Genomic DNA, 219,272 nt, shown 5'->3' on the forward strand with positions numbered 1-219,272 from the left:
CCAGAGTCGTCCTCTCGCCCAATTAGGCCAGAGTGCCTGCCGACGGAAGGTTCCTGTTCCAGGCCCTAATTACCGCTTGATGGAATGAATAAAGACTTCGTGTTTTCTACATTTTACTTACAGAGTTGCTGATGCGGTGAATGTTAGATGAAATGTCTCATTCCTCAGAGAGATTAAAAAACCAAGTGCCTCGGCCGCAGATCGGAGCGGCTGGTTGAGCAACAGGCTTTCCCTGCCGCCCTGGCGAGGCCCTCCCGTGTGAGCAGGTCTGGGGTCTGCGAGAGCCGGTGAAGACAAGTAAAAGTGAGGCAGGCTCTTACCGGGCACTGGTCTCCCCAGATGCGCCCTCGTTTCCTTCCCACGAGGATGTGACGCGGCGGCTGGCCGTCCGCTGTGCGCAGGTAGGGACGCTGAGGCTCGGAGACATATTCTGCCTCTCGCCAAGGGCGCGCGCAGTGAACGACACAGCAGGACGGTGGGTTGAATTCAGGCTTCCGTGCTGAGTGCTCTTTCCCCTTTGGCCCCGGGACGCTTTCCTGGCCCACTGGGTCCAGTCGGCCCAGCATCCCTTAGGAACCAGCCAGTTCTTTTCCTTGAGAGTGGATGGCAGGGAGGGTGTGGCGGGTGGTTTCTGCAGCATAACAGACCTCCCCGAAACTTAGAGGCTTCAAACAACAAACTGTGCTTTTTCACGGCTCTGTGTTAGCTGCGTGGCTCCTGTGGTCTGGGGTGGCTTGAGGGGGACTGGCAGGTCCGGGGTGGCCTGCGTCAGTAGCCCCTGGGGCAAGGGCCAGATGGTCGCATCCTCTAGGAGGCTTGCCCAGGCCTGGCCTCTTCTTTGAATTTCATATGTAGATACAGCCATTGACATGAATGTAGCCCTCGATAAACATCTTTCCCCTTTGAAAGTAGCTCTGCTGGTTTGAACCCTGTCTGTCTGGACTCATTCATGTTTGGGTGGAAGGTTCCGAGCAGCAAAGGGAAGCCCCAATGTACAGGCACTTTTAGAGCCCCTCTACTACGTCTTCTAATGTCCAGTTGGCCAAGGAAGCCACGTGTCCAAGGCCGGATTCACGGGGTGGAGAAGAGACTCCGGCTCTTGATGGGAGGGCCACACGCACGCATCCAGAGATGGGAAGCTTCGCGGTCACTTTGCAGTCCACCGCAAAGGGCGGTGTTCTTCAGAAGGTCATTTCATGACTCCTGGTCCTGTCAGCTAGGGGTTGGAGAGGGGACTTACTGACATCCGGACAGGATGTCACCAAGGCTGCTTCCAGACAGATTTTTTTTTTTTTTGGTTCCTGTTGTTGTATTGTTTTTGACATGTAGAGAATGAGGAAACAAAACCGCCCTTTGGTGGTTTATCCATGTTCTCATAACCAGCCATTATCTTTTCATTGTTCTTATTTCTCTGGACCAGATGCTTCAGACGCCTGGGAGTGCGTGTTCAGACTTGGTGGTGGGACCGCCCCTGCTCCGTCTGCAGCTGTAGGGGTGAAGGAGGGAGCAGCTCTGTGCCCCCTGCCTGTCCCTTCTCTAGGGCTCACAGCATGTTCTGGTTTGTCCATCTGAGTGTTACATGGTTTTTCCCGCATGACCTGGGAAATGCAGACCAGAGAATTTTAGGCTCTTTGAAGGAGGGAGAGGTTCAGAAGGATCTGTGCAGTGATGGAGTCTCTGTATGCCTTGACAGCTTCATCTCGGATTCTGTCCCTTCCTCCCACCCTCCCCCCACCCTCCTCTTTCCTGTGCTTCCAAGGCCATGGCGACCTGTTTTCTGAGTAGAAACTGCTATAATCAGAGATTTGTGGAAACCAGTTCCAAGGCAGCCTGCCTTGGGTACTATTAGGCCCTCAGGCCTCAGTTCAAGGTTCCCCTGAAACCTTCCAACAGGGAGAGAACAGGGCTGTCAGCCGTGTGAACACCATGGGCCCTTCCCCAGCTCAGCTTTCTCAGGTGAATGACTCTGGGGGCAAGTCGGACAGAGCCGGGCCCCCAGGCCTGGGACCCAAAGGTGAAAGTCCTTTGGTGCCTCTTGCAACCAGGACTGGTTAAAATTATTGGCTGGTGTGGGTCTTATTCTTTCCTTTATTGGCTTGAGCACCTCGCCCAGGGCCTGGCACAGGAGAAATGTCCCAGCAGGGCCCTCAGCCCCTGACCACCGAGTGGGCGGCTGAAATCCTCTGGCAGAAGGTTCCAGGGGGTGGTGCTGGCAGCTTTGTTCAGGTGGAAGTGAGAGGGGGAGAAGGAGGAGGTGAGACCCCAGTGTGGGGGCCTGAGGGCTACGCCACCGAAGGCTGCATCATCTGTCCTCCTAAGGCTGTCCCTCCCACCCTGGGGCTGCCGGCGTCCTCCCTGCACAGCCTGCAGGCTCCTCCTGCCCCATCAGCCTTTATGTGTCCCGTTAGAGCAAGAAAGTAAAAGGTTTTATGAGGGTGACTCCCCCACACCCGGCTCTGTCTTAAAAAAAAGGAAAAAAAAGGCAAAGTGTGTTCCTGCAAATTAAACAAATGTCACATCAGCGCTGGTTGCCTAAATGGCAGCCTTCCAGAAGCAGCGCCTCAGGCCAGGCCAGGGAAGCTGGATTTCCACTCTCAGGGCCTCCCAGGAAGGCCTGCCTGGTCCTTGTCTGTTCCTGGAACAGAGGGCTGAGGAGGGATGTCGGTCTTCAGTTTGCTTCTCCCGTCAGGGCTGCGGGAGACCCCGGGACCCCTCTCACGAGGGTGCTCGGGGTTCTGGGGGCCCCTGCTATTACAGGCCACGTTTTGTATGTGTCTAGAAAGTGAAATGGGGGGTAAATCTTCAGCTTTCTTCCCATTCTCAAAGAAGTCGGTGACCCTAAAATAGATTACAGACTGAGGAGAAATAGTATGACTCCGTCACTGTGAACAGAAGGAATCTTGGGCCCAGAGAGGGCAAGTTGCTTGAGTCAGATCACACAGCACATTAGTGGCTTTTTGTTTAAAGATCAAATCCACATGTTTAAGGGGAGGGGCCTGATAGCAAGTAGGGGAGGCCTTTTCTCATTTCCTGGCAATTTGTAAGCAGCTTGTCTCTTAATTGATTGTGTGTGTTGGTTTTTTCTGTTGTTTTTTGTTTTGTTGTTTTTTTTTAAGTTGGAATCACTCCCAGAAGTAAAGGGGCTGAGATGAACAAAATAAATAAGGAATAAACAGGCTCTGCGTTCATCTCCCCCACTCCCCCTGCCCCTGCCGCCCCACCGCATGGCTTTTCCTCTTAAGACTTTGCCAAGAATGGAATTACCATTCCTACAACCTGCCACTTAAACAACATATTTATCTTTTTTTTAAGCTAAAATAATACTTGCTATAACGGAAATACCATAACCCTGTCAAGCAAAGGTGGCCCCCAACTGACGACGTCCTGGTGGACTTTCAGGGTCTCCCAGAGCACTGCTCTTACTGTACCTGTTGTACACGCCCCAGGGCGTGCATCTGCCTCCCAGAAAGAGCCAAAAAGAGGACGCCCTTAGACTGCTGTTCCAAGTGGGAGGCGGCATGCCAGCCTCTACGCCCGGTCCTGGCCAACTTGCCTGCTTCCTTATTTGGGTTAATTGTATGGCTTTTTACAGGACTCGAAGACTGTCACTCAGATTGGACCCTGTCAGCATATTCCCTGGCTGTTGCAAACCTGTGACAAGATTGCTTCTCTAACTGCGAGCAAGTGCGGTGACGAAGTCAGCCTTTGGCTGCATTAAGGCCGAACAGAGAGCCTACGAAGGGCTCTGGCCGTTACAACCTAGATCAATGTCAGAAGGGGCGATGTCCTTACGTGTCCTCCAGAGAACAGAGCGAGTGACAGTGGAATCTCAGTTGCTTAGTCACAGCTACCTACCAGACTTCACAGTGTTTCCAAAATAGTGAGGTTTCACAGACTTCAGTCATTGGGTTATCACAATTTTTGCCATGTCCTTGTACACTTTTACTATTACTTACTATTATTTATTTAAAAGTTCTTTAATTTAATGACAGTTTTACTTAACTGTTATTTTAAAGGGGGATTTTGTCAGTGGGAGAAGAGTTTCACTTACTAGAACATAAGATCACCTTGACATATAAGGACAATAAGACAATACTTTTCACTGCTGTCCCGACACAGGGATTGGGAATTCAGGAGGGTGTCGTTAATCTCTGACAGTCACAGGACCCACTGCGCACACTACAGACCAGTGCGCAGGCGGCACCATGTTCTGTGCCCTCGCTTTCCCCATCTGGAAAAGCTTCAGAACCATTTATCTTTTTCATCACAGGCCATTATCTGTGAGGAAGAGAGGAGAGAATTCCTTTGCCAAATGCAGGGAGTTACCGGACCATCAGGCATCAGGCTTTGAAGGAGCTAATGGAGGTTTGAAACTGCAGCTGAGTGTCCAGTGGTAAGACATGGCGCTGAAGCCAGAGGGCACCAGGCTTGACACCATTTCCCCAACTGTGGCTCCACCTAGAAAGTTTGGGGAACCCGACTTGTAGATTTTGAGTGGTAAGACAGGCCAAGAAGAGCAAAAACAGTGTATGCTTAGAATAAAGGGCTTAAGATACAAACTACTTTATACAGAATAAACAAGGTCCTACTGTGCAGCACAGGGAACTATATTCAAAAGCTTGTAACAGCCTATAATAGAAAAGAATCTGAAAAAGAATACATATATATATATGTCTGTATAGCTGAATCACTATGCTGTACGCTTGAAACTAGCACAACATTGTAAGTCAACTAAACTTCCATTAAAAGTTTTAAAAATAAATGATAAAAATTGTTTGAAAGAATAGAGGGCTTAGAAGTTGTTCAAATGAGGAAGAAAATCACAGCAGATTTCAAACTCCCAATTTATCCCTTCCCACCCCTTCCCCCTGGTAACCATACGTTTGTTTTCTATGTCTGTGAGTCTGTTTCTGTTTTGTAAGTTCCTTTGTCTTTTTTTAAGATTCCACATATGAGTGATCTCATACGGTATTTTTCTTTCTCTTTCTGGCTTACTTCACTTAGAATGACAATCTCCAGGTCCATCCATGGTTCTGCAAATGGCATTATTTTACTCTTTTTTATAGCTGAGTAGTATTCCATTGTATAGATATACTGCCACATCTTTATCCAGTCATCTGTCAGTGGACATTTGGGTTGTTGCTATCTCTTGGCTATTGTAATTGTATCCATTTCTTTTCCTATTTAGCTTTCGGAAACAGTATTGAACCCTTCGCTTTGAGTAAGCTCTTGGTTTTTTGAACCATGTGTAGGTGATAAGCCTTGAGACAGAATAAGTGCCTGCCTTTTTCCCTTCTATTTCCCTCTCTCCCTTCCTTCCTCCCTTCCTTTCCATCAGGCCACTCTTTCTACCCATTCTTCTCTCTTGAAATAGGCAGGAGCCATGGAGGTGGCAGCCCCTGGAGGCTGAGGAGGCAACTGGCATGGTAGAAAGAGCAGTTACACACGAGGAGGCTGAGCCAAGAAGTACATCCTGCTGGAGGTGTTTTTTATAAATATGGAAAGAGAGGGGCTGGAGAGAACCCTGAGGTGTTGGATTGGAATTGGAAGCACCGGTGTGTAAACTAATGAGTTTAAAATATAGCTACACTGAGAGAGAGAGAAATGCAGCTGGATGTGTCTGTATGTTTGTGTGTCTACGTGTGCACATGCGCATACTTCCCAGCTCTGCTCTCCAAGAGGGTTTAGAAACAATGACACTCCAGCAGAAATAAACATACTGAGTGCCCAGATCTTGGTGTCCTCATATCAACATCCACTAAAGAGAACCAGTACTTGTTGGAAATATTGGCTCCAGGGTTGAGGCAGAGGAACTACAAGATGGTTGTGGGTCACCTGTTGCTCAAGGAATTACAGACATTTGTCAAAGACCATAGACGCCAGCTTGCAAGGATCCTCGCTGGCCAAATCTGAGCCACGTTAATCATCAAAGTAAGTAGCGACAGTGACAGATTACCACGCATTAAATAAAACAGGAATCCACAAGTCCAGTCAGAGGTGAATACATAAATACATAGGGAGAGGGAAAGCTTTCCTTACAGAAGAATGCCGAATTTTCTATAAATCCAAAATTATTTCCAAAAAGGTAATCTGTGCACTCTAAGCATACAGTGTTTCTGAAACAAATAGGGTTCCAAAGTTGTATAGTTTCAGAAAGACAAAAAAGTGAGTATCAGCATGATTCCAAGAAACGCAGTTGCAGAAAAACAACTCATGGATGAGATAAAGGGGCGTATCCCACTTTTCCGGTGGAAAAGAGCATGTTTCTTTCCTGTGGACTGAGAGCTCCCAGCAGAGACTCCTTCCACACAGCCGCCCACTAACCCTAACCCCACCTTCAGCAAACATCATTTTTGCAAGAAAAATTAAGGGCTATATTCTCATTTCCTTTAGAACATGAGGGAGAAGGTAAAGTAAACATTAAGCTATTTATTTGTTAGAAAAGGAGAAGTTGTTGGACTTTGAGCTAAAAAAAGCAGGAGAGAGAAAATGAGACAGAGAGACAGACAGGAGAGGGAATCTCATTTCTTATTTGTGCCCTGATGTACAAAGTTACAAGCTCTACTCGTTACAGGTTCTTCTGAGTGTGGGTTTGGACCACTTGGGTATCGCTAACGTGGTGGAAAAAGGCTCCTGTCTCCCCGCCAGCTGAGGCTCAGTTTGGCGCTAGAAGCAGGTGGAAGGGGCAAGAGGGCAGTGAGCTGCAGGGTCGCACTGCCAGTGAGCGGCGCTCTGCCCCCGTGGGCCGCCCCGGCTTCATTGCTCAGCGCTCTCCTCACTCTAGGCTCCAGCCAACCTGAATGACTTGCAGAGCTAGAATATGGTATATCCTTGTCACCTCCTTCAGGAGGTGACATTATCTTACCCATCTGAGTGTCTAACATTCTCTCCCTGAACCTGCCTGCTGCCAAGGACTTGCAGAGTAAAGAGTCCCTGCCTGCCTCAGGGGATGTCTGAGCAATGCTTGCTCTCATTCCTTAGTGCCCAGTGCCACCACCCCTGTGGACAGCCCATGCTGAGGAAACCTGGGTTCTGCCGCCTGTGGCCGTGGAACAGCTGCTGGCCAGCCCGCCAGCTCCCACGGCCCCTGCGCCTCTCAGCACACTCACTACACCTCTGATTATCTGATGTGTGTCTTTGTCTTTAGCCCTATGAAAGCCACGCCTGTGTTGTTTACTACTCTGGTTTTAGGTTTCGCACAATACCTGGGACATGACAGATGTTTGGTAAATTCAGTTTTGACCGAATTTCCTAGCACCTAAGGAGGCTGTCTGCCCTTCCATGTCTGTCCCATATAGTTGGTGATTTAGCTCCAGGAGCCAACATTTTCCAGTCTGTTCTGCCACCTGGAGAAACTGTGACTTAACCTGGCTGTGTTCTGTGGTTGGATGGCTACAGAGATGGCATCTGAGATCAGATTTGATGACCTGACCCATCACTACAGTTTCAAACAACAGACTTCTGGCAAGGAACCCTGTGATTCTTATTAAGGTTGGAAAGGATGTTTGCTAAGAGATTCAATCTGATCAAGAGGATTGCAAACTGAATATTGAGGGAGAGAGAGAAAAGAATTACACATGTAATTACAATAGTTAACTAACAGTAATAGATACTGTTATCCAGTGCCAGGGATGGTCCTGAGTGATTCACATGCATTAACTATTCAATCCTTGCAATAACCACACGAGTTAGGAATTCTTATTATGACCATTTTAAAGATGCAGAAACCAAGCCATTTGAGTGAATTGTCCAAAGTCACGTAAGAGGCTGCACTGGGATTCACGCTGGGGCAATCTGGCTCTAGATGGGTGCTTGTAACCTCTGCACTATGCTGCATTTGCTCAATGCTCTAAAAAAATATATACATATTGTGTGACAGAGACAGAAAAATTATTTATTTTAAAATAGCAACAACAACAAAACCCAAAACTGGCCAGGCAAGTATTGACCTCAGAGGTCGGGATACCATAACATAGGGTAAGGGTAACAATAAAGTAAACTTTGAATTTTGGTATGCTCACAAACCCAGCAGACCAAACTGCCTTCCACTCTTGGGTTCCCTCCCTGTCCACATCCATGTGCATGACTGTAAACATGACAGATGTAATTTTGGATTCTGCCTTTTGCATTTAGCATTGTCATAACCGTTTCACCAAACTGCTATATAATTGTCAAGACAGAGACACCATATTATTGTTTCCATTTGCATCTTTTATTAACTTGTTGAAGATTTTTCCATGTTTGTTTACAGGTTGTTTATCTATTATGTAAATTGTTTCTTCACACCTTTCCCATTTGTCTGCTAAAATCTTAACTTTATTTTTTAAATAGTTATTCTTTTTTGCAATATAGACATTGTTTATTACCTCTCTAGTGACAAGATAAAATTCTATTTTCTGTGGCTTTGCACTATTAAAAGTATGTATGTAATCTACCTAGATTCATTTTTGTGTGAAGTATGAGCATGGATAAAAAGTATGTTTTCCAATTACACAATTACAATTTCTTCAGTAACATTATTGACACATGTTCCTCACCTGTAGCCCGTCCCTCCTGTTTTTCTGTCTAGAAATCATAGACATTTCTAGTAGAGATGCATGACCAGGACGTAGTGATGAGAGGGCACACCTGGCGAACTCCGTGCTATCAGCTCTGAAGCCTGGAGAGGAGAAGAGCAGCATACTTACTCGTTTACTCCACTCAGGAGTACTTAATACGTCCCAGGCACTATTTCAAATGCTTGTGAACGCAAGAGAAAAATCACAGCCCTATGAAGCTTACATTCTTGTGATAGGAATCAAACAAAATAAGTAAGTAAATACAGCATGTATCAAATGATGATGAGTGATAGAAAAAAAAAAACAGGAGGCAGGATTAGGAGGAGTAAGATTGGCCACAGACAGTATAATTCTAAGTTAGTTGATCTGGAAAGGATTCACTGTGAAGGAGGAGAGTAAAGGCAAGTGCTTATCTGAAGGGAGAATATTCCAGGCAGAGGAAACAGCAAGTGCAAAGGCCCTGGGGCAGGAAGTGCGTATGTGTTTATGGAACAACTAGGCTGGAGTGAAGGAAGAAAGGAGAGTATACCAGAGTGTACAATTACATAGAGAGAAGTACATGGGTTTTGGAATTATGTAAACAGGCCAAAAGTCAAGCAGAGAAGTCTTAGGAAAGCTGCTGAAACTTTCCAAGACTCAACTTCATCATCTGTAAAATGGTTATATCAATACGTATGGTGGAGGACTTGGAAGTCAGAACTGAGAGAAGCTGTTCCTGGCTACCTCCTTCATTCCATGATCTGGAATCAAATTTGCTTTAGCGTTTCTTTTCTTTGCTCTGGAGGATGAGACACTTCTACTCTATCCTCTCAAACTGCAATTTAAAATGGATTAACAGAAACACTTGAGATAATTTGTACTTGTTTTTGTCATAGAGGGTTTTGCCATCACTTTTCTTCCAGTTTATGTATAGAGTTTTTTTTTTGTATTTTGGTATTCATATTACAACACAGATGACCCCAATCACAAGACTATGGCTACAAAATAAGGTTTCATTCCTTTTATATTGGAAAAATAGTAACTTTGAACCCCACACCACTAGTTTAGTGAAGTCTAGTCTTTGGCTCATATAACATGGGTACTGTTGCTTTTTGTATTCTTTTTTTCTTTTTCCTTTTTTAAAAAGTCTTTTCCCATTTTTACTTGCCTTCCTTGGTCTTACTTTTCTCCCGCACCATGAGGTTGCCTCTTGCTCACAGGTTGGTGTACAGCCTGATGTGCTTCTTCTTTGTTCACATGGTTGTTGATGAACACATTTACACACTTGCATGTTTTTTTCACGTAAGTGTAATCACTATACACACCCCTGTGCACCTTACATTTCTCACTCAATAATACCACTTAGGAGCCTCTTAGCACCGACTAATTTCACCCATTCGCCCTTGTAAGCAAACAAAAACCAAACAAAATGCTTGTTCTGTGCCGCCACAGAACAACCCACAGAACCGTTGGAGGAAATATAACTGAAGGGCTCTTTCGTGTAATTTTTCCAAAACAAAGGAAATCTGTCCCCAGGGACAATCAGTGTCACTACTGGGCGTGGCAGAAAAGGTCCAGCAGCGAGTTCTGCCCCACTGCGGTCAGGGGGACTTGGTGTGGTTTCTAGCTTCTTACATTTCCTCAGGCTTGCTTTGTGACCTATCATATGATCAGTCCTTTAGAAACAAATATGCACATCTACAGTCAACTGGTATTTGACAAGGGAGCCACGAATACTTAGCGGAAAAGGACAGTCTCTTCAATAAACGGTGCTGGTAAAACTGGACAATCTGATGCAAAAATAAATCAGTCAAGCTGAGGGGGAGGGTACAGCTAAAGTGGTAGAGTGAATGCTTCGCATGCACGCGGTCCTGGGTTCCACCCCTAGTACCTCCTCTGAAAATAAATAATAAACCGGACTACCTTACCCCTCACCCCCCAAAAAAAGTTGGATTCCTATTTTTTACCACTCATAAAAATGAAACTGATTAAAGACTTAAACATAAGACCTGAAACTGTAACAGAAAAAAAAAAAAAACATCTAGAAGAACACACAGTGGGGCTGAGGGGAGGGGGGCCGTGGGGCCTGGCTCGGCAAAGGGGCAAAGGCGTTGCCGCCGCCGCCTGGAAGCACGCGGAGCGGGATCAAGCGTCCCGAGGGGATGGTCAGGGCTAGAACCCCGCCAGGGAGGCTAGCGGGCCGCCGGTGACAGGCCGTGCTCTGTCCGCCGTGCCTCCTGCATGTCCTGCTGCCCTGAGCTGTCCCAAACTGGGAGACAGCGTGCCACGCTGCCACCATGAACGAGGTGTCTGTCGTCACAGAAGGCTGGCTCCTCGAGCGCGGTGAATACATCAAGGCCTGGAGGCCCCGGTACTTCCTGCCGAAGAGCGACGGCGCCTTCATTGGATGCAAGGAGCCGCCCGAAGCCCCCGACCAGACCCTGCGCCCCTTAAACAACGTCTCTGTCGCAGAATGCCAGCTGGCGAAGACCGAGAGACCGCGGCCCGACACCTTGATCATGCGCTGCGGGCCGTGGACCACGGTCATTGAGAGGGCCTTCCATGCAGACTCTGCGGCTGAGAGGGAGGAGCGGACGAGGGCCATCCGGGTGGTCGCCAACAGCCGCAAGCAGCGGGCCCGGGTGGGACCCCGTGGACTGCAAGTGTGGCTCCCCCAGCCACTCTTCTGCGGCTGAGGAGTTGGAAGCGGCAGTCAGCAGGGCTCGGGCCAAGGTGACCACGAACGGCTTCGACTATCGCAGCCTCCTTCCTGGGCAAGGGCGCGTTTGGCAAGGCCATCCTGCTGCGGGAAAAGGCCCCGGCCGCTACTACACCGTGGAGATCCCGCGTTAGGAGGTTAACATCGCCAAGGGCGAGGTCGCCCACGCAGCCGCCGAGAGCCGGGTCCTCCAGAACGCCAGGCACCCGCTCCTCCCGCGCTGAAGTTTGCTTTCCAGACCCACGGCCGCCTGCTCTTCGCGAAGAGCGTGCCACCGGCGCGAGCTGTCCCTCCGCCTGCCCCGGGCGCGCGTCTTCACGGAGGAGCGGGCCCGCGTCTACGGCACGAGATCGCCTCGGCCCCGGAGCACCTGCTCTCGGGGCACGCGGTGTACCGCGACGTCAAGCCGGAAAGCCTCATGCTGGACAAAGGTGGCCACGTCGAGATCACTGACTTCGGCCTGTGCAGAGAGGGCATCAGTGGCGGGGCCGCCACCAGAACCCTCTGTGGGGCCCCCGAGCGCCTGGCCCCCGGGTGCTGGAGGACAACGACTATGGCCGGGCGGTGGGCTGGTGCGGGCTGGGCGTGCGCACGCTCGAGGTGATGTGCGGCCGCCTGCGCGTCTACAGCCAGGACCGCCGGCGCCTCTCCGAGCTCATCCTCACGGAGGAGATCCGCTTCCCGCGCACGCTCGGCCCCGAGGCCAAGGCCCTGCTCGCGGGGCTGCCCAAGAAGGACCCCAGGCAGAGGCTCGGCGGGGGGCCCAGCGATGCCAAGGAGGTCGCGCAGCACAGGCTCTTCCTCGGTATCAACTGGCAAGACGTGGTGCAGAAGACGCTCCCGCCACCCTTCCAACCTCAGGTCTCATCTGAGGTTGGCACAAGGAACGTTGACGACGAGTTCACCGCCCAGTCCATCCCAGTCACTCCCCACCCCCACCCCGGGCCGCAGTGACAGCCGGGGCTCGCTCGAACCGGACCAGCGGACCCACTTCCCCCAGTTCTCCTATTCGGCCAGCATCCGAGAGCGAGCAGCGCCGCGCGCCGCCGCCGCCGCGCGGGACGCAAGCTCGGCTGCCATCACCGCCGGGGGGCTTTTTCTTTACTTCCTTTTTTTTTTAAGTTTTTATTTTGCTTTTTGTTTGTGTCCCCGTCCCTCACCTCCTCACCCCCATTTCCAGTTTTTTCTTCAGCCCTCTGCCAAACTCACCGCAGCGGTCCCAGCAGCCCTGCCTCCAGGATCCTGTCCTGCCCTCGCCTTTGTACCCAGACCAGGATTGAGGACACTCCACTACCTGCACTAGGACCAGGCCTTTGGGCAGTTGGAGAGATTCCGATTTTTAATCAACACAAGCCGCACTGAGGGGCGAAGGGCGGAGCTGTGGGGCCTCCCTGAGTTTCTGGCCCGAGCGCCCCGAGGCAGCCTGCCTCGGCGTTGCTGCTGTCAGAGGCTGCCCCCTGGTGGGCTACCCGGTGAACAGCGCCCTGGTGCTGCCTTCTTGGCCCTGTCGTTAGGCTCCAAGAGGCCTGGCGTGGGGCAGTCCAGCCCCTCCTCCCATGGGGGCAGAAAAGCAATAATGTCCAGGGACCGGGGGTAGGGGTGGGGTGGCCTTTTGGAAGCTGCGTGCAGGATTGGGGGTTTAGGGCTCCCTCACGTGGATGGGACCCAATTACCGTGTGGGAAACCAGGAGGGGCCCAGAGGACGAGCACTGCCTTCTGGCCCTGCCCCCCGCCCCCCAAGCTGCTCTCCTGACCCTGTGGATGAGGCAGGAGGAACATTTGGGGGCTAACCGCCCCGCCCACTGGCCCCGTGCCTTAGCAGGGCTTCCTTCCAGCCAGCCTTACCCCCTGCTGGATGGGGGCCGGGATCTCCCCCTTCTGTTTGCCTGGGGTGGAGGGGCGCCAGCCTTGGCTGTTACGTATCTCGCACCGAGACAGTATGGGGCCCCGTGGACTTGGGTCGAGGAGGGGGTGGGCGTGGGTGTCTCTGGTATGTACTAGGGTGGGGGCCTCTGAGAAGGGATGCTCCAGGCCACCTCATCCCCTCCCCATCTCCGGGCCCCGCATTCTGCAGCTTTAAGGCGAACGTGTGTCAGTGCCGTGGGCAGCTGTGTGCCTGCCTTGGACTGTGTGTCCGTGGGCGTTCCTGTGCATCTGAGAAGCAGATACACATGGGGGGGGTGTGTGTGCACGTATGCGTGTGTGTTGGGTATGTGTGTGCGGGGGCAAGTGTGTCCTGGCCTCAAGTGTGTGTGGTATGTGTGGGCTCAAGCCCCACCCTTGGCCTGAGCATTTCATCCCAAGGGGAGGGGTGCTGGCCCAGCAGGGAAGCCACACCAGAGGTCCACTTGCTGCCCTGTCCTCCCCTGCCCCCCAATATCTCTCGGCGTTTGGAATTGTTTTTTCCGGTTTTCATCTCCCCACCCCACTTTCTGTTGCTAGGTAATTCACAGAGAGACACATCCTGGAGTGGGGTGGGGGTTGGCTTGGGTGGGTGGGGTCCTGTTTCCTTTCTGTGTGTGTATGTCGTTAATCTGACAATTCTTCCTCTTTCTCACTCGCCTTTCCCCATTCCTTGTATGTGTACGGTACAAGCAATAAAGACACTCATTTCAGGAAAAAAAAAAAAAAGAACACATAGGGAAAAAGTTCCTTGACATCAAGCTTGGTAATGATTTTTTTGGATATGACACCAAAATCACAAACAATAAAGGCCAAAATAAGCAAGTGTGACTACCTAAGACTAAAAGGCTGTACAGTGAAAGAAACAGTCAATAAAGTGAAAAGGCAGCCTATTAAATGGGAGAAGGTATTTGCAAACCATTTATTTGACCAGCGGTTAATATCCAAACTATATATAAAAACTCATACAACTCAATAGCAAAAAAAACCAAAAAACAAAAAACAAAAAACCCACAAATAATTCAATTAAAAATAGTCAGAGGAACCAGACATTTTTCCAAAGATGGCATACAAATGGCGAACAGACACGTGAAAAGATGGTCAACATTACTAGCCATCAAGGAAATGCAAGTCAAAACTACAATGAGATACCCTCTCGCACTTCTTAATGGCTATCATCAAAAGACGAGACAATACACGTTGACAGGAATGTGCACTGTTGGTAGGAATGTAAATTGTTACAGTCACTATGGAAAATAGTACAGAGGTTCCTGAAAAAACTAAAAACAGAAGTGCCATATGATCCAGGAATCCCACTTCAGAGTGTATCTGAAGGAAATGAAAACAGGATATTGATGAGACACCTGCACGTCCATGTTTATTACAGCATTATTCACAATAGCCAAGGTTTGGAAATAACCTACTTGTGCATCAATGGATGAGTCACAGCATCAACCAGGTAGCCCTGTGTGTCTGAGTTTCCGTCATAGCTCCTCTCTCTGTCCGTGTGGGCTTCGGGGTGGCTACATCCCGGTCACAAGCCCCCAGGTACTGCACCATCCCTCCTGGTTCCCTCACACCCTGCCCACACCTCCATGAATAGCCTCTTACTAAACTTCCTCCAAAGTTCTCAGTCTGAGTGTACCGTCTGTTTCCTGCTGTGATCTTGGTGATACAATTCCTCGGTCAAATTGTATTCAGTGGCAGAAGTTCAGTCTAACCTGGTATCCTGACTGACACACTTTATATCAAAAAGAAAACTTAAGTGGACCCATATGGAACACGCGCATGGCTCCGGACCTTATTTTATTTCCCCTGGAGACTCATTTTGTACATGATGTGGCTCAAAAGAACTTTTTCAGGGGGCCCTTTTCCATCAGGTACCTTTATATTACCTTCAGCTCCAAAATTTTATGCTAATTAAGTTAAGAAGCCATCTTTTTCCTGAAATTTCTGCCATACATGTTAGAATAACTTAGCTTTTAAATTTATTTTGAGGGTTCAGTAAATAAGAAAGAAAAGTGAAAATAGAGTGGGGAAGATAGAAGAATAGTTCTTCCCTTAATTTTCGAAAGTCTCATGGTAAAGACCCTCTTTTTCTCCAGTAGTAGGCAACCCTCTTCCCCAAGGCTGCTTTTCAGCTGCAAGACCTTAAGCAACATGTTTGTCCCTTCCCCCTATTTTTTCAGGACTAGCATATCAAAATTAAGACTAGAATATCTACCTTCAGGTTTATTGTGAGAATTCGATAAAACATATGTATAAGGATCTGGCCTTGATATGTCTGTACTGGGCTAACCCAACAAATGCCCATTTATTCTCTCTTCCAATTACATACTTAAAAATAATGCACTTCATGGCTTTTAAGGTTCACCTGGTCCTTCTGCCATTGCTTCTTGGAAAGTCTGAGTACTTGGTGGAATTCCTTTTTTTTTTCTTGCTTAAAATGCCTTTAAATTGTGGGAAAATACACGTAACATTTACCCTCTTAAACATTTTGAAGCATCGTAAAGTATATTCACATTGTTGTGCCACCAATCTCCAGAACTTTTTCATCTTTGCAAGTGTGAAACTCTACACCAGTTAAACGACCAGCACTGTATCCCTCTTCCCAGCTCCTGGCAGCCACGGCTCTACTTCCTGTTTCCATGAATTTGACTATTCTAGCTACATATCCACGTGGAATCGTAGAGTGTCCTTTTGTGACCGGCATATTTCACTTAGCATAATGCCCTCAAGTTTCATCCATGATGTGGCCTGTGTCAGAATTTTCTTTCCTGAACTTAGTTTTAAAAATGAATTTTCTGAGATATACTTGCCAAAATTCCTAGGTTTCATTTAACATTACATTTTTTCATGTGTTAAAAGTGCCCCTAACACTGCATGTTATTATGGTGAAACTGTAAAAAGTGAAATATGTTCTTAGAAAGCATCCTCCAGTCACTAACATGCTCCTTATTAATACCCTACTTGGTATACCTGGGTGATGTACACGTGGGAATGTTTATTACCCGCAATCAGCCAGTGTTCTTGTCCACAGGCTCGTCTCTGTTAGCACTCTTGTTCAGCATTGTTTTAAGACGTTTAATGAACAAAAAGGAATGCTGTCAAAAAGCGTTATTTCAAACATGAAGTATGTAGACTCTCTGTGGATTCTGGAATTCCTGAGCAATTCTAATTTAAAACGCTCATTGTCCACACATGCCTCCTGTTACTAGATTTCTTCCTGGGCTCCACGTCAAGCCTTGCTTTCTGTTCTTTCTCTCTGTTTGGAAAGCACAGCTCCCCAGAGTTCCTGGAACTCTTCTGAATGTAGTGATTTGGATCTCCTCCAAGACCTTCACTGAATGCAGGCTGACTTCCCCAGAGCTGGCCCCTTGGAAACAGGCACAATGGAGTCTTGGTGGTTAGCAGAAAGTACTCTCTTGGATTCAACCTAGTGCAACCGTTATTCACTCTTTGTAGCTGTTGGAACAATTTCTTTTCTCCCTCTGCACCCGGAGGAAGAGGAGGTGGGGTGTGCTGGAGGAGGGTAACCCCCAGATGGGGCCAACACTTCCCTCATTAGTTTAGGATGTTCAACATAATTATTTGAAATACTTATACGTTGGGAAATGATTATCGCAATAAGTTTAGTTAACATCCATCACCTCATATAATTACAATTTTTTCCCCTTAGGATGAGAACTGTTAAGATCTATTCTCTTAACTTTCAAATATACAACAGTATTGTTAACTGTAGTCACCATGCTGTACCTCACATCTCCAGGACTTATTTACTTATAACTGGAACTTTGTACCTTTTGACTTCCTTCACGCACTCCCCACCTATGCCTCTAACCACTGGTCTGTGGTCTGTTTCTGAGTTGTGTTCTTTTAGTTTCTACATATAAGTGTGGTCCTGCGGTATTTGTCTTTCTCTGTCTGACTTATTTCATTTAGAATAAAGTCCTCAAAGTTCTTTGATGCTGTCACAAGTGGTAGGATTTCCTTCTCTTTTTTTTAATGGCTGAAAAAATATACATATACATATATATATATATATAGAGAGAGAGAGAGAGCTCACATTTCGTTTATTCATGCATCTGCTGATGGACGCTTAGCACTTAGGTTGTTTCCATGTCTTGGCTCTTGTGAATTATGCTACAGTGAACACGGGGTGCATACCTTTCCAAGACAATGATTTTGTTTCCTTCAGACATATGCCCAGAAATGGGATGGCTAGATCACATGGTACTTCTATTTTTAACTTTTTCCCAGGAATCTACATGCTGTTTTTCATAGTTGCAGCACCAATTTACATTCCCACCAACAGTGCACAGGCCTCCTTTCGCTCTGCGTCCTCACCAACACTTGCTTTCTCTTACTGTGTTGATGACAGTGATCTGACAGCTGCGAGGCGGAATCTCAGTGTGGTTCTGATTTTTGTTTCCCTGATTATTAGTGATGCTGAGCATTTTTCATGCACCTGTTGTTCCACTTGTGTATCTTCTTTGAAAAAATATCTCTTCACTTTTTAATCAGAGTGTTCTTTTTTTATGGAGTTTTATGAGTGATTTGGGTTCGATACTAACCCCTTATTAGATATATGATTTACGAATATTTCCTCCTTTCTTCCCTTTCCATTTTGCTGATGGTCTCCTTTGCTATGCAGAAGCTTTTTCCTTTGATGTCGTCCCACTTTGTTTTTGTTGCCTTTGCTTTTGGTGTCATATCCAAAACTCATCACTAAAACAGATGTCAGGGAGTTTACTTCCATGTTTTCTTCCAGGAGTTTTATGGTCTCACATTTAAGTCTTTAATCCATTTTGAATTTGGGGGGAAGGATGACCCAGCTGTGGAGAACTTTCCAAGTGGGGTCAACATTACTTGTGGAAATACACTCGGTGACTCTTTATCATAGCTTTCCTGAGTAATGTTTGCCAGGTTTAAAAGTCAGTTTTTTTTTAAACATTTTTTATTAATGACCTTCAACTTTGGCCCTCCAACGTATCCCCACTTTTCATTTTATTTTAGACTTGCCACAAGAGGTATTTCCCTCATCCATTATAACTCACCCAAGCCTCTCTCTACCATTCCGTAGCTTTCATGTCTTTTAAAAGTCATCCAAAACTCACCTCCTTTGGGGATCTTTTCCTGATTAAAAGGGAACACTGCTTTCTGTAGTAATCTGTTTACAAGAAGGTGCATTATAATTTACACAGGAGACCGATTCCTGAAATGCTTGCAAGTTACTCTTTACAGACAGTATTTTAATGCACAAGCAACCTCTGGTTTGAAAGAACTCTAGTATATTACTCTAAAATGGGAATAATTAATTTCTGTCTTGTGTAGGAATGTATGCATACATATATCTTATATAGATATTTATATGTGTGTATCTAAGAAGTTAATTATAATGCAAATTAGTTAGCAGTTCTTGGGTTTAATACTCTTGAGATATGCTGCCTTGTAAATATTTTGGTTTTGATACGTGATTAAGTGCAAGGACTCTGCTACTTCTTTGTGTTCTTCAAAAGCAACTGGCACAGTGCTCAGCCTACAGTGGATACCTAATTCCATAAATTTTTTTGTTAATAATTGCTTTTTATTTGGATTTCTAATTATGATCAGGGACTAAAGAGTTATTTTCTACTTTTGAAAAGTATCTTTATTGAGCCTTCTTAAACAGCCTGCAATCTAGGTAGTATGTATCTCTCTAAATAAATCTACCTTTACTCAAAAAAACCCCCATCTTTATTGAAATATAATGGATATACGGTAAGCTGCTATAAATATGTACTTTAATATTTTCATACACATGTGTATGAAAGCATGTATCAATTATATACCTATGAAACCATCAACACAAGTAAGACAAGGAATATAACCATCATACCAAAAGTTCCCTGTGCCTCTCTGGAATAGCCCTTTCCTCTCCTCCCTGCCCTTTCCTCCGTCCCAGGCAACTACTTCTCTGTTTTCTGGAACTGCAGCTTTTGCATTTTCTAGAATCTTACAAAAATGGAATCACACAGTATGTGCTATCTTTAGCTTCTTTCACACAGCATTCAGAAGTAAAGTTGCTATGAATATTCACATGCAAGCTTCCATTTCACTTAAGTGTATACTCGGGAGTAGAATGGCTGGATTATATGGTAGGGATGTTTAACTTTTTAAGAAACTGTCAAAAACTGGACCTACTCCCCTACTGGCCTTACACGAATGTTCTTGCTGTTCTGCACCCACACCTACACTCGGCATAGTCAGTGTTCTTGGTTTCAGATATTTTAAATGTAGTGGCTTAAATCTGCATTTTCTTAATGTCTGATGATAATAATCAAGTGCTTACCTGATATCCATTTATATCTTTGGTGAAGTATCTGTTCTTTTGCTCATTTTTTGGTGGATTGTCTGTTTTCTATTATTGAGTTGTGAGAGCTTTTATGTATTCTGGATACAAGTTATTTATCAGGTATGTGATGTGCAAATATTTTTTCTTGGTCTGGAGCTTATCCTATCATTTTTCTTGATAGTAATTTTCCAAGAGCAGGAGGCCTAAATTTTGATGAAGTCCAATTTACCGATTTTTTTATTTTATGGTTTATGCTTTTGGAATAGTGTCTAAGAAGTCTTTGTCTAACCCAAGGTTACATAGATTTTTCTTCCATATTTTGTTCTAGAAATTTTATAGTTTTCAGTTACATTTAACTCTATGACGCACTTTATTTTTATCTGATGGGGGTGCGGACCAAGTTAGTTTGCTTGTTTTTGCAGACACATGTCTAGTTTTATAGCACAATTTGTTGAAAAGATTATTTGCAACTTTGCTGAAAATCCATCGACACTATACGTGGGTCCTTGTCTGAATCTGTTTAGGACTCTATAACAGAACATCATAGACCTGGCGACTTTTGAACAACAAACATGTATTTCTCATAGTCCGTAGGCTGGGAAATCCAAGGTTGAAGCACCAGTAGGTCTGGCATCTTGTGAGGACCCACTTTCTTGTAGGTTCTTTTCCTCCAAGTCCCCACATGGTGGAAAAGGGTGCTAGAGCCCTCTCAGTTCTCTTTCATAAGGACATTAATCTTGTTCATGAGAGTTTGCCCTCCAGACCTAATCATCTTCCAGGGGCTTCACCTCTTAATACCATCACCTTGGGGGTTAGATTTCAAAATATGAATTTTAGGGAGAGACAAATGTTCAGACCATTACCATTCCTGCTTCTGTTCCCTGCCCCCCCCATTCATGTCCTCTTATCACATACAAAATACATTAATTCCATCCTAATAGCCCCTAAGGTCTTAATTTGTTCCAACATTAACTTAAAAATCTAAGTCTAAAGTCTCCCTTAAGTATCATCAAAATCACATATGGGTGAAACTCAAGGCACAGTTTCTCTTGAGGCAAATTTTCCTTCAGTCGTAAACCTGTGAAGTCAAACATAGTCTGCATTTCCAAAATACAATGGTGGGACAGGCCGAGGTTAGACAACCCCATTTAAATGGAGTAGGAAAGAAGAAAGGGTAATAGGTCCCAAACAAGTCTAAAACCCTGGGCTCAAGAATCTTTGGCTAGATGCATGGCCCTCTAGCTCCCTGGGGCAGAGGTCCTGCCTTCTGCACACTGGGGCACTTGGGCCCCCAAGGCTCTGGATGACCCTGCACTTATGGCTTTGGGTGGCCAGACTCTGGGGCTGCTCTGTTCCTGGGCCCACTGTGGGATTCTCTGCAGTGTCCCCACCTCCATGGCAGCTCTGTGCCTGGGCACAGCACTGGAGGCTCGCCATTGCGGGAATTGAGTGGTGGCTCTACCACTTTGGGTTTATGAGGGGGATTCCATCCTCAAGGCTCTGCTGAGTGTTGCCCTAATAGGGGCATTCTGCAGTGGCCCCATGCTTGCACAATCCTGACTCTGCTCCTGTGACAGGAGGGGCACCCTCAAGATTTCTGAAATGCATGTGGGGTCATTCTTCCATTGTCTTCATGTAGGTGGCTGACTAATCTCCCCAGTGTCTTGATGAGTAGCTTCTAGCTTCTTCTTCATTTTTGGCTTTTAGCTTTTTGTTGAGTTGGCTTATCCATGGTAATATCCTTATCAGTTTTGGCCACACCCTTCTGTTCTCTCCTTAACAGAATTTCTCATGTTTTCCAATATAGATAGGCTGAGAATTTTCCAAATCTTTTAAGCTCTGTTTCTTGCATTTAATTATAAGCAGTCAGAAGCCAAGCCACACCTTCAACACTTTGCTTAGATGTTTCCCAGCCAAATACCTAATTTCATAACTCACGACTTCTGTTGCTGGAGAATAGGTTCTTGTCTTGCACAGGAAAGAGTTTAAGAGCAGGCCATAGTAAAGTAAGAGTAGATTTATTCAGGGAGATACACAGTCCATAGAATGTGGGTCTCAGAAGGCAAGAAAGGTGGCTGGAGATGGGGTTATTAGTGTTTTGGGGCTTGATAATTTCACATGCTAATGTGTAGGAGGATTATTCCAACTATTTTGGGGAAGGGATGGGGATTTCCAAGAAATGGGCCCCCACCCACTTTTGGGCCTTTTATGGTCAGCCTGGGAACGATGTGGCACCTGTGGGTGTGTCATTTAGCAGCTAATGTACTATGATGAGTGCGTAATGAGGCGCAAGGTCTACTGGAAGTCAAATCTTCGGCCATCTTGGGCTGAATTGGTTGTAACTAGTTTATGTTCTATCCTGAATTGCTGTGTCATTCTTTTAATGGTTATGCCCTGCCCCCTTCTTTCCTCTCTCAGTTCTACTTTCTGCAAAAGATGAGGACATGAACACAATTTAATGAACTTATTTCCCAGTTTATAAAAAGAATTGCTTTTCCTCTATTGTCCAATAACATATTTCTCACTTTGTTGTTGAACCCAAGTTTATGTGCCCAGCAGACAGTGAGGCCAAGCAAACTACAACATTGGCATTTGGAGCAGAAGAGGTTTATTACTTGAGGGATCACCAACCCAGGAGATGGGGGACCTAGATTTGCCACAACTTCATCATGTTGGCTGGCCAGGGGGTAAGATTCTTAAAGGCGAAAGGGGAGAGGGGAGGGAGGGGTCTCTGTGATTCCAAGTTTTCAATAAGATCTCAGTTGTAGACTTTTTGTCGTCACCTTGTAACTTTCTTTGTCCCCAGTAATCGTGATTGATCTACGTGTTCCTGCAAAGCAGATTGGTAACTCACGGTCTTGTGATCTTTTAACTAATTTCTAGGAGACATCAGAAGCAATGGTTGGCATTATATTTACTTAGAGCCTATGTGACAGGTTACGAATTTCAATCCCCATTCAGCCCCTGCTGGTATCTTCAAGACCATTTGGGCCTGCAGTCCCTTTGTTTCTGCATTCCCCCACTTCCCTAATTAAGTCTTTGCTATGGTCTGAGTGTTTGTGTCTCTCCCAAATTCATATGTTGAAACTCACCTACAAGGTGATGGTACTAGGAGATGGGCCCTTCTGGAGGCGATTAGGTCCTGGAGTGGAGCCCTCATGGATGGGATTAGTGCCTTTATAAAACAGGCACCAGAGAGAGGTCCCCTGCCCCTTTCACCGTACGAGGTTATAGTGAAAAGACAAGCATCTAAGAAGCAGGAACTCACCAGACGCTGAATCTGCCAGCAACTTGCTGATAGATTTCTGAGCCTTCATAACTGTGAGAAATAAATTTTTATTGTTTATAAACAGCTCAGTCTGTGGTATTTTGTTATAGCAACCCAAATGGACCAAAACAGTCTTCAATTCATCTCAGCAATGGTTTATAGTTTTCAGTGTGCAAGTACTGAATACACTTTGTCAGATTTATTCTTAAGTATTTCTTATTTTTGATGCTATTGCAAATGGTATTTTTAAAATTAAACACAGTTGTCTCATTAGTGCCTTCTATCAGGTTGAGAAAGTTCCATTTTATTCCTGGTTTGCAAATAGTTTTTTAAATCAGAAATGGATGTTGGACTTTGGCAATTCTATTTTTTTTTTTTTACAGTAGTATTATGACATGGCTTGTCTTTCCTTTTTCTTTTTAATATAGTGAATTACACTGATTGATTTTTGAATGTTAAAAAACCTTACATTCTTGGGATTAAACCCTACTTGTTCATGATGAATTATATTTTTTACTATACTGTTGAATTTAATTTTGCTAAAATTCTGTTTAGAATTTTTTGCACATATACTCATATGGAATATTGGCCTTCAGATTTCTTTTATTATTTCTTTTATTATAGTGTCTTTATCTGGTTTTGGTAAAAGAGTAATGCTGTTTGAAAGAGTTAAGATATATTCTCACCAAATTTTTCTAGAAGAGTTTGAGAAGAACCTATGCCTTAAATTCTCCTCGAAATTGAGCTTTGGTAATTTGTACTTTTCAAGGAATTTATCTACTCATCAAAGTGTTGAATTTATGATCATAAAATGATTATACTATTCTCTTAAAATTATTTTATTTTCTCTACAATTTGTAGTGATGTCATTTCTTTCCTGATATTAGTAACTTATATCTTCTATCTTTTATTCCTGGTCACTATGGCTAAATATTTATCAATTTTTATTATCCTCTTAGAGAACAAGCTTTGAGTTTTATTAGTATTCCCATATGTTGGTTTGTTAGTTAATTGTTTTTTGTCTGATTGCTATTATTTTCTTTTTTTTCTTAATGTTTAATTTGGGTTTGCATTGTTCTTTTTTTATGAGGTGGAAACTGAGGGCATTGATTTGACATATATAATTTTCTAATACCTACAATCAGTGCAATTTTTCCTGCTTCTCTTGCAGTTCACACATTTTTATATGTGTGTTTTCTATCAACTCAAAATACTTTATGCTTTCCCCTTTGATTGTTTTTTCTAGATCTGCTTTACTTTGTTTCCAAATACTCGGGGGATCGTCCAGATATCTGTTATTGCTTTCCAGCGTTACTCCACTACAGTCTGAGAAAATTTTATATGACTTGAACCTTTATAAATTTGTTGGGACTTGTTCTGTGACACAGAATACAGTCTATTCTGTTTCGTGGTATGTGTGAATTTGAAAGAGGCAACATACATTCTTGTGTTGTTAGATGGAGCGTTCTGAAAATGTCAGTTAGAACAAGTTGGTTCATAGTATTCAAACCTTCTATATCCTTACTGATTTTCTGTGTTTCCTCTATAAATTATTGAGAGAGGTGTTGAAATTGAAGTTTGCAGTTCTTTTAATTTTTGCTTTGCGAATTTCAAAGCTCTGTATTAGGTGCATAAGCATTTAGAATTACTATGTTCTCTTAATAACCTGAGACTTTTATCATTATGAAATAATCCCTTTTATCCTAGTAATATTCTTTGGTTTAAACTCTGCTTTGACTAATATTAATATAGCCACTGCTCCTTTATTTTGATTTAGTTTTAGTACAATTTATCATTCCATTCCTTTAGTTCTAATTTATTTGTGCCTTCATATTTAAAGTGAGTTTCTTTAAGGTAGCATATAATTGGATCTTGCTTTCTTACCTATTTCCACTTTTTGATGGAAGTGTTCAAAGCATTTATATTTAATGTGATTATCTACCATATTGTTACGTTTTCTACTTATTCTATCTTTGTTTCTCTCTTCCTCTTTTCCTATCTTTTTGATTATTTAAAAAATGATTGTATCACCTTTGTTGACTCATTATGTATAACTCTTTGTTACATTATTTTAGTGGTTGCTTCAGCATTTACATTATGTATCTTTAATGTTACACAGTCTACTGTCATGTGACTCTTCACTACTATATATATATAGCAAAAGAACCTCATAACAGTATATTTTTATTTCTTCTTTCTTGGCCTTTGTGCTATTATTGTCATGCATTTTACTTCTTCATGTTTCAAGCCCCACCATATGTTATCATTTTTGCTTTAAACAGTTGACTGTCTTTGAATGTGCTTTAAGTAATAAGCAAAATGTGTTTCTATGTTCCTACTTACTTACTGTTCCTGGTGCTCGTCATTTCTTTGTGTAGATCAAGATTTCCATTTGATCTTGTCTTCATTCCTCTTGAAGGATTTCCTTTAACATTTCAGGTAGAGCAGGTGCACTGATGATGGATTCTTTCAGTTCTCTATGTATGAAAAATTCTTTTGTTTTTTCAGCTTTATTGAGATAAAATTGACATATAACACTCTGTAAGTTTAAGGTGTACAATGTAAAGCTTTGATATATGTTTATATTGTGAAATACGTACCACAGTAAGGTTAGCTAACATATCTATCCCTTAGTTACAATTTTATGTTTTTTGTGGTGAGAACCATATTATCAATTTTTAAATATTCAACACAGTATTGTTAATTATAGTCACTATGCTAAACGCTACATCCCTTAAACTTCTTAACCCTAAAACTGGAAAATCATACTCTTTGATTTTGTACACCATAACCGATTTTGCCTTCCTCCCACCCCTCAACCTCTGGCAACCACCAACCTACCGTTTCTTTGAGTTTGTTTTTTCAGATTCCACATATAGGCGAGATCTATTGTATTTGTCTTCCTCTGTCTGACGTATTTCACTTAGCATGATGCCCTTGAGGTCCATCCATGTTGTTTTAAACTGCAAGATTTCATGCTTGCTTATAGCTGAACAATATTCTAACAATTTCTTTATCCATCCATCTGTTGATGGACACAAGTTATTCTCATGTCTTGGCTATTGTAAATAATGCTTCCATGAACATGGAAGTCCATGTATCATTTTGAGATAGTGATTTAGTGATTTCATTGCCTTCAGATATATATTCCATAGTGGGATTGCTGGATCATATGGTAGTTTTTTTTTTTTAAGTTTTTAAGGAAATTTTATACTGTATTCCACAGTGGTTTCACCAATTTACATTCCCACCAACAGCGCACAACTGTTCTCCCTTCTCCTCCTTATTGCCAACACTTACTATTTCTTGTCTTTTTGATAACAGCCATTCTAACAGGTGTGAGGTGGTATCTCACTGTGGTTTTGATTTGCATTCCCCGGATGATTCATGATGTTGAGCACCAGTTCGTGTATCTGTTGGCCATCTGTACGTCTTCTTTGAAAGGCTAAACTTCGTATTAGCTTCCTAGGGCTTCTATTATAAATTATTACCAACTTGGTGGCTTAAAACAAAATGAATATATTCTCTCATGAAATCTGAAATATTTCACTGGGCTAAAGTCAAAGTGCTGACAGGGTTACACTGCCTCCAGAAGCTCTCGAGTGTAATTCCTTTCTTGCCTCTTCCAGTTCTTGGTGACTGCTACATTCCTTGACTTGTGACCACACTACTCCAATTTCTGCCTCCATGGTAACACTGCATTCTCCCTTTCTATGTCAAATCTCCCTCTGCCTCCTTCTTGTAAGGAGACTGGTGACACTCAGATTATCCTAGATAATTTCTTCATACCAAAATCCTTAACTTAATCACATCTGCTAAGTCTTTGCCAAAAAAGGTACATTCACAGGCTCTAGAGGTTAAGACCTAATGTCTTTGGGGGCCATTATCCAGTCCACGTCACAGCCTACTTTCAAGTGGTATTACAACACTTCATGTACAGAATTAACCTTACAATGGTACATTTCCACGCCTCCCAATTGGCTGTTGGGCTATTACTGTTATACATTTTACTTTTATGTACGTTCTAAATTCTTCACTACATTGTTACTGATTGTTCTTTAAACAATTATTTCTCAGAATTTAAATAAGAAAAATATCTTTATATATATTCACATGGTTTCCATTTTTAGTGCTCTTTAATTCTTTGATAAATTTAGATTTCCATCTGGTATCATTTTCCTTCTGATTGAAAGAGCTGCTCCAACATTTTATGCTACTGATTAATTTTTTCAGCTTTTGAGTTTTGCAAATTCTGTATTTCACCTTGTTTTTTGATAGATAATTACTCTGGGTAAAGAACTGTAGATTAACTTTTTTTTTTGTCTTTCAGTACTTTAATTATGTTGCTCTTTTGTCTCCTGTATTTTTTTTTCATTTTAAACAATAAGTTTATTTAAACAACAAGATGCTTGACTTGAAGGGAAAACTATCTAGGATTCATTTTCTTTTAGAGTAATTTATCCCTACTTAAAGACAGATTGCCCTACATGTAACAGCTACATACAAAAAAGTTATAAAATTTCCTTGGTTTTACAATGATAAATGAAAAACATTAGAATTCTCCAATCGAACAAGGTATGTAAGGATTTTTATGTTGTTCTTTTTTTGTTAAACAGTGAGCACAAAATAACTTACTGGCATGTAAAGATAAGAGCTGAATGAGCATGCCACTAGTGGAGAAAGGGGGTATTTTCACAGAACCAGTAGTTTTCCCCATCCCATCTCCATTTGATGTCGATCAAAACATACCATTGGCCATTTAGTTTAAAAAAAAATGCAATATGCTTGTGCACATACACGAGTTACTTGATGTACAAGAAAGGAATGGGGAAAGGGAAAATGAAAGAATAGAGAAAACTATACTGTAGTAGTCAGGATGTGCTGGAACCAAATTGCCGTTTTTTAATTGAGAATGTCTTCTTGGTCCGGAGCAACAGAATTCTGGAGTAAGATAGTAGGTTCCCTTTCTAGTAGACACCTCCTGTCTGCTGCTGGAACACAATTGTATCTTCATCCTCCACTTCCAGCTGTGCAGTTGTGTCTGTTTCATTGATTGGCTGCCCCTCAAATTGGAATCTGATCTGCCTCATTGACAAACCCTGTCGTTCCCAATAGGCTTTCATTATTTTACTAAGTGGTGTATGCCTCTTATCTTAAACTGCACCACAGAACCATCCTGCCCCGCCACCTTCAAATTAACATGATCAGCGTTCTCAGTCTTGACTCCTTCCTTGGGCTTTTCGTCAGCCATGGCAAGTGCTGGAGTCTCCTCAGCTACCACTTCACAAAAGAGGTACCAGGTCCACACTGAACGAGCACACGAGCAGCACCAGGAGCGGCAGGAGAAGGAGGCGGCAGCGGTGGAGGACGGAGAGTGTCTCCTGTATTGCATTTAAACATTTTTGATACATTTATATATTGTAATATAATTGTCATTGTGGTGATATTTAGCCCTATCACGTTACCTTTTGTACAATATTGTTGTCTATACTCATTATACTGTGCATTAGATCTCTATGGCTTCTTAAGTTGTTGCAAGTTTGTACCCTTAAACAACATCAATCATATCCTCCTAACCCCCATCTCCTAGTAACCACCATTTTACTGATTTTATGAGTTTGACATTTTTAGATTCTACATGTAAGTGCTATCATACTTGTCTTTCTCTGTCTGACATCTCATTTAGCAATGTTGTCTTCTTGCACCATTTTTGACAAAATATCTGTTGTCATCCTTATCTTTGTTACTGTGTATGTAATGTGCTCTTTCCCTTCTGGTTTATTTAAAGATTTTCTTTTTTTCAGTGTTTTTAAGCAACTTGATTACAATGTGTCTTGTTTCCTTTATGTTCCTTGTGTTTGATGTTTATTGAACTTCTTGGACCTGTGGAGTTATAATTTTATCATACTTTGAAAAATATTTAGGACTCCACATACATGTATGTCACTTGAAATTGCTCACAAAATCTTTTCTGTATCTTTCTGGATAGTTTCTCTTGCTATGACATCAGGTTCATGAATCTTCTCTTCTGTAATTGCTAACTTACTGTTTCTCTCATCCAGTGAACTGTCTCATCTCAGACACTGTAATTTTCATTTCTAGAAAGTTGATTTGAGTGCTTTCATGTCTTCTATGTCCCTACTTAACATGTTCAGTCTTTCCTCTAGATTCTTGAATATACAGAATAGAGTTGTAATAACTTTTATTGTCTGTCTATTAATGCTCATCTGTCACGTCTGGGGTTATTTTGACTGATTTTTATGTCACACATTGTATTTTCCTTTCATTTCATGCTTTGCAACTTTTGATTTGATGCTAGGACAGTGTGATTTGTACCTTTTTGGGTGCTGGATGTTTTGATATATCTATAAACATTTTTGAGTTCTGTTCTGGGTCTCCATCAAGTTATTGGAAGAACTGATCCTTTCAGGTCTCACTTTGAAGATTCATTTGGCAGGTCCAGAAGAGTGTTTAGGGTAAGAATAATTTTGACCATGTCCTGGGGCAAAATGGTTCTGAGTACTTACGAGTACCCCAAAATTACACAACTTTTCACTCTAGCTGGTGGGAACATGAAATACTCCCAGCTCTTTGTGAGCTGAGTATCGTACCCTATGGGGCTTTCAGGTGGTTCCTCCCCCAGTCTAGCGTGTATGCATCCATACATGCATATGGTGACCAGCTGTGGACTTGAAAAGTCTGAGGACTTATGGAACAGTCTGTTCTTCAATCTTCTCCAGTATTCCCGCCTTTGAACTTGAGCTTCCTTGGCCTTCCTGGACATCCTTTTCTCCTCAACTCAGGGAAACTGCTGGAATCCTTCTGTGTTCCCCACTCTTTGCATTATGGCTTGGAAACTCCTCTTCAGGAAGTAAGCTTAGGAAATCATAGGGCTCATCTTGCTTGTTTCCTGTTACACAGAGAAAACTGTCATTCACTACCTGTTAGACAATGTTTTGAAATTCATTGTTCCATATATTTTGTCTGGTTTTTCAGTTGACCCAGACCGGAGGATAAATCCAGTCCCTGTTACACCATTTTGGTTGGAAGCAGAAATATTCATATGATGCTTTGAACAATGATATAAATGGTATATGTCTAACGTATAAGGTCTATGATCCAATTCAAATTAAATTTCAGGTATGACTCTAGCCAGGAGTCATGGACAATTTTTTTCCTTTTAATGATATCAGCTGTTTTGTGACTACTGGTTGGATTTTTCTTTTCCCATTGAAGTGCATTGACACCACTGAAATCAACTGAATGTGTATGAGTGGGTGTTTCTGACCTATTTTGTTTCATTACTCTGTCTATCTTTGTGCAACACGGTATTGCTTTCATAACTACAGATTTCTAGTAACATCTTAAATCATATAGGGTAAGTTATTTAAATATATGTTCATTTTTCAAGATTGTTTTGGCTATCCTAGATCTATGCATTTCCATATAAGTTACACAATTATTTTGTCAATTTCTACCAAGTAGTCTGCTTGGATTTTGATTGGAGTTACATTTAATCTATAAACCCAATGTTGATAAATATACATCAATTTAAGCACAGTTAACATTTTATCAATATTGTGTCATGGAACTTGGTATTTATTTCCATTATTTGGATCTTCTTTAATTTCTCTCAATAATGTTTTATAGTTTTATTTGTAAAAGTCTTGCATATTTGAAGTTAAAATTGTTCCTAAATATTTAATATTTTTTAGTCATAGTATAAATAATTCTATAAAAAGCGTACATTGTCTTGAAGGAATTCAATTGTTTGTTGCCAGTATGTAGGAAAACAATTGATTTTTGTATATTTACCTTCAACTCATGACCTTGGTACATTCAATTGTTAGTTTTAGTAGTTTGTAGGTTACTTTGGATTTTCTTTGAACATAATCATGTTATCTGGAAATAAAAAGTTTTCTTTCTTTCATTAAAATCATTATGTCATTTATTTCTCTTTCTCACCTTGTACTGGCAAGACCTCTAGTACAATATTGAATAGAAACAGTAAGAGTAAATAACCTTGTCTTATTCTCAATCCTAAGGGAAAATTATTTTATTTTTCACCATTACGGCCATATCACCCTGAACGTGCCCGATCTCTTCTGATTTTTCACCATTAAATATGATGTTAGCCTTAGAATTTTCACAAATGTCCTTCATCAGTTGAAAAAGTGTCCTATTCCTAGGTATTGTTTACCTGTTTTCAAAGAATAATGGACAAATTCATGTCAAATGCTTGAGCCACTATATAGTTTGACATTCCGTACTTATTATTCACTTTCTGGAATTCTTCACTTTCACTTCACCAGCACTAATATTAGTCTTTGGTTCCTAGCCGTGTTGAGTATTAAGGCCACCACGCTATATGGATGCTCGATTTTTGGCTAGAACTCATGTTGAGTGGTTTGCTCATGAAGGTTAATTTGACAACTTGATCATTCAGATCTTAACAGCAAAATTCGAAATGACTAGACATAATCAATCTTCAGGGTTCTGAAAAATAGTAGCAATCTGCTGTGTCAAATCTAGAAAGTTTGGGGAGATCTCTTTTAAACCAAATGTCTTTTATGATTTTGAGACATTTTGAGACATTTCTGTTTCCTACCTCTTTCATTTACAATGGTTTGGGAAGACTTTGGATTTAGTAATTTAATCCTTTGTAAACAATTTCCTCAGATTAAATTTATTGCCAGCTCTCCTCTCCTGCCACTTGCTATATTGCTTAATAAGTTTGATCACTAAACCTATATTTCTTGCTTTTTATTACTGATGTAATTTGTGCATACTGAAAAATGCACAAATGATAACCGCAAACCTTCATGACTTTCTGGACACATCCAGAAACTTAGAGCAGGAAATATTTCTGGTACTCCAGAAGGCTTCTGCATCCCTTTCCTAGTCATTAACAACTCTTAACTACCAAAGGTATGCTGGAGGTAGCCTGCATCCCCTCTTGAGAGCTGTTAAATTTTCAGAATTTGGTGAGACAATTCTTAAGCATAGCCAGTATTAACAATTAAATTAACAACAACCAAGTTAATATTTTTCATATGAGAACATTTTACTTTGGTCAGTGAAAAACCTTCTTATTTGGGGAGTGTTTTAAATGAATCATCTTCAATTTTTTTAAAGACAAAATTTCCTTGAAGTCACACTATCTACCTTGGATAGTTACATATGAAAGCAGTGCATGGAAACTGATGGCAAGAGACTACTTATATAACACACTTCATCTTTCTAGTTCACCTTACCTTTAAAACTATGAAGCTGCTGCACAATTCTGCAGAAGATTAGAGTCTGGACTTGGAGGGCATTATGCTTAGTGAAGTAAGTCAGACAGAGAAAGACAAATACTGTATGATATCACTTATATATGGAATCTAAAAAAGAACCTAGTGAATATAACAAAGACACAGACACACAGATACAGAGAACAAAGTAGTGGTTATCAGTGGGGAGAAGGAAGTGGGGTAATTCAGGGGTACAAAGCATTAGGTATAAAGAAAATAAGCTACAGGGTAGGTTGTAGGTTGTACAGCACAGGGAATAAAATTATGAATCATTACGTTGCACATCAAAAACTTAACTAATACTCTGCATCAACTATATTTCAATTTCAAAAAAGTGAGTATCATTTCTATGTATTTTACCCAGAATAGGAAAAGAATTTTTACTTTATTTTACCATAGACTGATGTAAAAATAATTGTTGAATTTTTTTTTTTAATAGAGGTACTGGGGGTTGAACCCAGGACCTCCTGCATACGCAATCTATCACAGAGCTATACCCCTCCCCCTAAGAACAATTCTTTCTTATTATCCCAATCATTGCTATTTTTCCAATTGCCTATTTGATGTCCATACTAAGAATTATGTAATAAAAAGTGTTTAGTAGTTTAAAAAAAAAGGGAAAAAAAGTCTGGTAACGGACTCCACAACACCTAGTGTTGAAAAGCGCTTCAGAGGACGGCAGCCTGGGGCCCGGGCCTGGGTCTCAGTGTTGCTGATGAAGGCCAAACTCTCAATGCACCGCGTACGCAGGTGTTTTAAGTCTTCAGGCCAAACACCTGGAAGGAACCGCGCGAGCCAAGCGCCCGGAAGTACTCAGACCCGCGAGAGAATGGCCACGGCTCGCCCAGGACCAATCTCCAGCACCCCGCCCCTGCCGGAAGTCCTCGCCCCCCGCAGCGGGCATGAGGTTCGCGCCCGCGGCGTCTGACGTCAGCGTCTGCGTCACGACGTCGCGCTAACGGCCGAGCGGCGGTTGGCAGCCCGCGCTGCTTGTCGCTGAGGCCCAGGGACACCGAGGCCGGGCCTCCTACCGCAGCGCCAATGCCCGTTTGCGAAACGGCGGGGCTGGCGTCCGGAGGGTTTGCAGGCTTCCGCCCTGGAGGAAGTCTGGGTGGCTCAGCACGTCCAGCGGTTTCGCCGCAGAGCCCGCTGGCCAGGGCCTCGCCGCCCCACCCCGGAGCCCGCCTGCCAGCAGCCCCCGCAGGTACGCTGAAGGGCGAGGCGCGGCCCGGGTCGGGTGGGGGCTGTCGCTGGGCTCTGCCTTGCTTTTTTTTCCTTCTTATTTTTTTTTTTTTTTGTGATAAGAAGATTTTTTTATTTGAAATACGCTGACCAACACGAGTGTAGAGCCAAGAACAGGAGGGGCTGGCCTGCCTGGGGAGAGTTCACGTATTCCCATGTCTGTGTGCCCCAAACCCTGCTTCCAGGAAAGGCCGAGCAGCCGCCGAGCAAGGGTGCAGAGTGCCTTCTGCCTGGCTTTCCTGTAGGTCTGTTTCTCCGGGTTTTCGCTGCCTTGCTTCCCTCCGTTTTCCTGCTGCGTGGTGGCCTCGGGCTGGGCCTGCTGCTTCTGGTGGAGAAACGGGGCCAAGCGTCCCTGTCCTCGCGTCCCCCCGGCCCCGTGGGTCATGTACCGTCCAAGGGCTGGGAGTGGCCACCCGGCTAATCCTTGAAGGAGAGCCAGAAGTCTGTCTTCGTGGTGGGAAGTGACCGCTGGAACTTGGGCACAGTGGGGGTGGGGCAGTATCCGCCGCCTGCCTTCGTCAGGAGAGCGGAAGGAAATGTGTGACCTTGAGTGTTTTCTTGTGAATACAAGTATTCATTGTCTGTAGTTTTTGTGTTTAAATTTCTGTGAGCTCCGTGGGCCCATTTGTTGGGAGGTTCTGTGGCCCCTGGTGAGTGCCCCTTCCTTTCCTGTTGGTGTCTTGAATGAGCCCACATGTCTGCCCCCTCCTGCCTGCTGCTCTAGACACACTTTCCCTGGGGTCTGTGTAGGAAAACCCATTTCCTCTCGTTGGCTCAAGGCCATCGTCGGAGCAGTTCCCTCACTCCCAGCCACATCCAGTTTGCTCTCTGCTGAATCCTTTACGTCAGCAAAGCGCTGCTGTGGCAGAGAGCCACCGACAGGGTGGCTTGAAACCGTTGTGAGACAGGGTTACTGTCTGACAGCTTTGGCGTCTTGGAGGCTGAAATCAGTGTCTCCCCTGAAGGTTCTAGGGAAGAATCTTCCCTGGCTTCCTGGTTTCTGGTGGATGCTGGCAGGCTTTAGCAGGGCTTGCAGCTGCACGGCTCCAGCCTCTGCTCTTGCCCTGTCATGGCCTTTCCTGTATGTCTTGGTGCAAGTATCTTCACGTGGCTTTATTTTTTTTTTTGTGAATACTTTTGCCTTTATTGGTTTAATTGAGGCTCTGCACATGACTTTCTTATAATGACACCAATCATTGGATTTAGGGCCCAACCTAATCCAATGTGACCTCCTCTTAACTTGATTACACCTACAAAGACTGTATTTTCAAATACCGTCATATTCCCAGGTGCTAGGAGTTAGGACTTGAACATATCTTTTTTGGGGGACAGTTTAACCCACAACGGGACTAGTCTAGGTGTGGAGTGCTTCAGACAACAAAGAATGACCAGTGCTCTTCTGTCTTAATTTTTCCAGTCTATGGGACAACTCCCATGATCAGGCACATAATTTAAAACTGCTCGGGGAGGAGGCATTGTCCTGAGTCTTAATCAGCTTTGGAAAGAGAAAAGTAGAGGAAAGAAAGTTTAAGGCCTGCCCTGTCTGTACTTCCTTACCCCAGCATGGGTTTGGTGCCGCCCTGACATTACTCTGCTGATACCCTGAGAACAGGCTGTCACTTCTGTGGAAATAATGATATATATAAAAGGTGTATATTAGTTCAAGAATGGGGGAAAGGGAAGAATAAAATTTTTAAAGTTTTCTAAATACATTCTCTTATTGCTGCCACTATCTTCTTCCCTCCCTTCAGTTCCCATGCCTGCACATGAATCAGCTTTCAGTCACCTTTAGGAATTTCTCACTGGTTTTTTTTTTTTTTTTAAATTTGTTGTTAGTTAGGAATGTTTTCCTTTCTGTTTTGTAGTTTCTCCTGAGTTGATTTTGGGATTCACCGTCCTCATGGCAACTGATAATCCTGCTGTCATTTTTAATCTGAAATCTTAATGTTTTATTCACAGGGAGGAATAAAATTTTTTCATCTATAATTCAGAAGCTAAGTAAATAAAAAACAATGAAGCCAGTAAAGCAGCTGTTGGCCTCTAGTAGTAAATTGGCAAATGTTCCAGCATTAACTTACAAAAGAGGACTACTTAATTCACCATTGTCACCTAAATTTAAAGAAAAACATAGTGCAAAATTAGACCGTGATAAACTTGAACCAATGGTCTTAAGATCTCCACCAACAGGAGAATCCATGATAAGGTATGCTTTGCCCATTCCATCAAGGAAGACAAAGGAGCTAATAGCAGAAGATGAATCGATCAGGAATATTAGTGAACGTCTGAGGAGGGTAAGATACTTGTTGGTGCCTGTGTTGGGGGACCCCCATGACCATCCCCAGGTTTAGTGATTTGCTGGGAGGGCTCACTGGATTCAGCATATAGTCATAGTGATGGCTAAGATATATCACAGTGAAAGGGTAAAAAAGCAAAGTCAGCAAAAGGGTGGGGTGAAGTCTGGAGGAAATCAGCTCTAAATTTTTAAGATTCCTTTCCCTTTGGAGTCACATAGGACATGCTTAATTCCTCCAACAGCAAACTGTGACCACACATATGAAATGTCTCCCAGAGGAGCTCGTTAGAGACTGAGCACCCAGGGTTTCACTGGGGATTGGTCACCCAGGCACTCTCTGCCTAGCATGTAGCAAATTCCAGACTCTCTGAAGGAAACAAATTCAGAATCAATCATATGGTTTGTACCAATAATTTAGAGACAGTGACCTACTGTTAGTGAATAGTCAGTGCCCGCTATGTTAACTCTTCTCTGCACTGTAGAAACTTTGGCTCTTAATGTTGGGGGAAAAATCTCCCTTTCTTTGATTTCTTTTTTGCATAGTTATCCAGAATTGCATTGTAAGTGGTCTGACTACCAGGTGAGAACGATGAGGAATAGCAGACATACTTTCAAAATCCAAGTTTGCTCAAAGTTCAAGGGGTTATCCCAGAGAATTTCCTTTAAAAATGTATTGCTTTCTGGTCTCCATCTCTGTTTTCCCCACTCTCTTCAAAGAAGAAAGTTGGTCAGACTTGGAAGGTACTTTGGTAGTAAGTAGAGTTGATGTTTCAACGATTCATAGACTCTCTTCAGCACAGAAATGAAAGAGTCGTAGGGCCTCTCTTCATTGCTAGGGAGGAGGATCAAGGACTGTTGCCCTTAATTCTTCAGGGTGATATGAGGTGGAAAATTTATGGCACTGGCAGAAATAAGTCTTATGGTTCTGACATGATTGTTCAATATCTTTCTACATTTAACTAATATTTTTACATTATGTGTGTTCATAATTTGCTTTTTCTTATAGATTGTTTCTACTTTCGAAGAAACCTATGGATTTAATGTTCAAAATGGAAAAGAACAAGTTGTAAAGCCTGAAGATGAAGGATTAACTTCATCTGTAAGTATATGTAACTGTAACATAGAGACATTAACACTGAAAAGGGCTAAGGTTTTCTTTTAGAGTCTGTGTACGTTCTCAGAATGAATTCCTCATCCATGAAAATGATCTTCTTAGGAAACTTGAAAGTAGTGTGCTGATTTTCCCATCCTCTGCCAACACTTACCTTAGGGTTTAATTAAGGCATACCTACATCTTGAGCATACTTTTAATGCTAATGCCTCTCTTGTTTAATAGTTAAGCTGGTGGGTGACTGTTGGTTTGAGATGTATATTCTTTAGTATGTTAAGAATATATTATTTTATTTCTAGTTTGCTAAATTAAAAAAATGAAAACAATAGAGGTTACTGAGTTTTGACAAATGTCTTTGTTGTGTATGTTGAAGTGATATAACTGTTAAAGTGATTGTGTTTTCCTTCAGTCTATTGATGAGAGAAATTATTTTACATATTTCTTAATAGTCAACTGTGCTTTAATACACTTTACTAATAGAGTGTTATTATTCTATGTTAAAATTAGTTTTTTTTTAAATTACTCTTCTTAGGAACTGAATTTGGCTCCGTGTAATAAAACACCTGTATTGAGTCAACTTATGAACATGGTATATTTCTCCATTTATTTGATTGGTTCTTTGTCTTGTTTGATTTATTGCATCAGCATTTTGTAATTTTCATAATACAGATCCTATTCATGACTTGCTAGATTTAGACATTAATAGTTCATTCTAGGGGGAATGATTTTTAATGGTATGTTTTTAAGTTCACTTTCTTCCTGTTTGTAACTAGTATATAGAGATATGATTGATTTTTGTGTGTTGATCTTACATCTTGCAAGCGTGCTCAATGTACTTTTTCACTCTAGGAGTTTTTCTGTGGATTCTTTGGGGTTTTCTTCTTCAGACAATTATGTCACCTTCAAATAGGAACAGGTTTACCTCATTCTGTCCAATCTGATTGCTTCTTATTTCCTTCCCTTGACTTACTGTGCTGGCTCTGGCCTCCAGTATTATATTTAATAACAGTGACGAGAGCAGACATCCTTGCTCATTCTGACTGCTGCTTCCAGACAAGCATGGAAGTTTACTTCCCTGCCTCACTCCACCTACACCACTCTGGTGGGGGAAATGGAGGGCCAACTTTCACTGCCACATTATTTTTCGGCCCTGTTGACACATAGGGTGGTGGTGTAGTGTTTTCCTTGGTATTTGGTTCAGGGAGGATAGTATTGTCAAAAGTTTTGTGTTACGGCAGAGGTGCCTTTTCACAGTTCTTAGGATTTTCGGGCTTTTTTTTTTTTTTTTTTTTGGATCTGTGCTTGACAGTTGCCCCATCCATTTTATATGTAGGTAAAAGAAAACCCAAGGAACTCACGTGTTCCTCAAGTCCCAGTATCCCTGTCTTCTCTTTCCACCTTTCAGAACCTTCCTGTGTTTGTCACTGTGCTGTGTCTAGTGTGTTCAATTGTAGGAGGGAGGGTTAGAGGAATGGATCTAGTCTGTGATGACCAGAACAGGAAGTCCAAAATTATCTTTGATACAGTTCTGTGTTCTGATGTCGTCTTTATCTGATATCACCTTTCATATGATTAGTCATTGCATGTTACATCTTCTTTCAAACTTTTACTTCCAAGCTATCTGTGATTATGTATTTACTGTGTATCTCTCTGAAATACAATATAGTTGTCTTGCTTTTTTATTCAGTCTGATAATCTTTGTCTTAATTGGTGTGTTTAGTTCATTTACATTTAGTTGATAAAATTCAATGTCATGTCACATGATTTATTGTTATAAAATTTTATAGAAATAATATCAATTAAGTCTACTATCTGGCTTTGTTTTTATTCCATATGTTCTTTGTTCCTTTACCTTTTTTCTGTTTTATTTAGGTTAATTATGTATTTTCTTTTTTAGCCTTTCTTTTTTTTTTTTTTTTTGGCTTTTTAGCTATGTCTTTTTTTGGGCTTGCTGTAGGGATTCAATACATATCTTAAACTTATCACAGTTTATCTTCAGTTAATATTATCTTCATTTCTAATGTGAGAACTTTACAGCAATATAAGTCCATTTACCACACTTATGTGTTTTGTATTATTGTTATTGTTTACCCTTTTTTCTTGACTGTTTTAAAGATTTTCTCTATCTTTGGATTTCATCAGTTTGCTAAGACATGCCTAGGAGATGTTTTCTGTATGTTCTGTTTGGAAATCATCAAGCTGAATCTTTGAGATGATGTTTTTCATCAGATTTGGAAAATTTCCATTCATTATTTCTTCATATTATTTACTGTCTCTCTTCCCTTTTTTATGAGACTCCAATTATACATATATTATACTGCTTGATATGATGTAATAAGTAACTGTTTACTTATTTTGATGTTTTCTCTTTCTGTGCTTCAGTTTGGACAATATCTATTATTTCAGATTCACTCTTCCTTTCTGTGGTGTCAGATCTGTTAATAAGCTTTATCCAGTGAAATTTTTATTTCAAGCATTGTAATTTTCACATTTAAGATTATCTTTTGGCTCCTTCTTAGGGGTTTTTATATTTCTCCTGTTAGAGATGGATACTTCTCTTTACCTAGTATATCTGTCTTTTCCTGCAAATTCTTTTGTCTTACCAATAGTAGAGTTTTAAAAATTTTGTGTCTGTGAATTCCAGTATCTGGGTTATCAGTGTGTTTGCCTGAACTATTTTTTCTTTTCATTATAGATTATATTTTCCTTGCTCTTTGTATGTTTTGCAGTTTTTTTAAATTGGATCCCAAACACTGTATTTAGAAGAACGCTGGAAATTGTGATACTATATTTTGTTTTGTAAAGAAGGCTTGCCCTTTCCATTCTGGCATTTAGGGTGAAGGGCTCGTCATTCCCCATCCTCTGAGAGTTGAGCAGGAACTGATCCATGTGCTTAGTCAGACTGAGCTCTTATCTAATTTGTCTTATCCATAATCTCTCCTGTGGCTGCTTCCCCTAAGCGGCTGATTCCTTTGATCTTGCCAGTGTTTTATTTTATTTTTATCTCATTAAATTTTTAAAAATGGAAGTATACTTGATGTACAATGTTATGTTAGTTTCAGGTGTGCAGCAAAGTGAGTTATATGTATTATTTGTCAAATTCTTTTCCATTATAGGTTATTATAAGATATTGAATGCAGTTCCCTGTGCTATACAATAGGTTCTTAATGTTTATCTGTTTTATATACAATAGTGTGTATCTTAACTCCAAGCCAATATTTTAGCTAGCAGGAGTTTAGACCTCAACTTTAGATAGTTTTGATTCAGTCCTGGCAGAGCTTCAAAGTGCAATTACTGCAAGAATGTGTAGGATGAGATCTGCTGCTTTTTAATTCCTCCTTTATAGTGGTTGTTAATAACTGCCACCACAATCAAACTATAAAGCATCTTCATTATTCCAAAAAGCTCCTTGTACCCATTTGCAGTCAGTTGTCTCCTCCTTCTCCAGCTCCAGATAGCCACTGATTCGTCACTATAGTTTTGCCTTTTCTGGAAGTCATCTAAATAAAATCATGCAATATGTAACTTTGTTTAGCTAGCTTTCCCCATTCCCCTTGCATCATAATGTTTTTGAGATGCATCCATGTTGTTCTGTGTATAAAAGTTTGTTACTTTTACAGTGAAGAGTATTTGATTTCATGGCTGTACCACAATTTGTTTATCCATTCACTGGTTAATAGACATTTGGATTGCTGGATCCAGTAGCTGTTTTGGCTGTTACGAATAAAACTTCTATGAACATTTGTGTACAAGTCTTTGTGAGGACATACATGTTCATTAGTCTTGGATAATTACTTAGGAGTAGATTAGTAGGTTATATTTGAAGTATATGTTTAACTTTATGAGCAGTTGCTGACTGTTTCCCAACATGGCAGTACCATTGTATATTTCTACCAGCTCTATATAAGAGTTTCAGTAACCCCACATCCTTACCCAAATTCTTAATGGTATGAAGGCCTCCTTCTTGGCCTTCTGCCACCTTCTTGGCAGATTTCAGACGGGAAGGAGTTTGCTGGGAGAAAAACAGTTGTGTTGAGTGATTTTCTTAGGGAGCTCCCCGTCATTCTAGTCTATCTGCTGGCCTAAATGGCTGTCAGACGCTCAGCTGGTTTTTCTTCATCCTCTGAATTCTGTTTGTCAATGGCAGCCCCGCTTTCTGACTGCGCATGCTAAGCCAAATGTCTCCACTGCCGTACTCCCTCTACGTATGGATGTGGCCATGGTTTTTTGCTTATGTACGAAGTGTTCTGTGGCAAGCAGTTCATCAGGTTTTCCTCGTATTCTTGGTATCCTCAAGGAAAGCATGATGATGATTTTATTTTATATGTTTTTTCTTTTGGTGGTGCTAACACTGGAGTGAAGGCCTCTCTCTTGTTCCTATTTGTACCCTAATCATGAGTGTTATTTCTGCACCTCTTTTAGAGATCCTTTGTAGAAGAGCTGCCCAACATTCCTTTTTGTTTCATTGGCCTGATTGGGACACACGGCTACCCCGTTGGTAAAGGAGGTTGGCAGATTTTATAGTTACTGCTATTAGTACCTCTGCACATTGCCATCCCCAGCAAAACTGAGGTCCTGTTAGTAAGGAAGAAAAGAAGAATCAGTGTAAGGAAGGCAGCTAATAGTTTCTATTACAAAGATGCTCTGCTTGTCTCACAACACTACTGTTCTCATAAATTTTGAAGCTTTTGACATCCATGTAGAAGACCTTTCCAGATTATCTGGCATCACAATTCATGGAAGTTTTTCCTCCTATGATCTTGTCTCTGTCCCACATCAGCCACTTACTGACAAGATGATACCCTCTATGTCCTTGTTGTAACCCATAACTAACTTCTCTGTAATTTAAGTTTCAGTCATCCTAATCTCTGGCCACTACCTCCTGTGTTTCCCATTCAGTTTGTTATTTGTCTGTCCAGGTCCTCTGGATTCATTGGGAAACATAGTCCGTTGGTCCTGCTACTTTTTACTGTCCCAGATCCCTCTTGCGTTCTTACTTATCTTGCTTGAATTTCGTAGTCCACTATTTTTGCTCCTGTTCATATGTCCTTATCCCTCTTGCCCTGTCCTGCTTCATTGATCTTACTTTGTTAAACTGCAGCCTTCATCAGCTTGTTCGTCCTCTCTCTATTGTGACACCTGAATGTGGGTGGAAGAAAATCCCGAAGTATGTGAAATGGTCTCACTTAACACTTGTGATTAGTAACTCTAGTTCATTCATTTTCCCCCATCCTGAATGAGTTTTCTCCCCTCTCTCCTATGTGATTATAGGTTTTTACTATGATAAAAAATGAATCAATGAGTGTGTTTAAAATTTAATGTTGAGGAACATATTCCTCATGGAGAACCCTTTATGAAAATTCTAACTGTATGTGAGCACCTGAGATTCATTTATCATGTGCCAGTTCTCTGACTTATAAATCACTGCTCTACTAGAAGAGATTCATTCATTGTGATGTTTTAATACATAACTTTCTTTCCTCAAAATTTTCTATTGTTCATTAAGTGAGGGTGAAAGACTATGTCTCTGGGCAAGTGTACCTAGAAGTCATAATCAGCATTCAGTTTTTAACAAAAGAAGTTATTTATAAGGTATATACAAGTGTGTAATTTTTTTTGGCTACTCTTCAATTTCAGGAGTCCAAGGCTGGGGTGCTTGATTTTCTGCAGCTGTGTAGAGGAGGATGCGAGGAGAGGCACAGCTGGGACTGTGGCATCAATGGACCGCTCCCCACAGTGTGCTTTCTTTCATGCTTTCTGGGAGAATCTGCTCATATAGCATTGGCTTCTTGTCTTATGCAGTTGAAAGGACATAAATTACACACATGAAACTCTTTTTAAAAGTAGTTAAACATACTAAAATATAGATGCATGTGCATATGGATTGTGAAATGAAAGTAACTTTCTGTTTTATTGCTTTTTTTCATAAGGTTGGGGATGATCTGAATTCATTCTTGACAAATTGTTCAGAATTTGCAACTCAGTTAGAAGAAGCAGCTGACGAAAAATGTAATGTATGTATTTTGTATAAACTGCCAAGTATGAAGTATTACCTGGTATTTTCATTATTAGTTACCAATAATATTAGTTAGCCATAAGGCAATGTTAACTAATAATAGGTATTAATTAAATTACTAGTTATTAACAGTCATTGTAGTAATAAAATATTAAATGTTATATTGTTGGTTTGAACTTGAATATGATAATCCAGTCAGCAATATTGGTCTACATATGGTGCCTCAGTTAGTTAAAAGGACATTAAAAAGCATAATTTATTTATTTTATTCTTTAAAATTTTTTTTAATATTTTAAAATTTATTTTTTTCTTAACACAGCCGTTTATATCTGTGAATTTTTAAGTACAACATTGACTGGATCATTAGTATTTTCATATGTAATATTTGTGTTTTACTGTGTTTTTTAATAAGTAAGTTACAAAAATTTCATAATTAATGAAAAATTTTAAAGAAGACGTACAAAAAGAAGAAAATAAAAATCACCATATCCTGTTTCCCTGAGATAATCAACTGTTGTTAACATATTTTTGTTTACTTTTCTGTTTTTCCATAGTTACCCATATTATTCTTAAAGTTAATACTATATATTATTTGGTAATGCATTTTCTTATTTTCTGAGTTTTGAAAAGCAACATTCGTTGTGCTTTATCTGATTATGAAAGTGCTGTAGAACATTTGAAAAAGTGAAAAAAGTACATAGGAAAATAAATCATGTGTAATCTTACTCTATAATGTTATTGGTGCTTAGAGTATATTTTCTGTGAATGTATATACACACACATGCACATTTATATACATACTTTCCCAATTTTTTATTGTAAAATAAACATAAAACATACTATCTTAAACATTTTTAAGTGTATAGTTCAGTGATATTAAGTACATTCATATTGTATAACCATTACTGCCTTCCATTTTAGAACTCTTTATCTTGCAGAAGTGAAACTATGTATTAAATAATAAGTCCCTATGACCCCCACTTTCTGGCCCTGGTAACCACCATTCTACTGTGTTACTATGAGGTTTTGTTTGTTTTGAGTCCACATATAAGTGGGATCCTGCAATATTTGTCTTTCTGTGTCTTGTTTACCCCGCTTCCCATAATGTCTTATGGATTCATCAGTGTTGTCACAAATGGCAGGATTTCCTTCTTGTTTATGGCTGAATAATACTCCCTTTTGTATATAAATCAGTTTATCCATGCATCTGTTGGTGGAGACTTAGGTTGTTTCCATATCTTGGCTATTGTGAATAATTCTGCAAAGAACATGGGAGTGCAGATATCTTTCTGAGATACTGATTTTATTTCCTTTGGGTATATGATCTAGCAATCCCACTTAGGATTGCTAGATCATATGGTACTTCTATTTTTAATTTTCAAGGAACCTACATACTATTTTCCATAGTGGCTGTTGCAATTTCTTTTCCCACCAGCAGCGCTTGAGGGTTCCCTCTTTCTGCATTCTCATCAACGCTTGTTTTCTCTTTTTGATAATAGCCATTGTCACAGGTGTGAGGTGACAGTTCTTGTGGTTTTGATGTGCATTTCCCTGATGATTTGTGATGTTGAGAGCCTCTTCATGTGCCTGTTGGACATTTTTATGTCTATTGATTTTTCTATTTCTTTGCCCATTTTAAAATCAGATTATTTGGGGTTTTTTGCTACTGAGTTGTATGAGTTGCTTATATATTTTAGATATTAACCCCTAGTGATATATATGGTTTGTAAATATTTTCTACCATTACATAGATGCCTTTTCATTTTGTTGATTGTTTCCTTTGCTGTGTGGTAACTTTTTAGGTTGATTAGTCCCATTTGTTTATTTTTGCTTTTGTTAAGCCTAAGCTTTTGGTGTTATGTTCAAGAAATAACTGCCAAGTCTAGTTTCCTGAAGCTTTCCCCCTGTGTTTTCTTCAGGAGTTTGATAGGTTTAGATCTTTTGTTTAGGTCATGGACCCATTCCAAGTTTATTTCTGTATGCGGTGTAAGGGAGGGGTCAAACTTTATTCTTTTACATGTGGACATTAGTTCTCCCAGCGCTACGTGTTGGAGAGGTTTTCCTTCACTCATCGGCACTCCTGTGGGAAGTCACTTTGCTGTGTGTGCAAGGGTTTATTCCTGGGCTTCAGTTCTGTTCCACTAGTTTATGTGTGTGAAATAATTTTTTAATTTTTATTTTAAAAATTTTAGATATAATTGACATGTAACACTGCATTAGTGTTAGGTGTACGTGTGTAATCTGTCTTTCTGCCAGTGCAGCACTGTCCTAATTACTGTTGCTGTAGTGTATTTTGAAATCAGGAAGTTTGAGACCTACAACTTTGTTTCGTTTTTTCAAGATTATTTTGGCTATTCAGGGGTCCCTTGAGATTCCATGTGAATTTTAGTATTTTTTCTTTTTCTGCAGAAAAAAAATGCCATTGAGCTTTTGATAGAAACTGCACTGAATCTGTACATTGTTTTGGATAATGTGGGCATTTTAATTGTGTTAAGTCTTCCAATCCATGACCATGGGATGTCTTTCCATCTATTTGTATCTTCTTTGATTTCTTTTAGTGATGTTTTTGTAGTTTCCTGTGTTAAAATCTTTCATCTCCTTGGTTAATTTTATTCCTGGGTATTTTAATCTTTTTTTTGATGCTTTAGTAAATGGGATCATTTTCTTAATTCTCTTTTTTGATTGGTCATTGTTAACATATAGAAATGCAATGGATTTTTAGTGTTAATTTTTTTATCCTGCAACTTCGCTGGATTTATTAGTTCTAACATTTTTGTCTTTGGAATCTTTAGGATTTTCTGTATATAAGATCATGGTGTTTGCAAGCAGATACTTACTTTACTTCTTTTCCTATTTGTATGCCTTTTATGATTGTTTTCTTTTCTAATTGCTCTGTCTAGAACATTCAGAACTATGTTGAACAGTGGTGGCAAGAGTGAGCAGCCTTGGCTTGTTCTTGATCTTAGAGGAGAAGCTCTCAGTCTTTCCTCCTTGAAATGATGTCTGTTGGCAAGTTCATAGGATTTTTATGTTGAGTTAGTTTCCTTCTATTACTAGGTTATTGAGTGTTGTTATCATGAAAGAGTATTACATTTTGTCAGATGCTTTTCATGCATCTCTTGAGATGATCATATTTTTGTGCATTTTGTTTATGTGGTATAATACATGGTTATGTATCATTACAGATGGTGAGCCATCATTATGTTCCAGGTATCAGTCCTACTTGATTATACTGTATGATCCTTTTAATATGCCTTTGAATTTTATTTACTACTATTTTGTTTAGGATTTTTGCAGCAACATTAATCAGGGATGTTGGTCTGTAGCTTCCTCTTGTGTCCTTATCTGTTTTTGGTATCAGGGCCTCATACCCATCAGGTAGTGTCAGAAAAGGCTGGGTGTTCTCTCTTTGATTCTTTGGAAGAGTTTGAGAAGGATTGATGTTAATTCTTTAATGTTTGATAAAATTCTCCAACAAAGTCACCTGGTTCTGGGTCTGTGGTGGTGGTGGTTTTTGCCTATTGCTTCAGTCTCCTCACTAGTTATATATGTCTTTTCAGATTGTTTTTACTTTTTCACGATTCAGTCTTGGTAGGTTCTGTTTTTCTAGGAATTTTTCCATTTCTTCTAAGTTATCCAATATTTTGTCTTATAATTGTTCAGAGTCTGTTATGATTTGGTCTTTCAGTGGACATCATGTCTCCTCTTTCATTTCTAATTTTAGTTATTTGCTGTCTCTTTTTTTCTTAATTTAGCCAAGGACTTGTCACTTTTTGTTAATCTTTTAAAAAAAACTCTTGGTTTCACTGAATTTTTTTTCTATTTCTGTTTCACTTAACTCTAACATTTATTATTTTCTTTCACCTGTACATTTTAGGTTCAGTTTGTTCTGTTGTTCCTTTAGGTGTAAGTTTAGGTTGTTGTTTTGAAATCTTTTTTTTTTAATATAAACATTTACCACTATAAATTTCGTCTTGGCACAGCCTTTGCTGAATCCTGTAAGTTTTGGTATTTTGTATTTCATTTTCATCTGTCTCCAGATATTTTGTAAATTTGTGATTTTTTTCTTCAACCATGAATTAGGAGCATGTTTAATTTTCACATATTTGTGGATGTTCTTATTTCTTTCTGGTATTGATTTCTAGTTTTACTTCCTTGTGGTCAAGAAGATATTTTGTATAATTTTCATTTCTTAATTTTGTTAATACTTGTTCTGTGTTAGAATGTGTCTATGTTAGGCATGTGGTCTGTCTTGGAGAATGTTCCATGTGTGGTTGAGAAGAACATGTATTTTTCTACTGTTGGGTGAAATGTTCTATATATGTTTGTTATGTGTATTTAGTTTATAATATTGTTTAAGTCCTGTGTTTTCTTATTGGTATTCTGTGTATTCTATCCATAGCTGAAAGTGGGGTATTGATCTACTATTTTGTTGATTTTTGTTTCTCCCTTCAGTTTCTTTTTAGTGTTTGCTTCATATATTTGGATGCTCTAATGTTAGGTCCACATATATTTATAATTGTTAAATCTTCCTGTTGAATTCACTCTTTTATCATTATATAATATTATTTGTCTTTTTTGACAGTCTTTTTTACCTTAAGCTGTACTTCATCTGATGTAAGAAAGGCTATTCTTGCTGTCTTTAGGTTCCTGTTGCATGGAATATCTTCTTCCAACCTTTTACTTTTAGCCTGAGTGAGTCCTGAGATCTAAAGTGTCTTCTAGACAGCATATTGTTGGACCTTTTTTAAAAAATTAGTTTAACTAATCTCTGCCCTTTAATTGGTACATTTCATTCATTTACATTTAATGTAATAACTAATAGGGAAAGATTTATTATTGCTGTTTTAATTGTTTTTTGCCTGTCTGGTGGCTGTTTTGTTCTTCTTTTCTCTCTTGCTCTCTTCCTTTGTGTTTTGTTGATTTGTATAATCACATATCTTGATCCCTTTCTCATTTACCTCTGTGTGTATTCTATAGCTGTTTCTTTGGTGGTTACCACTGCAATTACATGAAACTTCTTATAGTTGTAACAACCTATTTTAAACCAATTACAACTTCAGTTGCAAATAAGAAGTGCTGTTTTACATCCTTGCCTCCTCCTACTGTATTACTGGTAGTGGTTGTATACTGAATCTCCATTAACACAAATTACAATTTTTTTGCTTTTTAATAAAAATTCTGTATCAGATTCATAAGTGATTTACTCACCTTCTTTACTATACTCCAGGATTCTGTATTTGTTGACATGTTTACCGTTACCAGGGAAGTCTATATTTTCATATGATTTTGTATTGATGTTTATTCTCCCTTCTTTTCAATTTGTAGGACTCTCTTCAGCATTTCTTGTAAAGAATGTCTAGTGGTGATGGACTCTCTCAGCAGTATTTTATCTGAAAGCGTTTTGATTTCTCCCTTATTTTTGAAGGACAGTATCACTAGATAGGGTATTCATGGCTGTTTTTTCTTTGAATATGTCATCTCTTTCCTTTCTTGTCTGAAAGCTTTATGGTTAGAAATCTGTGATGATCTGTTAGGAACTTCCTTATCTGTAAAGAGTCATTTTTCTCTTGCTGTTTTCATGATTCTCTATGTGTCTGTGACTTTTGACAGTTTGATTGTGATATATCTTGGTGTAGATTTCTCTAGATATCTTTCTATCTGGAGTTCCTTAAGTTACTTGAATTTATACATCCATTTCTCACATCAGACTTGGGAGATTTTCAGTCACTCTTTTTTCGAGTAAATTCTCTGTCTCTTTCTTCTTGGATGCCCATAATACCTGTCTTGTTCTGCTTCGTGATATCTCATAAGGACCTTAGGTTCTCTTCATTTTTCTTCATTCTTTTTTTCTTTTTCCTCTTCTTCCTCAGTAATTTTGAAGGTCTTGTCTTTTGAGTTTGCTAGTTCTTTCTTCTACCTGGTCAAGTCTTCTCATTAGTCCCTATAACAAATTTTTAAATTCAGTTATTGTAGTCTTTAGTTCCAGAATTCCTGTTTGGTTTTATTCATACTGTTGTTGTTGTTGTTGTTGTTGATGATGTTCTCATGTTGTTCACGGATCATTTTCCTGCTTTTATTTAGTTGTCTATCTGAACTCTTTTAACTCATTATTCTTTTTAACATTTTTTAATTTTTTAAAATCAGTAGTTAACTCTTTTTTTATTGAATTGTGACATCTTCTTAGGATGATGATTTTGAAATTTTTGGCAATTCACATATGTTTCTTTAAGATTTGTTTCTGGGCACTTAACTTGTTTGTTTGGGTGTATTATGGTTCCCTTTTTCTCTGTATGTCTTGTTATTTTTTGTTGTTCGGATTTTGGCATCTGAAGAATCAGCCAATTCACCCAGACTTTGTGGTTTGATTTACTGCAGGGAGAGCTTTCCTCACTTAGCCTGCTTAGATGCTGGAGCCCTCTCAAACCTTTTCTATGTAGGCATTCCCTCTTGGTTTGTGCATATAATCTGTTAGAAGAGGCTTGTAGATTTCAGTTCAGGCATGCTCCCTGCTGTCTCTGGTAACTGCAGCCTCTCTTGTGCTGTTGTAAGTCACAGTACTGGAGCTCTACCCAGTGTCTGTCTTAGGTACTGTAGATTCTGGTGCATGGTGGATGGTCTTTGTTATCAGAGGGCCTCAACCTGCCATCCTGTTCCTATCAGTACTTGGATAGAGGAAAGAAACTGGTCTCTTTTGCAGCTCCCCTAGTATCAGAATATTGGACGTGTGTTCTACTCTTTTTCATCCCCAAGGGGAAGGTAGAAAGTGTGGGAGTAGGGTGGGGCTTTCCCAAAGTAAAGTGAAAAGTGTCAAAAATTTTCCTACTGGGCTTTGATATGGTTGGCTTTGTCCTCACTTGGGGGTGCAGCAACCTTTTAACTGGTTTCTGATTTCTCACAGAAGCATTTGGTTGGTTTCATGTTAAATCCCTGTCTTTATGGGGGAAGGAGGATCTTGGTGTCCTATTTGTCTTCTTGCTGATGGAGCCTTGCTTCTTTTTAAGAGAAATGGTAATGGAAACCAAGATCTGATAGTTACCTGTACCCAATGATCCTGGAGTGTCCTTGCTTCTATGCCTGTTCAGCAGACAGAACTAGGAAATGTCTGCAACTATGCATACATTCACATGTTTCACACACACATATTCCTAGCTATGTATGAAGTGTGCATATACTTGTATATACACATAAATAGACATATCTAGAAGTGCGGAGTTCTCACAGACACCTTCGGCTCTATTCCCTCCGCTCAGGGCTTGTCTTGCCTTCCTCCATTTCATATTTGTATGTCTTTTCTTCCACAGTGAAAATCCTACTCTGAACAGCAGCACATTTATTCATTTGCTCAGTTCTATAGTACTTCTGACATTAAGAATCTTCTCCCCCATACCACTGCAAAACCAGACCTGCCAGAAATAGCTCCTGATTTGTTTGCAGCTCATCCCCCACTAGCACCCTTGTCCAAGACTGAGCATAAGGTGAATGTTAAATTCTGTATTCATGAATTAGTTGGATTAGTTCTTTTTTCTTTATTAGTTTCATCTTTTTAAGTTTTTTTTTTAGTTTTAGTTCCCACTTTCTATCCTTGTTGACTTTATTTCAGGATTATGTAGAACATTAACCTACTTTCATAAGTAGGTTAATTTTTTTCATGAAAAATAATGTAAAAAGGAATGCTTAGAAGTATGGTTCTTCCCTGTACTCCTTTCCCTTGCATTCCTCAGCTCTTTCCTCTCCTCTTGTAGGTGACCAACTTTGTTTTTGGTTTATCTTTCATATATTTCTCTTTTAAAATATAAATATTTTTCTGTCTCTCTATATATTTGTTTTATTTCTCCTTCTTCCTTACATAGGGGATAGCATATCAAATGTTCTTTTTTTTTTCCCACTAACTCCTACGAATTACTCCGTATCAGGTTTTAGAGATCTTTCTCATTCTTTTTACAATTGAATGATCAGCTCTTTGTGTCAGAGTACATACCATAGCTTATACTGTGGAGTTTATAATATGCCATAGTTTTTAGTATATATATCATAGTTTATTCAGTTAACCTGTGTGAACATTTAGGCGTTTTTTAATATTTTGCAATCGGAAATAATGCTTCAATGAGTAATCTTGGGTATATGTATGTTAATGTTTTTGGGAGTATATGTTCCAGGTAAATTTCTGTAATTGGGATTGCTGTGTCATAAGGTAAAAAATGCATGTGAATTTTGTTAGATTTTGGGAAACTTCTCTGCATTGAGGAATTGTTCCAAATTATACCAATTTCTCCACAACTTCTTCAAATGAGTGAATATCTCCTTTTGAAATTTTGCTAGTAGATTGGTTGTAGTTTTAAATTTCATTTTTACAATTGAACATTTTTTTCATATACTTAAGGGGTATTTTTATTTTTTGTGAATTGTTGACCAGTTTTGTATAGGGTTTTCATCTTTTTTTTTCTAAATAAGTTTCTGAAAGTTCTTTGTATATGGGTTATTGACCTGTATCTGTGATATATGTTGTCATTTATCTTAATTTTGTTTGTGATAATTTGGGTCATGCCAAGGTCATTGTCATCCTCCTCTTTTTTTTCTCCTTTTCTTTCCTAGTTCATATTTTTATATTTAGATGTCTGATGCATGCAGAGTTTCTTCTTGCTTATCATTTAAAAAATGGATCTAATCTTCTCTTTCCAAATGGCCTTTCAGTTCCCATACTGTTTCTTTCAAAGACTGCTTTTCCCCGGTGATTCTGTCATTATTGTATGCTAGAACTGTAACACCTTTGTGTCTTACTAGACCTTCTTTTCTACTCTATTGGGCGGTCTCTCTATTCATATCCCATGTTGTTTTAATTTATTATAATTGAAAGTAATTATAATGCTTTGCTGTCTTCAGGACTAACTCATCTTTCCTCACAGTTTTTGCTTTTCAGTGTTTTCTTAGCTATAGTGGATTGATTTTTTTGGACCCCAAAAAGATGTGTCTTAAGTTCTAATCTCCGTTACCTGTGAGTGTAAGCTTATTTGGAAATAAAGGAGTCTTTGATACATAATTAAGTTAAAGCTCTTGAGATGAGATCATCTTGGATTACCCAAGTGGGTCTTAAATCCCATGACAAGTATCCTTATAAAAGATAGAAGAGGAGACGTCTCAGTGGGCAAGATCACGTGAAGACAGAGGCAGAGACTGGAGTTACGTATCTAATAGCCAAGGGATGCTTAGAAACACCGCAAGCTGGGAAGAGGCAAGGAACAGAATTTCCCCTAGAGCCTCTAAAGAGAATGGAGCTCTACCAGCACCTTGATTTTGGAGTTCTGACCTCCAGAACTGTGAGAGAATGAATTTCTGTTTTAAACTGCCCAGTTTGCAGTAATTTGTTGTAGCAACCCTTGGAAACTAATATATTAACTGTTTTTTTTTTTTGCATTTCTTTTATTTTTTACATTTTTTATTGATTCATAATCATTTTACAGTGTTGTGTCAAGTTCCAGTGTTCAGCACAATTTTTCAGTCATTCATGGACTTATACACACTCATTGTCACATTTTTTTCTCTGTGATTTATCATAACATTTTGTGTATATTTCCCTGTGCTATACAGTGTAATCTTGTTTATCTATTCTACAATTTTGAAATCCCAGTCTATCCCTTCCCACCCTCTTCCCCCCCCCCCCCCCCCCCGGTAACCACAAGTCTGTATTCTCTGTCCATGAGTCTGTTTCTGTCCTGTATTTATGCTTTGTTTTTGTTTTTTAGATTCCACATATGAGCGATCTCATATGGTATTTTTCTTTCTCTTTCTGGCTTACTTCACTTAGAATGACATTCTCTAGGAGCATCCATGTTGCTGCAAATGGCATTATGTTGTCGGTTTTTATGGCTGAGTAGTATTCCATTGTATAAATATACCACCTCTTCTTTATCCAGTCACCTGTTGATGGACATTTAGGTTGTTTCCATGTTTTGGCTATTGTAAATAGTGCTGCTATGAACATTGGGGTGCAGGTGTCATCCTGAAGTAGATTTCCTTCTGGGTACAAGCCCAGGAGTGGGATTCCTGGGTCATATGGTAAGTCTATTCCTAGTCTTTTGAGGAATCTCCACACTGTTTTCCATAGTGGCTGCACCAAACTGCATTCCCACCAGCAGTGTAGGAGGGTTCCCCTTTCTCCACAGCCTCTCCAGCATTTGTCATTTTTGGATTTTTGAATGATGGCCATTCTGACTGGTGTGAGGTGATACCTCATTGTAGTTTTGATTTGCATTTCTCTGATAATTAGTGATACTGAACATTTTTTCATGTGCTTTTTGATCATTTGTATGTCTTCCTTGGAGAGTTGCTTGTTTAGGTCTTCTGCCCATTTTTGGATTGGGTTGTTTATTTTTTCCTTATTGAGTCGTATGAGCTGCTTATATATTTTGGAGATCAAGCCTTTGTCGGTTTCACTTGCAAAAATTTTCTCCCATTCTGTAGGTTTTCTTCTTGTTTTATTTCTGGTTTCCTTTGCTGTGCAGAAGCTTGTAAGTTTCATTAGGTCCCATTTGTTTATTCTTGCTTTTATTTCTTCTAGGAGAAAATTTTTGAAATGTATGTCAGATAATGCTTTGCCTATGTTTTCCTCTAGGAGGTTTATTGCATCTTGTCTTATGTTTAAGTCTTTAATCCATTTTGAGTTGATTTTTGTATATGGTGTAAGGGTGTGTTCTAGCTTCATTGTTTTACATGCTGCTGTCCAGTTTTCCCAACACCATTTGCTGAAGAGACTGTCTTTGTTCCATTGTATATTCTTGCCTCCTTTGTCGAAGATGAGTTGACCAAAAGTTTGTGGGTTCATTTCTGGGCTCTCTATTCTGTTCCATTGGTCTATATGTCTGTTTTGGTACCAATACCATGCTGTCTTGATGACTGTAGCTCTATAGTATTGTCTGAAGTCTGGGAGAGTTATTCCTCCAGCCTCTTTCTTTCTCTTCAGTAATGCTTTAGCAATTCTAGGTCTTTGATGGTTCCATATAAATTTTATTATGATTTGTTCTAGTTCTGTGAAATATGTCCTGGGTAATTGGATAGGGATTGCATTAAATCTGTAGATTGCCTTGGGCAGTGTGACCATTTTAACAATATTGATTCTTCCAATCCAAGAGCATGGAATATCTTTCCATTTTTTAAAGTCTTCTTTAATTTCCTTCATCAATGGTTTATAGTTTTCTGTGTATAATTCTTTCCCCTCCTTCGTTAGATTTATTCCCAGATATTTTATTACTTTGGGTGCTATTTTAAAGGGGATTGTTTCTTTACTTTCTTTTTCTGTTGATTTATCGTTAGTGTAAAGAAAGGCAACTGATTTTTGAACATTAATTTTGTAACCTGCTACCTTGCTGAATTCTTTGATCAGCTCTAGTAGCTTTTTTGTGGACCTATATTAACTGTTCTTAATGTTTACTTTTTGATATGAACTTTAGTATCCACTTAAATAGCTTCATAAGAAAGCTCATTTATATAACATTCGTATTGTATTCAAATTTTAAATCTGGAAAGAACTGACATCTTGGTGATGTAAAGACATCCTATTTTCATTTTATTATTTTTTAGTAGAGGCAGTATTAATTTATAACATGTTTCATGTGTACAGCATTATATTTCTACTTCTGTATACCCTACAGTGTGATCACTTTTATTTTCCCTCCATCATGATACAGTTTATCCCCTTTATCCATTTCACCCTTCTCTCTACCCCTTCCCCTCTGGTAACCCCTACTCTGTTCATTGTGTCCAGATGTTTGCTTTGTTTTGTTTTGGTTTGTTTGTTCCTGTTTGTTAGTTTTTTATATTCCACATGTGAGTGAAATCATATAGTATTTGTCTTTCTCTAGCCTACTTATTTCACTTAGCGTAATACCTTCAGGGTCCACCTATGTTGTTACAATTGGCAAAATTTTATCTTTTTTTTTAAACCACTGAGGAGTATTCCATTGTATGTATATATACCACATCTTTATCCATTTATCTTTTGATGGACACTTAGGTTATTTCCATATCTTGGCTATTGTAAATAATGATGCAATCAATACGGGGGTACAAATATTTTTTCAGGTTAGTATTTTCATATTTTTGGGATAAATACCAAGAAAGGGGATAGCTGGGTCATATAGTAACTCTATTAATTTTTGGAGGAATCTCCGTACTGTCTTCCCTGTTGGCTGCATCATTTTACATTCCCACTGACACTGTTATGAGGGTTTCCTTTTCTCCATATCTTCACCAACATGTGTTATTGTGTGCATTTTTAATAACCATTCTAATAGATGTGAAGAGATATTCATTGCAGTTTTGATTTTCATTTCCCTGGTGATTAGTGATGTTGAACATCTTTTCATTTTGCCTGTTGGCCATCTGTATTCTTCCTTGGAAAAATGTCTATTCAGCTTCTCTGCCCATTAAAAAAAATTTTTGTTGTTGTTGTTTTTGAGATATAATAAATTCTTCATGCAGTTTGGATATTAATCCCTTATTGGATGTATCATTTGCAATATTTTTTCCCAGTTGATGGTTGTCTTTTCATTTTATTGAAGGTTTCCTCTGCTGTGCAGAAGCATTTTAGTTTGATGTAATTCCATTTGTTTATTTTTGCTTTTGTTTCCTTTGCCTGAGGAGACATATATACACACACACACACATATATAAAGGTGTTGCTAAGAATGGTGTCAAAGAATGTATTGCCTATGTTATTTTCTAGGAGTGTTATGGTTTCAGGTCTTACATTCAAGTCTTTAATCCATGTTGATTAAAATAATTAAATTTAAAAATCAAATCCATTAATTTTTGTGTGTGATATTGGTCTAGTTTGATTTTTTGCATATGGCTGCCCAGTTTTTCCAGTACCACTTATTGGAGAGACTATCCTCTCTCCATTGTATGTTTGCTCCTTTATCATAAATTATCTATGTATGTGTGGGTTTATTTCTGGGTTCTCAGTTCTATTCCATTTGTCTGTGTATCTGCTTTTCCTACCTGTATTATGCAATTTTGATCAGCATGACTTTGTAATACATAGTTTGAAATCAGGGATTGTGTTACTTCTAGCCTTGTTTCTTTTCCTCAGGATTGCTTTGGCTATTCAGGGTCTTTGGTGGTTCCATATAAATTTTTGAATTTTTTGTTCTATTTCTGTGAAAAATGTCCTTGGGATTTTGATAGGGATTGCACTGAATATGTAAATTGCTTTAGGTAACAAGGACATTGTGACAATGTTAATTCTTCCATCCTATGAGCACAGAATATCTTCATTTATTTGTCTTCAGTTTCTTTCATCAATACGTTATATGACTATGACTAGTTTTCAGTGTACACATCTTTTACCTTCTTAGTTAAATTTATTCCTAGGTGTTTTATTCTCTTTTTTCTTTTGGTGTGATTGTAAATGATGATGTTTTCTTATTTCTGTCTCTGTTATCTCGTTGTTAGCACACAGAAATGCAGCAGATTTTGTATCCTGATGCATCATTGTATTCATTTGCTATTTCTAGTAGTTTTTCTTGAGTCTTCTGGGTTTTCTATGTATCATGTCATCTGCAATCCATGACAGTTTTACTTCTTCCTTTCCAATTTGGATGCTTGTTTCTTTTTCTTGACTAATTGCTTTGGCTAGGACTCTAATACTGTGTTGAATAAAAGTGGCGAGAATGGGCATCCTTGTCTTGTTCTTGATCCTGGAGGATCTTAGAGATCTTCAGTTGTTCACTATTGAGTATAATGTTAGTTATGGATTTGTCATATATATCCTTCATTGTGTTGAAATACATCCCTTTTATACCCATTTTATCGAGCATTTTTATCATAAATGGGTGTTGAATCTTGTCAAATGCTTTTTCTGCATGTACAGATCTCCTAATTTGTTAATGTGGTGTATCATGTTGATCGATTTGTGGATCTTGAACTGGTTTTTTTTTGTGTCCCTGGAATAAATTCCACCTGATCATGGTGTATGATCTTTTTGACATATTGTTGAATTTTGTTTGCTAATATTTTGTTGAAGATTTTTGCATCTATGCTCAAGAGATACTGACCTGTAATTTTCCTTTTTTGCATTGTCTGGTTCTAGTATGAGGGTGATTTTGGCCTCTCTTCAGTTGAGATGGATAGGTATTAAATCTTTGAATGCTTGGTAAAATTCACCTGTGTAGCCATCTGGACCTGATCTTTTTATTTTATGGGAGCTTTTTGATTACTTTTTTAATCTCTGTACTGGTGATTGGTCTATTCAGATTTTCTTTCTCCCTGAGTCAGTCTTAGAATATTGTATGATTCTAAGAATTTGTCCACTTCTTCTGGGTTGTCCAGTTTGTTGGTGTATATTCATAAGTCTGTTATACTCCTTTGTATTTCTGTGGTGTCTGTTGTTATTTCTCCTCTTTCATTTCTGATTTAATTTCTTAGGGCTTTCTCTCTTTTTTTTTTAGTGAGCCTGCCCAACAGTTTTTCAATTTTGTTTATCTTTTCAAAGAACCAGCTCTTAATTTCATTGATCTTTTATCTGCTATCTTGTTAGTCTCTACTTCATTTATTTCTATTCTAATCTTTATTGTTTTCTTCCTTTTACTAGCTTTGAACTTCATTTGTTCTTTTTCTGCTTCCTTTAGGTATAAGGTTCGATTGTTTGAGATTGTTGTTGTTCCCTCTTAGTACTGCTTTTGTTGTATCCCATAGATTTTGGTATGTCATACTTTAATTTTCATCTATCTTCAGATAATTTTTGATTTCTGCTTTGGTTTCTTTGTTGACCCAATAGTTGTTCAGTAGCATGTTGTTCAGCCTCCACATATTTTTTGATTCTTCCAGTTTTCTTTTTGTAGTGGATTTCTAGTTTTATTCCACTGTGCTCAGAGAAGATGCTTGATATGATTTGGATTTTCTTAAATTTACTGAGACTTGTTTTGTGTCCCAACACGGTCCATCCTTGAGAATGTTCTACGTGCTCTTGAGAGGAATGTGTATTCTGCTGCATTTGGATGAAGTGTTGTGTACATATCTATCAAATCCATCTGGTCTAATGTTTTATTTAAGGCTACTGTTTCCTTGTTGACTTTCTGCCCAGATGATCTATCCGTTGATGTAAGTGGGGTAGTAAAGTCCCCTACAATTGTTTTGTTGTCAGTCTCTCCCTTTATATCTGTTAATAATTGTTTTATGTATTTTGGTGCTCCTGTGTTAGGTACATATATATTAATCCATTAAGTCTTGATTGTCTCCTTCATTTTTATGTACTGTCCATTTTTCTCTCGTTACCCTTTTTTTTGTCATGAAGTCTGTTTTGTCTCATACAAGTGTGGCTGCACCTGCTTTACTTTGGTTTATATCTGCTTGGAATATTATCTGCTATTCCTTCACTTTTAGCCTATATTTGTCTTTAGAGCTACATCTCCTGAAGGCAGCATATAGTTGAGTCTTTTTTTTTTTTAAACCATCCATTTGCTCTATGTCTTTTGGTTGATGAATTAAATCCATTTATGTAGGCCCCCGCCTGAAGGCTTTAGAGAATAAGCCATGGGCTGAACTGATAAACAAGCTGTGAGAAATGTCATGTAGCTGGCTGGATAAGAGATGGCCTATTTAATGTATCCAGTATGGACGGCTGGATGGCCAACGACAGGTAAGATCCTCAGAGGAGGACAACCTAAGACAGGCACTGCTGGCTGAATAAGAGATGGCCTACTTAATGAAGTTTTGTGACGAAATTTAAAACAATGTAACCTCCTGTGCTTACTGCAGGAGCCTGGGAACCTGGAGCCTGGGAACCTAAATAGCTTAAGATTATTAACATTGTTATAACTTAGATGGTATGTAAGGCATCATGCATGTCCTATATAAACCCTTTTACAAGAATCAATAAACAGAGTAGCCGTCAGCTCTCCGCATACGGTGTGTATGTGTACATGATATCGTGACACCAACAATTTACACTTAGGGTAATTATTGATAGATGAGGATTTAGTATTGTCATTTTATTTTTTATTTTTTAATTTCTTTATATCTCTGTTTCTTTTTCCTTTAGTTTGTGATTTTGGTTTTGTAGTTTTCTATTATATTTTCTCAGTTTCCTCTTTTTTAAAAAAAGTTTCATATCTCTGCTCTATGTTTATGTTTTGTGGCTACCCTGAGGTTTGTGTAAAATACCTCATAGATAAAATAATTCTTTTTTTGCTGACAGCATCTTATCTTCATTTACCTCTATGAGTACTGTTTTTCCCTCTTGCTCTCATGTTTCTCTTACCTTAATTTATCCCTTTCTGTGTTGTGTGTCACCAAACAAAAATAGTGTATGTATTTTTCTGCTTCCTTTTCTCCCTCTAACCTTTATACTAGAGTGTTTGGAAACCTATGGAGAGTTGTAGTTTTCTGGTCCTATTTACCACCTTCCTCAAAAGTTTTATGTATTTTGGCTGTTTAGTTTCTGGTAGGAAAGCTCCTTTCAACATCTCTCGTAAGTGTTGATGAACTCTTTCAGCCTTTGTCTGGGAGAGACTTCATATTTGAATGATAACGTTGCTAATGACAGTTTTTATCTTTCAGTATTTTGAAAATGTCACTCTACTCCTTCCTTGTCTTTAGAGTTTCTACTGAGAAATCTGATAGCTCAGTGTGGGTTCCTTTGTAGGTTATGATTCTTTTTCCCCTGGCTGCCTTTAAAATTTTTGCTTTGTCATTTACTTTTGACAACTTTAATATTTAACGTGTCTTGGAAAACATCTTTTTGCATGGAGGCAATTAGGTTTTCTTTTAGCCTTATGGATTTCTATATCTGGTTTCTTTTCCAAATTTGGGGAATTCTTAGCTGTTATTTCTTTGAATAACCTGTGTACTCTTTTCCCTTTCTTCTGAGATACTCATATTAATGCTGCTCTTCCTAAAAGAGTTGGATAGCTATCATAGGATTTCCTCATTTTTTGAGTGTCTTCTTTTTCTTCTTTTACCTGTATCATTTCAGGATTTCTGACTTCAGGCTCACTAATTCTCTCTTCTGTGTGATCTGCTCTATTTCCATTGCTTATTGTACATCCTTCATCTCATTTATTGCATTCTTCAGCTCCAGAATTTCTGGATGGTTCTTTTTTAGAGTTTCAGTCTCTTTGGTAAAGTATTCCTTTTGTTAATTTTTTTTCCTTCTGTTCATTGATTTTATCCTGAGTTCATTAAAGTGACTTTCTGAGTTTTCTTATATCTCATTGAATTTCTTCAAGACAGCTATTGTGAATTTTCTAGTAGATCGCAATATTCCGTGACTTTAAGTTTGATTTCTGGAGCCCTGTCATTTTCTCTTAGTGGTATAGTGTTAATGTGGTTCTTTCCTTTGGTAAATTGTTTCTCTCCCAGCATATTTGATATTAAATGACAGGTTAGTCATTTAGAGTCCTGTTTTGTTTTCCAGTAGGTGGCGCTATTGTACAAGTTTTTGGTTTCTTTTACCTGAGCTGCCTGTGGATATGTTTGAGAGTGGTACTTCTCTTTAAGAGGTTTGGCTCTGTGCCTTTGTTTTTGCTTCTTGTGCTAGGGTGTCATAGCTGCCTTGCTTTTGCTAGAGCTGCTGTTGTCACCAGGGTGGTAGGTTCTTTCATTCCATCTGGAATCCCCTGAGATGCAGGCCTTGCTGTGAGAGACACATTGGTGGTTGAGAGCCAGGGTCACACAGATGCCTCTTCCTTGTCTGTTGTTGTGAGGTTGGCTGGGCTCTACCATTGCAGATAGGGGTGGGGTGGTGGCTGGTGTTGTGGCACCTCAGCTGCTGGAGGGACAGGGTCACAGGCTCCACTGCTGCTGTGTCCCAGTTAGCTATGGCCATGGGTGCCCTTGTGGATGGGTGGCCAAGGTTGTGTGCCCTGCTTTCCTAGTTGTTTCTGGGTTCTCTGGAAATGTAGGTGTCACTGCCAAGGTCAGAGTGTGGGCATTGGAGGCACCGTCTCCACTGCTCCACTGGTTTCACTGCTGTGTGTGTTATAGTTCACCTACCTTTAGATGTACAGATGTGTGGAATTCTCTGGTTTCCTATTGTGCTGATCAGAAGAACCTTTGTTGAGTTTAGGATGTTTTACTGGTTGTAGATAGAATGGGAGAGACAGAGGTAGATTTTTCACTGCATCATGTTTCTGACGTCACTTTGAGATACACCACTACAGAAAATAATCAATTTACAAAGGAACAGAACAGGAGAGGAAGAAAGGAGCAGCAAATACAAGACATCCAGAAAACAATAAGATGGCGTTAGTAAATTCTTACTGATCAATGATTACTCTAAATGTAATGGATTGAATTCTTCAGTCAGAAGACATAGAGTGATGGATGGATTAAAAGAGAAGACCCGATTAAATACTGCTTGTAATAGACTCATTTTGACTTCAAGAGACTTAAAGGACTCACATGGGCTCAAAGTGAAGGGATGGAAAAAGATTTTCCATGCAAGTGGAAAGCAACAGAGCAGAGACAGGTATACTTATATCAGGCAAAATAAACTTTAGGCCAATAATAGTTGTAAGAGACAAAGAAGGTCATTACATAATGAAACTGGGCTCAGTTCATCAAGAAGATAGAACATGGTAAATACACCTAAATGTAGTAAGCCAACACTGAGAGATCTGATGGGAGAAATGAGTAACACTACCATAGCAGTAAGGGGACTCTCCACTTTCAACAGTGAATAGGCCATCTGGACAGAAAATCAATGGAAATGTTTGATTTGAACCATAGTTTTTACCAAATAATTCAATCAGACAATGCAGAACATTTGATCCAACAGTAGTAGACTACAGTTTCTTCTCAAGTATGTGCAGAGTGAATATTTTGGATAGATCATGTAATAGATCATAAAACAAGTGGTGGCAATTTCAGAAGATTGAAATCATACCAAGACTCTTTTACAACCACATTGGTGTGATACCAGAAACTACTACAGTACAAAGCTAGAAGAAAATTTAAATATGTAAAAATTTTACAGCGCACACCTGAGCAACCAGTTGGTCAAAGAAGATATTAAAAATATCTTGAAACAAATAGAAATAGGTTTGAATCTTTTGTGTTTCTATCAGTTCTAAGAGGGAAGTTTACAACCATAAATGTCTACATTAAGCAAAAAAGAATGATTTCAAATAAACAACCTACCTTATACTTCCAGGAACTAGAAAAAGAAGACAAACTAAAGAGAGGAGACTCAAATAAAATCAGAAATGAAAGAGGAGACATTACAGCTGATAAGTACAGAACGCGAAGGGTCATAAGGGACTGCTATGAATAGTTATACACCAAAAAGTTTAGAAAACCTAGAAGAAATGGACAGAACGAGAGAAACATGCTGTTTTCTCTTCAGGAAGCTGTCTTCTCAGCTGCATTAAATGCCAGCCCCACGAACAGTTTTTTGAGTGGGACGTCTTGTGAGTGGGGTTGCTTTACTCATACTTCTTTTCTTGTGCTCACTTTTTGGAGATTAGCTTTTTGTTTTGCTAGGTTAGGCTATTGTGAAATAGTTTCTAAATTTTTCGGTTTGTGAATAGTTTCATTTTGGCTTCACATTTAAATGACAGTATCTTTAAAATTAGAATAGAGGTTTAATATTTTCCCCAAGAACTTTATAGACTTTGCTCCACAATTTTGTAGACTTTTCTTTCTATTTAGTATTATGTGTCTAATGCTGATTTTCCTCACTTGTCAATTTTTATTTCCCACTTATTTTTATCAGTAAGATTCTAGATTGAGTAGTGCCAAGAACTGTTGGTATGTTACTGATGGTCCTGTAGGTAAGATGGCCTCTGTCCTCCTGGCTTTAAGTAGTTTAAGTAGTTGCAGAACCGTGGCTGGTCCAGAGGAGATGCCTTGATGTATGCTAGGGGTTCCCATCGTCTTCCCAGGCAGGAAGGGGGACTTTGAGGATTTTGGACTCTCTCTGATTAATGGAAAGAATGACTTTATTCCAAGGTAGTTTGTCTTAATTGGACATTTCTTTCTGAATCCTTATACAGATGAAAATGTTTTCCTTCAGACGTGGACATTAATTTGCTGTGGTATATTTTCTTGAGTGTCTCTGTCTTCTTTGCCAAGACTTACTCTTTCTTACTGCTTAGTACAGTGATTCTCAAACTTTAGCATGTGAAGGAATCAACTGGAGGACTAATTAAAACACAAATTGCTGGTCCTTCTTCCAGAGTTTTGGAGTTAGCAAGGTGTGGTGGAGTCTAGGGATCTGCGTTAGAAACAAATGTTGCTGCTGGTTGTGGAACCACATTTTTTGAACTCTTGATCTAGAATAAGTGTTGAAGAAGAGAAATTTTAGACTAGCCTGATTTTTTTCTTCTGCGTGAATGCGTGTAATAAAAGATTTCTTTAATAACTAATTCAGAATTTTTATTTGGATATGATAGAGTGGGTTTGGTAGTATTTTTTTCTTTTGGTGGCAAATTAATTAGTGTAACGTATTTTCTAAGTGATAAGTGCTGGTATTTTGAACAATATGATTGGTTTTGTGTATTCATTCTCTCTCACAATCTTCCAAACTAGTACTTTGCATTTTCCACTAAAATATCAAGTAGTAGTGTAATATTTTGTATTTTGATTTTTAGGCTTGTTAACACAGCAGAGTTATATTGAAGAGGTAATGTTGGTGAGATAATGCTTTTCATTATTGTACTCTGCTATATGCAAAAAATAATGCTCTTCTGAGGGGAATTTAAATATTTCTTACCTATTTTAAGAAAATAGATCATACGTGTGAATTTTGGGACCTTCTAATATAGATCTGTAAGAATGGAAAATTCTTTTTTTTTCCTAGAGCTAAGTTGTCTATGCAAGGTATACTGAAACTCTATCTGTAAATATAAACATATTGTTATTTTGGATTATAGATTTATAGTTTTATTTTAGTAACTTGTGCACTTTTGTGATTGAAAATTTTGAGAGACTTGATTTAAACATTTTATCATGTCATACATTGTGAGGAATCTTATTTATAAAGTTTTAATTAAAACTTTATTTTCCAGATTTTGGAATCTCTTTTTAAGGTATGTTCAGTATATTGCCTACTAAAATTTAATGTAGAAATACATGTAATTGAAAAAGAGTTTTCTAAGTTTTGAGGAAGTAAAGGTAACTCCTCAACTTACTACTATATATATTAAAAATTTTGTGTTTCAGTTGTATGTTGCTTTAGTCCCATTCTAAACCCTAGGATAAATGATGTTTTGTTCAGGACTAATACTTGATAGATATTCATACACACACACACACACACACACACACCCACACCCACACCCACACCCCCACACCCCCCCCCACACACCTATTTATTTCACTGAAGAAATTAATTTGTTAATATTATTTCTTTTCTATTCCTTTTTTTATAAAGTGGTTTCAACGACAGGTCAATCAGATGGAAGAGGTAAATACAACATTTCTTAATTGTTAATTAAATTAATATTATGTCTGATTTGAAAACCAGTTTGAGATATAAGGTAAAATTTTAAAAATAATTATTGGTTATAATCTTTTGATTCAGGTAGTGGAGTAAATGGGCAGAATAAAGTATTTCTCAGTGATTGATTATACAGTGTCCTTGCATATATCTGGTATACTATGAATTTGGCCCATTCTTTCTCCTAAAATTAAAAAATGGAAATTTAGTTAGTATTTTTTCATAATTTAAATAAAATAGTAAACAAGTGGCAAGAAAAATCTTATCAACTTAAATTTTTTTCCTGTATTTAAAAAGTCATGTATAATATGATATATGCTTACTCATTAAGTTATATATTGGTTTTCTTTAAATTTAATGTTATTTTAATGATTTTTCTTCTTAAACTTTTAGTTTTAGGTACTTTGCTACCAGCTTGAAAACTTCTGGTCTCTATCCTTAGGGGTTTTAAATTCTATTTTGGAAAATATTTTATGTATGCTGTTAATTATAGCAGAATGATTTCCAGGTTAGCTTTAGTGAATTGTTGAATTATTCTAGTTTTATCTGGGCTGTGCTTACAGTTTAGCCAAATTAAATACTCCTGAAGTCCAGGTACTTTAAATTAGAGAGGTTCATTTATTTGAGATATAAAATTAGAGAGTAAAGGTAGAAATCGTAACTGTCTCTTAGTATCTTCTTATTTTACCTCTGGCACTAGAGCAGGAAGCTCTTGTGCTCTTACCCTCTTGGCCTGAGCACGGACATCCCTGACCTCAGAACGGTCCCTGTTAGACTGTAGTGGGTTGGTTGTTACCTTTGCAGAGAAGTAGGGTTGAGGTGAAGCCCACTATCCCCGACCCTCTTGTAAAATGTGTACTTTTTTGCAATTTGGGCAGTTTGGCTTCCTTTATGTCTTCTTCTTTTATCTTCCATCCTCTTTTTATTCTATTTTATTTATAGATTTGTCTCACTTTCTTCTTTTCACAGTTAGTCCTGTCAGCGTGTAAGACCTTCCCAAACCCCTGACCTCTCAGTTCCTTGACCTCTATCTTCAGAGATCTAGGGCCCTCTTTTTCTTTCTTTTTTTTTAAAAAAAACTCTGGCCCAACTTCCAGTCACAATCTGAACCTTATCATTAATCAAATAGCTTTATTTTAAAAAATCATTAATTTAAGCAACTCGTTCTTGAACTACAAATTTCTGTCTTTCCAGTTACTACTTTAAATACTGCTCTGGCCACTCTGTGACTTCATCAGGACCACCAGTTCATTTATTCCTTTACTTTCTTGTTGTCTTTTTACTCATTTTTCTTTTCAGCTTGGAGACTGTGTACTTCGTGTCAGTGAATTCCTTCCCAATCCCTTCATCTCTTTTTGTTGTACTTGTCTAACAGAACTGCTAACTAAAACTTGGCACTTGCCATCTGCCTCTACAAGCATTGGATCATGTTGGCATTTACCATCTGCCTCTGCTTGGATTAAGTCCCGAGCCACTGCAGCCACTGGCCTCCAACATCCCCTGAAAGGAGTTCAGGGTGGAGGTCAGGAATGGGGTGGTCTGTGCTCTGGGGAAACTGGCTGAATAGGTCTTCAGATAGTTAGGTATTTTCAGGAGAAAATTTTATGAGCCCAATTCTTGCATCTCCTCCTATCTAGAAAAGCACTAAAGTCATTAACGGTGACATCTGCTCCTCGTGACCAGCAGCAGCCTCTGGCTAAACATGTGTTTGACTGCACGTACCCCCCTTCACTGAAATCGTATCTAGTACTGAGTTTTCTCCTGGCCTCTTTGGAACAGTTTCTCAGAGCTCTCTGGGATGCTGTCTCCTGGGCTATAGTCCTCATCTTGCCCCAAATAAAACTTAACCCACAACTCTCACATTGTGTGGTTTTATTTCAGTCAACAGAACAAAACTTTGAGTAAATGTAATTATATACTCTTTGGGCCTATAGCTTACCTTTGAAATACTGCTGAAGAAAGTAACACAGTAGGTCAGGCACAATTATTACAAGTACTGCCTGGCAATTCTGTTGAATTTCTGAAATGAGTTTCTGCCATCTGAAACCCAGCTGCTCTGCTGTGTTTCCATCTTCACTCTCAGCCAGCCTCTTGAAATGCTTTAAATACACGCCACAGGTTAGAACCCCTTCAGTTCTTGCTTCCAAACAAAAACTTACTTATATCATACTTGTTCTTTCTTTCGTTCATCCCGCTGAAAAGAGACACTGTTCCTTGTCCCACGCAGAACTCAGTCTCGCACCTGTTTTGGATCTTATCTCTTAAGAAACTTGATTAATCATTCTCTTATGTAAGACTCAACTTTTTATTCAGTTGTGTCCTTCCTTTTAGTTTTTCAGTGTGCTCATGTCTTTAATTTGATGCCACATTCCCCTTCGGTTGTAGGCCTGTCTCTCTTTTGACATTCATAACCAATTTTTTAAAACTATACTATATTCAAGTACTCACATGAGGGAAGAAGTTAGGCTGTTGTTAGAGAATAAAGGCAAAAACAAAGATTGTAAAATAGGGGAGGAAAAAACCTTGCAGATAGTTTAGGAGCAGTAAAACTAGTTGAATTTAAGAAAAAGTGTTAAATCACCTGAAACTGGCACCTAGTGAAGCAGTTAATGTGGGCATTCTTTCCTTTAAAGAGCCAACTAGGCATAGCAAATAAACAGATTAGAATTGTTTATGGATTTCCTTTAGAACCTTAACAGTTTAGCTGAGCACCGTATTTTACAGGTACAGGGCTCAATTTTTTTTTTTATATCAGTTTTCTGTGTTTTCTGTTCTTACTGCTGAAGCATTACTCAGCCTATCCAGACTGGATTGTGTCTTCAGAACGCAGGAGACGTTCTGTATGGGTCTCCCCAGCTTACATGTCGTTAGATGGAACAGACAGTTTTATTTACCTCAGACACGTTAACATTGTTGATGACTTCCTCATCTTTAAGACACTGTTACTTTGGCTTTTGTGAATTACGCGTTCCTGGCTAATGTTTTCCCCACTTTGGCTGTCCTCTTTTTAGAGTCAGCTTCTTTATCTGACTATTAAATGTCAGAGTGCCTCAAGATTTTATCTTGGCCTTTTTTTTTTTTTCTCTTGGCTTTTCCCCTAGACAGCCGCATCCAGTTTCTCCATTCAGGTGTTATCTTTATGCTGGTAATTTAGAAATATTCTTGCTCAAAACCATCCTCTGAATTCCTAATGTTTGTATAATTACCTGTTAGACTGTTCCACCTCAGACCCAATTGGTCAAAATCAAGAACTTTTTACCCCTAAACTCATACCCCTCCAAGTGTTCCCTATCTCAGTGAATGATAGTACCATCTATCCAATTGGATAAACCAGAAATACAGTAATTTACCTTGGCAGTTTGAGTCTGTTTGTCCTTAACGTTCAGTCCTTTGATTTTGATTTTATGTCCCAAATAGTTGTCGAATGTGTCTTCTTTTCTCTTTGTCTATTCTTTGCATCTTAATGCTGATTCTGGTTGTCTCCAGTGTGCCTGGGTCCTGATTTATGCATTCATGTTCATCAGGAATAGTATTCAGTAGACAGCTGAACTTCCTGTCTGGAATTTTAAGCTTTTCATATTTGAAGCCATAATTATTCTCCTTGGTTATTTTCTTAATTTGTTGTATCAGATACGTTACCTACGTGTTTGTATTACCTTTGCCCTTCGAGGAGTGTTCTTTAAAGTGTGGTTGGTGCATCATGTTTAAACATCACCCAAGATACAAATATACACTGCAGAGCTCCAAATCAGACTTACTGAGTTAGTTTTTTTGTTTGTTTTGTTGTGTTTTAGTTTTTTTTTTTGATGTGTGAGTTAGAAATCTGCCTTTTTAACAGACTCCCATAGAGGATTATTATGCACACTAAGACTTCAGAATCTTGGAATAATCTTGTTTTCATTGTTGACACAGTTTATTGTCAGTACATACTGGTGGGGGTAATGCATGTGGTTGTGTTATATTAACAGAGACACATGTTGAAGCCTTCAGAATGTATGGTGAGTGGCATTAGAGAAATTTAGGATAAGCGTATAGCCTCATGTTTCAGTTGTTCTGCTGGATAAACCTGTGCCCAGTACGTCTCTTTGATGAAGTCTTGGTTGATAATTCCATATTCCTTTAATTCTGTGGCATTAGCTCTTCTCCCAGAGAGGATTTATGTTCAAATTTAATCCATACTGGGTGATTGTATCAGTTAAGGTCCAATCAGAAGACAAAAACCACAAAATAATGAGTAGGGGAGTTTAATGTAAAGAATTCTAACAAATATAGCTATTAAAGAGGTGAAGACAACTCTACAGAATGCAAGGACACTTGACACAGAGGGGCAGCCTATGCCTCTGGGAAGGAAGCAGGGCTCACAGGGAAGGAACAAATCTCAGTGACCCCATCTGCCTCCCCCTGCCCAGAGCTAGGATCCAGACCTCGTGCACAAGGAGAGGCTGTCACTGTTGGATGGCAGAGATGTCTCCTGGGGTTCCCTGCTGGTGGAACTGGAGCTCACTGGGAAGCTACCCACGAGGTTGGCACAGTGGGAAGCTGTCCTCTGTGGTTCTGGAAGAAGCCATCCTCCCGGGAGGGGCTGTACCTCTTGCTGGGAAATTGTCCATGAGGGTGGCATGCTGGAAAGCTCCCCGAAGGGAGGTTCTGCACTAGTGTGTCTTGCTGAGAAGTTCTGGGAGAAACCACCTGTGGGGCTTGTGCCATGCCAGGGGCCTTGCCAGGAAGCCAGCGTGGGGGTGGTGCTTTTGAAAATCCCTGGAGGTGAGTCTGCTAGGTACAGTGTACTGTCCTAGAAGAAAAGTTTCCTCTTCCTCTAGTGTCTGGGACCCTCTGCTGACAACAGTTGGCATCATGCTGCCTGTCAAGATAGAACTGTTCCACTAATGTATACCGGACAATGAAGGATAGGTTTGAGACGAGCAGCAGTAAGTGGGTAACTAGCTGATGTCTGTGTCACTCCTCAGGTTCAGTTTATGGTTGCTGCCCTCTCACTTGGGACCTCGCCCCCGTCCACAGGGTGTTCCTACACCCCCTGCTTCCCCGCCACTTGTTCTGCTTCCCACGGTCTCAGACTTCCAGCACATTGCCTTCTACTGTCGTATCTTAATCCCACTCCAGGGAGTGGGATTTAAATTCCCATTGTTGGAATTTCTCTTTGCTTGGTGCTAGGACCATGCCTTGACAGCTTTTTTTTTTTTTTAGCTTTTCCTCCATCATAAGGATTAGAATTCTCTTTCAAATATTTTGAATTGTCTTTAACTGATCCTGGCTATAATTGTTATTTAACTGGCTTAGAATTCTTCTGTATTAAAATAATAAACGGAAGATTGGATTTGAGTTTCGACATGTAAAAGTCAACACCTAGCTATAATACTATTGCTAGGCAATAGCTTATGTAATTCTACTTGCAAAATACTAGTATTTGATTATAGCTATAGATAGATAAGCATAATATAAAAGTTATTTGAATATGATAAATGAAATGATGAAATCTCTTTGAGGCATGGGAGCAAAATGGGTATTTCCTAAGTAACTGGCTGATTTTATTATTTTAGATAAGTAAAGGTCAAACTTTTTCAAGAGCGGAATTTTCAGTACCCGATGAAACAGTCAGTTTAAGCATTGCACGACTAGCAAAGCAGCTACAGATACTTGAAGAGCTGAGAAATCGCCTTAAAGGAAAGTGTAAATACTCCTTCAAGGAAGCGTCCAAACCTAAGTGAGTAAAATGCAAGAGTTAAAAGAATTAAAAACAGTAAGAGTGGGTATGTAGTTAGTAATGAGTGTAAGATAACGGTTAGGTGTGACACTGCACACAGAGAGCTGCTGGATCAAATCAGAGGGTCTAGCAGCTTGTTCTTATTTGAAATTTTTAATGGTTTGAAATGGCACCAGGACATGTGGCTATTAAAATTCAATTCAATTTAATTAAAAAACCAGTTCTTTAGTCACACTAGCCACACTTCAAGTGCTTTGTAGCCACCTGTGGCTGCTGTTAGAAAGTTCTCCTGGGCACTGCTGGCTATGAAATACCTGGCTTCTGATCCCTTGCTCGGTTGGATTAGGTAGCTTTCACAATAGACAGGAAACTGTTTAAGGTGTAATTATTCACTATTCAAGAACACCATCATTAAAAGTTGCGTAGGGACAGGGATGTGCTCCAAAGAATAAATTTCTCCTTTTTAGTTGAGAAAGCCCTTTTTTTTGGTAGGTGGGAGGAAGATTCAGATGAGTGATACTCTGGTTATTTGTTGACACTGATGTTTGCTACTTGAGGTTTAAGCTGTCTTGAAATTAAATATACAAATCATTTTCTTAGGATATCTTCAGTGATTTGTTTTGTACCTCCATGGTTACCATTTTTTTCTTGTGGTGAGAACAAATCTACTCTCAAGAATTTTAGGTATCCAATACAATGCTATTGTGAATTGTAAACACTGTGCCGTACATTAGATCTCCAGAACTTATGCAACTTATAGCTGAAAGTTTATAGTTTATACATTTTTTAAAAAAATCAGTGTCACCCTATCAATAAAAAATGTTAAAACAAACAAAATCAATAAAAAAGTTAAAAAAACCCCAAAAAACAAAAAAATGGACACATTGTAAAATGATTATAAATCAATAAAAAATGTTAAAAACAACAACAACAACAACAACAACAACAACAACAACAACAAAATCAGTGTCACCCCATTTCACCAATCCACCAGCCCCTGGCAACCATTCTAATCTCTGGTTCTAAAAGTAGGACTTTTTAACTTCCACATATAAGCGAAATCATACAGTGTTTGTCTTTCTCTGGCTTATTTCACTTAGCACAGCATCGTGCAGTTCATCCATGCTGTCACAAACGCAGCATTTCTGTTGTGTGTGTACCAAGTGAATGTCATCATTCACTCATCCACTGATGAAAACGTGGGTGGTTCCCCTATCTCGGCAGTTGTGAATACTACTGCAGTAAACACGTTGGCAGTTTCAATCAGGAAAAGGTGTTGAATTTTGTGAAATGCTTTTTCTGCATCTGTTGAGATGATCGTATGGTTTTAACCTTCCATTAGGTTAATCGAGTGTATCTCACTTTCTGGTTTGCGTATGTTTGACATCGTTATATCCAGAGATGAATCTCATTTGCTCAAGGTGTATGATACTTTCAATGTTGAATTTAGTTTTTTAGCATTTTTCTGAGGATTTTTGCGTCTTTGTTCATCAGGGCTATTGGAATTGTAGTTTTCTTTTCGTGGTTGTAGTAGCAGGTTAATGTTAGCTTCATAAAATGAGTTTGGGAGTGTTCCCTTTCTTCAGTTTTGGGACTACTTTGAGAAGAATTGGCATTAATTCTCTTAATGTTTCATATGATTCACCTGTGAAACCATCTGGTCCTGGGTTTTTATTTGTCGGGAGTTTTTTGATTACCTAATTAGTTCTGGGTCTCTTCAGTTTATTTTTATCTTCATGGTTAAACTTGGTAGGGTGTATGCTTCTAGGAATTTACTTCTAGTGTTACACAATTTAAGTGGTGTATAATGTTGACAGTGATCTCTCTTGGTTCTTTTGTACTTTTTGTTGCTGTATAATTGATGTAAAATATTAGTGCTAATTTCAGACACACAACATAGTGATTTGACATTTAACTGTATTGCAGATGATCGCCATGGCAAGTCTAGTCACCGTAAAAAATTACCACAGTATTACCTAGGATATTCTTTTTTAAAAAATTGAAGTATAGTTGATTTAAAATGTATTAATTTCTGGTGTACAGCATAGTGATTCAGTTATACATATATATTCTTTTTCATATTCTGTTTTATTATAGGTTATTACAGGCTATTTAATGTAGTTCTGTGTGCTCTACAGTAGGACCTTGTTGTTTATCTGTTTTATATATAGTAGTGTGTATCTGCTAATCCCAAACTCCTCTTTTATCCCGACTCCTCTTTGGTAGCCCTAAGTTTGTTTTCTGTGTTTGTGAGTTTGTTTCTATTTTGTGAATAAGTTTATTTGTGTCATTCTTTTAGATTCCGCATGTAAGTGATACCATATGATTTTTGTCTTTTTCCCTCTGACTTTACTTGGTACGATGATCTCTAGCTGATTCATAATCGTTATAAACTGCATCATCTACCCAACTCTTTCCCAGTTTATTCTGCTAAATTTCCTTGGTACGGTTCTATCCGCTTTCACTGTTGTATCTTAAAAACTATTTTTTTTAATATGCTTTTGTTTACATGATTGGCCAGCAGTCAGGCCGAAATAGCAGCACCGTGGCATCGGTGAGCTGGCTTGTCATGCTTCCGCATGTTAGGCTGGCAAGGAGACATTGGACGCCGAGGTGGTGAACACTTGATTCCATGCACAGAAAGCACAGGCAGGGGCAGCACGGTGCTGGCACCCGGTGTTCCTAGTTTCCCTGGACAGCACAGAGAAGGGGGCCAGATGACTGAGCAGACAAGTGGTTTGCTGCTCTGCCATGGAGAAGCCAAATCTAAACGACAGCCATGCAGCTTTGTGGTCGTACAGAGGGACCATCAGCTGTTCTGTAAGAAAGAGACAGGTAAAAGTCTGTGCTCAGCTGAAATTAGGGAAGTAGATGAGAAATGGGCTTGTGTCAGTCTTCCAAAGATAGGAGTGAGAAACTGTCTCATGGAGACTCTTCAACCCGGCTTCTCTTTCTACAGCAGAAATTTCAGGGCATTCTACTGAGATTTGGGTCTGACTGCTGTCAAGCCTTGCTTATGTGGCCTTTGTGGACCTGTGTGGTATTGTGTGCAGTGGGACAGGTGTTCCCTTGTAACACTGATTCCCAAGTGGTGGCTGTTTTGTGCCCCGGAGGACACTTGTCTGTAGACACTTTGGCTGTCACAACTCCAGTTGGGAAACGCTACTGGCACTTGTGAGGCAGGGTTAGAGACACGGCTAAACATTCTAAGGTGCTCCAGATCGTCCCTCATGACAGAGAAGCATCCAGTCTAAACTGCCAGCGGTGCTGGGGCTGAGAAACCCTGTCCTGCAGTGATCTCCGTGTTACTTCTGTCTTGTCCCCTATTACTTGGCATCCAATAATATACCTAATAATTTCATTATGAATTAATCAATTATTAGATATTATTTTAAGTTAATAATTTATTAATTTAATCTCTCATGTGTAAGCTTTCCTCCCAAGACTGTTACTTCCTCAAGATTAGAACCAGTCATGCATGTCTGCATGTTTCCTATCACATGTAATAAACTGTAAATAAATATAAGTAATTTTTATGAACAGCTGAATGAAATCAACTCCAACTCATTTGTTCCGCTATCCCCAGCCATATCTGGTATAGTAACTTGTCCAAGTAAAACTTTACATTTGTAAACAGTCATTTTTTTGTATTAAACATACACAAAATTACTTTATTTTACTTAAAGTAGGAAGCACCCGTTGTTGGGAAGGGCTGCTGTTTACCGTGCAGTTGCCTTGCTGATTTCTCCGTCTGTTGAGGACTAGACCTGCAGGAATGATGGAGTGACACTTGAGCTGGCTCTGCAGTTACAGAGCCTTGGCTCAGAGGTTCGGATCTGTTCACTTGAGCTGTCTACTATGAGTCATGACATTAATTTCAGGCCATGTATTAACGTTAATACCTGCATTTTGAGTGTCTGATGTGTTCCAGGTGTTTTCCTAGTAACTACATGTGCCCTTTGGTCCTTACAACTGCTTTATGAGATTGGTACTCTAATACCACAGTTCTGACAGATGAAGAAGCTGAGGCTCAGATTAAGCAACTTACCAAACGTCATGTATTTAGTGGGTAAAGCAGGTTTTGAGCCAGGCAGTCTGGTTCCAGAGCTTGTGCTTTTAATAATTGAGTACATCATTAATAATACAGTAGTGAAAAGAAAACTCATGCTTCTGCCCAATTTAGTTTTGCTGTTTTTTAATGTTATTGTTGGTATATGTAATTATATTCATGGAATGCATAGAAATCATAGAATCACATAGTTGGACTTTTTTACTTACTTACTTGCTAATTATTTATCTGAATGCCTATGAATAAAGGTTAACAAACATGTTAAATTTTATTTTATAAACTGCCTATATCTAGAGAATATGTTCTACTTCTTAAATGTGATTTAAGTTCTTATTCTTTGATAATAAATAAATGTTTTATTTATTGGGATTTGAGCAGGGATACTGAAAATCCACCAGCAGCACTGAAGAGTTATGAAAGTGTAGAGCAGAAAATTGACGGTAATGATACTCTATACATATGTAGCCTTTATAGGGTTTCCTAAACTCAACATTTGGAGACTTATAGTTTAAAGATTTGTAGCCATAAAAGTTATACAGTGGTAAATTTAAAAAGGTATTCAGGGGTGAGTTTGCTGTTTTCAATATAAACTCTTAGTATGTTCCAGATTCTGGGAGTACACAAACTTAATAAAACTCGGTTGTTACCCTTATAAAATCCACAACATAGTAAGGATGCAAACACATTATGTATCATTTAAATATAGTCTGATGCGTGATCAGATATGTGTAATTTGCAGTGAGTCCACAGAAGGGAGCCAGTTGGTTCAACCTGAGGGAGTTAGAAAGGTTTTATGCAGCCTTAAGGGATGAATAGGAGTTCTTCTAGTGAAGAAGGGAGATATTTGGTATTCTGAGAGGAGGGTACAGCATGAAAAACGCATGAACAGGGAGCCACCAGTGGCTGACATTGAAGTGTGAAGTGTGGGCAAGGATGAGGTGGGGGGGAGAGCCTTGGCAGGGAATAGACGCTGTGCTAAGGGACACTTTACTTCCTTCCTCCCTTCCCTCCTTCCCCGGGGTGCAATAGAGAATCATCAATTTTTTTTGTAGGAAAGTGACATGTTGGATTTTATTTGAAAGAGATTATTCTCCACATTGAGGAGTTAGATTTGGGGATTGGGAGAAGGAAATGGAAGGTACTGCTGGATCTTAGTTAGATGTGTGACAAGTGCCTGTATCAGAGAATAAATGAAAAGGGGCAGATTTAAGAAGTATTTACTTGGTAAAATCGGCAAAGCTCAGTGATTGGATATGAAAGGGAGATTCAAGAGTGATAGCGTTAACCAGGAGAGCGCAAGAGGAAAGCAGGTTGTCTTGAGAAAATGATGCGTCCACATCGCTCCCTTGCTGTACACAGTCTCTCAGGTGCTACTCTTTGTTGCCTGATGGGGAGGGTCTACTGTGTTGGCAGCTCTGCTGTTTTTCCTAGAATTTCTTAGAATCTCTTGAATGAGTTAATAAAATAAAAACTGTGAAATTTAAACTCAATACATAAAATTGATATTTGAAACTTATGACAAATTCACTATTAATTATTTCAGAATTCCTAAAAGCCCACTCAACTGAAGAAATGGCAGATGTTTCTGCGACAGAGCCAAGTAAGTCTCCACTCACTGAGCATTGCTATATTAATGACCTCTGCTGAGTGCAGTGATTTCTATAATTTTCTGTGATTTGAAGTAATAATTACTATTTTTTAACATTTTTTATTGATTCATAATCATTTTACAATGTTGTGTCAAATTCCAGTGTTCAGCACAATTTTTCAGTCATTCATGGGCATATACACACTCATTGTCACATTTTTTTCTCCGTGAGTTATCATAACATTTTGTGTATATTTTCCTGTGCTATGCAGTGTAATCTTGTTTATCTATTCTACAATTTTGAAATCCCAGTCTATCCCTTCCCACCCTCCACCCCCCTGGTAACCACAAGTGTGTATTCTCTGTCTGTGAGTCTACTTCTGTCCTGTATTTATGCTTTGTTTTTGTTTGAAGTAATAATTATTAAGTTACAGCATAACTTCACTGGAGTTCGGAGCCACACAGTGGTGCTGGCTGTCAAGTGCACTCTGAGGTTCCTTGGTCGCTACCTGCTACCATGAACAGACTCCTTTTTGAAGAACGCCATGCTGTCACTTGGAATGGAGGATTTTCAGTTGTGATTAGAATGTGCTACAGAAATGCTGCAGGGGTGCTAGGCCTCTGAGGCGAGCGGTGATAAACTGGGGAGGTCACTTGTAGGTCTGTGACTGTGCATTACAGATCATCTCAAGTGCATTAAGGATTTAATTGGAATATAGAGAGCGGCAAGAACCCAGACTGCTGCCTACTTGTCAACAGAAAGGAGAGATTACCTTCCTCCTGTCTTAATATTGGAGAGAACTTTGAAATAGCTATGAAGTGTATGCTGTGGAATAGAATTTAGAAGTAGAAAATAAGATCTGATTGGAAGAAGCTGAGGGGATCCCGTCCTTGATGACTTGAGCCGCAGACCCTCACGCGGACGTGTTGCGTCCTGCAGCGCCTACTGCGCAGTCCGGGGAGGCTGTGGCCCCAGGCGGCCCTGGCGGGCTAGGTGGGTGGAGAGAGGTCCAGAGCTTTGGCGCAGACAGATAGGAAAAGGCGCCCTCTGTGCTGCGAGGAGCCCACGCACGTCTGTGGAGCTCTGTCTCCCTCATCTGCACAGCTGCCTTCTGTCTAACTCTGTGCCCTGTGAGTTACAGCTGATTTGGCCTCCCCATGTGCTACATCCTGTCTCTGAGCTCAGGGAGACCAGCAAACTTTGTTTGAACTTCCCTTCCTTGTGCTGTGGCCTTGAAACTTCAGCCAGTAAGCTGGGGTCCTCACAGAGCTCTCCTTTGCTTTCCTTCTGTTAGGGATTACTGCTTTGGATCTTCTGTTTTCCTGTATCTGAATGTTGATGTTTCATATATTTTGTCCAGATTTTAATTGGTTTAAAGTAAAAGGGTAATTCTGGTCCCTGCTGCTCCATCATGGACAAAAGTGGAAGTCTCTGTACCTACCTGTAGGCCAGAGGAGCACATCTTCTAACCATGAGCCCAGGTTCCAGAAGAATAAAGTATAATAGTAGAAACTTTACTCATGGTTTTTAAGGGCAGTAGAGGACAGTTACGTTGCACAATGTGGAGAAAACCCTTTTACAGATTGCGACGTGTCTTCTGGTGGCAGCTGTCTCATTGCCTGGGCGCCGCTGCTGCAGGTCTGCTCGTTCTCAGTGTTGCTGCTGCTCCTGTGCGCGCTCTCTCTTTCTTAACAGTTCTCCTCTTCACTTCTCCAGCCTGCTTTTATTCTCGTCTTGCCTCATTCTCTAAACTCTGTTAGAGTCCAGAGCCTAACCATTAAGACGAAAGTGACCTTTGAATTCCACTGTTATTTCCTTTTTTTAGACTATCATTTAATCTTGATGTTGTATCATTTATAACTAGTGAACTTTATTTTTTAGGGCAGCTTTACATTTATAGAAAAATTGAGCAGAAAGTACAGAGTTTCCATATGCTCACTCTCTTCCCCATTCCTTGCACAGTTTCCTCAATTATTAAATTTTGCATTAGTGTGGTGCATTGTTTAAAGTGGATGAACCAGTATTGATACATTATTATTAACTCAAGTCCATAGTTTACCTCGGTTTCAGTCTTTGTGTCATGCAGTTCTGTGGTTTATGACAAATGCATAATGTTTTGTATCCACCGTTAAAATGTCACACAGAAGAGTTTCATGCCCTGAAGATCCCACATTCACCTGTTCATCTCTCTCTCTACCCACTGGAATCCCTGCCAGCCACTAATCTTTTTGTCGTCTTTAGAATATTGCCTTTTCAAGAATGTCCTCTGTTTTAAATCATATAGTCTTTCTTTTACTTATCGATATGCAGTTAAGATTCCTCTGTCTTTTCATGGTTTTATAACTCATTTATTTTTATTGTGTGAATCTATGTATGGATGTACATGTTTGTTTATCCATTCGTCTATTGAAGGACATCTTGGCTGTGTCTAAGATTTGGCAATTATGAATAAAGCTGCTATAAACAAAATTCTTTATGTGGAGAGACATTTTTTAACTCATTTGGGTAAATACCAAGGAGCATGATTGCTGGATCATATAGTAAAAATATGTTTAGCTGCCAAACTGTCTTGTACAGAGATTGCATCATTTTTGCATTTCTGCTAGCAATGAGCATGAGAATTTTTGGTGCTCCACATCTTTGTCAGCACTTGGCGTTGTCAGAATTTTGGATTTTAGCCATTCTAGAAAGTGTTTAGTGTTATCTCATATTTTATTTTATTTTATTGTTTTATTTTACTCCATGTTTTAATTTGTGATTCCCTAATGCTATATGACGTTGAACATCTTTCCATGTGTTTATTTGCCATCTATATATCTTCGGTGAAGTATTCAGATCTTTTACTCACCTTTTTAAAGGGGTCATTTGCTTTCTTATTGTTGAATTTTAAGAGTTCTTTGTATATCTTGGACGTAAATTCTTTGTCAGATATGTGTTTTGCAAAGATTTTTTTCAGTCCATGGTTTGTATTTTCATTCTCTTAACGTATCTTTTGCAGAGCAGAAGTTTTAAATTTTAATGAAGGTGAACATTTTTATTTCATGGGTGATGCCTTTGATGTTATGCCTAAAAGTCATCTTCAAACCCAGTGTAACTGAGATTTTTTTCCTATATTATTTTCTAGAAATTTTGTTTTGCCTTTTATATTTAAATCTGTGATTCATTTTGAATTAGTTTTTGTGTGGTGTTAAGGTCTGTGCCTAAATTATTTTTTGCATATGGATGTACAGTTTTCCCAGCACCATTTGGCAAAAAGACAAACCTTTCTCCATTGAGTTACCTTCATTCCTTTGCCAAAAATCAATTGACTATATTTGTGTGGGTCTGTTTCTGGGATCTCTGTTCTATTCGATGGATTTGTTTGTTCTTTGCCAATACCAGCCTGTCTTGATGACTATAGCTTTATAGTAAGTCTTGAAGTTGGATAGTGTCAGTCCTCCAACTTTGTTCTTCTTCAGTATTTTATTGGCTTCTTTGGATCTGTTTCCTTTCTGTATAAAGCTTATAATAAGTCTGTTGATATCCACAGAATAGCTTGCTAGATTTTTGATTGGGATTGCATTACATCTACAGATCAAATTGGTGAAAACTGATGTCTTAACAGTAGTGAGTCTTCCTAACCATGGACATGGATTATCTCTCCATTTATGTATTTTTTTTTGCATTTCTCTCATCACATTGTTGTACTTTTCCTTATAGAGATTTTGTACACATATATTTAGATTAATACCTAAGTATTGAGGTTTTGGTACTAATGTAACTCGTGTGTTTGTAATTTCAAGTTCTACTTGTTTATTGCTGGTATATAAGAAAGCAGTTGCAATTCACCTCTGTGTATTACTCGTGTATGCTGTGATCTTTCTGTAATCACTTAATACTTTCAGGAGGTTTTTGGTGATTCTTTGGGATTTTCTGTACAATCATCCATTGTAGAAGAAGATAACTTCTTCATTTTCAATCTTTACTTTTTATTTTCTTATACTGTTGTGGTAGTTAGGACTTCTAGCGTGATGTTGAATAGGAGTGGTGAGAGGGAACACCCTTGTCTTGTTCCTGACGTAGGAGGAAAGCGTTTGGTTTCTTGCCAGTAAGTATGGTGTTAGCTATAGGTCTTTTGTTTGGTTTCCTATATCAAGTTGAGGATATTTGCTTCTATTTCTAGTTTGCAAAGAGTTTTTGTCATGACTGAGTGTTAGATTTTGTGGAATGTTTTTTTCTGCATCTTTTGACATGATCATATGATATTTCTTCTCTGGACTATTGATATGATAGATTATATTAGCTGATTTTCAGATAGCGACCCAGTCTTGCATACTTGGGAAAAATCTCACCTGATAGTAGAGTACATTTTTTCCCTTACCTTGTTGGATTAGATTTGCTGTCTTTTGGGGGATTTTTGCATCTGTTTTCATAAGCAATATTGGTGTGCAGTTATCCTTGTTTGGTAATGTCTTTGATCTTAATATTAGAGTGATGCTGGTCTCATAAAATGAGTTAGGAAGTCTCTCTTTTGCTTCTGTCATCTGGAGTAGACTGCAGATAATTGGTATGATTTTCCTTATGGGTTTGGTAGAATTTGCCAGTGAAATCAGTCCTGGTGCGTTCTGTTTTAGAAGGGTATCAATTATTGATCCATTTCTTTAAGATATAAGATACATATTCTATTCAGAATATCTGTTTCTCCTTGTGTGAGTTTTGCTAGATTGCATCTTTCGAAGAATTAGTCTATTTCATCTAAATTATCAAATCTGTTGGCATAAGTTTAGGCTAGAGCCGTATTCATTTTCTCGATTTTTTTTTGAATAAGCAGCTTTTGGTTTATTTGGTTTTCTGTAATGATTTCCTATTTTCATTTTCATTGATATCAGCTCTAATTTTTATTATTTCTTTTCTTCTACTTACTTTGGATTTAATTTGATCTTTTTTTTTCTAATTTCCTAAGGTGAAAGCTTAGATTATTGATTTAATATCTTTCTTCTGTTGTAATATATTTATTAAATTCTATATATTTCCCTTCCATTGCAGTTCACAAAATTTGATTTTACATTTTCACTTTACTTTAGTTCAAAATGTATTTTAGTTTTTCCAAGACTTCTTTGTCACATGTGCTGTTTAGTAGTATGTTGTTTAATCTCCAAATATGCAGTGATTTTCAAGCTATCTTTCTGTTACAGATTTTAAATTTAATTGTATTGGGGTCTGACATCAGACATGATATAATTTCTGTTGTTTAAATTTGTTGAGGTGTATTTTATGGCCCAGAATATGGTGTATGTTGGTGTATGTACCATGTGACTTTGAGATCAATGTATATTCTACTGTTGTGTGAATTAGTCTGTAGCGTCTATTGTATCCAGCTGAATGGTGGTGGTGTTGAGTTCACTAAGTCCTTACTGATTATCTGCCTACTGTATCTGTCCATTTCTGGTAGAAGGGTATTGAACTCTCCAGTTACAATGGTGTATTCATCTCTGTCTCCTTGTGGTGCACCAGTTTTGCCTCACTTATTTTGATGCTCTGTAGTCAGACACATACACATCGAGGATTATTACATCTTGTTGCAGAGCTGACTCATTTAGCATTAAATGCCCCTCTTTATTCTTAATAACGTTTTTTTGTTCTTAAGTCTTCTCTGTTCAAAATTAATACAGCTGCTCCTGCTTTCTTTTGATTAATGTTAGCATGGTATATCTTTTTCCTTCCATTCACTTTTAATCCATTTGTGTCTTTATATTTAAAGTTGGTTTCCTAAAAACAGAGTTACCAAATGATCCAGCAGTCCCACTTCTGAGCATATATCCAGATGGAACTATAATTCACAAAGATACATGCACCCCAGTGTTCATAGCAGCACTGTTTACAGTAGCCAAGACATGGAAGCAACCTAAATGTCCATTGACAGATGGCTGGATAAAGAAGATGTGGTGTATAAACATATATAATGGATTATTACTCAGCCACAAAAATAATGAAATAATGCCATTTGCAGCAACATGGATGGGTCTAGAGATTATCATATTAAGTAAGTCAGAGAAAGACAAATATAATATACCACTTTTATGTGGAATCTAGAAAAAAAATGATACAAATGAACTTATTTACAAATGAGAAATAGACTCACAGACATAGGAAACAAACTATGGTTACCAAAGGGGAAGGGGGTTGGGGGAAGAGATAAATTAGGAGTTTGGAATCAACATATATACACTACTATGTGTAAAACAAACAACAAGGTCCTTCTGTATAGCACAGGGAACTATATTCAGTGACTTGTAATAGCTTATAATGAAAGAGAATCTGAAAAAAGAATATATATGCATATGTATAATTGAATCACTTTGCACACCTGAAATTAACACATGTAGCGAGGTCTTGTTTTTGATCCACTCTGGCAGTCGGTCTTTAAGTTGGTACATTTAGACCCCTGATGCTCAGAGTGATTATTGATATAGTTGGATTAGTGTCTGCTTGTTAATGTTTTCTGTTTGTTGCCCTTGTTATTTGCTCCGACTTTTTTTTTTACTTTTTTTTAATTGAAGTATAATCAGTTTATAACATAGTGTCAATTTCTGGTGTATAGCATAATGATTCAGTCATACATGAATATGCATATATTCATTTTCATATTCTTTTTCACCGTAAGCTACAACAAGATACTGAGTATAGTTCTCTGTGCTATACAGTATAAACTTGTTTATATATTTTATATATACCAGTCAGTATCTGCAAATCTCAAACTCCCAATTTATCCCTTCCCACCCCTTCGCCTCTGCCAACCATAAGTTTGTTTTCTATGTCTGTGAGTCTGTTTCTGTTTTATAAATAAGTTCATTTGTCATTTTTTTAAAATAGATTCCACATATGAGTGATATCATATGGTATTTTTCTTTCTCTTTCTGGCTTACTTCATTAAGAATGACATTCTCCAGTTTGCTCCAACTTTTGGTCTGCTCTTTCTCTGCCTTTGGAGGATTTAATTGAGCATTTTATTTTTTCTCCAACTTTATTGAGATATAGCTGACATATAACATTGTATAAGTGTAAGGTGTACAATATGCTATTTGATGTACTTACATATTACAAAATGTTAGCACCGTTGTGTTAGCTAATACCTCTGTCATGTTACATAATTACCATTTTCTTCTTTCTGATAGGAACTTTTAAAATCTATTCTCTTGGCAACTTTCAAGTATATAATGCAGTATTGTTATCTACAATAGCAATGCTGTGCATTAGGTCCCTAGAACTTACTCATTTTCTAACTGAGTATCATATCCCCATATCCTCTACTCCAATCCCTGAGTAACTACCATTCTGTTTTGTTTATATGAGTTCAACTTTATTATATTCAACATATAAATGATATCATACAGTATTCATTTTTTCATTTCTGACTTATTTCACTTAGCATAATACCCTCAAGATCCATTCATGTTGTGGCAAAAGGCAGCATTTCCCTCTTCTTTATGACTAAATAATATTCCACTATATACATATATACGTATGTATACATTCATCCATCAGTGGATGGGTTATTTTTAATATGCTAGCATGAGAGTGCAGATACATCTCATTGATAACCTGTTTCATTTCCTTTGGATATATGTCCAGAGGTGGGTCATATAATGTCATTTTATTTTTAATTTTTGGAGGACCCTCCATATTGTTTTCCATAGTGGCTGCACCAGTTTACATTCCCACCAGCAGTGCATCAGCGGTCTACTTTCTCCACACCCTTGTCAGCGCTTGTTATCTCTTGTCTTCTAAGTAACAGCCATTCTAATAGGGGTGAGGGGATACCTCACTGTGGTTTTGATTTGCATTTCCCTGGTGATTAGTGTAGTTGAGCACCTTTTCATGTACCTGTTGGTCATTTGTGCGCTCTCTTTGGAAAAATGTCCATCCAGGTTCTGTGCCCATTTTGAAATCAGATGATGATGATGATGATTTAACTATGGAGCTGTATGAGTTCTTTATATAGTTTGGATATTAGCCCCTTGTCATTGAGTGGTTTACAGATACTTTCTCCTGTTCTGTAGGATGCCTTTTCAGTTTGTTGATGGTTTCCTTTTCTGTGCAGAAACTTTTTAGTCTGATGTAGTCCTACTTTTGTTTTTTTAGTATATATTTCATTGTATTCTTCAACTGTAAAATCTGTTTGGTTCTTTTTAATGTTTTCTACCTCTTTGTTGAACAATTGGTCTTGTATTATTTTCCTGATGTCGTTACATTGTTTCTCTTTGTTCTCCTATAGCTCTCTGAGCATCTGCAGAGGAATTATTTTGCATTTTCTATTGGGCAGTTCCTGTCCCTTCATGTCTTGGGGGCCAGTTACTGGAGGTGGAGTCATGTCTCCCTGATTCCTTATGATCCCCGTGTCCTTTTGTAGACACCTGCACGTTGGAAGAAGCAGTCATCTCTTGCAGACTTTGTGGAATGACTTCAGTAAGGAAGGATTTTCAGCCATGGAGGGGAGAGGGGGAATGCCAAGTATGCCATGAGCCCAGGTGTCGTGGTATAGGGGGGCAGGTGTGGGGACAGGAAGTGGACTGGGTCTGGGGGTAAGTGTGACTCGTCGGCTCAGGCTGTTGCCGTCCACAGTGCGGACAGCTGGGTGGTCCTTTGTGAATGCTGCAGGAGTCTTCAGAAGCTGCAAGGCTGATGGGGTCCTCAGCATTGTCTTCATGTGGGGCAGCAAGGCCTCGGGCAGGCAGTGGTAGTGGCCTGTGCTGGTGGTACACATGTGCTTGGCTCCGGGCCAGTTGCAAACACACACATAGTGGTGGGGCCCAGGACAGGAAGCAAGGGTGGGGCTAACTGTGGACACATCTTCAGCTCAGAAGCCCTGGCTGTCAGTGTGCATCACTGTGGCTTCTGGGTCTCTCGCTGCTGGAACACAGCAGTGGAGCTGGTGACAGGCCAGGGGCGTGCTGGGGCATGGTTGGAGGGGCTAGGTGCAGGTGGGGTGAGGGCAGTGGTGCAGGTCAGAGATAGAAGATGGCCTGATCTGGGCCCACAAGCAGCTGTGGGGAACCTACCGTGGGCGTGCTCTCCTGTGGCTGTACTGTCTCCCTGTGAGTGTGCAGATGGCAGTGGAGGGTGCTGACGATCAGGGCTGGGAGAGCGCGGGTGTACGGCTGGAGGTGCTGGCCCTGGGTGTGTGCGTGGTGGTGAGTCCGAGCCCCAGAGGTCTAGGCTGGTGTCTCAGCCACGGAGGCTTCTGCTGGTTCCTGGGCTCCCATGACGGTGGTGGTTGGGGCAGGAAATGGGGAGGGCCTCAGGCAGCTGGCATCAGTGAGTGCCAGGGGTGAAGCTGGTGAAACCTGCAGGGTGTCCGTGGGGGCTGTGCTCGCCGTCAGTGGTAAAAGCTGCTGGGCTCCTGAGTGGAGCGGGCTGGGGGCTCTGGTGACTCACGCTCCGCGGCTGATATGGGTAGCCCTGCTTTCCCGCCTTGTTCCTAGCCGCCTGGGTGGGGTGAGATCCAAGCAGATCCTCTGTGCCGTGTCAGGAAAGGTTAGTTAAGTTGTCTCTCACCGCCCTCTTCCTTCTCTCTTTCTAGCTGGGCAGTTGCACTGAGCCACGCTGGCTTGGGGGTGGGGTGGCGCAGACACAGTGAAGCGGTTCTTTTCATTTTTGTGCAGTTATTCTCAGGTTTTTCATCCCAGTGTGTTGCTGAAGTTTTTAAAGTGGACTCCAGAGCTGTCCCAGGCAGCTGTTTTGTGGACAGCTGTTTAATTGTTGGTCTCTGTTGGGGAACAGAGGCTAGGGTCTCTTACTCAGCTGTTTTGGTGACGTCCTTAGATTCTTGGGTACAAGAGTTTTCATACCAGTTTTGTTTGTAATAGTCCCCAAAGTGAAGGTCTCAAGTATCTGTGAAGAGTAGAGTGGGGACATAGACTGTGGTCTAGTCATATAGGGCACAAGCATGTCATAATGAAAATGTCTGCAGTCCAGCCGCTGGTGACGCTGTTTGTCTTCCAGAGATACTGGTGACTGAATGAAGTCCTAATATATGGAGCATTTTCATTTATAGTAAGTTAAAAGCTAGGAAACTTAACTGTTTATTAAGGAAATTAATAAAAGTAGAAAAGATATAAAGGTGAGAAGAAAAAAACAGGGTAGTCTGCACCTGTAGGGCGAAATAAAGGGCTATGAATGGGCAGGCTGCGTACAGAGGCCCTTAGGATCTGGGCAGACCTGGGGGCCAGGAGCCGACCTCGAGTGCTGGTTGTGTGGATGTTTGTGACTGTTCATTAAACTATAAATGTATTTTTATATATCATTCAGTAAGTGTGATATAGCTCATGATTATAAAATAAAGAGGAATATTAGGGAATTTGTTTATATTGGGGCTTTTAAAGAATGAAACAAAGCCTGGAAAGTATAAAAGTAAAAAATCAGTAGATTTGGTTAAGTTCAAAAATTTTGTACAGTAGAAATGTCAGTAAGCAATAGCAGGCTATTAATTGTTTTTTTTTTTAACATTTTTTTTATTGATTTATAATCATTTTACAATGTTGTGTCAAATTCCAGTGTAGAGCACAATTTTTCAGTTATGCATGAACATATACGTATTCACTGTCACACTTGTATGTCTATGAGCTACCACAAGATCTTGTGTATATTTCCCTGTGCTACACAGTATACTCTTGTTTATCTGTTCTACGTTTTGAACTCCCAGTCTGTCCCTTCCCACCTCCTGCCCCCTTGGCAACCACAAGTTTGTGTTCTATGTCTATCCGTATATTTCTGTTTTGTATTTATGTTTTGTTTGTTTGTTTTTAATTTTAGAGTCCACATATGAGCGATCTCATATGGTATTTGTCTTTCTCTTTCTGGCTTTGCTTAGAATGACATTCTCCAGGAGCATCCATGTTGCTGCAAATGGCATTATGTTGTTGGTTTTTATGGCTGAGTAGTATTCCATCGTATAACATACCATATCTTCTTTATCCAGTCATCTGTTGATGGATATTTAGGCTGTTTTCATGTCTTGGCTGTTGTAAATAGTGGTGCTATGAACATTGGGGTGCAGGTGTCATCCTGAAGTAGGGTTCCTTCTGGATATATGCCCAGGAGTGGGATTCCTGGGTCATATGGTCAGTCTGTTCGTAGTCTTTTCAGGGATCTCCATACTGTTTTCCACAGTGACTGCACCAAACTACATTCCCACCAGCAATGTAGGAGGGTTCCCTTTCCTCCACAGCCTCTCCAGCATTTTAGCAGACTATTAATTGTGTTAACACACAACATGCTAGTATTAATTGGCACCTACAAATGAGTAATAAAAAGGCAGACAACTCAGGAGAAAAATGGACAAACATATGAAGAAGCATTTTACAGAGGAAGAAATAAAATGTCCAAAAACAGATGAAATGATGCTTGACCAAATTGTTGTCAGGGAAATGCAAAGTGAAGTAACAAGAAAGAGTATTTTACTTAAGAGAGGTATTGAAGTCAGACACCAACAGCAACTGGTGTTGGTGACATGTGGAAAAAAAGGATTCTGTCATACTTTGTGGGTTGAAATGAAAATTGTCCACATGTGTTTGGAGTTCACTCTGGTATTATGTACCAGAAATGGAAGAAAGTTATTGGAAACATTCAGCAACTCTATTTTTAGTAATTTGCCTTTACAGAGATACTGGCATGAGTGTGTAAGTGATTTTAATGACCATATAGTATTTAATTTTTTGGTTATGCCATAATTTATTTATTATTCTACTGATGTTCATATAGATAACTTCTATATTTCTGTTTCCAGCAACAGTACTGCTGGTAGCAAAGTTGTAAGAGTGAAAACAGAAACAACGTGGATTTTTAGGACTGGCTAGATGAATGACAGAACCTTACAGCAATGGCATGCTGTGTAACTTTAAAAAAATAAGATAACCTTATATAAAATGCTTAGAACCATTTTCCTTGATATTTAAAGCGATAAAGCAGGATAAGAGCACTTGAGGTATGTTTTAGCCCATTTCTGTAATCCCTCTGTGTAACGTGCACCCTAGATGCTGACTGTCTCTTAGGTTTCTTTCCAAGAGGAAAAAAAGTCCATTGGTAAATAACACACATTCATTACTAATAATTTTATTAATTTATTAATAAAATACCGAGGCTTTTATAATAGAGAAAAGAGGTCCTGCTCCGTCCACAGAATACAGGAAACAGCTCAGTCTCCTCTTACCATTCTGGCTGTTTCAGAATGACTCTGTAAGCCACCTGGTTAACCTGAGGTGCTCAGGAAAGGGCCTTTAATGCAACAGTTCAATGGGTTCTCTGGTCTCTTTTCTTCTGTTTTAAAATTATTCACAGTGAGAACTTGAGGAAGAGCAGCTGGACGGTCCCCCACACTGCTGGACCTGGTAATGGAAGTGGGACGCTCCCACCTGTACATCTTAAGCTGCTGAGTTGAAGTTCCTGAGCTAGTAGAGTTGTAGAAATGGGCTGCCAAACAGATTGCCACAGGCTGAGTGTATTAAATGACAGAAGTGTATTTCTCACAGTTTTGGAGGCTAAGTTCAAATCAGGGTTCTAGCATGGTCATGTCCTGGGAGAGCCTTCCTCCTGGTTTGCAGGTGGCCATCTTCCTGCCATGTCCTCGGACAATGAAGAGAGAGCAGAGGAAAGGAAGCAGGCGCTATCATAGAGTCTGGTGTGGCTCCATCCTCAGGGCTTAATTACCTCTCAAAGACCTACTTCTAAGTACCATTGCGTCGGAGGGTAGGGTTTTGATACATGCTTTGAGGGAACACGAACATTCTGTCCATAGCAGGACCTTTTCTCCCTCCTTGGAACTGTGTTTTCAAATTCTGACAGCAGTAACGACTGATGTTCTTTGTAATCCTTTACCATATGCAGGGCATAATTTTAAATTATGTCCTATGCTATTATCAGATTAATTTTAAAATATTGTTTATTACACCATATCACTTTTTATGCAAGCATTTTTAACTACTCTCTTGCCTATAAGAGATTCTGGATTTGGTTCTTCTAAAGCTGGCTTCTCCCAGTATACTCTGAATATTTTAGGAGTATTGACCCTCTTAAAGCAGGGCCCCTGGTTTACTTAGTTTCTCAATACACTTGATTTATTTGGCACCTTTGATACATGCTGCACATTTCTGCTATCTGCTCTTTTATCTACTTCTCATGTACAGCAATCAGTTATATCAGCATTTGGGTGTAACTTCAGCCATTTGTGATACCTTTAAATGTTTTCCTTTTTTTTTTAACAGTAGAAACTGGTAATTCAGTGATTAATCGGCTTAATGCCATGTTGAGAGTATTTGGAAGACAGGCAAATACATTACAGAGGTAAGCTTTTAAAATAATTAATTTTCCTGATTATAAAAATGAGTGCATATTTGTTTTCAAAAACTTGGAAGCATAAGAAAAGAAAACCTGTGTTAAAAAGTTTAGTGTTCTTAATTTTTATGTGTATGATTTTAAACCTTAAAATTATAATAATACAGAATGTGAAATTGTATAAGCACAGTGGAAAACAGTATGATATATCCTCAAAAAATATAATCTAGCAATTCCATTTCTGGGCATATGCCCCCTAAAATGGAAATCAGGGTTTTGATGAGATACTTGTACAGCCATGTTCACTGGAGCATTATTTATGATAGAAAAGAGCTAGAAGCACCCCAGGTGTCCAGCGATGGATGAACGGATAAAGAAAATGTGATACATGCATGGAATGGAATATTCATTCATTCTTTAAAAAGAAAGAAATTCTGACACATGGTGCAACATGGATGAATCTTGAGGACATGGATGCTTGAGTACAATAAGCCAGTCGCAAAGAGACAGAATTGTATAATTTCACTTATGAGGCCTTTAGCGTGGTCAGATTCAAAGCGACAGAAAGTAGAGTGGTGATTGTCAGTGTCGTGGGGAATGAGGAGCAGGGAGTTATTTACTGGGTGTAGAGTTTCAGTTTTTTTCCAGTATGAAAAGAGCTCTGGAGACTGTACAACAATATGAATATACTTATGACTACTGAACTGAACACTTAAAATGCTTAATATGGTAACTTTTATGTTATTTGTACTTTACCGCAATTTTTAAAAAGCAGCAATATTACAGACATACAAAGAGTATAGTTTGTGTATATACTTTTCACTTAGGTATAATTCTTTGTAAAGTCATATAATTCTTTTTTAAATAAATGTTTTAAGTGAAGTAAAACATATCCAGAAAAGTTCACATCACAGCATTTTCAAAGAATTTTCTTTGGATTCAACATTGAAAAATTGGGAAATTTTACATGATCAGATTTTCTCTAATGATCAAGTTCGGTGGTCAAGACTTAATAGATGAGTGTAATAGATCAAGTGTGAAGAAAAGGATGTCCCGGGCAGCTGCTGCAGTCGGAGCTAGAGGACACATGGCTTGCGTTGTTGGGTGGCCAGGTGCTTGGTATGTAATGTTCAGGCTCTGTTTACTTTTTACCCACTTCTGTCTTATTGGAATCCTCCCTATCAGAAGGGTAAGGCCAGAACCTTCACAGATTTGTCAGATGAAAGCTTTTAACATGTTCCAGGGGCATTCTTAAAGTAGGAGGCTGGTTTCCACAAACATCCTTCCCATTGGGACAGGGTATTAAAGCACTCTGTACTACTAGTTATTCTAACTGCTCGTACTAGACTGCGGGTGCTAGTTAAAGCTAGTCTTAGAATTCCTGGGCATAACAGAGCAGTGGGAAGGACTAGTTGACTGAAGGAGAGAATTTCCAGCTTGCGTTGTCTTATTCACAGAGTCAGCCTTGAACAACTGTCTGGTCAAAATGTGCTTAGTATGTTTCTTTGCATGTTGAGAAGTATCTTGAAAGTGAGTGTGGGTGCCCCACAGTTGTTACAGGTGGCTCTTTGGTAGTTTCACTGTCGTTGAAAAAGCATGTCTCGTAGAATAAAGTCACAGGGCAGCTTTTTTCGGACTCCTTGTGCTTATTTGTATTTGCTGATTTGGGCTTACTTCCCCCTGCTCCTAGGTAAAGACTAGGACAGTACCGTGACTTCTCCGATCACTCTTAGATGATGAACTTAAATATCATTGTCATCAATATCCTGAATTGGAAATTAAAATTCCCTGTCATATATTAAGTCAGTATTTTAATTTTCATTCAGAGTTAGGACTTCTCTCCCCTTCCCCTACCCCAGTACCCCAGCTGGAGCCTGCTGGGGCATGAGGTTGGCTTTTCTCTTCCATTTCTTCCTTTCTCGCTAGTTGTAGTTTCTGTTATCCATGTTTTTGGGAAAGCAGGGAAGAAAAGTAAGGTATACAGGGAAGGTCTTCCTTGACTGTTACTGCCTGCCTTCTCCATAACATAACATCAACCAGTTTTCTGAGTGCCTCTGTAAGGCTTAAGGTAAGGGAAGTCATATCCACCCCTCCCTAAAGGGTTTGAATAGGGCTCAGGACACCACACGACCTTGAAAAGTTCTTTCTTCAATTATGGGATGAATTGGGAGTCCAACTAGAGATTGGACTGTAGGACAGTTTTTGAAGGCTTAGTGCCTCTTTGGTGAGCAGAGTGCTGAGATCTGGTGACTGGTCTTGGGAATGAAGTTGTCAGCATTGGTGAGAATATGACCCATCACCAGAAACGTGTGGTCCTGATGGGAAAGCAGGCCAAGTAAGAAATCTATCATGGCGCTTTTCCTGAGGAGGCGGAAGGGTCAGAAGTAAGGGTAAAAAGCTGTCTTGGTTTTCATACTGTCTTTAACCCAGGTACGTGTGTCACAGGTAACTACTACGTTATGTCAGAGGTGGAGTCATCATAATTCCAATGTGGCAAATTCAAAGTCTTCAATGAATTTCAGTGGCCAGTTTGGGCATTAGCAAGGCAAAGGCATCCATATGGCCCAAAAAATAATGACGGCTTGCTTCACTGCATCCAAAAAATTAAATTTAATGTTTATTACAGACAAATATAAGAAAACAAAATCGTAAACATAGGGAAGGCATCCTACTCTATCAAAATTAAAAACATCTTCAAAAATGAATCAAAGTCAGAAGATAAGCAGTGGACTGGGAGAAGATGTGTGCAGGTACAATAGAAGGAATGAGAATAAGAATGTATAATTCCACAAAAAGGGCAAGTGACCCTGAGAACTAGGCAGAGTATGTACACACACTACACATAACTTACTGACAAACTCCTAGAAAGATACGGACTAAACAGATTCAAGAACTAGGAAATCTGAATGAACTGTAACATGTTAAAAGATTTGATTGGTAATTAAAATATTTCCCAACAAGAAATGCTCAGGCTAGATGACTTCACTGGTGAGTTCCATCAGATACAGATAGACAGACAGACAGATAGATAGATAGATAGATAGATAGATAGATAGATAGATAGTTATAGTCAGTTTACAATGTTGTGTCAATTTCCAGTGTAGAGCACAATTTTTCAGTTATACATGAACATACATAGATTCATTTTCACGTTCTTTTTCACTGTGAGCTACCACAAGATCTTGTGTTTATTTCCCTGTGCTATACAGTATAATCTTGTTTATCTATGCTGCATATGCCTGTCAGTATCTACAAATTTCGAACTCCCAGTCTGTCCTTTCCCACCCTCCTCCCCTTTGGCAACCACAAGTTTGTATTCTATGTCTATGAGTCTGTTTTTGTTTTGTATTAAAGTTCTTTTTTTTTTAGATTCCACATATGAGCGATCTCATATGGTATTTTTCTTTCTCTTTCTGGTTCATTTCACTTAGAATGACATTCTCCAGGGACATCCATGTTGCTGCAAATGGCATTATGTTGTCATTTTTATGGCTGGGTAGTATTCCATCATATAAATATACTACATCTTCTTTATCCAGTCATCTGTCAGTGGACATTTAGGCTGTTTCTATCAGATATTTAAAGAGGAATTAGTACCATTGTTTCACAAACTCTTCCAAGAAGTAGAAGAGTTTATAATTGAAAGGAAACATATGTCCACACAAACACTTGTACATAGATACTCATAGTAGCATTATTCATAATAGTCAAAAAGTGGAAACAGTCCAAATGTCCATAAACTGATGAATGGATAAATAAAATGAGTATATCCATCCAATGGGATATAATTTGACAATAAAAAGTAACAAAGTATTGACACATGATACAACACGGATGAACCTGAAAAACACGCTAAGTGTAAGAAAACAGTCTAAAAATACCATGTTTTGTATATTATATGAAGTACTCAAAATGGGCAGATCTATAGCAAGAGAATGTAGACTAGTGGCTGCCAGGGCTGGGGCAGTGTTGGAAGAAATGTAGAGTGAGTCTGAAATGTTGAAATGTGCTAAAATTAGATCATGGTAATAGTTACTCAACTTCAGTGAATATATTAAAAGCCATTGAATTGTGTACTTTGAGTGAATTTTGTGATATATTTATCGTATCTCAATAAAGCTATTAAAACTCTGATTATAATAAATAAAACATTCATTAGTGAAAACAGTACAGTCTGTCCACACTGAAACAGTTGTCAGCAAACTGCAGTCCATGAATCACATCTAGCTGGCAGCTTGTTTTGGTAAAGTTTTATTAGAGCACAGCCACGCCCATTCATTTACCCACCATCTGTCACTGCTTTTGCAGAGCTGGTTAGTGGTGACAGACATCTTCTAACCTGTAAAGTCTAAAATATTTACTGTCTGGTTCTTTACAGAAAAAGTTTGCTAAATCCTGCTATAGAATAAGAAGTGGTATTTAAAAGGAGTGAGGTAGATCTGTGTTCACCAGTATAAATAGATTTAGGAAATTGTTTTAAGTGAAAAAAAGTTGAGAACAAATATACAGTGACATCATTTATGTGGAAAAGAAAGCAATACAGACATCCAGCCACTAACAGAAATTATAGAATCAAATAGGCACATGAACTGGAATCTAAATCCGTGGAACAAGTTGTGGAAAGATACATAGCAAACTAACACTATCCTTAGGGTGGCCACTAAAGTTTTGGAATGCCAGTCAGGTTAGCCTCTGACCTTGTTTGGATAATTTTAAGTTTTTTCTTTTTTTTGCAAAGAAATTGTAACTTTATTATATAAATGAAAATATAAATGTAGAATTATACACTCTAGGTGTTTTTGGTTTGTTTTTCAGAGCTATGAATGATAAAGCTTTGTTGGAGGCTGTAAGTATAGCACTGTCAGTTTGAAATTGTACTTGGTCCTTAAGGAATCTGGAAATATCTGTGTACACATATGCATACACCTGAAACTAGCACTGTAAATCAACTACACATCAGTAAAAAAAAAAAAAACTAAACTTACTCTTACCATATGGAACGTATTCTTAATCATATGGAAAAAAAATTGTCCTTTGTCCTTGATGTTGTCAGCGTATTCTAAAAATTGTCAGGATACATAATCTTACATAAAGATCTAATGCCTATTCAGTTTATTCAAGACATTTTTTGCATATGTGAGCTGGAAAAGTTTTATCTGTTCTTTTGATCTTAATAGGCTTTATTATCAGAAACACTTCAATTATACCAAAGTTTATTACTTTTATGAATTATTGAAGACTTTCCAACTTTAATAGTTAAGTACCCTAATAACTTCTCTATATTGAGATACTTGCTTGTCATAATTAATGAAATTAGGATATTTGCTTGTAGAAAAACACAGAGATTCAAAATGATCTCCAAGTGTTGTCAGAGGAGAAATCGCTGTTGGAAAATGAACTACAGAAGTTGAAGAGTACAAAGGTTAGTTACCCTCTTGTCTGAAAATGGCGTACATACCAGTACTGATAATTGGTAGCAGCTGTGCTTTAAAAATATCATAAATATCAATATTCTAAATTACCGTACCAGCTATCAAAACCAAAAGGATGCTGTGAAAAAGAGACATAAAATTGAAACATTCTGAATGACGTTTCTAGGCCAAATATTTAACTTTATTAAAATACCAATAAATGAGGTTTGCAAATATGTTTTAAATGTATTTTGTTGCATTGTTTGCAACTATGTAATGTGTGTGTCCCAGTTCACTCTTATCACATAGAGTGAATAGAAATACCAAGGATAAAATTTCTTTCCCTTTTCCTTTCCTTCTTTTCCATTTTTATATAGCTTATAAATTTCACATTATACAAGACAAGGTCAAACGGATTAGAAGCAAATTTTTATTAACTACCTAAAAATATAAGATGTATGTTTTAACACAAAACCAACATAGAATGAAAAAAATACCTTGACCACTGGTATTAGTTACTTGGTATTTCTTCTTTACTAGGGGAGAAAGGAAAACTAGTGCCAGGTTTTCTACCTGTTCGGTCAGAGAAGCAGTGGTCCTGCGTCAGCGTCACATACAAGATCAGGGCTGTCACGTATGTTCAGTTGGGAATAGCTCCATTTAGTAGTTGGAACAGAAAATAAATTAAAAATAAAGGAATAAATTGTCATATTAAATAATTGAGTCGTCTGGCCAAGTGCAAGAATTTAGCAGTAGTCAATCATACACTGTTAGGTCCACATTCAGAAATCCTTGGAGCTTCTTTTGTGACTTGAAGATGCTGCAGCAGCTTCTAGTTTTGCTTTCTTGTATTGTTTCTTTGGATTTTGTATGTTGAAACCTAAAGAAGTGTGCCAGGGTGAATGTAAATGTGGAAGGAGCCTTTCTGCACGTGTGGGAGCAGTATTGCATCCACACAAGGGTGGTGACCAGGAGATAAGAGAGGCAGCCTGTTTTCGGAGAAGGGGACGGTAGGCATAGGGCAGTGGCTGCAGGGCTATGTCAGGCTCAGGATTTCTAGTAACAGCTGCATTAGTTTTCTTCCAAAGAAGCCTACTTTCCTAACTCAATCCCCTCTTAATAATTTTATTTTTGTAGACAATCTATTTTAATAATCCAAAGCCATGTTTGGTTCTCATCCTTGTTGCCAAATGTTAGGCAGTAGTTTCCTGTTTGTCAGTTAGGGGTTTTATTCTCTTTTTTGTAAGCAGAAGAAACTGACCCTTTCTAAAGCCAGAAATGTGCTGGATGGCTCTCAGGGCATCTCAAAGGACTGAAGAAGAATTGAACAATGTGCTTGGTGAAAGAGAGAGCCAGGACAACTCTTAGAGTTACAGAAACAGACACTCCTGGACAGCCACCACTTCTGTCCTGTCAGGGAATTTCTAGAGGGAACTTAGCAATATTTTCCTCCCTTTGGGTGCTGGCTCTGGAATTACTCGGCTCCAGCGGCTTCTCTTCCATGCTGTCAGTTCTTAGATGATTGGATCTTAGTGGCCTTGCTTGGGTCAGATGTCACCAGGACGATTTGAGATAAAGGAGGTGAGAACCCTTCTAAATGTGGTGCTGTTTCTCAACAGAAGGGTGGAAGGACACTGGGCACAATTATTTGGTGTTCATTGTACTTGGTGATTTCCCTCTAATTACTGTTGTATCCATTTACTCACTCCAGGTGTCAGTGTTTACCATAAAGGCAAGACAGACGTGTTGCAGCTACCCGGGTCGGCTTCTGTGGTTTGGAAATAGCCACAGGCAAAGTGTAAATGAAGGAGCACGACTGCGTTGCAGTAGTACTTCATTTACAAGAACAGGCAGCAGGGCAGCTTTGGACTGCAGTTTACTGACTCCTCCTTTGTTCCATCTCTGCTCTTACCTGGCTTTCTCCTGTAGCTCCCTCAATAGGACTGCCTAGATGTGTGCAGTTTGGTGTGCTGTTGCTGGAAAATGTCACTGTGTAAAAAGATTTCTACTCTTGCTGTTCTGTTCTTTTGACCTGGTTTATTCCTACACCAATGCCAGAGATTTTTAATGATTATATGTTTAGAGTGAGTCCTCATATTTTGTAGGGCAATCAACACACCTTGTTATTTATAAAAATTTGTTTTTGCCCTTTGCATTTTCATGTAAATTTCAGAATTAGCTTGTCCAAATCTGCAGTTACATTGAATCTGTACATCAAATCTGAGAGCTTTACGTCTGGGATATCAGGATACATCTTTTTGTTTATGAACATTAAACATCTCAGTTTTGGAAGCTTTTTAAAATTCTTACAATAAATACGATTTTCTTCATAAACCTCTTATTCATTTTTGTTACTTATGTTAATCTTAGGTGCTTCGTATTTTTATGCAATTTTAATTTGTATCTTTTAAAATATTTTAAAGCTATTGCTAGAGAAGTGTAACAAATTTTTGTTTATTGGATTTTGCATCTACAAACCTAGCTACACAATCGTAATGTCTTGCATAATCAAAGTGTCTGTACCTAATGATAGCCTGAATTTTCATGCTTTCCAGTTTGTAATACTTTGTTTCTTTTTCTTGCCTTGCTACACCGGCAAAGACCTCTTAAATGATACTGAATAGACATGATGAGAGTGGACATTTTTTATTCGTTCCTGATTTTGAAGGGAATGTTTTCTTGTTTCTTGTGATCAGTCAGCCCGCCTTTCTCCCCACCTCAATACCATTTATCAGGTTAAAGGACTTTTTCTCTTTTCATAATATGCTAACATTTTTTTTTCATCCTTCATAAAGTTCTTCCAACCTCTGCCCACTGCCCAGTTTCAGAGCCACTTCCACAGTTTTAGTTATGTGTTGCAACAGCACCCCACTTCCAGGTGGCAGCATCTGTATTACTTTTTACTTTGCTGCTCAGTGGGTTGCTTTAGGGTTTAGTCTTGTTTGTAAGCTATTGGACTCCCTGTTCAAGTGTTACCGAATCACTTAATGGTTAGGAACCTTGAAACGTGCTTTCCTTGGTCCCTTTCCAGCCTTTGTGCTCTTGTTGTCATACGTTTTACTACGTACAACATAAACTGCACAACACATTGTTTGTGTTTTACTGTAAAATACTAACTTTCAATGAGATTTAAATAACAAGAAAGCAGTCTTTGTATTTACCAACCTAATTACCATCTATGGTGGTGTTCTTTCATTTGTGTATTTATTTCCATCTGGTGTCGTTTTTCTTCTGCTTAAGGGGTTCCGTATCATTTTTGTTGTGCAGTTATGCTGCTCGTGTATTCTTTCAACTCTTTGATATCTGGACCAAAAAACAATATTTTTCTTACTTTCTATTTTGAAGGATATTTTTTTCTGGGCAGAGAATTCTAGGTTGACCTTGTTTCCCTTCCAGTGCTGTAAAGATACCCTTTGCCTTCTGGCTTATGTGGTTTCTGACAGGTCTGCTGTCTTCCTTATTCTTGTATGTAATCTGTTTTCCTCCACTGTTTTTAAGATTTTCTCTTTATACTGCTTTTAAGTAATTTGATTATGATGTGTCTTGGAGGTAGTTTTCCTTATATTGTTGTGGATTTGTGGATATATAGTTTTCATCAAATTTGAAAAAAATGGCTGTTATTTCTTCAAATATTTGTTTTCTTTCCCCACTCCTCCTCTCCATCATGAACTCCAGTTCATATTAATCCATTTGAAGTTGTCCCACAGCTCTGATGATCTGTTCATTATTGTTTTAGTCTTTTTTTCCCCTTCCATTACTTTAGTATTTTTTTGATTGTCAATATATTAGATTTTTCTAAATAGAAAATATATCCCAAAACTCATTTTAAACTAGAAAATTATTTTTGGACCTTAATAATTCTCATTAAAATGTATTATTATACTATTTTCTTTGTCTTATGAGAAATTGTTACATTTAGCGTTTAACTCGTGAGAAATCTATACAGTAAATTTGGTATCTAATGGAAGTTGTAGTCTGAAACAGGAAATAACCTCTCAGTACCTTAATAGGTCTCTAATGTTAAGCTCATCTAATTTTTTCCATAATTAATTATGTAATTTTTCTACATTTTCTTGTATAAAATAATCCATTAGTACATAGTAGTTCAAGAATACTTCTAAACATGTGGTCAGTTCTCTACATTTGTTTTGAAATGCAGATTTGTTCCAACATGATTCAACAGTTTGAGCGTAATGTGGATTTTACATTTGTTTACACACAAGTTCATCTGCAAAGAGTATTAGGTGAAGGTGGAAAACAGCTTTCACAAGCTACCCCGGTTTGCCATGGTTATAGTGCACCACACCAGTCCCAGTGTGGTGTTACAGCTTTGCATCTGGTTTCAGATAACCCCCTTCCCATGCTGTGTAATAACTCACAAGTTGGAGACTGTGTGATGCTCACTTCCACAAACTAGCTTTATGTCTTTTTCAAGATAAAGAGCTACGTTTCTCATAGTACATACTTCTTAATCATTTAACTGTGTAAAACTGGATTAATGTTCTTGTTAGGTTTCTGGTTTTTTCTGATGCATCATTGACAGTGTTTTGTGTTCTGTGCACCTATCCCCGTTTTCCTCAAATGTCCTGCAGTTTTTATCATGTGATTTTTCATGGTAAGGTGATTTTCAGGACAGCATATATCATGTTATGGCGGAACTGGCTACAGCCAGTTTGTCAGATGATTGAATTGTTTTGATATATATTAGCTTATTTGCAGCTCACGTTCAGTAAAGCACTATTGCAAACATTCTGGCTGTATTGTTAATTCTGTTTTGCTTCTATTCAGATAATTTCCCTCGAAACATAGTACAGTGAGTCTCAGAGTAAAATGGCAATCTTAGTACTATATATTATCATGTGTTTGCCTGTAATTCATTGTCTCCTTAACTGTTTTTTCTGGCTTACATAAACTTTCACAGAAAACAAAGGTTACAAGTGATCGAACAAAGAAAACTCTGAAAATGGAGAAGAAAAAAGAAAAAGAAAAATCTGAGGATTTGGAAGAGTAAGACATAAAGATCCTTGTTAACATTTTTCCTTGTAAATTTATATTTTCATTTTATACAATTTGAGATCATATAAATGTAACTTATTAACAGGTTTCTACAAAAATACAACTTCAGCAAATATATAGTGTATAAGCAGGCTGAGATATGATTGGGGGAGAAGGCTGAGAAGGGAAGAACAGAGAACTAAAAATGAGTAGAATGAACCCAAGATACTCAGGAAGAGGTAAACAGAATTAAATCTGTAAATAATTTTAGGGGAAAAAGGATTTACAATGTTTACTTGATAGTTTAGTTAATGATTTGTAATTTGTATGTTAATCCCCCAGCCTAGGCTGTTCCTTTTTAATGTACTTCCTGATTATCTTATTTTATTAAAAAGTACCTATTTTTATGTATGTGGGTTATTGTAGGATAGCCTTATTAAATGAATATTTTCTTTAGTAACTAAACTTGCGCATTTTGAATTTGCTTGAAGAAGCTATGAGTTCAGTCTTTACGGAATTACTATGAATTCAGTCTTTATAGAATTCCACAAATTCTGGAAAGAAATTCATGAGGCAAATGGTCTTGACATTTGTCTTAGAGAAAAACAGATGACTAGAGAAGAAAAAATGACCACTGTACTTGAAAATCCTTGCCCCATCTCAACTTTTTATATTTTAATCGTACCAATGAGAAGTTAGAGAAATGTTATTCAGTTGTTTATCATTTAACCTTTATGAATTTTATGGCTATTAAAAATATGATTTTTTTCAATTGAAATACAGTTGATAAAAACATGAAATTCCTTATGAAAATTTTATTTTTTTTAAATTGAAGTATCATTGATATATTGGTTACAGGCATATGACATAGTAATTCAGTATTTTTATACATTACAAAATGATCACTGTGAGTCTCTATCGGTCACCATAAAAGTTACTATGATATTAATGACTATCTTCCCTGTGCTGTGCATTACATCCCCATGACTTACTGATTTTATAACTGAAAGTTTCAAATTACTGCCCCTACACTGGGACTGACAGCATGTGAGATTTTGCATGTGCACCTCAAGAGCAGAGTCTGTGTGTCCTTCAGGCCCCCTGCTCTCCCACAGGCAAGCCGTCTTGGCCTTCAAAGCCAGCTGTTCTTGGGGCTCTTCCAGTGTAGGACCCCCCTGGGGTCGGGAGCCTGATGTGGAGCTCAGACCCCTTGCTCCTTGGGAAGAGACTCTGCAGTTGTCGTAGCATTTGTGGGTCGCCTATCCAGGAGTGTGTCTTTCTGTGCAGTCCTTGCCCTCTCTGTCCATCTCATTAGAGTTACTTCTTTGTGTGTCTACTTGTGGAAACTCTTTTCCAAGAGTCTTTACTTCATTCTCCTCAATAGTCGCTCTGTAGATAGGTGCAGTCTTGGTGTGCCTGTGGGAGGAGGTGAGTTCAGGTCCTCCTACACTGCCTTGGCCGCAGCTCTCAAAATTTCACTTTTTAAAAATGATTTAAGTACCTGACAAGAAACTAGAGTGTTCATGCAGGTATCATGATATATTAAAAATATTTTTTTTCAGGAAGAAGTCTGTAATAAGAGAGTCAAAAGTAAAAGAAGATACGCATCAAGTTCAGGTAGAATCTCTCTCTGCACATCAAAATCTGATTACTAAGGCTCTGATAATTATGTATGTGTGTGTGTATGTGTGTGTATATTTACATTATAGACAGATACATAGACAGCACTAGTGGGTGTATGCGGGTTAGTATGTGGATGTAGGATGTGTGTGTGTCTGTGTACTGAGTTTCTTCCTAAGATATTTATTTCTTGTTGGTTGGCTTTTCTCAGCAGGTTTCAGGAAATCAGATGGTAAATCCAAACATGTTTAATGTCCAGGTTGTAAAAATCCCTACAGTTCACTCAGTTACGGGCAACATCTTGGAGGAAAGAACATCATGCGGGGTGGGAGTCAGAATGGACCTACTGGTGACAGTGGTCGAGTCCCTTTAACCTACTTGAGCTTCATACTTTTCATCACTAAAGTGGGTAAAACAATCTACCCGGTCTAACTTAAAATATGTATGAGGTGCAAGAAACAAATATGAAAACTTTTTAGAAACTGTAAACTATATAGCCCACTCTTATGTGGTCCAGTGAGAAGAATACAAGTAACCCTTTATTTCATCTGGGTTTTGGTAAACCTTCTTTTGCTACAAGATGGTTTCTTAACCATCAGCACATCATATGCTGTGTCATATGTCACTAGGTCACTCTTACGCAGTGAGTAGCCGTAAAGTGTCCTACAGGTATATACCTGTGTGATTCAAGAATCAGATAACATAAATTTGGGAAGAAAATGAGAGCACTGCTTGAGATATTGAATATGAAATCAACAGCTTTATGATGGTAGTTTTTTATTCCTGCATAACAAGTTATCACACATTTTGCAGCTTAAAACAACTTAAATCATCTCACAGTTTGGGTGGGTTGGGAGTCTGAGTGTGGCTTAGCTCTGTCCTCTGCTCCAGGTCTCCCCACACTGCAGTCAACGTGGTGGCTGAGGTCTGCTTTCTGCTCACTTGGGGGTCTTCTTCCAAGCTCAGGTGGATGTGAGCTTCAGTTCCTTGCAGTTGTGGAACTGAGACACTCAGCCATGTGTCCTTCTCCATAAGCAGTTCACATTACAGCAGCTTGCTTTTTCTGTAAGGCCAGCAAAGAATCTCTCATGTTTGCTAAGACAGAGCCTTATGTGATGTAGCAGACTCACGGGTATGACGCCTTATCACCTCAGCTGTATAGTTGATTGCTGAACAACTAGGGGTTATGGGTACCAACCCCCCTCACAGTTGAAAATTTGTGTACTGCTGTCTCTGCCTCAGAAACGAAGGCATTGATAGACGACTCACTCAAGGGCAGGAAACTAAAGGAACTTTGAGAAAATCACATCTCAGACCCTAGTTCTTTTGATTCTACAAATTGAGATCTCTAATCAAACACAAACTTTCCCCACGCTTAGTTAAAGATCTGTAAAATGGAGGTACAGGTAGTATATTCATTGAAAAATATGCTTGTGTAAGTGGACCCATGCAAGCTCAAACCCATGTTCAAGGGTCAGCTGGATAATGCAGTTCAGTAAAGGGGGTTCCATCTCGTCACTGTGCAGTGTTCTGCAGCTGAAAGCAAGTCATAGGTGGTCGCGTCCATACTCAGGGAGTGGACTATGCAGAGCGTAACTGCGGGGTGAGATCATGGAGCCATACCATATGGCTTATTTTATGCAGGGTAGCATTTTGTGTATTTTAAAAATTTATTATAATCCCATTATTAATATCAGAAGTCTTCAAACTAGTGTTTTAGTTCATTTGGGCTGTGTCTTAGTCCGTGTGACTGCTTTAACAGTATCAAGGACTGGGTGGCTTAAACAATAGAAATTTACTTCTCACAGTTCTGGGGGCTGGGTGTTTGGCATCATGGTGGCGCGAGGGCCCTCTTCTGGGCTTCACGCTTCTTTTTGCATCCTCACATGGTGGAAACGGCAAGGAGCCTGCTCAGGCCTCTTTTGTGGGGGGCTGATCTCGCTCGTGCAGTCCCTGCCCTTGTGCCCTGATCACATCCCGCAGGCTCTCCTTCCTGATGTGACCACAGGGGCATTAGGGTTTCAGCACAGGAGTTCAGGGGGAGGAGCACGACGCTGAGACCACGGCAGGCTTCCGTGGCAAAGCAGCACCGGTGAGCAGCTTCAGTGACACTCACTTCTCCCGTCTCTGGGGCTGAGAAGTCCCAGGTCAGGGCACTGGCAGGTTTCGTGCTCAGTGGAGACCCGATTCCTGCTTCCTGGCTGGCCGCCATCCTGCTGTACCTTCCATAGCAGAAGGGCCAGGGAGCTCTCTGGAGTCTCTTTTATGAGGATGCTGACCCCATTCATGAAGATGCTATCCCCATGACCTGTTCACCCCCCAAAGGCTCCACCTCCAAATACCATTACACTGGGGATTTGATTTCAGTATATGAATTTTGGGAGGTACAGATATTCAGTCTGTAGCAGGTCATGTCATTTAGATTATTTCTTCTGAATTTAAAGTGAGAATTTCCTGTATAGGTATACTGTAGATTTAACGAGAATTTTAAAGGAATTTATTTCCCTCCTTCAAATCTCCATTATGAACTATCACTAATCTAGGCCACTTTACAGAGATCAGTGGAAGCTAAAATGTGACTTGCTTAGGGTTAGAGAACAAATGGGTAATGAAATCTGAACTGCAAACATGGTTCTTTGAATCCTGCTCAGCATTTGCAGTTGTGGTTGATCTTGAACAGCACGGGTTTGTACTGCAAGGGTCCACTTGCACATGGACTTTTCTCAGTAAATACGTCCTGTAGTGGTACACGGTCTGTGCTTGGTTGGATCTGTGGATGTGGAATCATGTATACAAAGGACTGACTGTAAAGTTCTATGTGGGTTTTCCACGGGGTGAGTGCCCCTACCCCGACGTTGTTCAAGGGTCAACCGTTGTGAAAATGCATTCAGTTTTGCTTCCTTAGGCAGGAATGGACATTAGAATCAGTTGATACTGTTATCTATCTGTCCAAGTAATTATAATGCTTATAAAATGTTTTAATAACTCTTATAAAATTTTGCTTTTACATGATCTAGGGTTTTTTTTTTTGGTTTGTTCTGTTGTTTTTTTGTTTTTGGTTACTGATTAGTTGGGGTATAGATTGGATTTTGCAATCAAAGAGAACAGAGTTTTTGGAATAATTCAACTCACTCGTAACTAGACTAATTATAAGTTAATTGTATTTATTCTTTGTTTTGTTAATGTGGTATATTGCATTGATTGATTTCTGGTTGTTAAACCATTCTTGCGTGTCTGTTTAGAATCCCACTGGTTCACTTAAAGTATTTTGAGTTCAAACTCTTTCAGGTTGTTCATCTCTGTTTTATTGAGGTCTTTTTCTGGGGATTTGCCTTGGTCTTTGGTGCTAAACGTACATTCCTCTGTCTCTTTGTTTGTTTGCCTGTTGCTCTGCGTTTGTATCTATCAGGTGAAATGACTACCTCCTGCAGTCCTGAAGGAGTGATCTTGTGTAGGAGCTGTTCTGTGTGGCCTAGAAGCACAACCTTCCCGGGCCACGAGAGTCAGGCTCTTCACGGACATCTCTCATGTGGACTGTGTGCGTACACCAGCTGTGACAGGGCCAAGGCTGGTGTGCAGAGGGGGCCGGGGTTGAGTCACTTGTCCTTCCTGGTTGTGGCTAAGTCTCTGCGAGGGGCGAGTGTGGCCTGGGGCCCTTGCCTGGCCCAGCTGTGCCAGTTGGCTACATGGAGAGGGAGGGCTCAGAACACTTGGCTGCCAGGCTCTGTGCGGGAGCTGCTGGATTAGCTCTTGAAATGCCCATGTTACTGAGCGTTCCAAGAAGGGGAGTCTCGTTTAACATCCAGTTTCAGGTTGGTTTAATGCCAGGCCCTCAGGTAGCAGCTTGTAAAATACGGAGACACATACCATGCTGTGGAGTCACAGTGGTAATTCCAGCTGGCCTCCAGCCCCCGGGGTCTGGAGATGTCCTCTGGGCGCCACTGGCGCTGGACAGAGCAGGGCTCCTGGTAAGTGCATGAAGTCCTTCCTGGGGAGTCTTGTCCAGCTGCAGTGAGGCCAGGGGAACGCAGGCACGGTTTCCCTGATTCCATTCCCTGGGAGTGTGTCCTTGGCCTCTGGAAGTGTGGGAGGTCTGAAGCCGGTCCCTCAGGTGTAGCTCCAGGCTGAGTAAATAGGCCTTTTTCAGCTGAGAGGTTTGTGTTTTGGTCAGCTATCCCTGCAGTGCCCTGAGGGTGGTGGCCTGCCAAGGACTCTCCTTCCAGCTGTTACAGTCCCATGGAGAGGAGGAGCCCAGTCCCTCCAGGGGCGTTGCTTGTGTGGGTTGAGCACCTCCCTGACTGACCAGGTGGCTGGGGAGTGTGGGAGCGGGGCTCTCTGGCTCCGGGAAGGTAGCGGGCGGGTGAGCTCGCAGAGCCATGCGGCCAGAGAGCCCCTTAGGCCAGGCTGCGCGGTGGGGGGGAGGCAGGGGGCGGTTGTCACCTGCTGGCAGATTAGGTAGGGCGCAGGGGAATGCTGTTGCCGTCTGCTCCTGCCCACCCTCGCCAGGGTCGGGCTGCTCCGGCTGCAACAGGGCGGTGGGGGTGCTGCTGGCTGGCGCACCCCCGCACCCGAGCCCTGCGGCCTGCCTGGGGCCAGGTGGGGAGGGCAGAGCGGTGCCTGCCCGTGCTTCTGCTTCCCGGGCAGCGTTCCTGCTGTCCAGCACCCCTCCAGCTAATGCTTTTAGGTTTGAAAATGACCCCCTTTCACATAGAGTCTTGGCAGTTTTCAAACTGCTGTTATTTCCTTGGGTCTCCAGGTGAGTGAGACCACAGGTGAACCATGTAACAGAGGGCCTCATTTCTATAGCATTTGGTACCCCTGGCTTTCTGAGCCAGGCATCTCAGGGTTCCTCTCTCTGGTGTAGATCCCAGGCACTGGGGGCCTGATGTGGGCACCAGTGCCTTGCTCCTCTGGGAAGAGCATCTGTCTGCTGAGGTTCCTCTCTGTTGCGTGCTGTCAGGCTGGGGTGGGGTTTTTGGCAGCAGTATTTCTCCACTTCTCCTGCCTCTCTCCATGTAGTCCTTTTTATTCTTTGTTGTGGAGTGTGTTTGGCTAGTCCTCAGGTCCTTTTCAGAGGGAACTGATCTGTATGTAGGTGAATATTTCTTGACTCCGTGGGAGGAGATAAGTTCAGGCTCTTCCTGTGCCCCATCTTTTCTCTTAAGAGGAAGTCTCATTTTCCTGTTTCTTCAGATTCTAAGATTCAAATAATTCTTAATTGCATCTTGGATATCAGGAATATCATCTTGTTGAAACTCTGGATTCTGCTTTATTCTTCTTACGATTGGTACTATTTTTGTTTGTTTTCTTTTAATATATTATTAACATGATTGGGTGCAAAATGAAAATTCTGTATTTAGGCAGCAGCTCAAATTGCATTTCAGTTCTAGCTCTTGCTAGGTGGCTTAGCATCTTCCCCGTGTGTATGTGGGCAAGGGGTCGGGAGGTTTGTGGGAATGGTTTGGGGCTTCCTCTCTGTGGATCCTTTCTTTGTGTGACTTCCCCTGAACCTTCCCAATGCTTGTGATCGCCTTGAATTCTGTCCGCTGGTTTTAAAGTTCTGAAAACTCAGTTTTTTTTAAAAAATCAGCTATTATGTACCCTGCCTGGGTCGGACAGGGCTTTCCCTCAGACTAGAAGCCGGGAATCTCTAAGACTCTTACGTAGGACTGCCTCCTCTTCCAAGAGTCGCCTTCGCTCAGGAATCTGCCTTCTCTTGGTCGCTTTCTAGTGTTGATATTTGTATTTTGTTTAGAGTTTTTGGTGGTTACGTGTGGCAGGGTTTGTCCAGTAGGGACTTACTCTCCTATACAAGAATCAGAACTAGGGACTTGAGATACGGTTTCTCAAACTGTTGTCCATCTGGATGGAGAATCCTTGAGACTTTCCATGTATAATAGAATCTACTCATTCTCGCAAAATCAGAACTGTGTTTCTTTTAAGGACTCTCTTTTATGAACTCTCTTCTTTTATGTTAAGAGAAGAATTGCTTCTTAAAATTTGAGATGTTTGTATTTAAATATTTTAGGCCTTGAGAAAAGGAGAAATGAAATGTTTACTTTATGATAGTTACAATTTCCCACATTCAAGGTCAGCTTTCCTCTGGAAAAGCAATAAAAAGCTATAGCTACAGAAGGTGTCCAGCATTGTGCCTGAGAAGTGTGCAGTAAGTGTGTGTGCTCAAATGATCATCTTGGCTTTCTGTGGGTTTTAGAAAGGTGACAGTTATGATAGTAGTAAAGCAAGATACCAAATAAATACGTTTCCCCTCATATTATATCCTAGAAAGCAACACTTGCTCTGGAAATTGAGAACAAAGTCCTCCGGGAACAACTGCAACTAGCTTTACAGGTAAAAGATATCATGTTCCTTTAAAATTGTTAACAAGTGAAGAAAATATCTATAAAGAACTTTTAAAATGAATTTTGACCTTGTAAACTAACAGGTCTCCATTGTGTTATTTTAACAGGTTTAAAGTGTACTCATTTTGTGCAATAGAAATATATTACTAAAATTTAATATTTATTCTTCCCAAAACAGCTGAAAGTAATGTTATCTTGCTTATTAATCAAACTAAAGAATTCTATTTCAAACTGAGACAATATTCTATGTAAAAGTAGAATACTGCAGCCTTTCCAGTTAAACTTGGTTAAACTAGGATGTTGGTTCTTATGGCTTTTTTTCAAATTCTTACTAAATAATAAAACAAGAAATGAAAGAAGCTACATTTTCTTATGTGGATAGGTGAAAGTAAAATGATTTGTGTATTATATAATTTTTCTTCTGAGAAATGTAAGGTAACACATGAGTTTATTAGTGACATAGTTCAAGAAATTAGCTGGGGACAGAAGCAATATGAAAAAGCAATAGGCTTTCTTTTACAGAAACAATTTAGAAACCATAATAGAAAAAATTCTATTTGTAATATTAGTATATCATATTTAACAAAAACACACAGTTTTATATGAAGAAAAATATTATGAGGATTATAGATAAACAGTGAAGAAACAGACATTTATACTTTTGGTTTTGAAGTCTCAATATTAAGAATATTTCAATTTTCCATTTTCTTCAAATTGACAAACGTAAAGCAATTTATTTCTAGATATAAGAGGGACTGTTTCTGAGCTTTACCAAATTGTTATAGGATATATTGAGATAAGAAACTGGTGATTTTCCAAACAACAGTTAGGGAGGATTTGTTCATCCAAAAACCAATGTAAAATATAAAAATACAATAAGTAAAGCAGTGTGACTCTGGATTTGGTACTGAATGGAGTCCAGAAACAGATTCAAATGAATATAATAACTTAGTATTTTACAGTTAGTTATTAAAATTTGTTCATAGAAGGATAAAATAATCACAAAAATAAAGTACTATGAAAAGATTGTTGAGTTCTAGTTCTTGTAGAACATATCATGTAGTGCACTACAGTGAGCTGCAGATTGGTTTAAGGTCCAGAAGTAATAAATGAACTATCAAGATATTGGAAGAAACACTGGGTAACAACTGTGTGGTCTTGGCTACAGCAGTGCTTTCTAAGCATTATTCCAGAAAAGAATATGTTAATGTATTTAGCTGTATATAAATGTAAAACTTTTTATGGTTAAAAAACTCATGAGATACAAAGATAAATGGAAATTTTTACAAAATGTCTCATATAAAGATCTCTTACAGTCTACAGGAGATATGGGTAGCCTTCCTTGTAAATAGACAAAGGACACAAATAGGCAGGTCACAGTCGAGGAACACCAGGAAGACGCATGCAAGTATATTCCGCCTTACTAGTTACCAAATAATCACAACTTAAAATAACAGAGGGATAGATTTTTTTTACTTACCATTTTGGTAGAAATTTAAGGAACAGAAATATCTAATATTTTCAGATTTATGCTGAAATCAGCAGTCTTTCACATGCTTCTGAGTATGAATTAATAACTTTTCTCAAAGAAAATTATATAGCAAAAGTCCTAGAAAGACAGTCTTTCAGTGAACCATTCCACTTCTAAAAAATTTATTGTAAAGAAGAAAAAAGTGTACAGACATTATGTACAAGTATGTAGAATATAAAATTTTAATAGCAAAGTTTAAAAAATTAGCAGTATGTCCATTGATAAGAAATTCGCTAAATAAAGGTATGATACTAAAATGTATTAGCTCTTCTGATTGGGGTGTATATTTATCATCATGGAAACGTATCTGTGACATTATTTAATGAAAAGAGCATATTATGCTAGTATGTATAGTGTGATCCAATCTAGACAACAATTTAAAACTATATATGTACATATATGCATTAGCTATATTTAGAAATAATTAAATAAAAAGAATATACATCAAGGAGTCAGCAGTGAGTTTTCTGTTTGTGGTGAGATTGTGAACTCTTCTGTTGATCTGTATGTTCTTTCATACAAATAACTTGTTAATTTTGTATAACTAAACATTAAAAGTGACATTTTAAAGAAAAATTCCAGTGTAGAAGAAATTATTTTTCATGTTTTATTATTTGACATAGATCTTAATTATGCTGGGTACATTCTATCACCTTTTATAATGTATGCATTTTATTAACTTTTATTGTGCCTGTGTAATAGTTAAAACCTTAAAAAAAATAATGGCAGAGAGAACCTCTTCAGTATAAAAACAGCCCTTTAAGTGAAAGAGATTTTTTATAGGTTTAAATTTTGATGGATCTGCTAAACTATGGATTATACCAGTGGTTTAACTTAGCTTACTCCAACTCTGTAAAAATAAAATTGAGAAGTAGGGTGAGTATGAATGTATGAAGATTCCTGAAAATTGTAATATTGGCAGGAAACTGTCACAGAAATAATGGTTAATAAACGGTTAATTTTTTTAAATCAGGAATCTGAAAGAGCTAAACATCAACTTGACTATTTCCTAAATAAAGAAAAGGAGTTACTTAAAAGTGAGGGGAAGACCAAGACAGCAACAGAAATGGGTACTGGTAAAATAAAAGTTGAACGTGAAGATTCAAAATATACACCATTGGAGAAAGAAGTGGGAAAAGCACTAGTGGCAGATTCAGGTGGACAAAAAACAAATGATAAAGTAGAACATCTGCAGGTAAGAAAATAACCAAAATAGAAGCATTAATATGTGCTGGAAGGAGTTTATCTTTTATATTAATTTTTATGTTATTTGTATATTATTTTAAAAAATTCTCTGGGTTTTTTTTTGCTTGGAATTTTGCCTTTTGCCTTCTGGATGTATCAGTTCATTATTGTCTTGAGTATAAATCTGTAAATCAAATACATACTGATTTTTGTAGTTTTTTTCATACAAATATTTGCATCTTATTTTCAGGACAGTTGATCCAATATAGAATTGTCATTGATAAAATAATGTTTTATTTTAAAACATTTATTTATCTGTTTTGATTGCTGTAGCTTTGAAACATTGTTTGAAATCAGAGAGCATGATGCCTCCAGCTTTGTTCTTCTTTCTCAAGATTGCTTTTACTATTCAGGGTCTTTTGCAGTTCCACACAAATTTCAGATTGTTTCTTCTGTTTCTGTGAAAAATGCCACTAGAAATATGATAGGGATTGCATTGAATCTATAGACTGCTTTGGATAGGATGGACATTTAGCATCGTTAATTCTCCCAGTCAGCAAGCATGGGACCCCTTTCCGTTTGTTTGTGTTGTCTCCCATCAGTGTCGCGCAGGTTCCAGATGCAGGGCTTTCGCCTCCTTGTTTATGTTTATTCCTAGAAATTGTAGTCTTTTTGTTGGAATTGTAAATGGAATTGTTTTCTTAATTTCTCTTCTGAATGGTTAACTTTTAGTGTATAGAAATACAGTAGATCTCTGTTTGTCAATTCTGTATCCTGTAACTTTGTTTATTAGTTCTAACAGATTTTTGGTGGGGTCTTTAGGGTTTTCTATATCATGTCATCTGCCAGTAGTGACAGATTTGTTTCCTCCTTTCCAACTTAGGTGCCTAATTTTATTTCTTTTCTTGCCTAATTGCTCTGGCTAGGACTTATAATAATATGTTGGTAAAAGTGGCAAGAGGGGACATCCTTTTCTTGTTCCTGATCTTAGAGGAATTGCTTTTAGCTTTTCACCGCTGAATGATGTAATCTGTGTGTTTGTCATACATGGCTTTTTTTATGTTGACTACATTCCCTCTGTACCCGCTTTGTTGAGAGCTGTTTTTTTTTATTATTATGAATGAATGTTGAATTTTATGAAATGTTTTTTTGCAGCTATTGAGATGATTATACAATATTTATTCTTTATTTTGTTAATGTGGTATATTACATTGATTGATTGTGGCTATTGAACCATTTCTGCATCCTTTTTAGAAATTCCGCTTGATCATGATGTCTGATCTTTTTAATATATTGTTGAATTGGTTTGCTCGTATTTTGCTGAGAATTTTACATCTATGTTAATCAGGAATATCTGTCTGTAATTTTATTTTCTTGTAGTGTCCTTGTCTGGTTTAGGTATCAAGGTAATGCTGGCTTTGTAAAATAAATTAAGTATTCTCTTCTGTTCTACTTTTTGGAAGAGTTTGAGAAGGATTGATATTAATTCTTCTGTGAATATTTGGTGAAATTCTCCGCTAAAGTGTCCTGGTTCTGGACTTTCTTGTTCATAGGGAGTTTTAAAAATTACTGACTCAATATTATTAATAGCTGTAGTCTGTCAGTTCAGATATTGTTTTTCATGATTCAGTCTTAGAAGGTCGTATGTTGTAGAAATTTGTTTATTTATTCTAGATTGTCCATCCTGTTGGCATATAATTGTCATAGTCCTCTTTTCTGATCCTTTATATCTCTGTGATACCAGTTACAACATTTCCTTTTTTCCCCTGATTTTATTTTTATGAACTTTATTTTTTTTCTTTGTGAATCTAGCTAATTGTTAATTTTGTTTCTCTTTTAAAGAACTAGCTCTTGGTTTCATTGATTTTGTTGTTGTTGTCTCTTTAGTCTCCATTTCATTTATTTCTGCTATGATCTTTGTTCCTTTCTACTACTAAACTTGGACTTTTTGGTTATTTTTCTAGTTCCTTTAGATATACATTTATAGTATTTGAGATTTTTCTTCTTTGTGAGGTAGGCATTTATTACTATGAATGAAAGTTCCTCATTAATTTCACTGCATCCCATGTTTCAGCATGTTGTATATTCATTTTCATTTGTCTTAAGGTATTTTTTGATTTTGGTTTTGATTTTTGTTGGAATATTGGTTTTTAAGTAGCATGTGGTTTAATCTTCACATATTTGTAAAATTTCCAGTTTTCTTCTTGTAATTGATTTGTAGTCATACTGTTGTGGTTGGAAAAGATGCTTAGTAAGATTTTAATGATTTTAATCTACCTAAATTTGTTTAAACTTGTTTTGTTGCCTAGCATATAATCTATCCTGGAGAATGTTCTGTGTGCACTTGGGAAGAATTTGTGTCCTGTTTCTTTTGGATGGAATGTTCTGTGTATATCTCTTCAGTTCATCTGGCTTAACATATCATTTAAAGACAAATGCCTTCTTACTGATTTTTAGTCTGGATGGTCTATCTATTGATGTAAGTGGAGTATGAAAGACGGCTACTATTACTGTATTGCTTTATATTTCTCCCTTTAGGTCTGTTAATAGTTGCTTTGTATATTTATTGCTCCTATATCGGGTGCATAGTGTTATATCCTCTTGTTGGAATGACCCCTTTACCATTATGTAATGCCCTTCTTTGTCTCTTATTACAGTGTCAGTTTCAAATTTTATGTGTCTCATCAAAGTATAGCTACTCTAGCTTTCATTTGGTTTCTACTTGCATGGAATGTCTTTTGCATCCCTTCATCTTCGGTGTGTGAGTGTCTTTAGGTTTGAAGTGAGTCTCTTGTAGGCAGCTTATAGATGGTGGTTTTTTTAATCCATTCAGCCACTCTTGTTTTTTTGATTGGAGAATTTAATTTATTTATATTTAAAGTGATTATTGATAACAGTCTACTTTAAGTTGATAACAACTTCAGTGTAAACATATTGTAAAGCTCTACATTTTTACTCTCCCTCATATTTCATGTTTTTGACGTCACATTTTACATCTTTTTATCTTGTGTATCCCTTAACTAATGATTGTGGTTGTGATTATTTTTTATTTTACCTTTGATTTCTAACCTTTACACAGCTTTATAAGGGACTCATCCTCTACCTTTACTGTATATTAACCTTTACCAGTGAGATTTACACTTTCACATATTTTCTTGTTACTTTTCTTTTCCGTTTAAAGAAATCGCTTAACATTTCTTGTACGTCTTGTTTAGTGGCAGTGAACTCCTTTAGCTTTTGCTTGTCTGGAAAACTCTATCTCTCCTTTAATTCTGAATGAAAACTTTGCCTTTAGAGTATTAGGTGGAAATTTTTTTCTTTCGGCACTCTAAGTATATTCTTCCACTCTATTCTGGCCTGTAACATTTCTGCTGAAAATCTTTTATTGAGAGTCCTTTGTACTTAACAGGTTGTTTTTCTCTTGCTGCTTTTAAGATTCTCTCCTCAACTTTAACTTTTGACATTTTAATTATAACATGTCCTTGTGTGGGTCTCTTTGAGTTCACTTTATTTTGAATTCTCTGGACTTCTAGATGTGTGTGTGTGTCTGTATACATACATACATACATACATATATATATTTTTATTGAAGTGTAGTCAGTTTCTGATGTACAGCAAAAAGCTTCAGTCATACATGAACATACACATATTTGTTTTCATATTCTTTTTCACCATAAGTTAGACTTCCTGGGTCTAGATGTCTGTTCCTTTTCCCAGGCTAGGGAAGTTTTTATCCATTATTTCTTCACATAAGTTTTCTACTTTTTCTCTCTCCTCCTTCTGGGACTCCTTTAATGTGAATGTTCGTCTACTTGATACTGTCCTGTTAGTCCCTTAAGCTAGCTTCACGTTTTAAAAAATTTGTTTTCTTTTTGCTGCTCTGATTGGGTGAGTTCCTCTGCCCTGTCTGAGGTCACTTATCCTCTTGGCTGCTTTATCTAGTGTGCTCTTGAGCCCCTCTAGTGAATTTTTCAGTTAAGTTATTGTATTCTTCAGCTCTGTGACATCTGTTTGTAGGTTTCTTACATTTTCTGTGTCTTTGTTGAAGTTCTTACTGTGTTCATCCATTTTTTCTCCAGAGTTTGGTGAACATTATTATAACCTGTACTTTGAACCCTTTGTCAGGTATTATCTCTGTTTCCTTAATTTTTTTCTTTTTTTTTTTCCTTTCCTCATTTTTAAAAAATTGAAGTAGAGTTGGTTTACAGTGTTGTATTTGTTTCTGGTATTCAGCATAGTGATGTGTATACACATTCTTTTTCATTTTCTTTTTCATTAAAGATTACTCCAAGCCATTGAATAGCACAGGGAACTATATACGGTAGGACCTTGTTGTTTACCTACTCTGTACGTAATAGTTTGTATCTGCTAATCCTAAACTCCCACTTTATCCCTCCCTCCCACCTTTTCCCTCTGGTAACCATAAGTTTATTTTCTAAGTCTGTGAGTCTCTGTTTTGTAAGTTGGTTTGTGTCATTTTTTTTTAGATTCCACATATAATTGATATTTTACGATAATCTGTCTTTTTCTGACTGACTGACTTCACTTAGTATGATAATCTCTAGGTCCATCTATGTTACTGCAAATGACATTATTTTATTCCTTTCTGTGGCTGAATAGTATTATATTGTAATACTATTGTGTGTATATATATATATACACAACGCATTTTCTTTATGCATTCATCTATGGATAGACATTTAGGCTTCTTCCATGTCTTAACTGTTGTAACTAGTGCTGCTGTGGACACTGGGATGCATGTATCTTTTCAAATTAGAGTTTTCGCTGGATATATGCCCAAGGGTGGGATTGCTGGATCATACGGTAACTCTTATTTTCCATTTTTTAAGGCACCTCCTCACTGTTCTCCACAGTGACTGCATCAATTTGCATTCCCATCAACATTGTAGGAGAGTTCTTTTCTCTCCACACCCTCTCCAGCATTTAATGCTTGTAGACTGTTTGATGGTGGTCATTCTGACTGGTGTGATGTAATACCTCACTGTAGTTTTGACTTGCATTTTGTGAGTAATTAATGATGTCAAGCATTGTTTCATGTCTGTTGGCCATCTGTTTGACATCTTCGGAGTAATGTCTGTTGAGATCTTCTGCCCATTTTTTGATTGGTGGTGGTTTTTTTTTTTTTTTGATACTGAGCTGTGTGAGCTGCTTGTATATTTTGGAAATTAGTCTCTTGTCAGTCGCATCATTTGCAAATATTTTCTCCCATTCTGTAGTTTGTTTCTTCATTTTGTTTAAGGTTTCCTTTGATATGCAAAAATTTTAAGTTTTATTAGGTCCCATTTTTTTTTATTCTTGTTTTTTTTTCTATTACTCTAGGAGACAGATCCAAAAAAATATTTGTGCAATTTATGTCAGTGTTCTTCCTTTTTTTCCTCTAGGAGTTTTATGGTATCTGGTCTTATATTTATGTCTTTAATCCATTTTGAGTTTATTTTTGTATGTGTTGTTAGAGAATGTTCTAATTTCATTCTTTTATATGTAGCTGTCATTTTCTGAGTGCCACTTATTGAAGAGACTGTCTTTTCTCTATTGTATACTCATGCCTTTTCTTGTCAGAGATTAATTGACTATACATGTGTGGGTTTGTTTCTGAGCTTTCTATCCTGTTGCATTGATCTATGTGTCTGTTTTTGTGCCAGTACCATACTGTTTTGATTACTGTAGCTTTGTAATATAGCCTGAAGTCAGGGAGCATGATTCCTCCAGCTCTGTTGTTCTTTCTCAAGATTATTTTGGCTGTTGGGGGTCTTTTGTGTTTCCGTACAAATTTTAACATTTTTTGTTCCAGTTCTGTGAAAAATGGCATTGGTAACTTGATAGGGATTGCATTGAATTCATGGATTGCCTTGGGTAGCATGGTCGTTTTAACAATGTTGATTCTTCCAATCCAAGAACACAGTATATCTTTCCAACTTTTGTGTCATCTTCAGTTTTTTCAGAGTTTTTTCGGTCTTTTGCTTCCTTACGTAGGTTTTTTTCCTAGATATTTTATTCTTTTTGATGTGATGGTAAATGGGGGTGCTCCCTTAATTTCACTTTCTGATCTTTCCTTGTTAGTATTTAGAAATGCAACAGATTTCTGTGTACTAATTTTGTATCCTGCAATCTTACCAAATTCATTGATGAGCTCTAGTAGTTTTCTGATAGCATATTGAGGATTTTCTGTGTATGGTATCATGTCATCTGCAAACAGTGGCAGTTTTACTTCTTTTTCAATTTAGATTCCTTTTATTTGTTCTCTTTCTCTTATTGCTGTGGATTGGACTTCCAAACTTCTATTGAATAAAAGTGGCAAGAGACGCATCCTTGTCTTGTTTCTGGTCTTAGAGAAAATGCTTTCAGTTTTTCACCATTGAGAATAATGTTAGCTGTGGGTTTGTCATATCGGCCCTTTATTATGTTGAAGTATACTCTCTCTATCCCCACTTTCTGGAGTGTTTTTATTATAAATGGGTGCTGAATTTTGTCAAAAGCTTTTTCTGCATTTATTGAGATAATCATCTGACTTTTATTCTTCATTTGTTAATGTGGTGTATCACACTGATTGATTTATGGATATTGAAAAATCTTTGCAGCCCTTGAATAAATCCCACTTGATCGTGGTGGATGATCCTTTTAATGTATTGTTGGAGTTGGTTTGCTAGGATTTTGTTGAGGATTTTTGCATCTATGTTCATCAATGATACTGGCCTGTGATTTTCTTTTGTGTGTATTATCTCTGGCTTTGGTATTAGGCTGATGGTGGCTTCATAGAATGAGTTTGGAAGTGTTCCTTCCTCTGAAATTTTTTGGAATAGTTTCAGAAGGTTAGGTGTTAGCTCTCCTCAAAATGTTTGGTAGAATTTGCCTGTGAAGCCATCCAGCCTCGGATTTTTGTTTCTTGGGACTTTTAAAATTACTAATTTGATTTCAGTGCTGGTAAATGGTCTACTCATATTTTCTGTGTCTTCCTGGTTCAATCTTGGTAAATTGTACGTTTCTAAGAGATTGTCCAGTTTTTCTGGATTGTCCTTTGTGTTGGTGTGTAGTTGCTCATAGTAGCCTTATTATGATCCCTTGTAGTTCTGTAGTGTTGGTTTTAACTTTTTCATTTCTGATTTTATTAATTTGGGCCCTCTCCCTTTTTTTTCTTGATGAGTCTGGCTAAAGGTTTATTAATTTTGTGTATCTTTTCAAAGAACCAGATTTTAGTTTCATTGATCTTAACTATTGTTTTTATTCTTTATTCCACTTATTCCTGCTTTAATTTTTATGATTTCTTCTATTAATTTTGGGTTTTGTTCATTTTTCTAGTTGCTTTAGGTGTAAGGTTAGGTTGTTCATTTCAGATTGTTCTTGTTTTCTGAGGTAAGCTTATATCGCTGTAAAATTCCTTCTTAAGATTGCTTTTGCTGTGTCCCAGAGGTTTTGGATCATTGTGTTTTCATTTTCATTTGTCTCTAAGTATTTTTTGATTTCCTTTTTAATTTCTTCAGTGATCCACTGATTGTTTAGTAGCGTTTTGTTTAGCCTGCACATGTTTGTGGTTTTTGCAATTTTTTTCTTGTAGTTGATTTCTAATCTCATAATGTTTTGGTTGGAAAAGATACTTGATATGATTTCAATTTTTAAAAATTTACCAAGGCTTGTTTTGTGGGCCAGCATGTGATCTGTTCTGGAGAATATTCCATGTGCACTTGAGAAGAATGATTATTCTGCAAACAATCAGTCCTTGATCATGTAACATCCTGTGCTTATTGCAGGAGCCTGGGAACCTGGAGCCTGGGAACCTAAATAGCTTAAGATTATTAGCATTGTTATAATTTAGGTGGTATGTGAGGCATCATGCATGTCCTATATAAACCCTTTTACAAAAATCAATAAAGAGAGTAGCCATCAGCTCTCTCCACATATGGTGTGTTTGTGTACATGATATCGTGACACCAACACTGACTTTCAGCCTGTATTGTGTCTCCAGCTCTTAAGTGGGTCTCTTGTAGACAGCATATATATGGATCTTGTTTTTGTATCCATTCAGGCAGTCTGTCTTTTGGTTGGAGCATTTAATCCATTTGTGTTTAAGGTAATTACTGATAGTTAATGTTCTTATTGCCATTTTGTTAATTTTTGGATTTTTCTGTAGATCTTCCCCCACCTCCCTTTTTTTGTTCTCTTGTGATTTGATGAGCATAGAGTTACATTTGGATTTCTCTTTTTTGTGTGTCTATCTACTATAGATTTTTAGTGGTTACTATGAGGTTTTGGTATAGAAGTCTACATTTATACATGATTGTTTTAAATTGCTGATCTCTTAATTTCACTTGTATTTTAGATACCCTGTGTTCATACCCTCCTCCTCTCATGATTACTGGTTTTTATATCATATTTTACATCTAATTGTTTTGTGTATCTCTTAACTGCTTATTGTGGATACAGATGATGTCACTACTTCCCTCTTCTAACTTCCCGGTTAGTTTGTATGTAGATGATTTCCTGCCTTTACTGTATGTTTGTTGGTGAGCATCCCCATTTTGTCATTTTCCTGTTTCTAGCTGTGGCCTTCTTTCTTCTGCCTAGAGAAATTCCCTCAACATTTGTGGTAAAGCTGGTTTATTGGTGCTGAATCCTTTTGGCTTTCGCCTGTCTGTGAAGCTTGTGATTTCTGCATCAAATCCGCATGAAAGCCTTGCTGGGTAGAATGTTCTCGGTTGTAGATTCCCCCTTTCATCTCTTCAGATATATCACGCCACTCCTTTCTGGCCTGCGCAGTTTCTGGTGAAAAATCAGCTGGTGACCTTATGGGAGCTCCCGTGTGTGTCATTTGTTGCCTTTCTCTTGTTCCTGTAACATTTTCTTCATAACTTTAATTTCTGTCAGTTTGACTACTCTGTGCCTTGGTGTGCTCCTCTTTGGGTTGATCCTGTGTGGAATCTCTGCACTTCCTGGACTTGGGTGACTGTTTCCTCTCCCAAGTTAGGGAAGTTTTCAGCTATTGTCTGCTCAAATATTTTCACAGGTCTTTTCTCTCTCTCTTCACTTCCTGGGACTCTATAATGTGAATATTACTGTGTTTCATGTTGTCCCAGAGGTCTCTTACACTATCCTTGTTTCTTTTCTTTTCTTTCTCTTTTTTTTTTCCTGTTCTGCAGTAGTGATTTCCAGTACTCTGTCTTGTAGCTCACTGATCCGTTCTTCTGCCTCATTTAGTCTATTCTTGGTTTCTTCTAGTGTGTTATTCATTTCAGTGATTTTATTCTTCAATTCTGCTTGGTTATTCCTTTTATTTTCTAACTCTTTGCTAAAAACTTCCAACTTCTCTCTTTGTGCATCTGTTCTCTTCCTGAGTTCTCTAATCATCATCATGATCATTAGTTTGAATTCTTTCTCAGGTGCATTGACTTTCTCCTCATTACTTATTTCTTCTTCTGGGATTTCATCTTGTATGTTTGCCTGGAACATACTCTTCTGCTGCCTCATTTTGTCTAAATTTCTAGTTGCATTTTTATGTACATTAGTTATGTTTCTCAACCTTGGAGAAGAGGCCCTCTGTAGGCAATGTCCTGTGTGTCACAGCAGTGCACTCCCCTCTCGTCACCCAGGAGCCAGGGGCCAGTTGGTCCCAGGATTGAGTAGGCCTGCATTTGTGGAGTTGTTCCACAGGCTGTGGGATCATTGTCCTCTTCCTTCTGGTGTCTGCCCCTTTTGGGTGAAGCTGGACTAGACACTTGTGGAAGATTCCTGGCTGGAGGGGTCAGTGCCTGATATTGATGGATGGAGCTAGGTGCTGGCCCTCTGGTGGGCAGGGCCATGTACAGGGCCGTGTCTGGCGGCAGCTGTGGGCTCAGGAAGTCTTTTGGCAGCATGTCTGCTGACGAGTGGGGCTGTGTTCCCATCTAGTTTGTTGTTTGGCCTGAAGTGTCCCAGCTCTTAGGCCTACAGGTTGTTGTGTGAGGCCAGGTCTTGGTGCCAATGACCCAAGCAAATTGTCAGCCTCCAGGAAATCTCATGGAGATGAACACTCCCCAGATGTCCACCGCCAGCTTTTGTGTCCCCAGGGTGAGCTGCAGCCAAGCCCAGGCTCCTGTGAAATCGCTGCTTCTGCCCTTGGCCCTGTTGCTTGTGAGACTGTGTGTGTGCTCTGTAACACCAGAGTCTCCTTTTCCCCCAGTCCTGCGGGGCTCCTGCTGCCAAACCCCGCTGGCCTTCAAAGCTAGATGCTCTGGAGGCTTGACTTCCGCTGCCAGATCCCCGGGCTGGGGAGCCATGTGGGGCTCAGAACTCTCCCTCCTGTGTGTGAGCCTCTGTGATGCAATTCTTGTCCAGCTTGTGGGGGTAGCTCGCCCGGGGGGATGTGACGGTGCCCCTCCTGCTGTCCCGCTCCGGTTCCCTCTCTGTGTCTCCAGCTGAAGATCTTTCTCAGTGGGTTCCAGGCTTTTTTTTTTTCAGTCAGTGGTTATGAAGCAGTCAGTGTGGTTTTGCTGTGTTCATGAGAGGTGGTGAGCTCAAGGGCTGCCTGTTCTGCCACCCGGACAAGATCTCTGTGACATTCTTTCCTCTTTTAATTGACGTGTAATTGAGCGCCCATATTATATTAGTTTCAGGTGTACAACATGGTGATTCAATTTTTTTATAGGTCAGAGTCCATTTAAAGTTACTACAAGCCAGTGGTTGTGTTTCCCTGTGCGGTGCAGTATACCCTTGTTGCTCACTCATTCTATACATTGTAGTTTGTATCTCTTCTTATTTTTTTCCCTGAGATTTTATCTTGATCTTTCACTTGGAACATATTCCCCTCTATCTTCGTTTTACTTGACTCTGTTGTTGTCTGTGCATTAGATGAAACAGTCTCCTCTCCCAGTCTCAAAGGGTTGGTCTCGTGTTGGGTGACCTTGTTTTTCAACCCTGTCTTCGTTCTGTGTTGTCTCTCAAAGCTGATTTTAGTTGTAATATCTGCTAGTAGTTTAGGGTGTTCCAACACCAGTCAGTGTCTCAGAGGGAGGATCTCATTCAGTTTCCAGACTTAGGCTCATTTGAAGTGAGACCCTCTGCCTAACAGCTGTTAAAGAATGCACATGCACACAGTTGTAAGCGACTGAGTGTGTGAGGCCTGCCGGCCCCCGGCCTGGCACAGTGGAGGTGGCCCCAGGACAGCACACAAGAGATGGGGTTCCAGACAAGTGTGCAAGCTCCATTTTGGGAGATACCTGTGAGCTGTAGCATGGCCGAGGGTGGGTGCAAGGTTGGCATCCTAGTCTCTGTGCCATGATCGCTGCTCTGTAACCCAGGCGAGTGCCAAGGCTGAGGCCTGCACCGAAGGCCAGTGTTCCCTGGTCTAGCAGGTGGGGCCCTTTTGCAGAGAGGCTGTGGGTGTGTTTCAGCTGCTGGCTACACAGTGCCCTGGGGCTGGTAGCCTGCCGAGAACTGTCTCTCCGATTGTCCATCTGGTGGGACCCGAGGACACAAGCCCCCCTGGTTATCAGAGTCAGGTGGTCAGGGGGTACCCTGGACGATGGCTTAAAACACTAGGGTGCCAGACACATAGGAGAGCTTCCCTCTGAGATACGCTAGCGTCTGGAGCCTGGCAAAGGGAGAGCATGAAGACGGTGCCTGCTCTGTGACGTCTCAGGAAGGGTTTACCATCAGCCCTAGATGTGTGTTTAGTTAGAACTTTTCCCCTCAGGCTGCAGCTGTAGTGATAGACCAGTGGGCCTCTTAGAGAAGGACTGGGCTTCCTGGGGCTGTGGCCTTTTGCTGTGTCCTGGGGGTGATTTCTATTCTGGTCACTGTCCTGTGGGGAGTGGGAACATAAGCCCACTGGCCACCAGGACCAGGCGATGTGGAGGTGTCCCCGGGCATCTACGGCTACAGTCAGGGCACCAGAGAAGGGCATAAGCTTCTTTCAAAGACACCGGCGAGAGGGAGCGAGGCAGATGGGGAGGGTGAGGACTGTGCACTGGCCTCCGTTCCCCGAGTCCGGCTCTGGAGGCCCCTGTGAGCACAGAGCCAGCAGCCTGCGCGCAAAGCTCCTAGGCAAGCAGGGGCCTTGTTCTGAGCCAGACGGGGAGTGGGCTTCAGCCAGCTGTCCGTGTGGTGCCCTGGGAGCGGGCGTCTGTGAGGAACCACGTTTTTTTCCTTTCATTTTTGCTCAGTTACTCTTGCATATGTAGGCACATAAATAGTTGAGTTGATTGACTTATCCAATTAAATCTTAAAGCTGTTACTAGTGAGTGGTCTGTTGAACACATCATGATTGGTTCATAGACCTGTTCACAAAGCAGTCTAGAAGCACAAAGCCTGCGCCAGACCCATCAGTGCAGCGTCACACTGTGTCAGTAAGAGGCTGCTGTCCAGCGAGAGTAAGAACAAACTGTGTCAGTGTTTCTTTCCAGTCGTTGACCTGAATTACTGAGAATTCAAATTCAGTGTACATGAGACTTATTTTTTTTATCGTACACAGCTTAATACATAAAATTTTAGCTTATATTGGCCACCCAGAAAAGAGGAAAGAATTACCTAGAAGCATGTATTTCTCTGCTTCATGGCTATTTTAAATAGTTCTAGATTACAGACCCAGATGAGTTGGCAAGAATTAGGTAATGAATGTAACGACTAATCCAGTTTTAATGTCTGTAGTGATTGTTTATATTTTTAAAGCATATATGTTTTTAATGTTATATCAGAAAAAATTAGACTTTGGTTTATTTACTTGTTGATTTATAAACTTAAGGGTTGATTTTTTCTGTCATTTATTCCTTTACATTATAAATAATGTGTGGTCACTATTATGGATATTTGAGAAGGTATAAGAAAAAGTCTTAATAATTATCTTCAGCTTTAATGGGACCATAACCAGCTTATGAACAGTGAAGAAATAGAAGCAAAGTGTGATTCTAGTATAGTGATGTGAAGTTTATGGCAGAACATGACGTACTACTGTACTTTTCCTTTGGAAACATGGTGAGGTTTAGGCTTTGAAAATGCTGGAAAGCCAGTAATTTGTCACCTGAAGAACATGAAGTGGTAACTTTTCATATAAGGTGTTTTTATAGTGTACATTTATTGCTGCTGATGAATTTGATAGAATCTTTATATATTTAGTGAGTGTCAGAAAGCAGAATCATTAACTTAAATGTGCTTTAAAGAGAATCTCCAGTCCCTGTGAAGACGTAGAAAGACAGTCTCAGTTTCTTCCTATGATCTGTTGGAAAAGTCATGTTGAGGGGTTGTGGCAGGGTTGCCGTGAGTTACTGCTACGTGGCTGATCAGTGAGAGTCAGGAATGATAATAAGGACGTAGGAGAATGACCGATGGGCCAGGTGGGACCGCAGACTGAGGACGGGACGTGGAAGAATAGATGAAGTTTCCTAACTTCAGGGGAAGATTATTTCAATTAAGTTTAGTTTAAATAGGGAAACGTGGGCTGACTGTCCATGCTCTGCAAGACTCTGTGCTAGACATTTTGGGGAGTGTAAGATGGCAGCTGTGCGGTCATTGCCCTCCATGCATCGGCATCCCAGTGAGACGCAGGATGTGTGAAGAAATAAGTAGAGCACAATACAGAAGATGCATTCCACAGAAAGTTAATGAGAAGCTGCAGCAGATAGGAGGAACGGTTGTTTCTGGCTGGACTGAGAGTAACACAGTGTTTAATTTAAGAAAGACAGTTGGGTGGATTTTAATGGGAATATGTGGAAACGGTGTTAGAAGTGCACTGAACAGTTGAAGCAAAGAGGAGTGCCTAGGATGTCCACAGTGTGCCAGGGAAAGGTCAGTTGTTACTTTTTCTGGAGTCTGTACTGAGGAGAATAGTGAGAGATAAGACATGGAATAGTGTCGTTTCAGCTTGCTAGCTTTTACAGAGTTGCCCTTAACAGCTTTAGGTTGAATATTGCTAAATAAAATAAAAAAATCAAACTATCAAGCATATGGCACAATATTATTTATCGAACTTCCTTTTGGGTTACTTCTTAGACCCTAATAGAATTTCTGAAATACTTTCGAAAAGTGTCCCAAACCTTCAGAGAAGGGATGGAAGTAAAGTAAGGAGATCCCACCTGAGCAGACACATGGCATTGGTTACAATAAAGGACAGTTTTCACACTTTACAACATTTAGCAGTTTATTTTGGCTTAGGGAATGAATTAGTGGCAAATATTTAATCAGACACAACAGATGCTAGTAATTTAGTGTTTCACTTCATGCGAGTTGTCTTTTCTTAATTGTTTTACAGCGTTGAAATTTACACCTTTTAGAAATGAAAATGTAAACTATTTGTGTTTTATTTTTAAGAGTTACACAGCCAAGCTACTTTAGTCTAAATCCTTTTTTTACGTTTTCCCCCAGTACTGATTATATTTGCTGTAAAGCACATCTGTACTAGAGAGGAATTACATTAATACATGTGCATTTCTTCTCCATAGATTAGATGATTAACTGTTAAATTTGCTCATTCCCTTATTCACTAAATTCATTAATTCAGCAAATATTTTTGTCACCTTCATGTGCAAGTGCTCTTTTGGGCTTTAGGTCTTACTGAGAAACTACAAATCAGGTCTGTTCTCCTGTGGTGTTGACATTATAGTGACAAAGACTGGCAATAAACAAGTGAAATAAATGAGCAAGGTAATTTTAGAAAGTAGTAAATGAAGACAATAAAACTCCCTGATACAGGGAGTCACAGGGAAGGATAATTTAGATTAGATGATCAAGGAAGACATTATGTGTGAAGAAAAGGTATTATCTCATTATGAAATTAAAGAATTAAAATTATTTTCTCTTTCAAATTTTCACCAGAAGAAACTTCTACAAATGAAAATTTACCTTGTCATTAAAAACACTAGGGGACGTCTCATAATTTCCTCAGTTAACTGTTGTGAATGGAGCATATTACTTACTAGTGACCCAAACTGCAGGCATAAGGTAGATTTTAAAGAGGAGACCTTACAAACTAAAACAGGAGAGGATACAATATCCCTTGAGCCCACTGTGGTGCTCAGCAGCTTTTTTAACTAAACATGCTAGTGTTCCACAGCACTCCTGTGTGCACCACATTTTGTTTGGAGAGCACTTTACCCTCTCTGCATGCAGTACTGTTGGATGATCATAGCAGTTCAGACAGTTCTTCACCAGTTCATGTACTTGATCAGCAGGACAGCTGTCCAACCTGCATGGCTGTGTACCTTTGCTGGGCGTAATAATCCAGGACTTCCATATCAATTACATGATCCCAGAAAGAAACAGCAAACTCAGTTGTAAGAAAAAATACGAAAACAGTAGCCCTGTGTGATGGATGCCTGAGACCACCCCCATCACTAGGAGGATTCCCAGGACTCAGCATAGAGTAACTTGTTGCAGCAAAAGGACACAAAGCAAAGTCAGCAAGGGGAAGAATCCAGGAGACACCAGGTACAGGTTCCCCAGAGTCCTTTTGCACTGGAGTCTCACAGGATGCTCTCGACTCCTCCAGCAGTGAACTGTGACAGCACAGGTGAAATGTCTGCAGGGAAGCTCGTTAGAGACTTGTGTAGCGCCCCCGGACTGTCATGTACCAAACCCCAAACTCCCAGGAGGAGAGCAGGTGTTCTGCAGGACCACTGTGTTGTACTAACAGTTTGGACACGGAAAACTGTTCTTATCAGTTCTGAGAATTGTAGGAGCCCTCTCAAAGTCTAGGGCCCCAAATGCAGGCCAAGACTCCACCTTGCAGCCAGGTCTTTGGAAGAATAGCAGCTTAGTTTCTGCTGTTTGCACTCTTCTCTGTGCAGTGCGTCCCCATGGCCCTTGGCCAGGAGTAAAATTATTATCAGTGGGACCCCACACTCCAGGATGACACCAGCATACAGCGTTGGTCCCAGTTGAGCCTTTTAGGAGCCCTGGACGTAGCTAGTTAAAAGAAATCCTGTTAACCATATCTTACAAATCCGAGTGGCTGCCTTATTAGTTTTATAAGGGGGTACCAGTTCAGGTACTGCAAAACTCCGGCCAGTAAGTTACAGCTGACCTGAAGACCTTCCATGGCTGAGACAGTGTCATAGCCGAGACAGTGTCATGGCCGTCAGGGCACACACACAAAATATAATCACACAGAGCAGCACGTGGTACCCCTGGAAACAAAGACAGTACAATGGCTGGAGCATCCCATGAGGACGTGCATTAGTCAGGCAGTAGCGGTAACAGGGCCCCCACATGACCTCCACCCTGGGCCTCTCAGCTCAGGGTCCTCAGTTCAGTACAGTTGATTTAGTTGTAGTAAGGTCTTTGTTTTATTTATTTATTTTTCTTGAAGTATAGTCGATTTACAATGTATTAATTTCTGGTGTACAGCATAGTGATTCAGTTGTACATATATATATATTCCTTTTAATATTCTTTTTTCATTATAGGATGTTACAAGGTATTAAATATAATTCCATGTGCTATACAGTATTAACTTGTCTATTTTATGTATAGCGTTTAGTGTCTGCAAATCCCGAACTTCCAGTTTATCCCTTTCCACCCTCTCTCCCCTGATAACCATAAGTTTGTTTTGTCTGTAAATCTGTTTCTGTTTTGTAGTAAGTTCATTTGTATTGTTTTTTTAGATTCCACATATAGGTGATATCATAGTCTTTTTCTTTCTCTTTCTGACTTACTTCACTTAATATGATAATCTCCAGGTCCGTTTATGTTGCTGCAAGTGGCATTATTTTATTCTTTTTATGGCTGCATAGTATTCCATTGTGTATATATACCACAACTTCTTTATTTAATCATCTGTCGATGATATTTAGGTTGCTTCCATGTCTTGGCTATTGTAAATATTGCTGCAGTGAACATTGAGGTGCATGTGTCTTTTCGAATTAGTTTCCTCCAGATATATGTCCAGGAGTGGGATTGCTGGATCATGTGGTAAGTCTATTTTTAATTTTTAAAGGAATCTCCATACTGCTTTCCATAATGGGTGCACCAAACTGCATTCCCATCAATGTGTAGGACAGTTCCCTTTTCTCCACACCCTCTCCAGCATTTATTGTTTGGATTTTTGAATGATGGCCTTTCTGACTTGTGTGAAGTGATACCTCTTTTGAGGTTTGATTTGCATTTCTCTGATAATTAGTGATATTGAGTGTTTTTTCATATGCCTGTTGGCCATTTGTATGTCTTCATTGGAGAATTGCTTTTTTAGGTTATTTGCCCATTTTTGGAGTGGGTTGTTTGTTTTCTTGTTATTGAGTTGTATGAGTTGTTTGTGTATTCTGGAAATTAATCATTGTTGTATCATTTTCAAATGTATTTTCTTATTCTGGAGGTTTTCTTTTTGTTTTGTGTATAATTTCCATTGTTGTGTAAACAGCTTGTAAGTTTGATTAGGCTGCACTTGTTTATATTTGCTTTTATTTCTATTGCCTTGGTAGACTGCCCTGGGAGAACACTGGTACAAATTATGCAGGAGAATGTTTTGCCTATGTTCTCTTCTAGGAGATTCATGGTGTTCTGTATTAAGTGTTTGAGTCATTTTGAATTTATTTTTGTGTATGGTGTGAGGGAGTGTTCTAATTACCTTGATTAACATGAGGCTGTCCAGCTTTCCCAACACTACTTGTTGAAGAGACTGTCTTTTCTCCACTGGATATTCTTACCTCCTTTGAAGATTAATTGACTAAGCCTGTGGGTTTATTTCTGGGCTCTCTATTCTGTTCCATTGATCTATATGTCTGTTTTTGTGCTAGTACCATGCTGTTTTGATTACTGTAGCTTTGTAGTATTGTCTGAAATCTGGGAGTGTTATTCTCCCAGCTTTGTTCTTTTTCTTCAGTATTGCTTTGGCAATTCTGGGTCTTTTGTGATTCCATATAAATTTTAGGATTATTCTAGTTCTATGAAAAATGTCCTGGGTAAATTGACAGGGATTGCATTAAATCTGTAGATTTCCTTGAGTAGTATGGCCATTTAACAATGTAAATTCTTCCAATCTAAGAGCATGGGATATCTTTCCATCTCTTTAAGTCATCTTTAACTTCCTTGACCAGTGTTTTGTAGTTCTTCACATGTAAGTCTTTCACCTCATTGGTCAGGTTTATTCCTAAGTATTTTATTTTTAAATACGATTTTAAAAGGGGTTTTTGTTTTTTACTTTGCTTTTCTGAAATTTCATTGTTAGTGTGAAGAAATGCAACAGCTTTCTGTATGTTAATGTTGTATCCTGCTACCTTGCTAAATTCTTATTTCAGGTCTAGTAGTTTCTGTGTGGAGCCTTTAGGACTTTCTATATATAGCATCATGTCATCTGCATATATTGACAGTTTTATCTCTTCTCTTCCAATTTGGATCCCTTTTATTTATTATTTATTGTGTGATTGCTGTGGCTAGAACTTCCAATACTATGTTACGTAGAAGTGGTGAGGGTGGGCATCCTTGTATTGTCCCAGATTTTACCAGGAAAACTTTCAGCTTTTCACCACTGAGTATTATGCTGGCTGTGGGTTTGTCATATAGCTTTTATTATGTGAAGATATATTTCCTCTATACCCAGTTTGGTAAAAGTTTATATCATAAATGGGTGTTGAATTTTGTCAAATGCCTTTTCAGCATCTATTGAGATGATCATGTGATTGTTGTTGTTTCTTTTGTTGCTTTGGTGTATCACATTGATTGACCTGTATATGTTCAATCATCCTTGCGTCCTTGGGATGAATCCAACTCGATCATGGTGTATGATCTTTTTTATGTGTTATTGGTTTCTGTTTGTTAAATTTTGTTGAGAATTTTTGCATCTATGTTCATCAGTGATATTGGCCTGTAATTTTCTGTTTTGGTAGCATCTTTGGTTTTGTTATCAGGATGATAGTGGCTTCATGGAATGAGTTTGGGAATGTTCCTTCCTCTTCCGTCTCTTAGGAGGTTTTGGGAAGGATTAGTATGAGTTCTTTGTATGTTTGATAGAATTCCCCAGTGAAGCCATCTGGGCCTGGATTTTTGTTTGCAAGGAGGTTTTTTTTTTTTTTAATTGCTGATTGTATTTCACTTCTAGTGATCAGTCTGTTCAAGTGCTCTATGTCTTCTTGATTCAGTTTTGGTGGACTGTATGTTTCTGGAAACTTATCCATTTCTTGTAAGTTGGCCACTTTGTTGTCATATAGTTGTTCATAGTATTGTTACATATTTTTAAAATTTCAATAGTGTTGGTTGTAATTTCTCCATTTTCATTTCATATTTTATTTATTTGTGTCCTCTCTCTCATCTTCTTGGTGAGCCTGGCCAAAGGTTTGTTGATTTTGTTTACTCTTTCAAAAAACCAGCTCTTGGTTTGATTGATTTTTTTCTATTTTTAAATCTCCGTTTTATTCCTTTCCTCCCAGATCTTTTAAATTTCTTTCCTTCTTCTAACTTTAGGTTTTGTTTTTCTTTTTCTAATTCTTTTAGGTAGTAGGTTAGATTGTTTATTTGAGATTGTCCTTGTCTTTTGAGGAAGGCCTGTATCACTATGAACTCCCCTCTTAGGACTGCTTTTGCTGCACCCATAGATTTTGTGTGGTTGTTCTTACAGTGTCGTTTATCTTAAGGCATTTTAAAATTTCCTCTTTGATTTCATTGTTGACCCTTTGTTTTTTTAGCAGCATGTTGTTTAGTCTCCATGCGGTTGTTTTTTTCTTTTTTCTCTTTCTGTGGTCGATTTCTGGTTTCTTGGCATTGTGGTCAGAAAAGATGCTTGAAATAATTTCTGTCCTCTTAAATTTATTGAGGCTTCTTTTGTGTCCGAGTTTGTGGTCTATCTTAGAAAATGTTCTGTGTACACTTGAATGTATAGTCTTTCTTTAGGGGGATGTAAGGTCCTAAAAATATCAACTAAGTCTAACTGTTCTAATATGTCATTTAGTATCTCTGTTGCCTTATTGATTTTCTGTTCAGAAGACCTGTCCAATGATGTTAGTGGGGTGTTAAAGTCTCTTACTATTATATTCCCATCGGTTTCTCCCTTTATATCTGTTAGTATTTGCTTTATGAATTTGGGTGCTCCTATATTGGGTGCATATATGTTAATGACTGTAATATCCTCTTCTTGTATTGCTCCTTTAATCATTATTATAGTGTCCTTCTTTATCTTTCTTTATGGCCTTTGTTTTAAAGTCAGTTCTGTCTGATACGAGTATTGCTGCTCTTGCTTTCTTGTCATTTCCATTTACATAAATATCTTCTTCCATCTTACTTTCAGTCTGTGTGTCCTTTGCCCTAAAGTGAGTCTCTTAAAGGTGGTATATTGTGGGCTCTTTTTTGTTATCTAGTCTGCCACTCTCTGTACTGGACAGTTTAGTCCATTGACTTTTACAGTAATTATTGATAGATGTTTGTTTATTGCCATTTTAAACCTTGTTTTCTAGTTGTTTATTATTTATTTGTTTCTTTTTCTTACTGTTTTTTCCTTTTTGAGTTGATGATTTTCAGTGAAGCTTGATTTCTTTTATATGTGGTTACCCTGTTTTTCAAGTATATTAACTTATTACTATATCCCTTTACTTTAGACTGGTAACCATATGGGCTCATACACATCCTAAAAAAACAAAAAATTACATTTTCTTGCTTTTCTCTCTCACATTTTATGATTTTTATGTCCTCTTTTACACCTTGATGTTTATGGGGGCTTTTTGTTTGTTTGTTTGTTTGTTTTTGCTGTTCACTGTTGTTACTACATTTCCAATTGTGATTTTCTCTTCTATAGATTCTGCTTCGTTTCTATTTAGAAAAGACCTTTCAGTATTTCTTTTATGGTAGGTTTACTATTGCTGCGTTTTTTTAGTTTTTACTTGTCTGAGAAATTCTCTCTCCTTATGTTCCACCTGATAGTTTTGCTAGGTAGTAGGTTTTTCTCTTTCAGGACTTTTAATATATCTTGCTGCCTTCTTGCCAGCAGTGTTTCTATGGAAGGTTTCCTGGTAACCCTTTCTCTCTTGCCACATTTAGAATCTTTTCATAATTTTTAACTTTGAACGTATTAATACTAATAGGTCTTGGTGTAGCTCTGTTTGTGTTCATCTTGTTTGGGACCCTCTGTGCTTCCTGCACTTGGATACCTGTTTCATTCTTTAGAGACAGGAATTTTTCAGCCATAATTTCTTCAAATACATTTCCGATCTTTCTCTGTTCTTTCTTCCCCGTCTGGGGCCCCTGTTGTGCATAGACTGGCGCACTGTGTATTATCCCTTAGGGCTCTTGTATTGCTTTCAGTTTTTTTCTTTTTTCTGTCTACTTTTCTGATTAGGTTTTTCCCATTATCCTGTTTTCTAAATCACCTACTTGTTCTTCTGTATTACTTGGTCTGCTTTTGACCTCTTTTAGATTGGCTTTTATCTTGGCAGTTGAGTTTTCTGATTTTAATTTTCTCCTCTTTATAGTTTCTATTTCCTTTTTCAAATATTCTGCATTTTTGTTGATAGCTCCTTCTGTGTCCTCCAGAGCATTTATCCCCTCCTTTTTTAACTCAAGTTCTGGTAGACTGTAGAGGTCTATCTCTTGGTTCATTCTTTCGGGGGATTTCTCTTGTTCTTTTAACTGGGAGTGATTCCTCAGCATCTTCATTTTACTTTCTCTAACTCTATGGATTTAGGAATAATAGTTACCTACTGTAGTCTTTTTATGAGGACAAGCCCGCGTGTAGACTGTGTGCATCTGATATTTTTGTTGTGAGAGCTGCTTTTAGTGTGGATGGTTGCTGTGCCTGTCCTGCATGTGTGCTGGCTGCTACCCACTAACTGGGGATGTGGCTGGTGATGAGTTTTCCAGAGCCTGCCCTGGGATGTTGGGTGGGGCCTCCTCTTTGCTCTGTAGTTGTCACATCACTGTTAGTGGCTGGGTCTGCTCCCCAGTTCTTGGAGTAGAAACCCCTAGGTCAGTTTGACTGCTGTGCGTGATTGGTGGGGCTACCCTGCTTCCACCTGGAGAGGAGATGTCCCCTGGGAGGTGCCCTTTGTGGTGTCATCGCCTGTCCCTCATTACACACAGCTTGTTAATAATAGGGCTTTCAGGATCAAGCCACATCCTGTGGGCTTGCAGAGAAGGAGTTTGCCATGGGGCTGTTGCACAGCCCCTTTGCGAGAGTGCATTCACCATGAGGTCTTCATGGCCGAGCAACGCCCTGTGGGCTCGTAGAGGAGGAGGCCGCTATGGCAGCGTCACCTTAGTCAACTGGGGAGTCTCTCCAGTGGGCCTGGGCTCTCCTGGACACACTCCCCCCGATGCTGCCTCTGTGCCGTCAACTCCAGGTCTCTTCCTGGCTCCATTCTCTGCAGCCCGAACTCAGCACTCCATCCCGGCACAGCCTGCTCGCCCCTCGGGCTAGGGACCCCATGGACTCCCTCTGCCCTGGTTTCTCTCCATTTTGTCTGCCCCAAAGCGGGCCTCTGCTCGCCTCTGGCCTCTGAAGCTTTCCTTCCATCCTGTGACCCCCTGCTGCAGAGGGGGCTCTAGTGTGAGGGCGCCCTTCCTCCTCTGCCGCTCCCTCCCCAGAGGACAGGACCTGCCCTGATGTCCTTTTGCTTTTGCTTTTTTTTTTTTGGTAAAGATTTACATTGTAGTTCCACTTGCACGAGATCTTCCGTCAGAGCTTGGTGGGTGTTGTGTGAAAACTATTCCACGTGGAGGTGTATTTTTGATGTGTTTGTCAGGGAGGTGAGCTCCATGTCCTTCTACTCCACCTTGAAGCCCCTCCCCGAGGCTTAGAAACAGATAGCCTTATTCCAGCCGACAGTCAAGGCTTTCCCAAGCTGCATTTCTGTCAGTTTTAGAGCCCAAATGAACTTGCTCAAAAATGGGCACGTTGGGATGGAGAATCATCATATTCTAAGGATCAAACATCTATTGGCAACTGAAAGTGCTTTTTAAAACCCCAAGAGTATATCTTCAGTTAGGGATTGCCTCTTTTGTTCCTGTTGCCTCTCTTTTCTCAGAGGTTCCAGTAGGCAAAAATCACGAATTATGGAGTCTTGTCCTCTTTTCAATATTCAAAAAACCTAAATAACCAGCCACCCCTGGTGTGAAGTGCCAGGAGGATGTGTCCTGTTAACACTTTCCTTTGCAGCTTTCCCTGATCAGGATGATGTCTAGCATTTGTGACATTTAAAACATGGAACATTCCATGTCAATTTTTATCATATATTCACATCCAGTAGCTACAAAATACAAAGCCATGAAAATAATTCCCCTTTTGTCCTCGTTGCACATTTATACTAGCTGCAAACTTAGCATTTACAGGGTTAACATTACGGCTGCAGGGGAATCACAGGTGAGACTCACGGGAACTGGTCGGAGCTTCAGCAGTGGCAGGGCGGGGCTGAAGGGAACACTGGCGTCCCTCCTCCTCCACCTCCATGCCCGCGTCTTCCTCTGGTTTATTTAAAGCGTTGTTTCAGCTCTAGGAGCTGCTGTAACTTTTCTTTTTCCACCCAGAGGAGAGAGAAACAACAAACTAATTTTTATTGCCTTTGGCCCATCCAGGGCTCACTTTTGGGAAATTTTCCAGTCCTCTCTCCTCCCACTTGGTGGAGAGAACAAAAACCAGAGACGTCACCCAGGCTGCACCTTTTCCCCTCGCTTTACTCAGCGCCAGAAGAGCAGCCAGGGGATCCAGTAAGTCAGTTCTTCTGGAGTTGAATGTACCCTTTTCAAACTCCGTAGGTACCTTTACCTCTCACACCAGGCAGCGGCCCAGCTGCTGTTTCATACAGAGCAACTGCCTGGTGGTCAAAAGTTAGTCATATCCCATCCCAGCCTTTCATGACTCCTTTCCCCCCTATTGTAGTGAGTCAGGGGCCATTGTAGTGAATCTCACTTCTGATGGCAGCTGTTTTGGGGATCCCCAAGAGCATCCTTAGATACAGTGATTTGCTAGGAGGAGTCAGAGGACTCAGTACACAGTCATCATGGTGTTACAGGGAGAGGATACAAAGCAAACTCAGTAAAGGGAGAAGGCATGTGGGGCAAAGTCTGGGAAAAATCGGGTATCGGCATGTCTGAGTCCTGTCTCAGTGAAGCCACACTGGATGCTCTTGCTCCCTCCAGCAGTGCACTGTGACAGCACAGGTGCAGTGCTGTCCACCAGGGAAGCTCCTGAGACACTCAGTACCCAGGGCTGTTACTGGTGGGTGGTCAAACAGACCGAAAACCAGACTCCTAGAAGGAAAGCAGGTGTTCAGCACAAACCCCATTGTTTGTACAGTCTGGGCCCAGGGAGGCACTCTGGCAAGTTTCAGCATGGTGGGAACCCTGGCAAGTTCCCGGACGCCAGCCGGGAGCCAGCCTTATAAGGAGGACCTCCCGAGGCTGGATGTCTCCACGCGGCTCACCTCCTTTCTGCACACTGTGTAAGACTCTCAGTGCAGAGTAAGCGTAGGGAGGCTTGAGGTCTCAGCCTTGGGGAAGCTGAGGAGGACAGTGCTGCAGCTCCAGCCTCCGTCTCAGTTTGTTCTATCTGTAACTCTTAACAATCATGTCAAACTTTGTATCAACCCAACAATTTCCCTCCCTTCTTTTGCTGCAGAGGCCAGCTGTAGAGCAGCTCATCCCGGCAGTTTTCTCCAGCCCCTTTCAGGCTTTGGTGTTGGCCTGGGAACTGCCAGCCATACTCATGCCATTTTTTCCAGACTTCACTGAATCTGACCTTTTTCTCCTTCTTTAGGTAAAGAGTGCTCTAGCCACCTACTTACAACTTACTGCTCCATGTTTGCCTTTTGTAGCAAATCTCTTGCTCAAGGATATCTAAGAAATCTTCCTCTTTCTGGGCTCTTGTCTCTGGATTGATTATGTGGCTGTCCCATCTACCTGGGAGTCCCAAAGCCAGTGTTTGCTCATTTTGGTAGGTTGGGCTGGATCCCAGAGTTACTGGCTGAAGGGCCGTGGTGGCCTGGAGCTGGTGTCTGCTTGCTGGTGGGTGGGATGGGTCCTACCACGGCAGGCTGTAGGCTGTGGTGGTCCTGGGGCTGGTATCTGCTCAGTGATGGACAGGGACATGTCCCAAGGTGGCTGTGAGCTCAGGGGGTCTTAAGGCAGCTGGTGGTATGCTCCTGCCTGGAGAGCTTCCTGTTACTAGGTGTCTGAATTCTGGTGCTGACAGATGGGTGGGTAGGGCTGGGTCCCAGTGCTGGCGAGCTAGAGGCCATGTTCCAAAGTGGCTCCCGGCACCACCAGTGCCACGTGATGGAATGAGCTCACTCAAACGGCCGCCAATGTCTGTGTCCCCGTGGGGAGCTCTGATGCCTCCTGCCTCTGCAAGGCTCTCCAAGATTAGCAGGTAGGTCTGACCCAGGCTCCTTTCAAGTTACTGCTTCTCCCCTGAGTCCTGGGGGCATGAGGTTGTGTGTGTTTCCTTTTAGAGTGGAGTCTATCTCCCGTAGCCCACTGACTCTCCCAAAAGTGAGTCCCACTGACCTTCAAAGCCACATGCTCTAGGGCTCATCCTCTTAGTGCATGACCCCTGGGCAGGGGAGCCCGAAGTGGGTTTGGCCCCCTGGCTCCTCTGGGAGAACCTGTGCACACATAACTGTCTTCCCTGTGTGGCCTGTCCGCTCGGGGTGCACGTCTGCATTGTACCATGACTCTGCCCTTCCTGCTTATTAGCTTGTTGTGGTTCGTCCTTTGTGTCTTTAGTGGGTCTTTTCTGTTGATCTTCCTGCTTTTCCCATCAGTAGTTGCTCTGTAAATAGGTATGATTTTGGTGTTCCTGTGAGGGGAGGTGAACTCAGGGTCTCCCATTCTGCATCCTGGCCACGCTGAGAGCCCATGTGTGTGTCTGGAAGCCCAGCAGGTGTCTTGGCTTCCTATCCAGCATCCCTTCATGTTTGTGTTAATACTCAGTAATGAACACCTGTAACTGTGTATTCACTATTCTTATAGATTGTGAACATGAGTCTTCAGTTATAAATAAAAAATGTTCTTCAGATAACCTAATACAGACGTTTAGTAATTCTAAAGCTCAGAGAAGGGAAGAGCTAGCCCTGATACTTAAGATCTTTCACAGATCCTCGAGTCTCAAGATGGATCACATTTTCTGAAGAGTTCAGATGACGTTTTAGCTGATGGAGATCTCTTCCATATACTTTCATCAGAGACCCGTGGTAAATCATTTACAAGAGTATTACCGAGCAAGGAAATGAAAGATTCACAGTCTCCCAGAGCATCACTTCCAGGGAGTGACAGACCAGCAGTACCATTCGTCGCCCCCACTGTTGTTATTAAAAGAAAGCCACTGGAGACTGACATCTCAAAGGTGAGACACAGTGCAGTAACTTGGAAGCTATTCATTTTGTGTTGCTAGACCCCTTCAGTGCTGTTGGTAAATGTTATTCAAAACATCAATATTTCTTACTTAAACAGAATAAAACGTTTGCCTTTGGATACAACCTGTGTTACGTTTAGGATTTTAAAGTGATACTTGGGAATCAAGGGAATAGTTTGAAATAAAAATTGTAATCTGTATCAACAAAGAAGTTGTGGCTTAGAGCTTTAATGATAAATTAAAAGACACAATTTCTGACTGAGACAGGGAAATTTTTATTTCACGTTAATACACAAAAATGAGTTTTCTTTGTTAAGGTATTTGTGAAAGCATAGTCATTTTGAAATAACTTTATATGCCTTAAACGAACCCTAGAAAATTATTAGAATTGCTTTTGTTAAAATAGTGTTTAATTAAGAAATTCTTGGTGTAAAAATTCTGGGAAGAAGAGAAGTGAAACTATGGCCATACATATTTAACATATGGTCACAATGTTTTTACTGTAGAAGTTATTAAAGTGGCCTTATAAAAATAATTTTGTAAAGCTGCTTGAGTTTGTCTAGAGATTGAATCACGTGAAGATATAAATCTAAGCTAGAATCATAATAAAAAGTTATTGACACGATTTGTTTGGAATGATTTAAGAGGAAGAGCCCAGTAGTGCTCAGGACCCCGCCACACTCCTAAGTTTCCCAGATGCCAGGAAGAAGTGAAAAGTCAAATGTTTCTGTGATGACAGAGCAGATATCAAAGATGGTAATTAGAGTTCTGAAATGTATAATCTGTGGTTATTTTAACTTTTGTTCTTAAGGCTACCATTTCAGAAGAGAATTTACAAAGTAAGACTGAAAAACAGACTTACCAAGAAGAAAGAGAATTGGATGGTAAGAAGATTTCCTGTTTCATAAGATAAAAATGTTAATGATTGTGTGTTCCCATATTATAACTCTAAATAAATGAATTGAGAACATGACTTAAACGGAGAAATAACTTCTTAGATAGTCGTAAGGTAATATACAAGTATATTGACCAGTATATAAAAATTAACCTGCCGAGTTAACATATTACTCAGTCTATCTCCACTAAAATTTATGTAAAAGGGCCTTGATGGCTCTGCCTCAACCAAATGACAGCGTTGAGTGTTGTGAGTCCTTAACGTGGTATTACGCCAAAGGCCATCAGGGTACAGCAGGAAAAAAGGTGACTTGAGTAATTACTTCTTTAGCTTGATTCTTTAGGTGTTTTATGTATAATATATTTTTAAAATAGTAAATCTGTTCCTTTTTTCCAACATACATAGCTTTTGTGACCAACCCTTGTCTGATTGCATTGGCCTGGACTTCCAAAATAGAATTAAATGATTGTGATGCAGAGGGAAGACTATGCTCTTCTTTTGTGCACTGAAGCAAGAATGCCTTTACCTGTCCCCCTAGGATGATTGGTTGTCTGAGATGAATATGTCTTCTTATGGTCAGGACACTTTCTTTTGTTCATGGTTTTTAAATGGATTTTTACCAGTAGTTGAACAGAATTTATAATCAATTGACAAAAAAATTTTTTTCATTGTGGTAAAATATAATAACATAAAGTGACATTTAATCATCTTTAAAGTATATGATTCAGTGGCATTAAGTACATTCACAGTGTTGTGCAGCCGTCACCACATCTGTTTCCACCACTTTCCATCACCCAGTAAGGAACTTGTTGGGCAATGACTCCCATGCACGCCTCCATCCAGCCCCCGCTCACCTCTAACTTGACTTTCTGTCTCTGTGAACTTGCCTGTTATGTTTCATATAAGTGGAATCATACAATATTTGTCCTTTTGTGTCTGGCCTGTTTCACTTAGCATAATTTTTTCAAGGTTCATCCACATTGTAGCATGTGTCAGAATTTTATCACTTTTTATGGCTGTATGTACATACCACATTTTGTTTATCCGTTCACCTGCTGATGGACTTTTAGGTTGATTCCCCCTTTTTGGCTATTGTTCATAATGCTGCAATGAACATGGTGTACTGTATCTGTTTAAATCTCTGTTTTCAGTTGTTCATATAGGAGTGTAACTACTGGATCATAAGGTGATTCTGTTCGGCTTTGGGAGGACCTGCAACAACTGTTTTCCATAGCGACTGCACCATTGTGTGTTCCAGTAGCAGAGTACAAGGAGTCGCATCCTTGCCAGCGCTTGCTTTCCTTTTTCTTTAAGTTGTGATTCTCGTAGGTGTGAAGTATATCTCATTGTGATTTTGATTCACATTTCTCCGATTACTAAAGATGTTAAGCGTCTTTGTGTGTGCTTGTTGGGAATTTGTTGGTAATCTTTGGCAAAAGATTGGAAAAAATGTCCATAGAACTCCTTGACCCATTTTTTAATTGAGTTGTTTGTTTTGCTGAATTGTAGAGGTTCTTTATATATTCTGGATATTAAACCATTTTTGGCTATTAGGGACCCTTTGCAATTGCATATGAATTTTTGAATCAATTTTTTTCCATTTTTGCAAATAGGCCTTTCAGATTTTGATAAGGAATGCACTCAATCTATAGATGGCCTTGGGAAGTATTGCCGTCTTAATAACACTAGTCTTCCGATCCATGAACCCAGGGTGCCTTTCCATGTATTTAGTTTACTTTAGCAATGTTTGGTAGTTTTCAGTGTATAGTTCTTGTAATTCCTTGGTTAATCGTTTTCCTAAGTATGCTACTCTTTTTGATACTCTAGTAAAGAGAATTGTTTTCTTTATTTTTAGATTACTCATGGCTGATGTTTAGAAATTACAACTGATTTTCCGTGCTCATCTTGTATTCTGAACCTTTGCTGAATTTATTAACTTCAGTGTTTTTATGCAGGGTCTTCGGGGTTTTCTGTACATAGGATCACGTTACTGTGAATAGAGATAGTTTCACTTCTTCCTTGCTATGTTGGCTGCCTTTGATTTCCTTTTGTTTTCTCATTGCTCTGGCTAGAACGTCTAGTACAGTGTTGAACAGGGGTGGGAGAAATGGAGGTCTTTGTCTTGTTCCTAGTCTTCGTGGGGAAGTTTTCAGTTCTTCAGCATTGAGTAGGATGTTAGCTGTGGGTTATCATAAATGCCTTTATCATGTTGATATTTTATTCTCAGTGTCCTTTTTTTTTTTTTTAAAAAAAATCATCACGGGGTGTCAGATTTTGTCAAGTGTATCTTCCGCATTTGAGATGGTTACATGTTTTTTCCCTTTGCTCTCTTAACGTGGTGTATTACATTGGTTTTCTTATGTTGAAGCGCATTTGCATTCCTCGAGTAGATCTCATTTGGTCTTGGTATATAGTCCATTTAATATGTTACTGGATTTGGTTTTCTGGTATTTTGTTGAGTTAATTTTGCATCTGTATTTATAAGGGATATTGGTCTGCAATTTTCTTTCTTTCTTTTTTTTTAATAGTGTTTTTATCTGGCTTCAGTAACAGGTAATGTTGGACTCCTAGAGTGATTTAGGAAGTTTTCCCTACTACTCTGTTTTTTGAAAGAATTTGAGAAGGATTGGTATTAATTTTTCTTCAAGAGTTTGGTAGAATTAACCAGTGAAGCCATCCATTCTTAGACTTTTTTTCATTGGGAAGGTTTTGACTGTTGATTCAATTCCTTACTAGTTATAGGTATTTTCAGATTTTCTCCTTCTTCATGGTTCAGTCTTAGTAGGTTGCTGTTTCTAAGGATTTGTTCATTACATTTTGATTATTCAATTTGTTGGCGTACAGTGATTCACAGAATTGACTTAAAATCTTTTTTGTTTTGTAAAATTGATTCTAGTGTTCTGGCCTGCATTTCTTGTTTTAGCTGTTTGAGTTTTCTCTCTTTTTCCTTAGCTAATCTAGCTAAAAGATTGTCCGTTGTATCCTTATGTTGAATTTGGCTGGCTTGTACCCATTTCCATGAATAGAATAAGGTTTAAGTGATGCCCTGCGCCTTCTTCATGGCTCTTTTGGAATTTGCTTAGTTTCGGCAAGCTCACGTTACAGGGAAGGCCACACACAGGTCTTCTGATCAGTAGTCCCAGTTGAGGCAAACATGTGAGTGATGAAACTTCTAGCTTACATTGTACTTCCAGGTACAAAAGTTTTATTTTGATTAAGTCCAGTTTATCTGCATTTTCATTAGTCACATGGACTTTTGGTGCCATATGCAAGAAACTATTGCCTAACCTAAGGTCGTAAAAATTTACCCTTATATTTTCTTCTAAGAGTTTCATTATTTTGACTCATATTTATGTGTACGATCCACTTTGAGTTGTACATAGTGTGACACTGGGATCCACTTCATTCTCTTACATGTGGGTATTTAGTAGTTCCCACCATCATTTGTTGGAAAGAGTCATCTCTCCTCACTGATTTTCCTTCATGCCCTTTCGGAAAATCAGTTAATCATAAACGTGAGGGTTTATTTCTGAACTCAGTTCTATTCCATCAGTATCTATGCCTGTGCTTATTGCTAATACCACATTATTTTGATTATTATAGTAAGTTTTTAAATTGGGAAGTGGGAGTTCTCCAACTTTCTTCTTCTTCGAGATTGTTTTGGGTATTCTAGGTCCCTTAAATTTCCGTATAAGTTTTAGTATCACCTTACCCTTTTCTGCAAAATAGCCATCTGGGATTTTGCTAAGGATTAAACTGAGTCTGTAGATCATTTGGAGTGTATTGTGATTTTAACAATATTAAGTCTAATGTATCCATAACCAAGGATGTCTTTCATTTTATTGTATCTTATTTAATTACTTTCAGTGATGTTTTGTAGTTTTCAGTGTACAAGTCTTAAACTTTTTGTTAAATATATTAAGTGTTTTGCTGATTTTGATAGTATTGTAAATGGGATTATTTTTCTTAATTTTATTTTCCAGCTATTTCTAGTGTATTGAAGTCCAATTGAGTCAGTATATTGATCCTATAATCTGAAACCTTTGCTAAATGTATTTATTGAAGTAGATTTTGGGTCTTTTGATTGTGTGTGTATTTCTATTTACAACACCTACAAGAAGAGAGTTTAATTTTTTTCTTTACAGTATTGCTCTTTTATTTCTTTTTCTTGCCCAGTTGCCCTAGCTAGGAACTCTATTACATTTTGTCTTTTATTCTGTTAATAAGGTTCAGTACATTTAGTGATTTATTTTTGCTTATTATAAAGCAACCACGTGTTTCTGGGGTTGTTAATTTTCTCTGTTGTTTTTCTCTTCTCTATTTTACTTATTTCTGCTCTGGTTTTTGTTTCTTGCTTCCTTTTGCTTGCTTTGGGTTTAGTTTGTTTGCTGATTGTGGGCTCTCTTGTTTTTCAAAATGAGGTGTTTGAAGCTATACATTTTCCTCTAAGCACCACTTTAACTGTTCCATGAATTTTGGTATATTTTTGTTTTCCTTTATTTCAAACTGTTTCCTAGTCCCCTTGTGATTTCTTCTTTGACCTATTGGTCATTTAGGAGTGTGCTGTTTAATTTTTACTTATTTGTGAATTTCCCTGATCTCCTTCTGTTACTGACTTCTGATGTCATTCTACAGAGTGTAAAGAACCTACCTTATATGATGTCAATCCTATTAAATTTATCGAGGTTTGATTTATAGCCTAGCATAGTGTGTATCTTGTCGACTGTTCCACATGCATTTGAGAAGAACAGGTGTTCAACTTTTGGTGGAGGGATATAAATATCTGTAGACCTCTGCAGGGCTCTGGTTAATTTATAGTGTTGTTCAGTCATTCTGTCTCCTTCTTGATCTTAGTTGCTTTATCCATTAAATTGGGGGTACTGAAATCTCCAAATATTATTGTTCAAATGTCTGTCTGTAATTGCGTATGGTGAACGTGAATATCACACATAAGATTTTGGCCTGGAGCCGGACTCCTCAGTACACACACACACACACACACACACATTCATACGTATATATACCTACATGCACATATATGCGTATACATATAAATAGCCATGTTTAGAAATCGAGAGTTCTCATGAGCATCTTCAATTCAGTCCACCCCCTCCGGTCGTGCTTTTCCTTTCCTTTCTTTTGTATGTTTATGTCCTTTCTTCCACAGTGCACTGTGCTTGACTCTGAACAACAGCATCACATCTACGCATCTGATGTATCCTATAATGCTGCTAAGTTTGTTTCAGAGTTGCTCACCACATCGCCTTAGGAAAACCAACCTGCTAGAAAGATTTCATGACTCTGTCTGCATCTCGCGCTCTTGACTCAGCCAGGCTGTGCGCCAGATTTGTACTCTTGGGTTACTTAAATTAGTGCTTTGTTTGTCCCTTCAGAAGATTTGTTTGTTTATTTATTTTCAGTTTTGCTTCCCTTTTATTATTCTATTAATTTAATTTTATTTTGGGGGGAATATGTACAACATTAACCTACTTCTCAAAGTATAATTATGCAAAAGGTATGTAGTTGCCCCCTCGGTATCCACAGGGGTTGGTTCCAGGACCCTCCTGGGTACCAGTGTCCACAGATGCTCAGGTCCCTTGTGCAGAATGGTGTAGTGTTTGCACAGGACCTGTCCTCATCCTCCATATACTTTATTTTTTTCTCCCATGTACTTTAAATCATCTCTAGATGGTAATACCTAAGACAATGTAAATGCTATGCAAATAGTTATAAATACAATGGAAATGTTATGTTGCTGGCACATGGCAAATTAAGGTTTTCATTTTTGGAACTTTCTGAAATTTTTTTCTGGGTATTTGCAATCTGCAGTTGGTTGAATCTGCGGATGTGGAACCTGCAGATGCAGAGGGCAGCTGTCCTTAGAGAAATACCTCCGGCATTCCTTCCCTTCACAGTCCCCAGGCCTCCTGTACCACCCCCTTGAAGGGAACTAAGTATATTGCTTTCTGACTTATCTTTCTTGTGTTTCATTTTGTAAAAGTAAATGTCTGTTTCTTTCCATTCCACCCCCCTCCTTTCCCATTTGTTCTTACTCAAAAGATAGCATACTGGGTGTCCTCTTTTTCATTTTTTTCACTGCACATTATGTCCTGGAAATGATAAAACAGCTTAAAACACAACCTCATTAAAACTGTTCTCACAATTTTCGTGCCAGATCTAGCATTATGGTAAATTAATTATAACTATAAAAATGAAACAAAATGCGGCTGTGTACTTGTTTTACATCTAGAGATTTCTCAGTAAATCTGTTTTTCTGTTTAGTGGACTAAATGAGTCTCTTTATGCAGCTCAGGATGAGGAGTCAGATGGCAGCCTTCTGCCTGAGAATGAATTACTGTCAAAACCTGACACAGCAATGTTGAGACAAAGAGGAAACAGACGCACTGGTAAGAATGATAATCATGGGTATCTTTAAATTATTTTAAGTTAAGTTTATCAAAAGATCTTTTTTTGCTTTGGATTTCTTTAAATAATGGGTAAAACAACTAAGATCAAGAAGGAAATAGAATAATTGAACAACACTGTAAAAAATGTTTGTTTGTGCATGTATTTTGTAGACAGTTTACACTTTGATGTTAATTATGAATACCCTAAGATAACTAAAGAACTGACATGGAAGCTTTGGTACCTTTTGTTTGGTATTTGCGTGGTGAGTATAACAAGACTGTGTAGCAAGACTGCCTCCACACACACTCGTGAAAACTACTGACACCAGTTTCCCACTTGACTATCATGGTCTGTTCAAGTAGATAGTTTGCTGCTGTAGCTTTGCAGTCCTTTTCCTGTAAAGTTGCACAAATTAGAAGACATTTTGCTGATTACTTGGCATATCCAGAAGTTTCATAATAGATCTGTTTTTCTGTTTAGGATTTCTTATAACTAAGCCAAATGATACGCTGTCTGTTAAAGATCAATGGCCTGAGGACATAATTTTAATGTTAAGAAGCCAACTTCAAATTAAGAATCTCAGAGCTGCCGGAAGTGACAGTTTTGATAGTAAGTAACTAACTTAAACTCTTGTAAAATTATTTTCAACTAAATTCAGCAGAGCTTTGTTCCATGGTTCATGGATATGTCTCCCACTATTTTGCTCATTGGTGATTTATCTGTGTGCTCTATAATTCCTGAGTTAGCTGGGTTAAATTCCCTGCTAAGATTATGGATTTCTCTCTTTCTTCTTATGTTTGGTCAAGTTTTGCTTTATATCTTACCATACTTCATTATTGACATTTACATAAATTTAAAATTAATAGCTCTCCTAAAGGACAGATCTTTTTATCCCAGTGAAGGGAACTCCTTTATCATTTTTACAGTTTTTGTTTGTATTTTTTTACCTTAAAAAACTACCATGCTTGCTATTAATGTGACCCTAACGTCTGGCTGGTTGTTTGCATGACACATTTTTTCTATCCTGTTGCTTTAACCTTTTTGTATCATTACGATTTTTCTGTGTCTCTAGTATATAGTATAGTATATAGTATGTAGTATAGCTTGTACTGTATATTTTTCAAATTCAGCCTGATTCTTTGTCTTTTAATTAGCACTCATAATCACACTTGGTCAAATTTTGATATTCTGAGATTTAAGTTGTACCATTTTCTTTGTGCTTTCTGCCTGATAAGTTTCTTTTAGTCTCGTTTCTGCTTTTTATTTTTAAATTGTTAACGTATTTTTTCTTAGACATATCTGGTAACCCTAGTTTAAACTTTATTATAAAGTGTGAACATGCCAAGAAAACTAGAGAATATCAGCCAATATTAAATGATTAGTTAAAATTTTTTGATATGCCAGAGTATCTAAAAAATAACAAGACTGGTTCTGTTTGCACAAGTGAAAACATATATACTCACGCATGTTTATAATTAAGTAGGTAGTGTCTTTTAGTAGTTTATTACCACAAAGTGTGCTTTGCTTGTATCATTGAGCAATGTGAGAAAGTATTATTGGGTAATTAACGTGTGCTGCGTATGGTACTGATGCCACACATCTGGTTCTCTGCTTGGTGCATTTGGAAGTCTTCTTACAGCTCAGAGTGTGAGTAAAGTATCAGATGGAAGTATTTTGCCTAATACTTGGAGCTGCTAGAAAGAAAAGACTCAGTAGTAAATATGATCATTGTAAAAATTACTAATTTATTTGTTAAATTAATTGATTTTAAATTAAGTAAAATTTGAATCATGAATGTATAGCCCGATACAGCCTTATGAACATCACTGTAAAGTTTTTAAAACTTATGTTATTTAAATTTTTTATTTCTTGGTATTCTTAAATTTGTTGTTTATTCTACCATTTACTGAGTGAAGGACATTGAATTCTGTTACTATGATTTTGGATTTATCTATTTCTCCTTGTAGTACTGGGCTCTTTATACTGCCTGTGTTATTAGCTGTATACAAATTTTTAAAAGTACATATTTCTGCTGAATTCAATGTTTTATTTATATTGAAGAGACCATCTTAATCTTTGGTAAGGTCCTTGATCTTGATTTCTACTTTGTCTGACATTGACAGAACTATAGAGGATTCATTTTGGTTAATATAGGCATAACATATCTTTTTTCATATATTTTCTTTCCACCTTTCTGTATTTTGTATTTTCTACACTTCTATATGTAAACTTTGGTCGTATGTCTTACAAGCAGTTTTTAGTCAGATTGCTTATAAATCCAATGTGAATTTCCTTGTTTCTAGAACATGTAATCTGTTTACAATTATTATAACTATTGATATATTTGAATTTAAATATTTTGAAGTACTTTCTGTTTTTTCCCCACTAATCCGTTTTTCTTTTTAAAATATATGTTGAGTCATTATTTTTACTTATTCCAATTTCTAAATCAGTTATGTTTTAAAATGTGGAAACTTAAAAAAACTCAGTATGCTTAGAAAAATGAAGTCTGTTTTCAGCTTTCTAAGTGTGTGTATGAAACAGCAGTGCCTACTCCTGCTTTCAGTAAAAACACTCTCATGGTCAGTTACACTTCATAGTCCGGACTTACTTTTTAATCATTTAAAAAATTGTGGTCATTTGCTTAAATTACTGTAAAAATGAAAGGAAACTTTGGTGCTTCTTAATAATTCAGAGGCTTCAGAATAAAACAGTTTAATGTTTTAGTGGATCACCAACTCCTGAAAAAATGGACATCAGGTGGTTTTTAACCTCAAAAATCCCATCTCAAATTAAGAATCGTGGAAGCTCAAAAACTGGTTTTGACAATTTCACTATGATATGTTTGCGTGTGGATCTCTTTGAGTGCGCTTTGAGTTTGTTGAGCTTCTTTATGTGAAGATTAGAGTTTTTCATAATTGGAGACGTTAATGATTATTATTTCTTCACAAATTCTTTCTTTCTTTGCTGTTCCTCTGAGGTTCCCATTACACATATGTTGGTACTCTTGTTTCCGCCAGTCTCTGAGGCTCTGTGCATTTTTCTTCATTCCTCTTTCTTTCTGATCCTTCGACTGGACAGTCTCAGTTTACCTGTTTGGTTTCACTGATTTGTTGCCTCTTTAGCCCTGCCTTTGGTTCCCTCTTTGCATTTCAGTTATTGTTCTTTCTGCTCTAGAATTTCTTCTTGATTCTTTGAAAGATTTCTGTCATATTATTGATATTCTCTGATGGTGAGATATAATTTTTATACTTTCCTTTAATTCTTTACACATGGTTTCTTTTAGTTATTTGAACATATTTATAAAAGCTGGTTAAAAATCTTTGTCTAGTAAGTTCAGTGTTTGGGCTTCCTCACTGAAAGTTTCTGTTGACTGCTTCTATTCTGTACCGTGTATTGGCTGCTTTGTTTCTTCTCATGCCTCATTTTTTAAATTGAAGACTAGCCATTTTAAATATAATATGCAACTATGGAGATCAGGTTACTCCCCTTCCCCAGGGTTTGCTGTTATTATTTATTTTATTGCTTAGTGAGTTTATTGGACTAGTCTATAAATTCTGTACAACTATAGTTGTAAGCCTGTTGATTTACAAGGGAGCAGTGGACCTGGGAAGAGGAGAGTGGAATTAGGGGATAGTCACATGCTGGAAGGCTCACTGGTTTTACCCAGAATCAGCCATTTAAAAAAAATGCTTCTCAGATTACTGCAAGCCTTTATTTAAAACATGGAGTTCTGAAAGTGCTGACTTTGTTGGGTTTTGGCCAGTATTTTCTTTGCTTCCACGGAGGAGTAGGTTTCAGACTGTTTTTATTCTGCTAATGTATCAGTACTTTTGAGTGTTACCTTGGATGGTATGAATATTACCATTTTTGATTGTGGTTATCTTTTAAGAAGTTTTTCTTCAGAAATAATATTAAATTTATAGAAAAGTTAAAATAATTAATACAAAGAAAACCTATATGTCCTTCATCTAGATTATTAAAACTTTTTCCACTTGGTTTTTGTCTTTATCATTTGCTCTTTTATGTAGTATAATCTGTTACGTATGTGTACATGGCATGTTTTTTCTGAACTATTTGAAAGCAAGTTGCGTACATCATAGCCCTAATGCTTCAGCATGTATTTCCTAGGTTTAAGCTTATTTTCTGTATAGCCACGATACAATTTTCAATTGCAGTAAACTTAAGATTAATATAATACTTTTTTAAACCTACCATTCATAATCCAACATTTGTCATTTTACCCAATATTATCCTTTATGACATTTTTTTCTTTCCAGTACAGAATCTAGTCTAGTGTCAGGTGTTGCATGTAGTTGTTATGTTTCTAGGCTTCTTCAATCTAGAATATTTCCTTAGCTTTTCTTTGTCCTTTTTTGACATTAACATTTTTGAAGGATATTGACTAAAGAAAGGGTCCTCATTTTGGACTTGTCTGATGTAATTCTTAGGTCATCACATCCAGCGCTGCAGTGTGTATATCCGTCGTTAATTTGTGATTTTAATAATGATCACCTGTCAACGTGCTTTCTGATTTCTCTACCTTACTATTTTTTTCCTTACCTACTAATAAGTAATCTATCAAAGATACTTTAAGATCATGCAGATATCCTATTCCCTGTCAAAATTGCCTAGATTCAGGATGTGTCACAGTGCTTCCCTGAACTAATCTCTGCTTTGAAGCTTCCACAATGGTGGTTCCCCCACTCTGGCACCACCCCTGCGTTTAAGCAGTTGGCACCTGGTCTGCCCTGCCCTCACCCGCACTTCTTTCTTCCTCCACTTACTGTTCTGCTGTCGATATGAAGCCATGGATTCTCGTTTTCTCAGCGGTTTTATAGCTCATACTTTTCTTCTTTTTTAGTTCTAGAATTATCCTAGCCTTGGCAAGAAGGAATTTGTTCAAGATAATTTCTGTGTCCTTATGTGACCCCAGTGCTCCTAGTCACTGAGAAACGCCCTGCTATTTAGTATGACAAGACGTCCCTCGCCGACTTGCGCGTTTCCTGTCTCATAGCTGATGTCAGCTGTTGTTCCTAGGAGCCTTGATGGTTTTAAATGGGAAATGTTGTTAGAAACAAAGATCTGATTGTGCCCATGGAGTGTCTTTGAGGTGTTCTGAGCACCCAGACTAGAAAATACACACAAACACGTGTGAATATACTAACATACATGTACATATTCATACACACATAGACCTGCACACACACTCGTGCGTATGTGCATGTGTGTACACACAGCCATATTTAGAAGTGATGAATTCCTGCAGATGCTTCTGGTTGCGGTCCACCCCTCGGGCGTGTCCTTTCCTCCCTCTGTGCACGGCATCCTTTCTTTCATGGTGTAAACCCTAACTCTGTACAACACCCGCCTGTTTACTTACTTGCTCAGTCCTGTGTGGCCCTGGCGTTGCTTGTTAACTGATTAGCTCACAGCAGCAGAGAAGCAAAGCAGGTGGAAGAGTCCGTGATTTTCTCACTCTTCCCGGAGACGGAGATACGGCGCCGTGTTCGTGAGGTGGTTGGATCAGGGCTTGCTTTCTTTTTTAGTTCATTTGGTTCAGTTCTTAAGTTGCTTTCATGTTTACTGCCCTCTTCACATCCTTGTTAGTATAATTGGGGGGGGATATGCAGAATATTCACCTACTTCTAAGAGACACAGAGAGAGCTAGAGCGCGCGCATCCTGTCCTGAACCCCTCCGCCTGCTTCCTCCGTTTGCCTTCTGTTGTGTGGGACTGCCGGTTTATTGTTTTCTGTTTCATTGTGTAATGTAAGTGCTTCTGTATTTTTCTCAGTTTTCTGCCTAACTTCCCCTCCTTTCTTACTTACCTCAAAGGTATTACACTGGATACCTGCTTTTTCACTTTTATTTTTCACTTGACATTCTCTCTTGGAAATTCTTTCATGTCAGTTTGGGAGAACTTTTTTATTCACTTTATGGCTATGTGTACAGCTGTTTATGTCAGATTATGTACCATTATTTATACCACATCATAGACTATAGTATATATCTTGGGTTATTTAAAGAATAAGTGATGGATATTTTAGGTGGTTTTGAATATTATGCAATTATAGATGATGGTATAATGAGTAACCTTGTGCATATGTGTTTTCATTATTTGGCCTATGATTATATAGTAACAAAGTATAAATAACAAAACATGAGATTTACAGAAATGTATTCAAAACACTCATTAAAACTTCTCTTGATTTTCATGTCGTATCTAGCACCATGGTAATTTATTTTTAACTTTATCAAAATGAAGGATAATTCTGCTGTACACTTGTATGAAGTTGGAGTCTAGGTATTTCATAGTAGATCTGTTTTTTGATTTAGTAGATTCAATGCATTTCTTTATGTAGGTTATGATGAAGTGTCAGATGAAAAGGATTCAGTAGCAAAAACTCAAATGCCAGTAAAGAAACAAAGAACTCTCAAGAGTGAAAGACTCTCTAGTAGGTTTAGTGATCATCAATATTATCAGACACACGGTTTGCAAGTGTCTTCCCCTATTCTGTAGGTTGTCTCTTTACTCTCCTGGTTGTTTCCTTGGCTGTGCAGAAGCTGTTTAGTATGATGCAATCATGTTCGTTTTGTTTCTGTTAGTTGTATTTTGGGGGTTGTTAAAAAAAAAGATCATAAATAACTTCACATTATTTTAAGTTAAACTCCTCGGAAGATCTTTTTTATTTGCTTCCTGGAGATGTATTTCAGCTTATACTTTGTGGAAATTTTACGTGTTGATTTGAAGTGTGAGTACCCTAAGACGACCAGAGAAGAGAAGTGAAATTATTGATACAGTTTAGTTGGAATTTCTGATCATAAGACTATTCCACGTTCAGTATCTGTTAAGGGCAATCCCTTAACAGGTGGATAGTTGACTCACAAAGGGTGTGTGCGCCTTTCAGCCAGCCCTGGGAGATTCCTGTTGCAAAAGGCCAGCAGACCTCTGACCTGTGTTAGTGTCCTTTTGCAGTAGTTCCAGTGGGTGAAGAGATGTTCCTGAGCTCGGTAACCAGAAAGCAGCAGGGGTCAGAGAGGCCCAGGGAAGGCAGCGCGGGTGGCCTGTTGGAAGTCCTCTGGAGCGTCTTGCTGGTTGGGTTTCCACTCAGAGGGAACAACCCGTATGCTCACCCCGTCCACGTGAGCCGTCAGGTCCCTGCGGGAAGAACGCAAGTATGTTAGTAGTCAGAGTCCCACCAACCTTCAGGCTCTGTATAACTTGGGGAAGAGAGGGCCAAGAGATTTGCAGAGGTCTCCTCTGGAGTAAGATGTTACATTTGCTGTAGGTCACATGGCCTGGAGTTTCACTTGGACATGAGGCCCTTGCCTGTATTAATGGCCCAGCCGCGTTGTCCCATGTGGATGAGCAGGAGTGCAGCCCTGTGGGATGGCGTCTTCGTCTGGGCCCCGCAGAGGGATGCTGTCAGTGTAGTGGAAGGCTGGGAGTCCCTCTGAGCGGGCTTTGTCCACGTCCTGCCTGACTGGCTGAAGACACGCAGATGGGGAACTTAGGGAGCCCTGGGGAAGGACGTTAGTGGCATATTTCAGTTACCCCTACATTAGGGTTCACTGATCCTGTCATGTGCATGAAGAGGGCTGCTGTGTGCCGGGTCTCCTCCTCTTGGGCGACAGCGTCCACAGCAGGCACAGCGTTCGTGCCTCCTTGGTACTGGCACTTTGTGCAGCCTTAATCAGCCCCCAGACCGTCGTGCGTAAGCCACGCGGGGCTGCTGAGTGGAGAAATCGTCCATGGAATGTGCTGGCTTCTGTAAGCTCAGCAACAAGGACACGTTTGTTGTTTACACCCAGGTAGTCAGTGTTGCTTTCGGAATCTGGTCATTGGGTGGCTAAAGATTCTCCACCTGTTAACATATCCTAACTTCAGCAAATCCCATCAGAATTTAGAGTGAGTGAGAGTGCTGGGTCACATAAATGACACATCTCTGCCAACAGTGCACTCAGTAGTAGAGGCGGTAACAACGGCATGGACCAGAGTCTGGCCGGAGAAGGTTTCTGTCGGTGCTGGTGGCCCCAGATCAGACAGCGTGGTCTGTTTTCCCCTCATCCTGTTGTGAGGCTGGCAGGGACTATGGTTACTAGTGTACAGGTGTCCAGAAGGCCCCAGAAGTACGATTACCCTCCACCTGCATTGTGAACTTCGTCCGTGGAACAGGCCCTCGTGTCTTCACTGGGGACGTAGGTGCCTCGGTGTAACCCCATGCTGTTTGTTTGGATCGGCAGCTGCAGTCGGGATGAGTGTGTGTGGCGGCCTCTGATGCATCTCGGGGTTGACTGAGGGGGAGCAGCACCTGCTGTATACACGGCGGCCACCACAGAGCGGGCCCTAGTAGGGCTACGCGTGGGGTCCTCACAGCCCGTAATCTGACCAGTGCTCTGCCTTGGCGGGGAGCATTACTTTACTCCTCCGGGGACCCTAAGTTATGGCAATTGCCCACGTCATCCAGGAGAGGGAGCATTATCACCATTTTTACGTTACTTTTCCTTTCTGGGCAGCAGCCAATTTTTGTGTGCCTGAAACTTTGCCTGACTAAGATCTGACTGTGTGACAACTGATGGCCACAGCTTATGGGGAGACTTGATTGAGCTTGGTGACCAGCGAGAGTCACAGAAGCGAACCTAGTAATCTGGGTCTGGTGCGACCCACTCTTTGGGGTTCTCTCTGGGTCAGCGGAAGAAGTGGTTCCAGAGCCCTTTTACGATCTTTCTCACTGAAAGAAGGAGTCTCACTGTCGGGCCTCACAACTAACAGGGGTCGGAGAGTGTGACTGAGCTTGCAGGGTCTCTGATGACATCTGGTCCACCTGGAGAACCGTAGCCATTAACCTGGGAACTGCTGCCCTCACTTTCTCAGCCCTGAGGTCAGAGGGACATCAGGGGAAGTTGACCAGAGCTTGGAGGCTAAAGTGAAGGACCAGCGTTCCCCTCAAACGGACAGTCGTATTTAACAGTTCTCGAGAACCTTCTGGGGTGCTCTGTGGCCTCACCAGCGCTCCCCGAGATGCACTGGCATGACTGGCAGAGGGTCCCATTGGAGCCTCACCCTCTGCAGTGATGCTTTTGCCCAGCCCCAGTGACCCACCTGTTCCCTGGCACCTCCTGCCCCAGAATGAACCACCTGTTCCCGGACACCTCCTGCCCCAGTGACCCACCTGTTCCCCGGCACCTCCTGCCCCAGGGTGACCCACCTGTTCCCCGACACCTCCTGCCCCAGTGACCCACCTGTTCCCCGGCACCTCCTGCCCCAGGGTGACCCACCTGTTCCCCGGCACCTCCTGCCCCAGGGTGACCCACCTGTTCCCCGGCACCTCCTGCCCCAGGGTGACCCACCTGTTCCCCGGCACCTCCTGCCCCAGGGTGACCCACCTGTTCCCCGGCACCTCCTGCCCCAGTGACCCACCTGTTCCCCGGCACCTCCTGCCCCAGGGTGACCCACCTGTTCTCTGACACGTACAAGTGCTGTGTAGGGTCTACAGGGATTTTACTTTTTTGGAAAAGCATTTTGTTCCATTGATCAGTTTGTTCACTGTGCCAGAGAGAGAGCTGCCAGTTGCCAAGCTGGCCAATTAAGATAACAAACCAAACAAAGTAAAAGTAAGCATTCATTCACTTAGCCTGATAGTATAAGCAGGAATCTAAACAGAAAATGGCTGAAGCTCTACCAGTCTGCATTTTCCAGCACTGGGCAAGGGTCAGGTGTGTCATCAGAGACAGGAGAGGGTGGGGCAGCATTTCCCTGGCCCACACAAAAGGCTCCTGCTGTTTGAAAGAGTCCTGGGCCCTGGGCCCTGAAGGTTGACAAGGCAGAGTTAAGAGTGGATGGGTACTTTACCCTGAGTCAGACTGCGAAAAGTGTCTTCCAGGTGCACCTATTAAGGTGGTCTAGGCAGAGGCGTCTGAGCAGTGCAGTGTCTCAGGAGGCCTCCGAGTGGAGGTGCCTGGGCTGGAACGCAGGTGCGTGTGGGACCCCGGTCAGCTGGAGTGGGGCTTGGGGTCGGCAGCGGTACACGCAGGACTGCGCGTCACGTCAGCGTGGGCTGGAGGCGGACTCCATTCATTCTGTGACTGCCTGTGAGGCTGAGAGGTCACACACAGGATGTGCACACACACATCCATCCATACGTATACCTGCAAACACAGACACACTTAGGAATCTGCGCTCTTCCTGGCCCCTCAGCTCCAGCTGGCCCCTCAGGGCTCGTTCCTGCCTCCCTCCACCCTCTGTGTGTGTCCTTGCACAGTGGCTTCCAGCAGCGTCAGCACGTTTAAACGCTCACTCCTTCCTGTAACACTTCTAAAATTGCTCACAACAGCCTAGCTGACGCCACTAGGAAAACGCCCACTGACATTTTTGTGGATGCTTTTTACGTCCCACTCTCTTGCTCAAGACTGAGAGTGTGTCGAGTCCTGTTGGTAAGGTGCTTGGCTTTGTGCTTCTCTTTTCCTTCAGCAGGTTCGTTACGTTTGCTTTCAGTTTTAGTCTTCATTTTTATATTTTTTAATTAAATTTAATTTTCTAGTGTGTGTGGCTACTTTTAACTCTTTTCCTAGGAGTCTCTCTCCTGCTTCTTCTCAGGAACTGTGTTGGTGGTTTCTGCTACGTTCCTCAGCCTGTGAGCTCCTGCTCCTCCATCATTTGCACAGCTTCATACTTCCCGCAGCTCTAATGTGTCATGGCACTCGCCTTTGTTTTCAGCAGCCTTTAACTTGGGACCCAGCTCTGCAGCTGTCCCCATCCAGCGCGCCAGGTCAGGCAAGACAGAAACCAGTGCCGCAGGCACTGCCTAGACATGCCAGAAAGTTGCATGCAAGTTTCACTCTTTTTATCCCAGTGGAGGAGCTGGAAATTAGAAGGCTTCCTTGTGATTGTGGCGCACTGTGCAGGGGAGGAGGGGAGGGCTACGATGGGCAAGATGCCATGAGCTTTCCTACCCTTTTTGGTGCAGGTTTTCTTGGTAAATAATCCACGTAAGTGATGCAGATTCTTAACTGGTTTCTAGAGTTCACATAAAGGTATTTTGGCTGGTGTATGTTGTTAACTCTGTGTCTCCATGGGGGAATGGGGGCCTTGGAACTTCTTTAGTCCTCTGTCTTGCTGGTGTTTTATGCTGTATTTAAGTTTTAACTTACGTGAAAAGCTTAGGAAAAAGAGAAAATAATATAAAGTGTATTTGATGCCTAGGATTTTTAATAAAATGTTGAGACACTTTCAACATTTACTAACTAAGACTCTTCTATTTTCATATTAGATCTGGCATTATGGTAATCAACATATGACTATAAAAATGAGGAAAATGTATGCTGTGCATGAATCTCTGTAAATGTGAGTTAGGGGTCTCACAGTAGATCTGTGTTTCTGTTTGATTATGTGCTTCTCCTTAAGTAGCTCAGGATAAGGTACCAGACGGAAGTCTTACATATGAGCATCAAGCCTTACCATCGACAACACAAGAGCAAGCAAACACACAAAGGACGCCTGGAGGTGAAACAGACGTTAGTAAGTATGATAATTTCCGATAAATTTAAATTATTTTAATTAAGCTCAGAAGAAGATTTTTTTATTTCATGAATATGTGTCTGACGTTACATTTTATGCAACATTTCTCGTTTCTTGGACCATCGTTGTAAATACGCTAAGACCATTAGAGAACAAAAGTCAGAGAGTTCATAGCTTTCGCTGGTATTGCCAGCTGTATTGTTTCACAGCCGTGGGGCATACAGTCGGACACTCAGTTTCAGAGCAGTGATTTTCTTGCAGAGGGCGCCGCACCCTGTGGCAGTAGTCTGCTGCCACAGACTGTGACTGGTGAACAGGACTGCTGCTGAGAGCTGTAGCTCAGACAGCAACTGGGGATCAGTGGGTCCAAGGGAAGAGTATCCTGAGAGGCCTGTCAGGGAGCCTCAAGTGCCTCCTCTGTGGCTCCACTGAAAGGAGTGGTCTTTGTGGTAACCTAATGGGTAGATGCCACCAAGAACCCCCGTAAGGAAGATGAGAGTGCAGGTAGCCAAACCTCCCCACTCGCCGCGGGGCCTCGCTTTCATTTGCTGAGGTGGAGGGGGCCGGGGCTTGGCAGGCTTCCTCTTTGGAGTGGGAGGCTACAGGTCACGCCCAGGGGCTTCGGTTAGGTGCTGGGTAGCTGTAGTAATGGTCCAGTCACGTTGCTGCATGTGGGTCAGGAGGACCGCTGGCCCTTGCTTGGTGGTGCCCTGGGGGGCATGTGCTCCCTCTGGGTGCAGGAGGTTTCCCAGGCATGGCTGTTTGAAGACAGAGAGTTGAGTTCATGTAGCTTTCTGGAAGGACATCAGTGAGGCGTTGCAGTCCATTCCCCACGGGGCAAGCTGACCGTGATCTCCATGTGGACAGAGATGCTGCCTCGGGTGTGTCATTGTCTGTTATAAAACACCGAATCCCCTCGCCTGGACAGTAGCTTCTGTGGCAGTCACAACGTCACAGACAGCTGGTGCCCGGGACTGCGTCACTGAGCTACCAGTTGTCACTGGAGCTGTGCACACACAAGGACCTATGCCCAGGTCCACTGAGCTGTTGAATGAAGAAGCAATCTCAGGGACAGTTTCTGCTTCATTAAGCTGATCAGTAAGGACAATTATTTATTCTTCTTCCTTAGGCATTTCTTTTTGAGAAGCAAGGCACTAGGTTCTGGTAGTTGGATGGTGTCACAGCCTTCCGCCCGTCTTGCTAAAGTGGCAGGTTCCATCAGGACTTAGGGGTGGTTCAGGTAGGGGTTCGTGTTAGCAGTACATCTATCCCAATGATACGTTCTGTAGTGGGGGCCACAGCGTAGGGATTTTGAGGTGGCCTGAGTGGACGCACTGTTGATGTGGGGTCTGGGGAATTTTCCCGTGGTTGGTGGCTTTGGACTACCGCCTCAGCATTATCACTCCCCCCTCACTGGGTGTCGGGGGTTGTGGGGAACACAGTGGTCAGAGCACCAGCACCCCAAAGGCCTGGGCGTGCAGTTCTCCTGCACGTCTCTGCTGAACTCTGACTTCAGCACAAGTCCTCACACTCCCCCTGGGTACCTGGGGCCTGCCCTAACCCGTGGTCTTGTTTATTCTGAAACCCATAGCATCTTGGTAGAAGCTGGGAGAGTGCTCTGATTCGTGGTGCGTGTCCCTGGGAAAAGCAGAAGTGTGGTGTCTGCGTTAGTCCGGCTCGCCTTACCCCACTGCCTGGTAATTGGCACACAGCCCATCAGTCTGCTCCTCTGAGACCCTGTTTTGGGGTAAACACACGCTTTGATCTCTTTAAGGCCTTTGCCCGCATGGTCCCGGAGGGGTTACTAGCCTGCCGTTTTTACATCACTCTCTCTTCTGATCAGTCCTTTCTTCCTGGCGTTATCCACTACTACATGTCCAGAAAGTTGCCAGTTAAGGTCAAGGTTATGTTGTGTTCCACTGCACATATGTGCTACATCTTCTTCATCCGTTCATCTAGTGATGTGCACTTACGGTGCTTCCGTATCTTGGCAGCTATAAATAGTGTTGCTGTTAATAGTGGGGTGTATATATCTTTTTGAATTAATGTTTTTGTTTTTCTCGGATATATGCCCAGGAGTGGAATTACTGGGCTATATGGTGGTTCTACTTTTTGGTTTTTGAGAAACCTCCATGTTGTTCTCCGTAGTGGCTGCACCAATTTGCATTCCCACCAAGAGTGTACAAGGGTTCCCTTTTCTCCGCATCCTTGCCATCATTTATGTTTGTGTTGTTTTTGATGGTGGCCATTCTGACAGGTGTGAGATGGTGTCTCATTGCGATTCTGAGTTGCATTTTCCTAGTATTAGTGATGTTGAGCAACTTTTCATGTTCCTGTTGGCTGTCTGCTTTTCCTCTTTTGGAAAAGTGTCTGTTCAGGTCTTCTGCCCATATTTTAAATGGGTTAGTTGGTAGTTTGTTTGCTTTTTAACTGAAGTACAGTTGATTTAAAATGTTGGAAAGAAGATTATGTTGTAGACCAATTTCCCAGACCTTATGAAGATGTTTGATTGAGTTTGGTGTCCAAGAGTAGTGGCACAAATGAACCGAGAAACCTGAGTCTGGTTAAAAAAAAAATTCTCGTCATCTACATCATTATTCCTTCACTGTGTATCCTGGTACCACCAGGGTGGCTCATGGAGTCCCTGTGGTCTTTTCAAGTACACTTAGAACAGGTTCTACACAGACAAAGATGAGCCATCTGTCACATCCTGACCAGGACCCAGCCAAGGAAGGAGAGAGTCTTGGATGCTGGCTGTGTTTTTTCGTACTCCTTTCTTGCACCTCCTTGTGCGATGTGGCCGCTGTCAAGTCCTCCAGGAAAGGGTTTCTGTATTAGCAACGCAACAGGTTTTCAGGATCACTTCCTTAACAAAATACTTCTTTAAATGTGAAGATGAGCTACCCACATCTCTAAGGTCTCCTCAGGTCACTGGGAGAATTGGTGCTAAGGACTCTGCCTTCCTTTTCATTAAATCTTGCATCTCAGGAGTCACTGCGTCACGGGCCGAGCATCAGTCCCAGGAGCATTAGAACTAACGGTAGTCATTGAGTGCAGGGTCGCCAACAGCTTTCAGGCCCATGACTAATGGAACTGTCATTAACCTAGGAATTTCTTCCCAGTTTTGTCAAAATCCCTCTGTTTGATGTTTAATTTGACCCAGCCACTGGGCATCTTGGCCAGTAAAAGAGGGCCGTTAAAATAGAAGGACTGTAGTTCCTTCAAAGAACAAACAAGTGGCTGTAACGATAAAACAGGGCTCTCCTAAAGCACGTTGCACAGTCCGCCAGCACCTCCTGAGACGCGGTGACCGGAGTGCTCATGTGCCCGGGGGGCCTCTGACTCTTGTAGATGAGCTGGTCGTGCCCCTTACAGAGCCCTGAGGACGCACTGGGGCTCCTTCCAGGAGGGGACTGTGCTCCACTGACCACTCTGATGGCTGCGCTGATTTGTCAGGGAGAGGGCTGCCGGTTCTTGAGTTGGTCACTTAAGATAGAAAGTAAACTGAAAGCGGGAGTAAGCGTTAATCACACACTGTGGTAGTAGAAGAGTCTGTGCTGGCTGGTGCCAGCTGCACCAGTGCTCCGTCCCCTGAGAGCAGCCTCGATGGGGGTCAGAGCTAGCCGTGCCGACAGGGCTGGCTGGAGGATGGTCATCACAGCTGGGGGAGCCCCAGACAGAGAGCTGCTTCTGCCTATTGACTGGAGGCTGAGATGAGGTGGAGGTGGAGAGGGCTAGGAATGCGAAAGCACTGGGGACGGAGTCAGAACCAGTGAGAATGTCTGCAGGGGCCGGTGGAAGGCGGTCTGGGTCAGTGCGCTGCCCGAGGGGACCCACCAAAGATGCCTCGGCGTCGAGGTGCCCAGACAGAGAACGCAGATCCCGCCAGCCTGGGGGCCCTTAGTCCATGACTGCAGCTTCCTCTGGTGTCTGCAGGTCTCTGGCCGTGCCTCGAGTGCAGTGGGGGTGGGGGAGGACTTCCAAGAAAGACAGCTGCCAGTCAAGCCTTTGTGATTGTCTGAGGTTGGGCCTGAAAGATCACATGGAAGATGTTGGCCTGGGGTCAGTGCCTCAGTTTAAACACATGCGCATCCACATACGGGTGCATGTAGTGAGCTTACCCATACAGTCATCCTCACGTGTGCTTCCATTCCACGTAAGGCAGACTGATCCTGGTCTTTTGCGTGAACAGGAATATTTAAAAGGGCACTTGTGATATCAGCTGCTGCATACCTGCTTCTCTCAGCTGGACAGTAAACCTCTGTGGAGGTCACAGCAGCATGTGACACCCGGGTCCAGAGCTGTACTGTGGCCTTGAGCCACACGCATCCATTAAAAAACCCTTCTCACCATTTTTATATCACATCTAGCATTATAATAATTATAATTTTTTAAAATGGGAGAAAGTGCTGATGTACGTTAGTCAGTAATTTGAAAGTATAGAGTCAAACAGTATTTCTGTTTTTCCACTTGTTGCACTGAATACCTCTCTTTATGTAGCTCATGATGAAGGACCAGCTGAAAACCCTATGCTTGAGCATCAGGGCTCAGTGTTGGAAACCCAGCTGGAAGCAAAGAAACAAAGACCTTCTGAAGGGAAAAGACTCAGTGGTAAGTATACTAATTATAGATAACTTTAAATTATTTTCAATTAAACTCCTCAGAAGGTCATTTTTCTTTGGTTCGTGAATATGTATTTGAATATATATTTTATAGAAATCTTATATCTTGACTTAAAGTGTGAATACCCTAATTTTAACTAGGGAACTAAGACAAAATTACCCGTACCCTTTGGTTGGTATTTTTGGCCCCGTGGGTGTTCCGTGGTCATGGGTCAACCACTCAGTATCCACCATGGTTCTGTAATAGGCCAGTAAATGTCTTGTAAAGATTGTGTACCTCCCAGCTGGCTCCTGGAGATAGGAGTTTGAAAGCCCAAAGGGGGGCCTCTGCCCTATGTTGGCGGTCTTCTGCCATAGCCTCCAGTTGGTAAACAGAGATACTGCCGAGTTCTGTAACTCAGAGAGCACGTTGGGTATAAGGGTGCAGGGGGAGGCAGGGCCTCGCAGGGCCTCCATGGCAGCCTCTTGGTCGTGGCCCCACTGAAGGGAGGTGCCCTCACGGACCCTCCATGGGGAATAGTAGTGTGCACGTCGTGTGACTGCCCCGCCGGCACTGGGCCTTCTTTCCACTTGTTGCGGTAGAGAGGACCAGCGCCTGGGACTCATCTCTGTAGTGAGGTGTCTGCCCCTTACAAATCATACTCAGGAATTTTATCAGGGCACCAGGTAACTCTGCTTTGTCTGTAGTAAAGGCCCCACTGAGTGTCCAGCCTTTGGCAGTGCCCATGTTGGGCCCACTGAGAGGATGTCATCAACAGAGAGGACGTCTGCTGTGCCCTGAGTGGGACTGTGAGCGTGTGTGTAGTGAGCTGAAGGGCCACGCCCCCCGTTGGATCTGGGTAAGGAGCCCATTGATAATAGCCTCCGACCTAATGGCCAGACCCCTTACCCAGACCCCTTACCCTCACCTAGTGAACACTGTGTCTCTACCTCACCCTAGTGTCAGGGGCTGAGATCAGTCACAGTCCCGTTATCCAAAAGGCCCGAGAGATCCAGTTCTTTCCCGCCTCCCCATTAAACTCTGACCTTAGCCTAGATCTTCATGCTCCCACTGAGGACAGAGGAACCTGGTCTAACCCACTGTCTTGCTCATCTTTGAAAGTGGAGAGTGCTTGATAAAGGCTGGTGGGCTCTCAGATTCTGGTGAAGATTCAGCAGAAGGAGATGATGAGCAGCACATGTGTTGCTCACAGGGGCTGTCAGCACGTGGCCCCCAGGTCAGCCTCCTTCTGGGCATCCCTCGGCCCCTGCAGGCCGTGGTTCCTTGGTAGCGAGCCCTTTGGCCTGCTTCTTTGACCCTCATCATTGGATGTTCCTGTAGGTCTCTTTTAGAGACCTAGGCCCGGATTGTCTGGGAGCAGGTTCCTGGGGACCATTTTCACGTTGCTTTATGGTTGGTAAGCCGCTGCTGCCCTGGCAGCAGGGCCACCAGGTTGTCAGTTAATGCCCAGGTTGTGAGCTGCCCTGTGACCAGACCTTATGAGGAGGTTTACTTGAGTTTGAAATTAGAAAGACTGGAATAAATGAATCAAGAAGTCTGGGTCTGGTGAAGAATCTCCATCCTCACTCCATCGGTGTAGACTCTGGGACCACCAGCGTGGCTCAGAGGGACGCTCTCGTTTCTGCACTGGTGGTGTGGACATGGTTTTCGGTGGCGGGGAACTCATACTCATCAGAGGTGGGCCATCCTGTCAGAGCCAGAACTGGACCCAGCTGAGGACGGAGGGGGTCTCCAGTGTTTGCTCTTTTCATTCCCCCCTTTCCCACCTCATCAGCAACGTGACTGCTCCCAAGACTCTCTGAAGAACGTGTTGTGTAGTGACAAGCTCAACAGTGCGTGCGCCCTTTTCCACTAAGTTTAACAAGATGAATTCCTTCAACATGGAGGCAAGCTACCAGGGTTTAAGATCTCTTTCATAGCTGGGAAAAGTGACCCCGTGGTTCTCATGTTTGTTTTCACTAAAGCACGTGGCCCAGTAAGTCACAGGCTGACCTCAGTTCCAGGAACAAGCTCAGAGCCGAGCACGGTCCCTGGGCGCACCGCGACGAGGGGTGGCCCCGGTGACGTTGGCCCCACCGCTGGCAGCACTGCCGGACCCCCAGCAGTTGCCGCAGGTTGCGTCCCTGGGCTTCTCAGAGCCCCTCTGCCAAGTCTCTAACTTGACTGCCCTGCAGGTGTCCTGGCCAGCGGATCGAGATCTGAAGGGAAGAACCTTTGCCCCCCAAGCTGAAAGCCCGTCTGCTAGTAACCCTTGCCCGCCGGGAGCGCCCGCGTGGCCGCAGCGCTGTCGGCACATGCTGGCCCCCTGCTGATGGCCCTGCAGCGCCCTCCGCCGCCCCAGCCCGCCGTGGCCCCGGACTCACTACGCCCCCTGAGCTCTGCCTTCCACAGGGCACTGGGCTTACCACCCCTGCTTGCTGCTCCAATTTGAGGGGGAGGTGCCGGTTCCCGGGATGGCCAATTAAAGTAACAAGCCAAACTCAAAGTAACAATCAAGCCTTTATTCACGTACTGCAATAGTGCAGGCGAGAGGAAAGGGCCCGGCTCCAGCAGCGCTCTGTTTCCGCTCTTGAAACAGCAGGGGTGAGGGTAGATGCACCAGTGCAGACTGGACTGAGACGTGGGAGAGGACGGTCCCACGGCTGAAGGAGCCCAGACAAAAGGCTCTTGCTGTTTTGTGGGCCCTGTGTCCTTGGGAGGTAGTGGTGGGAGGGCTGGGCGGAGGCTCGTCCTGAGTGCCAAGTCGGGCCTGAGGAAAGGGTCTTCCAGCCCCACCCGCAAGGCAATGTAGGCAGTGTGGTGCGTGAGTGGGCCGCTGCACAGGTCAGTGCCCAGTGAGCCCCCGCTTAACCCCACCCCTGCCAGGAGGCTTCCCATGAGGTGAGCGGACTCGGAAAGCAGCGGGATGAGAGCGTGGCGGGGAAGGCAGCGGTGTCCACAACCACAGCTACCTCGAGTCTCTTGTGGGCTGAGGCGCTCCTTTCCCCGTGAAAACTGCCGGGTCGGCCTCTGATTGTCTCAGATTGTGCCCAGCCTGGAGTCGGCCTCCTTCAGTACATTCACGTGTTTACATAAACGTATATACGTATCCACATATGATCCATACACACGTGTGCCCACAGACTTGCACGTGTGCATACAAACCTGCGTAGACGCGCTTAGAGTTCATGATACATCTTGGAAATCTTCGATTTGGTCCATTCCCTCAGGGCTTATTCTTGCCTTCTTCTATTTCCTGTGTGTGTATTTCTTCCACGTGTGAGTCCTGACGGAATAACATAACACGTTCACTCATTTGTTCCATCTCGCTGTGCTTCTAACATGATTTTGGAATTGCTTAGCACAGAGGTCTAGAAACACCAGCCAACTGGAGATGCTCGCCGTGTGTTTACAATCTCCAGCCTCTGCCCGCTGGCGAGGGTGTGTGTCAGACACTGTGCTGATGAGTTGCTGGCCTTAGTGCTTTTCTCTCTCACTAGGCTCATTTCTTTAAGTTTGCTTTCAGTTTTAGTTCCTTTTTTGTGATTTAATTTATTTTTGAAATATTTGGAAGATGAACCTGTTTCTCAAGGTAAAAAGCATGCATCCAGGTGTCTTAGAGGAGAGCTGTCTCTCCCCCAGCTCTCTCCCTTTCGTCCTGCAGGTAACCAGCTCCATTATTTTCTGTCTCACTTATTTCATTTTGTAAAGGTAAGTATCTCTAATTCTCTTTCTTATTTCCCCTTCTTCCTTATCTAGTATGTACCTTGCAAGATTTTCCCTTTTGGGTTTTCTCCCCTGCTTAATATTGTCTCCTTAAAATCTCTCCAATTCAATTTATAGAGGTTCATTTGATTCCTTTTAACTATCTACACACAGCTGTTTGAACCATATTTACTGTAATTTATGAAGTTTATAGTACATACTAGCTTATTCATTCACTCCCATGCATGAACATTTATGTGCAATTACAAGTAATGCTGTAATTAGCAAATTGTACATATGCGTTTTATTGGTTGGTCTATGAAGTCAACATGATCTACAAAACATATAAATAACCTAAGAGAAACAGAGACAAATATAAACTATATGTAATGCCTAGAAATGTTTATGAAGTAATGAGAAAGCTTCAAAACACATCTACTAAAATGCTTTTCACAATAACCTTACTAGATCTAGCATTATGTTAATTTAGTTATAACTTCATAAAAATGAGAATGTTACTGTGTGTTTGTTATAAATTTGACATATAGAGATTTCACAATAGACGTATTTTTCTATTTAGTGGACTAAATATGTATCTCACGTAGGTTATGATAGAGCATCATATGAAAATCGTACGCCGGAGCACCAAGAACCAGCGTCAGAAACCCGACCAGAAGCACAGAGACAGAGAGAGAAGAGACTCCGTAAATGTAGGTACAGGTAGCTTTAAATGACTGAATATCCATTACAGCCAAAGACCTTGTCCTCTGGCTCATAAATCTATTTCACTGTAGATCTTGTGGTAACGTTACGCTTGGACTCGAAGCATAACCTGCCCTCAGGTGACCAGGGCGCCAAGGCTGGAGCGTCCGCAGCTTTGCTCGGGATTTCCGGTTGTCGTGCTTTTCGTAGCCGTGGGTCACGTGCTCATTATCCACTAACACCAGTAATAGGCAAATAATTGTCCTTCAAAAGGTGTGTGCCTTTCAGGTAACTCCCCGAAGTGAGGAGCCCACCAGCCCAGTTCAGTCCAGTGTCCTGTGCAGCCGCCTCCTTCCAGAGACTCTAACTGCTGGACAGAGGAGGTGCTGTGAGCTGTAACTCAGCAGCAGGTCAGGGGCCTTGGGGAAGAGAGGCCGGGGAGGCCCGTTCGCTGGCCTCCAGAGCATCCTGTTGGTTGACAGCCACTTAAATGAAGAGGCCTTTTGGGTAACTCAACAGATGGTTGCAGTTAGCACCGCACTGGGGAGCACGTGAGTGCGAGCAGTGGATAATCCCACAGGTTTCCGGCCCTTCCTGTGTGTGTTGGGGCCGAGAGGACAGGCGCTGGCAGTTGTCACCCCTGCAGTGATGCACGTTGCCATTTTCCCTGGGTTCGCCTGGGTGCAAGGTCCTTGTACCACATCCCCGTTAATGACCCGGCTGTGTTGCAGAATGCAGGTTAACGTAGTGTCCAGTCCTGGTTCGGTAGTTCCCTTGCCTGGGCCCACCAGGACGATGTCACCAGTGTAGTGGGAGGCTAATGCCCCATCTGGGAGCGGGACTTGTTTCTGCTTGTGGCCTTGCGAAAGGACGTTTCAGGTGTATTGCAGCCCATTACACACAAAACTAACTGACCCTGAGCATTTACGTGGACAGGGTGCTGCAGAGGGCATTTGCGATACGAGTGGCTTCGCACCTGCTTCCCTGGGCTCAGGCAGTGGCCTCTGTGGCCGTCACAGTGGCAGGCGGTACCAGCGTCCTGATCTGTCTGCACCACAGGGTTAAACTGCCTGTAACCAAATGAGTCGACAGGCACCTGAGGCCGTGTACGCAGCTGACTTAGGTACTGACTCGAGGCGCGGTCTCAGAGAGGTCATTGGCTTGCTTAAGCTCAGCAAAGAGGGCAGTAATTTCTTTCTCTTCCCTTAGTGGCTGTCTTTGAAGGCAGATGTCTAGCACTGGTGGTCTGGTAGGTTTTCAGCCTTCCATCTGCCCCACTGCCATGGCCCCGATGGCAGTGCTGCTCCCCAGGGCTGGGAGCTGATGCGAGTTGGAGTTCACAAAGAAGATACGTCTATACTAATAACACACTCAGTCGTGGGAGCTAGAAAACGAGAGGCTTATGGTGCCCAGGGGAGTCCCCCCAAGCCCATGGCCGGGTGTAAGTGAGGGTCAGGTGGCACCGACTACCCCTCCTCCTGGTGTCGGAGCTGTGGAGATAACAGTCATCGGCAGGCTGGTATCCAGATGACCCAGGGAGTGCAGGCTCCTCCCACTGCCTCTTGGAAGTCTGAGTTGGCGTACATCCTCAGATGCCACTGGGGATATAGGGACCTTGGCCCAACCCCTAATTGGTTTATTCTTAAACTCAAGCATTCTGGGCAAACATAGGCTGAGCTCTCTGATTCTGGGAGGGGCAGAGACAGGAGCACGTGTCCTGGCACTAGTGTCCTCACCGTTTGGTTCTCGTGGGGCTGCGTGTTGGCCCCCGTGGCTTCCTGGCATAAGATGCTCGGTGGAGAGTCCGTGCCTCCCATCCTCGGGGTGCTGTCGCTGAGGAGTTAGGCAGTGCCAGGGTGCTCGTTGTGGGGGGCTGAACCTCTCAGGAACCAAATGTCAGCCAGCAGCAGGAGGACTGTGTCAGGTGTTGGTGTCTTTTCCCTGTCCCTTTCCTTGACCTCTCTGGGCAAAGTGGCCCCTGCCGGGGCATTCAGAACCCGGGGTCTGCAGTGACATGGCCAGCAGCTGCCGCTGTCCCTCCCCACGTCCACAAGGGGCGCGCCTCCAGGGTGGCGGCTCCGTCTCCTCAGGCTGCTGGTCAGGTGAGACTGAGAGATCTGGATTCTTTTTCATTAAACACGAGTCTCAGAAACGCTGTATCACAGCCTGTCCATCAGTGCTACAGACGTGCTGAGAGCTGCCCGGAGCCACTGGCGCAGCTGGGCCGGCAGTGTCTGCAGTGACTCGTGTGCGCAGCGACACGGCTGAGTGGTGTTTCACTTTGTACAGCTTCCCTTTCCTTCTTGCTCGAAAGGCAGCATGCTGGATACTCTCTTCAGGTGTTTCCCCACTAGGCATCATTCCTGAGAAACGTTTCCAGGTCAGCTTGTTGGGGTCCTTTTCGCTCCTGTTAGACGTGTATGTGCAGCTGCTTGTACCGCATTACGTCCCGTGTCTGTGTTATCACGGCTTCCGTACGGTACTCAGTCTCAGTCTCCTGTGCTTGGGTGTTCAAGTCATTCTGAGTGTCCTGCCGTTACAGGTGTGCCGTCATGAAGAAGCTTGTGCACATGTGCTTTCATTGCTTGGAATATATAGTAACTAAGAATATTAAAAAACTAAGAAAATCAGGACCAATATAAAACATATTTAAAGTCGAGGAATATTAATGATTTGATAAAACACCTTACACACACACAGCCATCTAAACTTTTCTCACAGTTTTCATGTCAGATCTCCCATTATGGTAATTTAATTACAACTTTATAAAAATGAGAGAAAGTGTGGCTGTTCACTGGTAATAAATTGAAATATGGAGATTTCACCGTAGATCTCCTTTTTATTTCGGGGACTGAGTTCTTCTCTCCATGTAGCCTGGGATGGAGGACCAGACGGAAACCCTGAGCTTGAGCCGTGGGACTCAGTGTCACAGCCAGAAATTCCAGTGAAGAGCGCGCGCTCACAGAGGGGAACAGCTTCCAGTCACAGAAAGCATTCAGTTATTTTACAGTAACCCCGCTGGAAGATTTTTGCATCTGGGTTCACACATAGGTGTTTGGGCAAACGCTTATAGACGTTTAGGCTCTGACTAAAGTGTGAGTGCCACCACTGCTCCGAGGTCTGTAACGCAGGCGCCGGATGAGGCACGGGAGGCCTGGTCGAGGGCCTTCCGGGGGTCCTCTTGGATGTGTCCTTGCTGAGAGGACAGCAAAGGCACCACACAGGAAAGTGGAAATGCAGGTAGTTGAAGAACTCTTCACTGTCTTTTTGTTTGTTGCGGTTGAATGGCCAAAGCGTGGCCGTCTCCTCCCCTGGAGTGAGGTGTCACGCCCCGTAGAGACCATGGCCCGGAATTTCACTAGGGTGCCAGGCAGCGGGGCCCTGTCTATGCTGACGGCCCGGCCAGGAGCTGTGGGCGGTCGGCAGGGCGTCTGCTCCTTCTTGGTTGGTGGCCGCCTCAGGTTTACTTGGGCAGCAGGCAGCACGCCCTCTCGGAGCAGGCCCCTCAGAGGTCATGACTATGCGTTAACTGAGTCTCTGCGCTGATGGCAGATGCCTGAGTGGCCTGTAGCCACGTGGAAGACGTTGGTGGGCTGCTGCAGCTGACTCCATGTGAGTTAAGCTGCCCTTATCATTTGTGTGCAGAGGGATGCAGCAAAGGGCATTTGACTGGTCGGCTGCTGGACGTCGAGTCCTTCTGTTAGGAAGACAGCCTGTGTGACAGCTGCAGTATCAGGTCCCATCAGGACTCGGGGCTGCACTGCAGACCTGGCCTGCCAGAACCGTCCACCGAATCACCTGCACCCGAGGCTGTGTGCGAAGGTCAAGTTCGTTATTAGAGTTTTCTCTTCGTTGAGCTCAGCAATGACAGCAGTTATTTCTTTTTGTTCCAGGAATGTGTTTTGGGGGAGACAGGTGCTGGGCACTGTCCAGTGTGGAGGTTTACAGTCTTCCACGTGCCCCACGAGCAGTTCCCCCAGGGCTTAGAGCTGAATACATCTGCACCAATCCGCACTCAGTAGTGAGGGCTATAAATACGGAGTCTTGTGATTGAGAGGATGTACTCAGAGTAGTGTTTTAACTACCGGTTGCCTCGGTGATGGCCTCAGATGGAAAAGCAGGGAGCGTTACCTCTTTCCGCCAGTACGTGGGCTCAGATGTTATGGGGGTCAGTCACCTGTGCAGCGATGTCCTAAAAGGCCCTAGAAATGCAGTACTCCCCCACCCCACTTTGAATTCTGACCTTGGCATGTGTTCTCAGACCACCACTGCTGACGTAGGAATCTTGACCTGGCACCCATTTTTTTTTTTTTGGAGCTGAGAAGTCTGGGTGGAAGGAGTGAAGGGTTCTCTGAGTCATTCCAGCGGCACTTGGAGGAGCAGAGGGAGGAGCGTTAGTATCAGTCACAGGGGCGTCACAGTTTGGCTGTTAGCTGGGGACGTGTGCTGGGGTCCACGGCCAGTGCCTGGCCTGGAGGTCTTCAGTGGGAAGTCCAGCAGCGTTCTCCTGAGAGTCCACTGTTGAGTAACCAGACCTAGAGACTTGGAGGGGTGGCTCTTTAACCAGATCATCCTGGAGTGGGAGCCCTTTACCATCTTCAGGTCTGCTCAGTGGTCAGACAGTACTGTCTTGTACTGCTGCTTTTTCCATGCCTGGAAATCTGCCAGTTAAGATCCGGACGGTGCCGTGAGCCAGCTGACGCCGCTCTGTAAGTAGGTTTAACGGGGCTGGGGAATCAGCATGGTTGGCCTGGATGAGACTGGAAATCTGAGTCTGGTTAAGGTCTGTACTATTCCTGTGATCCCTCCGTGTGCCACTTGAGAAACCAGTCTGGTGCTGCACGGAGACTTCAGAGCCTCCTCATGTGGTGATCCAGATGTGCTTTTCAGGGGCAGGGACCTCACAGTGGGTGGGCTACCCTGTTGGCACCAAACTAGTACCCAACGAAGGAGTGAGGAAGGTCTCAGATGTGCGAGTCTCTCATCTTCCTTTTCCTCTGCCCCCTGGGGCAGTATGGGGCTGTCAGGTTCTGCAGTGGGGTCCTGCAGTGACAAACCCTACGCTAAGTTGAGCAAGATCACCCCCTTTTTCATGCTACCTGAGTTGCTAAGCAAAGCAATCCTCAGGACTCCACGTGCTTTCTCATTTAAGTGTGAGTCTCAGTAACTCCCTGCATCAAAGGCTGTCCCTTAGTCCCAGGGGTGTGCTACAGCTAACAGCAGGCACTGGTGCAAGTCAGCATGCAGGGTCTGCAACGTTTTTGGACCCATCAGTAGCTATACAACTGCTTCCCTAGTTTTCTCACAGACCATCTGTTGAGTCTTCCATTTGACTTACTGAGCATCTTGGTTGGTGAATCAGGCTAAAGAGAAAGACAGTTGTTTTCCTTCAGAACTGAAAAGCTTATGGAAGCAACCCATTGACAGATGATTGGATTAAGAAGATTTTATACACACACACACTGTAGAATATTACCCAGCCATAAAAAAGAATGAAATACTGCCATTTGCAGCAATGTGGGTGGACCTAGAGGATATTATATAGTGAAGTAAGTCAGACAGAGAAGGACAAATACTGTATGATATCACTTATGTGGAATCTAAAAAATGATACAAATGAATATATATACACACAAAACAAACAGACTCACAGATACAGAAAACACACTTGTTATCAAAAGGGAAACAGAAGAGGACAAAGACAAATTAGGGATATGAGATTGACAGATACAAACTGCTATGTGTAAAATAGATAAGTAACAAGGATATACTGTATGGCATGGAAATATACCCATTCTTTTGTAATAATGTGTCATGGAATATAATCTGCAAAATACTGAATCGCCATGCTGTATACTTGAAACTGACACAGTATTGTGAATCAGATACATTTCAATTAAAAAAAGCGCGTGTGAACAATGCGGTGGCTCTCTCCAGAGCCCCTCTAGTACTTCACGGGACTCGTTTACCTCACAGGCAAAGTGTCCTGTCGGTGTCCTGCAAGTCACCTGGTGGTGCCTCCCTGCCCACCAGTCCTGCCTCCTCCTAGCACCTCTCAGAAGAGCATTGTGCTTCACAGACCAGCCTTCTTTTTGTACTAATTTGCAAGGGAGACAGAGAGAGAGAGAGAGACAAGTTTCTTGAGTTGGTCTATTCAGGTAACAAGCCAAACAATTGCACAAAGCAACAATTAACCCTTATTTACCTATTGGTTTTTATTTTTAGTTCTATGAGTTTGTGTTAGCGTAAAGAGAAAAGTGGCACCTGTGCATGCATATTAGACGCCTGGAGATGTCAGTGTCGCAGCCTCTCTTGACCCACGTGCCCCCAGAGCACAGGCGGTGGTCCCGACGGGGGGCGCCGGCTTCATGGCTGCTCTGTTCCAGCCCTTGGAGAAGCACTCGCCAAGGGCTGGACCCAGCAGTGCAGACAGAGCTGAGGGACGGCCTCACAGCAGAAGGGACCCCGACAGAGGCTCTTGCCACGTTTAGGGACCCTACGCCGGGGGAGCTGGATTCTGAGTGTCATCAGCACATCTGCTCATTTGCTCAGTCCTGTAATGCTTCTCAGACGGTTTCAGAATTGCTCAGCACACACCACTAGAAAAACCAACCAGGGTTTAAAGGATGTCATGATTTGTCTGCGGTCTGCCTCCCTACGCGCCCGACCCTCCTGTCCGAGAGACGGCTTGTGTTAAATGTTGCATGGATGGGTCACTGCTTTTATTTTCCCTTCAGCAGTTTCGTTTCATTTGCTTTCTTGTTTTCATCCCGTCTTCTTAGCCTTCTTGATTTAGGTTTATTTTGAAATACATAGAAATGAACCAAAAAGCTGTGCTTAGAGGGCTGCCGCCCCTCCCTTGGTCCTCCCTCTCGTTCTGGGGGTCACCAGGCATGCTGTTCTGTGACAGCTTTCCTGTGTCTCCTCTGTTTTTTCTGTTTTTCTCATTTCTTTTTTTTTCTTACCCAGAGAATACAAGTTTGCCCCTTTTCAATTTTCATTTTTTAACTTCCTATTATTTCTAGAAATTCCTCCAAGTCAGTTTATGGAGATCTGTTTCATTGGGGTTATAGCCCTGTGTACAGCTATTTGTTCCACATTATTTACTGTACTTTGTATTATACCACAGTGCATAATATATACCTGATTTATTTAACTAATCTCTGCTTGAAAATTTATAGGTTTTGAATGTTTTACAATTGCAAATATGTTATAATGAGTAACTCTGTACATAATCATTTTTATTTTTAGTTCTATGAATGTGTATTAGCCTAAAGTATAAACAACCTAAGAAAATTAGACTGTATATATATTTATATATGTTTATATATATGTAAGACACCTAGAAATATTAGTGATACTTTCAACATAAACGCATTAAAAATGCTCTCACAATTTGTATGTCACATCTGACATTATGGTAATTTACTTATAACTTCATCAGACTGAGAGAAAAATTTTGCTGTATGTTATCAATTTAAAATTCAAAGATTTCACAGTAAATCTGTTTTTCTGTTAAGCAGCTAAACACATCTCTTTATGTAGCTCGTGACGACGTTCCAGACAGAAACCCTGTGCTTACGCCTCAGGACTCAGTGTTAAAGCTCCAAATGCAGGTACAGAAGCAAGTAACGTCTGGAAGGGGAAGACCTGATAGTAAGTATAACAATTAGAGGTGACTTAACATTTAAAAAAATTAATCAGATCTTTTTTCTTTAGTTCATGAATATGTATTTGACCATATAATTTATAGAAATTTTCCATTTTGATAGAAATGTGAATACCATAAGACAACTAGAGAACAAAAAGCATATAACATTTGGTTGGAGGCTATTTGCTGACATGACTTCTGCGCTCAGTGTCCACCAAGGCTCGGTAACCGGTCACGGGTCCCCCAGGAGGTGTTTGCATCCAGTCCTCCGGGAGATCATGGGTCTCAAAGCCCAGCTGGCGCCTGGCTCGTGAGGCAGTTTTCTTTCGCCCCAGGCTCCAGTTGGCAGAGAGACGGCTGAGACCGTTGACTTAAAAGGCAGTGGATTCAAGGGGATGAGGAAAGGGTTGCCTGTGTAGCCAGTTGGAAGGTCTCCAGGGCATCCTGGTGTCTTTTCGGTACTTGATTGACGGGTGCTGTCATCAGGGTGGCCATGCAGGGATCCATGAGGACGGGTAGCTGAACAGCCGCATCAACTGCTGGGCATCCTTCATACTTGCTGGGGCTGAGAGCTTGAGCATGATAAAAACTTGGCAAATTGTTGCCTCTGGAGAGGGATATACTGTCCCTTCAAAGTTTATTCCCAGGAACTTCACGTGGGTCATAGGTGCTTGTGCCTTGTCCGTATTAATGTCCTGATGTGTTGCTACGTGTGGGTCGGAAGGGCGTCCAGCCTGGTTGGGCAGTACCCTTGTCTGGACCCACCAGGAGGGTGTTACCAGTGTTGTGGGAGGCTGGCGCCCTGTCTGGGAGTGGGACTCCTTCCTGCTTGTGGCCTCGTGGAAGGACATTATAGGTGCATAGCAGCCCATTAAGCACGAAGCTTGCTGACCGTGATCATTATGTGGACGGGGTGCTGCAGAGGGCATCTGTGATGTGAATGGCTTCACACCTGCTTCCCCGAGCTCGGGCAGTAGCCTCCGTGGCCGTCACAGCGGCAGGCGGTGCCCGCGTCAAGGGCCGTGCTGCACTGATGAGCCATGGATGCCTGACTGAGTTTCCAGGGGCCTGAGGCCTTGGGCGAAGGTCAGATGTGAACCTGGGCTTCCTTAAGCACAGCAGTGAGGGCAGCTTTTTTTTTTTTTTTCCAATTCCTGAGATAGCTGGTGCTGTTTTGAGAGACAGAGCGCTAGCACCAGCAGTGTGGTAGGTCTCCAGGCGTCCATATGCCCCACAGAGACGGTCCCGCCTGCAGCAGCTTCCTTCAGGGCTTGGAGTGCCTGCAGTCAGGGGTGCACACGACAGGGCACCGGCCACAGCAGTCCCTGCAGTGGGGGGCGCCCCTGCAGGAGTGGGGGGCTGCAGCTGCAGTCAGGTCCGGGTATGGGGCTTGGTGGTGGTGTCTTCAGACAGGAAGTCAGAGAGTTTTGTTAATTTCCCCCTCATTCACATGCAAGGGGGCTTGGGGGTCACAGGCCCCTGTACACCATTGTCCAAAAGGCCCAAGAAATGCAGTCCCCACCCCCACGTCTGCTTTGAAATGTGACCCTCGGCATAGGGCCTCCATTCCTCACTGTGGATGAAAGGACACTGGACGTTTCATCGTCTCATTTTCTTTAAGCCAGAAAGGCTGGGTAAAACTTGGCGGGGGGCTCTCTGACCCCCCCGGAGCTTACAGGGCGAAGGAGAAGAAACCGCCCTTGCGTTAGTCGTAGGGGTCCCTGCCGGGTGGCCCCGGAGCAGCTGCCACTTGGCCCCTAATGGCACCCTGCGTGGCCGTGAGCTCCCAGGTGCAGAGCCCAGTCGTCTCTCCTTTTGAGCTCCCATTGTGTGAAAACCAGACCCGGAGGTATATTTGGGAAAGCCCTTACCTGGATCCCCCGGGAGTGTGTGCTCATAGCATGGTGATTTTCATGTCACTCTCTGTGACATTCCTTCTCCGCTGTTTTGGCAGGAGTCACTTTTTTCCTGCCCAGGGATTTGTCGGTGACAGTCTGGATTATGTCACTGACTAATGGACAGACTTAGAAGGAGGTTTATTGAGCTTGATAACCAGCAGGGGGCGCACTGGTGAGCTAGAGTCTCGTTAACAGCCTTCCCGTCCACAACTGTCACTAAGGCCCAGCAGTGTGGCTCACAGTGTGCTGTCACCTCTGGAAGCTCAGTCCAGACACTCGTCGTAGTCCTAGGGAGCCCATCGTGGTGGGGGGGGGCAGAGCTGTCAGAGCCCAGGTGGTTCCCAGCTGGGGAAGAGGGGCTTGTCTGCTCACCGCAGCCTCCTTGAGCTGACTTTCTGCTGTCAGGACACTCTTAAGGAGGGAGGGACTTTATAGTGACACAGCCCACAAGTTACACTGTCTCTCACTACCTGTAAGATTACCTCCTTGAAATCAGTGCCTTCTGTACTTTGCTTGCTTGCAAACCTTATGAATTAAACAAATTATCAGACTAGAATTAGAAAGTACACAAAAGGAAGAAAAGGAAAGAAGATCACCTCCCTCACCATGCAACCCGACCAGGTCTCTGAGGCCTCTTTACACCCCTGGGCCTGTGACCCAGGGTCCTGTCCTCACTGCGCTAAGTCATGAGTGTCAGCAGCGTGCTGTGCTGTGGCCTGCGTGTCGTCGTCCGGGGCCTCGTTAATGTACATCAGTTGCTGGGTGCGCTTAGCTTGCAGAGTACGCGGCAGGTTTTGTCCCGTCATCAGAGGACAGTAGCAATAGCCAAGGAATCGCTTCCCTAGAGTTCCCAGAGCCCCTCTGTTGCATCTCTGATTGGACCCCCCGGGCATGTGGGCAGGGAGTCTGGGGCTGAAGAGAAGGACCACTGGTCCCCTGCCACCCAGAAGCTTCCATAAGCAGTCGGCTAGCGCCCCCCAGAGGGCCGCACGGCATCCCTGACTCAGCGCTTCTGAGCCTCGCTGGTGTGGCTGGCCAGGCGTGCTGCTGCACCCTCAGACTCTTGCAGTTGACCAGCTAGTGCTCCCCAGGACACACACGCGCACACACACGCACACACACACGCTGTTACATACCATAGCTGTTACTACACTACTTCTTTTCCGGATTTATTGAGATACAACTGACATACGTCGCTGTGCGGTTTTAAGGCATGCAGCATAATGAGTCGACTTACATCTGTTGCAGAAGGTGCTGCACTGTTGCTTATGGTACGTACATCAGTTTATTCAACTGATCTCCTCGGCTTGAACATGTGGGTGATTTTGAATATTTTGCAGTTACAGATAATGCTGTAATGACCAACCTCGTGCATAAGATTTTCATAGGTTCATCCATAAATATGTAATATATTAACCGAAAGCATAAATAATCTAAGAAAATTAGGGTCTAACATAAGTATTTTGATGCCTGGGAATATTTATCAAATAGCTTCAACACACACCCATTAAAAATGTTCTCAATTTTTACATCAGATCTAGTGTTACGATAGTATACTTGTGACTTACAGAAATGAGAGAAAATATAGCTGGTGACTTGTTATATGTTTGAAATCTAGAGATTTTATAGGAGATCTATTTTTCTATTGAAAGACTTAATTTCTCTCTTTCTATAGCTCTCGATGAAGTTCCAGATGGAAATCTTACACTTGAACATCACAATTCAGAGTCAAAAACCCAAGTGCAACCAAAGAAACAAAAACCTCCCTTAGGGGAAAAGCTCAAGGGTAAGTACAACAATCAGAAATAATCTATATAGTTTTAAATGAAGTGAATCCAGACCTTTATTTGGTTTATGAGTCTGTATTTGAGCATGTTTTATAGAAATGTAAAGTTTGACATAAAGTGTGAATACCCTAACAAAGCTAGAGAACCAGAGCAAATGGATTCTGTGTTTGGTTGGAATTTCTCAGCATAAGATCATTTCACGCCCCAGGTCATGGTCTCAGTATTCACCCAGGCCAGTAACAGACTAATAATTGTCTAATAGAGGATATGCACTTTTTAGCTGAGTCTGGCAGATTGTGGACCCAAAGCCCAGTGGATGCCTCCCATCTATGGTAGTGCCTTCTGCCATGGGTTCCAGGAGGCAGAGACATGTTGCTGAGATTCCTCACTGAAACAGCAAGAGGAGATCAGGAGGGTCCAGGAAAAGGGCGTCTGGGGCAGGCAGTTGAAGGGCCCTGTCCTCCGGGGCCCCAGTCGGAGGTGGTGGTTTTTGTGGTGACCTGACAGTTGGGTGCCGTGTGATCCCTGAGATGGTGTGGCGGTGTCTGTACTGTCTCACCAATTGCTAAGATAATTTTTATTTCAGGGGGGAGAGAGGGCCAGAAGAATGACAGTCGTCCTTTCTGGAATGGCCCACGCCCAGGAATTTTACTTCAGCTTTAGGTCCTGACGCCTGTTCATAGTGGCCCGGGTGCATTCTGCTAGCGGGTGAACAGGCGTCCACTTGTTTTTGGGTGGTGCCTTTGTCTGCCCCACGGGGGCAATTTCGGCAGCAGAGGAAGGCCAGTGCTCCTCCAGGAGCAGGGCTTTTGCAGGTGTGCTGACCACAGACAGAGAGTTGGGGGAGTCTGGTGGAGGGACGCGAGTGGTGTGATAGCACCCGCACTTCGTCCAGCAGACTCGTCCAGGTCATCCGCGTGCACAGGGGTTCTGAGAAGGGCGTTTGTGACGTCAGCACCTCCGTGCCAAGTTCCTGGATCTCGAGCGATAACCTCTGGAGCTGTCACAGTGTCAGGGAGCCCGGTGCCAGAGGCAGCGCTGATGCTGTGGGCAGTCGGTGCCCGGGCACCTGCGGTCCTGCGCGCAGCCAGGTGCAGTGACTGAACGAGGCGCGGTTTACAGGTACGGCTGCCCTGCCGCACTCTCGGTGCGGGCACTGGTTCCTATTTCCAAGGCTGGCGACGTTGTTTTTGGTAGACAGAGGTGCTGGTGCCAGCAGGCTGGTGGTCATAATCTCTGACGTAGCCCACGACAGGGCCCTGACTTCAGCTGCTCTCATCAGGGCTTGGGAGCAATGCAGCGCTGGTCATTTTATAAAGTACCTTTCCACCTATAATGTGTTCAGCGGGAGAAGCCATAGTAGTGGGCTCTTTTCACCCATAGCTGGGTCTGGAAAAGAGCCCTGACGGTAGGTGAGCACTACAGAGGGTTCTCTGTTTCCTCCTCATCCTGTGTCAGGGACTGTGGGGGTCTCAGGAGTTTGTTTATCAGTATCCAGACAGCCCAAGAGCTGCAATTTCCGCCTCCTCACTTTGAGCTGTGGCCTTAGCATGTGTCCTCAGGTCCCCACTGGGGACGTAGACACTGTGTCTCACCTCTGGTCATGCTAGCTTACGAAAGTCGAGAGGTCTGAGTGAGAGGAGGAGGCGTCTGTACTGACGGATCCCACAACGTGCCTCTCTCACTAAGTTCAGTGTGATTACCTTCTCCATCAAGGAATCCAGCCACCTGAGGCCCTAAGGTCTCTTCGGGTCACTGGGCAGAGCATTGCCAAAGGCCCCTGCCTTCCTTTTAATGAAAGGCACACATGTCAGTTACTGCCGAGCTGTGGGCTGTCTTTCGGCGCCAGGAGTGTGCCTGGGGTCGCAGCAGTCACGAGTGTGGCCCAGCTCGCAGGGCCGTGTGTGCGCGCTGTGCATCAGGTCTGCAGCCGGGCGGGAAGCTCCTCTCGAGGGGAAGCCTTGGTCATTTTGTAGGCCGGTCCTGAACAGATCACACATAGGGTTTTAAGCTGGATCCAGACTCCCTGGTTTTCACTCACGTACTTATATGTGTGTGTATCTATACACGTGTACATAGATTCACACACACATGTGCACATCTGTAGGCACCTGCCACGCATTCACCTTCCGTGCTCGTCTCTCAGGGCCCATCCTTGCCTTCCTCCATTTCATGTGTGCGTGTCCTTCCTTCCCCCGTGCTGATCCTCACTCTTGAAACATCAGCAGGTGTCTCAACCTCTCAGTCCTCCAGTGCTTCTGACCTTGTTGCAGAATTGCTCAGCACCTCCCACCACAGAGCAGCCTGCTGAAAACAGCGATCTGCTCGCTGTCCACCCCGAAGTCTTGCCCGAGACTGAGGGTGTGTCTCCGACGCTGGCTGTTTGGGTCAGTGCTGGTTTTCTCATCCCCTCAGTAGCTTCGTCTCATTAAGTTGGCTTCAGTGTTCGTCTTCTCTTCTCATCCTTGTTGATTCAGTTTTCGGAATGTGTGCAGCGCAGCCCTACGTCCAAACGTGTCACACGCAGGGCATGCTGGAGAGTGTCCTGCCCTCCCTAGTGTGTCCCTGGCCCCTCCCCCACCCTGTCTTCTTGCAGGTGCCCACCTGCTGTAGTATTTTCTTGCTCACCTTTCCTGTGCCTCATTTGGTAAGGTTGTTACCTATTTCCTCTTTTTTTTCTGATTAGCTTCTTTCTGACCCAAAAGTTAGCATACTAGATACGCTTTAAATTTTTGTCCACTTAACATTATCTCTTAGAAATCCCTTAAGGTAGCCTGTAAAAATCTTTTTTTTTATTATTATTCTTTACATAAATGTGTGAAATAATGTCACGTTGTATACCATGGTTTATACTACATCATAACTTACTGTATATATCTTAGTTGATTCAACCAGTATCGTACTGTTGGACAATTAGGTGGTTTAAAATATTTTGTAATTACAGGTAATACTGTAGTGAGTAACCTTTTGCATATGTGTTTTTATTGTTTGCTCTGTTGTTACACATTTACCTAATGTATATGTAACCGCAAAGTAGAGATTAATGTGAAATATATTTGATGCCTCAGAATATTTATAAAATAATGAGACGGCTTCAGAAGCACCTAGTAAAACTTTTCTTATTTTCATGTCAGATCTAACAGTGTGGCAATTTATTGGTAACTTTAAAAATGAGAGAAGATGCTGCTGTACATTTGTTGTAAATTTGAAATCTAGAGACTTCACAGTGGGTCTGTTTCGCGTTTAGTGGGCTGAGTGCCTCTCTTTGTGCAGCTCGTGGCGGAGCACCGGGTGGGACTCTGGCTCTCGCGACTCCGGATGTGGTGACGCGCAGCGTGGAGAAACGTCATAGTAAGTGCACTACCTGTGGGTAACTGTAAATTACTATAAACTCATCAGAAGATCTTTTTTCTTTGGTTCATGAATATGTGTTTGAGTATATACTTTATAGAAGTAAAAATAAATCACCTGAACTGTGACTTCCCTGAGATAACTAGAGAACAAAAGCAAAAGACGTAGTACCTCCTGGTCGTAAGATCATTTCACAGCCTCAGGACACGGACTCAATATCCACGAAGGCCTGTAACTGCCCAGCAGTGTCTCAGGCTGTGCACCCCTCAGCTGACTCTGGGAGCTTCGGGTTCTGGGGAGTCATGCCCCGGGGGGGGGGGGCACCTCTGACCTGCAGCAGCACCATCCACCACCAGCTCCAGCTGACACACTGGGGGTGTTTGGACTCCGTACCTAGAACGGCAGGTAGGAGTCAGGGAGCCTTGCTGGGGGCCCCTACATAGAGGTGAGGTCTTCCTGGTGACGGCAGAGAGGGGTGCCATCAAGTTCCCTGTGTGGAAAGTGCCAGGACGAGAGAGTGCCAGCAGTTGCTGGATCTCTTTACTTGGGGCGTTGAGAGGACCAGGTACTGGCAGCCTGCTCTGGAGTGGGATGCTGGCGCCCTTACAGACCACGCTTAGGGGTTTCGCTTGGGTGATGGATCCTGGTACCTCGCCTGTATTAATGCTGAGTCATGTTGCCCCACGTGAGTGCACAGAGTGACCAGTCCTTACTGGGAGGTGCCCTTGTCTGAGGCCCTTGTCACCAGGAAGGCATCTGCAGGACAGTGGAAGGCTGTTGTTCCTTCCAGGAGCAGGACTTCTCCTGGGTCCTACCCTGCCTGATGACAGATGGTGGGGAGTTTAGACAGACTTGTGGAAAGATGCCACTGTGTGTTACATCCCATTCTCCGTGACGCCAGACCCATCCTGCTCATCCACGCAGGCAGTGATGCCGAAGGAGGGTTTGAGGTGTCAGTTGCTGCACCCCAAGTTTCTTTGTCTTGGGCAGTAGTAAGTGGCCTCCATGACCGTCACAAAGTGAGGTGCACCCAGTGCTCAGAGTTGCATGACAGCGTTGAGCTGCCAATAATCCATTGAGACTCTGCTCCAGAGGCCGTGCCCACAGGTCAGACAGGGCGACTGAACGAGGTCAGTCTCCTGAGGAGCCCTGCCGTCCTGAGACTCAGTACGGGGCTGCTTTCCCCTTTCCCACCCCAGGCAGCCGCTGCTGCTCTCGCCAGGGGACTCTTGGCAGGGAGGCTTGTGGTCATCCATCTGCCCCACTAAATGGCTCTGACTGCGACCCGCAGACCCATGTGGCCTTTATGGCCTAATACCTGGCCATGAGCCTCCCCTTTGAGAACCCGCTGCTGAGTGAGCAGACTCAGCTTTTCTAGAAGCACAATCCAGGAGGGAGCACGTGGGTACCATTTTGTGTTGCTCCCTTTGTCAGTCAGTCTTCACCATCTGGGCAGAAGCTGCTGCTTCTGTGCCCGAAAATATGTCAGTTCAGTTCCAAATATTGTTGCAGAACATTATAAGTTTGATTTAGCTTGAAAACCGGCAGGAGTAGCACAATGTTAACCTAGAAATCTGAGCTGGTCGACAGTCTCAGCTACTGTTGTCACTCATCACTGTAGAATCAAGGGACCGCCAGCGTGGTTCACGGGCTGCTACAGGCTCTGCGATGGTGGTCCAGAAGATCTCAGTAGTAGGTTCATGCAAAAGCTGTCAGCGTAAATAACACCCAGGTGAGGAGGGGAGGGTCTCAGTATTTGCCTCTCATCTTCCGTCTTTCTTCCTTCTCCTTGAGCAAACCTTCTGCAGTTAGGGCACTCTTACGGAGGGGGGTTTATAGTGACACCACCCACAAGGTACTCCGTCTCTCACTGAGTTTAAGAAGATCACTTCGTTCATCACACACGCGAACAACCCAGGTCTCTGAGGCCTCTTTACACCCTGGGCCTGCGGCCCCAGGGTCCTGTCCTCACTGCGCTAAGTCATGAGTGTCAGCAGCGTGCTGTGCTGTGGCCTGCCTGTCGTCGTCCGGGGCCTCGTTAATGTACATCAGTTGCTGGGTGCGCTTAGCTTGCAGAGTACGCGGCAGGTTTTGTCCCGTCATCAGAGGACAGTAGCAATAGCCAAGGAATCGCTTCCCTAGAGTTCCCAGAGCCCCTCTGTTGCATCTCTGATTGGACCCCCCGGGCATGTGGGCAGGGAGTCTGGGGCTGAAGAGAAGGACCACTGGTCCCCTGCCACCCAGAAGCTTCCATAAGCAGCCGGCTAGCGCTCCCCAGAGGGCCGCACGGCATCCCTGACTCAGCGCTTCTGAGCCTCGCTGGTGTGGCTGGCCAGGCGTGCTGCTGCACCCTCAGACTCTTGCAGTTGACCAGCTAGTGCTCCCCAAGAAGCCAGTAGACTTCCCTAGCATCTCCCCAAAGTGCCCTGGGGGATCTCCATGCTTTTTGCTTTTCCAGAAAGACATTGTGCTGAATTGGGCCACCCCGCCTGCCGCCATCTGTCAGTGAGAAGGAGCTGCCAGTTGTGCAGGTGGTCTGTAAAGACACCGAACAGAACTGACAGTAACAGTTAAGCCTTTATTCAGCCACTGCAGTAATATAAGTGGGAGTCTAAACAGAAAAGGGCACCAGCTCCACCAGTGCTCCAGCCAGTCTGTCATCTTTGCATGAAATGATGGCGTGCAGGCGCCCAGTGTATGAGTGCGGATGGGAAGGGAGTGTCTCGCTCTGTGTACAGATGCTTACGTCTGACGTAAATACCCTTGCCTCCCATTGCAGCAGTACTTAGTTGTACCGGCGCATAGCTGTGGTGTGTGTGTATCCAGCTTATTCCCCCAGTCTCCTGTGCTTGAACACTTGGATGGTTGTGAAGTGTGTTGCAGTTAGAATGACCTTGTGTGCGGCATTTAAATTGCTTGTTCTGTTATTATGTATCAACCTGACATAAACAGCCCGTGAAAGCTGAAGACCAGTATACAATGCATTTGCTGTTTAGGGTTATTTATGAAATAATGAGACTGCTTCAACATCATCCATTTTTGTCACAGATCTAGTATTATAATAATTTATTTTATAAAAATGAGAGAAAACGCTGTTGAATACTTGTTATAAATTTGAAATCTAGAGATTTCACAATAGATGTGTCTCTCCGTTTAGCGGACTAACTGCACCTCTTTATAAAGGTTACTACGGAGCACCAGATAAAGACCTTACGTTTGAGAATCAGGATTCAGTTTCAAAACCCCAAGTGCAAGTAAAGAAACAAATAACTTCCAAAGGGGAAAGACGCCACAGTAAGTACGATAATTAAAGGAAATTTCACATTTTTAAATGAAACTCATCAGAACATTTTTTTCCCCTTTGGTTCATGAATATGTATTTGAGCACATATTTTATAGAAATAAAAATAAATAACCTAAGGTGTGAATACCCTGAGATAATTAGAGAACCGAAGTAAACGCAATGATCCCATTTGGTGGGCATTGGCATAGTCAGTAATTACTAAGTAACAAGACACACACTTGTGAAAACTCTTCACCTGATTTTTCTCACGTTACCTACCTGGAAAGAAAAATTGATGATTATTTGGCATATCCAGATGTTCCATTACACATGTATTTTTTTTCTACTTAGCATTTCCTCTTGAAAACCAGAAAAACAACACGACAACACTTGGAAATCTCCCTCCTGAGAGGGAAGATTTATTTTCGAGAAACCAGTCTCAGGCTACGAAACTTGGAGCTACCAGAAAGGAGGATCTGGATAGTAAGTAGTTAAATATAAATCTTACAGTTATTTCTAATTAAACCCAGATCACTGTTTTGTTTATGACTGTGTTTTCAACTCTCTGCTTCTGTAGTAATTATCACAATGACCTTGGATCTTTGCTGATGATTTATCTGTTTCTGTTAGAATTACTGAATTTGATGCGTTAAACCTCACACTTGGTGGATTTCTCTATTTCTCCTTGTAGTTGTGGCAGGCTTTGGTTTATATCTTATGACACTCTATTATTTACGTGCATATAAGTTTTAAGTTGATAGTATTTTCAGGAGACAAGACGTTTTGTCCTAATGAAGAGACTAACTCCATCATTTTTATAGTTTTTATTTATTTTCCTTTAAAACTGTCTTATCTGCTGTAAGTGTTTCTTCTGGTTGGTGTTTGCATAATACATTTTTTTCTGACCTTTAATTTTCCTGTATGTTTATGATTTTGCTGTATCTCTTACAAAGAAACTTATAATTATATGTATTTTAAAGTTCAGCCTGATTCTTGTCTTTTAATTACCTCTCCTAATCATCTGTGGTTTAATTACTGATATTTTTAGGTGTAATTCCACCACTTTCTTCGCTCTTGGCCCATTTTTCCTAACTGATATGTTTCTTTCACTCTTTTTTTTTTACATTTTTTATTGATTCATACTCATTTTACAGTGTTGTGTCAAATTCCAGTGTTCAGCACAATTTTTCAGTCATTCATGGACATATACACACTCATTGTCACATTTTTTTCTCTGTGATTTATCATAACATTTTGTGTATATTTCCCTGGGCTATACAGTGTAATCTTGTTTATCTATTCTACAATTTTGAAATCCCAGTCTATCCCTTCCCACCCTCTTCCCCCCCCCCATAACCACAAGTCTGTATTCTCTGTCCATGAGTCTATTTCTGTCCTGTATTTATGCTTTGTTTTTGTTTGTTTGTTTTTGTTTTTTAGATTCCACATATGAGCGATCTCATATGGTATTTTTCTTTCTCTTTGAGAAATGCTCTCTCTAGGAGCATCCATGTTGCTGCAAATGGCATTATGTTGTCGGTTTTTATGGCTGAGTAGTATTCCATTGTATAAATATACCACCTCTTCTTTATCCAGTCACCTGTTGATGGACATTTAGGTTGTTTCCATGTTTTGGCTATTGTAAATAGTGCTGCTATGAACATTGGGGTGCAGGTGTCATCCTGAAGTAGATTTCCTTCTGGGTACAAGCCCAGGAGTGGGATTCCTGGGTCATATGGTAAGTCTATTCCTAGTCTTTTGAGGAATCTCCACACTGTTTTCCATAGTGGCTGCACCAAACTGCATTCCCACCAGCAGTGTAGGAGGGTTCCCCTTTCTCCACAGCCTCTCCAGCATTTGTCATTTTTGGATTTTTGAATGATGGCCATTCTGACTGGTGTGAGGTGATACCTCATTGTAGTTTTGATTTGCATTTCTCTGATAATTAGTGATATTGAACATTTTTTCATGTGCTTTTTGATCATTTGTATGTCTTCCTTGGAGAGTTGCTTGTTTAGGTCTTCTGCCCATTTTTGGATTGGGTTGTTTATTTTTTTCTTACTGAGTCGTATGAGCTGCTTATATATTTTGGAGATCGAGCCTTTGTCGGTTTCACTTGCAAAAATTTTCTCCCATTCCATAGGTTTTCTTCTTGTTTTATTTCTGGTTTCCTTTGCTCTGCAGAAGCTTGTAAGTTTCATTAGGTCCCATTTGTTTATTCTTGCTTTTATTTCTTCTAGGAGAAAATTTTTGAAATGTATGTCAGATAATGTTTTGCCTATGTTTTCCTCTAGGAGGTTTATTGTATCTTGTCTTATGTTTAAGTCTTTAATCCATTTTGAGTTGATTTTTGTATATGGTGTAAGGGTGTGTTCTAGCTTCATTGTTTTACATGCTGCTGTCCAGTTTTCCCAACACCATTTGCTGAAGAGACTGTCTTTATTCCATTGTATATTCTTGCCTCCTTTGTCAAAGATGAGTTGACCAAAAGTTTGTGGGTTCATTTCTGGGCTCTCTATTCTGTTCCATTGGTCTATATGTCTGTTTTGGTACCAATGCCATGCTGTCTTGATGACTGTAGCTCTATAGTATTGTCTGAAGTCTGGGAGAGTTATTCCTCCAGCCTCTTTCTTTCTCTTCAGTAATGCTTTAGCAATTCTAGGTCTTTGATGGTTCCATATAAATTTCATTATGGTTTGTTCTAGTTCTGTGAAATATGTCCTGGGTAATTGGATAGGGATTGCATTAAATCTGTAGATTGCCTTGGGCAGTGTGACCATTTTAACAATATTGATTCTTCCAATCCAAGAGCATGGAATATCTTTCCATTTTTTAAAGTCTTCTTTAATTTCCTTCATCAATGGTTTATAGTTTTCTGTGTATAATTCTTTCCCCTCCTTGGTTAGATTTATTCCCAGATATTTTATTACTTTGGGTGCTATTTTAAAGGGGATTGTTTCTTTACTTTCTTTTTCTGTTGATTTATCGTTAGTGTAAAGAAAGGCAACTGATTTTTGAACATTAATTTTGTAACCTGCTACCTTGCTGAATTCTTCAATCAGCTCTAGTAGCTTTTGTGTGGACCCTTTAGGGTTTTCTATATATAGTAACATGTCGTCAGCATATAATGACTGACACTTTTACCTCTTCTTTTCCAATTTGGATCCCTTTTATTTCTTTCTCTTGCTTGATTGCTGTGGCTAGGACTTCCAGGACTATATTGAATAGGAGTGGTGATAGTGGGCATCCTTGTCTTGTCCCAGATTTTAGTGGGAAGCTTTTGAGTTTTTCACCGTTGAGAACTATGCTGGCTGTAGGTTTGTCATATATAGCTTTTATTATGTTGAGATATGTTCCCTCTATACCCACTTTGGCGAGAGTTTTTATCATAAATGGGTGTTGAATTTTATCAAATGCTTTTTCTGCATCGATTGAGATGATCATGTGGTTTTTGTCCTTTCTCTTGTTGATGTGATGTATTACATTGATTGATTTGCGTATGTTGAACCAGCCTTGTGTCCCTGGGATGAACCCCACTTGGTCATGATGTATAATCTTTTTTATGTGTTGTTGGATTCTATTTGCTAAAATTTTGGTGTGGATTTTGGCGTCTATGTTCATCAGTGATATTGGCCTATAATTCTCTTTTTTTGTAGTGTCTTTGCCTGGTTTTGGTATCAGGGTGATGGTGGCTTCATAGAATGAGTTTGGGAGTATTCCCTCCTTTTCATCGTCTGGAAGAGTTTGAGAAGGACTGGTATGAGTTCTTCTTTGTATGTTTGGTAGAATTCCCCGGTGAAGCCATCCGGTCCTGGACTTTTATTTGTAGGGAGGTTTTTAATTGCTATTTCTATTTCCTTTCTAGTGATCGAATTGTTCAAGTGTTCAGTTTCTTCTTGATTCAGTTTTGGTGGACAGTATGTTTCCAGAAACTTGTCCATCTCCTCTAGGTTATCCAGTTTGGTTCCATATAGTTTTTCATAATATTCTTGTATGATATTCTGTATTTCTATTTTGTTTGTTGTAATTTCTCCATTTTCCTTTCTTATTTTGCTAATTTGTGCTCTCTCTTTTTTCTTCTTTGTGAGTTTGGCCAGAGGTTTGTCGATTTTATTTCCTTTTTCAAAAAACCAGCTTTTGGTTTGGTTGATTTTTTCTATGGTCTTGTTAATCTCTATTGTATTTAATTCCTCTCTGATCTTTATTATTTCCTTCCTTCTGCTGCTTTTTGGGGCTTTTTGTTCTTCTTTTTCTAATTGATTCAGGTGGTGGGTTAACTTGTTTATTTGAGATTGTTCTTCTTTTTTGAGGAAGGCCTGTATCGCTATAAACTTCCCTCTTAGCACTGCCTTTGCTGTGTCCCATAGGTTTTGAGTGGTTGTGCTTTCCTTATCATTTGTCTCAAGGTATTTTTTAATTTCCGCTTTGATTTCCTCATTGATGCATTGTTTTTTCAATAACATATTGTTTAATCTCCATGCTTTTCTTTTTTTCTCCTTTGTTTCTCTGTTGTTGATTTCCAGTTTCATGGCATTGTGGTCAGTAAAGATGCTTGAGATAATTTCTATCTTCTTAAATTTGTTGAGGTTTCTTTTGTGCCCAAGTACATGATCGATCCTGGAAAATGTTCCATGTGCACTTGAAAAGAATGTGTATTCTATTTTTGGGGGGTGTAAAGCTCTGAAAATATCCACCAAATCTAGCTTTTCTATTGTAGTATTTAATTTCTCTGTTGCCTTGTTTATTTGTCTGGAAGATCTGTCTAGTGATGTTAATGCAGTGTTAAAATCTCCAACTATGATTGTATTCCCATCAATATCCCCCTTTATCTCTGTTAGTAATTCTTGTATGTACTTAGGTGCTCCTATATTGAGTGCATATATATTAACGAGTGTAATATCTTCATCTTGTATCACTCCTTTAATCATTATAAAATGTCCTTCTTTATCTTTCTTTATGGCCTTTGTTTTAAAGTCTATTTTGTCTGAAATTAGTACTGCAACACCTGCTTTTTTGGCTTTTCCATTTGCATGGAATATCCTTTTCCATCCTTTCACTCTCAATCTATATGTGTCCTTCTCCCTAAAGTGGGTCTCTTGTATGCAGCATATTGAAGGTTCTTGCTTTATTATCCACTCTGCCACTCTATGTGTTTTGACTGGAGCATTTAGTCCATTAACATTTACAGTAATTAATGATAGATGTGTGTTTATTGCCATTTTGAACTCATCTTTGCAGTTGAATTGGTATATCCTCTTTGTTCCTTTCTTCTTCCTTTTGTGGTTTGGTAATTTTCCTTTGTATTATCATGGATTTTATTTAATTTTTGTGACTCCCTTGTAAATTTTTGACTTGTGGTTACCCTTTTTTGTAAATCTATTAGCCTATACCCGTTTTTATTAAACTGATAATAACATGATCTCAAACCCATCCTACTGTTAAAAAAATTTAAAAAAGAACGAAAAAAAAATTCTATATTTCCCTGCCTCCCTCTCCCACTCTCAGTGATTTGTATGTCTTCTTTTATAATTCATGTTTTCTTTATTTGTAATTCATGAGTTATCACCTTTCCAGTTGTACGTTTCTGATTTCTGTAGCATCCTGCTGCTTTTCTATTTAGAATAGCCCTTTCAATATTTCTTTTAGCATGGGTTTAGTATTGCTAAACTCCTGCAGCTTTTTTTTTGTCTGTGAAACTCTTTATTTCTCCTTCTATCCTAAAGGATAGCCTTGCTGGATAAAGTATCCTAGGCTGCATCTTTTTTTCATTCAGGGCTTTGAATATATGTTGCCACTCCCTTCTGGCCTGTAGTGTTTGTGTAGAGAAATCAGCTGAGAGCCTTATGGGGGTTCCCTTGTAGTTCACTCTTTGCTTTTCTCTTGCTGCCTTTAGAATCATTTCTTTATCCTCGACTCTGGCCATCTTGATTATGATATGTCTTGGTGTGGGTCTATTTGGGTTCTTCCTGTTTGGGACCCTCTGAGCTTCCTGTACTTGTATATCTGATTCCTTCTTTAAGTTTGGGAAGTTTTCAGTCATGATTTCTTCAAAAATCTTTTCAATCCCCTTTGATCCTTCTTCCCCTTCTGGGACCCCTATTATGCGAAGATTGGGACGCTTTATATTATCCCATAGGTCCCTTACGCTATTATCATTATTTTTTATTTTCTTATCTTGTAGTTCTTCTGAATGGGTGCTTTCTGTTGCCCTGTCTTCTAGATCACTAATTTGTTCCTCTGCATTAACTAGTCGGCTTTGCACAGCTGTTAGATCATTCCTCATCTCTGTCATTGAGTTTTCCCATTTTGCTTGGCTCTTCTTTATAGCTTCAATTTCATTTTTGACATTTTTATTTCTCTAAGCATTATCTCTTTTAATTCCTTCAGCAATTTGATCACTCCTTTTTTGAAATCTTGATCTAGTAGGCTATCGATGTCTATTTCATTGAGCTTTCTTTCAGGGGATTCCTCTTGCTCCTTTAATTGGGAAAGGTTTCTCTGCTTCTTCATCTTGCTCATACCTCTCTGGCACTGTGGTTTATGGAGTATCAGTTGTCTATTTTGGATCTTAAGGATTTTATCTATCTAATGCCTATTTAGAAATAGAACTTAGGAAAAAAAAGAAAAAAGAAAAAAAAGAGAAAAGAATAAGAGAGAGAGAGAAAGATTTTTAAAAGAAGGGAGAAAGAGGGTTTGAAAACAATGTATAATGAATAATAGAAGAGCGGGTTGAAGCAGAGTATTAATCGGGTGGAGACGTCCTATTAAAACCTTTAAAAAAAAAGGGGGGGTGGGGAGATGAATATATGTGTTTGAAGCCTGTGTCTAATCAATAACAGGACATCAAAACCCAAGAGAAATAGAAATGAATTAAGAAGTAAAAATTAAAAGAGTAATTGAAAATAGAACAGGTAAAAACAGATTAAAACAAAACAAAAACAGAAAACAAAAAAACAAAACAAAGCAAAACAAAAACCAAAAAAAAAAAAAAAGGGGGGTTGTCGGTGTTCTCCTGGAGTGTGTGTGCTTTTAATGTGATGTCCTTCTGTCTTTGTCCTGTTTTGGAAGCTCAGCTTGTTTTCATAGGCCCTCCGTTGGCGCCCTCTTCTGTGCTGCTCCCAGCACCTGTTGGCAAGCAGATCGCGCCTCCTTCTAACAGGGGGTCAGATGCAGCTCTCCTCTGCTGCGGTCGGGCGGGTCACTGCCCCTCCGGATGCCGCAGTCAGATGTTGCAGACTGGCCAGGCAGGAGGGCGGGTCGTGCCCCCTCCCAGCACCTCGGTCAGGGGTTGTGTTCCTGCCCGACAGGTGGGGGGCCACTCTCCCCCTGCCTGCGCTGCCGGTAGCTCCGCTGCTCTATGCGGCTGCGCGCTCTGCGCCGGCGCTCCGCCCTGGTCGCGCTCTGCCTTGGTTGGCGCTCCGCCCTGGTCGCGCTCCGCGGGTGGGCTGGGGAAGACCAAGGGGCAGCCTCGTCCCTGCTCCGAGCCAAGACCCAGCTGCTTGTTTGTCTTTGTGGAGCAAGTTCTCTGGGGGACCAGAATGGAAGGATCCTATCTGCCCAGGGCTGTAGGCCCGTCTCTGGCCCTTGAGGCTGCTAAGCCCTTCAGTGCGGACGCAGGTTTCGCCTCTGCCCCTGCCTGGGTGCTCAGCGCCGGAGAATATGGCGGCTCTGCCTGGGCCCCGCCCCGCTTCCCCTGAAAAGTTTCCGTGGGTTTTCAGAGATGGGGGTATGCACCCTTCCCCCGAGAGCACATCAACCTTGCTGTTTTATGGAGGGCCCAGGTTGTTCTGTCCTGTACACCCACAGCCCCGGCGCCCAGCGCCTTGCAGTCCCCTGGAGCTGCCTCCGTGCAGCCGCCCCCGTCCTCCGCCCAGCTTGTGCAGCCTGGCCCTGCCCGCCGCTGCCGGCCCGCGTCTCAGGCTGGGTGTCAGGGGGACGCTCTGTGCCCGTTTAACTTAGTTCTGTCAGACAAGGGATGCTCTGTACAGATCCGAGCCTCGGAGGCTCCCCCTCCGTCCCGCCGGCCTCTCAGTTGGAGAGGGGAGACCCAGCGAGCGAGCGCCAGTCCTCCTTTGCCGCTCCCTCCCCGCGGGACCCGTCCTGCGCTGCTTTGCCTTTTGTTCTTTCTTTTTTCCTTTTCTCCTACCAGATTTTTGGCGTCTATATCTTTTGAAGAGGGCGATGTTCTGTCGGAGTTCCGCAGGTGCTCTGGTTGGCTGAGTGGGTCTGTAGATGTGGGTCTTGGTGTATTTGTGGGAGAGGGTGACTTACAAGTGTCCTACTCCGCCATCTTGCCCGGAAGTCTCTTTCACTCTTTCACACTCTATATTTTTTATTATTATATGTATTTTTCCTTAGCCATGTTTGATACCAATAATTTTAAACTTTATTCAAAAAGTATGATTATTGTAGGAAAACTAAATAATAATTCAAAACATTTATAATAGTGTTTATAATATTTCTAATTAATATATTTAATACTTCTGTATATCCAAAAAGTAACAAGACTGCATATATATATACACATGTGGAAAGTGTATTCATTTGTTTACACTTCAGTTAGATGTGTTTGTTTACCGTTAAAAAGTGAGATAAAATATTGTCGGATAACGAACACGTGTTGTAAACTAGAGGCTCCACCACAGATCTGGTTCTCTGTCTAGTGCTTTTTAAGCCTTTCTTCCTGAAGCCCAGAAAACAGTCGAGGTATCAGATGAAAAGCATTCTAATTATGAGTATATTCAATCATTTTACATTTTAAGGAGAGTTTTGTTTATGAATGTGTCTGCTACAAGCTTACAGACATCTAAGTCAAATTTTATTGTTCTTTAAATTCCTGTTTCTTGGTTTTCTTGAATCGTGTTCACTCTGTCAGTTGTGGAGCAGTGTGTTCTGAACCCTCGCACTGCGAGTCACACTGTGACTGCGGTTTACCTGTTTCCTGTGGTATTGTCCTTTTCCTGCTAGTGTCTGTGTTGTTAGGTGCATGCAAATAAAGATGTTGGGTATTCCATATGGACTCAACATTTCCTTTTTATGAAAGTTTGTCTTCAGTAAGACCTTTTGAATAAAACCCTGTCTTGTATGACATTGACATGACTACGGCAGACTGTTTTGGTGGTTGTTTGCGCGGTACATCTTTTCCCACCTCTTTACTTTTCAGTTGCCTATATTCTTATAATTCAGTGATCTCTCTTATAAGTAGATGATAGTTAAATTGTTCATAAATCTTGTATGACTGTCTTTGTCTATCCCTACAACCTGTAATCCACTTAAAATTATTGTGCTTATTAATACGTTTGGATTTAAATATTTCCTTTTTTAGGTGCTTTCTGTTTTTCTTCCTGATCCAGGTTTCTTTCTATTTTCTTTCCTTATTTTGGAATTATTACTTTTTAATCAGTCTAACTTTTAAATCAATCGTGTATGTTGTTAAAAATTTTAAAGTATTTTTAAAATGTGAATACCCTTAGTAAGATAAAGTCTATAATTACAACTTTCTAAGTGTATTATGAAGCAACAAGAATCCTCCACAGTTTCAGGAAAGCACTCTGGTGATTTTTATAGTTAATTTCATAATCTGTTTTGAAAATGCACCAGAGGGTTTTTATGGGGGGGGGGAAGACGAGGCAGGAGAAGGGAATAGGACGATCTGATCATTTGTTTAAATTGTGTGTGTTTGCTTAAATTGTTACGAAACTGGAAGGAAAGTTTGAGTTGTTTTTGGTATGAATTAATAATCCAGAGGTTTCACAACCCAGCTATTTGACTTTCTGTTGGAGTAAGAGCCTCTATTGTAGCTGAGAAAATGGATGAAAAATCAGATGAAAATCTTTCACCTAAAGATGCAGTTTAAACCTTAAAAAGCTCATCTCTAACTAAGACACTTGGAACTGCCAGAGAAGTGAAACTTAGTAGTATGTATAATTATTAAGAATATTGTATAATTATTTTTAATTTAATTTCTTTCTTTAGTTTTTGAATATTCAATCACGTACATGCTATATGCTGTATCATATATACATGTGTGCACACATGCACCTAACATATAAAACGTGTGCGCGCGTACATTCTCCATTAGGTGAAGTTGATTTGTGTTGTTTTTACCATCTTAATTTCATTGAAGTCCTACGCTTATTTTATCATTTGTGAGAAATGTACGTTAAACTCAACTACTTTGAGTGTTTATTTCTCCATTACTCTCTGTAGTTCTGTCAGTTTTAGTTTTATGTTTCCAAAGTTTTTGTATCATAGGGAAAATACACAGATACATATATATTACATACAGATTATAGGTAATGAATATACACATTTAAAATTGTTATATATTCTTAGTGAACTGAAATCCGTCTCTGTGATGGACACTTCGTAGTAGCTTTTTGTGCCTTTTGTCTGTTTTGCCTCATGTTAGCTCAGTATCTGTCTTTTGTAACTATTTGCATAAAATAATTTTTCATCATTTTACTTTAACCTTTTTATATTGTTTTGACTTAACTGTATATGATTAGTTATTTTTTAATCCAGTGCAACAATCTTTGTGCTTTAATGGAGCATTTAATACATTTACCTTTACGGGAAGTATGGGTATTTAAGAAGTAAGTGTATCATCACTTGTATTTTCTGGCTTTCTTACCTAATCTGTTTTTGAATCTTCTTCTAAATTTATTTTGAATGTATTATTTATCATTTCTTTTTTTCTCACCCATATCAGTTACAAAAATATTGAATTGAATCCTAAAATGTGAATACCTTGTAAAACTATTCTTTTGAAAAGCACTTCCATTATTTCTACACTTCACGTACTCACTTTGTAATTCACTTTCTCAATAATGTGGTATTTGACTTTGTTTCAAAACATGAGAAGGAATATTCCTGGATAATTAACAGGTATTTGAATTACAGAGGATTTTCAATAAATACGGTCTTCTGTTTAATGGATTAAAAACATCTTTCTTGTAGCTCAGAAAGCGGCACTAAATCTCTTAACCAAGGAGGAAGTGGAATTGTCAAAAAACCAGCCTCAGACTAAGAAACTTTGGCCTGTCGAAATGGAAACACTAAGTAGTAAGTATGATAAGTTTCAGTATCATCTATTTATTTTTAGTTGAAGTGAGTGTAAAACCCCTCTGTCTTAGATTTATGAACGTTGAAGCACATCTTTTTTGTAAATCTGTCAGATCACATACGTTTACTTTGGTGGTCAGTGCTGCTTTAATTTTGTTGAAGTTCTGTTTGTTCATTTTGTGTTACCAAGATGTTACAGTCTCGCACTGTGATGGTAGATTTCTTATGTTTCCTGGTAGTTTTGCCAGATTTGTTCATATATTTGAAAATGATGTTATTTCATGGGTACAAGTTTATACTTGTTAGACTTACCTGGTAGACATGAGCCTTTGTTTCTGTAAAAGTACACTCTTTATCTCTAAAAACACCTTTTTTGCCTTAATGTTTATTTTGTCTGATAATAGTATAACTATGTTTGCTTTCTTGTGGTAAGTGTTTACACAGTCTTTTATAAACAGTTCAGACAGAAGTTCATGGTGTCTGTACGGTCTCAGTAATTTTTTCATAATGATCCTAAACCACAAGAAAGTTCAATGGCTTTTTTCTTCATTCATTGTGTCCAAACAGCTTAGCACCCATTGGGTACTGACTACATAACTTTTGTGGGAACATCGATTTTCAGCACTGTTAGGTAAATACTGAGGGGCACGATTTCTGGACCATATGGTAGAACTGTGTTTACCTTTGTAGGAAATTGCCAAACCGTCTTCAAAGTGGCTGTAGTGTATTGTGTTCGCACCAGCTACACACCAGTATTTCCATTGCTCCACATCCCTGACATCATTTGTTGTGCCCAGCATTTAGATATCCTTATAGGTGTACAGTGGTATCTCGTCTGAATTTGCGATTCCCTGTGAACATCTTTTCAGATGTTTATCTGCTGTCTAAGTGACTTCTTTGGTAAGATATTTGTTCAGTCTTTGCCTATGTTGTAATTGAGTTGTTTGTTTTCTGATTGTCAGGTTTTAAGAGTTCTTTGTGTATTTTGGATAACAGTTCTTTATCAGGTGTGTTCTGCAAATACTTCCTTCCTGCCCGCAGCTTGTGTTACCATTCTTTTAACAGTGTCTTTCACAGAGCAGAAGTTGCGTGCATGTGTTTGTTTTCTTAAAAATGATGTCTATGGGATTTCAAAATGTAGACTAGATAAACAAGATTGCAAACTGTGTAGCACAGGGAAATATATGCAGGATCTTGTGGCTTACAGCAGAAGAGAATGTGACAGTGAATGTATGCATGTTCATGTATAACTGAAAAATTGTGCTCTACACTGGAATTTGACACAACATTGTAAAATGACTAACTCAATAAAAAATGTTAAACTTAAAAAAAATGATGTCTAACTTACCAGGTTTTTTTTTTTTTTCGGGGGCAGGGGGAAGATTGTGCTTTTGGTGTTGTGTCTACAAAGTCAACACCAAACTGAAGGTCACCTAGACATTCACCTGTTCTCTTCCAGCAGGTTGAGAGTTTTGCATGTTAGTTCTTGGTAAGGTGATGAGACTGTGTCTAGATTCACCTTTTTCGTGTCAGTACTATTAACTGAAAAGACTGTTGTTTCTCCTTGAATAGCCTTTGCCTTTTTGTCAGAGATCATCGACCACATTTGTGTAGGTCTGTGTCTCTTTGTTCTGTTACAGTCGACCTCTTCCTCTGTTCTTTCACCAGCTGTCTTGATTTCTGTAACTCTGTAGGAAGTCTTGAAGTTGGGTAGCATCAGTCCTCTGACCTTATTTTTCTTCAGTTTATTGAGAGTTTTATCATGAATGGGTTTTGGGGTTTTTTTTTAATGCTTTTCTGCTTCGCTGATCATATAATTTTTTCTTTAGTCTGTTGATGTGATAGATTATATTAATTGATTTTGGAATACTGAATCAGCATTCCATACCTGGAATAAATCCTACTTGGTCATGGTATGTAATTATTTTTAGACACTCAATTTACAAATATTTTGTTAGCTAATGTGGGTATTTTGCTAGCTAATGTGGGTATTTTGCTTTTCCATATAAACTTTAGAATCAGTTTCTCCAAAACTCCCAAAAATAGCTTATTGGAATTTTGATTGTGATTGCATTGAATCAAGTTGGAAAGAGCTGACAGCTTTTCAATATTGAGCCTTTCTATCCATGAACATGGAACATCTCTACATTAAATCTTTGATGTCTCTCTTACATTTGTTAGATTTATACTTAGATATTTCATTTTTGGTGCTAATATAAATGCTGTTGTGTTTAACTTCAGATTCCACTTGTTTATTGCTGGTATATAGGAAATCAGCTGACTTTTGTGTATTGACCTGTACCTGGAAAACTTATTATAACAGCTTATAATTCCAAGTGTTCCGTTGCTGTTGTTGATCCACAAAAAAGTTCTGTTTATTTTTCTCAATTTATATGCCTTTATTCCCTTTTCTTGACTTACTACATTAGCTGGGACTTCCAGTGTGAGATTGCATAGGAGTGATGAGAAGGGGCATCCTTGACCTATTTGAGACCTGAGAGGCAAAGCATTTAGTTTCTTACCATTAAGTGTGATGTTATCTGTTGATTTTTTTTTTTTTGGTAGATGTTCTTTATCAGATTGAGGAAGTTCCCCACTATTCTTAGTTTATTGAGAGTTTTATCATGAATGGGTCTTGGGTTTTTTTTTAATGCTTTTCTGCTTCGCTGATCATATAATTTTTTCTTTAGTCTGTTGATGTGATGGATTATATTAACTGATTTTTGAATACTGAATCAGCATTCCATACCTGGAATGAATCCTTCTTGGTCATGGTATATAATTATTTTTAGACACTCAATTTACAAATATTTTGTTCAGGATTTTTGCATCTTATTTGTGAGGTATATTTCCTGTATTGTAATATCTTTGTCTAGCTTTGGCATTAGAGTAATATAGCTTAAATCTATTGTGGTCTTAGTGTGTACTTCATACATTTTCTATTCTATTAAATTTTCTAAGGTATGGATTTTCAGCCTGATGTATCTGTCAATTACTGATAAGATGATATTGAAAGCTGCAAATATAATAGTAGATTAGTCTCTTTCTCCCTGCAGTTCTGTTTTTGCCTCATGCATTTTGTTGCTCTGTTGTAAGGTGCATACTAATTAAGAATTGTTATGTTTTCTGTGGTATTGACCCCTGTATTATTATGTAATGCTCTTTTTATCCCTGTCAATTTTCCTTGCTCTGAAGTCTGCCTTGTCTTATATTAATATAGCTTCTCCAGCTTTACTTTGATTGGTGTTAGCATAATGTTTCTCCATCCCTCTATTTTTAGTTTACCTTATCTTTATATTTAAAGTGAGTTTCTTATAGACAACGTATAGTTGGGTTAGTTTATTTTTTGACCCTGACAATCTTTTTAAATTGATGTTAGACCATTTAATTAGACCATTCACATTTAGAGTGATTATTGATATATTTGATTTAATATTAACCGTATTTATAACTATTTTCTCTTCAATGCCCTAGTACTTTATTTTTCATCTTCCACTCTTCTCCTACCTTCTCTGCCTTTAATCACATATTTAATATGATTCCATATTCTTTCCTTTCTTAGCATATCAATTACACTTCTCTAAAATTTTTTTTTAGTGATTGTCTTAGAATTTGCAGTATACATTTACAACTAATTGAAAGCCACTTTCAAATAACACTGTGCCATTTCATGAGTAGTATAGGTAATTGATAATTATAATCCAAATTCCTTCTTCCTGTTCCTTTTAACATTTTTGTCATTCATTCATTCATTTTATTTCCCTATAAGCTATAATCACTGAATACATTGTTTCTATTATTATTATGAATAAACTGTTACCTGTTATGTCAACCAAGTTTGAGGAAAAAAATGTTAAATCACTTACCTTCATTTATTTCTTCTCTAATGCCATTCCTCTCTTTATGTAAATCTACATTTCTGATTTGTATCATATTCCTTCTCTCTGAAGAACTTCTTTTAACATTTTCTTGCAATTGCAAGCCTATTGGCAATACATTTCTTCATTTCTTTTTTTAAATCTGAGGAAGTCATTGTATCTCAGTTTTGGAGGATAATTTTTCAGGATACAGAATTCTAGATTGGTTGATTTTTTTTCTTTCAACACCTTAAATATTTCTCTCCATTCTCTACTTGCTAGTGTAATTTGATGAGAAGTACAAGATATTTTTACCCTCTGTAGATAAGGTATTTTTGTATTTTGTTTTTGTTTTGCTCTGGAATCTTTCAAGATTTTCTCTTTGACTTTGATTTTCTGCAATTTGAGTATGATATGTTTAGGTGTAGACTTTTTAGTATTTATCCTTTTTGGTGTTCTCTGAGTTTCTGTGATCAATGGTTTGATGTCTGTCATTAATTTTTGAAAACTCTAAGCCAATATTTCTTCTGTTGCATTGTTTCTCCTTTTGATATTCTCATTATGTGTATATAACACCTTTTGTAATTGTCCAAAAGATCTCTAATATTCTGTTCCTTTTTTTCCATTAATTTTCTCTCTTCTTTTCAGTTTGGGGAGTGTTTAGTGTCATCTCTTGAAGCTCACTGATTTTTTCCTTGACTATGTCCAATCTAATGATGAGCACATCAAAGCATTCTATGTTTTTGTTGTAGTATTGTTGATTTGTAACATTTTCTTTTGATTTTTTTTCTTAGAGATTCCAAATGATCTCTGCTTACCTTACCCTTCTGTTTTTGCATGTTGCGTCTTTTTCTGTGAGAGCTCTTAGCATATTAATTATTTGAAACACCCAGTATGATAATTCTAAAATCTCTGTTATACGAGTCTGGTGCTGATAGTCTTCAGACTGGTTTTTGCAATTTAGCATGCCTTGCATTTGTTGTGGTTGTTGTTGCTGTCTAGAGTAATTCAAGCCTTCTGTTTGTTTACTGATTTTACTTATATTTATTTATTTTTCTTTACTGATTTTCTGTCTAGATGATACGTCCATTATTGTAAATGGAGTATTAAAGTCTCCTATTATTGATTTGCTATTTCTCTCTTCAGATCTGTCCATGTTTGCCTTATATATTTAGGTGATCGTTTGTTGGGTGCATATATATTTTAACTTGTTACATCCTCCTGTTTAATTGATCCTTTCATCATTATGTAATGACCTTCTTTTTGTGTTTTGGGAGGGTTTTCTATTAGTCTTTTTTTGTCTGACATGAGTATAGCTACCTCTGATATCCTTTGATTACCATTTGCTTGACATATCTTTTTCCATCCCTTCCTTTTCAGCCTATGTATGTCCTTAAGTCTAAACTGGATCTTTCGTTAATAGCCTGTAATAGCATCTTATTTTTTATCCATTCTCCAATCTATGTGTTTTGATTGAAGACTATAATTTATTTATATTTAAAGTAATTTTGATAGTTAAGGACTTAGTATTGCCATTTTATTAGTTGTTTTCTGTCTCTTTTGTAGTTATGAGGTGTCTGCTTAGAAATCCACTGTAATCTTACGGGGGTTCTCTTGTATGCAGTAAGTTTTTTGCTGCTTTCAGAACTCTTTCTTCGTCTTTTAGCTTTGACAGTTTAATTATGTTTCAGCATAGACTTCTTTGGGTTCAGTCTATTTTCAGTCTTTCGAGATCCATGAGTTTGGATGTCAAGTTCCCTCCTCAGATTTGGGAAGTGTTAAGCCATTATTTCTTTAAATATGCTTCCTGTGCTTTTCTCATTCTCTGCTCCTTCTGGAACGCCTGTCTTGTGTGTAACTGTTCAGTTGATGGCATCTCGTAAGTCCTGTAGGCTTTCTTCACTATTTTCCTTTTTGTTGTTCTACTGGGTAGTTTCAAATTACCTGTCTTTGAGCTCACTGATTTCTTTTTCCTTTGCTGATCAAGTCTGCTTACTGAAAGCTTTCTATTAAATTCTTCAGTTAGTCATTGTGTTCTTCAGCTCCAGAATTTGTTTGGTTCTTTTCTCTGTATTCTATCTCCTGTTGAACTTCTCATTTTGTATATGTATTGTTTTCCTGATTTTATTTAATTGTATATTTGTGTTCTCTTGTAGCTCACTGAGCAGCTTTAAGATGATTTTGAGTTTTCATCATATAAAAAAATGTATATGACAGATCTATACTGACAGATCTATATGGTTAGTCATGTAAGAAATATTAGCTGAAGATCATCATAATTTCTGCCTCATATATTTATCATACCAGCTTTACCAGAACTAGACAATTGTTAAAATAATAATGATTCATAATTCTAGTTTGCTTTATAATTTTGATAGGAATATCTTTTGGTGCTTCACCGTAAATCAAGGTGTTAACTTTTGGATTGAGACAGAAATATATTCTGTACTAAGCAAATGAATGCCTAGGAGTGAATTGATAATTCTGTTTTTTCATAGAGTTTTATCCAGCATAAACATTAAACTCTGTTAAATGAACTTCTGGCAGTCACTAAGTAATCGTTTTTCTCTTCTTACCTGACATAGTATGAAAGAATACTTTCCTAACCTTCTTGGAATTAGGCCCCAATAGATAGTCTCAGTCGTGTTTCCTGTGTTTAATTTACTGAAAGTTCTCTTTATCTTGATTGATGAAGGTGTGGATGAACTCTCAGATGAGACTTTTACACTTAACGACGTAGAATCAGCTGCAGGATACAAGGATCAAATTCAAACAAGTGGAGTTTATCGCTCGGAAAGACTGGGAGGTATGTATGATATTGACATTTAGACATAGTTGTCATAAAACACTTGACAATTTAAAAATACATTTAAGTGTACAGCTACTTAATGTTCTTAGGTGAATATTTTCCTGAAGTTAAATGTTTTAGAACACACTTTACCAAAACTTGGATTTCTGCCGAACTTGTAAATGCTTTAATGCTATTAGCACCCCTCACTACTTCTCATAGTCTTTATTATTCTAATTCTTATAGTATATTTCTTAAATTTATTGAGGAAGAAACTCTACCTTTCTCATTTTTTGGAATATTGTTTCATAGAGAACAAGTTTAGGCAATATTTTTCATGGAATCTTATAGAGCTATTATGGTTACTTCATTTTTAAAGGTAAGGCATTTAGCCAGCATTCACATTTCAGTTCTTGTCAAGTATCATTATCTGCTAAAACATATTTGTTGTTATTCGATACACCTGTTCTTGATACTGTTATCTGGTTTTAAGAAGGGAAAAGGAGCGTTCGTTCTTTACTGGATCTTGATTTTGATATTGCTCTGTATTTTCTACTATAATTCTTGATATTGGTATATTTTTTGGTGTATATTTTAAATAAATTTATTTATCTGTTTTTTTCTATTTGCTTCAAAAATGGATTTGAGGAAAAATGGACATTATCAGAAGGACTAGAAATTTTTTATTTGGATTTTTAACTTAGTATAATAGACAATTTAATCTATCTTTGAGCATCTTATGAACCAGATAAACCCAAGTGTTTTAGATTCCGTTACTTTTATTTTCAAATATGGAAAGGTATAAGAATTAATGTAATGAACACTGGTGTGTCTGTTTCCAGCTTAACAAATATAACGTGTCTTTAGTATTTTAAGTCCTCCCTCTATTCTCCTCATGTCACTGCTTCCTGCTGTTCTGAGTGTGGTGTTTGTTGTTCCTGTGCATTTCTTTACACTTGCATCAGGGGTGCTTTTGTCTGTAAAGGGTTTGTGCTGTTGGTTGTTTATAGTTGTGCTGTACGTCTCCTTAGGGAACTTGCTTTTTTGGTTCAACGTCACTGTTGATAATTGTAGTTCTTGTTCATTTGGTTTTATTGCCGATTACCCTTCATAATGTGAGTGGGCATGTTTCCTCAGTTAAAGACCTTAAGAGAAAAAAACTGAAGTCTTCTGGAGAGGAAGGGATTCTGCCTCCATACTGCCTTAGATGTAAGACTGAAACATTGATTCCTGCCAGAATTTCCAGCCTGCAATCCAGCCATATAGATTTTGGACTTGTCAGCCCCCACAGTTGATGAGCCAATTCCTTAAAATCTCTCTTTCTCTTTCTCCTCTGGAGAGCCCAACCTGGTACAGATTTTGGAAGAGAATCTCAAGGATGAATTTTCCAAATTGGTTCTGGGTTTTTTAAGTTAGTTTTCTAATCTGATTAGTTTTAAATGCACAGATGACTATTTCCAGCAGTAAAGAGAACACTGATGGTTCATGGTTTGATGTTGCAAGAGAAATCTACCAAAAATCACCATTGACTTCTCATAATCAAATAATTATGATGTAGGCTTCTTGGTGGCCATCTCTTTGATACTTAAGAACATTTTTGTCAAACTAATGAATATAATGAGGTTGACTGGTTGCTCCTGATTGTGCTGGACAAGATGGGGGAAAGTAAACGGCGAACTCAGGTGGGACTCACATTCCCAGCTCAAGCACCGCATAAATGACTGGAAAGCTTCTATGTCTACCGTGAAAGAAACTTGCATCTCCTGCAGCTGCAGGGCTGAGATTGCTGAAAACCAAATCTAGTCTCTTCTTGAAAGTGGCTGAATTATAAAACACACTGAATTCCAACCTCACGGAGTTTCTGCTATTAAGATGAGAACTTTGATTGGAAAGGAGTGGGATCTTGAAAAGTGGAGTGGTGATATATGGGAAGATAGTGATGAAGCCAGGGACACTGACACTTGAATCCTGCTGAGTCTTCCTTGTCCTTACAAGAAGGCTTCCCACCTTTGTATGATGAGATTAACCCTGCTTTGACTGAGGAAACTGTAATGGCCTCCTTTGAGGTGGTCACTGTGCAAAACACTCCTGATTTTCCTCAAGACTCATCCCATCTCTCCCCTTTGCTTCTCGACCTGTAACTAGGCTCAAGTTTCAGCAGACCTCTGAACATGAAGTATAAGGTGTGATCTATGAGGAGGTATGCTGCACTCCAAAAGAACTGTATTCTTTTTTCCAATTGAGAACAGAAATCTTGGAAATACATGTAGGAATTGATACTAAGGGTGTAATATAATGGTGAAGGAACATAAAGTTTGATCACATCAATTTTTTATATAGACCCAATAAGAAGAAATTCTGCATTTAATGTTGCATCTTGGAAGATTAGAAAGTGCTTTAAAAGTTTTTTCATTTGGCTGAAACATGGAACAAAAAGTGTCCCATAGTAAATGAAATTGAAATGCAGAGCTAAAGTAAACCAAGGAACCTATTTTCACCTCTAGTATAAAAGTTAAAAAAAATTTTTAAATAACTGTGGCTGCAATGATTTGTTATTGGATGCACAATGTAAAAAGATATGAAGTGTGACATCAGTAGCATAAAATGTGGGAGGTGAAGAAAAATGTAAAGTTTTTGTATGTGATTGAAGTAAGTTGTTGCCAGCTTACGATAGACTATGTCTATAACACACAGTATGTGAGCCTCATGGCAGCCACAGAGAAAACATTTGTAGTAAAAACATGTGTAAGGAGAAAGGAATGAAAGCATATCACTACAAAAAATAAATCACCGCAGAAGACAGCAAGAGAGGAAGAGAGGAAGAAAGGAACTAAAAGAAACATTAACAAAACGAAAATAACAAGATCTTACCTATCAGTAATTACTCAGAAACAGTGAATGAGTGGATGGATTAAAAAGAAAAATCCAACAGTAGGCTGCCTCCAAGAGACCTGTTTTAGCTTTAAGGACATTTATAGGCCCAAAGTGAAGGGACAGAACAAGATATTCCATGTAAACGACAACCAGAAGAGAGCAGGAGTGGCTGTACTTGTATCACATAAAACAGACTTTCAGTCAAAATTGGTCCAAAGAGACAAAGGAGGTCACTATATAGTGATAAAGGGGTCAGTTCAACAAGAAGATACAATTTTGTGTGTATATCTAGACATATACACACATAATTATATCCTTTTGTTGAATAAGATATGTATGATTATTTAGATGCTCCAGTGTTGAGAACATTAGAACATCTCAGTAAAGCAAATATTAGCACAACTGAAGGGAGAAATACACAGCAATACAATAATAGCAGGGGTGTTCAGTGCCCCACTTCCAACATTATAGATCATCTAGACAAAATAAAAACACAGTAGACCTGAATGACATTGTAGACCAGAGGTACCTAAAAGACATCATAACATCCCGTCCAACCTGACGTGGATACACATTCTTATTCTCAAGCTCACACAGAAAATTTTCCACAATAGATCATATACAGGACTACAAAGAAAATCAACAAAATTAAGAGGATTGGAATTATGTCATACATCTTTAACAAGAATGCTATGAAACTGGAAATCAATAATGGGGAGAAAATGGAAAATGTTACAGATACATGGAATTAATCAGCAGACTCCTGAACAGCCAGTCTGTCAAAGAAGAAACCAAAAAGGAAATCAGAACGCATCTTGAGACAAATGAAAATGAAAAATAAGGTGTTGATGAGATACAGCAAAGTGATTCTAAGAGGGAAATGTATAGCAATAAATCCTACACTAAGATAAAAGGAAGCTCTCAAGTCAATAGCCTAAGTAAACATAAAGGAATTAGAGAAGGAAGAATAACCCCCAAGTTAGCAGAAGGAAAAAAATAATAAAGACTAAAGCAAAAATAAATGAAGTAGAGACTAGAAAGATAATAGAAAAATATCAGTGAAACAAAGAGTTGATTATTTGAAAAGATAAACAATATTGGTAATCCTTTAGGTAGACTAACAAAAAACAAACAAACAAAAGGACCCAAATTTATAACTGAAAGAGGAAACATTACTGACTGGTAGAATACTGTGCACCGAGGGAGCAGGTGCTATTCATTGGTTACTAAGTTCAGGGGAGGACTCTGGGCACTTTTGCCCATTTCCTCTTGGTATCAGAATTGCTAATGAAAACACAGTACAGTCAAACACTGGGTGGAACAATTTCTGCTTACATGAGAAGAGCCAGAGCAAGGTGAGCCTCAGTACTGCCGGTCCCCACGGTTAGCAGGGCTCTCCCCGGGGCCAGTGGAAGGCGGCTGGCCTATGCACGCTCCTCCTGTGCCACAGAGGAAAGGCCCTCCTCCTGCCCCACAGGAGACAGAGCAGACGGTGGGGCAGGTTCCACAAGACCCAGAATCTCCGCACGTGAACGAGAGCACGCACACGCACTGAGTGTGAAACAAGGAAAGATTTCCCCCACACAAGGTGATCAGTTTGATACAGTCTGTGTGTGTTCTTTATCTCCTGGTAAAAAGTGTTCCCAGCCCCAGGCTTGTTCTTAAGTGGGCAAGTAGGAGCTCAAAGACTGCATGCATGAGACCACGTTTCCCCCAAATTACAACTGAACGTCACAGAAATACAGGAGATCATAATAGACTATGTGAACATCAGTACACTGGATAACCCAGAAAAAATGGATCAATTCCTAGAAACATAAAACCTATAAAGATTGAATCATGAAATTGTGAAAGAAATATCTGAATTACTTTTCTGTACACCTGAAACTGACAACATATTAAATCAACTATACTTCAATAAAAAAGAAAATGACAGCCCAGTATCCATGATGAACATATATACCAAAATCCTCAATAAAATGCTATCAAAGTAAATTCAATAGTATAAGATTATACACTGTAATCAAGTGGGAATCATTCAGAATGCAAGGATGGTCTAACATTTACAAGCCAGTAAATGTGCTTGATCACTACATTAACAAAATGAAGGACAAAAATCATATGATCATCCCAAGAGATGCAGAAAAAAAAGCATTTGACGAAAATCAGCATTTATTCATGATCAAAACCCAACAAAGTGGTACAGGAGAATCATAGTCAACATCCTAAGGGCCATATATGACAAACCCACAGCTAGTAATATACTCAACTGTGAAAAGCTGAAAGGTTTTCACGTGATGTTAGAAATGAGACCAGGTGCCCACTCTCTCCACTCCTCGTCAGCAAAATAATGGAAGTCCTAGCTGAAGGCAGTGAGCCACAAGAAAGAAAGAAGAGGCATCCAGGTCAGAAAGGAAGAGGCAGAAGTAGCTGTTTGCAGATGACGTGGTGGTGTGTGTGGGAGGCCCCCGAGACACCACCAAGACCTTTCAGAAGAAAAAAGAGTTTTCAGTGAAGTTTCAGGATACAGATCAATATAGAAAAATGAGTTGTGTTTTTGTACACTAGCGAAGTATGAAAGAAAAAAACTACCTGGAAAAGAGAGAAAAATCTCATTTAAAATAGCACCAAAACAATAAATTACTTAGGAATAAATTTAGCCAAGGCAGTGAAAATCTGTATACTAGAAACTGTAAGATTTTGATGAAAAAAAAATGGTTAGGGTCACAAGTAAATGGAACGATATCCTGTGTTCGTGGGGTAGAAGAATAAATATTGTTAAAAAGTGCATACCTCCCAAAACATTGATAGATACAATGCAGTCTCTATCAAAGTTCCAGCGGCATTTCAACAGAAATTGAAAAACTATTCTATATTTTGTGTGGAACTGAAAGACCCCAAACAGCCAAAGCATCCAGAGAAAGAAGAGCAGACCTGGAGACATAGCACCTCCTGATTGCAGCCTACATCCTGCGAAGATGCTGCCATCATGACTGTGTGGTGCTGGCATAAAAACAGACACAGTGATGAATGGAACAGAATCGAGAGTCCAGAAGTAAACCTGGGCATATAAGGTAAACTAATACTTCACAAAGGAGCCAAGAATACCCAGTGGGGAAAGGTGGTCTCTTAAATTGATGTGCTGGGAAAATTGGGTATCTACCTGCGAAAGAATGAAATGGATCCCTCAGCCTACACGTGACACAAAAGTCAACTTGAAATGGGTTAAAATCTGCAACATACGACCCAAAACCACAAATTTTCTAGAAGAAAACATAGAGGAAAAGCCCCTTGACAGTGGGGTCCTGGCAGTGAGTTTTTTTGGGGGGATATGACTACAAAAGCAAAAACAAGTAGGACAACATCAAACCAAAATACTTCTGCACAGCGAAAGGAACAACCCACAAAATGAAGAGGTGCCCTACAGAAAAGGAGAAAATATGTGCAAATTACATATTGGGTAAGATACCAGTATCCAAAATGTAAAGAACTTACACAACTCAATAGTAAAATCCCTAAAAATTCAATTGAAAAATGGGCAGATGATCTAAATAGACATTTCCCGAAGAAAACATACAAATGGCCAGCAGGTACATAAAAAGATGCACACATTCTTTAAAAATTTTCTCCAGCTTTGTTGAGATATAATTGACATATAACATTATGTAAGTTTAAGGTTTACCATGTGATGATTTGATACACACTTACATTGCAAAATGAATTCCACAGAAAGATAAACATGTCTGTCACCTCACATAATTATTTTTTTTGGAGTAAAACATTTAAGTTCTATTCTCTAGGAAACTTTGAAGTATAGTACAACATTGTTGACTACAGTCACCATACTGTATCTCTTACTCTTATAACTAGAAGTTTAGGACCCTTTAATTTCCCCATCCTCGGGTCCCTAGCAAACAGCAGTCTACTCTGTGTGTTTCTGTGCGTTTGGGACTTTCTAGGTTCCACATAAAAGTGAGATCATACAGTACTTGTCTTTCTCTGTCAAACATTTCACTGAGCATAGTATTGTTGAGGTCCATCATGTTGTCACAAATGGCAAGATTTCCTTATTTACATGGTTGGATAATATTCCCTTCTATATATATATATATATATATACACACACCAGGTTTCTTTCATCCACCATCTGTTGAAAGGCACCTGGATTGTTCCCGTATCTTGGCTATTGTGATTAATGCTATAATGAACGTGGGAGGGCAGATCTCTCTCCAAGATTCTGACTTAGTTTCCTTCAGATACATATCCAGAAGTGGGAGTGCTGAATCATATGGCAGTTTCATTTTTAATTTTTTGAGAAACCGGCATGTGTTTCTCGCTGGCAGTACTAATTTACATTCCCACCAAAAGCACACAAGGGTTCCCTTTTCTCCATGTCCTCGCTAACACTTATCACTCTTCCTTTTTTGTTGTTGTTTTTGATAAGGCAAGGCTGAGTTTATTGCTCACAGTGATGGGAGGAAACACTCCGCAGGGCCTGCATACCTCCCAAAGTGGGAGGCCAAGCTGTGGTTTTTACTTATAAGCTTTTGCACAGCAAAGATAAATAGAAACGAAACAGGAGGGTAACCTACGGAATAGGAGAAAGTATTTGCAAATAATACAACTGACAGGGGCTTGAATTCCAGAATATATAAACAGCTCATATACCTTAATAACTAAAAAACAAACAACCCAATCCAAAAATTGGCAGAAGACCTATATAAGCATTTCTCAAGTGAAGGCATACAAATGGCCAACAGGCACATGAAAAAATGGTCAATATTGCTAATTATCAGAAAAATGCAAATCAAAACTGCAACTGAAGTATCACCTCACCCCAGTCAAAATGGCCATCATTGAAAAGTCCACAAATGACAAATGCTGGAGAGGCTGTGGAGAAAAGGGAACCCTCCTACACTGCTGGTGGGAATGCAGTTTGGTGCAGCCACTGTGGAAAACAGTGTGGAGATTCCTCAAAAGACTAGGAATAGACTTACCATGTGATTCAGCAATCCCACTCCTAGGCATACATCTGGAGGAAGCTCTCATTTTAAAAGATACGTGTACCCCAGTGTTCACAGCAGCACTATACACAGTAGCCAAAACATGGAGACAACCGAAATGTCCATCGGCAGATGACTGGATACAGGAGCTGTGGTATATTTATACAATGGAATACTACTAAGCCATAAGAAAGAATAAAATGATGCCATTTGCAGCAACATGGATGGAACTTGGAGATTGTTATTCTAAGTGAAGTAAACCAGAAAGAGAAAGAAAAATACCATATGATGTTACTTATATGTGGAATCTAAAACCTTGACACAGATGAACTTATTTACAAAACAGAAAGAGACTCCCAGACATAGAAAACTCATGGTTACCAAGGGGGAAGGGGATTGGAAGGGATAAATTGGGAGTTTGAGATTCACAGATACCATTATATGTAAAATAACAAACAAGTATAGTAACCTGTGGTGAACAATAATATGAAAAGGAATATATGTGTGTAACACGTGTGACTGAAACCTTATGCTGTACACCAGAAATTTGACAACACGGTGAACTGACTATACTTCAAATAAAAAACAGAGAAAAATGGCACTGATGGACTTGCTCCGTGCATGGTTGCCACACACCTTCAGTTTGCAAAGAGCAGCATCTGTGAAGTGCAGTAAAGTGCGGTGTGCCTGTGCCCTCACCTCGCATCTACCGCTCGTGCTACTGCGCGTCAGGTTATGGTGCACTCACGTCACATGCCCAGTCCCAGAGGACATTTGAGTTCGCTTGCTGGAGAATAAGTTTTGGAGTCTAAAAGAACAAAATTCATTTCAAGCTCCTGCACTTAACAACACTATGTGACCTTTGAAAGTATGCATAATCTCTCTAAACTCTACTTCCCCCATCTGTTCAATGAGAATAAAAATACCTACTTCCTAGAATTCTTGTGAGGATTAAATGAGATAATATGTGAAAAATGCTCGTTATCATGGCTGGCCTCTAGTAGCTATTAAGCTTTTAAAAATTATTAGACCTGTTTGTAGTTAATTGAATAAGCAGTATATTAAGTTATTAATTAAACAGGATTAAGTAATTGTAAGGTAACATATCTCTAATTAATTTTATGTACTATAATTTTACCCCAACAAAATGTTAGTTTTAAATCAACTAATCTGGTAATCTTTTATTATTACAGTTAAAAATAAAGCAGCTTCAGAACTTCCAGATACAGCAGAAAATCTTCCAGATACAGCAGAAAATCTTCCAGAAATGAATCCATCAGTTAGTGACCTAATATTTCAATTAGGTTTAAACAAAGTGGTAGGTGAGTAGAGGTTTGTGTTTGGGCACAGTGGAGCCGATCCCGGGAGTTAAAGCAGCTCAGCTGTGTAGCGCAGTTACAAAAGGAAACAGAAAACTCAAACGTGGAGCAGTTTAATACATTTGGTCCTCTGTGTCCATTGGTTTTGCATCTGTAGATTCAGTCGACCACAGATCAAAAATATTCAGGAAAAAAATTTTTCAGAAATTTCCGAAAAGCAAAACTTGAATTTTCCATGCACTGGCAACTGTTTACGTGGCATTTACTTCGTATTTACAACAACTTATGTAGCATGTACGTGGTATTAGGTCTTACAGTCATCTAGAGAGGATTTAAAGTGTACGGGAGGATGAGCATAGGTTATGAAGATACTCAGCCATTTTATGTAAGGGACTCGAGCATCTGTGGATTTTGGTATCCACAGAGGGTCCTGGAGCCAATCCCCTGCAGATAACTGAGGGACAGCTATAATAATTTCATTCTAACTAACCAATCTATGTATCAATTAACGTATGTCTTTAAAAGAATTTCTCACGTGCTCATGAGGTATCACCTCACACCAGCCAGAATGGCCATCCTTCAAAAGTCCACAAACAATAAATGCTGGAGAGGCTGTGGAGAAAGGGGGACCCTCCTACACTGTGGTGGGAATGCAGTTTGGTGCAGCCACTATGGAGAACGGTATGGAGATTCCTCAAAAGACTGAAAATAGAGTTACCACATGATCCAGCAAATCCCACTCCTGGGCATATATCTGGAGGAAACTAATTTGAAAAGATACATGCACCGCAGTGTTCATAGCAGCACTGTTTACAACAGCCAAGACATGCAGCCTAAATGTCTATCAACATTTGAATCCCCTAAAAAAAAGGCTGGGTACAAGTAATTCTATAATTACAAAAGACAGTATAAATACATGTACATAAGGAAATAAACAATTAAACAATAATTAAACAAAATTTTAACAATTGTGATAATTATTTTATATGATAGGTTATTATATTTATAATATGTATAACAATAGTGCAAAAATGGGGAAGAAGGACTACTACTATATAAAGGTAGCATTTCTGTACCTCACTGGAATTACTGGAATTTAATTGTAAGTCTGAAGTAAATTCTTTTTTCAATTGAGAAAAAATTGACATAGAGCATTGTATATTTAAAATTTACAACATGTCGATTTGATACATTTGTATATTGCAACATGATTACTGCCCTAGTTTTAGCTAACACCTCCATCATGTCATATAACTATTTCTTTTTTGTGGTCAGAACATTGTCTAGTGTCTTCTAAAATTGTGGTGATGGTTATAGAACTTTGAATATATTTTTTAAAGCATTAAAATGAACAATTTAAATGGGCACATTATATGATTTGTCATATAGTTTTTAAAAACTACCTGTGTGTCCAGCAAGACTCTCATTCAGACTTGATGGAGAAATCAAAAGCTTCACAGATAAACAAAAGCTGAAAGATTTTAGCACCACCAAACCAGCTTTGCAGCACATGTTAAAGGACCTTCTCTAGGCATCAAACCGTAAGAAAAGAGAACAAAAAGAAGAGGAAAAACAGAAAAAGACTTACAAAAGATTGCTTTGGCAGTCCAGGGTCTTTTATGGTCCCATATTAATTTTGGAATTGTTTTAGTTTTGTGAAAAATGTTGTGAGTATTTTGAGAGAGGCTGCATTGGATCTGTAAAGTGTTTTGGGGAGTACAGCCATGTTGATAATGTTGATGCTTCCAATCCAAGAGCACAAGGTATCTTTCCATTCTTTGTATCATCTTCAGTTTCCTTCGTCAATGTTTTACAGTTTTCCAAGTATAGGTAACCTCCTCGGTTAAGTTTATTTCTATGTATTTTGTTGTTTTTTTATGCAATGGAAATGTTTATGCCAGTTATAAAATTCTGGTTTTGAAGTGAAAAAAAGAGTGAATGAAGGGCTGCAAATGGCAAAACATCCTTTCTCAGGGGTGCGCTGTGCTCCACTGCATGTATGTGCTGCACCTTCTTTGTCCGTTCGTCTGTCGGTGTGCACTTGGGACACTTATGTGTCTTCACAGTTGTGAATAATGTTGCTGTTAATAGCACGGTGTGTGTATCTTTTTTAAATAATTCTTATTTTGTGGTTGGCTTTATTCCTCTGATAACTATGTAAGATTTAAAAGCTAAAGCTCTAAATGTTCTTAGAAACAGTGAACAGTACATATATGTAAATTTAAAAATATATGCAGTATATTGTGTATATGTATTTACATGCAATATATTGTGTATGTGCAAACAGTAATAATCCTACCTAATAAAACTGAAAAATGAAAAGAAAAAGAAAAAAAACTGGCTCAGTTAACACCAACAAGAATAGGCTAAAAAAATCTGAGAAATGGGAGGATATGGTGATGGAGAAAACTGTGACTTTTACTAGAATATAAATTCAAAAACTATTATAAATTATAAAAACTTCCAGCACATACGTTTTAATTCCTAGTACCTGACCTGACCTTGCTTACTTGAGGATTCTTTGCTTCCTTACTTCAGATGAACAAGTCCTCCGCACGACAGTAGCTGGAGAAAGAACCAGAAGCTAACTTTCCCTAGCTTTATTTTGCTGTGGATCTTAACCCTTTCACAGTGTGTTACTTGATTGTTGAAAACGTGCTCTGCCTCCTCTGAGCCCCTCTGTTCGTTCTCTTGACGCTGCTGTAGCAGCAGCCGCTTGGTGCAGGCTGCACGGCCTCTCATCCGCCTGGCCCAGCCACTCTCCCAGGACAGACTTCCATCTGGTGTCTTGATGGTGACAGGTTTCTAACTTCAGGTACTAGCTCTGCTAGAACCAAATTCACCACAACTTTCAGACCCAGTAGTTGATCATTCCTAATTACTTCTTTTTTAGTATAAACTCTCCTTTAATAATGTGCATGTATTTTTCCTGTAATTGGACCTAGTTGCAGTTTTCAAATTTAAAATCACATAAAAACTCAAATGGAAGGAGACCCAATCTCAGTCCTGGTACTTGTACAGATGTAAGCATTTCCTCCTCCCAAGCTACAGGGTCTTCAAGCCTCAGGGACCTGGGAGAGCACTCTTCTCTCAGTCTGCAAAATGTCCTGTTACTATTTTCCATCACTGATGCCCACTTTGTTTACAATTAAGTAACAGAAGGGCATTAAAATATTCCTGGATGAGTCCAAGAATTTCTTCTCTGTGGTGACAGTGCAGACCATGGTTTGCAACGTAACTTGTGAGAAAAAAATTTTATGTTCCACATCAGTGGATATGTACCCCTACAGTATGATTATGACTCTAATGGAAACTTAAAAGTTACGTTATTATCATAAACTCTTCAGGGTAAAGAATTATAAGCTGTAAGGTTATACAGCAAGTTTGTCATTGTCTGGATACACAGTCTCCGTCAAATCATCAGCGTCTCAAAGCGTCAGTGGTTTGGAGGCTTAACAAGGCTCACAGCCCTTCCAGTTCTCAGGCTTGGTGACTGCAGCCCAAACGTCGCATCGTGCTGCCCACTCGTTAGTGAGATGGCTAACGAACATCTTGCTACACACACACACACGTGCGCGCGCGTGCACACGCACAGTCACGTTAGGATCACCTTATAAAGTGTTTTGATATTTATTTCTGTAGAAACTGACCTAGAACGTTTGAAAGATACTGTTGGAAGACGCCTATTAGCGGGGGAAGTGAAGATAGAACCAAAGAGCCTCCCTGGTAAGAACAAGAGTTGTGCAAGTCTAATCTTTGTGGTTTATTTACCTTCTTTGGAGTTTAATTATGAATTTTTAATGACAGGAGTACCCATGTGTTGTTGTTATATAGGTAAAATCTTTGTGAATATCCTGATAATTGGTTGTACTGTGGTATTTATTAGAAATTTAAAAATTAGCTAGGTATTATGAGTTTTAGAAATCATCTATTTAGAAATTAAGTTATAAAATTAATGTTACAGGGACCTCAGAATATACTTGATGCGAGTATGTTCAGTTCGTTCTGCTCTCTACTTCCAGCTGAGATAGAAGGTTGCTTGCAGTTGGCCAAAGGAGAAAGGCCCTGGTGAATGAATGTGACAGTGACAAGGGGAGTGAACACACGGTTAATTCCTCGGTTACCAGTGTTCTCCATCTGTTGGGAAGATCAGGCACATTTATTGTGTCTCCTCGGTAGTAGAGTAGAGCCCGTTAGTTGTATTGGGTAGTTCAGAGATTACGCTGTGGCCTCGACTCCTATAAGTGATAGACACGCTGCCCTGGGGCTTCTGGTGTGACACCAGGAGGCAGACAGCAGAGACCTGACGGAAGGAGACAGACAGCACTGCTAAAGCCACCGAAGTCCAGAGGGGACTGCATATCCGAGGCTTCTTCCCTTGGAGAGCAATTGTCGTGGCTTCAAACTGCAGAGGGAAATGATTTCAGTAAAATATTTCAGCCAAATAACTAAAATTACAAACAAGAAACCAGTAGTAGTATGCCCTGAAAGAGGATGAAGTCAGTATGGCAAGAGGCTGTATTATGAATCTAAAATACCCAGTTTTCGGCATCTAGTTATGGGTCATGCAAAGAAACAGTAAAATGTGATGTGTAACAGGGAAAAAGGCACATAGCAGAAACTGTGCATGAGCATGCAAGGTTTTGGACTTAAAGAACAACTGAAAAACAGTTATTATAAATACGTTCAAAGAACTAAATGTAAACATTATTAAGAAGGAAGCGAAGGTATGATGACAGTGTTTCACCAAGTAGGGAGTATACACCACTTAGAAATATGTCACTTAGAAAGGACCATGTGGAAATCCAGGAGTTGAAAGTACAGTAACTGAAAGTTTAGCAACCAGTGGAGAGTTCAGTACGTTTACACCGTCAGAAGGAAGAATCAGCACCTCAGAGTGCAGGGCACAGCGAGGATGGCAGAGGTCAGACGGTGTGGTTCTGAATAATGGCAGAGATGGGAGCCAGACGTCACACACAACATGAGTAGTATATAAACACTGCACATGCATGCGCTGTCTTCTCTCAGTTTCTCTTAAGGATGAGAAGTTATGTAAATAAATAATTAAAAAAGCAATTGTGATAAGCGAATTTATGCTTACACATTACAAATATAAAAATAGGGTAAGAAAAGAAGTTATAAGGAGAACTATATCTGTAGAATATGAAGGTAACATTTCTAAATCTACCTAGAATTTACTCTGTGTGGTATAAATCTGTAGCAGATTCTAAAATTGACTGTGGTGATTGTTACGTAGTTCTTTGAATATATTGTAAGCATTTTTAAAGCAGGAAACCAACAATTTAATAAGACTTGAAAATCTGACCTTTTTTACATATACATACATACATATTTTTTCAGATTTTCATCCGTTGTTACAAGAAATTCAATATAGTTCCCTGTGCTACAGTCGGTCCCTGTTGTCTGTTTTATCCATAGTAGTGTGTATCTGTTGATCCCAAACTCCTAATTTTATCCCTCCCCTGTGCTTCCCCCTGTGGTACCCATAGTTTGTTTTCTATGTTTGACATTTCATTAGAACTCTTCTTGTGTAATGAAATAATGCTGATTAAAGGAGCATTGCACACACAGAACCTCACACAACAAGTCAGTATTTACCTTGCAAAGTGTTTTGAAATTGTTTGTTTCTGTAGAGACCGATACAGAGCGCTTCCCAGGTGCTGTCGGAAAAGGTCTACGAAAGGGTGAAGTCAAGACGCAGTCCAAGAGTCATCTTGGTAAGAACAAAGACACTGCAAGTATCTTTCTGGTTTGTTTATCTTCTCTAGAGTTTCTTAAAGTCTGAGTCTTCAGTGGTTACAGCACCTGTGTGGTGGTATTACACGGTACACTGTCGTCCTAAATTCCCTGCTGTGATCAGTGGAGCTCCAGCAGTTACCATCAATGGGAGATTAACTACAGGGCGTACGTTTCAGGACTCCTTCATTTAAAACATGAGCCTCAGACATTCAGTGCCGTGGTGAGGTTGGAATGTGCTTGACGGAAGCATGTCAGATGTGGTTCTAATCACTGTGTTTTCGGGGTAGAGGGATAGCTGCTTTGTATTTGCACAGACAGAAAGGCTAGCTTATGAATGAGACTGAAAGAGGGATTTAGCAGACAGTTCCTTCACTAATTACGAGCTCCCTCTGCACAATTAAAGTATCGGGCACGTTGCCAGTAGCGCAGGGGAAGTAGACGTCCTCAGTCTTGTCATGTGGTTCACACGCTCCCGCCCCTTGTCCGACGTAACAGGCCGACACACTTCGTCTTGATCTTTGGTGTGAAGTGAGAGGAGGCAGAGAGCTTACCAGAAGAACGGGGGAAAGGGACAGTCAGAAGGAAAACAGCTGTCGTCCAGCGCACACGGCGGTGCCCGCAGAGCAGCGCCGCTAGCTTCTCACCGCCCAGAAGGAGACTCAGTGCGGCAGGCCCTGCGGGAGCCTCGTCACCACGTCGCAGTCAGGCAGCAGCCAGCCCCCGAGGGGAGGGCGCCCTGCGTGCTGCTTTCCTGCAGGGCGTCCTCTCAGATGCCCGAATTCACCCCCCAAACAGGAGACAGGCAAAGAAGCAGTGCAGTGCAGACATGTCCTAGGGAGTCCAGGAGAGCAGGCTGGAAAGTAACTTAGGCGGTGGGGGTGGGGTGTCGTGAAGGAGGGTGACTGTGATTCTTTCTAGATTAGCACGTTTCTTTTTTTTTTTCTCGTCCTTAATTCTGTCTGCTGTGAAATGCTCTTCTTCATGCTTCCTTGCTGATAGAAGCATCTTTGCGTGCTTATTGCAAAGAGGCCTTTCATCTCATGGTTTCTTAGAGAACTAGTGGCGTTCTCTAGCTGAGTTTTATGACTCACAGACACTGCCTTAGTCCTGGATTATCATAGTGTTAGATACATTTCTCTTTGATGCAAGAAATTCTGTAGTTATGAAGAATTGATCTTGAAAGCTAGAATTTGAAAGTAGCTGAACTCTCAGATACTCACTTTTGTTCCTTAAAAAGTATTGTTAAAAAGTGAATCAAATAAAAATACTTACTTTTAACTGGGGAAAAGCTGGTGATGTAAAAATGAAACCTTCTCTGTGTTTCACTCTGACAGACTTGGTCTGTGTGATGAGCCATTTTCCTGTGTCTTTAATTGTCAGCATATTGTCGTCTGGGTTCTCTCAGTTTCTGATTTAGTTGCTTTTCAGCTTTGAATGACAGCCTTAGTGACAGCAGTGAAGTGCTACCATTTACATCCCTTCAATTTAAAATGTCTTCTTGGGGGGATTAACAGACACACACTACTGTATATAAAATAAACAGCAAGGGTCTACTGTACAGCACAGGGAAGTATATTCAGTTTCTTGTAATAACCTACAATGGAAAAGAATCTGAAAAGAAAAAAATACGTGTATAAATATGTATAACTGAATAATTTTGCTGTACACCTGAAACCAACATTGTAAGTCAAGTACACTTCAACAGAAAATAAAATTTAAGAACAAAATTAACTTAATTACATTATTAGTGGTAAATACACAAGTAAATGCTCTAAATAAAATTTGAGCAATAAAAATTGCTAGGAGGAAAGGAGCTGAAAGGAGAGCACAGATGAAATACAGAAAGGGGAAGTGCCCGTCCTGCCTCACAGGGCACGTCCTTACCATGTGCATGTGTTTTCATTGTATACATGAGGGTTATATTTATGAGAGGAACTCTCTAGGAGACTTAAATTTACCAAAGCCTTTGGATTTTATACAGAAAGCCCTAAGTAAGGAGTTACAAGGCGTCAGTGTATGGCCCATTTTGTCGTTGCCTGATTACATGGCCTTGGTCACCTCACTGAACGCTTCTGCGCCTCAGCATAATGAACCTTGTATGCCTGCTCATGTCCCTTCCGATTCTAAGGTCTTATGATTCTGCACTCCAGACATTTCATTTTAACTCTTCTCTGTAATAAAAAGGTCTAATTAAAGGGTACATCACACACACACAAAATACACATTTTACTATTGGTCTTACAAAAGTGTTTTACAACTGTTTATTTCTATAGAGACTAATACAGAACCCTTCCCAGATATTATTGGAAGAGGTATTGCGAAGACTGAAATCAAGACATGGTCCAAGAGTCATCTTGGTAAGAACAAGAATGTTTGAAGCCTGTTTCTTACGCGCCTACTCTGGAGTTAGCTGCAGTCTGGCTCATCTACGGCTGCAGCACCTGTCTGCTGTTACTGCGGGGTAACAAGTCTTCCCTGATTCCCTCCCGTAGTCACGGGAGCTCTAGCAGTGCCGACCACTGGAGCACTAGCTGCTGAGTGCCAATTTCAGAATTGATTCAATCAGAAATGGTCCATGAGTATTCAGTGACACAGTGAGCTTAGAACGTGCTTGACGGAAGCATGTCAGATATTACCGTGCTCACTCTGCTTTTCAGGCCAGGGAAGGGAAGCTGTCTTGTATTTGCAGAAGCAGAACTGCAACCTTATGGATGAGAGTGAAAGAGGAATTTAACAGATAGTTATTTCATTAATTACGCATATCCCTGTATAATTAAAACTGCAGCCCACTGACGGTATGGCAGCTGCAGTAGAGATTGTGGCTTCGTGTGCACGTGTGCATACCCAGGACGTCCCCTCTCGGTCCCAGTCCTGGTCATCCCTTCTCAGTATGAATACCTTCTTAGTCAATCCCAGGAGTTCTACATGTCATTGAACGTAGTTAATAGTTGTTAATTATTTGCCAAAAGTTCAAATCACAGAAGAACTCAAATGGAAATGGATCCAGTCAGAGTCTTGGCTCTGGAACAAATTTCACCATTTCCTCTGCTAGGCAAGATGTAAGGTCTGCATGCTGGAGGAACCTCAGAGGCACCTTCTCCCAACCCAGTGATGCCTCCATCCGTGATTTACAGTTACATAGCCTAAATGGTATTAAAATTCTCCTGGGTTAAGTAAGAGAATTTCTGGCTCAAGCTAAGTTTCTGTGACTAAGAAGATTGGTTTCCATCTTGTCCTGTTAGGAAAAAATACTAAGTTCTGCCTTATCAGGATCCCTACAGAATAAATGTACTTTTAATGTAAACCTGGAAATTCTCTGGGATGATTTCAGTTTGCGTAAGAGAGAGCAGTCTATAGAAAAAAAAACACTAGCAAGAAATTATGCAGTTTTGTCATTCCTTGGGTATTTGGTTTTGGTCTGTTACTGAAAATCTCTAAACTTCAATGTAACATGGCTAATATAATTGCTTAATCTTTTCCAACGTAAGGTTTTGTGATTCTGTAAACCAGACAGTTCAACATAAGTCATCTTCCACAATAAAAAATGCTGATTAAATTAGCCCCCCACAAATGTGCAAGCACACATATCAGTATGTAAATGGTTACCATGCAAAGTGTTTTGAAATTTGTTCCTTCCTACAGGGACTAAGGTAGAATGGTTGGCAGAAAAAATTCAAAGAAATGTAATGAACGGAGAGTCCAAGGTACAATCAATGCATCTCCCTGGTAAGAACAAGAATTTTACAGATCTGAGATTTTAGGTTTACTTATCTCCTCTGGAGTTTAATTAAATACGGATCTTTAGTAACAACATCTATGGTTTCTTATATGGGCAAAAGTTTTCATGCATTCCCTCCTTTAATTAGTTGAATTTTGGTTTTAAATATCAATGTAAAACTTGCTACATATTATTAATTTTAGAACTCATTCATTTAGGATATAATCCATAAAAAACAATCCTTTAATAACCTTAGAATATGCTTGGTACAAATATACCCAACTATATTCTATTCACTTTGTACTTTTAGGCTAGACATGTCTCCTGAATTTGCAAATGCAGGAGGGCTAGCTGAGGAATGTGGGAGGAAGAATATGACAGATGGTTGCTTCATTGGTTATCAATATTCCCTCTTTATTAGGCCTGGAGTAACAGAGTTAGACACACTTTTCTGTGCTGTTTTCTGTGATGTTGAAAGAAGAAAACACCTTAAGAGAGAAAAAAGGGATAATGAATGTTCAGAGCCTGTTAAAGCATGAACCTCAGAAGGCAGCTGTGTGCAGCCAAGGACATGCCTCTGAGGGGCAGCGCTGGGGCTGCACACATCAGGGGAGAGGGGTGCTAGTGGGAGAGCTCTGAAAAACCCCAACCAACCAGCCCCAGAAAGGGGAACGGAAACAGAATCCAGAGATGATATATTGTCTGAAACATCTAGTTATTAGCAAAAGAGAAAAAAACTAGACATGCAAAGAAATAGTAAATTGTGACCCAAGTGTAGGAAGAAGCAGGAAACAGAGTGCTTGTGAGAATCCTGGATGTGGCACCCAGCGGACAGTGACTGCCTCACAGTTATTATAAACGTGTTCAGAGAATTAAAGGAAACAACACTTAAAGAAGAAAAGA

The 219,272-nt window shown here is 40.4% G+C and overlaps 1 protein-coding gene and 2 pseudogenes across 2 annotated transcripts; 2 read left to right on the forward strand and 1 right to left on the reverse strand.

The window, feature by feature from the left end:
• Window positions 1-10,806: 10,806 nt before the first annotated feature.
• Window positions 10,807-12,224, forward strand: LOC102540124 (RAC-beta serine/threonine-protein kinase pseudogene; annotated as a pseudogene).
• A 15,503-nt stretch (window positions 12,225-27,727) lies between these two features.
• Window positions 27,728-28,011, reverse strand: LOC107034867 (small ubiquitin-related modifier 2-like; annotated as a pseudogene).
• A 5,017-nt stretch (window positions 28,012-33,028) lies between these two features.
• Window positions 33,029-210,838, forward strand: CCDC7 (coiled-coil domain containing 7). Of its 2 annotated transcripts, none has more exons than XR_012067091.1 (32): window positions 33,029-33,257; window positions 35,255-35,586; window positions 36,595-36,687; window positions 42,630-42,713; window positions 63,718-63,738; window positions 64,083-64,115; window positions 69,707-69,870; window positions 74,318-74,379; window positions 75,483-75,539; window positions 88,767-88,845; window positions 93,652-93,682; window positions 94,169-94,258; window positions 99,169-99,254; window positions 100,805-100,859; window positions 107,148-107,213; window positions 109,729-109,950; window positions 135,928-136,176; window positions 136,997-137,069; window positions 143,389-143,487; window positions 143,969-144,097; window positions 154,894-155,007; window positions 159,508-159,618; window positions 163,920-164,024; window positions 171,562-171,672; window positions 175,241-175,351; window positions 178,626-178,703; window positions 181,887-181,997; window positions 182,338-182,469; window positions 192,946-193,050; window positions 194,426-194,539; window positions 199,603-199,713; window positions 208,766-208,841. XR_012067091.1 is itself a non-coding variant. In XM_072955093.1 (32 exons), exons 2-32 carry the CDS (start codon window positions 35,308-35,310, stop codon window positions 209,614-209,616), a joined length of 3,369 nt encoding a protein of 1,122 aa, XP_072811194.1. In that variant the 5' UTR covers window positions 33,029-33,257; window positions 35,255-35,307; the 3' UTR covers window positions 209,617-210,838. The 2 variants fall into 2 exon arrangements, 1 of the variants encoding a protein (XP_072811194.1); XM_072955093.1 differs by lacking the exon at window positions 194,426-194,539 and adding an exon at window positions 209,438-210,838 and having other exon boundaries at window positions 208,766-208,894.
• Window positions 210,839-219,272: the final 8,434 nt, after the last annotated feature.

This window comes from Vicugna pacos, chromosome 35 (genome assembly GCF_048564905.1).
Source record: "Vicugna pacos chromosome 35, VicPac4, whole genome shotgun sequence".
In the NCBI taxonomy this organism is placed as follows: domain Eukaryota; kingdom Metazoa; phylum Chordata; class Mammalia; order Artiodactyla; family Camelidae; genus Vicugna; species Vicugna pacos.

Bases quoted from the DNA above. Each gene is read 5' to 3' on its own strand.
- CCDC7 (XM_072955093.1), top strand. From the start codon at position 35,308: ATGAAGCCAGTAAAGCAGCTGTTGGCCTCTAGTAGTAAATTGGCAAAT. The intron at 107,214-109,728 runs GTAAAAGATATC...TTTTTAAATCAG, and splicing joins AACTGCAACTAGCTTTACAG to GAATCTGAAAGAGCTAAACA. The intron at 193,051-199,602 runs GTAAGTATGATA...TGATTGATGAAG, and splicing joins CGAAATGGAAACACTAAGTA to GTGTGGATGAACTCTCAGAT.